The 288358-nt window shown below is 48.3% G+C and overlaps 2 protein-coding genes across 2 annotated transcripts in view; one reads left to right on the forward strand and one right to left on the reverse strand.

Annotated features, from left to right (window-relative positions):
* Positions 1–6721: 6721 nt before the first annotated feature.
* On the reverse strand, positions 6722–150054 carry map2k2a (mitogen-activated protein kinase kinase 2a). The gene is made up of 11 exons (XM_072482812.1): positions 149724–150054; positions 113873–114083; positions 94858–95004; positions 74610–74687; positions 69303–69354; positions 53629–53753; positions 52381–52594; positions 42753–42817; positions 34852–34913; positions 25420–25465; positions 6722–10388 (listed from the first exon to the last, which is right to left on the reverse strand). The coding sequence occupies exons 1-11, from the start codon at positions 149813–149815 to the stop codon at positions 10278–10280; spliced, it is 1203 nt and encodes a 400-aa protein (XP_072338913.1). The 5' UTR covers positions 149816–150054; the 3' UTR covers positions 6722–10277.
* Positions 150055–199342: 49288 nt separating this feature from the next.
* LOC140395253 (cyclic AMP-responsive element-binding protein 3-like protein 3) overlaps positions 199343–288358 on the forward strand; it is a 99865-nt gene continuing 10849 nt past the window's right edge. Inside the window, exons 1-6 of the mRNA XM_072482813.1 lie at positions 199343–199563; positions 255211–255357; positions 259013–259301; positions 275125–275243; positions 282354–282467; positions 286274–286380. Coding sequence (XP_072338914.1) covers positions 199507–199563; positions 255211–255357; positions 259013–259301; positions 275125–275243; positions 282354–282467; positions 286274–286380 — 833 coding nt within the window. The 5' untranslated portion in view covers positions 199343–199506. The remainder of the gene's footprint in view (positions 199564–255210; positions 255358–259012; positions 259302–275124; positions 275244–282353; positions 282468–286273; positions 286381–288358) is intronic.

The following is a 288358-nucleotide window of genomic DNA, read 5'->3' on the forward strand; positions in this document are numbered from 1 at the left end:
TGAATCCACTCAAGGTGATGGTATCTGTGGTGGACCATTTGTCACATTAAAACATGGTGGAGTTTAAAGTGGTGCGGGATCCTCCTGTGTCCCAAAGAAAATCGACTGTATGTCCCCGGCCTGTAACTAGTGGCCTGCCTGATTTGTCCCAGTGTGTTTCACAGACCCAAGTTGGGGACTCCGAACACCGTCAATCTGTGGAATTAAACATTAAATCGTCTGAATGGGCACTAACAATATGCATAGGCCCAATATTGTTCCTAGGTGGGGGGTTTGGTTGTTGGTATCGGTGCTGGTTCGGGGGGTTTTGTCGGCAATCGTGGGCGTAATGTCCCATGTGGCCACAATTGTAACAACCTTGTGGTGCCTGTGCTCTGGGGTGCTGTCCCTCGTGTCTACCTTTGTTTATCCATGCTGGGTCCTGGCTAGACCTAACTGGGTGAATGTTTGCTTCTATCTCGTCCTGATCTGTCTGTCTGTGTAGGGTTTGTTCCCATGCTCTAGAAAGTCGTTTCAATACCCAAACTTCATTGTGTGTGTGGTCTGCGGGGTCGGAGTTTACACAAACCTTTTGACTGCGTCTGTGGCATGCGCGACTAAGGTGCGGGACCATTTAGTGGTGTCTTCCTCATTTAGGTGTGCGCGGTTCAATTATCCGTAAACTGCCATGAAATGAATCCATAGACGACCAGCAAACGCGGTCGGGTGTTCTCCCTGCAGTGATTTAAACCCTCGACTAGATCTCCTTTGTTATACCCGATGGCATCTAATATAGTTGTTTTCATTTCCTGTAGGGTTCCTCCTGCTACATTTTGGGGTTTGGGCAAAGCTGACCTTACGGACTGGCTAAGGCTCATAATTATTAGCTTTACTTCCTCTCACTCGTCTCGGCTGTACAACTTTTTGTTGGCGCACCTCCTCAAAGAAGCTGTGCGGGTCTGCGGTGGGTTGGAATGGACTAATTTTCGTGCAAGCTTCTCTTAATTGGGTTATGGATAGTGGGGTGGTATAAACGATATCAGGCTCATCCTGATCCGATGACTTGCATTGTGTGGTAATCGGATTCATGGGGGTCGAATTGTGAGTGGGGGTTTGTGCTGCCCGTGCAGTCGGTGGTGCAGGTGCTTTCCTTTTAGGTGCGTGGGCGGGCTCGATTTTGATTTCCCGTGTCCTCTACGTATCTTTGGGCGCTTTTGGTTAATTCTTGCCAATCGGGAGCATCTTCCTCATCTAAATCCTGCCCGAAAATGTACCTGAAGCCATTCTGTACTGAGAGTAGCGACTGTAACTTTTCTATCTTCTGTCGGCATTTAGCATGGTCAACGGTACTCTGCCTCTGTTCCTTAGTGGAGCGCTCGCAAAGCTGCTTTTAAATATGCGCATTTGATAGTTAGCTGGGCAACCTGTTGTTCTGTTTCCTCTCTTACCAGGACTGCGCGCTGTGTATCTTGGTAGGCTTTATCGTATTGGGTCTGGAAGCTATTAAGGTGAACTAGACAAGATTGATGTGCACGTTTTACATCGGCCATTTCCTTATCCTTAGCTGCTAACAGTTCCCGGAGTTGCTTAATTATCTTCTCGCTTTCGTTACTGTTTCCCTCGTTCTTTTCTTCCTTCTCAATTAACTGCCTACGGAGTGTCTTCATGACCTCCTCTGTGCCTGGCAACCGTGCCAAACAGGACACTATTGCCATCGGCTTCCTGACTTTCCCTACATTTTTCTTGTGACCTCGCTTAGATTCTCCCACCAAGTTTGTCCTATCTTTCCTGGACCTGACTCACCATTAGCGCAAAAACTCAACCAAAGGGGCCATCCTTTCCCCTTTAAGTATTTCCTTAACTCTTCCTCCCATATGGGGCACTGCTCTGCTCTGTTGGTCACTGCGACCTCAGGTTCCTGTGGATTCATCAATCTTTCCATTGCTTTAGTGGCCATTACTTCTCTTATCTCTTGCTCTACTTTTAATTTGGGACAGGGGAATAAGGCGATGATTTGAACAGCGGGTATGGCTTAAGCTATTGTCCGGCTCACAATCCCTTGATAGTTGTACACAATTCTAACGGGTTTATCTTACTCTTCCTGTTAGGTATGCATGCGGGTTAGTACACACTTCCGAAATTCGGTTATTTGGTCGATATGGGACTTGCACTTGTGGTTCTTTCTCTTTCTCGCAATTGGATTCGAAGGTTGTGTGTTCTCTCGGAGTAAAGTCACTCCTAATCGAATCCCACGAGTCGCCAATAATGTTGCTAATATTAATTATAATGTTGGTGAACCACAAGCCTTCCCTTATATCGATCAAATGACCACACAACCAGTTAGTTAATTCAAAAGATGGTTTATTTACATACCAAGAGTTACCTCGACACGCAAACACTACACCTATCAGCTACAATAACCTATACTTAACTTCAGGGCGACCGGCACTGTGCAAATGGATAAGGCCTTTATCTGGATTTCACTTGGCTGGTTTGAAGTGGCTGTCTCTGCTGGGCTCATCTGTCAAGTAGCGATCATTGGTCTTGAACTTGGCTGGCTGTTCCTACCACAATTGGTTTGGCACAGGCCGGATCCAAGAGACAGAACATATGGCTGTGTCCTCTTTTATCCCTCTGGGATTTCGCGCTTTGGGGTGGTCCTTAACCTTGGACCCAATAGTCTGACAGGGCTCAGATCACGGTCTTCGATTTCGGCCAATAAAGGGGCAGGTGTCTTGGTAGCTGGGCGGGTCCTTAGCGGTCATTGACCTTGGCAGTTGGGCTTTCTGAGTAAAGGGAGTGGCGCCAATCAGTCGGTGGCTGTACCGTTGCTTGATTGGAGTTCTATTGTCCTGGGAAAATGGGCCATTGAAATGCAAACGAGCGGGGGTTTCGATCAGGCTTGGTTAACTGTGTTTCAGATACACATAGGCTCTGTCCCTGTCCGAGTCCTGGGTTGGCCATAATTCCCATGGTTCTTTGCAGGTGGCCATCAATAGATGGCTACAATACACAAGCACTGCAGAGTGCTGTTCAGAATCAATACATTATATTGTGTGTGCATGTAAAACCCTCGAGCTCCTGTCTGATACCAGCAAAGTGATGGTCAACATACTGCCTTTACAGGAAGTCTTGAAAGCTATACAGATGGGGTCGACACAGTAGTGCTTCACAACGCCGGAGATGGATATCATCTCAGGGGGGCTTACTTTGTGGTAGCAGTCATAGCTTCTGTTTGCAAGTCACAACTCATTGACAGTGGTAGAATTTCACCTGCCAGGGAGCACATCAGGGTATTTATTCGGAGCCTGATGGGACGATACCCTGTACACTGACAAGACACCGGGCAGTATAATTCGTGAGGCAAGAAACGTGCCACAGAATTAGCCCAGGATTATACCAGGCAGTCTGCAGAGCAAACTAGCAAGGGGAGAATTCAGGTGAACTTAGCGGTCCAGACCGCCATCAAGATAGGACTCTCAAGGGCACACCATTGGTGGGACATATTCGGAGGGAGTCGTTCAGCAGGCATATGGGAGACAGTGACGTTAGGGACAGCCCTGGGGACATGTGCTGTACTGATATGGGCAACAGTTACGTGCTGCAAGCAAAGAAATGCAGGGGAAAGGCCCTCAGTACATCCCAATGGCATTTGTCCGAGGTGCGGGAGGGGAGGAGAAACGAGTGGCTGGAATTTACAGCCAAGTTGTTTAGGAAATGTTCCGTGGAACCGGAGGGCTGGCCATCCGATGAGATCAGGTATGGTCAGTGTCTTCAACAAATAAGTAAAACGGTAGGGGCGAGCAGGCATGATAAATCCACAAGATAGCTATAAAATATGTTTTCAACCAAAGGAAGCACACAGAGAGAAGGGAGTGTTTATATGGCTTTCTTGGGTATGTATATTACCAAGAGTCATCAGGGGGAGTGTTAGCAGAAGGAATTGCTATATGTGTTAGGGTTGGTATAATAAAGATGTCTCAAAGTATTGTAATAGCACAAATCAAGGGCAAACCAGCAGAAAAGGGTTAAACATATACCAAGGGAAAACCAGCAAGGGGTTAAAGTCACCCACATTGGAAATGATTTAATCATCTCACAGAGCATTTGAATATGAAAATGGAAAACACAGGAGGCCCTAGTAAGTCCAAGGGATCCATTGTCCAACACATTTGCAACTCTTCTAGAAGTTAAATATGTTAAGCACAAACTGTAATTGATAATATGGAAAGATGTGTCATTTGAAACATGGAAGTCTGGCAATATCTGGTCTGAGAGAAACATGAGAAAATACAGGGCAAGATCTCACAAAGGGTTAACAGCAGCTGCAAAGAGCAGGATTGTAAAATGCAGATAGCCTTAGTCAAGCAGGCGTAGCAAACACACAGGATTTTTGTAAGAAGCTAAAAACAATGGCTCACACCTTCATTGAAATTAATCACCTCAGTAAGCATCTGGAAAAGCATGGATGAGGGTTTCAGTTGAGTTAGGTGATAAATGTAAACCTTTCAAGTTATAACCAAGTGGATTTTTAGCATTATGCTAAAAGCAATGATTCACACCTTCATTGAAGTAAAATCAGCAGATAGGAAAGAATGAATTTGGTGACAATTCTAGGTGTGAAGCTCTGCCGACATCAGGTAAATTAAAGAAAACTGGAGACTCTCAGTCTACGAGAAACATAATTTAGAGCCAAAATCAAAGTCAAAATTATGAGCGGAGGACACAATTGGAAAATAAAACTATAGAAATGACAGGAACCAAACCAAAATTCACACCCCTATTGAAACCAAAGCATTTTTGAATATCACAAAGGAACTTTGAATATCACAAAGAAACAATGAAATCAGAGACCCGAGAGGTGAGGTCATGTCAAAATGAATACTCAAGTCGTGTTAGAAATATTTAGATTACCTTTTACAATCCAAGTGAAATAAAAGTTACTTTACAATAAAGTCATAAAAACTTAATAACTGTTAGAAAAATATATAAACCCTGAGAAAGGGGCAGAGAAAGACAGACGCAGAGAAGCAAGCAGAGTCAGCTCGGTCATGGGACAAAGCAAAGTAGCCGAGCTAAAACAGCTAATACATCTAAGGAAGACCAGAATTTAGAGGAGGCAGAGTCAGCCAGCAAGGTACATGGGAAAGATAGGACATAGCAACCGAGCTAACCAGAGAACACATCTAAAGAAGACCAGACTTTAAAGAAGATTGATTGTCAAGGTGGGCCTGAAGGTCCCTTCAACCAACCTGAAGGATCCAGAAGAAATATCTTTTTACTTTTCTGTAAAGACAGTGATTGCATCTTTTAAAAAGAAAAAATACATAATAATAAAATAACTTAAAAGTTTTAACCTGAAATAGTGGTTATTCCAAAGTCTACTTTACTTACTTAGCAATGCGGGACCCAGGATTGATGTTACTAAGTGGTAAGTAGATGAAATCTTGGGTGAAGGTATGGGTTATACCGGGGATAACTTGAAAATATAGTTTGACCTAAATAGCACACACCGAAGCCTGCATCGGAGTCAGGGAGTGAGAATCCCTGTTCACCATTTAGAATGTCAGCCCTTTTTGGTATAGGGGGACTTCTAAGAATAGTGGTGAGTTTTCAACAACAAAACCCATGAGATTGTAAGGAAACATTGTATTCTTTAATCGTTTTCCCATTACGGGGACCAGAAAATATGCATACTGATCATTTTGTATTGTTCCGAATGATTCAGTGACGTCAATACCTGCTGGTGACTCCGAAGAACTTTAAATATAAATGTATGTAATTCTGAGGGCAGGCAGAGCTGACTTTTGCGAGCTACAGGATAGCCGCAGCAACGATCTCTCCTGTGTGCACACAGTTTTTCCGAATTAAACAAAGTTTTACCAACACCATATGGTCGAGAACAGACTTGAGGTTTTTCTTCCCTCCGAAATCAGGTTGAAGTACGAGTCCACTGATGAGAAAGAGCACCTGGGGAAACGAGTTTTAGTTGAAACTGGTCGAAGTGTCTAACGTTTCAAACAACATGAATTTTTTTACCAGTTGATGGCCCATACACTACACCAGGAGATGTAATCACACCATTTTTGTCCCTCAGCTCTAATAGGTTTATCTATCTATCTATGTACTCTATCCAAAACGACAGATTCTGTCCGTGACCTCGATGGGACATCCTCTCTCTCCAGCACTGCAATGATATCCTGAATCATACTGCTACCCCTCTGCCTTTCTTGGCTTCCTCATCTTTCCTGCACACTTTGTATCCAAAACTATTTAGTCCCCAAGCCTTGCTAAGTGTTAACTATAAATTTCCAGTTTACAATGAATTATTTGTAATTTTTTGTCTAAAAGATGTGGACCGGTATTTTCCAGTTGTTCATACTGGCAGGATGGCATTTCCTCCTTACTGAAGAGGTTAGAAGCACATGATTGGAATCCCAAAAACCACGAAAGCCGAATAAGCATTTATCCTGTTGTAGGTTAACCCATTTACTCAGTTATTAGGTGTTGTGGGATTGCTTACTAGAACTGTTGGGAGAATCAGTAGCTTTGCAACATATACTACATTCCAACAAATTATTGACTAGGAGGAGATCTCTTCTTTCCATTTTTTGCCTTGAAACGTCACATGGTAAAGTGCAGTATGGAAATAGTTATAGTTTAAAAAATTAGAGTCAAGTGCAAGTTCAACTAGAATGGCTGACCAGTTAACTTTTAAACAATATAACAAAAAGCTTCCCAATTTATGTAAAGTGCCATTTATTTACAAATGTTTTTGTTTGAGTTAAAAATACCAACCAAATGCTTTACGAGCAAGCAAGTCAGCTCCGTCAAACCCGGGCAGTTCCTACTGAAAGCGGTCCATTGTAAAATAACCTCTGCACTGGTCTTCCAAAAAAAGTCTCTTTTCTTAGTTCACATAGTTTAGACAAAATGGTACATTTGCTAATTCACACGAAACAATTGACACTTCCGTTTTAATAACTTTTTGCAACAGATGATTAAATTATACATTCAGTCCACATCATTTGCTTTGCAAAATCTTTTAGGAAAAAAAAGCTTAAAAACAATCAGTATAATACTCGTGCTACTGGTGATTTTATTTGTAATAGGCCAAATCTATTTTACACATTACAAAGTGATGCTTTAAAGAGCTAACCACAACCAGTAGCACAAGATGCCCACAGGCTTCACAAAAGGGAACAAGTGCATCAGACACAACATTATAAACCTGATATAGTGACATACACCAATATGCACCAGTGCTTTAACAGTAACAGCTTACATGTATTTTATTTATTTAAAGGCATAGGCATGTACAATCCATAGACAACTATACAGGAGCACAACACAAACAACTGAGATCCCAGCACAAAACTCAACTCCATTATTCTAATCACAGTGCGTTTCTTTTACCTTCGACGCCTCAGTAGATTAAACTTGTATTTCTTAAATTAAGTTTATTATTTTCCCCCAGGCACTTTAAAACAGATTCATATTCCCGAGAAGTACATTTAGGGTGCAGTTTGCCTCAAAAACACTTGGCTGCTGTACAATTCAGTTGAACCAGAAATAAAATAACCTCTGAAGCTACACAGGTAATCACATGAATAGTTCTTCTTTGAAATGTGTAAAACAAGATTGTAGGAACGTAGCATTTTTGTTTCACAACTGACTACATTCAAGCCCAGGCGGCAAGTGGAATCTTAACATTACTTTTCATGATTCTTAATCAGATGTGTTCTACTCTTCTGATGGGAACGCAAAGAATGAGTTTAAATATGTACCATTTTCGTGGATGATGTACTTCCTTAGGCATAATGACCCACAAAAAAATGGGTTTGGGAGTCATAACATAATTCCCTTTGTTCAGAATTCTCAATCTATATAATTCTTGATCAGTGTTTACTAGTTGACTTTTGTTCCTGCAAATGGTGATAATTGGTAGACCGGTCCCTCGGAGTGCATAGTGGTTGAAATGGGAGGCTTAGTTATTATGTGGCTGAATATACACTCTCCACAAAAATAGTTGTTAGTTCACAAACCATTGGGTCTATAGTAATCATCAAGAATGTCCTCGAACCAAACTGAACACCGCAAGTGCACAACTCTAAGCAGCACTAAATTCTGTGAAAACATGCTTCACAAACAAACTAGGTTTTGTGTCATTCAGGAAATTTCAGGTGAATACAGTACATAGAACCAGAAAAAGGATTTACCCTAATAAGCCTGATAACTAGCAGACAGGTCATCTGCCAAGGCCCGAAATAAATGCTGCAAAATAAAGGGAACGTCACAGTATCTTGTACATATTTTACCTGCAATGGTAACAGAATATTTGGAAGCCAGTGCTTGCAAAGATCAAACCCCTATTCTTCGAACAAGCTCTTCCCCAGTTACAAACCAAGTCCAGCAGTGAAGCAGCAAAATAAAAGCATTTAAAAAAAAGTGAACTAGAGAGTAAACCTAAGAACAGAAACATAGGTAAAAACCTTGGGGTTTTTTTTGTACAAAAGCTAAGAAGCCATTACAATTTACAACTCAAGAAAGAGAGGTTGGATTGAAAAAAGAAAACAGTGTCTTCCTTTAGCTGATTTTTTTTAAGCTCAATTCCTCCACAAATTGTCAAACGTCAATGTGGATACATGGTCAGGAGAACCAAGTGTCAGCTTAAAGATGGAGGACAGTATCAAACTGCACTGACTGTTTCCATAAATCAAAATATTTTGGACAATTTTTCAGCCAACCTCACCATTTTAGCACAATTAAATTTATCTCAGCTCTTTGATCCATGGGCTTTGAAAGGGCTGGCACTGTCTTACACTCGTGTGTATGCAAGGTGCTTTTTTTGTTGTTGAAAATGGCCAAAATTCCGATTCTAAACAGAGCATATCTCTTGGCCATCTCAGAACCGTCACTAAGAACCAAATTAGTCAACCACTTAAAGCTCATTAACGTTTGGAGTATTACTGGCATATTTGAAATGACTGATAAAAATGCTGAAGATACAATAATGAAATAGGCAGGTTCACCCTAACATTCCCAGATTATTAAGGAATAAAAGGAAGTTTTTTTTAATGCCAATTTCTAAAGCAGTGACAGAAAAGAGACTGATACTCCTACCCACTCTCTAGCCTATTACCAACTTGCACACCGGTAGACCCAAGAATCAGCACTCCGACTAGCCATCTCCTACTGGGGAACACCATTCAATCTCCAAGGGTCTGCAATACAGCAAATTTTAAGGAAGAATGAATGCACATAACGGATCATCGGTCTGTGCTGCATTTTGACAAGAAGTTGAAATGAGATCTCAAAACATTGCAAATATACGACTCTGGTCAACTGCCAATTACCTAAGCAATCAAATACCTATCTACCTATGGTCAATCATGCATTAGAGAAATTTGCTCCGTCAACACATTTGTAGGTAATTTTTAAAAAAGCATACATAAGGACCCATTACCACAGCTACTCCCAACTGTTTCCTTGTTAGGGATGCGAGAAAATATACACCAGAGAATTAAATTACTCACCTGCTTGACCCCTGGCTGAATGCTACACAACATATGGCACCACTAAGGGAACCAACAATTGCAAATGAAAACAGCAACTAATTTAAGACACGCTTCAGTTTTAAATTTTAATTAATTCTGTATCAGAGGGGGCTCGGTGCGCGAACACTTGGAATAAATCTGGCTTACACAGGATTTACCTGGTACGGCAAAACCTACGACAAACGTGCTACTTCAATTTGCATCCCTTTATGAAAATAACATCATATGGCACTACTCTGAGAAGCGTATTAAATTTAAAAAAATCACAACCAATTTTGATAGTTAAACAGGAAAGCAAATTTTCTGACTGTCATGTGAAATATGTGTCAGTAGTAGGAAATGTGACATAAGACTGTGATATTAAACACTGCACTTTGACAACCAGCAGAACTCACTTGCAGGGGAAATAATGTGTGTTGAATGAGAGGCTTCCAGCAAGCTACTGCCAAGTGTAAATCATCATCACCTTTAACATCATTTGTGTTGATACTAAAAGGGAGGAAACCGCTCAGCCAAAATCAAAAATTCACCAGCTAAAGAAAGACAATGTTTTTTTTTTTTTAAAACTGCCAATGCTGCCTAGATGTAAAACTCCTTGCTTTGTTTCTGAATGCAGGGAGAGTCCTGATTGATGCCACAGTCACGACAGCAGTAGTTGATAGACATCAGCAGAGGAGGGCAGGAGCTGTGCGGGGGACAGGGGAAAATGAGGGTGGGGGGAGGAGGGATATTGGTCATTCCTCACACAGCGGTACGTGTTGGTGTGCTGGGCTGGTTCAGCCCCATAATTTTACACAACCAGCCAGCGAAATCCACCTCCTCTTCTTCAGACCGCTTAATGAACTTGTGGCTCTGTGAAAAATCAAGAAACAAGTGTCAACGTTTACTGGTTAAAGTTGAATACCCGAGGTGTTGGGCAAGTCCTTCAAATTGAGCTGCATTCTTAGCTGACAAAGATATGAATGAGAAACAACGTATTCATCTCTAGCTCACCCAGGTTCGAGAAATAAAATTACAAGGCACTATATGTGACATATTGACCTTCACTAGAATACTTTCCACAATGACAACTTCAATGCCAAAATTCTGCAAACGTTATTCAATGTTAATTGGTCCACATAACGAGGTTCCATGGGCTACTCACCGCAAATGAAGGCTTGCCAGTCAATTCACCAGGTCCACGCTCGCCAGCCCCCACCCCCCGCCATCAAGATTGAGCAGAACTTAAACAGCTCTTGCTCAGCCAACCCGACTCAGCTTGCAACCATGATGCCAAGAAGATCCGAGCCCAAGATTCGGCGAAGCGGACCTGGCCAAGCATCTAGACGCGGTGGAGGACAGGAGGGATGTCCCGTTCCCCCGAGGGTCTCGGAGGGTGAGCCACAGGGCAGCCAGTGCTTCCTGGGATGAGGTGACGGCGGCTGTAAGCTCTGGGAGCGTGACCGAGAGGACTGGCCTCCAGTGCCATAAAAAGATCACGGTGGCAGTACAGGTGAGTAGGCACCAACGCCATCCCCCCCCACACGAGCATCTACACCCCCCCCCCAACTCTCCATGCAGACCCCAAACCTCCCTTCACACCCCCCAATTCTTTCTTCACACCACTCCTCTCCCTCAACTCCCCCTCCCCCCCCCCCCCCCCCACCCTTTCTTCACACCCTCCTCCCACCACTGTGAACCACGCATGTGGCTAATGATGCCCTCTCTGTGTCCCCGTAGGAGAATCTCTCCCACAATTGTCAGGAGGGGGCCCAGGGCCCAGACTAGTGGAGGCGTGCCGGACTCAAGAATCCTTACTACCTTCGGGTGACAGGCTCTGAAGGTGACAGGAGCGACCGGGGAGAGTTGTCACCAACGCTGAGGTTGCTGGAAGCCGCAGAGGTGAGGATACACCGGGCCCCACCCGGAGGACCTGTCAAACGTGAGATGTTATTGTCTTACTGACAGACCCATCCCTCCCACTGACCACATGTCCATTCTCCCATAGGTCCTCCAGCTGATTGTACCGGACGATCCCAGGTGGCCCCCCTCCAGGTTCCCAGGAGAACATCGGAGGAGAGCTCCGAGGACGGCACGATCGATGTACCAGAGCTGTCATCTCCCCCCTCCATCAATGCAGATACATGCAGCTCGGTGGGAATGTTAGTGGTCAGGCTTCTGGGGCACAATCTGGTGAGCACTGCACAGCTGCTGATACACATCAGGTAGAGGCGGGAACCCCAGGCGAGACAGTAGTCGGAGGTCTGCTGGATCCCTGGACCTAGCTGGGTCCCAGCCTGATGCAGAGCCTCTAGTACAGGGTTACCCAGAACTGATGGAGACGATACAGAGAAGTCAGCGACACTCCAGCAGGTCCATAGCCGCTTGGAGCAGTCCCAGAGGCTACGGTTGCAGGAAATGCTGTCGGCAATGAGTGGCACAGAGGTCAACACTGCTTGTGTGGCAAACATGGAGAGCCTGGTGCACAACATTGGTTCCATTGGTGAGGTCTCCAAGGCGTCGCGCAGTCAGTGGCGGCCAAGGCAGAAGGTCTTGGCAAAATGTTCAACTCGTTGGGGGATGTGACCCAGTACCAGGCTGACCCTGATGAGGTGCTGCGGGACATGTTCCAGTCTCAGATGGGAATGGCCGAGGCCCTGCTGAGCGTGGCTCAATCACTGAGAAGCATCGTCGAGGTCAGCGACACGATGGTGCAGACATTGGGAAGCCACCAGGGCTGGCAGAGCCAGATTATGCTGGGGCAGCTGGGTGCCACCCCAGGCCAGTCCCATGGAGTGGAGATGGTGGCTACCAACTCCCCAGAGTTCCATGAGGCCACTTCTCAAGGTCAGCATACGGGACAGGGTGGCATGACTGCACATGTGACGTTGACAAGTGCACCATGGCCCTCCGGCCCCAGAGGACTCCTGCCAGGGGCATCGAAGGCCATGGGAGGGAAAGAAGAGGAGAAAGAAAGAGACAGCGCGAGAGAGAGAGAGAGAGAGGAAAGAGGTATGCCCCGCAGGGCAGTCCGAACGATTGCGTGGAACTTGTGGGGGTTAGGTGGACCGGTGAAGAGGGCTAGAGTCTTTTTGCATTTAAAGAGCTTGAGAGCCGATGTGGTGCTGCTGCAGGAGACCCAGCTGAGTGTGAAGGACCAGGTTAGGCTGTAGAAGGGTCGTGTGACACAGGTGTTTCACTTGTGCTTTCATAGCTGGCCCCGGTGGGTAGCAGTACTGGTGGGCAAGAGAGTTAAGGTTTCAGATGGAGACCAGTAATAAAAGTTCTCAATTGGGGAAGTGCTAATTTTCTGAAGCTGAAGTTAGATGTAGCTAAAGTGGTCCAGAAACAGATACTGGAAAGTAAATCAAAGCTAGATCAGTGGGAAGCATTCAATGAAGAGACAGTGAGGGTTCATATGAAATGAAAATGAAATGAAAAATATTCTGCTATATTGCCGTTATGTCACCAACTGGCTTTGAAAGCAGACCAAGGCAGGCCAGCAGCACGGTTCAATTCCCGTACCAGCCTCCCCGAACAGGCGCCGGAATGTGGCGACTAGGGGTTTTTCACAGTAACTTCATTTGAAGTCTACTTGTGACAATAAGCAATTTTCATTTCATTTCAGCACCTTCTATAGTCCTTCATACTGCCATTAACACTTCCTTTGACTTGTGTCCTAAACATCTTTGTTGCAATCTCTCGCAGCTCACATCCATCATTGACTTTCTATTTTGCTCCTCCTGCTCCGCCTCCTCTTATACAGTATAAAATCCATCACATTTCTCCCTCTCATTAGCACTGAAGTCATATGGACTTGAAATGTTAACCGTTTCTCTCGCTCTCTCCACAGATGCTGCCAAACCTGAATTAATCCAACAATTTTTGTTTTTATTTTAGAACATGTTCCTTTAAAGAAAAAGACTGGACTAATGAAAAAAAAAGGGAAGCCATATAAATAAGTGTAGATTTTGCCACAGATTCAGAGGGCCATAGGTTGTTCTCCCCTTTGAGATCTGCCTGGTGGTGATTTCCACACCTCAGGCGAGGGGCAAGGTTAAGGCGGCAAATAACCTCAGCCGGTATGGGAATTGAACATGCACTGTTGGCGTCGCTCCACAGCACGAACCAGCCATCCAGCCAATTGAGCTAACTGATATAGAATTGCAATCAAGGAGGATGAATGTACGGGCGACATGGTGGCGCAGTTTAGCACTGCTGTCTCACGGTGCCAAGGACACGGGTTCGAGCACAGCCCGAGGTCACTGTCCGTGTGGAGTTTGCACATTCTTCATGGGTCTCACCCCCACATACCCAAAGATCTGCAGGGTGTGTACATTGGCCACACTAAATTACCCCTTAATTGGAAAAAAGGAATTGGATACTCTAAATTTATTTAAAAAAAAGGAAGAATGTAAACCATGATATGAAATTAATAGTGAGAGGAAGTGGATAAATCCCTAGGCCCAGAAGAAATGCTACCTAGGCTATTAAGGGAAGCAAGAGAAGCAATAGCAGACGCTCTGACCATCATTTTCCAAACCTCGCTAGCGACAGACTTGGTGCCAGAGGACTGGAGCACAGGTAATATTGTACTATTGTGCATTTCCTTCTCCCTTTTAAAAAGGGTAATTGTAGGCCAGTTAAGTCTAACCTTGGTGGTGGGAAAATTATTGGGAAAATTCTGAGAGACAGGATAAATATAATGTTCAATTCTGGTTGCCACACTACCAGAAGGACATGGAGACTTTGGAGAGGGTACAGAAGAGGTTTACCAGGATGCTGCCTTGTATGGACAGCATTAGTTAGGAGGAGAGGTTGGATAAACCCGGTTTACTCTCACTGGAATGACAGTGGTTGAGGGGTGACCTGATAGAAGTCTACAAAATTATGAAGGACATGGACAGTCAGAAGGTTTTTTCCAGGGTGGAAGAGTCAATTACTTGGGGACAGGGTGCGAGGGGTAAAGTTTAGAGGAGATGTGCAAGGAAAGGTTTTTAACAAAAAAAAGGTTAGTAGTGGGTGCCTGGAACACACTGCCAGAGGTGGTGGTGGAAGCAGGTACGATAATGAAGTTTAAGGGTTATCTTGACAAATACATGAATAGGATGGGAATAGAGGGATATGGACCCTGGAAGTGTAGAAGGTTTTAGGTTAGACGGGCACAGGCTTGGAGGAGCGAAGGACATGTTCCTGTGCTGTACTTTTCTTTGTTCCTTGTAATGCAAGGCTCTCACCCACTGGGCAGTCTACTCATCGAAAGGTACCAAATGAGGAAGAAATCATACAAAAATTGTGTTTCAAAGCTGCAGATACACTGCAAAAGGGCAAGACCACAAGTGAATCCTTGACTTTGTTCCATCGTCTCCAATTAAATATTGGGAAAACAGAGGCTATTGTTTTCGATCCTTGTTCCAACCCCCATTCCCTCTCCCTGGAAACACCAAAGACTAAACTAGTTTGTTCACAACCTTGGTGCCATACTTGATCCCGAGATAAGTTTCCAATTTCACATTAGCCATCACTAAGGCAACCTATTTCAATCTCCATAACATTGCCTAGACTTCATGACCTCAGCTCATCCACTGCTAAAACCTAGCATTTGTTACCTCTCAGCTCAACTATTCCAATGAGCTCCTTGCTGACCTCCCACATTTTACTCTCTGTACATTTGAGCTCATCGAAAACTCCTGCTACCCAGTTCATAACTTGCACAAAATCACATTCAACTATAACCCTTGAGCGCACTGATCTACACTGGCTCCCACTGAAGCAAATTCTCATCCTTGTTTTGAAATCCCTCCATGGCCTCACCTCCTCTGCCGTCTCCTCCAGCAGCACAACTCTCAGATATCTGTGCTGATCTAATTCTGGCCTCTTAAGCAGCCCTGATTTTAACTGAAAAAAAAAACCTGTTGGTAGGCACATCTTCAGTTGCCTGGGTCCTAAGCTCTAAAATTCCCATTTTCCTCCTTTAAGATGCTTATTAGTCTACCTTTCTGCTCAAGCATCTGGTCACCTGACCTCATATCTCCTTATGTGGTTTAGTGTAATGTTTTGTTTCATAGTGCTCCTGTGAACCGTCTTGAGATGCTTTAAGTTAACAGCACAATATAAATATAAGTATTTGCATTAGTCAACGCAATTATTCAATTTGAAAGGAGCTACTTGCATGCAGTGCCACTATTTCACATTTTAGTCAAAACTACCGATTTGAGCACAAGTATGACCTTGATCACTGAACACATGGACATGGATACAAAATGGAATACTTGAATATTTGGTGAAGTCTTTTGAACCAAACCTACCCAAGATAAATGAATAGAACTTTGACTCAAGAATTCTATGCAATGTATTGAGTGTGACTGCTCTTTTATAATTTGAGATTCATAACCAAAGCTTCAGGCATTTATTGCAGTCAACGTTGATGTTTCCCATAGTCTGTTATCAGCTGGTCAAATAATTGCATAAAGGTGGGTAGTTAAATTGTTAAATTCTGAAGGTTAAAAAACATTTCAAAGAACCATTGGTTCAGCTCTCAAAAAAAAAGGTTCTGCCTCGACAGGGGTTTCCATCTCTGGTATACTTATTTCTCTTTGTTTCGGGGTCTCAGGTGAAACTCTGGGCATGAGGATCAAGCAACAGTGTCCTGAATAAGGCGGCACGGTGGTGCAGTGGTTAGCACTGCTGACTCATGGTGCTGAGGATCCGGGTTCAATCTCGGCCACGGGTCACTGTCCGTGTGGAGTTTGGACATTCTCCGTGTCTGCATGGGTCTCACCCCCACAACCCAAAAAGATATGCAGGGTAGATCAATTCGCCACGCTAAATTGCCCCTTAATTGGAAAAATGAATTGGATACATGAAATTTTTAAAAAAGTGTCCTGAATATCAACATATGCTTTAGTTAATCAAACAAAATGTTTGTACTTAACTTCCGGTTGCGGCGATGACCAGCTAAGCCGCACGTTTCAGCGGCTCCAGCTTAAACGGACCTTCGGGCTCTTTTAAGAGCCCCAACGGGAAATTCTTTTCTGACGAAACCCGGTGTGGGGTGAGGCAACAGGGAGTCCCCCCCAGTGGAAAAGAAAAATATCGGCAGCGGCGGCCAAATCTCGGAGAATCCTCGAGGGCAGCGGCAGAAGAAAGAAAGGAGCAAGATGGCGTCGGAGAGAGCCCAGGCGACATGGGGACCGGACCAGGACGGATTTTTAAGACGGTGTGTGGAGCTGCTAAAAAAGGAGGTGCTGGCCCCGATGCTACAGGCAATCGAGGGGCTTAAAGAGACACAAAAGGCCCAGGAGATAGAGCTCCGTGTGGTGGAGCAGAAGGTAACGGACAACGAGGACGAGATCCTGGGCCTAGCGGTCAAAATGCAGACGCACGAGGCGCTCCATAAGAAGTGCATCGAAAGGATTGAAGTCCTGGAAAACAGATCAAGGAGAAAAAACCTCGGGATCCTGGGTCTCTCCGAGGGAGTGGAAGGAGCTGACGGCGGGGCTTACGCGAGCACGATGCTATGCTTGCTAATGGGAGCTGAGGCCCCCTTGGAAGTGGAAGGGGCCCACCGTGTCCCTGCGAGGAGACCAAAGGCTGGAGAACCACCTAGGGCGATGATCGTGCGATTTCACCGCTTCATTGATAGGGAGGTGGTTCTGAGATGGGCCAAGAAGGTACGAAGTAGCAGATGGGAGAATGCGGTGATACGTGTATCAGGATTGGAGTGCGGAGGTGGCGAGAAGGAGGGCGAGTTTCAATAGAGCCAAGGAGGTGCTGCATAAGAAGAAAGTGAAGTTCGGGATGCTGCAGCCGGCGCGATTGTGGGTCACGCACCAGGATAGACATTACTATTTTGAAACGTCAGAAGAAGCATGGACCTTCATTCAAAAAGAGAAACTGGACCAGAACTGAGGGACTGATGTTGGAGGGGAAATGAAAATGCTGATGTATAGAGGTGTAAATTGGGGAGGGGGGGGACACAGATGTGGGCGCCGGTGGGGGGGGGGGGGGAAAGAAGAGACACAGGCGGGGGACGGGGAATGGGAGCGGGGCGGTAGGGGGAGCTGCGCCATGGGGGGCGGGATGGCTCTAGAAAGCGCGGGGTTTCTTTTTCTTTTCCCGCGCCAGAGACATGATGACGGGAAGATAGGCGCAAGGAGGATGGGAGTTCCTCACACGGGGGGGGGGGGGGGGGGGGGTCAAGGAGAGAGCGGGAGAAGCCGGGGTCAGTTGAAGTCAGCTGACTTTCGGAAGCAATATGGGGGGAGTAACCATGCTAGATGGGGATCTAGCGGGGGCGGGCGGGACAACTGGGTTTCTGCTGCGGAGATCGAAAGGGAGCTGGTAAGAGAAAATGCGGTCGAGGCGGGAATGTGCCGCCTGGGGGACGGGTGGGTGCACGGAACCGGGACGTGTGACTGGCCCAGAGGGTGATGGCTAGTCGACAGGGGAGGGGGGCGGGCAGCCCCCTAGTCCGGCTGATCACGTGGAACGTGAGAGGCCTAAATGGGCCGATTAAGAGGGCCCGAGTGTTCGCGCACTTAAAGGGACTGAAGGCAGACGTGGCCATGCTTCAAGAGACGCATCTGAAGGTGGCGGACCAGGTTAGGTTAAGGAAAGGATGGGTGGGACAGGTGTTCCACTCAGGGCTGGACGCAAAGAATAGAGGGGTGGCCATATTGGTGGGGAAACGGGTGTCGTTCGAGGCTAGGAACATTGTAGCGGACAGCGGGGGCAGATATGTGATGGTGAGTGGCAGACTGCAGAGAATGGAGGTCGTGCTGGTCAACGTATATGCTCCGAACTGGGATGATGCGGGATTTATGAAGCGGATGCTGGGACGCATCCCGGACCTGGAGGTAGGAAACCTGGTAATGGGGGGGGGGGGGACGACGACACTTCAACACCGTGCTAGACCCAGGGTTAGATAGATCTAGATCCAGGACCGGAAGAAGGCCGGCAGTGGCCAAGGTGCTTAGGGGGTTTATGGACCAAATGGGGAGAGTAGATCCGTGGAGATTTGCTAGGCCGCTGGCCAAAGAGTTCTCCTTTTTCTCCCATGTCCATAAGGTATACTCCCGGATAGATTTCTTCGTTTTGGGAAGGTCACTGATTTTGAGGGTGTAAGGAACGGAGTACTCGGCTATAGCTGTTTCAGACCATGCCCCACATTGGGTGGATCTGGAACTAGGAGAGAGGGAGCAGCGTCCACTCTGGCGACTGGATGTGGGATTATTGGCGGATGAGGGAGTCTGCGGAAGAGTGCGGGGATGTATCGAAAGGTACCTGGAGGCCAACGATGATGGGGAGGTCCAAGTGGGGGTAGTATGGGAAGCGCTGAAAGCGGTGGTCAGGGGGGAGTTGATCTCCATCAGGGCTCACAAGGGGAAAACAGAGGCCAAAGAAAGGGAAAGATTACTGGGGGAGATTTGGATGAGAGTGTGGATAAAAAATATGCGCAGGCCCCGGACGAAGGACTATACAGGGAGAGGCGACGACTCCAGACGGAGTTCGACCTGCTGACCACGCGGAGGGCAGAGGCACAGTGGAGGAAGGCACAGGGGATGAGATATGAATATGGGGAAAAGGCGAGTCGCCTGCTGGCCCACCAGCTTCGAAAGAGGACAGCGGCGAGGGAAATACGGGGAGTTAGGGATGAAATGGGAACCACGGTTCCGGAGAGCAGGGATGGTAATGAGGTGTTCAAGACCTTTTATGAGAGGTTATATAGGTCCCAACCCCCGGAGGGAAAAGAGAGGATGCAGCAGTTTCTGGACCAACTAAGGTTCCTGAGGGTGGAGGAGCAGGAGATGGCAGGCCTGGGGGCGCCAATTGGGGTGGACTAAGTGACCAAAGGGCTGGGGAACATGCAGGCAGGGAAGGCCCCGGGACCTGACGGGTTCCCGGTGGAATTTTATAGGAAATATGTGGACTTGTTGGCCCCGCTGCTGGTAAGAACCTTTAACGAGGCCAGAGAAGGGGGGGGGACCCTATCCCCGACAATGTCGGAGGCGATGATATCACTAATCCTGAAGCGAGATAAAGACCCGCTGGCAATTGAACCACTGGCCATAGCGCTGAGAGACTCCAGGAAATGGAGAGGGGTGGTTAGAGGGGGAGAGGAACACCGAGTGTCACTCTACGCGGATGACCTACTGCTGTATGTGGCGGATCCAGTGGGGGGGGGATGACAGAGGTAATGCAGATATTGAGGGAGTTTGGAGATTTCTCGGGATATAGGTTTAACATGGGAAAGAGTGAGCTTTTCGTGATACACCCTGGGGACCAGAGGAGAGGGATAGATGGCCTGCCGCTAAGGAGAGTGGAAAGAAACTTCCGATACCTGGGGATTCAGATAGCCAGGAGCTGGGGAACCTTACACAGACTCAATCTGACTCGGCTGGTGGAGCAAATGGAAGAGGATTTCAAAAGGCGGGATATGCAGCCGCTGTCACTGGCGGGCAGAGTGCAAGCGATTAAGATGATGGTCCTCCCGAGGTTCCTATTTGTGTTTCAATGTCTCCCTATATTGATCACAAAGGCCTTTTTCAAAAAAATAGATAGGAGCATCATGAGCTTCGTGTGGGCAGGGAAGGCCCCGAGGGTAAGGAGGAGGTTCCTGCCACGTAGCAGGGACAGAGTGGGACTTGCCGAATTTGGGTGACTACTACTGGGCCGCCAACGTGGCGATGATCCGTAAGTGGATGATAGAGGGAGAGGGGTCAGTGTGGAAAAGGCTGGAGATGGCGTCCTGTAAAGGAACGAGCTTAAAAGCGCTGGTGACAGCGCCACTACCGCTCTCCCCGAAAAGGTTTACCACGAACCCAGTGGTGGCGGCAACATTAAGTATCTGGGGGCAATGGAGGCGACAGAGGGGTGTGTTGGGAGCCTCGGTGTGGTCCCTGATCAGGAATAACCATAGGTTTGCCCCAGGGAGGTTGGACGGAGGGTTCCTGAGCTGGCACTGGGCAGGAATTAGGAGAATGGGAGACTTATTTATAGATGGGACGTTTGCGAGCTTGGGTGCGCTAGAGGAAACGTATGAGCTGCCCCCAGGGAATATCTTTAGGTATATGCAGGTGAGAGCGTTCACGAGACAACAGGTGAGGGAATTTCCGCTGCTCCCGACACAAGAGATCCAGGACAGAGTGCTTTCGGGGGTGTGGGTCGGGGAGGGCAAAGTGTCCGAAATATACCGGGAGATGAGAGAAGAGGGGGAGGAGCTGGTAGAAGAACTGAAGGGAAAATGGGAAGAAGAGCTCGGGGGTGAGATTGAGGAGGGTTTGTGGGCTGATGCCCTAAGTAGGGTAAATTCCTCTTCCTCGTGTGCCAGGCTTAGCCTGGTTCAATTTAAGGTGCTACAGAGAGCACACATAACGGGAGCAAGGTTGAGCAGGTTCTTCGGAGTGGAGGACAAATGCGGGAGGTGCGGGGGAAGCCCGGCGATTCACACACACATGTTTTGGTCGTGTCTGGCACTGGAGGGATATTGGAGGGGAGTGGCGGGAGTGATCTCGAAGGTGGTGAAGGTCCGGGTCAAGCCAAGCTGCGGGTTAGCTATATTTGGGGTAGCGGATGAGCCGGGAGTGCAGGAGGCGAAAGAGGCCGATATTGTGGCCTTTGCGTCCCTAGTAGCCCGGCGTAGGATTTTACTCATGTGGAAGGAAGCGAAACCCCCCGGCGTGGAGGCCTGGATAAACGATATGGCAGGGTTCATAAGACTGGAGCGGATGAAGTTTGCTCTGAGAGGATCGGCTCAGGGGTTCACCAGGCGGTGGCAACCGTTCCTCGACTATCTAGCGGAACGTTAGGGGGAAAATAGATAGCCAGCAGCAGCAGCCCGGGGGGGGGGGGGGGGGGGGGGTAAATTGTTTGTGTTCTAGATGGGGTGAGGGGGCGGGAGGGGAGCACTATTTCGTGTTATTTTGTTAGTTCACTATTTTATTTTAACAATGTTATCTATCAGTTATCATGTTACCGTTTTTGTTGATTTGTAAGGGGGAAAAATTGTGTTTGAAAACTTCAATAAAATATATATTTTTTAAAATGTTTGTACTTCTCGCAATGGATTGACTATAGCATGTTCATGCAATTAGCCAGTGCTTCCGTTTCCCTGATGGTTGTACTCCAGCGGTATTCTCGAAGTCCCCATGGAAACTCCCACACAAGGACTGCACGGGAATAGTCCGGGTGGTCAATTATCATGTGCTTCAAACCAATTCAAAGCCAGAGACGTCGGATGGTTCCGACTCTGAGCAGAATAGTTACCCATAAAACGTTAGAAGAATTAAATCCAGCTTGCATAACCATACACCTGACCCCACCTGAGCTTCCACTGGATCCCAACACCCCACCTGATCTCACTACTAACACCTCCCCTGGTGCACCCTTTCCGATTACCTCCCCCATACCACCCCACTACCCCCACGTCCACCTGATTAACGCCCTAGCTCCCCCACCCCTGACAACCAGGCTAACATCACAACCCTACACCCCACCCGACAACACCCTGACAAACCCCTGGTTCCCTTCCAACTTCTCACCCCCCCGGCACCCAACTATCTCCCCTGCCTGACTCCCCAATTACCTCCCCCCCGCCGACTCCCCTACTATCTAACCCCCGCTTACTCCCCAACTAAATGCAATTCTTTTGATAATTTGACTTCAGTAAATCTGAAAGTTAATAATAATTAATAATCTTTATTGCCAAAAGTAGGCTTACATTAACACTGCAATGAAGTTACTGTGAGAAGCCCCTAATCAATTCCGGCACCTGTTCAGAGTACACAGAGGGATTGCCGAACAAATTACCTAACAGCACGTCTTTTGGGACTTGTGGGAGGAAACCAGAGCGCCCGGAGGAAACCCATGCAGACACAGGGACAATGTGCAGACTCCGCACAGTGACTCAAGCCGGGAATTGAACCTGGGACCCTGGAGCTGTGAAGCAACAGTGTTAACCACTGTGCTACTGTGACACCCAAGTTTGCTGGCAGATTATCTATTTACATCACAATCATATCAAAGGAGGCACTATTCTGGCAATTCTCACCCCATTTTCGATTCTTATTGCAGTTTCTTGGTACCACAGGTTTCATTACAGTGAGTAAAAACTCAAGACAACTTGTGTTTCATGGTCAGAAATCTGAACACGTAGAAGAGAACTCAAACTAAATCTGAAAACTAGCAAGGAACTTCCAGTTAAATTTTAAGAAACCATTTGATAACCAATTAAAAAGGATCAATTGTAGTGCATTGTAGCTCAGTATCTTTCACCAGTAGAGCTACATTTTCCGAATTCAGATCATTATCCAATTTAATAATTTAGCACTCTGCCTCTGTCTGCTCAGAATTAGAACAGCAGGATGAAATGTACCAATTAACTGGCCAAAATAAACACGAGGCCCGTCAAAACAAATGACCATCTGTCTGGTGGTTAGGACCTCTACTGTTTTGGAAATCAGAGAAAAATCCAATAAGGAATCCAGGAGAAATGCCTTTAGCCAGTGTCCAGATGTGGAATTTAATAAAACAGGGAGTAGTTTTCATGAGCAGCATTGATAGCACGAGGGGGAAAAGGAATAGAAGGATTTGCTGATAGGTTTAACTTAAGTAGGATTTGTAGCATAAACACTAGAAAAGATGAGTCAAGCCAAATGGCCTATTTCTACGTAATAAAGATACAAATCTCAGTAATTCTTAGAGGCGGACTCACAGTGCAGCGACTCCAGATTCTGATTAGTCAAGTCCACTTAGAGCGGGAAAAAAAGAAATCCGGCATGTCCACAATGACTCTTACCAATTTCTATAGATGCACCATAGAAAGCATTCCACCTGGTTGTATCACAGCTTGATATGGCAACTGTTCCGCCCAAGATTGTAAGAAATTATAAAGCTGTGAACATAATTGAAGACCCCTCCCATCCTGGTTATTCTTTTTTCCAACTTCTTCCATGGGGGAGAAGATACAAAAGCTTGAGAACTTGTTCTAGAAAATTCAAAAACTGTTTTTCTCCTGCTGGTACTAGACTAATGAATGGCCTGACTATATATTAAATTGATCTTTTTAGATATTTGTCGTTTTTTACAGTTGTAATTATGTTTCAGTGTGTGACAGATTTTATCAATAAACAACAAGAATCAAAGGTCCCTCTAACGAGAAATGTACAAGATGCAGGAAGTTATTTTTCAATGAAACTAGAGACAATGATATCACTTTGAAAGGGAAAGAGAAGATCATCGTTGAGACTGTCAATGTTATTTGTGACACAATAAAAGTTGCAATTGCAGAGTAGAAGTGCATCTCTGAAGAAAATGTTGATTTATTTTGTGTGCTTTTTGACAGAAGTTTGGATGAGAACGCTAAAAGCCACTGCAGTAAAGGATTAAGTGAATTCTACCGAGAGATCATAGACACAAATCTTTTTGAAGATGAAGTGGAACAATTCCTTAATTCATTTCATGGAAAATGGTGAGCTCTGCGCTTTGAGATCATCAGCTGATTTGCACAGACTTTTATGTGATGGTTCGCAGGCAACCTTTCTGGAAACCATTCTGAAAATATATGTTTTTAAATTTAGAGTACCCAATTATTTTTTTTCCAATTAAGGAGCAATTTAGCATGGCAAATCCATCTAGCCTGCACATCTTTGGGTTGTGGGGGTGGGGATGGGGGGGGGGGGTAAAGAGACCCATGCAAACATGGGGAGAATGTGCAAACTCCACATGAACGTGACCGGGATCGAACCCGGGTCCTCAGCACCGTGAGGCAGCAATGCTAACCACTGTGCCACCGTGTCGCCTTTTGAAAATATTTTTAACAATACCTGTCACAAATTCTTGTAGTGAACATTCTTTTGCACTATTGAAAAGAGGTTAAAAATTACTTGAGAAGTACGATGAGTCAGGAACATTTGACAAGTTCAGCAATATTGATGATTGAAAGTGTCTCTTTACAAGATTTCACCTATGATGATGCTATTGATGATTTTGTGAAGAAAAAGTATAGAAAAAAAAATCTATATATCCAAGCCAACAAGGGAAGAAGAAAATCTGTCCATCTTCCATATTTTCTGGTTTCAATTCTGTTTTGCAAAATGGACCACTGCTGGTCCGATATAACGGCTGCAGCTGGTCACCTGCTGATAGTTCTAACCACCATTGCTCTCAAGACTGGCCTTAGAAAGTCTCTCCCAGGACAAAGAACGGAATTCTACAGACAGAGCCACTAAGATTGAACTTGGACTCACTGGGCACTCTACTCATGTGAATTTATGGCAATAATCTCTTTGGTTTTGCGAGAGGAAGGAAGGAAGTTAACTTTTGAAACTGAATGAGACTCTGAAATATACCGAATGGCAGTGTATGCATCTTGTTGATTGGAGGATTTGCTCCTGCATTGGACTGGCTTATTCCATCCTACACTGGCCTGCACTGCATTGATTGATTTTTCCATCTCGTTGTTCATCAGCAAGTTCCAAGTTTGCTTGTCTCAAGACACACATTGCAATTTTGTCCATCTTTACTGTCATTCTGACAAGGGGTGAGCTTGGATTTCAATTCAGCAATTATTCACACAGGCGTGTTTTTACAAGTCAAAATGCACTAAAGCAGTTAAGCAGTGACCAATTTGTGCATTTTTGCGGCTTGCGCCGTTGCATTCTGTGGGCCAGTGCGGACAGGTTCAGGAGGGGCATGATGGCGGTGAGATGGGCCCCAGAAATGAAGGCGAGTGTGTAGCCCCACAAGACGCAAATTCACCTCTGCTAATTCTGCAGAAGGGAGCAGCTCGAGTGCCATTTTAAGCAGAATAATCAGGTTGGAGAGAATACTACCACTTTTAAAATGCCATAGAGTAAACGCAAATTGGTAACTGAAGGCCTAACGCTGAAGGATTTTCACTCACCATAAGTAGTTTCAAGTCTGCTCGGTCAGCTGGATTCTTGAATAAGCTGTAATAAACAATTTTAATTAGTAAACAGCACAGTATTTTAGATTGGTTTAAGATGTAAAACCAAGCTCAGAGTTTTTCATCTACACCACATTAAGAAATTAACACCATGGATATTAACACCACGGATATCTACACCATAATAAAAAACAAAATCACACCAAGTATATTCACAATCAATCATTTTCTTTTAACTATTTATTGTATATAATTAAAACACAAAATTTACATACATGTAAATAACCTGGAACACACTCACATACACAGAACATAACACTTATAATGTAAAATTATAGCAAATTTTATATTTAACGAGTACAAAATGACAAATCATATCAAAATATCACAATAAATGTAACATGATAAAACGATGGCCAAATGGGAGGCAGTAGCGAGTGGTATTGTCACTGGGCGAGTAATCCAGAGACCCAGGGTAATGCCCTGGGGCCCCAGGTTCGAGTCCCACTAAAACAGACGGTGATATTTGAATAGAAATTCGGAATTAAAGTCTAATGATGACCATGAAACCATTGGCAATTGTTGTAAAAATCCATCTGGTTCACTGATGTCCTTTAGGAAATTTACTGTCCTTACCTGGTCTGGTGCATGTAGCTCCAGACCCACAGCAATGTGATTGAATCAGAAATGTCCCCTCAAAGGCATTTAGGGATGGGCAATAAATGCTGGCCCAGCAAGCGACACCCACATCGCATGGAAGAATTTAAAAAATAACCATGAAGATGGCTTTAAATCATCAATGTACAAACCATAAAATCCTAACTGCCAACTGCAGGGCAAGTGCCAGTCACAACCTTAAATAAACTGATAATCCACAAAGAATTTCCAAATGTAATTCAAGTAGGTACCAAACTTCCACATCAAGTCCTAAAACCAGACATATGCACTTCTTCACTAATTTGACACTAAAGAGTATGATAACAATAACTTGCATTTATATAGTGCGTCTAACAGAGTAAAACATCCCAAGATGCTTCACCGGAACAATGATCAAACAGGTCAAAATTCACCTGGAACATGGTTTAAGAACAGCAGCCTTCCTTTATCACAGAATGGTTAGTCCTTATGACTAGAAAAATATTTGACACGTCCAAATCTGTCCTAATGCCATCTACATATACTGTAATGTATATACATATAGGGCAACTCAAATGGGGACAGAACAAGATCCCTTACTGATGGCTGCATCCCAACTCCCTTCTTCCAGATTGCAATATTTATTCAGCTTCACAGGAAACACAGAGCAACAATGATGATATCCGCCAGTACTCGCTGTCTAGGTGAAAACAAAGAAAGGTCACTTTGATCCAGTGTCCATGGGCACTGGCAGTATTGAACTCAAGCAAAGATTCTAAATCTTCAGGAGAAGGGGGAGGGAAGTGGCATAATTTCCAGTTATCGTCAGTATCTTATACAGATACTAAGTATAGGCATCAATGCAAGATACTAAAAAACTGAAAACCAAGATCAACTTATGAAAAATACCAGTGAACTCGGGATCTGGGGTTTATTGTTTAACCTTGTATTCAGCATTATTCACCTGACTGTTGCGCAAGGACAAATTGAAGACAATTACTACACCTAATCTGAAGGTAATACAGAAGCTAATAAGTGCATATTTTAAGCGTTAATGCAATCATGAGACATAGTTTAAAAACTTGTTATATAGCTTTAATTTTAAGAGAATGCAGATCACTTGAGATCAAATGGTATGTAAATAGTTACTTAAAATTATTTAAGATTTAAGCCCTTGAATTTTCTATCCTACATTTTGTTGTTATGGAGTGTGAGATGTAGAACAAGAATCCTCGGCAGAAAATCAGATGGGAGTAGTTTATTATATATAAACTGTAAGGGCTTCCTAATTCAGATGAGGACTACCACCTTCACTTAACCCACCGATAGACTGTCCACTCCTCAGAGTATGCAGGAGTGGTTCCTACAAAACACAGCAGAAAAACAATCATTCATTTATTGGCAAAGAAGGATTCTACAGCAGGGAGAGAAGAGAAATACATTTGGACTTTGTCCTGACTCTCAAAGGGCTTTTCAGTTCCATTTCTCCATAACATTTAACATTTCCTTTCCAAACATGCATCAACCTTTCTTTTAAAATGTTCAAGGTTGACCACGTTTCTTGGTAGGGAATTCTATATCTTAGCTCACTTGTAAAAACATTTCCTTAATGTATCCCTTCATTTGTAGATAAATGTATTCCCACTAACTACTAGCTACCAACCAAAGAAAAGCTATTTCCCATTCAACTCACCAAAACCCTGCATCATTTTGAACACCTCCGTTAAAGTTCCAACACTAAGCACGTCGAACAAACACTGAATTTGATAATGGCCAACGTTATTATAGAGCATTGCAGAGAAACTGAAATAAGTCCAGTTCAATAGCTGTGCCTGCCAGTAAACTCAAACCACAACAATTAGGCCATAGCCTTATTCAATCCCAGGTGGATTGGACCAGAATTGGTGCAGTACAAAGCCCAGATTTAACTCTACTGTGAGGAAGGCTTCAAAAACAATGACAATAAAACGAAAAATGCAATAGCACGAATGTATTTGGTGATTAAAACACTGGTGTGAATCAAATAGAATTGTATCCTTGTGAAACACAAGAGGATGATGTAAAGCATAGATCCACAGCACAGGGTTTATAGATACATAGCTGCAATCCTATGTTGTGCATCATTAAACGTTACAAAAAATTAATTGTTCCCACAACTATACTCCTGCGAAGCAGGATGAATGCAAACCACGCTACCAGAGGGAGATTGCCTTCTAGGATGCTCATTTTTATAATGGATAAAAAAACATACAAATTGAGGTGCTGGATCACCAAATGGCCATCATACCATTCACAACCTTTATTTGAATATTTAAACTTAAATAAGGGCAATTATAAGGGCATGAAAGTGGAGCTGGCTGAAGTGGACTGCTATATGTGGTAAAGGATAGGACAATAAAGGTTCAGTGGCAGATATTTAAAGGGATTTTTCAGAATACACAGAATAGACACATTCCAATGTGAAAGAAAAAAATCACAGGGAGGACCCACCATCTGTGTTTAACTAAAAAAGTTAAAGACAGTATCAAACTTTAAAAAAAAAAGCATATAATTATGCAAAGTTAGGTGACAGGTTCGAAGAATGGATGCAATATAAAGAACAGCAAAGGAGGGCAAAAAGATTAACAAGGAAGGAAAAATTAGAGTACGAGAGAAAGCTAGCCAGCAATGGCAGGATGGAGAGGAAGAACTTCTCTGGACATTTAAGTAAGAAAAGTTAACCAAGTGAGTGTTGGTCCTAGAGAAAGTACGTCTGGGGAACTGATCATGAAAAGTGGGGAGATGGTGGATAAATTACACAGGTATTTTTCATCGGTCTTCACTATAGAGGACACAAGTAGCATCAGAAAAAGCTGTAAATTAGGAAATAGAAGGCAATGAGGAACTCAGGAAAATTACAACCACGAGACATGGTATTGAGCAAATTGTTGGGGCTGTGGGCTGACAAATCTCCGGATCTGGACAGACTTCATCCGAAGGTCTTGAAAGAAGTAGCTAGTGAGAAAGTTGATGTTTTAATTTTTAAAAATTTCCTTGATTTTGAGGAAGGTTCCACGAGATTGGAAATCAGCAAATGTAACTCCTTTACCGAAAATGGGAACGAGACAGAAAGAAGGAAACTACAGGCCAGTTATCCTCACATCTGTCATAGGGAAAATATTAGCAACCTTTATTAAAGTTGTCATATCAAGGCAATCAGGCAGGGTCAACATGGCTTGTTTTGTGAAATATTTAACCAATTTTTTTGAGTTCTTGAAAGATTCACATGTACGGTGGAAAGAGAGGAAATCAATGGATGCACTGTACTTTAATTTCCAGAAGGTGCCATATCAAAGGTTATTGTGGAAAACAATAGATGATGGTGTAGAGGGTAACATATTGTCATGGATTGAAGATTGGCTAGCTAACAGGAAATAGTTGGCATAAATGGGTCTTTTTCTAGTTGGCAGGATGTGACGAGTGGTGTGCCACGGGGATCAGTGCTGGGGACTAGGCTTTTTACAATTTATATAAATGATTTGGATGAAGGGACTGAAGGGATGGTTGCTAAATGTGCTGATGACACAAGGATAGGTAGGAAAGTACAAAGGGATACAGATAAAGTGGACAAAGATCTGCCAACTGGAGTATAACGAGAGTGGTGGCATAGTGTCATTTTCACTATGGTATTGACCTAATAAACCAGAGGCACAGGGTAATGCTCTGGGGACCCAGGTTCAAATCTCACCACTGCAGATGGTGAAATATGAATTCAATAAAAATCTGGAATTAAAAGTCTAATGATGATGATTAAATCAATGCCAATTGCTGTAAAAACTTATCTGATTCATTAATGTCCTTTAGGGAAAAACATATCTGCCATCCGTACCTTGTCTGGCCTATATGTGACTCCAACATGGTTGCCTGTTAACTGCCCTCTCAAGGGCAATTAGGAATGGGCAATAAATGCTGGCCCAGCCTGCGATACACACGTCCCATGAATGAATGAATAAAAGAAGTGAAACGCTCCCTTTTGGTGAAAGCTTATTATCTAAATGGTGAGAGATTGCAGGAGTCGGAGATTCAGAGGAACCTGGGTGTTCTGGTGCAGGAATCACGAAAAGCTAGTATGCAGTAGCAGGTTATCGTTTCTTGAGATGGGCATTGATTACAAAAGTAGGAAGGTTATGCTTCTGTTGTATAGGGCATTGGTGAGACCACATCTGGAGTGTTGTGCACAGTATTGGTCTCCTTATTAAGGAAAGATGTGAATGCGTTAGCAGTTCAGAGAAGATTTACTTAGGGCCCAGAGGGGCAATTTCTTCACTCAGAGGGTAGTGAGTGTCTGGAATGGGCTGCCAGAGGTAGTAGTAGAGGCGAGTACAATTGTGTCTTTTAGAAAACATTTAGATAGTTACATGGGTAAGATGGGTATAGAGGGTTATGGGCCAAGTGCGGGCAACTGGGACTAGCTTAATGGTAAAAACTGGGCGGCATGGACTGGTTGGACCGAAGGGCCTGTTTCCATGCTGTAAACTTCTATGATTCTATGATTATCCTGTTCCCCTTTTTCTGCGATATCCTTTCATTGCTTGAAGGTCTTGGGGGCCGAGTTAGATCCCGAAAAGTTGTTTTTCTACCCCTTAAAGGTTCCCGATATACTGTGCAACTCTTGTCCTTATTGTCCTGGAGAGGAGGGTGTGCACCATGGTGTCAGGCTTTATCCTGTTATCCTGAGATCCCCCATTCTTCCTGGTAGCCTTTCATTTTCTGTACAAAAGGGAGACGTTGACTACAAAGATTACAATGATCGATAAACTGAACCATTTGCATGAATATTTGCTGGGCTTTTTGGTATGTATATGTGGAATAATGGTCACCCTGTGCTGTACTAAATTTTGGGGATTTGTTGTGTCTTGTGGTTAAATGTAAAATTGAAAACTCTCAATAAAATTCATTAAAAAATATTGAAAACGATTCGTCACATTGAAGGAAGCATTTGTCAGGTGTAATCTCTTGAAGATGCTGCTCGACTGAATTACTGTATTCTCATCTAAAATCACCTGGATGTAGGGTAGTACAGTTGATGTAGCTAAATGGACTTCACGGCTTTTGACAAGCTCTCGCAAGGGAGACTAATCAAGAAGATTAGAGCCCATGGGATCCAGGGCAACTTGGATCCAAAATTGGCTCAGTGGGTGATGATCGAAGATTGTTTTTGTGGCTGGAATCTTGTGTCCAGTGGTGTTCCACAGAAATCAGTGCTGGGTGCCTTGCTGTTCGTAGTCTACATTAATGATCTGGATGTGAATGTGAGGTATGATCAGTAAGGTCACAGGTGACACAAAAATCGATGGTGTGGTAAATAGGGAGGAGGAAAGCCTTATATTACAAGATGATTTAGATGGGCAGGTTAGATAGGCAGTACAGTGGCAAATGGAATTTAACCCTGAAAAGTATGAGGCAATGCATTTGGGAGGACTAACAAGGCAAGGGAATATGCAATGAATGGTGGGACCCTAGGAAATGCAGAGAATCAGATTGACTTTGGTGTGCATGTTCATAGATCGCTGAAGACAGCAGGGCAGGTAGATAAGGTGGTTAAGGCTTATAAGGCTACAGCTGGAGTACTGTGTGCAGTTCTGGTTGCCACACTATAGGAAGGTAGCTGGATCCTTGACTTCCTCACCAACAGACCGCAATCTGTCAGGATAGGCACCTCCTCCACATTAGTCCTAAACACCGGGGCCCGCAAGGATGTGTGCTCAGTCCTCGACTGTACTCCCTATACACACATGACTGTGTGGCAAGATTTAACTCCAACTCAATCTACAAGTTTGCGGATGATACGACTGTGGTGGGCCATATCTCAAACAACGACGAATCAGACTACAGGAGGGAGATAAATCACTTGGTTGCATGGTGTACCGAAAACAACCTCTCTGTAAATGTTGGAAAGGCCAAGGAACTGATCATCAACTTCAGGAAGCGTAGCACGACACTCCCATCTGCATCAATGGCTCCGAAGTGGAGATGGTAAATAGCTTTACGTTCCTGGGGGTCACCATCACCAACAGTCTGTCCTGGTCCACTCACGTTGATGAAACAGTCAAGAAAGCCCAACAACGTCTCTACTCCCTACAAGAGCTAAAGAAATTTGGCATGTCTGCATCGACTCTGACAAACTTCTACAGATGTGCAATAGTGAGCATCCTATCCGGCTGCATCAAAGCCTGGTATGGCAACTGCTCGGTCCAAGATCGCAAGAAACTGCAGAGTGGTGAACTCAGCCCAGCGCATCACGCAGGCTTGCCACCCCCACATTGATTCTGTATACGCCTCCCGCTGCCTGAGGAAGGCGGACAGCATTATCAGTGACCCTCCCAGCCAGGGATTGCCTTCTTCCATCAAGCAGAAGGTACAGAAGTCTGAAGATCCACACATCCAGACACAAGAACAGCTTCTTTCCCACAGCTACAAGACTCCTTAACGACTCCCCCTCAGACTGATCTGTTCCCTGTAAGAACACTATTCACAATGCCCTATGCTGCTCTTGCTCATGTATTTGCTTTGTTTGGCCCCTTGTTCCGCACTGTAACCAATCACTGTTTGTCGATGTACTATTGTCAATGTTCTCTGTTGATTATTCTCTTTGTCTACTAGGTACGCACTGTGTACGTTCCCTCGGCCGCAGAAAAATACTTTTCACTGTACTTCGGTATTTGTGACAATAAATCAAATCAATCAATCAATTGCACTTGAAAGGGTGAATGAAGAGGAGATTCACCAGGATGATACCTGGGTTGGAGAGGTTCAGCTATCAAGAGAGACGGAATAGGCTGGGATTGTTTTCCTTGGAACAGAGAAGGCTGAGGGGGGTCCCGATTGTGGTGTATAAAATTATGAGGGGCATAGGTAGGGTGGAGAGGAAGGAACTTTTCCTTTAGCGGCAGGATCAATAACCAGGGGCCATAGATTTAGGCTATGGGACAGGAGGTTTAGAGGGGATGCGTGCAAAAACATTTTCACCAAGAGGGTGGTTGGAATCTGGAAATCGCAGCCTGAAAGGGTGGTAGAGGCAAGACCCCTCACAACACTTTAGTAGTTTTAGATGAACACTTGAAATGCCATAGCACACAAGGCTACAGGCCAAATGCTGGGAAATAGGATTAGAATAGATAGGTGCTTGATGGCTGGCTTGACACGATGGGCTGAAGATCTCTTTCCAGGCTGTGAAAACTGACTCTATGACTTGAGCACTTGACATGAATACACATAACAAGTCATCATTTTAAAAAAATTATTCCACAGGATGTGGGCTCCACTGGCTTAGCCAGCATTTATTGCCTATTCCCAATTGCCCTGGCGAAGGTGGTGGTGAACTGCCTTCATGAACTGCTGCAGTCCATGTAGTGTAGGTACACCCACAGTGCTATTAGGGAGGGAGTTCCAGGTTTTTGACCCAGTGACATTGAAGACATGGGTGGTGTTTCCCATGCTTTTGCGGTCTTCTTTTTTTCTCTATTCATTCATGGGATGTGGGTATCACTGACTGGGCCAGCATTTACTGCCCATCCTTAATTGCCCTCAATTGCATTTAAGTGCAAACATGTGGGTCTGGATTCGCATGTAGGCCAGACCAGGTAAGGATGGCAGATTTCCTTTCCTAAAGGACATTAGTGAACCAGATGGGCTTCATGGTCAATGAATTCCAGATTTTTATTAAATTCAAATTTCACTACTTGCAGTGGTGGAATTCAAACCTGGGTACACAGAGCAGTACCCTAGGTCTCTGGATTACTAGTCCAGTAACAATGTCACTTCCCCTTAGGTCACAGATTTGGAAGGTGTTGTTGAAGGCGAGTTGCTGTAGTGCATCTGGTATACATTTCTGCCACTGTGTGCTGGTGGTGGAAAGAATTAATGTTTAAGGAGATGGATGGGGTGGTAGGCAAGCACGCTGTTTTGTCTGGATGGTGAGAGCCTTCTCAGTATCATTGGAGCTACACTCATCCAAGCAAGTAGAGAGTACTCCATCACACTCCTGACTTGTGTCTTTTAGATAGGTGGATAGACTTTGGGAGTCAGGAGTTGAGTTACTTGATGCACAATTCCCAGCCTCTGACCTGCTCTTGTCGCCACCATAATGGCCCAGTTCAATTTCCTGTCAACGGTCACCCCAAAATGTTGTTAGTGGGGGGAGGGATTCAGCAACGGTAATGTCATTGAATGACGTGGGGAGATTGTTAGATTCTCCCCAGCTGAGATGGTTATTACCTGGCACCTTTGTGGCCCAACTGTTATTTATCACATAGCAGCTCAAGCCTGAATGTTGTCCAGGTCTTGTTGCATTCTGAACATGAACCACGTCAGTATCGGAGGAGTTTTGAATGGTACTGGCAATTGTATACTCATCAGCGAACATCCCCACTATTGACCTTGGATAGAGGGAAGTTAATTGGTGAAACAGCTGAAGATGGTTGGGCCTCAGACACTACCCTGAGGAATTCCTGCAGCAATGTACTGGGGATTGAGATGATTGACCTCCAACCACCGCAGCCCATCTTCCTTCGTGCTCGATCTGACTACAACCATTGAAGAATTTCCCCTGATTTCCACAGTTAGATAAAAAGGGTAAAAAAGAGGAATAAGTGACCAGGTGAAAGATTATGACAATGAGATGAAGACGGCTGCATTAATGAAAACAGAGAGAATGGTAAAGGTCTGACAACAACATTAGGACATCAAATACCCTTGCCAGGCTAGGAGAGGTTCCTATGTACCAGCATTCCCACACAGCATGCAATTACTTACCATTTATTTACAAACTCTTGAAAGTCCTGTGTAAATACACCAATGGGGAGTTTAGGAGGAGGCTGGAAGGAAAAGTAAAATGGTCAGTAAGTACCAGAAACAGGTGTTTTCACAGCACACTGTGCTGCCAGATGGCCATATATGCTGCACTTTTGCACATCACTTTGCTGGCCTAGCAAGCCACTCAGTTTAAGGGTAGCTGAGGATGAGAAACAGATGCTGGCTTTTGTCTGTGACACCAACATTGCAGGAAAGAATAAATACATTTTCAAAACCTTCTAGACAGCTTCAGTGACTTGTACTATTTTCTAAGTGGTCATGTTTCATCCTAGCTCAGTTATTTTTCAACAGCCAGCATATGCATGGTGTAAACAGTAAGATGAGCATTCCGGCTCAAGTGATTTACTGCAATTTAACTTCCATTTGTGAACAAATTGTTGCACAAAAGCATCATTTTTAAAGTAAACAAATCCTAGCTGTAAGAATTTGTTCACTGGGTTATATTTTGGAATACAAATGTTAGAGGGCTGGATTCTCCGTCCCACTGCACCCATCTTCTAGTGCGGTGCGCCCCTGCCGTTAGCGGATTCTCCGTCCTGGCAGCCGACCAATGGGGTTTCCTCATTGTAGGCACCCTCACGCCTTCGGGATATCCGTGAGCGTCAGTGCTCTGCCAGCGAAACGGAGGATACCGCCAATGGAGAATCCAGGCCAGGATAAGTTACTTAAATGGCAAGACGTCATTGCTTTGTTTGCAAGTAGCTTGGGTACCATATTCCCAAAGAAAGGCAAGCTTTGCAACAGTCTGTGATTTCAGACTGTTAAATACATCATGGAGATGGCATAATGCAAGAATTTCTTAAAACACTGTCTCCTACTAACGGAAGAGGACTGCAAAGAGGGCAGCCACACAATTCTGTGTGCTGGTCCCTGCAGGCGCAGAAGGCCAATAATGCCGTGCCCCACTGTATGGCTTTGATTATTTAACCATGGTCTGCAGTCTTAATAGCAGAGCTGATTCTGACCTGTGGTCCAGAATAAAAACATTTCCTTTGAGGATTGCAATTAATCATTAAAATTTTGATATGGGGGAGAAATGGATCTGGATTTGTCTTACCCTCGGGATATTCCCTCGGGAGTGTTACGATTCAAACCAGAGGTAAAAAAGCTAACATAAGTGTACTTTACCTGAATGCCCGTAGTATTCGGAATAAGATAAAGAGTTGATGGCGCAAATCATCGCGAATGACTATGATTTAGTGGCTATTACTGAAACATGGCTAAAGGATGGTCACGACTGGGAGTTAAATATACGAGGGTATCAAACTATTCGGCAGGACAGAGTGGATGGTAAGGGAGGTGGTGTAGCTCTGTTATTTAAGGATGACATCCTGGCAATAGTAAGGGATGTCATCGGTGCTATGGAGGATAAGGTTGAATCCATTTGGGTGGAAATCAGGAATAGTAAGGCGAAAAAGTCACTGATAGGAGTAGTCTATAGGCCACCAAATAGTAACATTATGGTGGGGCAGGCAATAAACAAAGAAATAACGGATTCATAATCGCTGGCTTTGAAAAGAGACCAAGGCAGGCCAGCAGCACGGTTCAATTCCCGTAACAACCTCCCCGAACAGGCGCCGGAATGTGATGACTAGGGGCTTTTCACAGTAACTTCATTTGAAGACGACTTGTGACAATAAGCAATTTTCATTTCATTTCATATCAAATGGTACAGCAGTTATCATAGGGGATTTTAATCTACATGTCGATTGGTTTAATCAAGTCGGTCAAGGCAGCCTTGAAAAGGAGTTTATAGAATGTATCCGCGATAGTTTCCTAGAACAGTATGTAATGGAACCTACGAGGGAACAAGCGGTCCTAGATCTGGTCCTGTGTAATGAGACAGGATTGATTCATGATCTCATAGTTAGAGATCCTCTCGGAAGGAACAATCACAATATGGTGGAATTTAAAATACAGATGGAGGGTGAGAAGGTAAAATCAAACAACTAGTGTTTTGTGCTTAAACAAAGGAGATTACAATGTGATGAGAGAAGAACTAGCTAAGGTAGACTGGGAGCAAAAATGTTATGGAGAACCTTCCAAGCGATTTTTCAGAGCTCAGCAAAGGTTTCTACCAACAAAAAGGAAGGACGGTAGAAAGAGGGAAAATCGACCGTCGATATCTAAGGAAATAAGGGAGAGTATCAAATTGAAGGAAAAAGCATACAAAGTGGCAAAGATTAGTGGGAGACTAGAGGACTGGGAAATCTTTAGGGGGCAACAGAAAGCTACTAAAATAGCTATAAAGAAGGGTAAGATAGATTATGAGGGACTTCCGGTGGCGTGGGCCGCAGCAACAAGAGCTCCTGCCGGTGGATGCGATTCGCGGCGATTTCGGGGAAATCCCCGAGTCTTCACGTATCACCCCCCCCAACTATCGTCGGCCTTTGGGGCCGCCACGAACAGCCAGCGGGGCCGGTTTAAAAACCGGTGAAGAACCCTGCGCGGGTGCCGGGAGCTGAGGCGTGGGCTCAGTGCGGCGTCGAGGTCAGAGCAGCGGGGACGGAGCTATGAGGAGGTCGAGGCGGCAGGCCCGAGGCCAGGGCACTATATAGGGAAGGTGCTCCACGTCGGGTGGCTCCCACCTAGGAGGAAGAAAGAAGGCTGAAGCCTGGTCCCAGGGGAGCTCTGGGTGAATGCAGAGGAGAAAGAAAGAAGGTTTAAGGAAGTTTGGTAAAAGTTTTTTTTCTCTCCCCCTTTTTTTACTCAAAAAAAGAATAAGTCAGATTGATGAAGGACAGGAGGGTGAAGGGGGAGAGAGGAGAAAAGAAGATAAAAAACAATAAGCCGCTAAAGGATGCGAAGAGCAGTGTCGAAGAAAGGAGGAAACGCGGGTTCGCCGCTGAAGGAGAAGACGAGCAAAAGTGTTGACATGGTGGCAGAAGCCGAACTGCAAGGCGGGGCCGCACTACTTACGGTGGAGAAGGTGACTGAGGTGATGGCGGTGGAGCTGGAAAAACAGTTTGCGAGGCACATGGAGGCCTTGAGGAAGGAGACGGCAGTCGCGTTGAAGTCATTGGTGGAGGAGGCAATCGGCCCGGTGAGGGTGGCGGTGGCAAAGGCATCGGCCGAGGTGAGAGAGCAGGGCGAGAAGATGAAGGAGGTGGAGGAGGCCTTGTCACGACACAGCGATCAGGTCACCTCGATGGGGGACGAGCTGCGGAGGGTGGTGGTGGTTAACAGAGGACTCCGAGGAAAGCTGGAAGACTTGGAAAACCGCTGAAGGCGGCACAATTTGAGAATTGCGGGCTTGCCCGAAGGGACAAAGGGCCCACGGCCAATGCCATACTTCGCTAAGAAGTTAGCGGAGCTGATGGGGGAGGGCGAGAGCCCCACCCTGTACGAGCTAGACGGAGCTCATCGGTCATTAAGGCCGAAGCCCAAAGTGAACGAGCCTCCAAGGGCAGCAATTACCTTCTTCCACAAGTTTTGCATGAAGGAGAAGGTATTAAACTGGGCAAAGCAGAATCGCGAGGTGCTGTGAGAGGGTACTGCGGTTCGGATCTACCAGGACTTGACGGTGGAGTTGGCAAAAAGACGAGCGGCGTTTGGGCGAGTGAAGGCGGCTTTGTACAAGAAGGGGGTGCGATTTGGTATGATGCACCCGGCGAAGTTGAGAGTAACATATAACGCCAAAGACTTTTATTTTGAGACAGCGGAGGTGGCTGAGGCGTTCGTGCGGGCAGAAGGCTTGGGACAGACGTGAAGAGCGGAACTGGAAGAGAGACTGTCGACTGTGTTTGAGCAGCTGGAAAATGTATAAATGTTACAACTTTCTTTTTACTGATTTGTATTGCAATTTACTTCTCTTTGCATTGTTACAGAGTTCAAGTTAATGGCGTTCTGTGTTACGACGGTTAAATGTTATATTAGTGAATTGTAGGGGTTGGATTGTTGGGTTTGTTTTGGTTTTTCTTTCTCTGGGACTGGGTGGAAGTGAGCGAGATGTCTTGGCGGGGGGAGATACCCGCGCTAGCTAACTAAAGTCAGCTAGTGAACGGGGGTGAGGTAAGAGGAGGGCTGCAGACGTTGGAGCCTGGATGGCAGGCTTCAATGGGCCTACGAGGCGAGCGAGACGGGGGGGCGGGAAGGGATGGATGTTGGGGGATGTTTTTGTTAGGGGGGGGTTCTTGGGGGGGGGGGGGGGGGGAAGGAGGAGAAGGGGTTTTATGTTAACAATGGACAGGGGCGGGTCAGGCTTATGGGCAGGGCCCGGTGGTATGGTGATGGTGGATAAGAAAGGTGTGGGGGGGGGGGGGGGGGGGAGAAAGAGACCCCCCAGTAAGGATAGTCACGTGGAACGTGAGAGGGTTAGGAGGTCCGGTCGAGAGGTCAAGGGTGCTTGCGCATCTTAAAAGTTTGAAAGCCGATGTAGCAATGCTGCAGGAGACTCACTTGAGGGTGAAGGACCAGGTGAGACTTAAAAAGGGCTGGGTTAGCCAAGTGTTTTACTCCGGATTTGATGGAAGGGCTCGAATAGTAGCGGTGTTGGTCAGCAAAAGGGTACGCTTCCAGATGGAGAAGGTGGTGGCAGATCAGGGGGGTAGATATGTGATTGTGGCAGGGGCGCTGGAGGGGAGATTAGTGGCGCTGTTAAGTGTATACGGTCCCAATTGGGACGATGTGGGATTTGCGAGGAAGGTGTTTGGGGCCATTCCCGACTTGGACACGCATGAGCGGATTGTGGGGGGGACTGGAACTTGGTGCAGGAGCCAAGGTTGGACAGATCACGGCCGCGCTCGCTGGTCCCATCAGGGGGGGGGCGAAGGCGCTGGCTGGGCTAATGGTGGAAATGGGAGGGGTGGACCCTTGGAGGTTCCTGCACCCAAGGAAACGGGAGTACCCGTTTTTCTCAGCGGTCCACAAGGTATACTCGTGGATCGGTGTTTTTGTGGTGGGAAAGGCTTTGCTGGCTGGAGTCAAGGGGTCGGAATACTCTGCAATTGCAGTGTCAGATCACGCTCCACATTGGGTGGATATGGTGCTGGAGAAGGGGGTAGCGCAGAGACCGGGGTGGAAACTGGATGTGGGACTTTTGGGGCACCAAGTGTTCTGTGAGAAAATTGAAAAGGTAATTAAGGAATATGTAGGTTTCAATTGTATGGGTGAGGTGTCGAAGGCAGTCGTCTGGGAGGCTCTAAAGGCGGTGGTGAGGGGTGAGGTAATTTTGTTTAAGGCCAGGGTGGACAAAGAGGAGAGGTTGGAGCGGCAGAGGGTAATAGATGAGATGTTGGAGATAGATAGGAGGTATGCAGAAGATGGGGACCCAGCGAAGCTGGAAAAGAGGAAGGAACTACAGGCGAGCTTCGACCGACTGTCCACCAGGAAGGCGGTGCGCCAACTGAGACGAGCAAGTGGTGCAGTTTATGAACATGGAGATAAAGTATGTTAGCAGGTCAGCTCCGGAGGGAGGCAGCGGCAAGAGAAATTCTTCAGGCGAGGGATAGGGCAGGGAAGTTGGTGGTGGCTCCAGTGCTGATTAACAAGGTTTTTGAGGAGTTTTATGAGAGGTTGTACAAGTCAGAGCCACCCGGGGGAGACCATGAGATGCAGGAATTTCTCGATGGGTTGGAGGACCCGAGGCTAGGGGAGGGGGACAGGGCTACATTAGAAGGAGCAATAGTAGAGCAGGAGGTAAAGGATGCGATTGGGAGGATGCAGTCGGGGAAGGTGGCCAATCCACCTAGCCTGCACATTTTTGGGTTGTGGGGGTGAAACCCACGCAAACACAGGGAGAATGTGCAAACTCCACATGGACAGTGACCCAGAGCTGGGATCGAACCTGGGACCTCAGCAGTGTGAGGCTGCAAGGCTAACCCACTGCGCCACCATGCTGCCCGGGTACAGGGTAGTTAATGGAGCTTATTTGGGAGCATTTTCAGGCCTGTAGCTATACTTCAATCACTCTCTCATGGCCGCCAAGAGCAGTAGTGTGTAGGCGCCAATACCCAAACATCTGATGGGCAAGTACAAGCAAAGAACTGTGAAGCAACATTTTTTAGGAAGAACAAGGAGAATATAAGCCAAAGGGGATGCAGAGATCTGACATTTTATGGGCACAAATCTCAAAGGTGGCAGGACATGTTGAGAAAGTGGTTATATGGACATATGGAACTCTGGGCTTTATAAATGAAATTGGTTCACCTCAACTGGAGTATGTGCCAAATTCTGAGCATTACACGTTAGGAAATGAAGGCTTGAGAGAGGATGCAAAAAATATTTATGAGAATGGTTCCAGGGAGGAGGGACTTCAGTCTGAGGATAGACTGTTGGAACTGTGTTTTGTTCTCATTCGAAAAAAGGAGGCCGAGAGGAGATTTGACAAAGTTGTTCAATATCAGGAGGGTATTATGCAGAATAGATAAAGTATTCACTTTGGTAGTGGTGAGAAACCAGAGGACACAGATTGAAGACAAAAGAGCCAACGATGATACGAGAAAAGCTTTTTTTTTTTTAATACACCGAGTGGTTAGGCTCCTCAAAGAACAGTCTGCGAGTTTGGTGGAGACAGTTTCAATTCTGTTTTGACAGGCTGAATGGTCTCCATCTGACCATTCTATGATTCAAGGTTATAGATTCATTTCTGGGGTTCCCATGAGCACCAACTGGTGGCCACATTAGACCCTCCAGTCTGTGGGGAATTCCTGGTTGAAGCACGTTTCCTGTTTTGTGAGTTATTTCTACAAGTACAGCTAAGAGGCAAGAGATTGGAAATACTTTATTTCTGCTTCATGTAAATTGTAGCGATGGGCCTGCAACAGTACCATCACCCAAGATTGTCCATAAATAGCAGACAGGGATGCAGACTAATGGGTCTCCATTCCTTTTCTGCTGAGCTGTCTGCCTGGAAAATGCAGGGTCTCCAGCGACAAAGTTCAGGAAAATTGGCTTCAAAATCTTTGAGAAATGTAGCCCCATTAATGATTTGGGGAAAATATAGATACAGTAGTAGCTCTGCTGTTCCTTTGTCACTTCAACAGGGTTTATACATTGAGTAGAGCCAAAAATAGCAGGGGAAGCGGGGTGGCATAGTGGTAATGTCACTGGACTACTAATCCAGAGACCCAGGGCAATGTTCTGGAAACCTGGGTTTGAATCCAGATGGTGGAATTTGAGTTCAATAAAAGTCTGGAATTAAAAGTCTAATGATGACCATTGTCAATTGTGGTCAGAAAAAATAATCAAGTTTATTAATAGCCTTTAAGGAAGCAAATCTGGGTGTAGCCTACATGTGGCTCCAGATCTACAGCAATGAGGTTGATTCTGAAATGGCCTAGCAAGCAACTTAGTTGGAGGGCAATTAGGGGCAGTAAATGCTGGCCCAGCGTGACACCCAGATCCTTTGAATAGAAAAAAAGTACTCCTCATGGGACAGTTTTTGTTAACAGTCCAAGATGACGTTTCGCAACTTAGATCAATTGTGGGATGGAGAATGGAAGGCAAAAGAGAGGAAGCCAAATCCTAAAAAATGTTGCAAATGCTGGCTTTTACAAAACAACAGCTTTTATTCAAGATTACTTTGTACAAGGGGCTGAATGGCTTGTATTGCAATGAATTGTGTTGGCAGGGACAATTAAAGATAGCTACGGGGTGGAGAGAAGAACTTCTGGATTACATATAATGTTTTCCAGATGCAACTCTACCTACTATGGGCAAGCTGGGAATGAATGAAGAATTTCCAACTGTACCTTTCAAAACAGAACAGTGACAACTTAAAGGCACTAAAAGGCAACCACTCTTGATACACATTTTGAATTCAGCCACAAAACATTTATCCTGTGTTAATAATTTAATAAAGTGAGCCTTTTCTACCATAAGCGTACACACAAAGTACAAACCTCATTAACAATGTAATCCAGAAGTTCAAATATAGCCATGGCTGGCCGATTGTCCATCCCATGCCCTGTACAATAGAAAAGCAACAGGTCAGTTGAAGTACTGACATCCCAATTCTACACATGCACGTTTGTGAACCCATGTGAACCCAGCTGTGCTCAAAAGACAAAATTACTTCAGATGCAGGAAATCGGAAATAAAAACAGAAAATGCTGGAAATTTTCAGCAGGTCAGGAGTATTGTTGGAAATGATCTTCCGTCGGGACTAGAAAACGTTACAATGTAACAGGGTTTAAAGCAAGTACAGAGGCAGGGAAACGTGGGGAGGGAAGGAAGGAACAAAAAGGAAAGTATGTGTGACAAATGAAAGGCAGAAATGCAACAGGCGGCACGGTGACACAGTGGTTAGCACTGCTGCATCACACATGGAACCCGGGTTCAATTCCCGCCTTGGGTCACTGTCTGTGTGGAGTTTGTACGTTCTCCCCGTGTCTGCGCGAGTTTCCTTCAGGTGCTCTGGTTTCCTCCCACAGTCATAAGATCTGCAGGTTAAGTGGATTGGCCAAGGTAAATTGCCCCTTAGTGTTCGAAAGGTTAGGTGGGGTTATTGGATTACGTGGATAGGGTGGGTTGTGGACCTTGGTAGGGTGTTCTTCGAGAGGGTCGGTGCAGACTTGATGGGCTGAATGGCCTCCTGCACTGTAGTGATTCTATTCTATGATTCAAGAAGTGATGAATGACAAAAGGAATAATTGCTGCAAGGAGATGATGGTGGAACATGGAGCAAAACAAAACAAGAGTATGGGCAAACTATAAGTGGCAACTGCAGAAACATTACCAGCATTTTCTGACCAAATAAATCAGATCTGAAATCTATGTTCAATATGGGAAGTTGAAAAGGTCCCAATTGAAAGAGGAGGTGCTGTCCCTTGAGCTTTGGTTGAACATCTTTGGAACAATGCAGGAAGGGCAAAATTAGAATGGGGGTGGGACAGCTGAATGGTAAATGACCAGCATCCCATGGTCATACTCGTAGATTAGCCTGGTGGTCAGCAAATCCACCACCAGGATGTTGTGGAGGGAACAGTCCTTTCCTGGTTCACTCTTCCATAACCCACTTCTCTTCCCACAGTAGTTTTCCCTGCAAGTGCAGCCAATACAATACCCATCCTTTCAGCTCCTCCCTTCCCACCAACTCAGAGCCCCAAACAGTCCTTCAAGGTGAAAAAGCAAGTTTATGTGTAGTTCTTGTAATTCAGTATATTTTATCCATTGCTTGCGGTGCAGTCTCCCCTACATTGGGGAGGCCAAACACAGATTAGGTATCCGCTTTTTGGAACATCTCCATTCAGTCCGCAAGCGTGATGCTGAGCTTCTGGTTGCCTGTCATTTTAATTTTTCCACTTTGCTCCGCCTCTGCCTCCACATTCTTGACCTCTTGCACTGTTCCACTGAAGCTAAACAGAAGCTCAAGTACCCCATCTCCTCATCTTTCAATTAGCTGCTCTACAGTTATGATTTCAGTAACTTTAGGTCGTGACCACTGCTCCCATTTATACAAACATCAGGAAATGGCTGTACTTCCTTTAGATTCATCTTTCATTTCTTTACTTGTCCCATTCCCAACCCCCTTTTGCTTTGCACCTACACGTCGCCCTATCACAGACCTTTTCTTTTTGTTTTTTTAATTCCTTCCCTCACCTTTTCCCTGCCTCAACTTGTTTAAATCTTATAAAATCTCCGACTTTTTCCAATTTTGACAGAAGGTCATCAACCGAAAATGTAAACTTTGTTTCTATCTCCACAGATGTTGCCTGACCTGCTGAGTATTTCTGGCATTTATTTTGTTTTTATTTCAGCTACGTTGCTTTTGGAAGGAACCAGATATATAGCCATCCACCCCTAAAGTGGATGGCTAAGTACTGATGGTTGGCGGAGGATAGAGAGAGGAATAAATGGTCAGTTGCCCCTAGCCAGCCCCACTGCAGTTCTGTCACCCAATGTGCTAGCACTGGCTGTAACCTACAATGACAATGGCTACTCCACTGTTGGCTCTATTTTTTGCGAAACTCTGGAATAGCCACAAAAGGGGTGGCAGAAAAAAAGTGTTACCCTTTTAAAAACAAAATCAAAAATACCCATTACATTGTTTTCATATATGAAATGACTTGTCTGCTCAGTTAGTCAGGATTCAGGTAACATGATCAAAATTATTAGTAAAATTGTGATCTTTGTAAAAGGCCAGATTAGATCTACCTCAAATCCTATAGGAAATGACTGCACCGCCCACAACTTAATTCACCTAATGGAAACAAAGAACAAAGAAAAGTAAAGTACAGCACAGGAACAGGCCCTTCGGCCCTCCAAGCCCGTGCCGACCATGCTGCCCGACTAAACTACAATCTTCTACACTTCCTGGGTCCGTATCCCTCCATTCCCATCCTATTTATGTATTTGTCAAGATGCCCCTTAAATGTCACTATCGTCCCTGCTTCCACCACCTCCTCCGGCAGCAAACATTGCACTAGTCTTTAGCCGTTCTAGTTTATTGGGACTTTACTGATCTTTCAAAAATCAAGGAATGTTAAAATAAAGGTTTGAAATCCATCATGAACAGGCTCCTAAACAGAAAATGAATGTGTAAGTTTACTTTGCAGTGGCTTGGCTTTATTAATTAAAATGAAAGCTCACCATTTAGCTGTGAACTATCAATTTAACCATCGCTTAATGTGTTAAAATAGCTAGTGCCTACATGGTGCAAACCATTGGTACCACATGATTAGCGACACTCAATAGGAAGGGAGGCAGGCTCTCAACCAGTCACATTCCAGTTTTGCTGTATTGCTGCATCAGGAACAGAAGTACAGAAAACTGCATTGCAAGCTGACTAAACTATTAATGAAACTTTTACTCAAATTGGGCTTTTTGTAAATTCAACAATGCACTGAATTTCAAAAAGTGACTTTTTAAAATCTTAAAAACAATGGATTGTTATGACCTGAAATATAATGCCCAAAAAGGCAGTGGAAACAATAGTAACTTTCAAAAGAGAATGAGATAAATATTGGGAGGATTTATTTTATTACACAGCGATGGTGAAAATGGCAGGGGAGTTGGAATAATTTGGATAGCAGGCAGAGACACGATGGGTCAAACAGCCTCCTTTTTTAGGAACACAGGAATAGGCCATTCAGCCCATCAAGCGTGCTCCGACATTCAATGCGCGATGGTTGATCGGACACTTTAATGCCTTTTACGCTCATTATCTCCATAACCCTTATGTTAATGTTAAGCAGAAATTCATCAATCTCTACCTTAAATATACTCAATGACTGAGCTTCCACAGCCCTCTGCGGTAGAGAATGCCAAAGACTTACAACCTTCGGTGTAAAGAAATTAACCTCATCTTGGTCCTAAGTGGCTTCCCCCTTATTTTAAAATTGTGCCCTCGGGTTCTAGACTCCCAACAAATGGAGACATTTTATCTGCATCAACTCTGTTTATTCCTTTAAGTATTTTGTAGGTTTCAACGAGATCACCTCTCATTTTCTGAGTGAGAGAACACCGGTCCAGTTTTCCCAACCTCTCTTATAAGACAGACCCGTCAACCCTGGAACAAGTCTGGTGAACTTTTGTTGCACTTCCTCTGTGGAAATAATATCCTTTCTGAAGTAAGAGGACTAAAACTACTCCAGATGCAGCCTAATCAAGCTTCTGTACAATTGAAGCAATACCTCACTACTCCTGTACTCAAATTCTCTTGCGATAAAGGTTGACATTCCATTAACCTTGCTGCATTGGCATGTTAGCCTTCAGGGGCTTATGGACATGGACACCTGGTTCTTTTTGATGCAGCAATACAGCAAAACTGGAATGCGACTGATGGTGTTCCTGGAGAGCCTGTCTTCATTCCTATTGATTGTTGCTTATCACATGGTTTGAACCAAGAAGGCACTAGCTATTTTAACACATTAACTCTGATGATTAAATTGAGTTTACAGCTAAAGGTGAGCTTTCATTTTAATTAATAACAAGTCATTACAAAGTAAACGTCGGTCTTTCTGTACATCTAAACTTTCTAATTTCTTCCCATTTAGGAAATACTCTACACATCTGTTCCTTCTACCAAAATGGATTAAGTCACATTTTATCCCATCTGCCATGTTCTTGCCCTCTCAGTAAGTCTGTCCAAATCCTCCTGTAGCCGCTTTTCATCTTCCTCACAACACACATTTCTGCCTAGCTTTGTATCATCCGCAAACTTGGAAATATTATATTTGGTCCTCACATCCAAATTATTTTTACACATTGTGAACAGCAGGGGCCCCAAGTACTGATCCTTGTGGCATCCCAATAGCCACAGCTTCCCAACGCGAGAATGATCCGTTTATTCCTACTCTCAGTTTTCTGCCCGTTAGCCAATCCTCAATCCATGACAGTATGTTGCCTCCTATCCCATGTGCTTTTTAAAAAACTTTGCTAATTAACCTCCTGTGCCACAAATGTATGTGCTACTTTTTAGTGCCTGAGAACTGAGATCAAGCAGGCGATGATAAGGTCTGCGTTTCACAGATGCATGGGAGTTGAAGACGCCCAGACAGAGAAGACCTCATGTGGCAAAAATGGCAACTACCTTAACTGGCGGCTCACTTTTACATTGGAGATTGAAGTCAACCTCCATTTCTGAAGTGATTTTGAGGCTTCAAAGGCTGACTTATATGCTGATATCTACTGCAATCATATTTGTGTTGTGGGGCCTATGGCACTCCAGCTCCCTCTCAGAACAAAACTATAACATTTAAATGGATGTGCTCCATCAAGAACAATGCTCTTTACGTTCTTATAAGATCTTGGTGTTTTCTGCTGCTGAACATTGATAAAACTAGCTATTTTGTTCTTAGAAATTCTGGTGCTTCAAATCAGGAGTTCCATACAAAAAAGGAACACGAGTGATAAGAACAGTGAAATTTTATATCTGCTTTCCACCATTCCTAACAACACATCAAAAGTATCACATTGGTTGTAAAGACACAGGATGTTCTGAGATCATGAAACATGCTACATAAATGTAAGTTTTTCTCTCTTCCATATACCTCTAATCAGCAGTTTAAAAGTACAAAATTAACTTAGCCCACTTGACTGGTAATCCATCCACCACTTTCAATATTCACTCTCTCCATCACTAGCACACAGGGGCAGCAGTGTGTAAAATCTACAAAATGCACTGCAGCAACTTGCCAAGGCTCCTTCAACAGCACCGTCCAAAACCCCAACCTGTAACTCCAAGGATGACAAGGGCAGCAGATGCATGGGAACATCACCACCTCATCTGCAAGTTCCCCTCCCAGCCATACACCATCCTGACTTGGAAATATATCTCCATTCTTTCACTGGGTCAAAATCCTGGAACTCCCTTCCTAATAGCAATGCGAGTGTACCAACACCACATGGGACTGCAGTGGCTCAATGCAGTGGCTCACCACCACCGTATCAAGGGCAATTAGGAATGGGCAATAAATGCTGGCCTAGCCAGGGATGCACACATCCTATGCAAGAATAATATATTTTTTAAAAAGATGGTGCAATGAAGGCAGAATTCTCTAATTGGGTTCCATGCTCTGATTTCAACTTTAGTAAAGTTAAGATAAAGTCGCCATCATCCCAGGGTGCTTTCCCCTTTGAGGGGGCGAGCTGACTGGTGGTGGTTTAACCTGAGGATCAACACACCTCAAGCGAGGGGCAAGGTTGAGAAGGTGGGCTTTCGTGAAAAACCTTAGCTGGTACGGGAATTGAACCCACGCTGCTGGCTCGGTCTGCATCACGAACCGGCTGGCTAGCCAAGTGAACTAAACCAATCCCCAAGTACTTTAGTACAAATTAGATGGTTACAAGTACATCTAGATTTGTTAAAGAACTGAATACCTGGATGGGTAATCCCCATTATGTATCAGTAAAGAAAAATAAAGATCACATTTTAAAGTTTGATACATTGAAGTCGTGACACAAGTCCCTGACTGGTCTGTTCAATGTTGATAGAAACTTTACTTATCCAACACTGGTGTGAAACACTGTACTGGTACATACTGCTAATAGCTGAAGTAATCTGAAGTAATGAATTAGGGGTAGTGTGCAGGATTAAAGTCTAATGTTTCCTAATGCACACAGGCTCCAAAACAGTAAATAAGTCTAGTTACATTATATAATTTGGGAAGAAGTTACTACAAATATATATTTGCACGACCACTGGAGTATTCCACAAAAACTCTCCTGGGGTGTGAGAAGTTTTAAAAATAACATAATTTCCTGGAACAGTATGTAATGGAACCTACAAGGGAACAAGCGGTCCTAGATCTGGTCCTGTGTAATGAGGCAGGATTGATTAATGATCTCATAGTTCGGGATCCTCTTGGAAGGAGCGACCACAATATGGTGGAATTTAAAATACAGTTGGAGAATGACAAGGTAAAATCAAACACTAGTGTTTTGTGCTTAAACAAAGGCGATTACAACGGGATGAGAGAAGAACTAGCTAAGGTAGACTGGGAGCAAAGACTTCATGGTGAAGCAGTTAGGAACAGTGGAGAACCTTCCGAGCGATCTTTCACAGTGTTCAGAAAAGGTTCGTACCGACAAAAAAGACGGTAGAAAGGGGAAAAATCGACCGTGGATATCTAAGGAGGTGAGGGAGAGTATCAAATTGAAGGAAAAAACATACAAAGTGGCAAAAATTAGTGGGAGACAAGAGGACTGGGAAGTCTTTAGGGGACAACAGAAAGCTACTAAAAAAGCCATAAAGAGTAAGGTAGACTATGAAAGTAAACTTGCTCAGAACATAAAAGCAGATAGTAAAAGCTTCTACAAATATATAAGACAAAAAAGAATGGCTAAGGTAAATATTGGTCCTTTGGAAGATGAGAAGGGAGATTTAATAATAGGAGACGGGGAAATGGCGGAGGAGCTGAACAGGTTTTTTGGGTCAGTCTTCACAGTGGAGGACACAAATAACATGCCAGTGACTGATGGAAATAAGGATATGATAGGCGAGGACCTTGAGATGATTGTAATCACTAAGGAGGCAGTATTGGGCAAGCTAATGGGGCTAAAGGTAGACAAGTCTCCTGGCCCTGATGGGATGCATCCCAGAGTGTTAAAAGAGATGGCTAGGGAAATTGTAAACGCACTAGTGATAATTTATCAAAATTCACTAGACTCTGGGGTGGTCCCAGAGGATTGGAAAGTAGCAAACGTGACACCACTGTTTAAAAAAAGGAGGTCGGCAGAAAGCGGGTAATTATAGGCCGGTAAGCTTAACTTCGGTTGTAGGGAAAATGCTGGAATCTATCATTAAGGAGGAAATAGCGGGGCACCTGGAGGGAAATTGTCCCATTGGGCAGACGCAGCATGGGTTCACAAAGGGTAGGTCGTGTCTGACTAATTTGGTAGAATTTTTTGAGGCCGTTACCAGTGCAGTAGATAACGGGGAGCCAATGGATGTGGTATATCTGGATTTCCAGAAAGCTTTTGACAAGGTGCCACACAAAAGGTTGCTGCATAAACTAAAGATGCATGGCATTGAGGGTAAAGTGGTAGCATGGGTAGAGGATTGGTTAACTAACAGAAAGCAGAGAGTGGGGATAAATGGGTGTTTCTCTGGTTGGCAACCTGTAACTAGTGGGGTCCCTCAAGGATCAGTGTTGGGCCCGCAGTTGTTCACAATTTACATAGACGATTTGGAGTTGGGGACCAAGTGCAATGTGTCAAAGTTTGCAGACGACACTAAGATGAGCGGTAAAGCAAAAAGTGCAGAGGATACCGGAAGTCTGCAGAAGGATTTGGATAGGTTAGGTGAATGGGCTAGGGTCTGGCAGATGGAATTCAATGTTGCCAAGTATGAGGCTATCCATTTTGGGAGGAATAACAGCAGAATGGATTATTATTTAAACGGCAAGATGGTAAAACATGCTGCTGTGCAGAGGGACCTGGGTGTGCTGGTGCACGAGTCGCAAAAAGTTGGTGTGCAGGTGCAACAGGTGATTAAGAAGGCTAATCGAGTTTTGTCTTTCATTGCTAGAGGGATGGAGGTCAAGACTAGTGAGGTTATGCTGCAATTGTATAAGGTGTTGGTGAGGCCGCATCTGGAGTATTGTGTTCAGTTTTGGTCTCCTTACCTGAGAAAGGACATATTGGCACTGGAGGGAGTGCAGAGGAGATTCACTAGGTTGATCCCAGAGTTGCTGGGATTAGATTATGACGAGAGGTTGAGTAGACTGGGACTGTACTCATTGGAGTTTAGAAGGATGCGGGGGGATCTTATTGAGACATATAAAATTATGAAGGGAATAGATAGGATAGATGCGGGCAGGTCGTTTCCACTGGTCGGGGAGCGCAGAACTAGGGGGCACAGCCTCAAAATAAGGGGAGGTAGATTTAGGACGGAGTGTAGGAGGAACTTCTTCACCCAAAGGGTTGTGAATCTCTGGAATTCCTTGCCCAGTGAAGCAGTTGAGGCTCCTTCTTTAAACGTTTTTAAGAAAAAGATAGATGCCTTTCTAAAGAATAAAGGGATTCGGGGATATGGTGTACGGGCCGGAGAGTGGAGCTGAGTCCACAAAGATCAGCCATGATCTCATTAAATGGCGGAGCAGGCTCGAGGGGCCAGCTGGCCTACTCCTGTTCCTAATTCTTATGTTCTAACACTTTCCTCTTCCTTTCAACACAGAACTCTACTGCTTAGCATACAGGCCAGAATCTCCATCCAATAGGTTTTTGAATATGACTAGCTGATGGACTTTCAGATTTTTCTCCTTCTGAGGAAGCAGTATTGAGATCAAGGATGGGCAATTCTAGAAACAAACCAATGGTTTCCACTCATGTCCGTGGCAGCAGAACCAAACTGGTAATGATTTCATTTTGTGGTTGGTTCTTCCAATCCAAATCAAATATGAGCTACTACAGAATTTAATTGACTGCATTGAGGTGCTCTTCAATACAAGTCACTGCAGCAAACCAGAACAACCAAACCGGCAAAATACCAGAAAGCCATTCAGATAAAAATGTAGCTAAAGGGTTTTAGATTCTAAAAGAAAAAAACAATCAGGGAGCAGATTGTACACAAAATGCGACCAACCCCTCGCCCCTTTGCCTTAGTATTCAGAGGTAGATTAGAGCTGAAAGAAACTTGGTCCATCAGTTAGTCATTTACTTTTGGCGGTAGTTTACAAAGTGAGAATCTCAAACTCACTACACAATTTGAACTCCCATGCAAAATCATCCAGCTTTTTGAAATTCAGACAGTACACTGGAGATAGCAAATGATTTTGATTTTTAAATTTGATGAACAGTGGGGTCTGTCCTATGTAACTGTTACTTCTTTTCAGAAAGTCGAGTATGACAAATCATTTACCAAGTTTAGTAAGAGAAAGTAACTAATTTTCACCGGAGGCATTTACAAATAAGTACTGTTTCTAAATTGTCCTTTTAACTTAGCATCAGATGACATGAAGTACTTCAAAAAAATTGGCAGAGGTTATTGAAGCAACAAACTGATGACAGATGGGAGTAGACCAATCACACAGCTTGGATCAAAGCATGAAAAATATAACATAAGCAACAAACCCGCCGAGCTCTTACCACTGATAGGACGCCCTGGGGCTCTTGTTCTAGGTGATGCGCTGTGTGATTCGCCTCCTGCGCCATCCATCAATGGGCACTGAAAGATGGCCTCCAACTCCCTTCCATCAGGAGGAGGGATAGGATACCTGCCAATGGCCAGCTCAACCAAGGAAAGCCCCATACTCCAGATATCAGATTGGACAGAGTAATGGGTGCCTTGCAGTCTCTCTGGCTGCCAGGAGAAAAAAAAAGGAGAGTACTGCGAGTTACATCTTAAGCAGACAAACCAAATATTATGCCAAGTGTTCACACTAAACTTTGGAGCCAAGAAACTAATGTATGAGAAAATGCTTGTAACATTGTAACAGAAAAAAATATATAAGTAACAGAACAGAACTATTTACATATGGCAAGGTGTTACCACAGGACCACATATTCACAGAACCGTGGACTCCCCCCACACACTCCGCAGACTGGATGGGGACATGTGATTCAGGTGATAAAGGCTGACACAATTCAATAACTGTCAGTACTCCATTTCATCCTTAAATTAATTCCTTTTTTCATTTCTATGCTGCCCAGAGTCACAGCAACCAACCAAAGAACTTAGGACATGCTTTGAGGTATTATATTTCAGCAATAAGATCCTGGTTTTGAACCAAATTTCATTTACAAATAAGCTTCTATCGGGAAAAAAAGATTTCTACTTATACTACAAAATTCAACATTGGTAGATGGGGGAAGAATGATTGCAATTACTTAAAATAAAATTGTAAATAGTGCAACGGGTAATTCTGCAGTCTCAGCAGGAAACATGATGAGAATCAATGCTACTATATTTGACCCATATCCGTATTGAGTGTGCCATCCTGTTGGGAGTGCATGATCACAAAATCAAATCTACACACTTTTTAAAAGTCAGTAAGATAAGAGTGCATAATTGACATGTTAAAATAGTTCAAAACATCATGTTTTGGAAAACGTTTTCCTTTAGGGTGATTTGTAAAATCTAATTGATGAAACAGTTCTAAAGTATTTAAGCGACTGTGATCCTTCTACCTTACTGAACTGGCTGGATTAATATTTTTGAGTGACCACAACACTTAAACGATAGAAATTCTTAGACAATGCATCACACAAAGGGTCACACTAAACATTTTGTCCAATAGTACAGAGTTTGAACTATTTGTGAGGTCACCTTGCTCATAAATTGCTAGATTTTAAATAATAAATTTGCATGAAGTTTGTAGAAGAACAAAGACTTACAGACATGTAAGAGCGAGTTCCCACAAAGGAGTTTGCCATTGAGTCAATCAGCTGGCCACTTACTCCAAAATCACAAAGTTTTATTTCACCACGAGAATTCACCAAGATGTTAGATGGTTTCACATCTGAAAAAAATTAGGCAATAGAATTGAACAAACAGAAATGTCGCCATTTTGCTACTTATTCTTAAATGTACAATGTATTTATGGGTTCACTAAAAGAATACTCTTGGGACTTATGGATGAGAGAGCATAATACCAGAAAAAGATGAAATATTTCACTCGACAGGTGACATTTTCAACACTGACCTTCCCACATAATGGGATTCTGGTCAGCAAGACTTCCTTGCAATTGATTTTGGAGTTTTACACCATTTGTGAAGTTGATGTAATGGACAAAAGAGTAGGCAGTAGGCCATCAGGCCATCGTTCCAGTGAGTCTCCCCCACATTGTTATAAATGTGTGAAGCGCCATGATTTGGCACCCTCCTCTGGAATCTCCTGAGAGAGGCAAAAGAAAAGGTAACAATCTAAAACAGAGAAAGGGGGGGGGGGGGGGCGAAAAAAAATGAAAAATTACTCCCGCTCTTGGGAGATTGAAAATTTATCCTAGAAACCACGTTGGCCATCATATTTTTATTAGCTGTCTTAGTTTAACATCCAGCTGAGAGAAGCAATGTTAATCTTTTTTGGCACCTGCAGATTGCAGGAGTCCATGTACAGGTTAGGGGAGGTTGGGCGGATGGGGCGGGGGAGTGGGGTTAGCTGGGGTGCTCTTTCAGAGTCAGTGCAGACTCTTTTTTAGTCCATTTTAAACAAATATTTTTTACAATTAAGGGCCAATTTAGCATGGGCCTCACCCCCTGCACATCTTTGGGTTGTGGGGGTGAGACCCATGCAGACACGGGAAAATGTGCAAACTCTACACGGACAGTAACCCAGGGCTGGGATTGAACCCGGGTCCTCGGCGCAATAAGGCAGCAGTGCTAATCACTGCACCACCGTGCTGTCCTGGGGTCAGTGCAGATTTGATGGGCTGAATGGCCCCCTTCTGTACTGCACGAATTCTATGGTCCTACATCATTTAAGTTAAATTAAAAATTAACTTAAGATTGCTGAAGGCAAGATCACTTCCACCTTGGGAAACCTTGACATGGTTTGTTGGGGCTTTGCATGATGCTGGGGGCTGCAGTTTTGTCTGTGAGGCTCTGTACTACATTACAAACGTTTACTTCTCAAGGCAGTGACTTGTACTCAGGGCATGGTTCAATTGTTACCAGCCAACTTGTACCTTGCTGCCCTTCACAGATCTACAAAATAACTAGCAATTTTTAAAATTCTGGGTGGCATCATAGATGACTTCCCCAAATCTCTTCAGTTTATATCAACAACAAAGTTGCCAGATTTGAATATTATCTCCCTATTCCTATCCTTTCACCTCTGACAATTAACAGCTGCAAGGGTTTCACTTTTGTACCTCTCCTTAAAACTGGGAGGAATCTCGAAGAGGTTTATGCTGAATATAGGGGAGAGAAATTTAGCATAACTGATTGCAAAGTGTATGCAGAGATTTAGAATCCCTAAAAAAATACACATTCAATTAAAAAAGTACAGAATAATTCCTGGCAATAGTTTCTTGTGAGGGAGCAGATGCAATGCAGCTGATAAGTTGTAAAATGACCAGTAGGGCACCTATTGTAGAGTTTCAAGAGCATACTTGCAATGACCGCTGGTTCCTGAAACTTGATAGGCACCCCCACTTCTGTGGCAGGCAAAGCATGAAAGAAATAGTTTAATTTATGCGCATACATATATTCTTGGTAGAAGCCTTGAGTGCATTTACAACGAGGGGCAGCACAGCGACGCAGTGGTTAGCACTGCTGCCCCACGGCACTGAGGACCCAGGTTCGATCACGACCCCGGATCATTGTGTGTGTGAAGTTTGCATGTTCTCATGCCTGCATGGGACTCACCCCCACAATCCAAAGAGATGTGCTGGTTAGGTGAATTGGCCTTGCTAAATTGCCCATTAATTGGGAAAAAAGAATTGGGTAGTCAAAATTGTAACAGAAAATTTACAATGAGACCTTGGTTGCAGAAGCACATATAAAATAAGTACCATAAAAAAAATTATATTGTAATTACTGAAGAAAAACCTACTGCACAAATACCAGTACCAAGATCAATCTACTTTTTGCACATTCAGGTTCTGTACTTGTATGACTGACTAATTTAGTTTACATCTTGCAAGTGAGAGATCAGAGAATAATTACAAGTTTGAAAGATCTATCATACAGTTCTAAACAAATGTCTCAGTTCTGGCAATGTCTCGTTTTAAATGCCCTTTCAGTTTATTCTGCGTTCCAAGAAGTTTATCTCATCTTGCCCTCTCTAGCTTTTTGCTTTTTAAGGTTTTGGCATCCAATTCTCGAATTGTGAGGTGGTTCTGTCCCCTCAGTAGCACAAAGGATCAGTAATTTAATCTCATTTGATTAATCAATTTACTGAATAAGTGACAAAAACAATAAGAGAAGGTTAGAGTTTACATCATAGAAGGCTGCGAGACTTGGTTCATCACATTCATGCAGGCTCTCAAAGTTAGTCACCCAGGCCACATTCCCCAGCGCTTCGCCCATTCTCTCTTTCGATCCTTGGCCTAACCCCAGAAGGTTAGCGAAGAGCTGGTTAGGGACCAATAATGTTTTGTATAAAATAGATAAAACAGTTGAAATTCAAGACACCTGCTTTTGGAACGAAGCCTCAAGTTTCCACAGGTTTTGAACAAACAAAAACAAACTTTATTATACAAATTCAGAAAGAACACTTTACAATATGTATCTTATACTTTAATATTCAGGATAATTATTAGGTATATGTGAATTACCAAGCGAACTGTGACCAAACATACCATACTATAGAGTAAACCAAGAAGAGTCCATGGATTTCATAGTCCAACTGCGAGTCACTAAGGCAAAAAATCTCATTGAAACTCTGTCTCATGATGAATTCACAGATTCTACGTCAATAGATCTCTCCTTAGAATTATCTCCAAAAGTCGATCCTACTCGGACAGCTTTAACAATGGCCCACATCATAGGGTTTCAATCTTGCCTTCCAGGCAGGGTTCCTTCCCCAGGATTCCCTCCTGGGTATCCTCAACCACTAGCTCAAGCATAGTTTCAGGTCTATAGCTGTGCCAAGCAGAGCACCACTGATCCTTGCCTCAATGACCCTCTTTACTTAAAGTCTGCTCCCTGCAGCTCTTTCTTTAAATTAACTGAGGCCTGTTTCTGTCCCTTTTGTCTGTGACACTGCTGGCTGTCTCCTGCGAAACTGACGGCTTCAAGAGCTGTTCACTGACCCCTGAATTAATCTGGGGTCCTACCAAAATACTTCCAGATGACCTCACCTTTGTTACAGCTGAGTAACAAGCATTGGAACATCTTGTACCTTAAATGTTAGTCTCCACAGACTGTTGATTCATCACCCAGGGACATGCAGATCAATGGATTTCATGACAACTTTTAAATACTTTCCTTTTTTCCCCAATCTTTGCCAGGGCTTTCAAATTCTTTTACTTTGAAAAAAAGCTTTGCAATTTTTTTCAGCCTTTATTATCTTTTAAACTGAATAACGAGACAGAATTGGGTACTCTAAATTTAGCCCTTGAATAGTGCTGAAAATGGGGACATGCTGTCAAAGCTTTTCATCTTGCACTCAAGACAAATGCAAGAAACCCAAATTTCAAACGATCAGAGCAATTTAAACAAGAGGCGAAAAAGGGCGGGATTCTCCCTTTTGGGGACTAAGTCCCAACGCCTGCTGGAAAACGGGCGAGAATCACTCCGGACTTTTTCCTCGGAAGTACGGGGTGATTCTCCATTTTCCAAGGGGCTAGCAGGGCCACGGCGTTTGTCCTGCAGCTCTGGCTGCCAGCAGGGCCCTGCTGTACAGACCGTGTGGCCGCGCATGCGCACATGGCGGAGCCACACAGCGGGCCCCCGCAGAGGAAGATAGGTCCCTCCCAGATCGTAATGGCCCGCCGATCGGTGGTCCCCGAACGCGGGCCTGGCCACCGCTGAATCCCCCCCTGGAGTCAGATTCCCCCCACCCACCACCAGGACCGCCATCGCGGGTCCCAGATCCCGCCAGATGATACCACATGTAAACCACGTCGCCAGGAGTTCGACCGGTCAACCGCGGAGGCCTGTTCCAACGGCCCCTGACCGGCGCCTCGTTGACCGCGCGCGGGGGACTGGCGGGTCCGCGGAAGCGCCTTCGCACCGGATTTCTGGCGTGAACGGCTATTCTCTACCCCCGCGCCGGGCACGATTCTGGCGCGGAGGGTCGGAGAATCCCGGCCAAGGTTGCTGGCCAGTTAGCTCTGATTGCCAAAAGTGTTGCCATGGAGAAAGCAATGGGGAACTAAAGGCTGTCCAAAGCTCCTGGGTAATTCAAAATGGTGCAAGGCTTGAACATGTACATATCCCTATATATGAACGTATGTCTGTTCTAGCAGATATAAATGAGCCACATTAGATGATCAACCGATCATCAAAAATTAGTTAGTGCAGCTTTTAGTGCACTCAGGATTGTTCAGCAAGTGCTGCCAAATCGCTGAATCACATCCAACAGTGGATGGTTTGTTTTGAGTGTTGCAAACGCGGGCTGGTCGAGTATGGACTGTACGTTGCCTATTATAATAATAATAACCTTTATTGTCATAACACTGTTAGGCTTACATTAACACTGCAATGAAGTTACTGTGAAAAGCCCCTAGTCGCCACACTCCGGTGCCTGTTCGGGTACACCGAGGGAGAATTCAGAATTCACCTAACAGCATGTCAACAAAGATGTAAATGCGTTAGGAGCAGTTAAGAGAAGGATTAGTCGACTAATAGTAGGAATGGGTGGGTTGTCTTATGAGGAATGTTTGGAGAGGTTAGGTTTGTGCCCACTGGAATTTTCAAGATGAAGACGTGACTTGATTGAAACTTTTAAGGTCCAGAAGGGTACTGACAGGGTGATGTGGAGAGGATGTTTCCCCTTCTCAGATAGGCTAGAACTAGGCGTCATTGTTTAAAAATAAGGGATTACGGTTCTTCCCGGAGGTGGGGGGGGCAGATAAGAACGGTGCCAAGGAGGCCCGGCCAACCACGTCACCATATTCTGGTCTTGCCCCAAACTTGCAGGGTACTAAACAGCCTTCTTCAAGGCAATGTCCAAAGTGGTGGGGATGTGGGTGGAGCCATGCCCGAAGGTGGCGGTCTTCAGGGTATCAGACCAGCCAGATCTCTTCATGGGAGGAGGGCGGTGCCCTTGCCTTTGCCTCCCTGATCACCCGCCGTAGAATCCTGCTTGGCTGGCAGTCAGCAGCATCACCCAAAGCTGCAGACTGGCTATCGGAATTTCTCAAAATGAAGAAAATCTAATTCACCATCCGGGGGTCGGACGACGGCTTCCTCAGGACATGGGAGCCATTCAGCCAACTGTTCCAGGACCTGTTCGTGGCCAATGAACAACCATTAGATAAACAAGTCACCAAGAGTCAAGGGAAAGTAGCCAAGACATGAGAGAAGAGCAGGAAGGGAGGGAGGACCTGGGGGGGAGCAGTGCAAGAGGGGGTAGCCAAACATAGCTAAAAAGGGGAGCTGCTGAGAGGGAGGGGAGGGAAGTGGGGGGGGGGGGGGGGAGAAGGGGGCAGGGAAGAAGGAAGGACAAAGGGAAGAGAATAATAGAGGGAAGGAAAGACGAGGGAACACAATCTGGAAGGAGAGCACAGGAAACACAGCAGGGCAAAAGAGAGTAAGAAAGTAGGAGGAGGAAAGAACGGCAGACAGCCAATGCGGAGGTAAACGCATAAAATCAAAAAAGGAAACCAACCGGAGAAGCAAATAACATCAGCGGCACCACCCAAGCGCCCCTCCCACACAGTTTTGTTTGTATTTTATATGTAAAAAACAGAAAAGAAGGGGGGAGAAAGCCCAGCCCCCCCCCCCCCCCCCCCCCCGGGACATGTATAATTAAATTTTTCTCTTTGTGCTTCTTGTATATACACTTCCCCTATTTTTATTTTCCCACCCCTTGGTTTTTTAGTTATGTAATATTTTTGTTATTTCTTTTTGGTTTCTCTGTGGACATCTGTAAATATACCATGTATAAAACTCAATAAAAACATTCTTTAAAAAAAAAAAGGGATTGAGACTTCCGGTGACGGCGGGCGGGAGGCGGCTGCACAATGGAGGGCTCCCGTTCGGAACGGCATTTTCGGGCTTTAAGCCCGGTCCCAGGGTCCACGGAGGCGGCAAAAGCAGGGAGAAGGCACAGAGGCGGCAGAGTGAAGGCACAGTGAAGAAAGATGTCGAGGGTGAGCAAAAGAACGTCTGTAAGGAAAACAGCTGAAGGTCCGTCGGGGAGTGGAAAGGTCACCGCGGGGTCACCAAGGAAAATGGAGGCTGGAGCACCAGGGGAGGCCGCATTGCTTACGGCTGAAGAAATAACTAAGGTGATAGCTGCGGAATTCGAAAGGCAGTTTGCAAAATACATGGAGACAATGAGTAAGGAGATGAGAGAGGTTTTGAGTGCGCTGGTGGAGGAGGCGATTTCCCCGGTGATGACAGCGGTGGCGAGCGCACTGGCGGAGCTGCGAGAGCAAGGGGAGGCGCTGAAGGAAGCGGAGGAGACATTATTGCAGCATGGTGATCAACTTGCCTCGATGGGAAGGAGATGCGGAAGGTGATGGACATTAACAAGGATGCGAGGAAAAATGGAAGACCTGGAAAACAGATCAAGGCGACAGAATTTGAGGATTGTGGGGCTGCCCGAAGGAGTTGAAGGACCGAGGCCGACTGAGTATTTTGCCACGATGCTGGCGAAACTACTGGGGGAGGGGGAGGATCCCTCCCGATATGAACTGGATCGGGCTCATCGGTCGTGGAGGCCTGTACCAAAGGCGAGTGAGCCGCCAAGGGCAGTGACTCTGTGCTTCCGTAGGTAGTGTGAAGGAGAAGGTCCTGAGCTGGGCCAAGCAGAAGCGGGTGGTGCAGTGGGCTGGAACTGGTATACGTGTATAGCAGGAATTTACGGTGGAGCTGGCGAGGAGGTGGGCTGCCTTCAACCGGGTGAAGAGGGCACTGTACATTAGCAAGGTGCAGTGTGGCATTGTATATCCAGCGAAGCGGAGGGTGACTTACAAGCTCAGCGACTTTTATTTTGGAACGGCGGAAGTAGCGGAGGAGTTTGCGAAGGCAGAAGGCCTGTGGCAGAACTGAGAAATTGAGAAATGGCCATGTGCCGATGTAACCTCATGACTGTATTTTCTTCTTTTTTGTTTTGCTGCATGCGGGTGTATGGGCTAAAGGAGCCAATGTTGTATATATTTGGACAAGGGAAGTGATGGGGATTTCTGGGCTTTCCTAGGCTGGGCAAGGGGGAAAGGGACCCGGGCGGGGGCCTCCACGCTGGCCGGTTTAAGCCTGCCAGCGAACGGGAGTGAGGTGGGGGAGGGGCTGCGGCCATCGGAGCCTGGCAGAACAGGGTCCGAGTGGTCTAGCCGGGGTGGAAAGTTGGGGGGAAGGAACAGAGGTTGGGGGGAGGAGTTTTACAAGAAGCAGTGGACGGTAGGAGTTGGAGACTGGGGGGGGTACAACTCTTGGGTATCATGTACGGTACTCCTTCAGAGGTTGGAGGGCGTTGAGTGTGGGGGGGGGGGGGGGGGGGGGGGGGGGGGGAAGAGACTCTATAGGCCAATGGTGACCATGGGCGGTCCCGGACTCCTTTTTCTTTTTCTCCTTTGTTTTTCTGTTTCTACCGTGGGAGGGTTTATTTTACTGGATACATATAGTGACAGGTGGGCCGTTGTTTGGGGTGGTGGGAGGATGGGATCGTTGGTATTGTTAAGGAGATTGATTTTGTATTTGTTACTGTTTACTGTTTGTGGGTGGGGTGTAAATTTTGAAGGAACATGTGAAAATGGAGAAAAAAACATTTTTTTAAAAAGGGATTACTCATTCAAAATGGAGAGGAGGAGAAATCTTCTCTCAGTCTTTGGAATTCTCTTCCTCAAAAGGCAGTGGAAGCAGAGTCTTTTAATATATTTGATTAGATAAGATTCTTCATTAATGAAATGAAATGAAAATCGCTGGTCACAAGTAGGCTTCAAATGAAGTTACTGTGAAAAGCCCCAGTCGCCACATTCCGGCGCCTGTTCGGGAAGGCTGGTACAGGAATTGAACCATGCTGCTGGCCTGCCTTGGTCTGCTTTAAAAGCCAGCTCTTTAGCCCTGTGCTAACCATTAACAAGGGAACGGAAGGTTATCCGGGGTAGGCAGTAATATGGGGTTGAAGTTACAATCAGATCAGCCGTAATTTATTGAATGACACAGCAGGCTCGAGGGGCCGAGTGGTCTACTCCTACTCCTAATTCTATGCATTCGTATGTTTTTTTTACAAAAATATTTTATTGAAAATGTTTGGTCAACCAACACAGTACATTGTGCATCCTTTACACAATATTAGAACAACACAAATAACAATGACCTATTTTATAAACAGAAAATGAATAAATAATAAATAACAAAAATGAAAACTAACCCTAATTGGCAACTGCCTTATCACAAGTAACACTCTCCAAAAATATAATTTAACAGTCCAATATATAATTATCTGTAGCAACGACCTTTGCATATTATACAGTATATATTAACAACCCTGAGAGTCCTTCTGGTTCTCCCCCCCCCCCCCCCCCCCCCCCCCCCTATCCTGGGCTGCTGCTGCTGCCTTCTTTTTTTCCCCTCCATCTATCTTTCTGCGAGGTATTCGACGAACGGTTGCCACCGCCCTGGTGAACCCTTGAGCCGACCCCCTTAGAACGAACTTAATCCGCTCTAGCTTTATAAACCCTGCCATGTCATTTATCCAGGTCTCCACCCCCGGGGCTTGGCTTCTTTCCACATTAGCAATATCCTGCGCCGGCTACTAGGGACGCAAAGGCCAAAACATCGGCGTCTCTCGCCTCCTGCACTCCCGGCTCTTGTGCAACCCCAAATATAGCCAACCCCCAGCTTGGTTCGACCCGGACCCCCACTACTTTTGAAAGCACCTTTGTCACCCCCATCCAAAACCCCTGTAGTGCCGGGCATGACCAAAACATATGGGTATGATTCGCTGGGCTTCTCGAGCACCTCGCACACCTATCCTCCACCCCGAAAAATTTACTGAGCCGTGCTCCAGTCATATGCGCCCTGTGTAATACCTTAAACTGAATCAGGCTTAGCCTGGCCACACGAGGACGATGAGTTTACCCTGCTTAGGGCATCTGCCCACAGCCCCTCCTCGATCTCCTCCCCCAGCTCTTCTTCCCATTTCCCTTTTAGTTCATCTACCATAGTCTCCCCTTCGTCCCTCATTTCCCTATATATATCTGACACCTTACCATCCCCCACCCATGTCTTTGAGATCACTCTGTCCTGCACCTCTTGTGTCGGGAGCTGCGGGAATTCCCTCACCTGTTGCCTCGCAAAAGCCCTCAGTTGCATATACCTGAATGCATTCCCTTGGGGCAACCCATATTTCTCGGTCAGCGCTCCCAGACTCGCGAACTTCCCATCCACAAACAGATCTTTCAGTTGCGTTATTCCTGCTCTTTGCCACATTCCATATCCCCCATCCATTCCCCCGGGGCAAACCTATGGTTGTTTCTTATCGGGGACCCCCCCCAAGGCTCCAGTCTTTCCCCTATGCCGTCTCCACTGTCCCCAAATCTTCAGTGTAGCCACCACCACCGGGCTTGTGGTGTAGTTCCTCGGTGAGAACGGCAATGGGGCTGTCACCATAGCCTGTAGGCTAGTCCCCCTACAGGACGCCCTCTCTAATCTCTTCCACGCCGCTCCTTCCTCCTCTCCCATCCACTTACTCACCATTGAAATATTAGCGGCCCAATAATACTCACTTAGGCTCGGTAGTGCCAGCCCCCCCTATCCCTGCTACGCTGTAAGAATCCCTTCCTCACTCTCGGGGTCTTCCCGGCCCACTCAAAACCCATGATGCTCTTTTCAATCCTTTTAAAAAAGCCTTCGTGATCACCACCGGGAGGCACTGAAACACAAAGAGGAATCTCGGGAGGACCACCATCTTAACCGCCTGCACCCTACCTGCCAGTGACAGGGATACCATATCCCATCTCTTGAAATCCTCCTCCATTTGTTCCACCAACCGCGTTAAATTTAACCTATGCAATGTGCCCCAATTCTTGGCTATCTGGATCCCCAGGTAACGAAAGTCCCTTGTTACCTTCCTCAACGGTAGGTCCTCTATTTCTCTACTCTGCTCCCCTGGATGCACCACAAACAACTCACTTTTCCCCATGTTCAATTTATACCCTGAAAAATCCCCAAACTCCCCAAGTATCCGCATTATTTCTGGCATCCCCTCCGCCGGGTCTGCCACATATAGTAACAAATCGTCCGCATACAAAGATACCTGGTGTTCTTCTCCTCCTCTAAGTACTCCCCTCCACTTCTTGGAACCCCTCAACGCTATCGCCAGGGGCTCAATCGCCAGTGCAAACAATAATGGGGACAGAGGGCATCCCTGCCTTGTCCCTCTATGGAGCCGAAAATATGCAGATCCCCGTCCATTCGTGACCACGCTCGCCATCGGGGCCCTATACAACAGCTGCACCCATCTAACATACCCCTCTCCAAAACCAAATCTCCTCAACACCTCCCACAAATAATCCCACTCCACTCTATCAAATGCTTTCTCGGCATCCATCGCCACTACTATCTCCGTTTCCCCCTCTGGTGGGGGCATCATCATTACCCCTAACAGCCTCCGTATATTCGTGTTCAGCTGTCTCCCCTTCACAAACCCAGTTTGGTCCTCGTGGACCACCCCCGGGACACATTCCTCTATTCTCATTGCCATTACCTTGGCCAGGATCTTGGCATCTACATTTAGGAGGGAAATAGGTCTATAGGACCCGCATTGTAGCGGGTCCTTTTCCTTCTTTAAGAGAAGCGATATCGTTGCTTCAGACATAGTCGGGGGCAGTTGTCCCCTTTCCTTTGCCTCATTAAAGGTCCTCGTCAATACCGGGGCGAGCAAGTCCACATATTTTCTATAGAATTCGACTGGGAATCCATCCGGTCCCGGGGCCTTTCCTGCCTGCATGCTCCTAATTCCTTTCACCACTTCTTCTACCTCGATCTGTGCTCCCAGTCCCACCCTTTCCTGCTCTTCCACCTTGGGAAATTCCAGCCGATCCAAAAAGCCCATCATTCTCTCCCTCCCATCCGGGGGTTGAGCTTCATATAATTTTTTATAAAATGTCTTGAACACTCCGTTCACTCTCTCCGCTCCCCGCTCCATCTCTCCTTCCTCATCCCTCACTCCCCCTATTTCCCTCGCTGCTCCCCTTTTCCTCAGTTGGTGTGCCAGCAACCTGCTCGCCTTCTCCCCATATTCGTACTGTACACCCTGTGCCTTCCTCCATTGTGCCTCTGCAGTGCTCGTAGTCAGCAAGTCAAATTCTACATGTAGCCTTTGCCTTTCCCTGTACAGTCCTCCTCCGGTGCTTCCGCATATTGTCTGTCCACCCTCAAAAGTTCTTGCAGCAACCGCTCCCCGTTCCTTACTCTCCTGCTTCCCTTTATGTGCCCTTATTGATATCAGCTCTCCTCTAACCACCGCCTTCAGCGCCTCCCAGACCACTCCCACCTGGACCTCCCCATTATCATTGAGTTCCAAGCACTTTTCAATGCACCCCCTCACCCTTAGACACACCCCCTCATCTGCCATTAGTCCCATGTCCATTCTCCAGGGTGGGCGCCCTCCTGTTTCCTCCCCTATCTCCAAGTCTACCCAGTGTGGAGCGTGATCCGAAATGGCTATAGCCGTATACTCCGTTCCCCTCACCTTCGGGATCAACACCCTTCCCAGCACAAAAAAGTCTATTCGCGAGTAGACTTTATGGACATAGGAGAAAAACGAGAACTCCTTACTCCTAGGTCTGCTAAATCTCCACGGGTCTACACCTCCCATCTGCGCCATAAAATCTTTAAGTACCTTGGCTGCTGCCGGCCTCCTTCCAGTCCTGGACTTCGACCTATCCAGCCCTGGTTCCAACCCGCTTCCCCACTAATATAGCCACCCCCCTGTTTTTCGCATCTAGCCCCGAATGGAACACCTGCCCCACCCACCCTTTGCGTAGCCTAACCTGGTCTATCAGTTTCAGGTGCGTTTCCTGTAACATAACCACATCTGCCTTAAGTTTCTTAAGGTGTGTGAGTACCCGTGCCCTCTTTATCGGCCCATTCAGCCCTCTCACGTTCCACGTGATCAGCCGGGTTGGGGGGCTTCCCCCCTTGTCGATTAGCCATCCCCTTTTTCCAGCTCCTCACCCGGTTCCCACGCAGCTGTATCTCCCCCAGGCGGTGCCCCCCCGCCCATCCCCTCCCATACCAGCTCCCCCATCTCCCCAGCAGCAGCAACCCAGTAATTCCCCCCTCCCACCCCCCCCGCTAGATCCCCCGCTAGCGTAATTATTCCCATGTTGCTCCCAGAAGTCAGCAAACTCTGGCCGACCTCGGCTTCCCCCCGTGACCTCGGCTCGCACCGTGCGACGCCCCCTCCTTCCTGCTTCTCTATTCCCGCCATGCTTATCATAGCGCGGGAACCAAGCCCGCGCTTCTCCCTTGGCCCCGCCCCCAATGGCCAACGCCCCATCTCCTCCACCTCCCCCCATCACCACCTGTGGAAGAGAGAAAAGTTACCACATCGCAGGATTAGTACATAAAACTCCTCTTTCCCCCCTTTTTAACCCCCCTCTTCGCCCCCCACATTCGCCCCACCACTTTGTTCAAACGTTTTTTTTAATAACCCGCTCATTCCAGTTTTTCTTCCACAATAAAAGTCCACGCTTCATCCGCCGTCTCAAAGTAGTGGTGCCTCCCTCGATATGTGACCCACAGTCTTGCCGGTTGCAGCATTCCAGATTTTATCTTTTTTTTAAATGAAGCACCGCCTTGGCCCGATTAAAGCTCGCCCTCCTTCTCGCCACCTCCGCACTCCAGTCTTGATAAATGCGGATCACCGCGTTCTCCCATTTACTGCTCCGAGTTTTCTTTGCCCATCTAAGGACCATTTCTCTATCCTTAAAACGGAGGAATCTCACCACTATGGCTCTGGGAATTTCTCCTGCTCTCGGTCCTCGCGCCATCACTCGGTATGCTCCCTCCACCTCCAACGGACTCGCCGGGGCCTCCGCTCCCATTAACGAGTGCAGCATCGTGCTCACATATGCCCCGACGTCCGCTCCCTCCGCACCTTCAGGAAGACTAAGAATCCTCAGGTTGTTCCTCCTTGCGTTGTTCTCCAGTGCCTCCAACCTTTCCACACATCGTTTCTGATGTGCCTCATGCGTCTCCGTCTTCACCACCAGGCCCTGTATATCGTCCTCATTCTCGGCTGCCTTTGCCTTCACGACCCGAAGCTCCCGCTCCTGGGTCTTTTGTTCCTCCTTTAGCCCTTCGATCGCCTGTAGTATCGGGGCCAACAGCTCTTTCTTCATTTCCTTTTTAAGCTCTTCCACACAGCATTTCAAGAACTCTTGTTGTTCAGGGCCCCATGTTAAACTGCCGCCTTCCGACGCCATCTTGGTTTTTGCTTGCCTTCCTTGCCGCTGTTCTAAAGGATCCACTGCAATCCGGCCACTTTCTCCTCCTTTTTCCATCCGTATCCAGGGGGGGATTCCCTTCTGGTTTACCGCACAGTGTTTTTAGCCGTCAAAATTGCCGTTGGGGCTCCTATCAAGAGCCCAAAAGTCCGTTTCACCGGGAGCTGCCGAAACGTGCGACTCAGCTGGTCATCGCCGCACCCGGAAGTCGCATTCGTATGTTAACCGAAGGAACATATTGTTTGATTCGAACAGACAATTGCTGGGGCGTTTGGCCTATGTATCTGACATCGCAGTGGCACTAATTGTGTGGCAGGCAGAATGCCAATATGACTCGCATAACCATTGCATAATCACAGGGTGGTTCAAATTTTGAGACACTTTGCCTTTCCTGGATAAGTTGTGGTATGCCGGGCATTTTCCAGGTCCGAAGGTGGCGGCTTTTCACACATTTGTGAGTTTGTATGGTACACCCCGAAAAATGGTTTAATCAGTATAACCATTGTACTGTTGGATAGCTTGATACACTCTATCTATTACAACACCAAGCTTGCAAGGTGAGCAAATAGCTAGGGCCCTATTTACAAGATTGATGATGAGGGCAATCTGATAGCGTGTGGAGCTTTCTGACACCCAATGTTGATATTGATCAGTGAAAGCTGGTTTGCGGTAGACAGTAGTGGAGAGTCCATTAGCGGATTTCTCAACTAGCATATTGTCCTGTGAACAGCCAAAAGGACATGCTATTAGATAAGATCCGACAGTTGGGATGTGTCTGCTCGATCTCAAAAGTGAGTTTGGAGATGAAGCGCATGAACTTGAATATGGAAGTCATTTCGCCTGACTGCAGATTCAAAGATTGCAAAAGGAGCTGCCTACCACACAATTGAGGAAGGTGGTGCATGAAATTCAGTGCTGGTGCGATGCCAGATACATGGGTTGCGAGGCTACACGTCCCAGCGAGTCACTGATCAAATTGAACATGCACCTTCGGTTGTTCGTAATAGGCAAACCAACTCAACCTGCTCACGGCTGCAATATGGCACAGTGGTAAGCACTGGCTCAGCGCCAGGGGCCAAGGGTCGATTCCCTGCTTGATTCGCTGTCTGTGCGGAGGCTGCACATTCTCCCAGTGTCTGTGAGTTTCCTCCGGGTGCTCCGGTTTCCTCAAAAGTCCCAAAAGACGTGCTTGTTAGGTGAATTGGACATTCTGAATTCTCCCTCCGTGTACCCGCACAGACATCGTAATGTGGTGACTAGGGGATTTTCACAGTAACTGCATTGCAGTAATGTAAGCCTACTTGTGACACTAATAAAGATTATTATTTAGGTTTACTGTTAGATGCGATTCTGCAATTGTTCAGGACTTTCTGAACAACCCGAAGTGCGCTAATAGCTACGATAACAACCAATTTAAGATAATCAGTCACGCTGATAATGTGGCTCTTTATGGTTGCCAAAAGTGGCATATGTTAATACATAGGGACTCATTCTCTGCAAACAAAAGGAGTGTGTTCAAACCTTGCACTTTTTTGAATTATCAGGAAGTTTGAGGAACCTATCTTTCCTCATTGCTTTCTCCGTTACAATGCCTTGGACAGAGCTGAATTGCCAAACAACCAGCACCCTTTTCTCCTGTGGTGTAAAGTTCTGTGATTGTTTGAAATTTGGCATTCTTGCATATTTTCCAATGCAAGATGAAAAGCTTCGGCAACATGGCTCTCTTTTTCGCAGTATTCAATGTCTGTACTACCAAGTGACAGTTTAGCATTTCCAACAAAATACAAACATTTAAAATCACAGTTGGCATAGCTGATCGTTACCAAAAGCTCCTGTTGTAAAACAGTTAATGCGTTTTACTTAGTAAGAAACAAAGTTGTAACATGCAGGATTCTAGAGGTTTACTACACCTGCAAATGCTTAAGTGTTTTGTTCTCAAAATGTAACTTGAACAAACCTGAGAATGTAGCCAATCTGTTTTCAATGTAATAATTCCTCACCTCTGTGCATGATTTGATGCTTCTCTCGCAAATATGCCAAACCCCTTAGGACCTGCAGAATAAAATGCATTAAAAAGCATTTTAGACATTAATTTCATTAGTTTTCTATTCATCTCATCTACTGTGAGATCAACCCTCGTTGCATTCATCAATTTGTCCTTGGAATTAAGTGGTAAAAATATACAGAAGGGAACCATTCACAATAAAAACTTAGCAACTGCAATCATAGAAGAGAGAAAAAAAACTGCAGAAGGAACAGAACACAGAGAAACAACGGTCGATCAGCCAATCATAAAAATAACTAAAGAATGATGGGGTGAGAACTAGCCCAGAGATGATGGACCAAATAGCCACCTGTTGTGTTATTTCATCCCATAAAGTCCAATAATCAGCATAGTTATGTCAAAACCTGCATGTACTACAGGTGGGCAAGAAACATATTACTGAAAGATTGATCACTGGGATCAGCTACATTTTTGCACCTGAACAGATCAACTAGATTCAGCATCTAGATCAGTGTTTTTCAACTTTTACCAACCTGTGGACCTTCAGGACCAAGGCCGGCCGACTTTCGCAACCCATTGCTAGTTTGCTGCTAACAAAATGGGGGAATCGCAATCGTGCCCAGAGCACATGATGTCAGTGTTTAGGGCGCGTGACCTACTCTCTGCCATCGCTTCAAGCAGGAAGACTGCATCGAATTTAAAAAAAATCTTCGCCTGGGTCAGCGCGCCGACATTAGGAGGAGGCAATGTTTTTCGCTGGGCTCCGGAGGCCTGCGCATTGATGAGCAGGCACACATGCGCAGGCAGTCATTTGCAAAAGCCGGTCACAGCCGGCATTTTTAAATGCCAGTTTATGTGGTTGTTTGGCAGTATGCCCTGCGATCGGGAACGCCGCGTTGCATGGCCCCGCGGATCGCAACCCCGACTTTGAAAATGACCGATCTAGATTAAGAGCTGAATAACAGAATGTGGAAAAGCTCCTATTTTTCCACATATGAAGATGTATTTGCCAGAAGGCAAACTTAAAAGACTTAACTGTTCAGGGAAAGGATAAAGACTGGGCTATCATTAAAAGCAATGCAAAGAATAAAAGCGGAGGTAATGGGTGGGAAGATGGTGGCCTAGTGACAACATCATTGGATTAGTAATCCAGAGACTCAGGTAGATGCTCTCGAGATGTAATCCCATCATAGCAGCTGATGAATTTAAAATTTGATTAATAAATTTAAAAAGTGTGAACTTGAAAGCTACTCTCAATAATGGTGACGATGAAACTATCATCGGTTGTTGTAAAAACCAATCTGATTCACTAGGAAATCTGCTCTCCTTACCTGGGCTGGCCTACGTGTGACTCCACACCTATAACAATGTGGTTGGCTCTTAATTGCCCTCAAAGAGCCAAGCAAGCCACTCAGTTCAAGGGAAATTAGGGAAGGGCATCACATGCTGGCTTTGCCAGGAACACCCGCATCCCATGAATGAATAAATAAAAAAGACACTTTCGTCGTGGGCAGCACTCATAGTAGGAAAGCAAGCATGGCAACCGACTACCTAAACTACACATAAGGCTAAATTGTAGATGTGCAAATAAATTAAGCTGGGGAATATATTAATAAGTACATTTTAGATATCGGTTTCAAAAATAACATGCAATTTATTTTTCATGAAATGTAGTATTGTACAAATTGTTCATATTCCAACATCAAACAAGACTTAATAACTTGTTGAGCCAACCACCAACCAAGTCAATCATTTTTATCATTAACTGTCACTATTTGCCACAGATAATTCTTTGTTGTTAAAGATAAAGATGCCGCTATTATGAAACAAACATTCTGGAGCTTGTTCACTGCCACCTCCGAAACCTCCCATCTAGCCTCCCGGAGAGAGCAGGCATATTGAGAAACAGGACAATGCATGAAACTACCACTTTCCAACATGGTTATTTATAATGACCACTTATCCCCTTTTCAAAGATTCTCATGGTCTAATTTCAAGTGTCGCAGTCGAGTATGGAAATCTGCGTTAGGTGGCAGACTAAATTCAATAATGAACTCGAAAACATAATGAACTAACAATAAATCCGTTGCATCTGTGAAATATCAAAAATATAGGCTGTGTTATTGATTTCAAAACTATACCAGACACTTTAACACTGTTTTAAATGTAGTCAGCATGGTTGCACAGGGTGCTAATAGAAAGGGAACAGATACTGGCTCAATTCCCTTTCCTTTTGTTTAGTTTTTAAAGTGAATAGCTGAGGTTAGAGCAGCTCCTTGCAAGGGGAGTGTCAAAAAAAGTCATGTCTGGATAGTTCCTGGTGCTTCCAGACTGCCAGCAACAACTGATGGGAGTAATGAGCAGGCCATGTGATGCATTGATCCAGTCAATTGCAGAGATGCCTGACAAGGCATACAAAGAAAATGATAACTTGCAGAAGTTGGAACGTGTCAAAAAATAAAGTGAGATATTGTTCACATTCTTGTTCTGCCCTTAGCTTTGAATTTCAGCTACATTCTTGGTGTTATCTATTGTTCCAAATATAGCCAGGCTTTGCTAGTATAAAGTGATACTTGCATTCCTCTGGCATAAACTGTCTACCAATAAAATCTAAAGTTGAAGAAATGTGAACGTAGCTGCTACATATGGATTTAAATATCTAAACTGTAACTCTGAATTTCTACTTGCAATATTTCCAAAATGGTTTGAAGAATAGAGAAAATTGACCAAGTATTTTGAGATAGGACTACGATGAAATAGCACAAGGGAATTTTAACAACTAGTCTTCAGATGAACAAGAAAATTGAACACTACCACAGTATAGGCTAATTTTCTTGTCTTCACATTCCTTTAAAAAAATTTTTTTTTATAAAAAAATTCTCCTCCATTTTCACATTTTCTCCCACATTTACATCCATCAACAATAAACAATAATCAGCAAGATATGTCAGTCCCCATAATAACAACAACGGTCCCATCTACCCACCAACCCCCAAACCTCAACCCGCATGTTTACATAAGCAAATGACAAAAATAAATCAGGGATTACCCGTAGTCACCCTTAATCTTACACAGCTCCCCCCCCCCCCCCCCCCAATCCCAGGCCTCCAGCTCCTCCCGTCCACTGCCTCTTGTAAAACTCCTCCCCCTACCCTCGGTTCCTTCCCCCCCAACTTTCCACCCCGGCTAGACCACTCGGACCCTGTTCTGCCAGGCTCCGATGGCCGCAGCCCCATCCCCCACCTCACTCCCGTTCACTGGCCGGCTTAAACCGGCCAGCGTGGAGGCCCCCGCCCGGGTCTCTTTCCCACTTGCCTGGCCCCAGGAAAGCCCAAAGATCCCCTTTTAGCACACAAACCCCGCCTATCCACCTACACCCCAAAGAACCCTCATTTCGAGTGAAAGTCCCGTCCCTTCCCTCGTCCAAATATATACCACCTTGGCTCCTTTAATCTCTACACCTGCACGCAGTGATACAAAAAAGAAGAAAATACAGTCATAAGGTTACATCGGCACATGGCCATTCCTCAGTTTGTCAGTTCTGCCACAGTCCTTCTGCTTTTGCAAACTCCTCCGCTGCTTCCGCCGTTCCAAAATAAAAGTCCCTGAGCTTGTAAGTCACCCTCAGCTTCGCTGGATATACAATGCCACACCGCACCTTGCTAATGTACAGTGCCCTCTTCACCCGGTTGAAGGCAGCCCACCTCCTTGCCAGCTCCACCGTAAATTCCTGGTATACACTTATACCAGCTCCAGCCCACTGCACCACCCGCTTCTGCTTGGCCCAGCTCAGGACCTTCTCCTTCACCCTGTACCTACGGAAGCACAGAGTCACTGCCCTTGGCGGCTCACTCGCCTTTGGTACAGGCCTCCACGACCGATGAGCCCGATCCAGTTCATATCGGGAGGGGTCCTCCCCCTCCCCCAGTAGTTTTGCCAGCATCGTGGCAAAATACTCAGTCGGCTTCGGTCCTTCAACTCCTTCGGGCAGCCCCACAATCCTCAAGTTCTGTCGCCTGGATCTATTTTCCAGGTCTTCTATTTTTCCTCGCAGACCCTTGTTAGTATCCATCACCTTCCGCATCTCTTTCACCATCGAGGCAAGTTGATCACCGTGCTGCAATAACGTCTCCTTCACTTCTTTCAGCGCCTCCCCTTGCTCTCGCACCTCCGCCACTGCGCTCGCCACCTCCGTCCTCACCGGGGAAACCACCTCCTCCACCAGCACACTCAAAACCTCCCTCATCTCCTTCCTCACCGTCTCCATGCATTTCGCAATCTGCGCCAACTGCTTTTCAAATTCCGCAGCCATCACTTTGGTTATTTCTTCAGCCGTAAGCAGTGCGGCCTTCCCTGGTGCTCCAGCCTCCATTTTTCCTGGTGACCCCGCGGTGACCTTTCCACTCCCTGACGGACCTCCAGCTGGTTTTTTTTCGGCCGTTTTTTTGCTCACCCTCGACATTTTTCTTTGGGGTTTTTTTCCCTCCTGTGTCTTCTCAGTGCCTCCTCTGTGCCTTCTCCCTTCTTCTGCCGCCTCCGCGGACCCTGGGACCGGGCTTAAAGCCCCGAAATTGCCGTTACCGAGCGGGGGCTCTCCATTGTGCGGCCGCCTCCCGCCCGCCGTCACCAGAAGTCTTGTCTTCACATTCCGAAGTGATCTTTCCTTCTGTTTGAATATTGGCAGGCTATTTGCTTGTTGGGCTATAATAGTAGAGTAAATCCTGTGATCATACACCAATCATATATGTTGCTCCCAGGAATCATTGGGTAGCTATCCGAAAAAGGGCCATTATTGGGAGAAATCCACCTGTAACCGAGGGGATGTTCTAAAGGTGCAACGTATTTACAAGTCAATGTTCTGAAGGTGAATGGTTAAACTGTGGACTTTCTCCCAGAAGAAAATTCCAATCTCATCATGTTCAAATGTAGACAGATCTTCATCTTGGTAAGGGAGGCTGAATTACAAAGACAAACATTGAACTTTCTCACCCACCTTGACATGGTTGGTTTAAAAGGTGATTTGGGTTAGAACTGGGAATAAATTGCTCGCAGAAAATGTTCCATGGTATGGAAGGATGAGGGACAACACAAAATAACTATATTATCAGGGAAACAGAGTGACTCAGTGATACGGCCACAAACCCATTATCTTCTTTAATTATTGTAGCACCCGATGGGTTTTTAAAAAAGGCAAATTTTCACAGATTATAGATTTGAATGAGAGGTTATGGAACATTTCTTAATTTATTTGAAAACATGTCTGTTCCTATCCAACTTTTATCTTCACATTCAATACACTTACCGCTATGCTGACTTTTCCCAGGATTTCCTCTGGAATTCTCCTAGCTTCTTTAAGCACCTGGTCTAGAGAGCCACCATCCTAAAAGGAACAGGGAAATGGGGAAGAGAAAAGTTGATTTTGTTTATGAATTACACAAGATCAAGATGATTTGGATGGCCGTTCCTTGGTCCTAGAGCTGGCAAATACAATACACAAATAACTGTGTGAATGAGCACTTTATGTTAGGCTACAAAAAACACTTTAACCATAAAAATAATAAGTCCTTCTGCATTACAGCATGACCGGTTTGAATAAGGCAGTGAATGATAGGTTTTTCAGTTTTCCCCTTGCCGTACTAGCAATAATGATGTTCAATAATGACACTTTGAAATGCTCACCAATGAGGGCAGGTAACAGGTAGCTCAGACCTAAAAGATTGCAACATTCTAGACCCTTGGTACTTAACTAAAAAGGGCACAACCATGGCTTCAAAATCTAATAATTTAAATAAATTGCCACCAACAAACTCATTGCTAAATTGTCATGTCAAGAATAAACATAGCAGACTCCCGGTGGCGGCTATGAAGGAGTAAGTCGCACATTTGGTGGCTCCCGCTCGGGTCGGACTTTTGGACCTTTCCCCCCAATTTTCTACTGGACTTGAACTGTAAAACTGAAGACAGAGGCAATTATGTACTGAATTCCCACATCGGTGCATAGAGAGAAGGACTAGAAGTGCTCGCAAAGGCAGAAACAGAAAGACAGAGAAGGCTTGGGCTGAAGCTGCAGCGGGAGACAGCATGACGGAGGACCGGACCTCTGGTTTGTCGACCCAGCGGTCAACGGAGCAGCTGATGCAAGTTATTCAGGAAAGCTTTGCTAAGCAGAAACGGGACTGCTTGGACCCGATTAAAGAGTCGATTGAGCGGCTGGAGCTTAGATTGGACGCCCAAGATCAGGTGATCCAGAAGGTGGAGAAGGCGCTGGCCGAACAGGAGGAACTCAAACTGCGGTGGAGTTGGAGGTGGGGATGCTGAGAGACCAGCAGTAGAAGCTCTTGGAGAAGGTGGAGAACCTAGAGAATAAGTGCCGCCAGCAGAACTTGAGAATCGTTGGGTTGCCGGAGGGGTCCGAAGGAGCGGACACTGGGGCATACATTGCAGATATGTTTGAGAAGCTGCTGGGGGATGGGGCATTCTCCCGACCCTTGGAGGTGGACAGGACTCACACAGCACTCGCGAGGAAGCCATGAACAGAGCCCCCCGCACCCCGCCCCCCCCCCCCACCGCTGGCAATGGTGGTGAGATTCCACAGGTACTTGGATAAGTGAGCCAAGCAGACACGGATCTGTAAGTGGGACAATAGTATCCTGCGGGTCTACCAAGACCGGATAGTGTGGAGGTGGCCAGAAGAGCAGGCTTCAACCAGATTAGGTCGATCCTTTTTAAGAAAAAGGTAAAGTTCGGACTGTTGTATCCAGCCCATCTCTGGGTCACGTACAAGGAACAGCACTTTTATTTCGAGTCGCCTGAGGACGTGCTGGACTTCGTGAAAAGGAAAGGACTGGTGGTGGAATGAGAACTTTTAAACTTTGCTGCAGCGATAATGTTTTTTTTCTTTTAGTTTCTCTGTTCTTTTAAAAAAAAGTTTCTCATTTTTCGTTTTGCGGAAGCTGTTTGTAATGCCTTCTGTATTGATTTGGGACCAGTGGCAGAGCTGAGTGAGTTAAGGTTTTCATTTGCACTGTTGGGGGATGGAGGTGCGCTGGTTTAGGTTTTGGTGTCTTTCTGTCGGGCAATTGTGTGGGGATTGTTTGATGTTGGAGTATGTTTGTACGAGGGGTGGGGGTGGGTGGGAGGGAACAATAGGTGGGAGACTATCCGGCGTCAGGGATTGGGGCCACCAAGCTAGCTGGGCAGGCTAGCTCACGGAAGCGCAGTGGGGTGTGTGCATATGTTCGGTTTATCAAAGGGGTTGGGTTACAGAACATTGTTACTATGGGGGGGGGGGGGGGGAAATGTTCTGCTGATGAGGGAGGGACTTGGGCCAAGGGACAGAGAGTAGGTTGGGGGCGGAGGCTGCCTGGGGGCGGGTCGGTGGAGGCGCAGAGCATGGGCTGGAGGCAGGCCCAAAAAAGGGGATGGCTGATCGGCGAAGGGGCAATGAGCCCCCCCCCCCAACTAGGCTGATCACCTGGAATGTTCGAGGGTTAAATGAGCCGGTCAAGAGGGAACGTGTGTTCGCGCATCCTATGGGACTGAAGGCGGACGTGGTAATGTTGCAGGAGACGCATCTTAGAGTAACTGACCAGATTAGATGGAGGAAAGGCTGGGTCAGTCAGGTCTTTCACTCGGGACTGGATTCAGACTAGAGGGGTCGCGATCCTGATCAATAAGCGGGTGGTGTTTGAGGCGGGTAGAAGAGTTTCGGATGTGGGAGGTCGGTACATTATGGTCAGTGGGAAACTGGAGGGGGTGCAGGTGGTATTAGTAAATATGTATGCGCCAAATTGGGATGATGTGGAGTTTATAAAGAGGATGCTGGGGAAGATACCGGACCTAGACTCGCACAGTTTGGTCATGGGAGGGGACTTCAACACAGTTATTGACCTTGGCTTGGACCGGTCAAGCTTGAAAACGTGCAGGGTGCCAAAAATGGCAAAGGAACTAAAAGTGTTCATGGAGCAGATGGGGGGGGGGGGGGGAAGAGAGAGAGGAGGAGAGAATCGGTGGAGATTTGGGCAGACGAGGGTGAAGGAGTTCTCCTTCTACTCAACCGTGCATAAAGTGTACTCCTGGATCAATTTCTTCATTTTGAGCAGGGCCTTACTGGCTGGGGTAGTGGACACGGGGTACTCGGCGATCACAATCTCAGACCATGCTCCGCACTGGGTTGACCTGCAGGTTAGTAAGGACAGTAACCAGCACCCGCACTGGAGGTTAGATGTGGGACTTTTGGCTGACAAAGGGGTGTGCGAGCAGCTGAGGAAATGTATTCGGAACTACCTGCAGGTCAACCACACGGGGGAAATTTCAGCAGTGACGGTCTGGGAAGCACTGAAGGCGGTGGATGAGGCGAGCTGATCTTGATACGGGCCCATAGGGAGAAGGTGGACAGGGCAGAGATGGACCGACTGGTTAAGGAGATCGATAGGAGTATGTGGAGACCCCAGAAACAGGGCTTTTAAGGGAACGGCGGAGGCTACAGGCGGAGTTCGGCTTGTTAACCACAGGGAGAGTGGTGGAGCAGCTGAGAAATGAGAGGGGGGCGATCTCTAAGTATGGAGAGAAGGCCAGCAGAATGCTTGCACAGCAGCTTAGAAAGAGGGACAGTACGAAGTCTTACACCACCAAGTTAAAGTCCAACAGGTTTGTTTCGATGTCACTAGCTTTCGGAGCGCTGCTCCTTCCTCAGGTGAAGGAAGGAGCCTTCACCTCATTCACCTGAGGAAGGAGCAGCGCTCCGAAAGCTAGTGACATCGAAACAAACCTGTTGGACTTTAACCTGGTGTTGTAAGACTTTGTACTGTGCTCACCACAGTCCAACGCCAGCATCTCCACATCATAGAAAGAGGGAGGCAGCCAGGGAGATAGGTAAAGTAAATGACGGAGATGGGAAGTTGGTTGGAGATTCAGCAGGGGTGAATAAGGCGTTTAGGGATTTCTACAGTAGGCTGTATAGATCGGAACCCCCTACGGGCCGGAGGGGATGAGGCACTTCTTGGGGGGGCTGAATTTCCCGAAGGTAGACGGGGAGCTGGTAGAAGGGCTGGGGGCCCCGATCGGGTTGGAAGAGATAGTGGAGGGTCTGAAGGCCATGCAGTCAGGTAAAGCCCCGGGGCCGGACGGGTACCCAGTGGAGTTTTATAAAAAGTTCTCTGGGATATTGGGGCCGATGTTCAATGAGACAAGGGAAAGAGGGGTGCTGCCCCCGACGATGTCACAGGCCATGATTTTGCTGATTCTGAAGCGGGACAAGAACCCAAAGCTGTGTGGGTCCTACAGGCCGATATCCCTGTTGAATGTGGACGTCAAACTGCAGGCCACAATTTTGTCCTCCAGGATTGAGGATTGTGTTCCGGACGTTATTTGGAAGAACCAGATGGGGTTTGTTAAGGGTAGGCAGTTGGTGGCCAATGTAAGAAGGCTGTTAAATGTGATCATGATGCCCTCGGAAGGTAGGGAGATGGAGGTAGTGATCGCAATGGATGCAGTAAAGGCTTTTGACCAGGTAGAATGGGATTATCTGTGGGAGGTACTGGGACGGTTCGGATATGGGCGGGGCATTATTGACTGGGTCAGGTTGCTGTATCAGGCTCCTGTGGCAAGTGTACGGACGAATAGGACAACATCGGACCATTTTAGACTGCACCGGGGGACAAGACAGGGATGCCCCCTCTCCCCACTGCTGTTCGCGCTAGCTATAGAGCTGTTGGCAATTGCTCGGAGAGCCTCAAGGGGCTGGTCCGGGGCGGGGGGGCGGAGCACAGAGTCTCGCTCTATGCTGACGACCTGCTTCTGTATGTATCGGAGCCATGAGAGGGGATGGAAGAAATCATGGGGATTCTAGGGGAATTTGGCCAGTTTTCTGGGTATAAGCTAAATATGGGAAATAGTGAGATGTTTGCGATCCAGGCGAGGGGACAGGGGAGGCGATTGGGGGAGCTGCCGTTTAGATTAGTAGGGGAAGTTTTAGGTACCTAGGCATTCAAGTGGCGTGGGAATGGGACCAACTGCATAAGTAAAATTTGGCCAGGCTAGTAGACCAAATGAAGGACGATTTTCGGAGATGGGACGCGCTCCCGTTGTCATTAGCTGGGAGGGTGCAGATGGTGAAGATGACGGTCCTCCCAAGATTCCTGTTCGTGTTTCATAGTCTCCCCATCTTTATTCCGCGCTCCTTTTTTAAACGGTCAACAAAGTGATCTCTGGTTTTGTTTGGGCAGGCAAGATCCCGCGGGTAAGGAAGGTAATGCTTGAGCGGAGTCGGGGAGGGGGCGGGCTGGCGCCGACAAATTTTAGTAACTATTACTGGGCAGCGAATATAGCCATGATCAGGAAGTGGGTGATGGGGGAGGGGTCGGCATGGGAGCGTATGGAGGCGGCTTCATGCAAGGGCACCAGTTTGGGGGGAGTTGGTAACTGCGCCTCTGCTGTTCTCGCCGGCACGGTACTCCACCAGCCCCGTGGTGGTGGTGGCTCGGAGAGTCTGGGGGCAATGGAGGAGACATGTGGGAGCAGAGGGAGCATCGGTCTGGTCCCCAATCTGTGATAATCACCGGTTTGCCCTGGGAAGTATGGATGGGGGGGGTTCCGGATATGGCGGAGAGCAGGGATTGAGAGGATGGGGGATATGTTCATAGAGGGCAGCTTTCAGAGTATGAGGGCGCTGGAGGAGAAGTTTGGGTTGGCAAGGGGAAACAAATTCAGGTATCTGCAGGACTTCCTACGTAAACAGGTGACAACCTTCCCGCTCCTACCGCTAAGGGGGATTCAGGACAGGGTAGTTTCCAGAGGGTGGGTAGGAGAAGGGAGCGTCTCAGACATTTATAAGGAACTTATGGGGTCAGAGGAGACGCAGATCGAGGAGCTGAAGCGCAAGTGGGAGGAGGAGCTGGGAGGAGAGATAGAGGATGGTCTTTGGGCGGATGCGTTGAGTAGAGTCAACGCGTCCGCAACATGTGCCAGGCTCAGCCTGATACAATTTAAGGTCGTTCACCGGGCTCACATGCCAATGGCCCGGATGAGCAGATTCTTTGGGGTGGAAGACAGGTGTGCAAAATGTGCGGGAGTGCCAGCGAAACATGTACACATGTTCTGGGCATGTCCAAAGCTTAGGGGATTTTGGCAGGGGTTTGCAGATGTCATGTCCACGGTGTTAAAAACAAGGGTGGCGCTGAGTCCAGAGGTGGTGATTTTCGGGGTGTTGGAAGACCCGGGAATCCAGGAGGAGAAAGCGACAGACGTTCTGGCTGGCCTTTGCTTCCCTGGTAGCCCGGAGACGGATACTATTAGCTTGGAGGGACTCAAGGCCCCCGAAGACGGACGTGGCTAGCTTTCTCTGTTTGGAGAAAATCAAGTTTGCCTTGAGAGGGTCACTTTTAGGGTTCGCCCAGAGGTGGCAACTGTTCGTCAACTTCTTCGCGGAAAATTAATAGTCAGCAGAAGGGGGGGGGGGGGGGGTTAAGTTTAGCTTCGAGTAGGGGGTTAATAAAGGTGGGACCTGTCAGGAAGGGAGACGGCTTTTGCACTATGTTTATAGTTTCATGTACATTGTTTATTGTGTTGTTGTTATAATACCAAAAAAAACCTCAAAATGTTTAGTAAAAAAAAGATTAAACACAGCAACAAATAATGAAAAAAAGATTAAACACAGCAAAAAATAATTAAAATTTCAACTCTTTAGTCCTGTGCAATACAGGGTAATAGGAAAATTGATTTACAGATGTTGAAGCAAAACACGAGAAAATACTTTGCACAGTTAAAGACAGAAAAATCTAATTGTACTGTTCTCTCCTTTCCCCAGAGTTGTGTCAAACATTACAAAATATAATTACTCTCTAGTACCTCCTGTCAATTGTCTTGCTCACGAGTGATAACCAAGAACTATCATAGCTGTTTTATCAATTACTGCCCCACTTATGTGTATAGACATGCACAGACACACATGTAAAGGTGATCAAGAAAAATATCTCGAAATCTGGCTGTTATTCACTCTATTCCAGTCTGGAAGATTCAAGATCGATGGTATCTCGCAAACCCCCACATCAATATGCAGAGGTAATCTAGAATACAAGAATAAGTTCTAGCATCAGCCTCAAGCTCTTTCTCACTTTAGACTTTGAAATAATCTTGAAAGAGGTATATTTTGTAACTTGCCATGGAAGTTTTTAAACTTCCAACATCAATTAAAACAGCTACTTTCTGATATACAAAGTGCACCCTCTAGTGGTTTAAAATACACACACCAAGGGGAGGTTTCAGAAAAACCTGCAACATTATATATAGGTACTCCAAAAACTCAATTCCCAATTTAATTGCCTTTAGAACTGAGCTCTTGACACGCTCTCTGCATTTCCAAATCACAGCATAAAGACTTGCACTTCCTAAATTGCTTTACAGCCACTGAGACTTTTAAAGGATAGTCATTGTTGCAATGTAATATGGGCAGGAAAGTACCACACGGTAAGGAGGCTTTTCATGGTAACTTCATTGCAGTGTTAATGTAAGCCTACTTGTGACAATAATGATTATTATAGCCAGGCCCAAGCAACATTCTACTTTCCTACAATTCCCACTGTCAGCACTCAACTGGTTTTGAACAGGAGTGGTCGTACGTCTTGTAAACATGTCAATAATCTGGAACCCCACCCACTCACCCCCAATGAGTCAGAACAGGCCTTGTGAAACTTCTGGTTTTATGTGCTTTAACAGAGAATAACACAAAACTGAAAAGGCTGCAAGTGGAGTGCACTGAAATGCAGCAGCAAAGTAGCAACACATTTTCGCGTGATAAGAACAATATCAATCTAACTTATCAAAATGTAACAATTCCAGAGACAGAGAAGTGTTACTATGTTTTCAAAAAGAACATTATGTGGGATCATGAACCGTTTTCCTAAAGATCAAGTCCGAAAGAATTCAAGGGATGGAGAAAATAAACAATATTACAATAAACACTCAATTGTAAACTATTATCCTACAGTTTTAGCCCAAACTTTTCCATCGTGCAGAACTTCTCTTTCCTATTAAACCCTTGGTCAATGCTCACATACTTCCTCCATATATATTCAACATTATCAAATAGTAACAATTGAACAATGACTAAACTTGGCACCAGAGGTGCTGACAGAACTTCAAAAAGTTAGAAAATCTCTTTGGTGGCCGCCCATTGCTCCTCCTCTTCTCAGTAATCTCCAGAAGATTCTGGTTTATGTTTCCTGGAGTCTGGGCAAATTCCAGTGTCTCACCAGGCACTGAATTAGTACTAACAGACTATACTGCAGGGTAGCAAAGATTGGGAGTTGTGGGTGGTGGAGGGAGGGCAGGTTTACCACTAAACCAGATTTCATCCTCACCTGGCATCCACAGCAATGTACCTTCTAGCAAGCACTGAACAGCAGCAAACAGCAAGAATGTGTTTTTTTGTTTATTCTCTCCCAGCCTAGGCACACCGGCTATATGCAACAGCTTTACTGCTGCTAACTCAGCTCAGTTTACAGGTGGGACACAGGAGCTTCCTTGTCTGAATTACTCAGTTCTGTGCAGTGCATTACAACACAGAAACAGATCATTTAGCTCAACTCATCTGTGTCACTGTTTATGCTCCACATAAGCCATCTCCCACCCTTCTTCCCCATACCCCATCATCATACCCTTCTATTCCTTTCTCCTTCATATATTTACAATGAATCTATGCTATTTACTACTACTCCTCGTTAGTGAGTTTATTCCCCTTGTGTTGAGTTTGACTACCTCATGATCAATGCTGAAAAACTGAAATGCTGTCAACTCAATAAACTGACGGTTGGCATGTGTGCACGCGCCCGCGTGTGGTGGTGACATTATCTCTGATGGCAAATCAGTTTCCTTGTTCTGATATTATCCTCGTAGGGAATTGGTTACTTTGTCTTTTATGTGCTGAGACCTTGCTCACAAGAATGTTTACATACGATGCTACATTTGTTTCATGTGCTGCTCCAAAATTCATCTTGCAATAGATGGAGGGTTTTCGGGGTGGCACAGGCCAGGGATAAGAAGGTTGCGGGACCTGTGTGTGGATGGGACGTTCGCGAGCCTGGGTGAGCTGGAGGAGAAGTATGGGCTCCCCCCCCGGGGAACACCTTCAGGTATGTACAGGTAAGGGCGTTTGCCAGGCGGCAAGTGGTGGAATTCCCGTTGCTGCTGCCACGCACAGTACAGGACAGTGAGCTCTCGGGGGGGGGGGGGGGGGGGGGGGGGGGGGAGAGAGAGAGATCTCGGCAACTTACCAGGTGATGCAGGAGGAGGAGGCGGCCTCGGCCTCGGTGGTGGAGTTTAAAGGTAAGTGGGGGAGGAGGAGATCGAGGAGGGGACATGGGCAGATGCCCTTGGGAGGGTGAACTCTTCCTCTTCGTGCGTGAGGCTCAGCCTCATACAGTTTAAGATGCTGCACAGGGCACACATAAACGGAACAGGGATGAGCCGGTTTTTTGGAGGTGAGGACAAGTGTGTTAGGTGCTCAGGGAGCCCAGCAAACCACACCCATATGTTCTGGGTATGCCCAGCGCTGGAGGAGTTTTGGAAGGGCGTAGCAAGGACGGTGTCGAGGGTGGTAGGATCCAGGGTCAAACCGGGCTGGGGGGGGGGCTCGCAATATTTGGGGTGGCAGGGGAGCTGGGAGTGCAGGAGGCAAAAGAGGCCGGTATTCTGGCCTTTGCGTCCCTGGTAGCCCGGCGAAGGATTCTTCTTCAGTGCACGGATGCGAGGCCCCCAAGCGTGGAATCCTGGATCAACGATATGGCGGGGTTTATTAAATTTGAGGAGGTGAAATTTGTCTTAAGGGGATCGGTGCAAGGGGTTTTCAGGCGGTGGCAACCGTTCTTGGACTTCCTGGCAGAACGGTAGTCAGCAGCAGCAACCGGGGGGGGGGGTTCTATTCTATTTTTGTTTGTCTACACTGGGGGATCTGAGGGGGTGTGTATATTTGCTATGTTTGCCATGTGTTAATTCGGGGTGTTAATTTATTATTTATGTATAGGGGGAGGGGGGCACGGGGTTGTTTTATTTTGTGTTGTATTTAATTCTATTGGGTTCCTTTTTCATTTTGTTGTTGATATTTTGAGAAAACTTCAATAAAAATTATTTAAAAAAAAAAAAATCATCTTGCATTGCTAAGTTCTGGACTCTTCAACGGTGTCTATTTCTGGGCATCAGTGATACATTGCCAAATAAATTTAAAAGGAAAAAAATAAACAAACAAATCAGATTCCATATTCAAAATCTATGCAGTAAAATGTTACCCCAAAGTTCACTTGAAACAAACGTGATTTAAAAATGGACATTTGTGCTTTATAATGGAAAAGTGATGGTCAGTGAAAAATAAGTGAAAGCATGCCACAAAGGTCACCACAAGCGATCCTACAGCGCAACTGACCTTCAATAATTGAGGATTCATTCAAGAAAAGCTTCTCTAATGCAGACTGTGTTAATACAATGAATCTCATTTAAAGGTAAGCAATCCTGCACACATGACATGAAGTAGGAGAAAATGGATGTAAACCAGTGGCAATCAATTTGGTCTGCCACTCCTTCACTGCTAAACCACTTGCAAATTTGGTGCTTCACATCTTTATGGATCTCTTTCCTGCAGCCTGACCAATATTGGAATGTTGGTAGAGTAAGGATTGAGTGTTTTTCATTCCATATTTGTTCTTTCCCTTCAGCAGGAACAAGCAAAGGAATGAAATGAGAGTGCACAGAAAAACTACACTGAAAATAAACTTGGTTTTACGACTTTGTCACCCCTTTTCCTTTGAGCAAGTGCCTGTCCTCCATTTAACAGCTGTCTACAACCGAGATCAAAAATTCACTACTTGGACGATTGGTTTGTAGCCATGTTTCCCAACTACTTGGTGTGTTACAGCAATCATTGGTGCGGCCCTTGAACAAGCTAGTGCAATGCTGCTTTGAACGGTCACTGCCGAGAATGTATTTCCTCATTTTATGTACTTACATGGCAACTTCCAAATTGCAAAACAAAAGTTGATAATGTAAGGAGGAAGAGCACCAAGCATAAGCATGTCATCTACACAACGTATTGCACTAAATGACATTATTCCTGGACGATCTAGTTATCTAAAACATCATAGCAACACTCTAATCCTCCATGGCTCAGCAAATGCACCTTGCCTCAGAATCAGATGGTTGTGGGTTCAAGTCCTATCCCAGTGACAACAGCACATAATCTAGACTACCTTTGAATGCAGTACTGAGAAAGTGCTGCACTGTCAGAAGTAATGTCTTTCAGCTGAGAAGTAAAAGCCAGGTTTCATCTGCCCACTCTTGTGAACGTAATGGTATTTTTGAAAAAAGTAGGGAGTTTCCTTAATGTGCTGGCCAACACTTATCTCTCAACTAACATTTTTCAAAGCGTTAACTGATGACTTATCTCATTTCTGTTTGAGGCCTTGATCTATGCAGATTTCCTTTCGAGTTTTTCAACATTACAAATGTGATCCTACTTCAAAAAGCACATAATTGCAAAAACGTTTGCAAAACCATGGTCTATAATTTTTTCCTTACTGATGAGTTTATGCTGGTAGAGGGAATATGGTCAGCGAAAGCTAGTAAATACCTCAATAAAAAAACAATATAAAAGATCATCAGTGAACATCAATTCAAAGTAAAAGAAAATTGCCCCAAATATGATAAACAGCTAGGTTTGTAAACTGCTTTGCTTTAGAGTGGAAAGAGGTGAAGGAAACGGGTTGCTCCCAGATGACAGTGTAGATAAATGCATTATGCACAGCGATTCAATTCCGAGTTTGTGCCAAATTAGGTGGTGTCAATTGCAGCAGGATAGTTAATCTTGGTGCCCTTATGTGGAGATGAAAAGTTTGACCCGATGAGACTTAGCTATAGCATCCTTCATGTGCCCTCATGGACACTCCATAGTGAGATGCCCATACGGAAAACAGCAGCAGAGGAGAAATCAAAGAGGACAGCAGCAATTAATCAACTGTGCTTGGGGATATGGATGGGGAGGGGCAGAATTCAGAGGGCGTGGGAGGAGAGAGAAAGAATCACAGATGGACTCCAGATGGAGCAGGTCTAATGAACTAGAAAGAGTTTCTCTGGCTATGGAATCTATTTCGGAAGTAAGTGACATCAGGATCTGATGAGAAAATGGCAGAGAAAGACTGTAGAATACCAACAGAAATTGCCCTAAGGAGCAATAAAGCTATCAGTTGCTTTACAGTTGGGACATGCCATATATAAAATATCAGCATTAACTTCCAATGGAAGATCTGTTTCTTGGGCCTAATACACATCAGGACACTATTACATAAGAACATAAGAAATAGGAAGAGTAGCCTATTCCTGCCCGAGGCTTTACCCTCGGGCATGCTCCATCATTCAATAAGATTATAGCTGACCCGATTGTGGCCTTAAAGCCATTTTCATGCCTGCCCCCATAACTCTCAGCTCCTTTGTCAATCAAAAATATGTCAAACTCAGAAAAAAGAAAACTACAGCACAGAAACAGGCCCTTCAGCCCTCCAAACCTGTGCTCACCACGTTGCCCGTCTAACCAAAAATCTTCCACATATCTGGGGTCCATATCCCTCTATTCCCATCTTATTCACCTATTTGTTAAGACGCCCCTTAAACATTACTATCGTACCTGCTTCCATCACCTCCTCTGGCAGCGAGTTCCAGGCATCCACTACCTTCTGTGTGAAAACCTTCCCTCACTCATCTCCCCTAAACTTTGCCTCTCACACATTAAACCTATGTCCACTAATAATTGACTCTTCCACCCTGGGAAAAAGTTTCTGACTATCCACTCTGTCCATGCCCCTCATAAACTTTGCAGACTTCTGTCTGGTTGCCCCTAAATCTCTGTCGTTCCAGTGAGAACAAACCACGTTTATCTAACCTTTCTTCATAGCTAATGCCCTCCATACCAGGCAACATCTGAGTAAACCTCTTCTGTACACTTTCCAAAGTCTCCACATCCCTCTGGTAGTGTGGCGACCAGAATTGAACACTATGGGCGGGATTCTCCGACCCCCTGCCGGGTCGGAGAATCGCCGGGGGCTGGCGTGAATCCCGCCCCAGCGGTGTCCCGAAGTCTCCACCACCAGAGATTCGGCGGGGGTGGGAATCACGTCGCACAAGTCGGCGGGGGCGGGAATTGCACCGCGCCGGTTGGCGGGCCCACCCCCGCCGATTCTCTGGGCCGAAGTCCTGCTGCTGGAATGCCTGTCCCGCCAGCGTGGATTAAAGCACCTTTTGAACGGCGGGACAAGGCGGCGCGGGCAGGCTCCGGGGTCCTGGGAGCGCGGGGCGATCTGGCCCCGGGGGGTGCCCCCACAGTGGCCTGGCCCGCGATCGGAGCCCACTGAGTCGTGGGCGGGCATGTGCCGTGGGGGCACTCTTTTTCTTCCGCCTTCGCCATGGTCTTCACTATGGCAGAGGCGGAAGAGACCCCCTCCCCATAGCATGCGCGGGGATGACGTCAGCAGCCGCTGACGCTCCAGTGCATGCGCCGACCTGCGTCGCCGGGCGAAGACCTTTCGGCCCCGGCTGGCGTGGTGACAAAGGCCTTTCCCGCCAGCCGGTGGAGCGGAAACCGCTCGGGCGCGGGCCCAGCCCCTCAAGCTGAGGGCTTGGCCCCTAAAGGTGCGGAGACTGCCGCACCTTTGGGGCGGCCCGACGCCGGAGTGGTTCCCGCCACTCCATTACGCCGGAACCCCCCCGCCCCGCCGGGTAGGGGAGAGTCCCGCTCTTTATTCCAAGTGTGGCCTAACTAAGGTTCTATCAGCTGCAGCATGACTTGCCAATTTTTATACTCAATGCCCCGACCGATGAAGGCTTGAATCTTTTTAATGTTCCAGCCTCCACTGCTCGTTGGGGAAGAGACACTTCCAACACTAATGAGCCTCAGAGAAGAAATTCCTCATCTCTATTTTAAATGGAAGACCTCTTTTTTTTTAAAAAAAAAACATATTTTATTACAAACCTGTATCAAAGCAGGTTACAGCAAGTAAACACCCTGGAAAACAATCAACTATACAGTCTGTACAGATTTTTCCCCCTTTTCACCCCCCCTCCCAATCCACCTCCCCACCCCCCCCCAATCCCCTGCGACGAATAGTTCCTCAAACACGGTCACAAAGATACCCCACCTTTTCTCAAACACCCCTGCTGAGCCGGTTAATTCATACATTATTTTCTCGAACCGCAGGAAGTCATACAGGTCACCCAGCCATGCCGCTACCCTCGGTGGCGATGCCGACTACCACTCCAGCAAAATTCGCCGCCGTGCAATCAGAGGCGAAGGCCATGACATCGGCCTTCCTCCTCTCCATGAGCTCCGGCTTCTCTGAAACCCCAAATATCAAAGGGTCCGGATCCACCTCCTCCTCCACTATCCTGGCTAAGACCGTGAACACTCCCTCCCAGAATCTTCCCAATTTTTTGCAACCCCAAAACATGTGCACGTGATTCGCTGGCCCCCGCCCACACACATCTGCTACCCCCTGAAAAACCCACTCATTCTCACCCGAGTCATATGCACCCTGTGCACCACCTTAAACTGTATCAGGCTCATCCTTGCACAAGAGGAGGTCCCGTTTACCCTTTGCAGTGCCTCACTCCATACTCCCCAATTGATCTCCATTCCCAACTCCGCTTCCTATTTCTCCTTGATCTTCACCACCCGCTCACCTCCCTGCTCCCCCAGCAAATGGAAGACCTCTTAATTTTAAACTGTGCCCATAGTTCTGGATTCCCCCACTAAGGGAAACATCTTCTCAGCACCGTCGAAAGACCCCACAAAAATCATGATTCAATAAAATCACCTCTCATTCTTCTGAACCGCAATGAGCATCGGTCCAACCTTTCCTCATTAGACAAATTCCTCATCCCAGGAATCAGTCAGGAACCTTCTCTGAAATGCATCCAATGTCTCCCCTTAAGGTGACCAAAACTGTACACACAGCATTCTACACGGCTCTCACCAAAGCCCTGTACAGTTGTAGCAAGACGTCCCTACTTTTATACTCCACCCCCCTTGCAACAAAGGCCAACATTCCATTTGCCTTCTTAATTACTTGCTGTACCTGCATGCTAACATTTTTGTGATTCATGTACATGGACACCCAAATCCTTCTCGACTGCAACACACGGTACCTTCTCTCCATTTAAATATTATTTCGCTTTTGTATTCTTCTTGCCAAAGTGGACAATCTCCTATTTTCCCATATTATGCTCCATTTGCCAACCACCTCATCAGTCTACTCTCGACCAGTTGTAAAGTGATGGAAGTATCCATCAATAGTGTTATCAGACGGCACTTGCTTAGCAAACACCTGCTCACTGATGCTCGATTTGGGTTTCTACCAGGGCCACTCAGCTCCTTAACTCATTATAACCTTGGTTCAAACATGGACAAAAGAGCTGAACTCAGCGGTGAGGTGAGAATGACTGTCTCATCAAGGAAGACCGAGTGTGGCATCAAAGAGTCCTAGCAAAACTGGAGTCAATGGGAAGGAGGGCTGAAACTCTCTGCAGGTTGGAGTCATACCTAGCACAAAGTAAGATGGTTGTGGTTATTGAAGGTCAACCTCAGTTCCAGGTCACCATTGCAGGAGTTAATCAGAGTAGTGTCCTAGGCCCAACCATCCTCAGTTGCCTCATCAATTTTTAAAAAATATATATATTTTATTCAAGATTTTTTGGCCAAACATAACAGTACGTAGTGTTTCTTTTAAACAGCAATAAAGCAATATAAATAACAGTGGCCAGTTTTAAACAAATAAATAAATAATATATGAACAGAAACAAAAACCAAACTAAATGGCAACTGCCTTGTCCAAAATAAATACTCTCCAAAGATACTATCCAACAGTCCAATATACATTACCTAAAACAAGTGCCTATACCTATACAATAACATCCCTGAGAGTCCGTCCGATTCCTCCCCCCACCCCCTCCCCCCTGGGTTGCTGCTGTTGTCTTCTTCTTTTCCATTCCCTCTATCTTTCTGTGAGGTAGTCGACGAACGGTTGCCACCGCCTGGTGAACCCTTGAGCCGAACCCCTTAGTACAAACTTAATCCGTTCTAACTTTATAAACCCTGCCATGTCGTTTATCCAGGTCTCCACACCCGGGGGTTTGGCTTCCTTCCACATTAACAATATCCTGCGCCGGGCTACTAGGGACGCAAAGGCCAAAACATCAGCCTCTCTCCCCTCCTGCACTCCCGGCTCTTCTGCAACCCAGGTTCGACCTGGACCCCCACCACCTTCAAAAGCACCGTTGCCACCCCCACCCAAAACCCCTGTAGTGCCGGGCATGACCAGAACATGTGGGTGTGATTCGCTGGGCTTCTCGAGCATCTCGCACACCTATCCTCTACCCCCAAAAATTTACTGAGCCGTGCTCCAGTCATATGCGCCCTGTGTAACACCTTAAACTGAATCAGGCTTAGCCTGGCACACGAGGACGACGAGTTTACCCTGCTTAGGGCATCTGCCCACAGCCCCTCCTCGATCTCCTCCCCCAGCTCTTCTTCCCATTTCCCTTTTAGTTCATCTACCATAGTCTCCCCTTCGTCCCTCATTTCCCTATATATATCTGACACCTTACCATCCCCCACCCATGTCTTTTGAGATCACTCTGTCCTGCACCTCCTGCGTCGGGAGCTGCGGGAATTCCCTCACCTGTTGCCTCGCAAAAGCCCTCAGTTGCATATACCGAAATGCATTCCCTTGGGGCAACCCATATTTTTCCGTCAGCGCTCCCAGACTCGCAAACGTCCCATCTACGAACAGATCTCTCAATTGTGCTACCCCTGCTCTTTGCCATGCTCCAAATCCCCCATCCATTCTCCCCGGAACAAACCTATGGTTATTTCTTATCAGGGACCGCACCGAGGCTCCCGTCTTTCCCCTATGCCGTCTCCACTGCCCCCAAATTTTCAATGTAGCCACCACCACCGGACTTGTGGTGTATTTCTTCGGTGAGAACGGCAACGGTGCCGTCACCATAGCTTGTAGGCTAGTCCCCCTGCAGGACGCCCTCTCCAATCTCTTCCACGCCGCGCCCTCCTCTTCTCCCATCCACTTACATACCATTGAAATATTGGCGGCCCAGTAGTACTCACTTAGGCTCGGTAGTGCCAGCTCCCCCCTGTCCCTACTACGTTGCAAAAATCCCCTCCTCACTCTCGGGGTCTTCCCGGCCCACACAAAACTCATAATACTCTTCTCGATTCTTTTGAAAAAAGCCTTCGTGACCACCACCGGGAGGCACTGAAACACAAAAAGGAATCTCGGGAGGACCACCATTTTAACCGCCTGCACCCTCCCTGCCAGTGACAGGGACACCATGTCCCATCTCTTAAAGTCCTCCTCCATCTGTTCCACCAACCGTGTTAAATTAAGCCTATGTAATGTACTCCAATTCTTGGCTATCTGGATCCCCAAGTACCGAAAGTCCCTTGTTACCTTCCTCAACGGTAAATCCTCTATTTCTCTGCTCTGCTCCCCTGGATGCACCACAAACAACTCACTTTTCCCCATGTTCAATTTATACCCTGAAAAATCCCCAAACTCCCCAAGTATCCGCATTATCTCTGGCATCCCCTCCGCCGGGTCCGCCACATTATAGCAACAAATCATCCGCATACAGAGATACCCGGTGTTCTTCTCCTCCCCCGAGTACTCCCCTCCACTTCCTGGAACCCCTCAATGCTATGGCCAGGGGCTCAATCGCCAGTGCAAACAATAACGGGGACAGAGGACATCCCTGCCTCGTCCCTCTATGGAGCCGAAAATAATCAGACCCCCGTCCATTCGTGACCGAGTTGCCTCATCAATGACCTCCTTCCACTTAAGTTCAGAAGTGGGGTTGTTTGCTGGTTATTGCACAATGTTCAGCAGAATTTGTGACTCCTTAAGCACTGAAGTAGCCCACATCCAAATGCAGCAAAACCAGGACAATATCCAGTCTTGGGCTGACAAGTTGCAAGTGACACTTGTGCCACACAAGTGCCAGGCAATGACCATCTCCAACAAAAGAGAATTTAACCATCACTGAATCCCCCACTATCAACATCTTGAGGGTTACCATTGACCAGGAACAGAACTGGACTAGCCATATAAATACTCTGCCTACAAGAGCAGGTCAGAGGCAAGGAATCCTGCAACGAGTAAATTGCCTCCTAACTCTTCAAAGCCTGCCCACACTGCAATGGAATGTGATGGAACACTCTCTATTTCCCTGGATGAGTACACTTCCACCAACACCCAAGAAACATGATACCACCCAGGACAAAACAGCCCACTTAAATGGCACCCCATACACAAATATTCACTCCTTCCAGCACTGACATGCAATAACGTGTACCATCTGCAAGGTGCACTGCAGCAACAAACCATGGGTCCTGAGACAGCATTTTCCAAATCCATGACCATTGCTATCTAGAAGGGCAAGGGCAGCAGACACAAAGGAAGAACACCTGGAGGTTCCCCTCAAAGCTACTCACCATCCGGAATTGAAAACATTTTGCTCCTCCTTCCCAGGAGCTGGGTAAGCCCCGCGCCCACAGTTTTAGTGACAGTGCCAATGATTAAAATTAACCTCTCGGAGATAGATTGTCCAGAGCCCATGCCCAAAATTTCACCATTCAGATCCACAGCCTGCGGCTACTTGTAGCTCCTGAAGTACTGACTCTGATCTTCTCACTGCCATCTATTCTTGCCCGGTCTGTCTTTAAAGGCACATATCTGGAGCTTTGAGCCACCCAACACGGAAAAAACAGATAAGTGTTTACCATTCAACAAGATTGCTGGAACACAACAAAAAGAATAGTTACAGGATTCTAACTAGCAATTGCCACGTTATCATAAGAGTCTAATGAGATGTTGAAAAGGCACATACTAATTGTGTTTTATATAGAGAACAATAGTGGGCCAAGTTACAAAAAATCTTAAACTAGGTGGAAGGTGGGCAGGATTTATTTTTGGATAAATGCAATTCAGTTGTTTTCATGTTATTGGGAATGATGATTTTGTAATATGATTAGAATTAGTGAACAAGAAGGAATAATGGGATGAATGTTGAAATTGATATATATTATGTTTTTTATCTGTGGCGGTAATGTTATTAAAAACTCTGGTTTACAGTACATACAGACAGTTTGTCTACAAAAGCTGTAATTAAGGAGTCATAAAAGAATTTGTAATGATTGATTTTAACCATTTACCTGTTTACAGAGAGATGGTGAATGGGATATTGTTTTGATTGCTGGAGGTTCCCAGGAGAGTAGGTCATTTATGAGGGATTGTATTTAGTCCGAGCTAAGAGGTGATGGGACATAGGGGGTGTAATTAATGTGAGAAGCCAGGTCTGCCCAGTTTTGCCACATGTTGTTGGGTTGAGCAGAAGAGACTGACAAGGCAGAAGGATTTTCAGGTTGTTCCTGCAAGAGTCTCTCTCTCCAACGGTCTGCACAGATAAACAAGTAACCTGTTATTTCTAAGTGGCATTTGAACTATATTAGGTTTCTTGTTTGGAATATTTACAGTAACCTTGTAGGAAATTAGTTTTTTTTCCCTTTTATTTAGGAACTGTTAATCTATTAATAGTAAAGCTATTTATTTGATGTTCATGTGGTTAATTCTGTGTTTAAATCAATGTTAATTTTAATATAAAAGATAGCTATAGGTCAGTTATCACTCCTGGGGTCCTTTCCTCACAGTTTTACAAGTTGAAAAATTGTGGGGTTCTCGTCCGGTATCATAACAAACGTTGGGGTCTGGTCCGGGATCTTAACAATAACCAGTTAGAGAAGAAATATAGACAGTGAGGGAGAAGTTGTACTTAATACTAAATAAAATCGACGCAGACTGATCAGTCATAATGCAGACAATGGACACAAGGCATTATTTTTTGTGAAATTTCATGCGATTGCAATTATGTATATATTATCTAATCGCATTTGCAATAGAGGAGTTGGTGGCGTAGTGGTATTGTCACTGGACTAGTAATCCAGACACTCAGGGTAATGCTCTGGGGACACAGGTTCAAATCCCACCATGACAGAGGGTGAAATTTCGAATTAAAAGTCACAATTGTCAATTGTCGTAAAAGCACATCTGGTTCTCGAATGTCCTTCAGAGAAGGAAATCTGCTGTCCTTACCTGGTCTGGCCTACATGTGACTCCAGACCCACAGCAATGTGGTTGACTCTTAAAAAGAAAATGCCACACAGTTTGAAGGCAATTAGGGACAGGCAACAAATGCTGGCATTGCCTGCGACGCTCACATCCCATGAAAGAATAAAGGTATCTCGGGTTATAAATGGGGAATTAAACAGAACTTCAAAATTTTTAATTAATACAACCTAATTTAGAAAACATTTTTGCTTCCAACTAGAAAATCACAAAACAGTCTCAAGGCTGCAGTCTTTTTTGTACCAGTCCAAACCTGTAATGTATATGTAAAGATCCACTGCCAGGGCAGTACTGAGACTTATGACTAATAGTCTCAATACTTACCATGTGTTCCATGCATATACTGATTTCCCCATCACTGTAAAATGCTCCATAGAAGCCCACAATATATGGCGAGTTACATTCGTGTAACACCTGGAGCTCTCTGATGATTTGATTGCGGATTGCAGGTTTTATTTCCAAGTGAATCAGCTGGAAAAATGAGGAAAGAAATCTTGGAGTTAGATCCTTTGTTGATGCATATTTGAATCAATTAGAATATTTTAAAGCAAATGGAAAACCTAACCGTGATATGTTCCACTTGGAATTATACAAGCCTTTACAACTTTTACAAAACCAGGTTTCTAAGAATGTCCCAATGGAATATACCTAGTACCTCTCTTTGCTGATTTTCCAGATGTCACGTAGTCTGTTGGTGCACACTACAAAAGCTCATTCAGGTGGTGTATGGAGATCTATCTTTGATCTTAAGTCTGGTGCGGCACACAGATTAGTGAGCAACCGGGGTCAAACTGCCTAGTTTAAAAACACCTCACAGAGACCATTTTTGTTTTTCACATATGCCATGATTCTAACTGGGCAAACGACCTTCACTCAAACACTCTGTTTAGGTCAACCGATCCATTTTATCATACAATGGTAATCTTTAAACTTAAACCGGTGCTGAATATAAGAAATTCATGATTTAGTTGCTTTGGATGCTTTAATTTTGAAAATTCTTTTAGTATGTCTATTTAAATAGTTACATCTGATGACCTTCAACTGAGGAATTGGTTTGGAGGAAACTCTGAAACTCACTGTGTGACTGAGGGAATGAATTAAACTGTTGAAAACAAAAGGGGAAAAACTTTCCTGGATTGCCAGCAGTGAGGATCATTAAATTACCACATATTTTCAACTCAACATGTCTTCTAAGCCAGTCCCTCCAGTGATGCCAGGATGCCCAATTATCTTAAATGAGCAGCAATGAGCACCGAGGGCTGGGTTAGCACACTGGGCTAAATCGCTGTCTTTTAAAGCAGACCAAGGCAGGCCAGCAGCACGGTTCAATTCCCGTACCAGCCTCCCCGAACAGGCGCCGGAATGTGGCGACTAGGGGCTTTTCACAGTAACTTCATTTGAAGCCTACTTGTGACAAGAAGCGATTTTCATTTCATTCAATGGTGAAACATGAAAAGGACATTTTTCACAACTAACATTTACAGCCAATGAAGTACTTATGTAGTACAGTCATGTTACAGTGTAGGAATTGTGGTAGCCAGTTGTGCACAGGAAATTCCCAGAAATTCTGCGAGCATGCGGTCAGACAGGGCCTTTGTTTGATGCCTGTTCTGAAAGATGGCACCTCCGATAATACAGCAGGAATTGCAGTTGCAGCCTTGTATGTTGTGTGTGCAGGAGGTTTCAGTCGGTTGCATTTTCCCACAGCATGAAGGGAACAGTTGGTTGTTCTAGGGTTGGAGGAGTTTAAAAATAGGGAGGGTTAGGACTTAGGTTGGAAGAGTACTAAGGAGGGGAGATGTGAAAGGGGACATGACAATAGAAGAGTCCGAGACAGGTAAAAAGATATTTTTTTTTAAAGAGAGAAAAACAATGAAATGAGATGATTGGCTTAGGCCCAGAGTGGCAGCCGGAATGTGCACCCAAATGGACACAGGGAAGTTACATAAAGCTGGTTATGCAAAATTTATGAAGATTGTTAAAAACCTTGTGGGAGCCAATTTTTTTCTCCCAAAACAAAGCAAGATTTCCACTAAGGTGAAGCTCAACGGAATATCACAATAGGTGTAGGTTTGAAAAAAGAAATGTTTCATGAGACTTCAAGAAAAATTACATTACGCTAATGGAGAGATCAGAGGATTTCTTAAATGTAGTCACGTAGGATGGTATGGTGGCGCACTGGTTAGCACTGCTGTGTCACGGCATCGAGGACCCGGGTTCGATCGAGGCCCTGGGTCACTTACTGTGTGGAATTTGCACATTCTCCCCGTGTTTGCGTGGGTTTCACCCCCACAACCCAAAGATGTGTCGGATAGGTGGATTGGTCACACTAAATAGCCCCTTAATTGGGAAAAAAATAATTGGGTACTCTAAATTTATTTTTTCAAAAAGTGTAGTCACGTCTGGAGATTTCCGAAAGATGGACAGGTATAGAAGGGACCCCAAAAATACATGTAAGGCAGCCAAAAGCACTGTCACCAATGGCAGAAAGGCAAAGAATCCTGCAGTCAAATGATTTGATATAGGGCTGGTCGAGATTGAAAGTCAGGTTGAGACAATCCGTTGGCAGGATTTATCGAACAGGATTTTAAATTTAACAAAGTGTTGGAAACCTGCGAGTTGTTATTGAAAATATGGAAAGATGTGTCATTTGAAACATGGAAGTCTGACAATATCTGGTCTGAGAGAAACATGAGGGTATTCAGGGAAAGGTCCCACAAAGGGTTAACAGCAGCTGCCAGGGAAGGATTGTAAAATGCAGATATCCTTGGTTAAGCAGGCTTAGCAAACACACAGGATTTTGAATGAAGCTAAAAACAATGGCTCACACCTTCATTGAAAGCAACAATCTTAGTAAGCATCTCAAAAAGCAGGGATGATAGTTTCAGTTGAGCTAGGTGATAAATGTCAACCTTTGAAGTTATAACCAAGTGGATTTTTAGCATACAGCTAAAAGCAATGTTTCATAGAATTTACAGTGCAGAAGGAGGCCTGCACCGGCTCTTGGAAAGAGCACCCTACCCAAGGTCAACACCTCATAACAACATCCCCATAACCCAGTAACCTCACTCAACACTAAGGGCAATTTTGGACACTAAGGGCAATGTATCATGGCCAATCCACCTAACCCGCACATCTTTGGACTGTGGGAGGAAACCGGAGCACCCGGAGGAAACCCACGCACACACGGGGAGGATGTGCAGACTCCGCACAGTGACCCAAGCCGGAATCGAACTTGGGACCCTGGAGCTGTGAAGCAATTGTGCTATCCACAATGGTACCGTGCTACCGTGAAGGTTTCACACCTTCATTGAAAGTAACTATCTTAGTAAGCAGCTGGAAAAGAAAGGATGAGGTTCAGCTGAATTTGGTGACAATTCTAGGTGTGAAATGTTGCTAATACCAGGTAAATGAAAGAAAACTGGAGATGATCAGTCTACGAGAAACATAATTCAAAGTCAAAATTATGAGCTGAGAACAGAATTGGAAAATAAAACTATAGAAATGACAGGAATTTGACTTGAAGTCAAAGCACTTTGAATATCACAAAGGACACAATGTAATCAGATCTATGTTGTATTAGAATGTTTAGATCAAAGATACTTTTTACAATCAAAGAAAATCAAGAGTTACTTTACAATAAAGTCATAAAAACATAATAACTGTTAGAAAAATATATAAACCTGAAGAAAGGGGACAGCAATCAGAACCAGAACTCAGGAAGAAGCAGAGAAGGAACAAGCAGCTCAGAGTCAGATTGCAGTCAGCTCGGCCATGGCAAAGGAACAGGGCAAAGCAGTTGAGCTAAAATAGTCAATACATCTAAAGAAGACTAGAATTTAAAGAGTAGGCAGAGTCAACTCAGAGACAGCTATCAGAGCCAGCTGGGAAAGATAGGACACAGCAACCAAGCTCATCAGCGAATACATCTAAAGAAGACCAGATTTTAAAAAGATTGATTGTCAAGTTGGGCCTGAAGGTCCCTTCAACCAACAAGAAGGATCCAGAAACAAGATCCATTTCCTTTCTGTAAAGACAGTAATTGCAGCTTTTAAAAGAAAAAAATATAATAATAAAACTTAATTTAACCTGAAATAGTGGTTATTCCAAAGTCTACTTTACTTACTTAGCAATGTGGGACCCAGGATCGATGCTACTAAGTGGTAACCAGATGAAATCTTTGGTGAAGGTATGGGTTATACCAGGGGATAACTTGAAAATATAGTTTGACCTGAATAGCACACACTGAAGCCTGCATCGGAGTCGGGGAGTGAGAATCCCTGCTCACCATTTAGAATGTCGGCCCTTTTTGGTATAGGGGGACTTCTAAGAATAGTGGTGAGTTTTCAACAACAGAGTTCGCACAGGTGAGTAAGGATATGATTGATGCGCAAGCATGTGGGATAGGATATGTGTAGCAGCATTTTAGGGGAAGTTAAAAGTTTCTGGGGCATGGGAAATCAGCTTAAAAAATGAAAGTAGATCTAAATTCACAAAGGGTATCAATGTTAAAGGGGCTGAGCAGGAGCAGAGGTGAATGCCATGAAGAACAGACAAGTAATTGGTCTTGGAATGGTTGGAATGTGTGAATTAAGGTTTAGGGTTGCAGTTATAACTGATATGGTTCAGTAGGGAGAAGGGTGGGATTAGTGGCAAAGGAACAGACTCTTGACTTGAAATAGGAGGAAATTCGATTACTCAAACGTTATGGCAGTCTGATAACATTGTCAAATGATGAAGGGCAGTCATCGAACGTTAGAGTATCATCTATATATGTATTAGGTATCATCTATATATATGAAAGCTGATCCTTTGGGTAGTATGTTGAAGGGCAAATATTTAGATAAAGACAGTAAATAAAGATTTTTGGGATACTCCAGACCAATGGTGGGTAACCTGCGGCCAAAGTATAAATATTTTTTTATTTTTACCATTTGAAGTTGGTGATAGTTCTAATATATAAATGATTCAACATTTTCTATAACTTAAGATATATTTGACGTGTATTAAATATATTTAATCTTATTCATTGGATCATGGTTAGGGAACAAGCATGATTACAATCTTGTGGCCCACTGAGATGAAGGAGGGCCACTCATGCGGCTTTGGCTGCTGCTAATGCTTCAAGCTTGTATCAGAATCAATCAATTCTGGTTTTGCTACTCTAGAACTGAATAAGCATTGACTGGACGTTATGATGAAATTTTACGATGAAAACTACAGTGGATTTGCACATCAGTATTTACAGGCATCTTTCGTCAGAATATGATACTGTCATGCGAGAGTGCCTTTTAGAACTGGATGTTTAAGCAATGCACCTTTAAGAAAACAGTGATGTCATAGAGTGGGTGGAGCTCAGCTCAGGTCAGCCATTTTGCAGGTTTTTAGTTGCAGTTTAAAAAGCAGTGTGTGTGTCTGTGTGTGTGTCCAGAGAGCTGCAGGGAAAAAACAAGGTGCTGGAGCTGAAATCAACCAAGCTAATATATCTCTGCCATTCTACAGAAAATATATATTTACTTTAACCTGATGTGATACTGTTTAAAGGTGTTAAGTCTCTTGGAGGTTTGAAGGAACATTTTAAGGAATTATTTACTGTTGCAATATTTTCTGAGTTATCTTTGAAGTAAGGGGTGTTAAGAGTTTCAATGTTTATTTAAGATGCTAAGTTGATTTCATGGAATAAACAGTGTTTTGTGTTTAAAAACCCACGTGTCCATAATTGTAATCCCACACCGAGGGAAAAAGCAGTGTGCTAGGAAAAGCAACAAATCCATTAAAGGGAGAGGTTGGTTGAACTCCATGATACATTTTGGGGTTCTGAAAATGCCTCGTCCATAACAATTGGATAAAAGTCTATATATTGGATTGGTTTTTGTGAACTTAAAGACAGTGAAGGATTGTTGCTTTTCCAGTGTGGTATATTCGTTTAAGTGGGGAGAGTGTTGTGAACAATGGCTCTTTCAGAGGCTCAGAGGTTTTTGGGGGTGGTGAATGTCACATGTAGTACTTTACGAACAGAAACGAAAAGCAGATTGTTAGATTTGGCAAGAACATTGCAGTTAACATTACCTGACAAAATGCAAAAAGATGAGGTAATTATGGCGGTGGTTAAGCATTTAAAGTTGCCTGAGATAGAGTTTGACTCATTGGAAATGGCAAAAATTCAGTTGCAAATTAAACAAATGGAACATGAGAAAGAATTAAAGCAGCTGGCATATGAGAGTGAGAGAGAGAGAGAGAGAGAGAGAGAGAGGAAAAAGAAAGAGAGAGAGAGGAAAAAGAAAAGGAGAGAGAAGAAAGGAGAAAAGAACAAACAGCCCTAGCAGAACAAAAAGAAAAAGGGAGATACAGATCAGGGAAAAAGATAAAGAGAGGGAGTTTGAACTTCAGAAAATGGCCATGAAACATGACAATCAGTTAAAATTGGCAGACGTAAAGGGAAACGTACAGTTGGAGGAGATGGATGAGGATAATGAGAAAGAGCGTCATAGTCGAAGGCTTGGTGGGAATCTATTTAAATATGTCCAAGCATTGCCAAGGTTTGACGAGAAGGAAGTGGAAGCCTTTTTCATTTCATTTGAGAAGGTAGCTAAACAAATGAAATGGGGGACGTATGTGTCACGTATGAGGTGGTGAAGAAATCCATCTTAAGTGCATATGAGCTAGTGCCTGAAGCTTACAGACAAAGGTTTAGAAATTTAAGGAAAGAATTTGGTCAAACATACATGGAGTTTGAAAGGCTGAGTAATTTTGATAGGTGGATAAGGGCTTTGAAAATAGACCAAACGTATGAAGCTCTCAGAGAAATTATACTTTTGGAGGAGTTTAAAAATTCCATTCCTGATGTAGTGAGAACTCATGTGGAAGAACAGAGGGTTAAAACTGTGAGATTAGCAGCGAAAATGGCAGATGATTATGAATTAGTTCATAAATCAAAGATTGGTTTCCGACATCAGTTTCAGCCGGTGAGCGATAGAAACTGGGAACATGAGAAATACTCAAGTGGTAAAGGTAAAGGCGATCTGATGGGAGACAATAAAGAGAGTGTACCTCAGATTTAAAAAGAAGTCCAGGGGGGTGGAAAAGAAGTGAAAAGTTTCAGATGTTTTCACTGTAATAAACTAGGCCATGTAAAGTCAGTGTTGGTGGTTGAAGAAAAGCACTGGGAAGGCTGATGTGGTAAAACAGGATAAGACAGTGGGGTTTGTTAAGAGTGGTAAAGGAAAGACCAAGGGAAGCGAAGGAGGTGCAAACAATTGTACAGCCTGTTCAAGAAGTAATTGTTAAGAAGGTGCCAGATGTCTTTAAAGAATTTACTTGTGTGGGTAAAGTTTACTCATGTGTATCAGGAGGAGCAGGTAAAGAAGTCACAATTTTAAGAGATACAGGGACTAGTCAATCTTTAATGGCAAGAGATGAGGAATTTGTAGTTTGGGAAGAATGTTGCCAGAAAAGGTGGTGATATGTGGAATTCAGGGTGAGAGGAGTAGTGTTCCATTAATAAGGTAAGGTTGGAAAGTCCAGTGAAGAGTGGTGAAGTGGTAGTAGGAGTAATAGATAAACTATCTTGTCCAGGAATACAATTTATCTTGGGTCATGATATAGCTGGATCGCAGGTGGGAGTGATGTCTACTGTGGTTGATAAGCCAGTGGAAAATCAGACAACTGAAGCGTTGAAGGACGAATATCCTGGGATTTCTCCGGATTGTGTAGTAACAAGGTCGTAAAGTCACAGGTTAAGACAAGAGGAGAAATCAACGGGTGAAGATGAAGTTGAAGTTGAAGTGCAATTATCAGAAACTATTTTTGATCAGATGGTTGAAAAAGAACAAGAACAGGTGGAGGATGAGGCGGATATTTTTAGTTCAGGAAAATTGGCGGAGTTACAACAGAAAGATGTAGAAATAAAATGGATATATCAGAAAGCATATACAGATGAGGAATCGGAGAGTATACCAGTGTGTTATTACCGTAAAAATGATGTCTTGATGAGAAAATGGAGACCTGTACACATGCAGGCGGATGAAAAGTGGGCAGAGGTTCATCAAGTAGTATTGCCAGTAGGATATAGAAAGGAGGTGTTGCGAGTTGCACATGAGGCACCAATGGGAGGTCATTTGGGAATAAGGAAAACTCAAGCTAAAATCCAGAAACATTTTTATTGGCCTGGACTACATAAAGATGTAGTCAAATTTTGTCAATCATGTCACACATGTCAAGTGTTAGGAAAACCTCAAGCAGTGATAAAACCAGCGCCCTCAATACCCATTCCAGCATTTGAGGAACCTTTTACAAGGGTCCTAATCGATTGTGTGGGACCGCTTCCTAAAACAAAGAGTGGGAATCAATATCTTTTGACTGTAATGGATGTGTCTACCAGGTTTCCAGAGGCCACTCCAGTACGTAATATTACAGCTAAAAAGATTGTGGAGGAGTTACTTAAAATTCTTTACTAGATATGGACTACCCACAGAAATTCATTCGGACCAAGGAACAAATGTTACTTCAAAGTTATTCATAGAAGTAATGGCTAGCTTGGGAATAAAGCAATTTAAATCAACTGCGTACCATCCAGAATCGCAGGGAGCGTTAGAAAGGTGGCATCAGACATTAAAGACAATGTTGAGGGCGTATTGTCAAGATTATCCAGAGGATTGGGATAAAGGAATTCCATTCGTGTTGTTTGCAATTACGGATGCACCTAATGAGTCTACCAAATTTAGTCCTTTTGAACTAATTTTTGGTCATGAGGTAAGAGGACCACTTAAATTGATGAAGGAAAAATTGGTGGGTGAGAAATCGGAAATTACACTATTGGATTACATGACAAATTTTAGGGAACGATTAAATAGAGGTGAATTGGCTAGACAACATTTGAAAGTCACACAAAATGTGGTGAAACGGGTAGCGGACAAGAAATCCAAAGTTCGTAGTTTTGCCAGTGGGGATAAAGTTTTAGTGTTGTTACCAGTGGTAGGGGAGCCTTTAAAAGCTAGGTTTTATGGACCGTATCAGATTGAAAGGAAATTAAGTGAGGCGAATTATGTGGTAAAAACACCAAATAGAAGGAAGACTCACCGAGTGTGTCATGTGAATATGCTTAAAAGGTACTTTGAAAGGGAAGGAGAGAAAAAGGAGGTTTTAATGATTCTAACGCAAAGTAACGAACCAAATCCAGATGACTGGGAATTTGACATACCTCAAATTAAATTGGAAAATGAGGATGTTCTTCAAAATTGGGATGAATTACTAAATTACCTTCCAGAGGAAAAACGAACTGACCTGAAAGAGTTATTGATATCACATGGGCAAGTTTGTAGAGATAAATTGGGAAGTACTAAAATGGCTATACATGTAGATGTGGGAAATGCTTTTCCTATCAAACAACATCCATATAGACTTAATCCTTTAAAATTGGCACAGGTTAACAGAGAGATTGAGAGTATGCTGAAGAATGGCATAATTGAAGTGGGTTGCAGCCAATGGAGCTCACCCATAGTGATGGTACCTAAACCAGACAGTACCCAACGGTTGTGTGTGGACTATCGAAAGGTGAATGCAGTTACAAGAACGGACTCTTATCCTATCCCATCATTGAAGGATTGCATGGAGAAAGTGGAACAATCTGCTTTTATTTCCAACTTCCAGACATGGAAAGAGCCTTTAAAACATCGTATGGAGTTCTTCGATCGACTTCAGGAGGTGGGTTTGGTGATGAACCTAGCCGAAAGTGAATTTGGAGAAGCCCGAATCACTTTCCTTGCGGAGTTTCCGTTATCCGCAAGACAAAGGGAAATAATGTGATTTCTTAGCATGAATGGCTTTGATCGAACAGCTGTGCAAAAGTTTTGTGGCGTGATTGGATGGACTTGCTAAAGAAACCTAAAAAATGTCAATGGACAGCGGACTTTCAACAGGCATTTGACTGCCTGAAAGCTGTGATCACCAATGTTCCTGTATTGGAGAATTGCAAGGGGCTCTGTGGTCAGATTGAACTAAATTATCTGATTCTGAAGAGAAATGCCGAGGAGTAGAGGAATGGATGGATCGTGCAGAGACTTTGTTCAAAGAGACTGTCAATCGAGAAGGATTTCGGTTGGAGGAAGAAGAAAAAAGAAAAATGGACTATATTATTATACCTGTTTGCATGTGTTGTTCTTTTTTTAAAAAACAAAAAGGTATCTTTACTGTGTACGTTTCTTAGTGGATGGTGCAAAAGTGAAAAATGAAACCATCTTGAAATTGATGGGTTTTTTTTTCTTGGGCGGAGGTGTCATGCGAGAGTGACTTTAACAACTGGATGTTTAAGCAATGTACCTTTAAGAAAACAGTGATGTCATAGAGTGGGTGGAACTCAGCGGAGGTCAGCCATTTTGCAGGTTTTTAGTTGCAGTTTAAAAAGCAGTGTGTGTGTCTGTGTGTGTATCCAGAGAGCTGCAGGAAAAAAACAAGGAGCTGGAGCTGAAATCACACCAAGCTAATATATCTCTGCCATTCTACAGAAGATATATATATATATATATACATACTTTAATCTGATGTGATACTGTTTAAAGGTGTTAAGTCTCTTGGAGGTTTGAAGGAACATTTTAAGGAATTATTTACTGTTGCAATATTTTCTGAGTTATCTTTGAAGTAAGGGGTGTTAAGAGTTTCAATGTTTATTTAAGATGCTAAGTTGATTTCATGGAATAAACAGTGTTTTGTGTTTAAAAACCCACGTGTCCATAATTGTAATCACACACCGAGGGAAAAAGCCGTGTGCTAGGAAAAGCAACAAATCCATTAAAGGGTGAGGTTGGTTGAACTCCATGATACATTTTGGGGTTCTGAAAATGCCTCGTCCATAACAATACGAATTTTTAAAAATGTATTTTATGGGATGCAAAGCATGATTGGCATGGCCAGCATCTGTTGCGCATCCCAAATTTCCCATGGAAAGGCGATGGTAAGCTGCAGTCCGTACGGTGGAAGTACATTTAGTGCTAATAGGAAAGGAGTGTCAAGATTTTGACTCAATGAAGGTAAAAGGACAGTGATATAGTTCCAGGTCAGGATGGCGTGTGGCTTGGAGGATAAATTGCAGGTGGTCATGACCCCCTCTGTCTGCTGTGCTCGTCTTTCTAGATGGTGGAAGTCACAAGTTTGGGTGGTGCTGTCGAAGGATCCTTTGTTAGTTGCTGCAATGCACTTTGTATGTGCATTGCTGGTGGAGGAAGTGAATGTTCAAGGTGGTGAATAGGGTGCCAATCAAGAAGGCCGCTTTGTTCAGAACTGTATCGAGCTTCTTGTGTTGTTGGAACTACACTCATCCAGGCAAGTGATGGAATTCAATCTTACTCCAGACTGGAGTTGTAGATGGTGGACAGGTTTTAGAGGCCAGGAGGTGAGTTACTTGCTGCAGAATACCAAGCCCCTAACCTGCTCTTGGAGCCAAAGTACTTATGTAGGTAGTCCAGTTACATTTATGATCATTGGAGAGCAGCACCGTGGCTCAGTGGTTAGCACTGCAGTCTAACGGCGCCAAGGTCCCGGTTTCGATCCCGGCTCTGGGTCATTGTCCATGTGGAGTTTGCACATTCGCCCCGTGTTTGCGTGGGTTTCGCCTCACAACACAAAGATACATACATAGATACATAGGAGCAGGAGGAAGCCTTTTGGCCCTTCGAGCTTGCTCTGCCATTCATCACGATCATGGCTGATCATCCAACTCAATAGCCTAATCCTGCTTTTCCCCCATAGCCTTTGACCCCATTCTCCCCAACTGCTATATCCAGCCGCCTCTTGAATATATTCAAAGTTTTAGCATCAACTACTTCCTGTGGTAATGAATTCCACAGGCTCACCACTCTTTGTGTGAAGAAGTGTCTCCTTATCTCTGTCCAAAATGGTTTAACCTGAATCCTCAGGCTGGTTCTGGACACATCTAACATTGGTAACATCTTCCCTGCATCTACCCTGTCTAGTCCTGTTAGAATTTTATCAGTATCTATGAGATCCCCCCTCATTCTTCTGAACTCCAAAGAGAACAATCCCAACCTAGTCATTCTCTCCTCATATGACAGTACCGCCATCCCTGGAATCCGTCTTGTAAACCTTTGCTGCACTCCCTCGAGAGCAAGAACATCTTTCCTCAGAGACGGAGACCAAAACTGCACACAATACTCCAAGTGTGGCCTCACCAAGGCACTGTACAATTGCAGCAACACATCCCTGCTTCTATACTCGAAACCTCTTACAATGAAGGCCAACATACCATTAGCCTTCTTTACCACCTGCTGCACCTGCATGCTTACCTTCAGCGAATGGTGCACAAGGACACCCAGGTCCTGCTGCACACTCCCCTCTCCCAATTTACAATCATTCAGGTAGTAATCTGCCTTCCTGTTTTTGCTTCCAAATTGAATAATCTCACTTATCCAAATTGTACTGCATCTGCCATTGGTTTGCCCACTCGCCCAACCTGTCCAGATCTTGCTGTCGAATCCCTGCATCCTCGTCACAATTCACCCTCCCACCTAATTTGGTATCATCTGCAAACTTTGAGATGTTACATTTTGTTCCCTCATCCAAATCATTAATATATTGTGAATAGCTGGGGTCCCAGCACCGATCCCTGTGGTACCCCACTGGTTACATAGAATATTACAGCGCAGTACAGGCCCTTCGGCCCTCGATGTTGCGCCGACCTGTGAAACCACTCTAAAGCCCATCTACACTATTCCCTTATCGTCCGTATGTCTATCCAATGACCTTTTGAATGCCCTTAGTGTTGGCGAGTCCATTACTGTTGCAGGCAGGGCATTCCGCGCCCTTACTACTCTGAGTAAAGAACCTACCTCTGACATCAGCCTTATATCTATCTCCCTCAATTTAAAGCTATGTCCCCTCGTGCTAGACATCACCATCCGAGGAAAAAGCTCTCACTGTCCACCCTATCCAATCCTCTGATCATCTTGCATGCCTCAATTAAGTCACCTCTTAACCTTCTTCTCTCTAACAAAAACAGCCTCAAGTCCCTCAGCCTTTCCTCATAAGATCTTCCCTCCATACCAGGCAACATTCTGATAAATCTCCTCTGCACCCTTTCCAATGCTTCCACATCCTTTCTATAATGCGGCGACCAGAATTGCACGCAATACTCCAAATATGGCCGCATCAGAGTTTTGTATAGCTGCAACATGACCGCATGGCTCTGAAACGCAATCCCTCTACCAATAAAAGCTAACACACCGTACTCCTTCTTAACAACCCTCTCAACCTGGGTGGCAACTTTCAGGGATCTATGTACATGGACACCGAGATCTTTCTGCTCATCCACACTGCCAAGAATCTTACCATTAGCCCAGTACTCTGTCTTCCTGTTATTCCTTCCAAAATGAATCACCTCACACTTTTCTGTATTAAACTCCATTTGCCACCTCTCAGCCCAGCACTGCAGCTTATCTATGTCCCTCTGTAACTTGTAACATCCTTCCGCACTGTCCACATCTCCACCAACTTTACTCACCCATCCTTCTCGCCCTCCTCCGGGTCATTTATAAAAATGACAAACAGCAGTGTCCCCAAAACAGATCCTCGTGGTACACCACTAGTAACTGGACTCCAGTCTGAACATTTCCCATCAACCACCACCCTTTGTCTTCTTCCAGCTCGCCAAATTCTGATCCAAACTGCTAAATCACCCTGAATCCCATGCCTCAGTATTTTCTGTAGTAGCCGACAGTGGGGAACCTGATCAAACGCTTTACTGAAATCCATATACACCACACCAACTGCTTTACCCTCATCCACCTGTTTGGTAACCTTCTCAAAGAACTTAATAAGGTTTGTGAGGCACGGCCTACCCTTCACAAAACCGTGTTGACCATCTCTAATCAAATTATTCCTTTCCAGATGATTATACATCCTATCTCTTATAAACCTTTCCAAGATTTTGCCCACAACAGAAGTAAGGCTCACTGGTCTATAGTTACTGGGGTTGTCTCTACTCCCCTTCTTGAACAAGGGGACAACATTAGCTATCCTCCAGTCTTCTGGCACTATTCCTGTAGACAAAGATGACTTAAAGATCAAAGCCAAAGGCTCAGCAATCTCCTCCCTAGCTTCCCAGAGAATCCTAGGATAAATCCCATCCGGCCCAGGCGACTTATCTATTTTCACACTTTCCAGAATTGCTAACACCTCCTCCTCATGAACCTCAAGCCATTCTAGTCTAGTAGCCTGAATCTCAGTATTCTCCTCGACAACATAGTATTCACACAGGAAAAAGACAGACGAAAAATATTCATTTAGCACCTCTCCTATCTCCTCGGACTCCAAGCACAACTTCCCACGACTGTCCTTGACTGGCCCTACTTTTACCCCTAGTCATTCGCTTATTCCTGACATATCTATAGAAAGCTTTAGGATTACCCTTGATCCTATCTGCCAATGACTTCTCATGCCCCCTCCTGGCTCTTCTTAGCTCTCTCTTTAGGTCCTTCCTAGCTAACATGTAACTATTGAGCGCCCTAACTGAACCTTCACGTCTCATCTTTACACAAGGCTCCTTTTTCCTCTTGACAAGTGTTTCGACTGCTTTAGTAAACCACGGTTCGCTTGCTCGACCACTTCCTCCCTGCCTGACAGGTACATACTTATCAAGGACACGCAGTAGCTGTTCCTTGAACAAGCTCCACACTTCCATTGTGCCCATCCCCTGCAGTTTTACTCTCCGTCCGATGCATCCTAAGTCTTGCCTCATCGCATCATAATTGCCTTTCCCCCAGATATAACTCTTGCCCTGCAGTATATACCTATCCCTTTCCATCACTAAAGTAAACGTAATCGAATTGTGGTCACTATCACCAAAGTGCTCACCTACCTCCAAATCTAACACCTGTCCTGGTTCATTACCCAGTACCAAATCCAATATGGCCTCGCCTCTCGTTGGCCTGTGTCAGGTGTAGCCACCTGGGTTGGCCAACTCCCGACGTAAAATGGAGAACAGCAAGGGCTGCAGGGAAATTCAGCCAACACAGGCAGAAACTAGCAGGTGCAAGTTTACTGTGTATTAAACTCTGCAAAAGCCCAGACAGCATCGATACAAGCAGCCATCTGTATAATAATGTAGCAGCCATCTACATACTAATAAGCGATCCCCGGGAACAATCGCAACATTTGGGACAAACAAAGCTAAGCCAGACTCCCCGGCGCCAGCAGGAGCCAACACAAAAGAGGTTAACGGATACCTCAAGACCGCCCATCGATCAGGGAACCGCTCCAGTATTGGAGAAATCGAACTAAGCGATTGGAACGAAGTCCAATCACTTGGAACCAGGTACAGGGTCCGCCCCGAAAGGCGGGAAGCCCCTGGGGACTATAAAGTTAAGCCCCCAAGTTCAAATCGCTCTTCTTGACCGGGTCACTCAGCAACGCGAACCAACCCTTGACCGTGACCGGTGCAGCTGCCGCCGATATCCAGTAAGTCTTGAGTCAACGCTCGCTACGAGATAGGCGCTCCTAGCTACCAATCTGTACCAACTTCGAATCCCGCAGACTCAGAACCCGAACAAAAGGCCATTTGTTCCCCTGACCTGGTGGGCCAGTCCGAAGCTAAGTATAGGCCTGTTAGTTGTAGAAGTAGTTTAGAAGTAGAATTTGTGCATGAGTAGCGATTACTGTGTATAATAACTGTGCTTTGATTTGAATCTTACTAATCAGTGTATTGAGTTATTGATCATTACTTGAACCTCATGGCAGTATCATAAAGATACCTGGCGACTCGAGAGCAAAGGTTATAAAACAGGGCCAATTGAACCAACCAAAATTTAGCATCACAGGAAACCCTCCTGCACACATTGGACAAAAATGGACCCCTCTAATGTACTCGAACTATAGCATTTCCAGTCACTATTTGGAAAGTTAAAGTCGCCCATAAGAACTACCCTGTTGCTTTCGCTCCTATCCAGAATCATCTTTGCAATCCTTTCCTCTACATCTCTGGAACTTTTCAGAGGCCTATAGAAAATCCCTAACAGGGTGACCTCTCCTTTCCTGTTTCTAACCTCAGCCCATACTACCTCAGTAGACGAGTCCTCATCAAACGTCCTTTCTGCCACCGTAATATTGTCCTTGACTAACAATGCCACCCCTCCCCCTCTTTTACCACCTTCCCTGAGCATACTGAAATATCTAAACCCCGCAACTGCAACAACCATTCCTGTCCCTGCTCTATCCATGTCTCCAAAATGGCCACAACATCGAAGTCCCAGGTACCAACCCATGTCGCAAGTTCACCCACCTTATTCCAGATGGTCCTGGCATTGAAGAAGACACACTTTAAACCACCTTCCTGCCTGCCGGTACACTCCTGTAACTTTGAAACCTTACTCATGACCTCACTACTCTCAACCTCCTGTATACTGGAGCTACAATTCAGGTTACTGCCTGCCAATTTGAAAAGGACACATTAATCCCTGCTTTGTTTCCTCTCTGCCAACCAGTTTTCTATTCACCTCAATACATTTCCCCCAATCCCGCGCGCTTTTATTTTGCACAATAATCTCTTATGCGGGACATTGTCAAACGCCTTCCGAAAGTCCAAATATACCACATCGACTGGCTTCCACTTGTCGACTGTACTGGTTCCCTCTTCAAAGAATTCCAACAGATTTGTCAAGCATGATTTTCCCTTCATAAATCCATGCTGACTCTGACTGATCCTGCCACTGCTTTCAAAATGTTCCGCTATAAAGTCCTTGATAATGGATTCAAGCATTTTCCCCACTACCGATGTTAGGCTTACTGATCTATAATTCTCTGCTTTCTCGCTACCTCCCTTTTTGAATATCGGAGTGACGTGAGCTACCCTCCAATCTGCAGGGATAGTTCCAGAGTTTATAGAATCCCAGAAGATGTGCAAGGTAGGTGGATTGAACATGCTAAATTGCCCCTTAATGGAAAAAATGAATTGGGTTCTCTAAATTTAAAAAAAAACTTTATGATCATTGATAAACCCCAGGGTGTTGATCGTGGTGGATTCAGCAATGGCAATGCCACGGGTCGATGGTTAGATTCTCACTTGTTAGAGATGGTCATTGCCTGGCCTTTGTGTGACATGAATATTATTTGCATTTTATAAAAATCTTTATTAGTGCCACAAACAGGCTTACATTAACATTGTAATGAAGTTACTGTGAAAATCCCCTAGTCGTCACACTCCAGGTACACTGAGGGAGAATTCAGAATGTCCAATTCACCTAACAAACGCATCTTTCAGGACTTGTGGGAGGCAACTGCAGTGTCTGGAGGAAGCCCACGCAAACAAAGTGCAGACTCTGCACAGACAGTGACCCAAGCCAGGAATCAAACCTGGGTCCCTGGCACGGTGAAGCAACAGTGCTAACCACTACACCACCGTGCCACCCTTAATATTCCCACTTCTGACTGGAGGTCACTGCTGTGTGGAGTTTGCACATTCTCCCTGTGTCTGCGTGGGTTTCACCCCCACAACCCAAAGATGTGCAGGTGAGGTGGATTGGCCATCCTAAATTGCCCCTTAATTGGAAAAAAAAATAATTGGGTACTCTAAATTTATTTCAAAAAATATTCCCACTTCTGACCTTATGATGGAAGGAAGGTCATTGATGAAACAGCTGAAGATGGTTGGGCAATTACCGCAGTGATGTCGTGGGGCCGAGATGGTTAGTCGCCAACAACATCAATCGTCTTCATTTATGCTAGGTATGGCTCCAACTAGTGAAAGGTTCCCCCCCCCCAATTCCCATTGACTTAATTTTTACTAATGCTGCCTTGATGTCAAGGGCAGTCACACTCACACCATCTCTGGAATTCAGCTCCTTTGTCCATGTTTGGACCATGGCTATATTGAAGTCAGGAGTCGAGTGGCCCTGGCAGAACTCAAACTGAGCATCGGTGAACAGGTCATCACTGAGTAGCTGTTGACTGATATCGCGGTCGCCAACACCCTCCAACTCTTTAATGATCAAGAGTAGACTGATAGGGCAGTAATTGGTCAGGTTGGATTTGCCCTGCTTTTTGTGGACCCAGGGAATTTTCCACATTGTCAGATCATTGCCATTATTGGATTTAGAGAAAGGAGAAGAAAGATATCGTGGAGATTGGCAAAAGAATCAGAGGTGCCATGCGGAAAAACTACTTATGCAGCAAGTAGATTTGGAATGTACTACCTGATAGGATGGTGAACAGAGATCCAATAGTCGTATTTGAAAAGGAATTAGACCATAAGACATAGGAGCAGAATTAGGCCACTCAGTCCATCGAGTCTGCTCCACCATTCAATCATGGCTGATATTTTTCTCATCCCCATTTAATAAACACTTCAAGGAGATACATTGCAGGGAAATGGGGCATTGCAGGGAAATGGGGAAAGAGATTGGGAATGAGACTGACTGGATTGCTTTTCAAAAGAACTCGTGTACACTTAATGGACTGACTGGCCTCATTCTGTGCTGAGCTATTCTGTGATTCTACAACAAGATTAACACATCATCTGAAACCAACAAGTGCAGTTGGGTTCACCCTCTCAGAGCAGCGTTTTAATGCAAGAAAAACTATGGCACTTTTTACTGTCCTTTATCATTGAATGAAAATGACAAAAGAAATCCAGGAAGAAAGCAAGAGACTTGCATTTAGAAAGCGTCCTTCATGGCCACCTGACAATCCAAAACGTTTATAGTCAATTAAGTACTTTTAAAATGTGGGAAACGCAGCAGCTAATTTGCAAAAGCTAAACTCCCGTACAGCTATGTGATATACTAGACAGTCTATTTTTGGTGATGTTGATTGAGGGGTTAAAGCTTCCTTGCTCTTCTTCAAAGTAGTGTCACGGGATCACATGTCCAATGAGGGTTGTACCTGGGCCTCAGTTTACTGTCCCATCTGAAAGACATCACTGCTGACACCACCACCAGAGCAGCACTCCCTCAATACTGCACTCTGCGGAGCACAGCCTAGATCTTTGTGCTCAAGTTTGAGAGTGGGATTGAACACAATTCTAGACTCAAGAGTGTTAAAAGAGAAGTCACAGTTGACACATAATAGTGATGCTGTACACAATCCTTAAAACATTCAATAATTCTGAGTTCTGATATTCGTATTTAGCGTCCAATATAATTGGATTATATAACCTTACTTGGACTTTCCAAGAAAAGCTCACTGGGAATAGCTGCACAAATCTCTATCACAAGAATGTATTGCATTTTTACAATTTGAAACGCAAACTTTGTCAAAAAATTCAAGACGCGACAGTTGCTAAATACTGGGATATCGTCACAATTAATGCATCACCAAATGCTGCCGAACACAAACTTACCTTTCTTGCCATTATAAGCCCCGATGGCTTGTGACGTACTTTGGTGACAACACCACCATTGCCAGCACCCAGTTCACATATCTTATCAAAGTCGTCATCTTTCAGTTCACCAACTTTGGCCTTCTGTGTAAGGAAGGCTTCAAGTCTCTTTTTCTGCTGCTCATCCAGCTCAAGCTCCTCCAACTTCTTCTGCAGAGCTTCTAGATTTGCTCTTGAACAAAAAACAAGAAAATATATATTTATTTTTCAAAGACCTTGAGCTGAAACAAAGATCCTTTGAAATAATAGTTGGCTGGAGTTTCACATCTCAACCTTTTGGCTTTTAAATTTTTTTTACTCCTGATCCTACTCACACACTCCTGACTTGAGTCTTGAGTAATAGATACAGTATCCCTGAAGCATCATGCCCCAACTTCATGACTTGGCCCGACCAGTGATTGTTCGATGCCTCTTTTATCCATTATGAGGGAAAGGTTTTACACTGTCCTTTAATTCAGCAATACTTTCAAGACAGTAAGCAAGAGCTGGAACAGGTCCTTCCAGTTCCTTGCTCACCTCGCCATGAACGCTGAGACAAAGATATTTTGTAGCAGTAGGCCACTATCAATTTAATTCAACATCTAATGATTCTAAATGTTGAATTTCACAACATTTATTGAATATCTAGTTTATGAAACCAATCTTCAAACTTTAAATGTTAAAAATTTAGCATACCCAAAATATATACAAATAAAACAATTAAATAAGCAATTCAATAAGCAATGGGCAGCACGGTAACACAAGTGGATAGCACTGTTTTCACAGCCCCAGGGTCCCAGGTTCGATTCCCCGCTGGGTCGCTGTCTGTGTGGAGTCTGCACATTCTCCCAGTGTCTGCGTGGGTTTCCTCCGGGTGCTCTGGTTTCCTCCCACAGTCCAAAGACGTGCAGGTTTGGTGGATTGGCCATGCTAAATTGCCCTCAAGTGTCCAAAAAGGTTAGGAGCGGTTATTGGGTTACAGGGATAGGGTGGAAGTGAGGGCTTAAGTGGGTCGGTGCAGACTCAATGGGCCGAATGGCCTCCTTCTGCACTGTATGTTCTATGTTCTAATTGAATACACAAAAAGTGCCATGGAAAGTGAGATTAAGCTGGATTGTTCTTTTGTGGCTGGTAAGATATGATGGGCCAAATTATCTCCTTCTTTATGGTAAATTTCTAGGATTCAAATCCACTTTTCATTCTTGAGCATAACACGCCCTGCCCTAAAGATTCATCCTGTTTAGAGACTACCTTAAAACTGCACAACATGTTAGTGTTATCTCACCACTGCACGCAAGTGACAAGACACAGGAAATAACTCGCGCTCTAAACAGTCACGTTCAGCATAAAAGGTGTGTCTGGAAAATTGCAATCCAAAAGAAAATAGTTTTTGGTCACGATCTTTCATTTAAGATTCAAACTGTGCAATAAACATTTAGAAATTATACCCTTTCATTTCAAGAAATACAGTTCGATAATTTCTATTGCAAGGATTTGTTTGAACACTCAGCTCCCAAATACATCTGGCATATCGCAACCGCAGTTTTGCAAGGCAACTTCAAAAGTACACGGGGAACTTGGAAGAACATTAACTCTGTGCCTCATTGAATAAGCAGGGAAGTCGGTCACTTATTTGGGTTGCAGACCAGTTTTGTCTGGTCGCTAGTTTGCGCAGTCATTTAAAACTTGTATTCGGCACTGGCTTCTCAAATGATTTGCTGTAACATTTAAGTGATTTTTTAAGCTTGTGTTCATGTAATAATACAGATGTGTTTCACTTTTTAACAACACTAAGGGTAATAAGTAGTTGTTATACAGCAAGTAATTACTAATAAGCCGAAGGAGTGTACATTGGTCAAACATCTTTTTAAGCAAAAGCCACAACATTTCTCGCCTACATGCAACGGGTACGTGTTGTATTAGGCAATGGTAATCAACCTTATAGTCAGACAAAAGGCAGCTTATTACTAGTCAAATCAACACATGACATCAATTGATTTTGAAATGTAATATTTGAAGTCCAATTACAAAAGGAAGTGTGGAAATGTATGCATTGCTGTAACCCCATTATGTTTGTTTATTGTACACAAAGACATTTGGGTCAAAGTAGATTAGAATGAAGTCCTTTCACCTTTTTTGTATCCTCTTTAAATGCAGGCCACACTGGTGGGGTGATATTTTCCTCACTCTGCCTTGTTGTAGTGTGTACATTTGTGCAGACTTAACCCAGATCAAATCAAATAGGAACACAATATGAGTAATCAACTGTTTCATAGGCCAAAAAGAGGCTGTTGTGGGCATGGGAGAAATTTACTGGCCGACTTCACTTTTTCCACCAAAAACGTCAATTGTTGCCCTCGGCAACCACCCCACCTACTCCCGACATTCCAAGTGGCTACCTCTCCTGGCGGTGTTGAGCATTTTCTGGGGCGCAGTTTCACATATGTTCACCTTCTTGCACTTCACCCGTGTCCTTGGTCTTGTATAAACGATTAGTTAACTTAGCATAGACCAGTGAATGAACCTAGAACTGTATAGTCTCCATGGCTTAGGGATACTCTCGATGGATTTTTTAATGAAATTTTATCATTTTATACACTGTGCAACAAATGAAAGTATGTCGATTGGATACAATTTACAAGAGCTCTCCATTAGAAACGGCCCTCCCTAACTCCCCCCCCCCCCCCCCACCCCACACTTAATTTAAGATACTTTATCGGAACACATGTTTTACAAAAGTTGAGATCGGCATCTACTTACATATGTGCAGCTCCCACTCTTCGCCGTTTTAGGTGCTTAGGTATTTCTTTGGGATCTTGCTTTTGGCCCTCTATTGCCTGTTCCAACAGTTCCTAACCCCCTCCCCTCCCCTCTGCACCTGTTCCCTATTATCTTGTTGGCTATGTGCTCCCCACCCCCCTCCCCTCGCTCTATTGGCTGTGGGCTTCAAACAGGTCCTGGAACAAGTTAGTGAATGGCCTCCACATTTTGTGGAAGCCATCCTCCTCCGACCAACGGATGTCGAATTTGATTTTATCCAGGTGGAGAAATTCCGACAGGTCTGCCAGTCAGTTTGCAGCTTTGGATGGTGCTGCTGACCACCAGCAGAGCAGGATTCTGCAACAGGCGATTAGGGAAGCAAAGGCAAGGGCGTCGGTCTCCTTCCGCATAAATAGTGCTGGCTTGTCCAATACCCCTATGACTGCCACTTTTGGGCTTGGCACCACCCTCCCAACCTTGAACATTGCTTCAAAGAAGGCTGTCCCGTATCCGCCAAGTTTGGCTTATGCCCAGAACATGTGGGTGTGGTTGGCCGGTCCTCCCTGGCACCGTTCACACTTGTCCTCCACCTCCAGAAAGAACTGGGTTCTTATTTTTAAAATATTTTTTATTCTCCTCATTTTTCACATTTTCTCACAAATTTACACCCAACAATAATCAGTAACGAATGTAATGTCAATCCCCATATCAATAACAACGATCCCATCCTCCTGCCAAACCCCAGACATTGGCCCGCATGTTAACATAAACAAATGAAAAAAAGGTATCAGGAATCACCCATAGTCACCATTAACACATACAGTCCCCCTACCCCCCAACCCTCCTAATGTTCGATGTGATCCAATTCTCAAAAGTGCATAATGAATAACGTCCATGAATTGTAGAACCCCTCCATCCTTCGTAAAAAGTTCAAATTTGACCTTTTCAAGCTTTAAGAATTCCAGCAGGACCCCCCGTGACGCCAGGGCACAGGGTGGAGAGGATCCGCCTTTGGGCGATCCCCAACAGGATCCGCCTTGTGCAGGTGGAGGTGGAGTTGTCCCTGTTCAATGCTTCGCTCACGAGTCCTCACCCCATTTAGATCCCAAGTTCTTGCTTCCACTTTTCCTGTGTTTTTTCCAGTGGGGAGTGTGCCTTTTCTAATAGTTATCCGTACAGGTCCCTGCAGTTCCCTCCCCCTCCCAGGGTCCTCTGTCCCCAACAGTCAGCGCCCCACTGTCCTGTCTCTGCCTCCTAAAGGTGGCGTCTAGCATGGCTTGCGCGGACTTGTGGTTGCCGAAGATGGGGCCATAGTGGACATTTTGGTTCAGCCAAAGTGATGGTTCCATTTGGTTCCAGGCTTGGAGTGTGGTTACCATCACTGAGCTTGTTGAGTGTTTGGCTGGTGGGGATGGGAGTGCTGCCGTGGCGAGGGCCCGGAGGGTTGACCCTGTACAGGAGTTCTCCTTCATCCTTACCCATTACATTTCTGGTTCTTTCACCCATCCCCTCACTCTTTTTGCAGTGACTGCCCAGTGATAGTAATTTAGGTTTGGGAGGGCCAGGCCCCCCATGTTCCTTCTTTGTAGGATCTTTTTGGGGATCCTTGGGTTCTCTCTTTTCCCCTTCCCCCGCACACAAACACCATAATCATTTTGTCAACCACGTTAAGGCGGCCTTGGGGATGTAGATAGGAATGGATCTGAACAGGAAGATGAACCTGGGGAACACGTTCATCTTGATCGTCTGCACCCTCCCCGTTAGGGAGAGCCCACCTCTGCACTTATTTTTTACTTCCTCCGCCAGACTGGTTAAGTTCCACTTGTGGATTCATGTCCAGTGGTGGGGAATCTGGATCTCCAGATAGTGGAATTTGCTTTGGGCTAGCTTGAATGCCAGTTCCTCAAGCTATGGCCTTCCCCCTTTTGGGTTCACAGGGAAGACTTCACTCTTGCTCAGGTTGAGCTTTTAGCCCAAGAAGGCTCCAAACTCTTTCAGGAGCTCCATTATCCCCTCCATGCCACCTTGTGGGTCCGAGATGCAGAGGAGCAGGTCGTCTGCTTAGAGTGAGACTCCTCTTCGGATTCCCTTCCAGCTTCTCGCCTCTCTGAGTGCGATCGCCAACATCTCGATTGGCAGGGCGAGTAGGAGCAGAGACAGCGGGCATCCCTGCCATGTGCCTCTGTGTAGCTGGAAGTATTCAGAATTGATGGTGTTGGTCCATATGCTCACCTTGGGGGCATTGTACAGGAGTTTCACCAGTGAGGTGAAACCCTGTTCCCAGCCCAAACCGATCCAGCACCTAAATGAGGTACTTCCACTCGACTCTGTCTGCGTCCAGGGAGATGATTACCTCTGGTGTTCTGTACCAAGATGGGATCATTATCATGTTCGCTGTTAGCTGTCTATCCTAAGCAAAGCCCGCCTGGTCTTCTGCGACCACCTCTGGAATGCAGCTCTCCAAGCTTGGCCAGGACTTTTGTGCTTCATATTTGCATCCACATTAACCAGCGAAATGGGTCTGTATGATCCCCATTCGGTTGGGCCTTTGTCTTTCTTAGGTATCAACGATATGGTGGCTTGTGTTAACATTGGAGACAGGGTGCCCCTTGCTCGCGAGTCTGCGAGTGGCGTTGCAAATTGTTTTGTCGAAGTCCTCCAGGAACCCGTTGGGTCCCGGTGCCTTCCCTGCCTGCATGGAGCGGATGCTATCCATACCTCTCTCAGTTCTAGTGATGCTTCCAGCCCCCTCCCCCAATTGTCCCTGGCATGTCCAGTCCATCGAGAAACCATTCCATCCCCGAGTCCCCGTCGGGGGGCTCGGAGGTGTACAACCCCCGGTAGAAGGCCTCGAACACTTTGTTGACCTTTTTTGGTTCGGCTACTATCCTTTACGAGCGCAGCGCTATCTCCCTCATGGCTGCCTGCTTTCTCAGCTGGTGAGCAAGTAGGCGGTTAGCCTTGTCTCGGTGTTCGTAGAAGGCCCTCTCGTGTTTGGCGGAGTTGGTGCACTGCTTTCCTGGTGGATAGCAGGTTAAAGTCCATTTGTAGCTTTTCCCTCTCTGCCAGAAGCTCTATGGTCAGGGCCTCGGAGTATTTTCTGTCTACCTCCAGAACGTAGTCGATCAGCCACCTTCCCTTCGTGCCCTGTAGGCAATATTCTCCCCTCTGATCACAGTGTTCAGTGCCTCCAAAAGCATAGAGGGTGAGACCTCCCCATTCTGGCTGTTCGTGATGTACTCATCTATGGCCTGTGATGTTTTCTGGCAGAAGACCTTGTCAGCCAGTGCAGCTATGTGCAACCTCCATGTGGGATGTTGGGCATGGCCCATCTCCAATCTCACATCCAGCTAGTGTGCTAAATGAAGATCCAGATGTATTCTGTTCTTACTATTCCTGGAAGCACCCGATTTCCCCACTACGAAGAGGTTGATGCGGGTATAGACCTTTTGCACGTGCAAATAAAGTGAGAACTCCTTCTCAACCGGTACACCCCCCCCCCCCATCTGCTCCATAAATTTCCCTAGTTCTCTAGCTATGCCTGCTGGTTGTCCCGTTTTGGGGTTCGATCTGTCGTCAGTGGGTTCTGTACAGTTAGTCTCCCACCGCAATCCCCCCCCCCCCAAACCAAATGATCAGTCGGTGCGTATCTATGGTGGGGATTTCCGCCATGGTCTTTTTCATAATCTCAGTGTCGCCCCAGTTGGGCGTTAACAAGGACCACCAGAGGCCTGTCTAGGACACCGCTGACCATGACGTACTTGGTCCGTAACCATCTCCATCGCAGTAAACGCCGTCCACTTACTTATCAGTATGGATTCCCCTAGCTCTCGTCCCGTAATGTGAATGGTACATCTATCCCACCCAGCCCTTCCTTTCCTTACCCGCAGTCGGTCATTCTCCCTCAGGTACATCTCTTGGAGGAAGACTATTGTTGGCTTTCTGGCTTGTCAGGTGGGCAGAAACTCTGGATCTTTTCACTAGGCTGTTAAGTCCTGTGATGTTCCACGTTACTAGTCTGATGGGTTTTTCTTAAGTGTCCCCTCACGCCACCCCCTGCGGGACCAACCATATTTACTTTGTGGATGCGCCCTTGCACTCTGGGGTTTCCTTTGTCGGGGGCCATCCAAAATGGCCACAGTCACAGTACTCACCATGAGGCCAGGCCCCTGCGCTCTTGAGTTTCCCATTGTCAACATAGCCGCCAACTGCGTGTATGTCACATGGGTGAGCCCCGACACTCCGGGGTTTCCCTTTGTTCAGGGACCCTCAAAAGTTGCTGCTTGCGGTGCCATCTTGTTCCACATTTCCAAGAGTGGCCTGTTGAAGCCAGTCTAGAGCCCTTCCCTCTCTCCCTTGCTGTTTTGTTCCCCCTATGGATTTGTTTCCCTCTTCGCTTGCTGACCATGTTGTCCCCCTCCTGTTTGCCCCTCTGCTGCCCCCCCCACCCCCCCCCCCATGGTGATGTGCCTCGCCACTTGGCAGGCACTTTCTCCCTGGTGGGATTTGCGCCGCAGCACCCCCCCACCCCCGCCCCATACCTCCTACCGCTCACTTTCCTGCTCCCGTGATGGCCCCCCCTCCTAGAGTCCATCTGACCACCTCCTACACCCGCTATGCCGATTTCTCCTCAGTCTCCTCCTCACCGTCTCCTACGCTCTGCTGCATTCACCCCCTCCTTTCGGCAAACTGGTTTCCCTGTTCATAACAGTTTAGGAGAGTGGTCCAAGAAACGGCTGATGAAATTCAACGTGGGCAAATGCGAGGTCTTGCACTTTGGAAAAAAGAATAGAGGCAAGGACTATTTTCTAAACGGTGACAAAATTCATAATGCTGACGTGCAAAGGGACTTGGGAGTCCTAGTCCAGGATTCTCTAAAGGTAAACTTGCAGGTTGAGTCCGTAATTAAGAAAGCAAATGCAATGTTGTCATTTATCTCAAGAGGCTTGGAATATAAAAGCAGGGATGTACTTCTGAAGCTTTATAAAGCATTAGTTAGGCCCCATTTGGAATACTGTGAGCAATTTTGGGCCCCACACCTCAGGAAGGACATACTGGCACTGGAGCGGGTCCAGCGGAGATTCACACGGATGATCCCAGGAATGGTAGGCCTAACATACGATGAACGTCTGAGGATCCTGGGATTATATTCATTGGAGTTTAGGAGGTTGAGGGGAGATCGAATAGAAACTTACAAGATAATGAATGGCTTAGATAGGGTGGACGTAGGGAAGTTGTTTCCATTAGCAGGGGAGACTAGGACTAGGGGGCACAGCCTTAGAATAAAAGGGAGTCATTTTGAACAGAGATGAGGAGAAATTTCTTCAGCCAGAGAGTGGTGGGTCTGTGGAATTCATTGCCACAGAAGGTGGTGGAGGCCGGGACGTTGAGTGTCTTTAAGACAGAAGTTGATAAATTCTTGATTTCTCGAGGAATTAAGGGCTATGGAGAGAGAGCGGGTAAATGGAGTTGAAATCAGCCATGATTGAATGGTGGAGTGGACTCGATGGGCCGAATGGCCTTACTTCCGCTCCTATGTCTTATGGTCTTATAACGAGATGATACAATTCCGCGCAAATTGTTCAGCCGTTTTCTTTGCCTCCCCTGTGTCCACCTCATTGCTGTCTCCCTTATGTTTGGCTTTTTTGGATGAGCTTGTCCGCCTCTGCAGGGGCAGTGAAATAGTGCTCTCTTTTCTGGTATGTTACCCAGAGCCTGACTTGATACAACATCCCCAATTTCATACATTTCATAAAATTTACAGTGCAGAAGGAGGCTATTCGTCCCATCGAGTCTGCACCGACTCTTGGAAAGAGCACCGTACACAAGCCCACACCTCCACGCTATCCCCATAACCCAGTAACCCCATCCAACACGAAGGGCAATTTAGCATGGCTAATCCACATCTTTGGACTGTGGGAGGAAACCGGAACACCTGGAGGAAACGCACGCACACACGGGGAGAACGTGCAGACTCCGCACAGACAGTGACCAAGCCGGGAATTGAACCTGGGACCCTGGAGCTGTGCAGCAATTGTGCTAACCACTATGCTACAATGCTGTCCCTTTGACATTGTTCCTGTACAGGGCCGACTTCGCCCTGTTGAGCAGACGATGTGCCCCATGATACCTTTGTGGTCAAGCCATGGGCAACTAAAACTAGATCCTGTTCAATCATTAAGAAGGACCTGCCTCTAAAGTAGTACTCAAAGTCTTTTCAGAGTAACGCAGAGCTGCTGCAAATGTAGACTACAATGCAGCATGTAAGGAGGCCAAGGGGGTCATTTCAAATGACAGGGCTACATCCTTCAGGGTGCACAATCACATGTAAATTAACCAAACTTTATTTGCTGGCTAAAATTCATGATTAAGCATGTCCAAATTGAGCCCTTTGGGCTGTCACTGAGAAACACGTCTGGTGACTTTAACAAATTCAAAGGCACCCTCAAGTCTGAAGAAAGCGTGCTACTGAATTACTGTCTGGATAATAAACATTTCCAATTACCTTCTACATGGCAATTGGAAAAGATGGTAGTATGTGCTGCGCTGATAAATAAGGCTTAATGAAAAGTCTATTAGGAGCAAGTGGACTTCAGGCTGCATTGTCAACCCAAAGCTAGGACAATTAGCTTAGACAGCAGTTATACAAAGGTTCAAAAATTCCTCCAGTCTGCCAGAAGGGGGGGGGTTGATGGGGGGAAAAGTAGATGAGGAAAGTAATCATTTGGGGGGGGATCAATGCCAAGAACTGCCAGTTTGAAAGGTGATTTCAAGAAATGCTGAGTGGATATCCAAAGATGTGCAGGTTAGGTGTGTTAGACGTTTTAGTTGTTGTGAAATGAAGAGTCTAAAGTTCTTGTTCCTTTTCACCAAACACCATTTATTTCACTTCCACAGCCTCTGCACAAAACTCTTAACAACACACCACCTCCCAGAGGCCACCTGAAGCCCCTTTACATATCAGTGTCAATTAATGGATACTTAACATAAATGAGACAACTAATTGCAATGTCTCTTGACCCATTACTTAACAAGGTGGATTGGCCATGCTACATTTCCCTTTGGTGTCCAAAAGTTAGGTGAGGTTACAGGGATAGGGCAGGGAGTAGCATAGGTAGTGGGTCGGTGTAGACCCGATGGACCGAATGGCCTCCTTCAACACTGTAGAGATTCTATGATATCAAGGGATATCAGCTATTGATCCACATTGGTAACTGAGTTTGGAGGTTCATGTACAGAATTCAGTGAAACCTAGTGGAGAGGTACAAAAAAATGTTGGCTTTTACCTTCTTCAAACCAACTTCTTCACACAACGGACAGCTGTAATGGACATTTTCTCTCTCCAAAATGCAGTTGAAGTGTGAATTAAAGATAGATACATTTTTGTCAGACAAGGGCTTTGAGGGTTACAGAACCAAGGTGAACAGAACAAGATCAGAAAAGGCTCGTGGTACCCATGTTTCCTGGTGGTTATAGGGCTGGAGGAAGAGGGAAGACCATGGAGGGATTTAAACACAAAGGGCAAAAACTTTAAATTCGAGGCACGAGTGGACACACACATAGGGGTAGGGGGATTGGGGAAGGTCAACTGAGTTGACTAACAGATATAATGCCTGATAACAGAGAAGAATGTAAGCAAACTTTTGTGACAGCATTAATAGTCTGATACTTGAACGAGGCAAGTCTTCTGGATACCTGAGTGTTGTTGATTTAAAAAGCATGCAACTGCTTAATCCAAGCAAGAGGGGGGTTAAACACAATAACTGACCCCAGTCAGTACAGAAGTCAGAGTAGCAAGAGCCAAGGAATCAGAGCTAAGTGTGTAATTTATCATGTATCTATGCATTAAAAGCAGTAGTGGAATACTCTCTACTTGCCAGGATGAGTGCCATTCCAGCTGCAGAGGCTCAACGCCACCCAGGACAAAACACCATCCACCACTTTGAATATTCACTCCCTCCATCACCGACGCACAATGGCAGCAATGTGCATCCATCTACAAGCAGCAACTTGCCAAGTCTCCTTTGAAAGCACTATTCAAACCAATGACTTCTATCGCCTAGGACAGCATCAGCAGTTGCAGGAGAACACCCCCGGAACATCTCCTCCATGCCACACACCATCCTCATTGGAACCGTATTGTCGTTTCTTCATTATCACTAGTTTAAAAGTTTGGAACAGCACTGTTAGTGTACCCAATATCAAGATGCAGCATTTCAAGTTGGCTCACCGCTACTGTCTCAAGGGCAATTAAGGATGGATAACAAATGCTGGCTTTGCCACAAACTAATTTTTAAAAGTATCCTTTAGGTAAACAAATAGATCTAATAAGAAAAGGATGAAACTGAATGAAGCAGTTACAAAGGTCATTTTGTGAATGGCAGGGCGATGGGGTAAATTGCAAATAAACATTAAAAGTTAATCTACCTATCATCATTTAAAATAAATCAAGCAATTAGTTAAAAAGCCAAGTTGTTTAAATTAATTAACTGCAATTAATTAAATAAAATTAAATAGGGAGCATGTTCTCCAGTAAGTCAGGGAACCTCAGCTCAATTGTTGGCTTGAAGACCAAGATTTATGGGGCATCGGATGGGGAGAGTATTGCCTGGATATGTAATTCAGGAGGCAGTTACACCCCCTCAGGTTAAGTAGTGCAAAGGTCTGATTAATGGTCAGGGGCAGGAAGGCGCGACTGCAAGCAGTGCTGCAGGAAAGGGCAGAGAAAATTGTCAAATCAAGGATTAAAAAGTAAAAATGATGAATGTTATACCTGAACGCAAGGAACATTTCAAACAAGATAGACAAATTAATGGCAGGGCACAAACAGAGAAAAATGGTTTGATCTAGTCGCCATTGTAAAGACGTGGTTGAATGACCAAGGATGGGAACTAAATATTCCACAACATTTTGAAAAGACATATAAAATAGAGGGGGGGGGGGGGGGGGGGCGGGGGGAGATAGAGAGATCAACAGGAACATCGGAATCAGGAGGTCATTTGTGGTCTCAACTCCCCCTTCCTATCTGCTCCTCATAACTGCAGACTCCCATGTCTATCAAAAATCATACATTTTTTAAATATAAATTTAGAGTACCCAATTCTTTTTTCCAATTAAGGGTAAATTTAGCATGGTCAATCCACCTTCTATGTACATCTTTGGGGTGTGGGGGCGAGACCCATGCAGACACGGGGAGAATGCACAAACACCTCTTGGACAGTGAACCAGGGCCGAGATCGAACCCGGGTCCTCAGCGCCGTGAAGCAGCAGTGCTGCTGTATCTAAAATCAATCTAACTCAGCCTTGAAGAAATTAAATCCATCCCACAAATGACTGATAAGTACACTTTCAAATGCCAAAATGTTTAATCTTTGGCTGTTCATTTGCCAAGATAGTTCTTCATCTGTCAACCGTCGTCTTTCTTCCACCTTGATGTACGTGTCCTCAGTAAAATGTTGCTCTCCCAACCTGTTCACCATCTTTACTCCATCTGGCCCAAGGGAAGAAATTGGACTGTTTCTGACACACAAATGGCTCAGCCATCCATCAACACATCTGGCTAGACCATAATCGAGCACTATTTTGTCTCACTCTCCTTTGCCAAAGTCACATCTTATTATTATTTTTCTTTCACAGGATGTGGCTGTCGCTGACCACATCAACATTTACTGCCGATCCCCAATTGCTTTTGAAAGCTGGTGCCATGCGGCCTTCTTTAACCGCCACAATCCACGTAGTGCAAATACACCCAGTGCTGTTCGGGAGGGAGTTCTAGGATTTTGACTCACTAAGAGTGAAGGAATGGTGATATATTTTCATAATGTGGAGATGCTGGCATTGGACTGAGGTGGGCACAGTAAGAAGTCCAACAGGTTTGTTTTGAATCACTTTCAGAGTGCAGCTCCTTCCTCAGGTGAATGAAGAGGTGGGTTCCAGAAACATATATATTATATATATATATATATATTATATATATATAGACAAAGTCAATGATGCAAGATGATACTTTGACTCGCATCTCCGGTTCTAGTGTTTCTAGGTGGTAGAGCTTGCGGGTTTAGAAGATGCTGTTGAAGAAACCTTGATGGGTTGCAGCAGTGAATCGTACATATGGTACTCACTGCTCGTCAGTGGTAAAGGAAGTGAATGTTTGAGGTGGTGGATGGGGAGTCGATCAAGTGGACTGCTTTAATCTGATTGATGTTGAACTTCTTGAATGTTGTTAGAGCAGCACTCATCCAGGCCGAGCGGACAGTATTCCATCGTACCTCTGCCTGCAACACCGGGGAGTCCTACACAAAAATAGCCACCAACGGGCAAGGCTCCAGCTGAATACCCAGAATCCCTGATATGGTGATGAAAAAGGAGACCTAGAATGTCACAGGTTTAGTAAGAAGTCTCACAACACCAGGTTACATCCCCCATGACGACGGCATTGCTGCAACAGCCTCAGTACTCAACACCGACAACTGCCAATCTCCAGACGCAATTCTGCAACTCATCTGCTTCATTCTGGATCACAACATCTTCACATTCGACAACAAGTTCTTCATCCACCTCCGGGCAAACCCGAACAGTGACCCTCTCAAGGCGAACTTGATTTTCTTCAAACAGAGAAAGCTAGCCACGTCCGATAGCCAGGTCTCCGTCTTCGGGGGCCTCGAGTCCCTCCAAGCTATTAGTATCCGTCTCCGGGCTACCAGAGAAGCAAAGGCCAGAATGTCTGCCTCTTTCTCCTCCTGGATTCCTGGGTCTTCCGACACCCCGAAAATCGCCACCTCTGGACTCAGCGCCACGCTTGTTTTAACACCGTGGACATGACATGACATCTGCAAACCCCTGCCAAAATCCCCGAAGCTTTGGACAGCCCAGAACATGTGAACATGGTTCGCTGGTCCTCCCGCTCATTTTGCACACCTGTCTTCCACCCCAAAGAATCTGCTCATCCGGGTCACTGTCATGAGAGCCCGGTGAATGACCTTAAATTGTATCAGGCTGAGCCTGGCACATGTTACGGACGCATTGACTCTACTCAACGTGTCCGCCCAAAGGCCATCCTCTATCTCTCCTCCCAGCTCCTCCTCGCACTTGCGCTTCAGCTCCTCGGTCTGCGTCTCCTCTGACCCCATAAGTTCCTTGTAAATGTCCAAGACGCTCCCTTCTCCTACCCACCCTCTGGAAACTACCCTGTCCTGAATCCCCCTTAGCGGTAGGAGCGGGATGGTTGACACCGGTTTACGTAGGAAATCCCGCACCTGCAGATACCCGAATTTGTTTCCCCTCGCCAACCCAAACTTCGCCTCCAGCGCCCTCGTACTCTGAAAGCTCCCTTCTATAAACATATCCCCCATCCTCTCAATCCCTGCTCTCCGCCATATCCGGAACCCCCCATCCATACTTCCCAGGGCAAATTGGTGATTATTACAGATTGGGGACCAGACCGATGCTCCCTCTGCTCCACATGTCTCCTCCATTGCCCTCAGACTCTCAGGGCCGCCACCACCACGGGGCTGGTGGAGTACCGTGCTGTCGGGAACGGCATAAGCGCAGTTACCAACGCTACCAAACTGGAGCCTTTGCATGAATCCGCCTTCATATGCTCCCATGCCAACCCCTCCCCCATCACCCACTTCCCGTTCATGGCTATATTCGCCACCCAGTGATACTTACTAAAATTCGGCAGCGCCAGCCCACCCTCTCCCCAACTCCGCTCTTGCCCGGCCAAACAAAGCCAGAGATCACTTTGTTGACCCGTTTAAAAAAGGACCGCGGAATATAAAGATAGGGAGACATTGAAACACGAACAGGAATCTCGGGAGGACCGTTATCTTCACCGTCTGCACCCTCCCAGCTAATGACAACGGGAGCGCGTCCCATCTCCGAAAATAGTCCTTCATTTGGTCTACCAGCCGGGTCAGATTTAATTTATGCAGCCGGTCCCATTCCCGCGCCACTTGAATGCCTGGGTACCTTAAGCTTCCCCATACTAATCTAAACGGCAGCTCCCCCAATCGTCTCTCCTGTCCCCTCGCCTGGACTGCAAACATCTCACTTTTCCCCATATTTAGCTTATACCCAGAAAAACGGCCAAATTCCCCTAGAATCCTCATGATTTCTTCCATCCCCTCTAATGGGTCCGATACAGAAGCAGGTCGTCTGCATAGAGCGAGAGTCTGTGCTCCACCACCCCCAGACCAGCCCCTTCCAGCTCTGAGCAATTGCCAACGGCTCTATAGCTAGCGCGAACAAAAGTGGGGAGAGAGGACATCTCTGTCTCGTCCCCGGTGCAGTCTAAAATAGTCCGATGTTGCCCTATTCGTCCGTACGCTTGCCACAGGAGCCTGATACAGCAACCTGACCCAGTCAATAAAGCCCCGCCCAAATCTGAACCGTCCCAGTACCTCCCACAGATAATCCATTCTACCCGATCAAAAGCCTTTTCTGCATCCATTGCGATCACTACCTCCACCTCCCTACCTTCCGGGGGCATCATGATCACATTTAACAACCTTCTTACCTTGGCCACCAATTGCCAACACTTGAACCCTGTCTGGTCCTCCCCAATAACGTCCGGAACACAATCCTCAATCCTGGAGAGCAAACTTTTGGCCAGCAGTTTGGCATCCACATTCAACAGGGATATTGGCCTGTAGGACCCACACAGCTGTGGGTTCTTGTCCCGCTTCACAATCAGCGAAATCATGGCCTGTGACATCATCGGGGGCAGCACCCCTCTTTCCCTTGCTTCATTGAACACCCTCATGAACACCGGCCCCAATATCCCAGAACAGCCTACTCTAGAAATCCCTAAACGCCTTATTCACCCCTGCTGAATCTCCAACCAGGTTCCCATCTCCGTCATTTACTTTCCCTATCTCCCTGACTGCCTCCCTCTTTTGAAGCTAATGTGCAAGCATTCTGCTGGCCTTCTCTCAATGTTCATAGATTGCCCCCCTCGCCTTTCTCAGCTGCTCCACTGCCCTCTCTCTGGTTAACAAGCTGAACTCCACCTGTAGCCTCCGCCGTTCCCTTAAAAGCCCTGCCTCTGGGGTCTCCGCATACCTCCTATCAATCTGTAGTATCTCCTTTACCAGTCGGTCCGTCTCTGCCCTGTCCACCTACTCCCTATGGGTCCGTATCGAGATCAGCTCCCCTCTGACCACTGCTGCTGAAATTTCCCCCGTGTCAATGATCTGCAAGCAGTTCTGAATACATTTCCTCAGCCGCTCGCATGCGCCATCGTCAGCCAAAAGTCCCACATCTAACCTCCAGTGCGGGCGCTGGTTACTGTCTTTACTAATCTGCAGGTCAACCCAGTGCGGAGCGTGATCTGAGATTGTGATCGCCGAGTACCCAGTGTCCACCACCCCCTGCCAGTAAGGCAATGATCAAAATGAAGAAATCGATCCAGGAGTACACTTTATGCACCTGTGAGTAGAATGAGAACTCCTTCACCATCGGCTGCCCAAATCTCCATGGATTCTGCCCAAATCTCCGTGGATTCCACCTCCCATCTCCCCCCCCCCCCCCCAATCTGCTCCATGAACCCTTTTAGTTCCTTTGCCATTGCTGGCACACTGCCCGTTTTCGAGCTTGACCAGTCCAAGCCACAGTCAATAACTGTGTTGAAGTCCCCTCCCATGACCAACCTGTGCGAGTCCAGGTCCGGTATCCTCCCCAGCATCCCCTTAAACTCCACATCATCCCAATTTGGCTCATACACATTTACTAATACCAGCTGCACCCCCTCCAGTTTCCCACTGACCATAATGTACCGACCTCCCGCATCCAAAACTATTCTACCCGCCTCCAACACCACCCGCTTATTGATCAGGATCGCGACCCCTCTAGTCTTTGAATCCAGTCCCGAGTGAAAGACCTGACTGACCTAGCCTTTCCTCAATCTAATGTGGTCAGTTACTCGAAGATGCATATCCTGCAACATTACCACGTCTGCCTTCAGTCCCATAGGATGCACGAACACACGTGCCCTCTTGACTGGCCCATTTAACGCTTGAATATTGCAGGTGATCAGCCTAGTTGGGGGGCTCCTTTGCCCCCCCCCCCCCCCACTTCACCAACCAGCCATCCCCTTTTTGAGCCACCTCCAGCCCATGCTCCGCGCCTCCACTGGGCCCAACCCCAGGCAGCCCTCCGCCCCCCCCAACCTACTCTCTGTCCCTTGGCCCAAGTCCCTCCCTCGTCAGCAAGACATTTCACCACCCCACCCGCCCCCCAGTAACAACACTCTGTAACCCAACCCCTTTGATAAACCGAACATATGCACTCCCCCCCCTTCACTGCGCTTCCGTGAGCTAGCCCGCCCAGCTAGGTTGGTGGCCCCCATCCCTGGCGCCGATAGTCTCCCACCTATTGTTCCCTACCCACCTGCTCATGCAAACATACTCCAACATCCAACAATCCCCACACAATTGCCCAACAGAAAAACACCAAAATCTAAACAAGCACACCTCCATCCCCAACAGTGCAAATGAAACCTGATCTCACTCAGCTCTGCCACTGGTCCCAAATCAATACAGAAGGCATTACAAACAGCTTCCACAAAACGAAAAATTAGCTTTTTTTTTAAAAAAGGAACAGAGAAACAAAAAGAAGAAAAAAAACACATGAACGTTGCAGCAAAGTTCAAAAGTTCTCAGTCCACCACCAGTCCTTTCCACGAAGTCCTGCGCGTCCTCAGGCGACTCGAAATACAAGTGCTGTTCCTCGTACGTGACCCAGAGACGGGCCAGGATACAACAATCCAAACTTCACCCTTTTTCCTAAAAAGGATCGACCTACTCTGGTTGAAGCCTGCTCTTCTCCTGGCCACCTCCACACTCTGGTCTTGGTAGACCCACAGGATACTATTGTCCCACTTACAGCTCCGTGTCTGCTTGGCCCCACTGTAGAATGCGCTCCTTATCCAAGTACCTGTGGAGTCTCACCACCATTTCCCTCGTGGGGGGGGGGTCTCCCGTTCGCAGATTCCTCGCGAGTGCTGTGAGCCCTGTCCCCTCCAATGGTCGGGAGAATGCCCCATCTCCCAGCAGCTTCTCAAACATATATGCGATGTATGCCCCAGCGTCCGCTCCTTCGGACCCCTCCGGGAGCCCAATGATTCTCAAGTTCTGCCGGCGGGACCTATCCTCTAGGTCCTCCACCTTCTCCAGGAGCTTCTTCTGCTGGTCTCTCAGCATCCCACCTCCAACTCCACCGCAGTTTGAGTTCCTCCTGCTCGGCCAGCGCCTTCTCCACCTTCTGGATCGCCTGATCTTGGGCGTCCAATCTAAGCTCCAGCCGCTCAATCGACTCTTTAATCGGGTCCAAGCAGTCCCGTTTCTGCTTAGCAAAGCTTTCCTGAATAACTTGCATCAGCTGCTCCGTTGACCGCTGGGTCGACAAACCAGAGGTCCGGTCCTCCGTCATGCTGTCTCCTGCTGCAGCTTCAGCCCAAGCCTTCTCTGTCTTTCTGTTTCTGCCTTTACGAGCACTTCTAGTCCTTCTCTCCATGCACTGATGTGGGAATTCAGTGCACAATTGCCTCTGGGGAAAAGGTCCAAAAGTCCAACCCGAGCAGGAGCCACCAAATGTGCGACTTACTCCTCCATAGCCGCCACCGGAAGTCCAATATGCCACCATCTTCATACACAAGTTTGAACAAGACCTCCTCACCGCACAGGACCTTCAACTGAAATTATACACCAGATACATCGATGTCATTTTTTTCCTTTGGACCCACGGCGAAGAATCACTGAAATGACTACACGATGACATCAATAAGCTCTATCCCACATTAGATTTCACCATGGACGACTCTCCAAAATCGGTTGCATTCTTGGACACACTCATCTCCATCAAGGACGGTCACCTCAGCACTTTGTTTTCCTGCAAGCCCACGGATAACCTCCACGATGCTCCACTTGTCCAGCTTCCACCCTAAACACATCAAAGAAGCCATCCCCTGTGGACAAGCCCTCCGTATACACAGGATCTGCTCAGACGAGGAGGAGCGTAACAGACATCTATAGATGCTGAAAGATGCCCTCGTACAAACGGGATATGGCGCTCGACTCATCGATTGACAGTTCCAACATGCCACGGCAAAGAACCGCACTGACCTCCTCAGTAAACAAACACGGGACACAACCGACAGAGTACCTTTCGTCGTCCATTATGTCCCTGGAGCAAAGAAACTACGACATCTTCTTTGCAGCCTTCAACAAGTCATCGATGAAGATGAACATCTTGCCAAGGTCATCCCCACACCCCCACTACTTGCCTTCAAACAACCGCGCAATCTCAAACAAACCATTGTTTGCAGCAAACTACCCAGCCTTCAGAACAGCGACCACGACACCACACAGCCCAGCCATGGCAATCTCTGCAAGACGTGCCAGATCATCGACATGGGTACTACCATTACACACGAGAACACCACCCACCAGGTATGTGGTACATACTCGTTCGACTCGGCCAACGTTGTCTACCTCATACGTTGCAGGAAAGGATGTCCCGAAGTGTGGTACATTAGCGAGACCATGCAGACGCTGCGCCAACGGATGAACGGACATCGCGCGACAATCGCCAGGCAGGAATGTTCCTTTCCAGTCAGGGACCACTTCAGCAGTCAAGGGCATTCAGCCTCTGATCTCCGGGTAAGCATTCTCCAAGGCGGCCTTCAGGACGCACGACAACGCAGAATCGCCGAGCAGAAACTTATAGCCAAGTTCCGCACACGAGGACGGCCTCAGCCGGGACCTTGGATTCACGTAGCATTACATGCACTGCCCATCTGGCCTGCGCTTGCGAAATCCTACCAAGTGTCCTGGTTTGAGACAATACACACCTCTTTAACCTGGGGTTACCCCTCTCTCTGGATATGTAAATACTTAGAATCATAGAGGTTTACAGCATGGAAACAGGCCCTTCGGCCCAACCAGTCCATGCCGCCCAGTTTTTACCATTAAGCTAGTCCCAGTTGCCCGCACTTGGCCCATAACCCTCTATACCCATCTTACCCATGTAACTATCTAAATGCTTTTTGAAAGACACAATTGTACCCGCCTCTACTACTACCTCTGGCAGCCCATTCCAGACACTCACTACCCTCTGAGTGAAGAAATTGCCCCTCTGGGTCCTTCTCCCCTCTCACCTTAATTACCTGCAAGTGCTCGCATTCAAAGCATCGTGTTGCATCTTTGACTTTGTCTATTTATATATGTTTCTGGAACCTACCTCTTCATTCACCTGAGGAAGGAGCAGTGCTCTGAAAGCTAGTGATTTAAAACAAGCCTGTTGGACTTAAACCTGGTGTTGTAAGACTTCTTACTGTGCTCACCCCAGTCCAATGCCAGCATCTCCACATCATGGCTCACAGGTTTAGGACAAGACCAGAACATGTGCGTATGGTTCGCCAGTCCTCTGGCACAAAGTTTGCACTTATCCTCCACCCAGGAGAAGAAACCACTCATCCGTGCCCTGGTCAAGTCAGCCCTGTCCACCACCTTGAACTGGATCAAGCTGAGCCTAGCACAACAGGAGATGGAGTTGACCATGTGAAGAGCCTCACTCCACCGCCCCCCCCCCCCCCCCCCATCAAACACTGGATCCAGTTCACCCTCCCACTTTTTCTTTACTTCCTCCAATGAAGACTGTGCCATGACAGGATCTGGCCATAAATATCTGAAATCCTCACCTCACCCAACTTGGTCAGAGACAGGACCCTATCCAAGAGCGAGGGTGACGCTGCCAGGGGAAATCAAGGTATCTCCTTGTGCAAAAACTCACGACCTGCAAATACCTAAATATATTAGATCTCAGTAGCTGGAACTTCTCCAATATTATTATTAATATCTGGGCACATGGGTTCAAATCCCACCATGGCAGCTGTTGCTGGAATTTAAATTCTACCAATAAATCTGGAATTACTAGTCTCAGTGATGGTTCACTAATATCATTTAGGGAAGGAAATCTGCCATTCTTACCTGGTTATGACTTACAAGTGTCCCTGGACCTACAACAATGTAGTTCACTCTTAACTGCCCTCTATAATGGCTTAGCAAGACACTCAGTTCATGGACAGTTAGGAATGGGCAATAAATGATGGCTTTGCCATTGAGGCCCACATCCCATGAAAGAATAGATAATATCTGCTATGTTAAAATTAACTGGATGAGAAGTGCTCTGTGACGAGCCCGAGCAGACTTGATGTCAGATGCATTCATACACCTTAATGCATTGTTTTTCATTTTTTGTCCAGTGGAATAATTTAACAAATAAACTCATTAGGTGTTCTCATATCTGAACTATGTAAACTGAAAATAGGCATTGAAAAAAAAATCAGTTAGCATTTTAGCAATTACAAAGTGAAAGAGGCTACAGATGGCAAAGTGGTATCAGGACTTTTTCCAACAAAAAGCTGCCACATGAAAGAAATCAACATCTTTTTTCTTTCTGTTAACATTTCTTGATGACCTCATACTTATCAAGGGAGTTGGTATGAAGAATGTAATGAGTATATATGCTCAAGCTCAGTTAGGATTTACAGTTAAAATGACAATTTTGGTTAATTGGCACTTGTTGATTCTGCTCCTTCGCACAGTTCCTCGAAGCTAGCTCCCTGATGGTCTCATCAGCACTTGCTGTTTAAACAATAATCCCCTGGATTACAAAGGAGAACAATGGCCAGGTGTCTTGCTGTTGATTGTGCAGTGAACTCCCTTGCTGGAGGATAGAGGTAATGGGAAAGGTGAAACACACAAATAAGCACAAAGGTGTAAAAATGGTTTGATTATTTTTTTTTAAGAATCGAGGTACACATATTCACGCTTTAAATTGGTACAACACCTTTATGATAGAAACAGCATGTTCTTCATCCCTTCTCACTCACAATCTCAGCCAAACCAGCAACTACTGTAGTGCTCTTAGCACAATTAAATGTCAAAGCATTTCACAACTAATATAGGAGGGAGGTTAGGGTAAATGGCAGGAGGATCTACTGACGAAATGCACTTTATGGCTTTGGAGGTGCAGGACAGTATAGTTGGTTAGGGAGAGAGAAACTCCCATCTTTGGGGCAAGACAGGCTACTAACAGTAGTGGGAGAGAGGGAACATCCATTCGACCAATTTTGGAAGCATAATATACATACGAACATACAAATTAGGAGTACATCATCGGCCCTTGAGCTTGCTCCATCATTCAATAAGATCAAGGCTGGTCTGATTGTGGTCTCAATGCCACTTCCCTGCATACACAGAGTGCAGACAAGAATGTAGGGCCAAGTTTTTAAATATCTTTATTTGTTTATGGGATGTGGGCTTCGCTGGGCGGGCCAGCATTTATTGTCCATTCCTGAGGGCTTTTAAGAGTCAACCACATTGCTGTTGGTCTGGAGTCATATGTAAGCTAGACTGGTAAAGATGGCAGACTTCCTTCCCTAAAGGACGCAAGTGAGCCAGATGGGTTTTCTTTTATGACTATCGACAATGGTTTCATGGCGATCATTAAACTTTTAATTTCATAATAATCATCTCTATTGTCACAAGTAGGCTTACATTAACACTGCAATGAAGTTACTGTGAAAAGCCCCTAGTCGCCATATTCCGGCACCTGTTCGGGTACACAGAGGGAGAATTCAGAATGTCCAATTCATCTAACAAGCACGGGTTTCGGGACTTGTGGAAGGAAACTGGAGCACCCGTAGGTAACCCGTGCAGACACAGGGAGAACATGCAGACAGTGACCCAAGCTGGGAATTGAACCCGGGTCCCTAGCGCTGTGAAGCAACAGTGCTAACCACTGTGCTACCGTGCCGCCCATAGAGCCTTGGGTCTCTGGATTAATAGCCCTGCAGCATTACCACTACACTTATCATCTCCCCGCTAATATAGTCAATATGAAATTGTAGCTTTTCCACAACTTTTCATGGGCTACAGGACCATTTTGAGTGGAATTTATGATCCCATAATTTTTTTAAAATACAGCGAAACATGGATGAAGGGCTCGTACCCATAGTTAAGAGCCGATCAATGTTGAACAGAGTAGAGAGATGAGGTGATCATAAGATATAGGAGCAAAATTAGGCCAATTGGCCCGTCGAGTCGTGACTGATATGTTCCTCATCCCCATTCTCCTGCCTTCTCCCCATAACCCCTGATGCCCTTATTAATCAAGAAATCCCCTTATTAATCAAGAACACTAGATTTGTGGTTGACATGTTGTTACCTAGAGGTTACAGACCAAGAGCTGGAAGTGGAATTAGACAGAATAGTACTTTCTTAGAACATAACTAGGAGCAAGAGTAGACAATTTAGCCTCATGAGCCTGCTTCACCATTCAATACGATCATGGCTGATCTCATCATGGCCTCAACTCAACCATCCTGCCCGTTCTCTGTAACTCTTCAACCCATTACTGATTTAAAAATCTGTCCAACTCCTCCTTACATTTACTCACTGTCCCAGCATGCACCACACTCCAAGGTAGAGAATTCCACAGATTCACGACCCTTTGGGAGAACGACCCTTTGGGAGAAGTAGTTTCTCCTCATCTAGGTTTTAAATTTGCTACCTCTTAATCTGAGACTATGACCTCTCGTTCTAGAAAATCAAATAGGATTGACTAGGAATCAACTTTTAGCCTGTGGAATGTAGAAATAGGAGGGAGACTGGGTAAGGATAGGTTTACAGTTTAAACAGACATATCTTAATTTCAACACAACATGAATGCTTAGAGGACATGAATGCTTATGAGGACTACAATGTGAAGCAGAAAATGTGCAACTCAAAAGGAAGATGGTAGTCAAGAGCATGGCCGCAATGTTAGATAATTTGGACATTTTGAATTCTCCCTCTGTGTACCCGAACAGGAGCCGGAATGTGGCGACTGGGGCTTTTCACAGTAACTTCATTGCAGTGTTAGTGTAAGCCTACTTGTGACAATACAGGTGATTATTGATGATAAAGTGCAAAGAGTTCACAAGAGTTCCTGGAGGACTGGTGGCCAAAAGAAAGAGACTTAGTTTCACTTTCAGCAAGTCTTTTTTTCTTGTATTGGCGTTCAGGACTGTATAGGGAGCAATATTTAAATCTTGGACAGTGTCTGATCTTAATGATCAAGAGCTGCTGAAGGGAAAGATGGAAGATTCTAGTTGGAGGAACAGTATTCCACACTAAGTCAAACATATAGTATGTTAAAAATCCTTCCAACAAAAAAAGGCAGAAACGAACATGTACTAAGTACAGGAGTCTCCATCAAGCACGATTAATTGCTCCAATAAGAAATGCATGCTTAGCCAGGAGGCTAGTGCTCTGACATGCATTGTTTCCCCTCAGTAAACAGATGTAATTTTGATATCTCCTGTATAATAGCTTTGTTTAGTGAGCTGGTGACAACTCTGGTTCCACTTTGATTCTGTTAATGGAGACTGCTGAAAATTAGGCCAGTTTTTGAGCTGTATACAGTGGGGGTGACCTGGACTTGCAATATGGGAAAAAGGTGCTTCATGTGGGAAAACCTCAAATGCACTGTTATATGCTACTTTCCGATAAGAAGATTAGATCTCAGATAATTAAACAAGTCAAGGTGGCATCAGAACTTAACACACATTGAACACAAACACCATTCACACAGGCACAGTCACAGCCATTCAACAATTCAAACCACGTTGAAGAAAAGTATTACAATCTGCCAAAAACCTTTTCCTTACTGCATGATACCAAACACGTTGGTGAAGGCCACACTGAATCAGCTCAGGTTATGTTTCCCAGTCAATCAATATGCCAATGATCACACCAGCACGTTAAAGACTATTTCATGGATAGAGGATTGGCTGACTGGCAGAAAGTGGGGATAAAGGGGTATTTTTCAGGATGGCAGTCGGTGACTAGTGGTGTACCTCAGGGGTCGGTGCTGGGACCACAACTTTTCACAATACACAGTAAAGATCTGGAGGAAGGAACTGAAGGCACTGTTGCTAGGTTTGCAGGTGATACAAAGATTTATAACGAGGCAGGTAGTATTGAGGAAGCAAGCGGGTTGCAGAAGGACTTGGACAGGCTAGGAAAGTGGGCAAAGAAGTGGCAGATGGAATACAATGTGGAAAAGTGAGAGGTTATGCACTTTCGAAGGAGAAATGGAGGCATAGACTACTTTCTAAATGGGAAGCCACTTAGGAAACAGAAGCACAAAGGGTCTTGGGAGTCCTTGTTCATGATTCTCTTCAGGTTAACGTGTAGGTTCCGTCGGCAGTTAGGAAGGCAAATGCAATGTTACCATTCAAGTCGAGAGGGCTAGAATACAAGGCCAGGGATGTACTTCTGAGGCTATATAAGGCTCTGGTCAGACCCCATTTGGAGTATTGTGAGCAGTTTTGGGCCCCATATCTAAGGAAGGACATGCTGGCCTTGGAAAGGGTCCAGAGGAGGTTCACAAGAATGATCCCTGGAATGAAGAGCTTGTCGTATGAGGAACGGTTGAGGATTCTGGGTCTGTACTCATTGGGAGTTTAGAAGGATGAGGGGGGATCTTATTGAAACTTACAGGATACCGTGTGGCCTGGATAGAGTGGACGTGGAGAGGATGTTTCCACTTGTGGGAAAAACTAGAAGCAGAGGATACAATCTCAGACTAAACGGACAATCCTTTAAAACAGAGATGAGGAATTTCTTCAGCCAGAGGGTGGTGAATCTGAGGAACTCTTTGCCGCAGAAGGCTGTGGAGGCCAAATCATTGAGTGTCTTTAAGACAGAGATAGATAGGTTTTTGATCAATAAGGGGATCAGGGGTTACGAGGAGAAGGCAGGAGAATGGGGATGAGAAAAATATCAGCCATGATTGAATGGCGGAGCAGACTCGACGGACCGAGTGGCCTAATTCTGCTCCGCTGTCTTATGGTCTTATGTATTTCCTCCTTGGATTGGTCAGTGGACACTATCTGCATTCTTCTATCTGCCCTTTCCCATCTCAATAATCTCCTCTTGTGTATCCCAGATTGTCTTTGACATGTGCCACATTCACCATTGACATTTGCGGCTAGTCATTTTGGTCCCAAACTCTAGAATTCCCTCCCTAAATTATGGGGGGAGTAACCATGCTAGATGGGAATCTGGGGGAGGGGGGGGAAACTAACTGGGTTGCTGCTGCTGAGTGCAAGGGGGAGCTGGCAAGAGAAGAGGTGGTCGGGACGGGAAGGCGCCGCCTGGGGGACAGGTGGGTGCGCAAGACCTGGACGGGGAGAGAGAGAGAGAGAGAGAGAGAGAGAGAGAGAGAGAGAGAGAGAGAGAGAGAGAGAGAGAGAGAGAGAGAGAGAGAGAGAGAGAGAGAGAGAGAGAGAGGCCCCCCAGTCCGGCTGATCATGTGGAATGTGAGAGGCCTAAATGGGCCGATTAGGAGGGCCCGGGTGTTCGCGCACTTAAAAAGACTGAAGGCGGACGTAGTCATGCTCCAGGAGACGCATCTGAAGGTGGCGGATCAGGTTAGGTTAAGAAAAGGATGGGTGGGACAGGTATTCCACTCAGGGTTGGACGCGAAAAACAGGGGGGGTGGCGATACTGGTGGGGAAACGGGTGTCGTTCGAGGCTAAGAATATAGTGGTGGATAATGGGGGCAGATATGTGATGGTGAGTGGTAGATTGCAGGGAGAGGCGGTCGTGCTGGTAAATGTATATGCCCCGAACTGGGATGACGCGGGATTTATGAAGCGGATACTGGGATGTATCCCAGACCTGGAGGTGGGAAGCTTGGTAATTGGGGGGGGGGCTTCAATATTGTGCTGGATCCAGGGCTAGACCGGTCTAGATCCAGGACTGGAAGAAGGCCGGCAGTGGCCAAGGTGCTTAGGGGATTTATGGAACAAATGGGGGGAGTGGATCCGTGGAGGTTTGCTAGGCCGTTGGCCAAAGCGTTCTCCTTTTTCTCCCATGTCCACAAGGTATATTCCCGAATAGACTTCTTTGTTATGAGTAGGGCACTGATCTCGAAGGTGGCAGGAACAGTGTACTCGGCCATAGCCGTTTCAGACCATGCCCCGCACTGGGTGGTTCTGGAACTAGGAGAGGAGAGGGAGCAGCGCCCACTCTGGCGACTGGATGTGGGACTATTGGCGGATGAGGGGGTCTGTGGAAGGGTGCGGGGGTGTATTGAGAGATACCTGGAGGTCAATGACGATGGTGAGGTCCATGTGGGGGTAGTATGGGAAGCGCTGAAGGCGGTGGTTAGGGGAGAGCTGATCTCCATTAAAGCCCACAAGGAGAAACAAGAGGGCAAAGAAAGGGATAGATTAGTGGGGGAGATTGAGAGGGTGGATAAAAGATATGCGGAGGCCCCAGACGAAGGACTGCATAAAGGCGAAGACTTCAGACGGAATTTGACCTGCTGACCACAGGAACGGCAGAGGCACAGTGGAGGAAGGCACAGGGGATGCGATATGAGTATGGGGAAAAGGCGAGCTGGCTGCTGGCCCACCAACTTCGTAAGAGGATAGCGGCGAGAGAGATTGGGGAAGTTAGGGATGAAACAGGAACTATGGAGCAGAGAGCAGGGAAGGTAAATGAGGTGTTTAAGACCTTTTATGAGAGGCTATACAAGTCCCAACCCCCGAGGGGAAAAGAGGGAATGCTACACTTTTTGGATCAACTAAGGTTCCCGAGGGTGGAGGAGCAGGAGGTGTCAGGTCTGGGGGCGCCAATCGAGGTGGACGAGGTGACTAAGGGACTGTGGAACATGCAGGCAGGGAAGGCCCCGGGAGCAGACGGGTTTCCGGTGGAATTCCACAGGAAATATGTGGACCTGTTGGCCCCGCTGTTGGCGAGAACCTTTAACGAGACCAGGGAAGGGGGGATACTACCCCCGACAATGTCGGAGGCGACGATATTAATTCTGAAGCGGGATATAGATCCGCTGCAATGCGGGTCATGCAAGCCTATCTCACTCCTAAATGTAGACGCCAAACTGCTGGCAAATGTGCTGGCGACAAGGATAGAGGATTGCGTCCTGGGAGTGATGCATGAAGACCAGACAGGGTTTGTAAAGGGGAGACAACTGAATGTCAACGTTCGACGGCTGCTGGGGGTGATGATGACGCCCCCAGTGGAGGGGGAGGCAGAGATAGTGGCGGCGGTGGATGCGGAGAAGGCATTCGATAGGGTGGAGTGGGACTATTTGTGGGAGGTGCTGAGGAGGTTTGGGTTCGGGGAGGGGTTTGTTAGATGGGTCAGACTCCTATATGGGGCCCCAGTGGCAAGTGTAGTCACAAACCGGCAAAGATCGGGGTATTTTCGGCTACACAGGGGAACAAGACAGGGGTGTCCCCTGTCCCCATTACTGTTCGCGTTGGCAATTGAACCACTGGCCATAGCGTTGAGGGACTCTAAGAAATGGAGGGGGGTGGTTAGAGGGGGAGAGGAGCATCGAGTGTCACTCTACGCTGATGACTTACTGCCATATGTTGCGGACCCTGTAGAGGGGATGCCAGAGGTTATGCAGATATTGAGGGAGTTTGGAGATTTCTCGGGATACAGGCTAAATATGGGGAAGAGAGAGCTTTTTGTAATACACCCCGGGGACCAGGGAAGAGGAATAGACGCTCTGCCGTTAAGGAGAGTGGAAAGGAGCTTCCGATATTTGGGGATCCAGGTAGCCAGAAACTGGGGAACTCTACACAGACTTAATCTGACGCGACTGGTGGAGCAGATGGAGGAGGACTTGAAGAGGTGGGATATGTTGCCGCTCTCATTGACGGGCAGAGTGCAGGCGGTAAAAATGATGGTCCTCCCGAGGTTTCTTTTCGTGTTTCAGTGTCTCCCCATTCTAATCACAAAGGCCTTTTTCAAAAGAATAGACAGGAGCATTATGAGCTTTGTGTGGGCAGGGAAGACCCAGAGGGTAAAGAGGGGGTTCCTGCAGCGCAGTGGGGATAGAGTGGGACTGGCGCTGCAGAGCCTGAACGACTACTACTGGGCCGCCAATGTGGCGATGGTTTGTAAGTGGATGAGGGAGGGAGAGGGGGCGGCGTGGAAGAGGCTGGAGATGGCGTCCTGTAAAGGAACGAGCCCAAAGGCGCTGGTGACGGTGCCGCTGCCGTTCTCCCCGAAAAGGTATACCACAAACCCAGTGGTGGTGGCAACCTTGAGGATCTGGGGGCAGTGGAGGCGACAGGGGGGTGACAGGTGCCTCGGTGTGGTCCCTGATTAGGAATAACCACAGGTTTGTCCCAGGAAGGATGGAGGGGGATTCCAGAGTTGGCAACGAGCAGGAATTAGGAAACTGAGGGATCTGTTTATAGACGGGATGTTTGCGAGCCTGGGAGCGCTGGAGAAAAATATGAGTTGCCCCCAGGGAATATCTTCAGATATATGCAAGTGAGGGCATTTACAAGGCAACAGGCGAGGGAATTTCCGCAGCTCCCGACACAGGGGATCCAGGATAGAGTGATTTCGGGGGTATGGGTCGGGGAGGGCAAAGTATCCGAAATATATCAGGAGATGAGAGATGAGGGGGAGGCGCTGGTAGAGGAGCTGAAGGGAAAATGGGAAGAAGAGCTGGGGGAGGAGATTGAGGAGGGGCTGTGGGCTGGTGCCCTAAGTAGGGCAAATTCCTCGTCTTCGTGTGCCAGGCTTAGCCTGATTCAATTTAAGGTTCTACATAGAGCACATATGACGGGAGCAAGAGTGAGCAGGTTCTTCAGAGTGGAGGACAGGTGCGGGAGGTGCTCGGGAAGTCCGGCGAACCACACACACATGTTCTGGTCGTGTCCGGCATTGGATGAGTACTGGAGGGGAGTGGCAAGGGTGATCTCAAAGGTGGTGAAGGTCCGGGTCAAGTCAGGCTGGGGGCTAGCGATATTTGGGGTAGCGGAAGAGCCGGGAGTGCAGGAGGCGAAAGAGGCCGATATTCTGGCCTTTGCGTCCCTGATAGCCCGGCGAAAGATCCTACTTATGTGGAGGCCTGGATAAACGACATGGCAAGGTTCATAAAGCTGGAACTAATAAAATTTGCGCTGAGAGGATCGGCTCAGGGGTTCTCCAGGCGGTGGCAACCGTTCCTTGACTATCTCGCGGAACATTAAGGGAAAATAGATTGACAGCAGCAGCAGCCCAGGGTGGTGGTGGTGGGGGGGGGGGGCACTACTTTTTGTCACTTTGTTAGTTCACTATATTATTTAAATAATGTTATTTATCAGTTATTGTATTATTTTTATGTTGATTTGTAAAAACTGAAAAATTGTTTGAAAACTTTAATAAAATATATATATTTTTTTTAAAGTGGAAAATGTTAGTGAACTTCACATTTATATTGTGTTAAACATATTATGCAAGCTATGGTGATTTGACCAAATGTCTTAACAACAGTCAGACATGGTTCTGGACTTTCTCAGTTAACATCTGTCACTGGCAGTGGACTTGTACACAGATCTGAACTGATGCAGTTGATCACAGTAGTTTTGATGCTTGGTTGAACAAATCTAACCCTACAAAGAAAAATTTACAAGATGTACTGATTCAAAACTCAGGACAGCTGCCAACTCCTGGCTAAATTTAGTTTTAGATTAATGGCAATTTTTGAATGGTATGTTTCACACAAATGTAGCTTCGGTTACAATTTTGAAATAATGCCCTAGTATCCATGACATACTGTAGCTCCCTCGAGGCTCAGCAGGTTCATGCAACACTCAATGTGTCGCTGAGCAATCTAGCACAAAATTATGGTCTGTGCTGACTGAGCTAATCAACCAGGGCAACAGTAAGAACAATTGAACTCACCATCCTGTAGGCAAAAGAGGCAAAGGAACAAGATAAATCAGCCAGAGTCCTCACTTGTAAACTTCATTTAGCAACCCTGTTGCAAAGTGTACATGATGTCAGGTGACTATAAAAACTGGACTCCGTTGTGATGTCTCTCTACAGTTCAAAATCAACCAATGCACATGAACAACAGCCATTTTGGGTGGGATACTGTTGGGCAGCATAAAGTCATGGAACTGTAGATCAGTCAAACTCTTGGGAGGACGACAGATAAAGTGAAAGAAAAAGAGCACGATGCTTCAAAACCAAGACTATCCTTAAGTTTTCTGTTGCTGTACTGAAGTGCTGTTGGCATGCATGGAAATTCAGAAGGAGCTGTTTAAGGTTCACTGAGAATCTGTAGTGGATTACCACCTTTAAAAAAATTCAAATACACTAATCATAATAAAATCTGTTCACCTATCTTAACATTACATTTAACATCAACATCAGAATCTAAAATTTCAATGGCCGGCTTTCCGAACCATGCCCAACTCTTCAACATTTTGTCTCTTACTCTTACAGCAACAGTCAAGAAAGCCCAAAGTCTCTACTTCCTAAGGAAGCTAAAGAAATTCAGCCTTTCTGTATCGACTCTCACAAACGTCTACAGATGTGCCATAGAGAGCATCCTATCCGGCTGCATTACAGCTTGGTATGGTAACTGTTCGGCCCAAGATCGCAAGAAACTGCAGAGTGTGGTGAACTCAGCCTAACGCATCACACATGCTTGCCATCCTCCCACTGATTCTGTCTACGCCTGCCTCAGGAAGGCAGACAGCATTGTCAGAGACCACTCACACCCAGGCTTTGCCCTCTTCCAGACCCTTCCATCAGGCAGAAGATACAGAACTCTGAAGATCCGTAAATCCAGACATAGGAACAGCTTCTTCAGCACAGTGACGAGACTCCTCAATGACTCTCCCTTGGGCTGATCTGTTCGCTATAAGAACACTATTCACGACGTCCTATGCTGCTCGTTTGGCCCTTGTTTCGCACTGTAACCAATCACTATTTGTTGATGCACCATTGTCAATGTACTCTGTCGATTATTCTTTGTCTACTATGTATGTACTGTGACAATAAATATCAATCAATAAAAATTAATCTGTCGTGTTACAATTCAGTTATGGACCAGTAACATCTTGTTTAAAATGGGTAGTTACGCACTTGGAGGACAAGGTTCCACATTTTAAACAACCAAAATAAACTTTACCATACAAAGTCAGAAAAGTTAAACAATCTATAATATTTATCTTATATACTAATATTTAGAATTAACATGAGATCAGTATGTTCCAACAGGCAAACTGTTGTCAAACACACCATTCTGCACATTAAAATGGCAGATGCGACCAAGGCAGATCCCACGGATTTCTCAGCAACCCACCTAGATGACAGTGACCACGGAGTCACAATCTCTTGTCAAAATTCAGTCTCCCGGGCAGCACGGCAGCCTCACGGCGCTGAGGTCCCAGGTTCGATCCCGGCTCTGGGTCACTGTCCGTGTGGAGTTTGCACATTCTCCCAGTGTTTGCGTAGGTTTCGCCCCCACAACCCAAAGATGTGCAGGGTAGGTGGATTGATCACGCTAAATTGCCCCTTCAATGGAAAATTGAATTGGGTACTCTAAATTAAAAAAAAAAAATTCTGTCTCCCTCTCACTTTTGAAGACCTGGCCTCCTGAATTCCCTCAAGTCGTTCCAATTTGGATTGCCTCAATGGAAACTCATCTTCAGATGGTTTAATCTCTGCACCCGAGACTGCATTTTATGGGATTCAGAAAGCTGCACTCCCATCTTTAATTTAGCAGCACATTTTCAACTCTTATGCAGATAAGCTTGCACTGCCCCTGGATTTCTCCGAACTCCAGTCTCCCAACTGTCCTGAGCTACAATAGCTCCCAGAGCTTCTTCTGAGCCCGTTTCCTTGCACGGAACCAATGACCTTCCACTACCATGGCAGCTTCTTAAGACTTCTCTGAACCCAAACTACCCAGAACCTAATGACAGCTCCCAGCTCTCTCGGGGTTGCCAACCACAAGAGGTCCAAAATGTAACACCTTTCCCAGCAAACACACAGATAAATTTAAAGCAGAGAATGTTAAGCTCCACCCATGGTGACACAGCCTTTCAGAGTTCAATAAATGCTTTTAACCTCATTAACTTTCAACTCCCAAAACATCTCCATGGATGGCATTTCTTTGCATGCAGTGTAGATGTCATGTCACCAGTTGTCCAGCTAAGTAAGCCCACCTACTGTTTAATGCATCTTATCTTTCTTGCTGCTAACCCTCAAGTCAATCCAACCTTTTAAGTGTAATAGACTCCAAGCTTCTGTGGTTCAATTTTCTACAGTTAAACTTTAATCTTTCGAGAACTAAAAATCTACCTCTAAAATATTAACATGAACCACAAATTAGATATTCATCACAGTTGGATGTGCCTCGACTTGCAACTGTCACTTCCTTGTTCTGACATAGTTATTTCAACAGCATGGCATGACAAAACTAGTTTTGAAATACACCACCAGTTTTTTCCATTCAAGGCTAAACATTCCACTGGCCTGGAGAAGTGGAAAGGCAGGAAGGCACAGGCCTCCTGAAAGTGCATGTCAGAAATCCTATAGTTAAACTGAAGGACTAAATTGTGGAATTAAACGTCTATGCACTGGCCAAAATGACTTCTGTATGCGAAATCTGGCTGGCACACCAAACCTTCAAAATTTGCCTTTATTCACTATTCAAACGTTATACTTGGTGGTCCATTTAACACCATTCTGTCACATTCTGGAAATATCAGCACTTTCCTCACAGGGTTTCAAACATATCAAAATGAACTTTGTGCTGCTAAACATTAAGGCTGGAAAATTTGACTGTCTCCTTGAAACTTCAACACAGTGAAACTTTAGTGTACTGAATAAGTAGCAAACAGGTGGCTCAGTTTTAGCAATCGCACCGCACAGTCAGCAGATTGCAGATTCAAATCTCATTTCAGATACTCCAGAACAAATCCAGACTGACAGGGCCGAGGGATTGTTGCACTGTTGAGGTGCTGTTCTTCAGGTGATATGTTAAAACAAGGTTCGCCCTCTTGAGGTTGATGTAAAAGATCCCATAGCACTAATTCACAAAAAAGCAGAGGCGTTCTCTCTGGTGTTTCAGCCAATATCACTCAAACGGGTTACCTGGTCATTATTACACGGCTGTTTGTGCAAGGCAATGCATCTTACAGTGACTACATTTCAAAAGTGCAGACTTGGCTAGGTTGCCATGAAAGATGCTATCTAAATGGAAGTATTTATTTTGTAATGTCTCTTGAATTATACCATTATTGCACTGAAGTGCAACTAAAACCACTCGATGTTGATGCAAAAGTTAAAGTATAATTACAAATCAGAGACTGCAATTTGAAAATCACTACCAAGAGTGACGCAAAATCAGATCACCAGTAGCAAACTAATGGGCAGGATATAATACAAGCACATGACAGTATCAATTTTGTTTAAAAAAAGACAAAAATGTAAGATACAAATTGGAGATGAAGAGATTACTATCAGTCAGCATATTTAATCTACTCCGGAAGATAGTGGATAAAAACAGCTAAAATGTTAATTAGAATGCACTCAAAGCACATTTAACAAGCTTTTGGATGAAACTATTCAAGTCCGATGCCATAGCTCATAAGTTAAAACTTGTGCAGAGTTCATACAATTTTTATTTCAGAAATTGTGTGCGTGCGCGATTAACTGCCACCGATAAAACAATAAGAAGCAAACGACATACCAAAATTTGATGGACATTAATGGACAATTTCTGGAAAATTCTGGTTAGAAAAAAGTGCTGTTTGCCATCCCCATGCATGAAGTTTAATCAATTGCTCATGCAAAGTGACAGCAGCAAGCGAAGAGATACAAAGCAGAGTAAACCTGCTGGAGAAGTGTGACAATGTTGCAAAAACCAGCAAACATTTCTTCAAAGTTCTGAACAAAAACATGTTTAGAAAGGTCTGGAATAGGATCATGAGAATTGGCAGAAAAAAATACAAGAGCATAATTGCATCATCTACATATGCAGCAAAAACAATGATAAACAAAAACTATTTGGAAGTAAAAAAAATCCAAAAAAGCAAACAGACTTATCCAACGGTTTTCTGCACACACACATCTCTCAGGTGGCCAATTTAAAAGCAAAATCGAGCCATGGCCGAAAGTGACTGCTAACCAGCTCAGAAGCAAAAAGAGAACTAGTTAGTGCATTAAAATATCAACCTTGGTGACCTGCTAGAGTCAAATTCAAACCCCAACCTTTTGACAAGTGCAATTACTGAACCAAATCAAAATCAAGTTATAATTTTTATTAATATATATGGAAATAAATATGTAATGGTGGTAGAAAACGTTCCATTCCTCCTGAAGGCACAACTTGTAATGGTTCAACTACCACCAGGTCCCTTTGGCTACAATTCTTCATGCCAGACCAAGATAGGCTGTTCATTCACAGGGCATCACAACTGAGCCGGTTCTCGTCCATCATCGACACATGTAAGCAGGAGTTAATGTAACGCGTTGACAAGCAGCAACCCAGACTTTGGTTTTGCCTTCCTCGCTTAGAGGCATGAAAACCCAACCCAACTGCTAGATATCTCTCCAGATCAGCTTATTAAACACAGATCAAGGGTCACATGTAGGATTTTGCTGGGTGTTACAGCTCAAGGTGTAGAAGCAAATAGCAAATGACTGTGGCTCATCGAGCCTGCTGTCACTTTCGTTAGTTAAGATAAACCTATCTTTATAATCCCAAATCTGTTTTATCCATATTTCCAACGTGCAGAATTCCAGCCAGTATAATTTTCCATTAAATGACTTTGCACTGAACTGTTGTTCCAGTATTTGAGTGAAAACACATAGCAGGCATTTTCATTTGAAAATTAAAATAAAATCGAATTATTATTACATCCGTCATTATCCCCAAGCACCCGCTAATCAACCCATCAAAACCCCTCATCTGCAGGAGGTGGACATAGCCCAAGATTATCCTTTTTCTCACCATAACTGGAGGTTTCTACCTTTTCATGCAAGTTGAACTCAGGTAATGTTCACTGAGACAGATTAATCGTGCGAGATCTCTTGGGGAGGGATTATTTTCGGGAATTTAATGCATCTGGGAGGGATAAAGGGCCAAATAAAATTCAGTGGAAAAGCAAAACGCATTAGTCTGGAGAGGATGTAAGGCCCGAGGGAATCCCTCAGCAAGTAGCTGGATGTCGCCATGCCCGGCCTTTACTTACTCGGCGTTGTCCTCTCGGGTAGGAGACGCTCCTTCGCCCACGGTGGTTGTGATGGTGAGAGCAGGCAGCACCGCTTTCCGTTTAGAGAACATGGTTACCCCCGACACGGCGGCCGAGCGGCTCCTCTCTGTCAATCGCTGCCCCTTCAAAATTCAATCGTCTTCTTCTTCCCTCCCCGCCTGGCCAAGTTTTTTTTCCCTTTATTCACATTTGAATTTGACTGGCGGCGGGCGGCCCCTCCGAGACACCGAGGGAAGGTCACGGCGACGGCAACTGCTTCCGGGCTGCTGAGGAACAAGGCGAGAACGAGCGGCCAGGCCGCGAGTTGCTCAGGGAGACGGGCGGGGCCGGCGCCCGGACGAGGGCGGGGCCTGGTTGTCATGGGCGACGAGGGGCGGGGTCGGCTTGCTGTGGCGGGCGAGGGGGCGGGGCCTGATGTGGGCGAGAGAGCAGGGCGGAACCTGGTTACTAAGGGATACGAGGGCGGGGCCTGGGTTGCACGGGAGAGGGCGGGATCTGGTTACTGAGGGTGACAAGGGGCGTGGTCAGATTGCGATGGAAGATGATGGATGGGGCCTGGCTGCTAAGGAAGCGGAAGGGCGGGGCCTGGCTGCTAAGGGAGCGGAAGGGCGGGGCCTGGTTGCTCAGGGAGACGAGGAGCACCGCAGCGCCGCACCTGCGCAGCACCGACTGACACTATCTCGCGAGAGTTCAGATGATGGCGGCTGATGCAGGAAGTTTCTCTGTCATCTGGAGCTCTTCAGTTCCCAGGCGAGCAAAGGGAGCACCCCTCCCTCATTCTGAGGACTCTTACATCTTTAATGGGCGGTATACATTCTTTAGGCGGTTAGGTACCTTTGGGACTCAATGTCTCTCATAAATTGATCCTCCTCCCTACCCCCAGTCCCCTGCTGGGGAATCACCAATAACCCCTGGGGTGCAGTCAGTACTGGATCAGCCAACTCAATGCATTTCCACTGCCAAAAACCATCAAGTGCTCTGCCATTTGATCATGACTGAAATGTTCCTCATCCCCATTCTCCATTGCAGGGGCTAGTTTAGCACAGGGCTAAAGAGTTGGCTTTTAAAGCAGATCAAGGCAGGCCAGCAGCGTGGTTCAATTCCCGTAACAGCCTCCCTGACCAGGCGCGGGAATGTGGCGACTAGGGGCTTTTCATAGTAACTTAATTTGAAGCCTATTTGTGACAAGTGATTTTCATTTCACCCACAGGGCTACAAATCAAGAGCTGGAATGTGGAATTAGAATAGTTCTTTCTTAGAGCATAAGAACTAGGGGCAGGAGTAAACAATTTAGCCTCTCAAGCTCGCCCCACTGTTCAATACAATCATAGCTGATCCCATCATGGCCTCTACTCCACCGTCCAGCCCATTATCCGTACCCTTCAACCCATTATTAATAAAAGATCTGTCTAACTCAAATTTACTCACTGTCCCAGCATCCACTGCACTCTGGGGTAGCAAATTCCACAGATTAACCACCCTTTGGGAGAAGTAGTTTCTCTTCATCTCGGTTTTAAATTTGCTACCCCTTATCCTGAGACTGACCTCATTCGAGAATGTCCCACAAGAAGATGTGTCCTCTCCACGTCTATATCTATCTTTTATTGTCTTATAAAGCTCAATTTGATATCCCCTCATTCGTCTAAACTCCAGAGAGTATAGACCTGAACTGCTCAATCTCTCTTCATAAGACAAACCTCTCATCTCTGGAATCCACCGATGGAACCTCCTTTGAACTACCTCCAATGCCACTCCATCTTTCTTCAAATCAGTGTACCAAAACTGTACACAATACTCCAGGTGCAGTTTCACCAATGCCTTGTACAGTTGCATAATCATTCCTGTGATAGCAGGGAGGCAGCAACCAGTGTCGCTGTTTGGTGTCACACTGATGACTGGGAGCCTGGGTTCCCTCGTGGGTATGGGCCATTCTCTGTCATTGTATTTTACTGCTCATTTTCAAAGCTGCAGTAAAACGTGATGTTTCAACACTTGGTATTGTGATCCTGTATATGTGCCAACCTGAAGGTAAATCATAGAATCCGAATCATGGAAACCCTACAGTGCAGAAGGAGCCCATTCGGCCCATCAAGTTGCACCAACCCTCCGAAGGGGTATCCCACCCAGGCCCAGGCCCAGGCCCCCATCTTACCCTGTAACCCCACCTGCCCATTTTTCTGGACATGAAGGGGAAATTTAGTTTGGCCAATCCACCTAACCACATCTTTTGACTGTGGAAGGAAACCGGAGCACCTGGAGGAAACCCACGAAGACACGAGCAGAACATGCAAACTCCACACAGTCACCCAAAGTCGAAATTGAACCCGGGTCCCTGGCTCTGTGAGGCAGCAGTACTAACCCTTGAGTCACTGTGCTGTCCCTTTAAGGGGCAATGTCTTTAAGTTGCCATAGACCCAGATGACCATAGGCTGCATTCCCCTTTGAGGGGGTGAGCTGACTGGTGGAGATTTAACCATAGGTTTACCACACCTCAGGCGAGGGCAAGGTTGAGAAGGTGGGCCTTCATGAATAATATCAGCCGGTATGGGAATTGAACCTGCACTGTTGGCCTCTCTCTGCATTACGAGCAAGCTGTCCAGTCAACTGAGCTAAATCAGCCCCCAAACGATGTCTACTGGCGTGGTGGCAGTGGTGGGCAATTGTCACATCCCTCTTCAAAGTAAATTGATTACTTTGTGGTTATACACAGATATTGACCCTTATTTAGTCTGCAATATTAAATTGTTGGAACAGTGAAAACGCTAGTGGCCACGCAATGTTGTTTCGGAAAGATTGAGATGGTTAATTCATTTGAGCCCTGGCATCTCTTACACCTGGTTGATTTCAGATCGTATTAGGATCTGTATCACCGCCAGATGCCCTTTTTTGTGGATAATCTCTTGTGGAATGGTGGACTCAGTCATCATGGTCTCCTTCCTGATGAGGAGGTGTCATTCTTACTGGAGAACACAGTGGTCCAATGCTGGCTTAAACACCTTCAACACCTTCCTGAGAAAGCCTTTCCGCTGCTGCCGCCACGGGGGATACAGGATAGAGTAGTTTCCGGTACCTGGGTGGGGGAGGGGAAGGTGTTGGATATCTAACAGGAGCTGTTGGAGGCGGAGGAAACCCCAGTGGAGCTTAAGGGCAAGTGGGAGGACGAGCTAGATGGAGAGTTAGAGGCGGGTCTATGGGCGGACGCCCTATGCAGGGTCAATTCCTCCTCTTCATGTGCCAGGCTTAGCCTAATACAATTTAAGATGGTCCACCGGGCACATATGACGGCGGCGAGGATGAGCAAGTTTTTCAGGGTAGAAGATAGATGTGTGAGGTGCGCGGGAACCCCAGCAAACCATGTCCACCATGCCCGTAGCTCAGAGGGTTTTGGCAGGGGTTTGCGAAGGCAATGTCCATGGTGCTAGGAACTCGTGTGGTGCCGAGTCCAGAGGTAGCGATCTTTGGAGTGTCGGAAGAGCCGGGAGTTCAGGGAGTGAAAGAGGCCAACGTCCTAGCCTTTGCCTCCCTAGTAGCCCGGAGACGGATCCTTTTAATGTGGATGGACTCAAAGCCCCCGAATGTAGAGACCTGGGTCAGTGACATGGCTGGGTTTCTCAGTCTCGAGAAAATAAAGTTTGCCTTAAGAGGGTCAATGTTAGGGTTCTCCCGGAGGTGGCAGCCGTTCGTCGACTTTCTCGGGGAAAATTAAAATGTCGGCAGAAGCAGCATTCTGAAGGGGGGGGGGGGGGGGCGGATAGGTGTTAGATGGTTGAGGTGTGTGAAGATTGGGTCGGGTGGGGAAATGTTTTTACCATGTCAATGTTATTGTTTTTGTTATTGTAATAAAAATTTTGCAAATATCTTGATAAAAATTTTTTTTTAAAAAAAACACCTTCAACACTCACATCAAGTGAAGCAGAGAAATGGCACAGAGCTCAGATAACACACTGGCATCCATCAAACTGCAGAAATCCCAAGCCTTGGATTTGCTGTTGGATGAAATTCATGCATCTGCTGATGCCAAGACTCTCTGCACTGCCACTTCTTGCCAGTAGTGCCAGAATGTTTCGCCTTATTCTAACAAAACCAGTCTCTGTAACTCCTCTAGGCACACAACAGGTGTCGTACATTATGTAAGCAAGCAGGCCAACTGGATAAGGATTTTCCATGTAAATATAGTTTTTTGCCAAATCAAGACTCCTAACAAATGGCTAAAGCTCGTAAGATACCTGTTATCTTAGATATTATGACAATGATATCATCACGTGTCTCATTTAGATGAAGGAATGAAGAGCCTGATGATGACTCATTGGAATAGTGTACAGATCTGTCATCGCCCTACTTAGACATGGTCTTCGAGCACAATGCTATTCGGATGACCATCAACAGGTCCAATGTTCGATTCCCGGCTTGGGTCACTGTCTGTGCGGAGTCTGCACGTTCTCCCCGTGACTGCATGGGTTTCCTCCAGATGCTCCTGTTTCCTCCCACAAGTCCCGAAAGATGTGGGGCGAGATTCTCCGACCCCCCGCCGGGCCGGGGGGATCTGCCCCGGAGGGGTGCCCCCACGGTGGCCTGGCATGTGATCGGGGCCCACCGATCCGCGGGCGGGCCTGTGCCGTGGGGGCTCGCTTACCCTCCGCGCCGGCCGCTGTAAACGTCCGCCATGGTCCGCGCCGAGAAGAACTCCCCTGTGCATGCGCTGGGATCACACCAGCACACGCTGGCGCTCCTGCCATGTGCCAACTCGCACCGGCCGGCAGAAGCCCTTTGGCGCTGGTTGGCACGGCGCCAATCCTGCCGGCACAGCCCCTGAAGGCGGCCCGACGCTGGAGAGCTTCACGCCACTCCTCGGCGCAGGTACGGCCCGCCCCGCCGGTTAGGGGAGAATCCCGCCCATGCTGTTAGGTGAATTGGACATTCTGAATTCTTCCTCAGTGTACCTGAACAGGCGTCGGAGTGTGGCAACTAGGGGATTTTCACAGTAACTTCATTGCAGTGTTAATGTAAACCGACTTGTGACAATAATAAAGATTATTATTAACAGTGGAGCCACTAACAACGTAATCTGTGCTTCTACAGCAACGTAACTCGGTGTCCCAATCATACTTCATCCAAACATGTTCACCAGGCTGATGGTTTGTTGCCTTTACATATGGTTGGCTAAACAGTTTTCTCTGTCCTGAGACTATCACAATTTTGCCTTTGAAGGTTTAGTTGTGGGGAACCTCGATATTGAGATCCTGCAGCCATGCTGTTCAAGAAAGCCAATGATGTGCCAATTCGATCAGCCAAGCTTCTAGTGCTAGTAGCTGACTCAACCATCTATGTTTATGGATTTCATCCTCCAGCTCACAGAGTGAGACAAGCCCATGTACTTCATATTCCCTCAAGGTTAACAACAATTTGGCAAGGGGACCAAAAGAGGAAATGCTGAAAAATCTCAGCAGGTCTGGCAGCATCTGTAAGGAGAGAAAATAGCTAACGTTTCGAGTCCAGGGGACAAAGGGTCACCTGCTGAGATTTTCCAGCATTTTCTCTTTTGGTGGCGAGGTATCCAAAGGGGAGACAGAGAGCACGGAGACTCACTTTATGAGGATGACCTACTCCTCTACATCTCAAACCCCTGGACCAGCATCAAAGGGATAACAAAACTCCTAAAGGAGTTTGGAGCCTTCTCAGACTACAAGCTTAACCTGAGTAAGAGCAAGATCTTCCCTGTGAACCCACAGCTTGGAGGAGCAGAGCTGGACGGACTGCTGTTCAAACTGGCCTAGACCAAATTCCAGTACCTCGGGATCCAAATAGCCCACGACTGGCCACGGATCCAAAAATGGAACCTGACAAGTCTGGTGAAGGAGGTGAGGCTCACTCCCACTCTCCCTCTCAGGGAAGATACAGACGATCAAAACAAATGTGCTGCCCGGGTTCCTCTTCCTGTTCAGGTCCCTTATGATTTATATCTCCAAGGCCTTTTTCAACACAGTCTCATATCCGAGTGCCCCTCCAGGGGTTCGGAGGTGTATACCTCTCGGCACAAAGTTGCAAAGGCTTCGTTGATCTTCTCTGGTGCAGTGACTAGCCTGCCGCTTCAGTCTTTAACGTGAGCTATTTCACTCGTGGCTCCATGCTCATGAAAGGTTGCCTGTGTCTGGCAGAGCTGGTTGACTGCTTTCCCGGTGGTTAGCAGTGGTCAAAGTCCATTGCAACTTTTTCCTCTACGTCAGCAGTTCCACGGTTGGGGCTATGGCATATGTTGGTCCACCGACCAGTTATTGCCTGGTTGCCCTCTCCTCCCTGCCTTTGCCTTGAATGCAATAATTTTCCCCATTGTCACAGGCTTCAGCACCTCCCAGAATGTGGAGGGTGAGACCTCCCCATTCTGATTGTTGGTTACATACCCGTCTGTGGCCTGTGATGTCCAACCACCATGGGGGGGGTGTTGAGCCCAGCCACCTCCAACCTCATATCCACGTAATGTGGAGCGTGGTCAGAGATGATGATTGTGGAGTATTCCGCTCCCATTAACCCTAGAAGCACTGATTCCCCCACTACAAAGATGTTGATCCTCAAGTAGACCCTGCGGACCTGGGAGGAGAAGGAAAATTCCTTCTCGCCTGGGTGCATAACCACCATGAGTTCACTGCCCTCATCTGCTCCTTGAAGGTGTTTTGCTCCCTTGCCATATTCATTAGTTTCCCTGATTTGGAGCTGAATCTGTCCGTCTCTGGGTCCTGTTCCCTGTTAAAGTCCCCCCACCCCATGATGAGTCGTTGTGTATCTATGTTGGTTTTCTTAATGAATTCCGCGTCTTCCGACTTGGGAGCGCACATGTTCACAAGGACCACTGGAGCTCCTTCAAGAGCACCACTAACCATGACATACCATCCCCCCGGGTCCATAGCCATCTTTGTCGCCATGAATGCTTTCCTCTTGTTCACAAGTATAGCCAACCCCCTTGCCCTCATCCCGTAACATGGTACGTCTGACCCACACAGCACTCCTGCACTCCGGAGTTTCCCTTTGGGGGCCATTCAAGATGGCCACGATCTCTTTACTTTCCATGTGGCAGTGCCCCTGTGCTCCAGGGTTTATGTTTGTCCAGGGGCCATGAGATGGCCACCCTTGCCAGTCACTCCATATGGGCAGCACAAGTGGATAGCACTGTGGCTTCACAACGCTAGGGCCCCAGGTTCGATTCCCCGCTGGGTTACTGTCTGTGCGGAGTCTGCACGTTCTCCCTGTGTCTGCGTAGGTTTCCTCCAGGTGCTCCGATTTCCTCCCACAGTCCAAAGACATGCAGGTTAGGTGGATTGGCCATGATAAATTGCCCTTAGTGACCAAAATGGTTAGGAGGGGTTATTGGTTTACGGGGATAGGGTGGAAATGAGAGCTTAAGTGGGACTGTGCAGACACGATGGGCCAAATGGCCTCCTTCTGCACTGTATGTTCTATGGCTGGGCCCCTGCACTCTGGGATTTCCCTTTGTTTCGGGCTTCACCAAGATGGCCGTTTGTGTTTTCACTGTTTTCGCTGCCACCATGTACGACCTGTTGTAGCCAGCATTTTACTCCCCCCCCCCCCCCGGTTGCCCTGCTTGGATCTGTCCACCCCCCGTGATCCCCCTTCCCCCTCCTGTCTTTTCCCCTTTCACCATTTTCTGGCACTTTCCCCTCCCTTCTGCTGGGTACTCCCTCCCTGTCAGTAACTGTGCTGCGGTCTCCCATTCGCCCATAGTTCCCTGCACTGGCTTGCTCGCTAGTGTGGTGCCCCCCCCCCCCTCCCCCCCCCCCCCCCCCCCCCCTCAGGAGAGATCCCTGTCTTCCCCCACCTGTTTTCTCCTCCATCCCCTTTCCTTGCACCTGTTTCTGCACCTCTCCACTCTCACCCCCTCCTCCTTGAAGGGGGCCAGGACATCCTCGACCGCTGCCTTCACTGTCGCCTTCATTACCAGCTTGATGACATCTCTGTGTATCTGGAGCTCCTGAGTCATGGGGTCCACCCACTCGCTTATTGGTGGATAGTCTGGCATGGGTCCTGGCAGCCCAGCTGTTTGGGTGTGTGTGATGAACGGTTACTGCCTTGTCGTCATGTAAGGTGATGTCCCCTTTAAGACCAGGCTTGGAACCCTGGGGTCTCCGCCTCTGGCACCGCCCATCTGTGAGCCATACATAAGGGGCTGCCTTGTGGGCTGTGCAGCAGTTAGCACATGTCTCAGCTCTAGCATAGTTCTTAGTCTATTAAAGCCTTCTTTACCGTTTACACTCTAAGCGTCATTATTGAGGGTACCTCAATTTAATAGACTAAACTAGATCAGGATGGACGCAGGCCTAAAACCAGAGAAGCTCAATCTGGAAGCATGGACACCGGAGGCAAAGGAAATTTTAAAATACTGGCTGAGGTGCTTCGAGGCCTACCTGGACTCCGCAGAGATTCCCATCCTGGGGCCACGCAAGCTGAGCCTACTCCACGCCCGGGTGAGTCACAGAATCTCCGCCACGCTCGAAAAGGCGACGACTTATGAAGAGGCGGTCGATTTACTCTGCACGCGGTTTGTCAAACCCATCAACGAGGTACACGCTAGGCATCTGCTCTCTACCTGCCGGCAGCGATCGGAGCAATCACTAGACGAATTCGTCGAGAAACTCACCGCGCCTGCCAGGGACTGTGTTCATCAGGATGTGACAGGGGAAGTCCATATGAACCTGCACATCAGAGACGCTTTCGTGTCCGGCATCCGCTCGACCTACATCTGGCAGCAGCTGCTCGAAAACGGGGAAAACAGGACACGCTAACGCTCGCCTCCTCACTGGAGGTGGCCCGACATAACTTGGGTACGTACCCCGCGGACTCTGCGAGCCTCCCTCGGACTTCCTCAGACTCAGCCGTATTACAGGCCTGCGCCACGCGGCGGCCCACTCACCATGGGGACACACCGTGCTACTTCTGCGGACAGGGCCAGCACCCACGCCCACGCTGCCCAGCCCACTCCGCGATCTGCAGCGACTGCGGGAAGAAGGGGCATTTTGTGAGGGCCTACCTGGCCAGACCCAGGGGCCAGAAAAACAAAGAACAGCTGGGCCGAAAATCAGGCTCTCAGGCCCGCAGGCCTCGCAATGCGGCTGCGCACCGACCCGACACCACCCCTCTGACGCGTCATCAGCCTCGTGCGAATCATGGGAGCGGCCATCTTGTCGGCGGCCATCTTCTCGACCCGACACGTGCGACCGACGGCGGCGGCCATTTTACGAGTCCGACTCGGCTGAGGACTCGGACTACCCGCGAGTGGGTGCGATCACCCTCGGCCAAACTCGGCCAAAACACCTGCAGAACACTATGATGCAGGACCAGGTCAACGAGCGCGACACTGCATGCCTCTTCGACTCCGGGAGCACGGAGAGCTTTATCCATCCTGAAACGGTGAGGCGCTGCTCCCTACGCACCCATCCCGCATCCCAAACCATAGCCCTCGCATCTGGGTCCCACTCGGTACAAATCAAGGGGTACTGCATTGCAGATCTCTCGATCCAGGGCGCCAAATACACCCATTTCAAATTTTATATCCTCCCTCACCTCTGTGCCCCCCTGCTGCTCGGACTGGATTTCCAGTGCAGCCACCGAAGCCTGACACTGAAGTTCGGCGGACCCTTGCCCCCCCTGACCCTTGCCCCCCCTCACGGTATGCTGTCTTGTGACACTGAAAGTCGCACCCCCCTCGCTATTCGCGAACCTCACTCCCGACTGTAAGCCAGTCGCCACCAGGAGCTGGCGCTACAGTGCCCAAGATATGGCTTTTATCAAGTCAGAGGTCCAGCGTTTACTGGGAGAGGGGGTCATCGAGGCTAGCAACAGCCCTTGAAGAGCGCAAGTGGTGGTAGTCCGGTCCGGGGAGAAGAAACGGATGGTCGTGGATTATAGCCAGACCATAAACCGATTCACGCAGCTTGATGCGTACCCCCTTCCTCGCATCGCGGAAATGGTAAATTGGATCGCCCAATACCGACTCTTTTCCACGGTCGACTTCAAATCCGCCTACCACCAGCTCCCCATCTGACCAAAAGACCGCCCCTATACTGCCTTCGAAGCAGCCGGCCGGCTCTTCCACTTCCTCAGGGTCCCCTTTGGTGTCACAAATGGGGTCTGCGTCTTTCAAAGGGCGATGGACCAAATGGACCAGTACGGTTTGCGGGCTACATACCCGTACTTGGACAATGTTACCATCTGCGGCCATGACCAGCAGGACCATGACGCTAACCTCGGAAAGTTCCTCCAGACCGCCCAAGCCCTTATCTGACCTATAACGAGGGAAAATGCGTTTTCCACACCACCCGGCTAGCCATCCTCGGCTATGTCGTGGAAGATGGGGTCCTAGGTCCCGACCCCGACCGCATGCGCCCCCTTACGGAACTCCCTCTCGCCCGCAGCCTCAAGGCCCTCAAAGCCCGCCCACTCATAAAGACCACCATTTTTCCCCTCTCAGCTGAGGCTCAATTGGCCTTCAACCGCATCAAGGCCGACATCATCAAGGCCGCTATGCACACGGTGGATGAAACATTCCTTTCCAGGTAGAGAGCGATGCATCAGACATCGCGCTGGCTGCTACCCTCAATCAGGCAGGCAGACCAGTAGCGTTCTTCTCCCGAACCCTCACCGTCTCCGAGGTTCGACACTCTGCAGTCGAAAAGGAGGCACAAGCCATTGTGGAGGCTGTGCGGCGCTGGAGACACTACCTAGCCGGTAGGAGGTTCACCCTCGTCACCGACCAACGGTCGGTCGCCTATATGTCCGATAACATGCAACGGGACAAAATAAAAAATGATAAAATTTTGAGGTGGAGGATCGAACTCTCCACCTACAGGTACGATATCAAGTATCGTCCAGGGGAGCTCAACGAGCCCCCAGATGCTCTGTCCCGCGGCACATGTGCCAACGCGCAGGACGACCGCCTGCATGCCATCCACAATGACCTCTGCCACCCGGGGGTTACCCGGCTTGTCCATTTTATCAAGTCCCGCAACCTACCTTACTCAACCAAGGAGGTCAAGGCCATGGTCAGGGCCTCCCAGATCTGTGCGGAGTGCAAACCGCACTTCTACCGGCCAGACAAGGTTCGGCTTGTGAAGGCCTCGGGTCCCTTTGAGTGACTGAGCGTGGACTTCAAGGGGCCCCTCCCGTCCACCAATCATTATGCCTATTTCCTCACCGTTATCGATGAGTTTCCCATTCGCCATTCCCTGCCCCGACATGACCTCAGCCACTGTGATTAAGGCACTGCACAGCATCTTCACTCTGTTCGGTTTCCCCGCTTATATCCACAGCAACCGGGGTCCATCGTTCATGAGCGATGAACTGCGTCAGTATCTGCTCAGCAAAGGCATCGCCTCGAGAAGAATGACCAGTTATAACCCACGGGGAAACGGGCAAGTGGAGAGGGAGAACCCAACAGTGTGGAAGGCTGTCCTTCTGGCCCTGCGGTCGAGACGTCTCCCAACTACCCCTGGCAGGAGGTTCTACCCGATGACCTACACTCCATTAGGTCGCTCCTCTGCCCGGCCACGAATGAGACCCCTCACAACCGATTGTTTGTCTTCCCCAGGAAGTCTACCTCCGGGGTCTCGCTTCCACCTTGGCTGATGGCTCCGGGGCCTGTTCTTCTCCGGAGGCACACGAGGAGCCATAAAACGGACCCCCTGGTTGAAAAGGTCCGACTGCTCCACGCCAACCCCAGTTACGTCTACGTTGGGTCCCCCGACGGCAGGCAAGATACGGTTTCCCTCCGGGATCTGGCACCCGCTGGATCCCCCACTACAGACGCCCCTTCCCGCGCCCCTCCCCTGCAGGACCCGGTTCCCCCTTTACACACCCCGCTGGCGCCGGTACCACTACCCCCGGCCCTGCCTAGTCCCCCTGCCCCGACTCGGACCGAAGCTCCGATTGCTCCCGGATGTACCCTCAAACGGGACGTCCATGCCCGCTGCACCACCGCCCGAACTTAGGAGGTCAATGAGGACGATCCGGCCACCGAGACGGATGGACCTATGATGGCACTTCACCCCCGCTGGACTCTTTTTTAAACAGGGGGTGAATGTGATGAACGGTTACTGCCTTGTCATCATGTAAGGTGATGTCCCTTTAAGACCGGGCTTGGAACCCTGGGGACTCCGCCTCTGGTTCCGCCCATCTGTGAGCCATATATAAGGGGCTGCCTTGTGGGCTGTGCAGCAGTTAGCACATGTCTCAGCTCTAGCATAGTTCTTAGTCTATTAAGGCCTTCTTTACCGTTTACACTCTAAGCGTCATTATTGAGGGTACCTCAGTGTGGCTGGCTCCGATTCGACACCCGTGTTCGCCATCGTCCCTTTCCTCTTTTTCAGGCTTTGGCTGACTCTGCCAATCCTTTGGGTCCTTACCCTTCTTTTACACTGGTTTCTCCACGACCCCCTTCTCAGTTATGGTGAGTGAGCTGACTTCTCCCAGAATCCTCCTCAGTTACTTTTCACTGCTGCCCTCTGTTAGAAATCTCTCATCCTTATCTGGTCTGGCCTACATTTGACCCCGTGCAGGTGACTCTTAACTTCTGCAGAAGCACCCAGCAAGTTACTCAGTTCAAGGGCAATTAAGGATTGCAATAAATGCCAGCCTTACCAGCAATGTCCATTTCCATGAAAGAATAAAGAAAAAACAGCTTGTTGAGTTGCAGCAAAGATTTGATGACCTTGGCATCTTTGCTCAGCCTGAGGATGTGGGCATCATTGTGGAGTATCTTAATCCATCATTTCTTATGAAGAAGCCAAATGGGGGTTTTCAATTTGTGTGCATTCGCCAATGTTGGACACTATGGTAAGCTGCAACCTTCACTCATGCTCAATATTGACACATTCACTCGCTTATGGACCTTCTGCATGATTTCCCAATGGGAACATATCATTGCAATAGATTCCTATAGCACTAGATTCCTTGAGCAGTATCTTTCATATACTGTGGAGTGATCACACCCTACATTACAAAGGTGTTTGTGTATACAATAGATCTGCCATGGGCCTGCCTGGGTCTAAAACTGCCCTTAAGGAATTAACATTCAGTGTCCAGGGTGACCTTCTAGATGGGGTGTTGGGACTCTTGCTTTTACCTTTTTCTAATAAGAATCGATTGTTCGGTTGATTGGAGGGTTGAAAATACAACTTTATTGCAATTATTCACTTTACGACACTTGCATAAGAACTGAATCAAAGCTTAGAAACAAAATATAAAACAGTACATAAATGGGTCAAATACATGGCAAAGAAAAGCATTAAACATAAAAGCATAAAGAAATCACTTCAAATCAAATGAATAGATGATTCAGAAAGCAGAAATTCAGGAACGAGAACTCGACCATGAGGACTTACCTTTAAGGGAATCCTTATCTATGGTCTAATCCCTCATTTACTCTCATTTGTTTCTAATTCTCAGCTGAAACCTCCTGATTTGCTCAAATGGATGTCTGTTACTTAGAGGATGATTTATTAATCAAACATTGGCCATTACATAAGATTGACTGGTGTCCATCAATGTTAGCTCAGTGTCTAGGTGCACAGTCACTTGAAAATAGGTTTCTTCCGCCACCTGCTGGCCGTAGACCTTGCTGTAACTAATTAGTTGATACATTCATATTACTAAATACACTGAAATATAATAGTCAATTCATTATATGAAACATGCATTGAAACAATCTCTAAATTTCCACTGTCAAGACACGAGAGGTCAATAGTTGATTCATTATCTAAAACAATGACTGAAATCTCGCATTTTCAATAATTTCATTCTTTAGCTATGCATTCAATTACCACCTAAAACCATGAATAAATCAATAAATTACTAAATCAATAATCTATCATGGAGGCACCGCTGTCAAACTGGTAGATTTCCTCTACTGCGGTGGTACCAGCGCTGAAGAACATCTTCACAACTGGCAACGTTTACTAGATGCTTTGTGACAATGTGACCTGCGCCTAGCTGCCCCTAAGATTGTCATCTGCCCGAAGACTACGGTTATTCAGTGATGTATTTGGTCCCAGGGCACCTGACAAGCTAGCCCACATCACCGTCTCTATCTGCTGTCCATCGGAGAAGGTTTTCATCCACAAGATGCTTTCAACAGTCCTCCCTCAGTGTGCCTCATACACAACCACCTTGGTCACTGTTATTGCTGGTCATCAATCCAATGGAAAGATTGAACAGGCAGATGATTGCTTCACAAACTTTCAGTTGGACAATCTGCTCTTTCATCCACTAAAACCAGTACCTTTCTCCTTCTGTCATTGATGGTGCTGTTAAGCATAACATTGCATCCACCCTGTATATGACCCGTGGCAACAGATTTAATTTTTTTTTTTCATTGCCATACTGCATTGCTGTCAAATCACCTGGTTGCCTTGTGAAATTGAATCTCTGCCCATTGCAGCTTCTATCAAGCTCTTCTGCCCACATATTGTGGAGCCCAAGAGTCTTTCTTGTGCGAAACTGTGCAGGGAAATTTTTTTGACTGTCCCTGTATCAATACCTTCCTTTCCACAGTTGGTTACGAGCAGGCCTCTGAAAAATACCTCGCTAGATCCATGAACATCTCATCAGAGTTTGCAAGTTGCATTGCACCTGACTATGAGGACCCCACTTGCCAAGTCTGTTCCCTCATTTGGCAGACCATAGATTCCACCATTCACTAGATACCCATTGATGACATTGTGTCATGCGTATTACGATCCTAGACCAGGCCCCAACAGTTACTGGGATTCCAGACAGAAACCTCAATATTTTATTTAATTTGTAAGACTTTGGGGAAAGCATACTTCGCTCCAGGAGTGATTCCATGTACAAATAGGGATCATGTATATTAAAACAAACTTTATTACAAACACATGACTAAAATAGCATTAACATCATACAAGAAAATAGCTTACAATTACCCGTTAAACAGTGCTTAACAATAAAATGAAACACTAAATCCTGACTCCACTCAAGCAAAACCCATCTCAGGTCAAAATCCTCTTTTAAATACAATTCGCAGACATGAATACTCGATTTATTGAGATGTCTTGGATAAACTGCTTTGAGAAAGAGTGATCCTTCAGCTTGCAGAGTCTTGCCTGTGTCAAACTACTGTTTAATTTCTCAGCGTTTGGTAAAACGCTGCTTGTCTGTTTACATCACCAATCTAAACGGGTTTATTTTCCCAGACACTGGGAACACCTGACTGCTTCATCCCCTGGTTCCCCTCATTAACTACATCACCTTACGAAGCTAAACACAATGACTCCAATTAACCAGTCCCCAGGGAATCTTCTTTATATAAACAAAATTCCATGAGCCCAACTTTTACAACCTGGCTGTCTTTCAATCCAGGACTTTTAAAAACATTACTGCAGCAGTCATACACACAATAACCCAGGCTTTTAACCCTTACTGCACCAAATACATAGAATACAATATATCTGAAATTCCTATATTTTTCACATGCTCAGCAAAAATCCCTTTCACCAGCAGACCAGCATGGCTATCTATCTAATCAGAATGCCCATTCCTTTGTTGCACATATGCCTACCTGCTGCAAGATACCCACCCTGCAAAGAAACTTACCAATATTTGTGATGTCAAACACTACTTCTGCATTGCTTTTGTTGCAGGAGATAGTTTATTCCTCGCTTGGTGCAAAGGGCCCCATTCCTCTTCCAAGAGAGGAGTATAATTCCACATGATGTTCTGGAAGGCCTTTTCACTGCTCTCCATCCATGTCTTGGCCATCTGTCATGTCATCATCCCAAATTGGTCACCTGCTGATATCTCTATGTGCTTGACGTGGATGCCTTAATTTATTATTTTTTAAAAATAATTTTTATTAAAGGTTTTCATAAAATATCAATAACAAAATGAGAAAGAAAAAAGAACCCAACAGGGTTAAGTACAAAACACAATCTAAAAAAGCAACCCCCAAAACCCCTCCCCCCCCGTACCTGAATAATAAATTAACATTAAAACCCCGACTTGAGACAACAGGTGTATACACCCCCTCAGACCCTTCCAGTGTAAATAACATAAACAAAAATAAAGTAACCCCCCCCCCCCACCCCCCGAGCTGCTGCTGCCATTGACCAATATCTAGCGTTCTGCCAGAAAGTCTAAGAACGGTTGCCACCGCCTAAAGAACCCTTGTACCGACCCTCTCAAGGCGAATTTCACCCTCTCCAATTTAATGAACCCTGCCATATCGCTGATCCAGGATTCCACGCTTGGGGGCCTCGTATCTTTCCACTGAAGGAGAATCCTTCGCCGGGCTACCAGAGACGCAAAGGCCAGAATTCCGGCCTCTTTCGCCTCCTGCACTCCCGGCTCCTCTGCCACCCCAAATATTGCGAGCACCCAGCCCGGTTTGACCCTGGATCCTACCACCCTCGACACCGTCCTCGCTACGCCCTTCCAGAATTCCTCCAGCGCTGGGCATGCCCAGAACATATGGGTGTGATTTGCTGGGCTCCCTGAGCACCTAACACACCTGTCCTCACCCCCAAAGAACCTGCTCATCCTTGTCCCGGTCATGTGTGCCCTGTGCAGCACCTTAAACTGTATGAGGCTGAGCCTCGCGCACGAAGAGGAAGAGTTCACCCTCCCTAGGGCATCTGCCCACGTCCCCTCTTCGATCTCCTCTCCCAACTCCTCCTCCCACTTACCTTTCAACTCCACCACCGAGGCCTCCTCCTCCTCCTGCATCACCTGGTAAGTTTCCGAGATCTTCCCCACTCCCACCCACCACCCCGAGAGCACCCTGTCCTGTACTGTGTGTGGCAGTAGCCGTGGGAATTCCACCACCTGCCGTCTGGCAAACGCCCTTACCTGTAAGTACCTGAAGGTGTTCCCCGGGGGGAGCCCGTACTTCTCCTCCAGCTCACCCAAGCTCGCGATCTTCCCGTCCACAAACAGGTCTCCTAACTTTCGTATGCCTGCCCTGTGTCACCCCGAAAACCCTCCACCTGTTCTTCCTGGGGCGAACCGGTGGTTCCCCCGTAATGGGGTCCACGCTGAGGCCCTAACTTCCCCCCTATGCTGCCTCCACTGCCCCCAAATTTTGTGGGCCGCCACCACCACCGGGCTCGTGGTATACCTCCTTGGAGGGAGCGGCAGCGCCGCCGTTGCCAGCGCCCCCAGACTCGTACCCACACAGGACGCCGTCTCCAGCCTCTTCCATGCAGCCCCTCCCCCTCCATCACCCACTTGTGCCCCATTGTTGCATTGGAGGCCCAGTAGTACCCACAGAGGTTGGGCAGTGCCAGTCTCTACTCCGCTCCAGGAACACCCTTCTCACCCTCGGAGTCCCTCGCGCCCACACAAACCCCATTATACTCCTGTTAACCTGCCTGAAAAAAGCCTTCGGGATAAACACGGGGAGGCACTGGAACAGGAACAAAAACCTTGGGAGCACCGTCATTTTGATTGACTGCACCCTACCCACCAGGGACAGCGGCAACGCGTCCCACCTCTTGAACTCCTCCTCCATTTGCTCCACCAGCCTTGTAAAGTTAAGCCTATGCAGGGCCCCCCAGCTCCTGGCCACCTGGACCCCCAAATATCTGAAACTCCTCTTCGCCCTTTTTAGTGGGAGCTCGCCAATCCCCCTCTCCTGGTCCCCTAGCTGAACTACGAACAGCTCGCTCTTCCCCATATTGAGCTTGTACCCGGAAAAGTCCCCGAATTCCCTAAGCATCCTCATTACCTCTGGCATTCCTCCCACCGGGTCCGCCACATACAGCATCAGGTCGTCCGCATAAAGCGACACCCTATGCTCCTCCCCACCCCGCACCAACCCTCTCCAGTTCCTCGACTCTCTCAGTGCCATAGCCAGGGGTTCAATCGCCAGTGTGAAGAGCAGGGGGGACAGGGGACACCCCTGTCTCGTCCCTCGGTACCGAAAGTACTCGGACCTCCTCCTATTTGTGGCCACACTCGCCATCGGGACCTCGTACAACAGCCTAACCCACCTGACAAACCCCTCCCCAAACCCAAATCTCTTCAGCACCTCCCACAGGTACCCCCACTCTACCCTATCGAAGGCTTTCTCAGCGTCCATCGCCACCACTATCTCCGCCTCCCCCTCCCTCGCCGGCATCATGATAACGTTCAAAAGCCTTCGCACATTCGCGTTCAACTGTCTCCCCTTCACAAACCCCGTCTGGTCTTCATGGATGATCTGCGGCACACAATCCTCAATCCTCGTGGCTAAGACCTTCGCCAGCACCTTGGCATCTACATTTAGCAAGGAAATCGGTCTGTAAGACCCACATTGCAGGGGATCCTTGTCCCGCTTCAGGATCAAGGAGATCAGTGCCCGGGACATCGTCGGGGGTAAAGCCCCCCCCCTCCCTTGCCTCATTAAAGGTCCTAACTAACAGCGGGCCCAACAGGTCCATATATTTTTTATAGAACTCGACCGGGAAACCATCCGGCCCCGGTGCCTTCCCTGTCTGCATGCTTCCTATCCCTTTGATCAGCTCCTCCAGCCCAATCGGGGCCCCCAGTCCCGCCACCAGTCCCTCTTCCACCTTTGGAAACCTCAATTGGTCCAGGAAACGGCCCATCCCTCCCTCCTCCCGTGGGGGCTCGGATCGGTATTATTCCTCGTAGAAGTCCCTGAAGACCCCATTGATGCCAACCCCACTCCGCACCATGCTCCCTCCCCTGTCCTTAACTCCCCCGATCTCCCTAGCTGCCTCCCGCTTCCGAAGCTGATGCGCCAGCATCCGGCTTGCCTTTTCCCCATACTCGTAGACCGCCCCCTGGGCCTTCCTCCACTGCACCTCCGCCTTCCTGGTGGTCACCAGGTCGAATTCGGCCTGGAGGCTGCGCCTCTTCCTCAACAATCCTTCCTCAGGTTCTTCCGCATACCTCCTGTCTACCCTCACCATCTCCCCCACCAGCCTCTCCCTCTCCCCCCGCTCCCTCCCCTCCTTGTGGGCCCTGATGGAGATCTGCTCTCCCCTCACCACCGCCTTCAGTGCCTCCCATACCATCCCCACTCGGACCTCCCCGTTGACGTTGGTCTCCAAGTACCTCTCTATACTTCCTCGGACCCGCTCGCTCACCTCCTCGTCCGCCAACAGCCCCACCTCCGAGCGCCACAGCGGGCGCTGGTCCCTCTCCTCCCCCATCTCCAAGTCCACCCAATGCGGGGCGTGGTCCGAAATGGCTATTGCCGAATACGCGGTATCCTCTACTCTCGCTATCAGCGCCCTACTCAAAATGAAAAAGTCGATTCGAGAATAAGCCTTATGGACATGTGAGAAGAATGAAAATTCCCTAGCCTTGCAAATCTCCAAGGGTCCACCCCTCCCATTTGGTCCATAAATCCCCTCAACACTCTAGCCGCCGCCGGCTTCCTACCCGTCCTAGACCTGGAGCGATCCAGTGCAGGATCCAACACCGTGTTAAAGTCTCCCCCCATTATCAGGCCCCCCACTTCCAAGTCTGGGATCCGACCAAACATACGCCGCATAAAACCCGCATCGTCCCAGTTCGGAGCATACACATTGACCAGTACCACCCTCTCTCCCTGCAACTTACCACTTACCATTATGTACCTACCGCCATTATCTGCCACAATGCTCGACGCCTCGAATAACACCTTCTTTCCCACCAAGATCGCCACCCCTCGAATTTTGGCATCTAGCCCCGAGTGAAACACCTGACCTACCCACCCTTTCCTCAGTCTTACCTGGTCTGCCACCTTCAGGTGTGTCTCCTGGAGCATAACCACATCCGCCTTGAGCCCCTTCAGGTGCGCGAACACGCGGGCCCGCTTAACCGGCCCATTCAGTCCCCTTACATTCCAGGTTATCAGCCGGATTAGGGGGCTACCCGCCCCCCTCCCCCGCCGACTAGCCATGACCCCTCCTCGGCCAGCCACGTGCCCGCACCCCACACCCAGCCCCACAGCGGCATACCCCCGTCTTGACCCACCCCACTCGCTCCAGCTCCTCCTTGATCTGAGCAGCAGCAACTCGATCCCCCCCCCCCCCCCGGCTAGGACCCATCCTAGCTGGTTTACTCCCCGCATTGCACTTCCGCAAGTCAGCTGACTCCTGCTGACCCCGGCCACTCCCGCCTCCCCTTCGACTCCTCCCATTGTGTGGCACACCCTCCTCTCCCGCTCCCCATTCACAGGCTCTCCCCCTCCGTTCTAAGCGCAGGAAACAATCCTCGCTTCCCCGCCCCGGTCCAGCCCCCCCCCAGTCTTCGGCGCGGGAAGAAAATCCCGCGCTCTCCACCTACCAGGCCCCGCCACCAACCAAAACAGTGCCCCGCCACCAACCAAAACCCGCCCCATCCACCCTCCCCAACCCGAAAGAGAAAAACACAGAGAAAAAGAAACCCAAAACAATGCAAAGGACCCCCCCCCCGAACCAAAAATAGGCATAACATATCCACCGCAGTCCCCAATCGCCCATCCCGACCCTCAGTCTGTGTCCAGCTTCTCGGCCTGAACAAAGGCGCACGCCTCCTCCGGAGACTCAAAATAATGATGCTGGTCCTTGTAGGTAACCCACAATCGCGCCGGCTGCAACATGCCAAACTTCACCCCCCTCCTGCGCAGCACCGCCTTCGCTCGATTGTACCCGGCCCTCCTCTTCGCCACCTCCGCACTCCAGTCCTGATATATCCGAACCTCCGAGTTCTCCCACCTGCTGCTCCTCTCCTTCTTGGCCCACCTGAGCACACACTCCCGATCGATGAACCGATGGAACCGCACCAGCACCGCCCGCGGAGGCTCGTTAGCCTTGGGCCTCCTCGCCAACACTCTATGGGCCCCTTCCAGCTCCAGGGGCCCCTGGAAGGACCCCGCTCCCATCAGCAAGTTTAACATGGTGACCACATAGGCCCCACGTCCGGCCCCTCCAGCCCCTCCGGGAGGCCCAGAATCCGCAGATTCTTCCGCCTCGACCGATTCTCCATCTCCTCGAACCGCTCTTGCCATTTCTTGTGGAGCGCCTCGTGCGCCTCCACTTTTACCGCCAGGGCTGAGATCTCGTCCTCATTGTCAGAGATCTTTTATTGAGCCTCTCGGATCGCCACCCCCTGGGCCGTCTGTGTCTCCAGCAGCTTATCAATAGAAGCCTTCATCGGCTCTAGCAGGTCCTTTTTAATCTCTCTGAGGCAGCGCTGGATACCCTCCTGTTGCTCCTCCGCCCACTGCCTCCACGCTGCCTGGTCTCCACCCGCCGCCATTTTGTCCTTCTTCCCTCCCTTCTTCTGGTCCACCACCACCTTTTTTGTCACCCCGCTCCTAGTTAAAGCCATATACTGACGGGAAACTATTATTAACTCCTTCCCACACCGGGAAAAGTCGAAAAAGTACCCTTGGGGGCCCTGAAAAGAGCCCAAAAGTCTCGAGAGGAAATACTTTTGGCAGTGTTCGCTTCACCATATGCCCCAAAATGTCCGTGGAAACTCCTGAAAAAGGTCTAAGTGTCCATTCCAGACGGGAGCTGCCGAATGCATGACCTACTCCTCCATGGCCGCCACCGGAAGCCTCGTCCCTGCTTCTTCAGTGGCCCTGGTGAGATCTTTTCACAGTTGTTCCCTCTGCTGTTAGAATTCACTTTTGATAAAGGTCCTCAGGTCAGTTTGCAGCTTTAAGCTTGCCCTTCCCCCGCTTGCATCTGGAAGGGGCCCTGTTTATCCTGTTGGCAGCCAAATCTTCCACTGCTTCTGCCGGGTCTGGCAGCCAAAAGACACAACACTCCTGGGGGACACCGTCAGGGGAGTGTTGCAGTCCTCTTGCCACACCGGGAAATGTCAAACAAATGCCGTGGGGGCCCTGCAAAAGAGCCCAAAAGTCCGTTCCAAGCGGGAGCTACCGAATATGCGACCTAGCTCTGCATAGCCGCACCCGGAAGTCGTGGACGCCTTAATTGGTGGGCGGCAAGGTGGTGCGGTGGTTAGCACTGCTGCCTCACGGTGCTGAGGATGTGGGTTCGATCCCAGCCCTTGGTCACGGTCCATGTGGAGTTTGCATATTTTCCCCATGTCTGCGTGGGTCTCACCCTCACAACCCAAAAAGATGTGCAGGGTAGGTGAATTGGCCATGCTAAATTGCTCCTTAATTGGAAAAAAAATTGATGCCTTAATTGAATGGGTTCGAGTTACCCTATCATACTTGTGCTCTGCTCTGGACAATCCTCCACTCTGTCCCACAGTCTTTATTGCTGACGTTATGAAGAGTAAAAAACAACTTATTTTGGTTGTACGAGAGTGTGCCACCTCTTCCACAGTTACTTGCATCATTACCACTGAACACCAAGACACATTTAGGGATTTCTTCTGGTTATGCATTGGTCCTTGTCCACTGGTTGGGACCCTAGCTGTCATACGGACTGATCCTGACCCTGGATTTTCCACCCTGTTCAGAGACAAGCTGCATCAGGAACGCTGCATTCCCATTGAGTTTGGGAGATCGAAGAACCCCAACAAGCACAGATAAGCTGCAATGCCACAAACCACAAGAAGCCACTGTTACACATTTGGTCCTATCCATCACCACTGTATGACTCAACTAATGTCTTTGTTGTCAAGGCCTATCTGTTGCAGCATTATGGACACCAAAACCAGTTCACAAATGTGCAGATTCCCCTGTCTGACAACAACGTTATCGAGACTTAACATTGGCTGCATCAGGTCAACCACCCGTAAAATCTCGCATCCAAAGCCTCTTGAGAAAAATGAGAAGTGTTGTCCATTTTCTTGTGAGGGCAAGAAAAGAAGAAGAGTTGTAAAAAGCACATTAGCTGTGGAAACATTGGCCTTGGTAGAAGCGGTGCATATGGGGTTTACTTGTCCAATATATTGTCAGAAATGTTGTATAAGGGGCAATGTGAAAAGAGTTTACCCATAGTGTTTCCTGTTGACAACTGGTGTCTTTGGGACGATGTTCATTCAACAAAGAATGTAATTGAGAAAAGGTTAAGAATAGACCTAGCCTGCAAAAAAGAAATGTTTTAAAGGAGATCTCTAAAATACAATGGGTTGACACAAGCTACCAGCTATCGGACTGTTTTCCAAAATGAAGTGCCTGCTCTAAGAAATTACTAAATGTATTAGAAGAGGGGTGTCGCATGTTATAATGAGGGCAAATTATAGATAGAGTCATTGGGGCGTGATGGACTGGGCTACATTCACGACCTTTTGTAGTTTCCTACGGTCTTGGGCAGAGCAGGTTCCATACCAAGCTGTGATACAACCAAAAATAATTTGTCTATGGTGCATCTGTGTAAAGTTGGTGAGGGTCGTAGCTGACATGCCAAATTTCCTTAGTCTTCTGGGAAAGTAGAGTCGTTGGTGGGCTTTCTTAACTAAAGTGTCGGCATGGGGGGACCAGGACAGGCTGTTGGTGATCTGTACACCTAAAAACTTGAAGCTCTCGACCCTTTCTACTTCGTTCCCATTGATGTAGACAGGGGCATATTCTCCTCAATGCTTCCTGAAGTCGATGACAATCTCTTTCGTTTTGTTGACATTGAGGGAGAGATTATTGTCGTCGCACCAGTTCACTAGTTCACCAGATTTAACGTAATTTCTGGGACTTCTTTCTGACCCTTGGGTTATTGTTGCCTGGGATTTTCTTCAGGGACCTCCTCCCTGTCCCTCTCCCCTTACTCCTTGGCACAGCTTCCTCGATAATGGCACTTAGGTTCAGGTCACCTGACCTGCAGTCTTGCGATGTTTCACTATTTTGCTCCTGTGCAGGTGTAACCACCCCCCCCCCCCCCCCCCCCCCCCAGCACCCACCTCACCCTCTTGTGCAACTTAAAATCCAGCCAAATTTGTTTCAATTATTTTTGGGTTGTTATCATTTCAGAATTTCCCTTTGTTAGACTCCATGCCAAAATGATGTCATTGCTCAAGTAGGTTAATCATAAACAACTTATTCTTATGTTTACAGCCTGTGTGCTGACTTCATTGAACTGATTTTTGACCATTGGACTTTGTGCTTCCAAAACTTCCAACTCTCACTCGTACCCCTCCCGGCCTATCAAAGATAAACATAGGCTTATCTGTTGGGATCCTCTTGTTCCTTGCTGCCACAATATTGCATCCTTCAGAGGTACTACTTACACTTCAGACACACCTCACTACTCTTCATCTATGTGAGGCATCACACACACAAACACAGGTGTCAATAGACACATTCATAATCACCACTCTTCCAGAACACAAAAGCACACAACAGGCAGTAGCGGGACTTGGCTGGAGGAGAGTAACTCCAGAAGACCATTCACCTTGTGGAGGCAGAGTTAAATGGGAGGGGGAATCACTGAATCCCTACAGTGCAGAAGGAGGCCATTCAGTCCATAGAATCTGCACCGACCCTCCAAAAGAGCACCCTACCCTGGTCCACTCCCCCACCCCATTCCTGTAACCTATCCTACACATCTTTAAACACTAAGGGGCAACGTAGCATCGCCAATCCACCTAACCTACACATCTTTGGACAGGCAGACGTTGTGGCCCCAGGCAGAGCAGACAACATGTTGCCTTGAGGTAGGTGGCATGCCCAGCTTACTTACAGGTACTCAACTATTTTTCATTTTCAATCTTCCAAACCTGTTCTCACTTTCAATTTCTATATGGTCACATCACACACATGCTGCTGTCACATTGCACACAAAGGGTGGAATTCTCCTAACTTGCCCACAGCGGGTTTGGTGGCAGGTGGGAGTGCAGAATCCAGCAGGTGCGGAACAATCGGAAATCTGCCGGCAGGAAAACTGTTTGCAATTCTCCCAGCGGTGGGTTTTTGGGTCGGTTCTTCTGGTGGCATGGATGCCACCTGAATTCATTTGCATCTCATGAATGTTCACTAAAATAGCTGCTCACTGAAATCTCATCATGCCTTCCAATTTATTTTTATAAGGGGCAATTTAGCATGGTCAATCCACCTAACCTGCATATCTTGGGACTGTAGGAGGAAATTGGAGAACCCAGAGGAAATCCACGCAGACATGGGGAGAATGCACAAACTCCACACAGTCTTCTAAAGTCAGAATCAAACCTGTGTCCCTGACGCTGTTGGAATCAAACCCGGGTCCCTTCCAATCTTGCATCACGCCAGCGGGAATTCACGTCAACATCAAACCCGTTTGATAAAGAATGAAGTGCACAATGCAGACCTCAGTTTTCTGGAGATTTCGAGTTGTGTGCAACATATATAGCCTACCAGCCATAAACCGCTTTGTGCCCTCCAGCCCCTTGCCATACCACTGGACCCATGGACCCTCTATTCTAATGGACCAAAGTTTGACCGGGGGTAGGGTGCGAGGTGAGGAGGGGTGCTGATGAAGACCAGGGAGGCAATCGCAAGGAGGACTGTGCAAGGGGGAGGAGGGGGGGGCAAGGGTGCATGGTCGCAGGCAGAGATGCAAAGAGGGGGTGGCATGTGGCGCTGCGGTTAGTACTGGGACTGCGGCGCTGAGGACTCGGTTCAAATCCCGGCCCTGGGTCACTGTCCGTGTGGAGATTGCACATTCTCCTCAGGTCTGCGTGGGTTTCACTCCCACAACCCAAAGATGTGCAGGTTAGGTGGATTGGCCACACTAAATTGCCCCTCAATTGGAAAAAAATAATAATTGGGTACTCTAAATTTATAAAACAAAAGGGATGCAAAGAGGTTGATGAGGATGATGAACAATGGAAGGCAGAGAAAGGACCGAGGGGAGGGAAGCTGGACCCCGACAAGGCGCAACAAAGTGCTCACAAACAAGGGTCGAAAGCTATACCACATTGTTTACTGGAAAGGGATGCATTCAGATCGCAGATGAGGTGACTGGAAGTCCTTGCAGGGCTTGGGTGCCTTGTAGGTGATGGGAGAGGGTGAGAATATCCACCGCAAAAACAGCTGGATCCAGAACGTCTGCAGGGATGGTCACTGGGGGATAAGGGCTACCCAATTAAATAATGGCTGATGACTCCAGTGCGTTACCATCCGATACGTGCTGAAATGAGATTCAATTCTGCGCACAGTTCCACATGCTCTGTCATAGAGCAGATCATGGGACATCTTGATATGATTCAGATGCCTGGACCACTCAGGTGGCTCTCTGCCATGTGCACTGGTGAGGATTTCCAGCATTATGACAGTTTGCTGTGCACTTCACAATCTGATTATACAAAGAGGGAGGCTCTTTCCAGAAGGACCAGACGATGGAGTGTGAATCACATGACTGATAGATTTGTAGTGATGGGAAAGTGTCTGTGAGAGAATCTGTGTCCTTCATTAATGGATGTGTGAGATCTGTGAAGAGAGTAGCTATTTAAAAAAGAAATCATTTTTATGGGATGAGGCCAGCATTTATTGCCCATCCCTATTGCCCTTGAGAAGGTGGTGATGAGCTGCCTTCTTGATCTGATGCAGTCCATGTGGTGTCGGCACACCCACTGTGCTATTAGGGAGGGAATTCCAGGATTTTGACCCAACGGCAGTGAAGGAACGGCAATATATTTCCAAGTCAGGATGGTGGGTGACTTGGAGGGGAACTTCCAAGTGGTGGAGTTCCCATATATCTTCTGCCCTTGTCTTTTTAGATGGTAGTGGTCGTGGGTTTGGAAGGTGCTTTCTAATGAGCCTTGGTGAGTTCCTGCAGTGCATCTTGTAGATGGTACACACTGCTACTACAGTGCATCAGTGGTGGAGGGAATGTATGTTTGTGGAAGGGGTGCCAATCGAGCGGGTTGCTTTGTCTTGGATGGTATCGAGCTTCTTGAGTGTTGTTGGAACTGCACTCATCTAGGCAAGTGGGGAATATTCTATTGCACTCCTGATTTGTGCCTTGTAGATGGTGGACAGGCTTTGGGGAGTCAGGAGGTGAGTTACTTGCCGCAGGATACCTAGCCTCTGACCTGCTCTTGTAGCCACAGTATTAATATGGCTAGTCCGGTTCAGTTTCTGGTCAATGGTAACCCTCAGGATGTTGATAGTGAGGGATTCAGTGATGGTAATGCCAGTGAATGTCAAGGGGCGATGGTTTGATTCTCTCTTATTGGAGATTGTCATTGCCTGGCACTTGTGTGGCGCGAATGTTACTTGCCACTTGTCAGCCCATGCCTGATATTGTCTAGGTCCTGATGCATTTGCATGTGAACCGCTTCAGTGTCTGAGGAGTCGAGAATGGTGCTGAATATGGTGCAACCATCAGCGAACATCCCCACATCTGACATTATGGTGGAAGGAAGATCATTGGTGAAGCAGTTGAAGATGGATGGGCCTAGGACAGTTCTCTGAGGAATTCCTGCAGTGATATCCCAGGACTGAGATGACTAACCTTCAATGACCACAACCATCTTCCTTTGTGCTAGGTATGACTCCAACCAGAGTTTTCCCATTAACTTCAGTTTTGCTAGGGATCCTTGATGCTATATTCGATCAAACATTGCCTTGATGTCCAGGGCAGTAACTCTCACCTCACCTCAGGAGTTAAACTCTTATGTCCATGTTTGAACCAAGCTTGTAATGAGGTCAGGATCTGAGTGACCCTGGCAGGACTCAAATTGAACTTCAGTGAGCAGGTTATTGCTAATTAAATGCCGATTGATAGTACAATTGATGACCCTTTCCATAATTTTACTGATGATGGAGAGTAGACTGATAGGGCAGTAATTGGCCGGGCTGGACTTGTGTACAGGACACAGCTGGACAATTTTCCACATTGTCGGGTAGATGCCAGTGTCGTAGCAGTACAGGGACAGCTTGGCTAGGGGTGTGGCAAGTTCTGGAGCACAGATCTTCAGTACTATTGCTGGAATATTGTCAGGGCCCATAACCTTTGCAGTATCCAGTGCCTTCAGCAGCTTTTTTGATGTCACGTGGGGTGAATCAATTTGGCTGAAGACTGTCATCTGTGATACATACATACATAGATACAGAGAAGATAGGAGCAGGAGGAAGCCTTTTGGTCCTTCGAGCCTGCTCTGCCATTCATCACGAACATGGCTGATCATCCAACTCAATAGCCTAATCCTGCTTTCTCCCCATAGCCTTTGACCCCATTCTCCCCAAGTGCGATATCCAGCCGCCTCTTGAATATATTCAAAGTTTTAGCATCAACTACTTCCTGTGGTAATGAATTCCACAGGCTCACCACTCTTTGTGTGAAGAAATGTCTCCTTATCTCTGTCCGAAATGGTTTACCTTGAATCCTCAGGCTGTGACCCCTGGTTCTGGACACATCTATCATTGGTAACATCTTCCCTGCATCTACCCGGTCTAGTCCTGTTAGAATTTTATAAGTATCTATGAGATCCCCCCTCATTCTTCTGAACTCCAAAGGGAACAATCCCAACCTAGTCATTCTCTCAACATATGACAGTACCGGCATCCCTGGAATCCATCTTGTAAACCTTTGCTGCACTCCCTCGAGAGCAAGAACATCCTTCCTCAGAGAAGGAGACCAAAACTGCACACAATACTCCAAGTGTGGCCTCACCAAGGCACTGTACAATTGCAGCAACACATCCCTGCTTCTATACTCAAAACCTCTTGCAATAAAGGCCAACATATCAGAAGCCTTCTTTACCGCCTGCTGCACCTGCATGCTTACCTTCAGCGAATGGTGCACAAGGACATCCAGGTCCCGCTGCACAGTCCCCTCTTCCAATTTATAACCATTCAGGTAGTAATCTGCCTTCCTGTTTTTGCTTCCAAAATGAATAACCTGACACTTATCCAAATTATACTGCATCTGCCATTGGTTTGCCCACTCGCACAACAGTCCAGATCTTGCTGTAGGATCCCTGCATCCTCGTCACAATTCACCCTTCCATCTAATTTGGTATCATCTGCAAACTTTGAGATGTTAAATTTTGTTCCCTCATCCAAATCATTAATATATATTATGAAAAGCTGGGGTCCCAGCACCGATCCCTGTGGTACCCCACTGGTTACTGCCTGCCAATTTGAAAAGGACCCATTAATCCCTACTCTTTGTTTCCTCTCTGCCAACCAGTTTTCTATCCACCTCAATACATTTCCTCCAATCCCATGCGCTTTAATTTTGCACAATAATCTCTTATGCAGGACTTTGCCAAACGCCTTCTGAAAGTCCAAATATACCACATCGACTGGCTTCCCCTTGTCGACTGTACTGGTTACTGCTTCAAAGAATTCTAACAGATTTGTCAAGCATGATTTTCCCTTCATGCTGACTCTGATTGATCTTTCCACTGCTTTCTAAATGTTCCGCTATAAAGTCCTTGATAATGGATTCAAGCATTTTCCCCACTACTTCGGCTTACTGGTCCATAATTCCCTACTTTCTCTCTACCTCCCTTTTTGAATATCGGAGTGACGTGAGCTACCCTCCAATCTGCAGGGACAGTTCCAGAGTCTATAGAATCCTGGAAGATGACCAGCAATGCATCCACTATTTCCAGAGCCACCTCCTTACGCACTCTGGGATGCAGATTCTCAGGCCCTGGGGATTTATCCGCCTTCAATCACATCAGTTTTCCCAGCAGCTTTTCTCTACTAATGTGATGCTGGGGACCTCTAGAGGAGACCAAGATGGATCATCCATGTCATAATATACACCAGTATATCATGGTGCAGACACACACACACACACACTGATGGACATGCAGTGGGATCAATCAGCATACACAACACCGCAGCCAATCACCAGTGAGAGCACACACAGTATAAAGACAGGGGATAGGAGAGTTCCCGCTCATTCTAGTAGCAGCCAGCTCGGAGCACAGAGCTCACAGCCTGCAACACAGACATTCACCATGTGCTGAGTGCATCACCTGGTTAGGACTAGGCAAGGGTCAACAGTTAAAGCTAGTATTGCATTTACCCACAGTTCATGTATGTTAATATAGTTAACCTTATAATAAAACAGAGTTGCACCACTTCTAGTGTTGGTGACCTGTTTGTGATCCAGAACACCCAACACATCATGGTACAAGGAGTGGTTGCATACTAGCACTTCTGAGACCCACCTGCAACTAATCAGCATTCCGGCATCCTGAAGTATGGAGAACATCAACCCACCGCTCCGCATCGCCGGCACCTCAGTGACAACCAGCAACGATACCCAGGCAAGATGTTCAAGATCCGGGTTCCGCAGCTCCAGTGCCACGGCGATCTCCGCGAAAACTGGCGGGCATTCCGGCAAAAGTTTGAAATCTTCCTGCTGGCAGCCGAACTAGAAGACTTGGCCGATCCTGAAAAAACAGAGCTTCTCCCCACCATCGCCAGTGCCAGAGCAGAAGAAATCTTTTTAAAATTCAAGTTCTCCAAGGGGCGAAACAGGAGCGACTTCCAGCCAGTCCTGGACAAATTCGGCAAATACTGTGAGGAAAACACACTCCAACCAGCAAGGAAAGGTAAGAGAAGCGGCAGCACTCACCTCGAAGCCGAAATCCCGGAGCAGAGAACGATTTTGGTCAGCGGCCATCTTTCTAAAGGGACTGCACTTGCGCAGTTGCGCGACGCCGCACATGCACAATCACGAAAACGGCCATCAGTAAAGGAACCACGATCTGCGCATGTGCAAACGCCTCCTACGTGCTACGTCACGCGCGTCATGATGTCACAGGCCCCGGACCACGCCCATTTAAGGGCAGCACGGTAGCATTGTGGATAGTACAATTGCTTCACAGCTCCAGGGTCCCAGGTTCGATTCCGGCTTTGGTCACTGTCTGTGCGGAGTCTGCACATCCTCCCCGTGTGTGCGTGGGTTTCCTCCGGGTGCTCCGGTTTCCTCCCACAGTCCAAAGATGTGCAGGTTAGGTGGATTGGCCATGATAAATTGCCCTTAGTGTCCAAAATTGCCCTTAGTGTTGGGTGGGGTTACTGGGTTATGGGGATAGGGTGGAGGTGTTGACCTTGGGTAGGGTGCTCTTTCCAGGAGCCGGTGCAGACTCGATGGGCCGAATGACCTCCTTCTGCACTGTAAATTCTATGAAATATTCTATGAAATTTAAAGGGGAAACGTCCCAAATCAAAGAAACAATCTTTTAAAGCTGTAAAACAACCTTCCTTCACCTGGAATGACAGCACAATGCCTCAAATTGAACCAGGAAATGAAATAAACCTCCGAAGAACCCTGCAACAAACAGTTACCTACCCCCAAACCGAGTCCGATTCCGACTTCCCGCAGACCAGTGACACCGAGGACCCGAGGGAGCCTATTCGAGTCGCTGTTATAACAGAGAACAGGCTGTCCCCGAATCAAAACCACCAGCCGCTGTCGGTGCACAGCATTGATCCAGACGACGAGTGGTGTGCCACCCTGACGGTCAACCAGAATTCGTCGCCCACCTCAAAGACTTGACTTATAAGTTTTATGATGTTGGACTCTTTGATCCATTCTATTATCCTGTTTCATCGTTCCAGTAGTTTGTATATAATGTTCATTTTGTTGTTGGTGTGACACCCTATTTCTCAGCACCAGGCACCTTCCCGTGTAAATAGATTAGCCTCATGTACATAGTCATGTAAATAACACGCACACACATAGTCAGGTACATTCACTACACAATATGTATTGTCACGCAGGCACATATTCTTTATATAAAAGGGGGATGTCATAATATACACCAGTATATCATGGTGCAGCCACACACACACACACACAATGATGGACATGCAGTGGGACCAATCAGCATACACAACACCGCAGCCAATCACCAGTGAGAGCACACGCACTATAAAGACAGGGGACAGGAGAGTTCCCGCTCATTCTAGTAGGAGCCAGCTCGGAGCACAGAGCTCACAGCCTGCAACACAGACATTCACCATGTGCTGAGTGCATCACCTGGTTAGGACTAGGCAAGGGTCAACAGTTAAAGCTGGTATTGCATTTACCCACAGTTCAAGTATGTTAATATAGTTAACCTTATAATAAAATAGAGTTGCACCACTTCCAGTGTTGGTGACCTGCTTGTGATCCAGAACACCCAACACATCAATCCACTCGGCACTTCTGGCTGAAGATTGTTGCGAATGCTTCAGCCTTATGTTTGGCACAGATATGCTGGGCTCCTCCATCATTGAGGATGGGGATATTTGCGGAACGTCCTCCTCCAATGAGTTGTTTAGGGGCTGTTTAGCACAGGGCTAAATCGCTGGCTTTGAAAGCAGACCAAGGCAGGCCAGCAGCACAGTTCGATTCCCGTAACAGCCTCCCCGAACAGGCGCCGGAATGTGGCGACTAGGGGCTTTTCACAGTAACTTCATTTGAAGCCTACTTGTGACAATAAGCGATTTTCATTTTCATTTTCATTTAATTTAATTGTTCATCACCATTCACGACTGGACCTGGCAGGACTTTGATATGACCCGTCGGTTGTGGGATCGCTTAGCTTTGTCTATCACTTACTGCTTATGTTGTTTGGCACAGTAACCCTGCGTTGTAGCTTCACCAGGTTGATACCTGTTTGGGTACATGATGCCATGATCAGAGTATGATAGTGGAGGGAGCTGAGAAGGAACTTACCCTGGTGGAGCAGATGAGATAATGTACCTGCTTCCTGCACTGCGTGATTCTGCTGGCACAGTGCCCAGTTCCCTTCACCTCCTGGGCAACAGCATCCCAAACTGGAGAGGTGAAGTTGGTGTGATTTCAGGAGCCTTCCCTTGGAAAGAGGACATGGCTTTGCATCCAGACTCCTATAATTAAAGACTCGAGGGCATGGTGGTTGAGTTGGGTTACAGACTTTTTGAGGCTGCCAGCCTCTGGATTCTGGACATCCTGCACAGCCTTGTGAAGACTTGTGGGCTGGAGGGAGTGATGTGAGTGTGCTGAACAGACATTTACATATAGTCCCCAAACCTTTGAACCTGCTAGCTGATGGCTGCTGGATGAATCGGCTCCCAATCCTCCTTATGATTCAGAGAGAGATGCTTGCTTGTGCATAATTAATCAGAATGCAAGTATGGAATCGGGCATGTATTCACACCATTCTGGCGAGTGAGAGCAGCATGCCAGAACTGCCTGCCACTGCATTTAGGGTGGAACTCCATTTCGTTTTCAAGGTCTTCTAACGTTATCATATGTGAGCTCCCTAAAACAAGATCCATCAGCTGCTGAAGGTGCTGACTTTACTGTGATGCAGTTCCTGGGGGTGTTGACTCTCCTACGATACAGTTCCTAATGTTGCTGGTGCTCACTTGCGGGATGGTTCCTGATGGTGCTGACTCTCACTGGGGGGATGGTTCCTGATGGTGCTGACTCTCACTGGGGGGATGGTTCCTGATGGTGCTGACTCTCACTGGGGGGATGGTTCCTGATGGTGCTGACTCTCACTGGGGGGATGGTTCCTGATGGTGCTGACTCTCACTGGGGGGATGGTTCCTGATGGTGCTGACTCTCACTGGGGGGATGGTTCCCGATGGTGCTGACCCTCACTGGGGGGATGGTTCCTGATGGTGCTGACCCTCACTGGGGGGATGGTTCCTGATGGTGCTGACTCTCACTGGGGGGATGATTCCTGATGGTGCTGACTCTCACTGGAGGTGGAGGATTCCTGATGGTGCGGACACTCATTTGGGGGATGGTTCCTGATGGTGCTGACCCTCACTGGGGTTACGGTTCCTGATGGTGATGACCCTCACTGGGGGGTGGGGGGGGGTCGGTGGGTCCTGATGGTTCTGACTCTCACTGGAGGGAGGGGTGGTCCTGATGGTGCTGACTCTCACTGGGGGGATGGTTCCTGATGGTGCTGACCCTCACTGGGGGGATGGTTCCTGATGGTGATGACTCTCACTGGGGGGGACTGTTCCTGATGGTGCTGACTCTCACTGGGGGGGGGGGGGGGGTCGGGGGGTCCTGATGGTGCTGACTCTCACTGGAGGTGGAGGATTCCTGAGGGTGCTGACTCTCATTTGGGGGATGGTTCCTGATGGTGCTGACTCTCACTGGGGGGATGGTTCCTGATGGTGCTGACCCTCACTGGGGGGACGGTTCCTGATGGTGATGACCCTCACTGGGGGGGAGGGTTCCTGATGGTGCTGACTCTAAGTGGGGGAGGGTTCCTGATGGTGCTGACTCTCACTGGGAGGGGGCTCCTGATGGTGCTGAGTCTCACTGGGGGGCTGGTTCCTGATGGTGCTGACTCCCACTGGGGGGCTGGTTCCGGATGGTGCTGACTCCCACTGGAGGGGGGGAGGGTTCCTGATGGTGCTGACTCTCGCTGGGGGAGGGGGGGGTTCCTGACGGTGCCGACACCCACTGGGGGGGGGCTGGTTCCTGATGGTGCTGACTCTCACTGGCCGGGGGGTCCTGATGGTGCTGACTCTCACTGGGGGGGTGTTCCTGATGGTGCTGACTCTCACTGGGGGGGGGGGTCCTGATGGTGCTGACTCTCACTGGGGGGGAGGGTTCCTGATGGTGCTGAATCTCACTGGGGGGATGGTTCCTGATGGTGCTGACTCTCATTGGGGGGGGGTTCCTGATGGTGCTGACTCTCACTGGGAGGGGGTTCCTGATGGTGCTGACTCTCACTGGGGGGCTGGTTCCGTATGGTGCTGACTCCCACTGGAGGGGGGGAGGGTTCCTGATGGTGCTGACCCTCACTGGGGGGACGGTTCCTGATGGTGATGACCCTCACTGGGGGGTGGGGGGGGGGGGGTCGGTGGGTCCTGATGGTGCTGATTCTCACTGGAGGGAGGGGTGGTCCTGATGGTGCTGACTCTCACTGGGGGGATGGTTCCTGATGGTGCTGACCCTCACTGGGGGGATGGATCCTGATGGTGATGACTCTCACTGGGGGGGACTGTTCCTGATGGTGCTGACTCTCACTGGGGGGGGGGGGGGGTCGGGGGGTCCTGATGGTGCTGACTCTCACTGGAGGTGGAGGATTCCTGATGGTGCTGACTCTCATTTGGGGGATGGTTCCTGATGGTGCTGACCCTCACTGGGGGGACGGTTCCTGATGGTGATGACCCTCACTGGGGAGGACTGTTCCTGATGGTGCTGACTCTCACTGGGGGGGGGGGGGGGTCGGGGGGTCCTGATGGTGCTGACTCTCACTGGAGGGGGGGGGGGGTCCTGATGATGCTGACCCTCACTGGGGGGAGGGTTCCTGATGGTGCTGACTCTAAGTGGGGGAGGGTTCCTGATGGTGCTGACTCTCACTGGGGGGGGGGGGGGGGTTCCTGATGGTGCTGACTCTGACTGGGGGTGGAGGGTTCCAGATGGTGCTGAATCTCACTGGGGGTGGGGGGGTTCCAGATGGTGTTGACTCTCACTGTGGGGGGGGGTTCCTGATGGTGTTGACTCTCACTGGGAGGGGGTTCCTGATGGTGCTGTGTCTCACTGGGCGGCTGGTTCCTGATGGTGCTGACTCTCACTGGGGAAGGGGGGGGGGGCTCCTGATGGTGTTGACTCTCACTGGGGGGGGGGGGGGGGGGTTCCTGATGGTGTTGACTCTCACTGGCGGGGGGGGGGGTTCCTGATGGTGCTGAATCTCACTGGGGGGATGTTTCCTTATGGTGCTGACTCTCACTAGCAGGGGGGGGGGGGTTCCTGATGGTGCTGACTCTCACTGGGAGGGGGTTCCTGATGGTGCTGAGTCTCACTGGGGGGCTGGTTCCTGATGGTGCTGACTCCCACTGGGGGGCTGGTTCCGGATGGTGCTGACTCCCACTGGAGGGGGGGAGGGTTCCTGATGGTGCTGACTCTCGCTGGGGGAGGGGGGGGTTCCTGACGGTGCCGACACCCACTGGGGGGGGCTGGTTCCTGATGGTGCTGACTCTCACTGGCCGGGGGGTCCTGATGGTGCTGACTCTCACTGGGGGGGTGTTCCTGATGGTGCTGACTCTCACTGGGGGGGGGGGGGGGGGTCCTGATGGTGCTGATTCTCACTGGGGGGGAGGGTTCCTGATGGTGCTGAATCTCACTGGGGTGATGGTTCCTGATGGTGCTGACTCTCACTAGGGGGGGGGTTCCTGATGGTGCTGACTCTCACTGGGAGGGGGTTCCTGATGGTGCTGACTCTCACTGGGGGGCTGGTTCCGTATGGTGCTGACTCCCACTGGAGGGGGGGGAGGGTTCCTGATGGTGCTGACTCTCACTGGGGGAGCGGGGGGGGGGGGGGGTTCCTGACGGTGCCGACACCCACTGGGGGGGGGGGGCTGGTTCCTGATGGTGCTGACTCTCACTGGCCGGGGGGGTCCTGGTGGTGCTGACTCTCACTGGGGTGGGGTTCCTAATGGTGCTGACTCTCACTGAGGGGGGGGGGGGGGGAGAGTCCTGATGGTGCTGACTCTCACTGGGGGGGGGGGAGGGTCCTGATGGTGCTGACTCTCACTGTGGGGGGGGGGGGGGTGGGAGGGAGGGGGGGGGATGGTTCCTGAAGGTGCTGACTCTCACTGGGGGGGGGAATGGTTCCTGATGGTGATGACACTCACTGGGGTTGGGGGGGGGGGTGGATTCCTGATGGTGCTGACTCTCACTGCGGGTGGGGGGGGGGGGGGGGTTCCTGATGGTGCTGACTCTCACTGGGGGGTGGATTCCTGATGGTGCTGACTCTCACTGGGGGGGGGGGGGGGGGGCTCCTGATGGTGCTGACTCCCACTGGGGAGGGGGGTTCCTGATGGTGCTGACTCTCACTGGGGAGGGGGGGGGGTTTCCTGATGGTGCTGACTCTCACTGGGAGGGGGTTCCTGATGGTGCTGAGTCTCACTGGGGGGCTGGTTCCTGATGGTGCTGACTCTCACTGGGGGGGTGTTCCTGATGGTGTTGACTCTCACTGGCGGGGGGGGGGGGGTTCCTGATGGTGTTGTCTCTCACTGGCGGGGGGGGGGGGGGTTCCTGATGGTGCTGAATCTCACTGGGGGGATGGTTCCTGATGGTGCTGAATCTCACTGGGGGGATGGTTCCTGATGTTGCTGACTCTCACTGGGAGGGGGTTCTTGATGGTGCTGAGTCTCACTGGGGGGCTGGTTCCTGATGGTGCTGACTCTCACTGGGGGGCTGGTTCCTGATGGTGCTGACTCTCACTGGGGGGGGGGGGGGATTCCTGATGGTGCTGACTCTCACTGGGGGGGGGGTCTCCTGATGGTGTTGACTCTCACTGGGGGGGTGTTCCTGATGGTGTTGACTCTCACTGGCGGGGGGGGGCGGGGGGGGGGGTTCCTAATGGTGTTGACTCTCACTGGCGGGGGGGGGGGGGTGGGAGAGGTTCCTGATGGTGCTGAATCTCACTGGGGGGATGGTTCCTGATGGTGCTGAATCTCACTGGGGGGATGGTTCCTGATGTTGCTGACTCTCACTGGGAGGGGGTTCCTGATGGTGCTGAGTCTCACTGGGGGGCTGGTTCCTGATGGTGCTGACTCTCACTGGGGGGCTGGTTCCTGATGGTGCTGACTCTCACTGGGGGGGGGGGGATTCCTGATGGTGCTGACTCTCACTGGGGGGGTTCCTGATGGTGCTGACTCTCACTCGGGGGGGGGGGGGGTTCCTGATGGTGCTGACTCTCACTGGGGGAGGGGGGGTTCCTGACGGTGCTGACACCGACTGGGGGGTGGGGGCTGTTTCCTGATGGTGCTGACTCTCACTGGGGGGGGGGGGTCCTGATGGTGCTGACTCTCACTGGGGGGGGGGGTCCTGATGGTGCTGACTCTCACTGGGGGGGGGGGGAGGGGGGGGGGAGGAGGGTCCTGATGGTGCTGACTCTCACTGTGGGGGGGGGGGAGGGGGGGATGGTTTCTGAAGGTGCTGACTCTCACTGGGGGGGGGGGGTCCTGATGGTGCTGAATCTCACTGAGGGTCGGGGGTGGGGGGGGGGTAATGGTTCCTGATGGTGATGACACTCACTGGGGGGGGGGGATTCCTGATGGAGCTGACTTTCACTGCGGAGGGGGGGGGGGGGGGTGGGTCCTGATGGCGCTGACTCTCACTGGGGGGGTGGATTCCTGATGGTGCTGACTCTCACTGGGGGGGGGGGGATGTTCTGATGGTGCTGACTCCCACTGGGGGGGGGGGTCCTGATGGTGCTGACGCTCACTGGGGGGGGGTTCCTGATGGTGCTGACTCTCACTGGAGGGGGGGGGGGGGTGCGTGTCCTGTTGATGCTGACTCTCACTGGAGGGGGGGGGGGGGGAATGGTTCCTGATGTTGCTGACTCTCACTGGGGGGGGGTGGATTCCTGATGGTGCTGACTTTCACTGGGGGGTGGGTTCCTGATGGTGCTGACTCTCACTGTGGGGGGGTGGGTTCCTGATGGTGCTGACTCTCACTGTTGGGGGAGGGTTCCTGATGGTGCTGCCTCTCACTGGGGGGTGGGTTCCTGATGGTGCTGACTCTCACTGTGGGGGGGTGGGTTCCTGATGGTGCTGACTCTGATTGTTGGGGGAGGGTTCCTGACGGTGCTGACTCTCACTGTGGGGGGGGGGGGGTACTTACTGGTGGTGCTGACTCTCACTGCGGGGGGGGTTCCTGCCGGTGCTGACTCTCACTGTGGGGGGGGGGGGGGTACTTACTGGTGGTGCTGACTCTCACTGCGGGGGGGGGGGGGGGTTCCTGATGGTGCTGACTCTCACTGGAGGGGGGGGGGTTCCTGTTGATGCTGACTCTCACTGGGGGGGGGTTCCTGATGGTGCTGACTCTCACTGCAGTACCATCACTGGGGGGATGGTTCCTGATGTTGCTGACTCTCACTGGGAGGGGGTTCCTGATGGTGCTGAGTCTCACTGGGGGGGGGGGGATTCCTCATGGTGCTGACTCTCACTGGGGGGGTTCCTGATGGTGCTGACTCTCACTGGGGGGGGGGGGGGGTCCTGATGGTGCTGACTCTCACTGGGGGGGGGGTGGTCCTGATGGTGCTGACTCTCACTGGGGGGGGGGGGGGGGGAGGGTCCTGATGGTGCTGACTCTCACAGGGGGGGCGGAGGGTCCTGATGGTGCTGACTCTCACTGTGGGGGTGGGGGAGGGGGGGATGGTTTCTGAAGGTGCTGACTCTCACTGGGGGGGGGGGGGGGTCCTGATGGTGCTGAATCTCACTGAGGGTCGGGGGTGGGGGGGGGGGGGGGAATGGTTCCTGATGGTGATGACACTCACTGGGGGGGGGGATTCCTGATGGAGCTGACTTTCACTGCGAAGGGGGGGGGGTCCTGATGGCGCTGACTCTCACTGGGGGGGTGGATTCCTGATGGTGCTGACTCTCACTGGGGGGGGGAGATTTCCTGATGGTGCTGACTCCCACTGTGGGGGGGGGGGGGTCCTGATGGTGCTGACTCTCACTGGGGGGGGGGGGTTCCTGATGGTGCTGACTCTCACTGGAGGGGTGGGGGGTGTGCGTGTCCTGTTGATGCTGACTCTCACTGGGGGGGGTGGATTCCTGATGGTGCTGACTCTCACTGGGGGGTGGGTTCCTGATGGTGCTGACTCTCACTGTGGGGGGGGTGGGTTCCTGATGGTGCTGACTCTCACTGTTGGGGGAGGGTTCCTGATGGTGCTGCCTCTCACTGGGGGGTGGGTTCCTGATGGTGCTGACTCTCACTGTGGGGGGGTGGGTTCCTGATGGTGCTGACTCTCACTGTTGGGGGAGGGTTCCTGATGGTGCTGACTCTCACTGTGGGGGGCGGGGGGGGGGGGGGGGTAGTTACTGGTGGTGCTGACTCTCACTGCGCGGGGGGGGGGGGGGGTTCCTGATGGTGCTGACTCTCACTGGAGGGGGGGGGGTTCCTGTTGATGCTGACTCTCACCGGGGGGGGGGGTCCTGATGGTGCTGACTCTCACTGCAGTACAATTCCTTGCAAGTGCTCATTCTCAGTGGGATACAGTGAGGTCTAACACAGGCTTCCGCTACAGCACTCACACATCTTTAATCCTGTACTCAAATTCCTATTGCTGTCTAAGCTAACTTGCCTGTTGCATTCTTGTGGGCAGCTTCACTTGCATTTTAGCTCAATTACAAATCATCAAAGGCCATTAACGATTGGACGTGTCTACCACAGCTTTCTCCAGATGTGCATGGGAGCCTGTGGTTTTCTACTGTTAAGAAGACACTCTCTCAACTCTGAAACTGTATCTGCAGTTTTTTTGCCACTCACATTACAGATTTAACTTCCCTTGAGTACTCATGGGATAAATACACATCTCACATCAGGGGAACAGCATCAGGAGCTGCAATGACCTTGCTAAACACATTTTCAGAGATCATATCACGGTGAGCTGCAGGTAATGACTTGCATGATGTGTGCCCAAGCAGCACACTCTGCTAATCTTGTGTATGTAGGATTATTGAGCAATCACTATGGTGATAACGTGAGAAAACTGAATCTATAGGAGTTCATTATCCGACTGTTGGAGCCCAAATCCACACCCTTAAATGCCCATGACCATTCAAACAGCTAGCAGCAAGATGGAATTCGGGGAAACTTCCAAATAGTGTGAGTGAACATAATTGCACAAGTGCCCAAACTATACACAATGATTGTACACCCATGTCACGTGTGCCTTCAAAACTTCATTATCTTCATACATCTTTGAAAGTTGCCACTCAAGTGGATAGAGCTGTGAAGAAGGCCTATGGTGTGCTCGCGTTCATTAACAGAGGGATTGAATTTAAGAGCCGTGAGGTGATGATGCAGGTGTACAAAACTTTGGTAAGGCCACATTTGGAGTACTGTGTACAGTTTTGGTCGCCTCATTTGAGGAAGGATGTGGAAGCTTTGGAAAAGGTGCAAAGAAGATTTACCAGGATGTTGCCTGGAATGGAGAGTAGGTCTTACGAGGAAAGGTTGAGGGTGCTAGGCCTTTTCTCATTAGAACGGAGAAGGATGAGGGGCGACTTGATAGAGGTTTATAAGATGATCAGGGGAATAGATAGAGTAGACAGTCAGAGACTTTTTCCCCGGGTGGAACAAACCATTACAAGGGGACATAAATTTAAGGTGAAAGGTGGAAGATATAGGAGGGATATCAGAGGTAGGTTCTTTACCCAAAGAGTAGTGGGGGCATGGAATGCACTGCCTGTGGAAGTAGTTGAGTCGGAAACATTAGGGACCTTCAAGCAGCTATTGGATAGGTACATGTATTACGGTAAAATGATATAGTGTAGATTTATTTGTTCTCAATGCCAGCACGGTAGCATTGTGGATAGCACAATTGCTTCACAGCTCCAGGGTCCCAGGTTCGATTCCAGCTTGGGTCACTGTCTGTGCGGAGTCTGCACGTCCTCCCCGTGTCTGCGTGGGTTTCCTCCGGGTGCTCCGGTTTCCTCCCACAGTCCAAAGATGTGCGGGTTAGGTGAATTGGCCAATGATAAATTGCCCTTAATGTCTAAATTGCCCTTGGTGTTGAGTGGAGGTGTTGAGTTTGTGTAGGGTGCTCTTTCCAAGAGCCGGTGCAGACTCAAAGGGCCGAATGGCCTCCTTCTGCACTGTAAATTCAATGATAATCTATGATAAATCTAGGACAAAGGTTCGGCACAACATCGTGGGCCGAAGGGCCTGTTCTGTGCTGTATTTTCTATGTTCTATGTTCTATGTTCCCACTGTCTAGGTGCAGACCCATCATTCACAGCTGAGGTGGAGGCTGTCTGCTGACTGTTATTCCTTGTTTTTTTTAAAATTTAGAGTACCCAATTATATTTTTTCCGATTAAGGGACAATTTAGTGTGGCAAATCCACCTACACTGTACATCTTTGGGTTGTGGGGGTGAAACCCACGCAGACACGGGGAGAATGTGCAAACTCCACACGGACAGTGACCTAGGGCCGGGATTCGAACCCGGGTCCTCAGTGCCGTAGTCCCAGTGCTAATGATCTCCTGCTCAGGTGCAGGAGCATGCTGGAGATGATTGCCTGACTGTCAGAGAGAGAAAGGTTGGAGTACGTTCTGCTGGTCTTTGATCTCCAAGATGGCGGCCACCCAAGCACTGGTAGCTTGGAGCCACAACAGCAGACTAACCATGGATTGACTCCTCAGAATTCAGTCCAGTTTGTGCGTGGCCTCTGGCATCTCTGTCTGATGTTCCCCTGCCTGTCTCTGCATCTCAAACAGGCGTCCTAGGGCTGAGTCCAGAGGCTTGTCAGGAGCAGAAGTAGGCCATTTGGTCCATCGAATCTGCTGCACCATTCAATGAGATCATGACTGAGTGCCCTTTAAATGTAGTGCCCGGATCTATGGCTCCACGAGGTAATGGTAGGGACGGTGACTTCCTGTCTGTCCTCAGTGTGAGACTCAGCAAATTCCTCACAGATATATAAGCAATGAGTTGAACAGCATATAATCATGCACAGTCAACCCTCCCTCCCCACAGTGGGCATCACTTCTATGCCCGCGTCTGGACTTAGTCTCCAGAATGGACGATTCCACCCATTGTCTCCTGCAAGCTGTTCATCCGCTCTCTCTTGTGGAGCAGCAGGTCTGTAGGAATAAGGCTGCAGTTGGTGGTGCTGGAACTACTACTAGTCACGTTGGCCCTCATCTCAAATCCAGACTGAAACACCAAAGCAGCATCCATGCTGTCACAGGTGGCAAATCAAGGTCAGACGCACAAACCTTCAAAGTAATGGAAGTCCCCTCCAAAGTAGCAGAAATCACCTGTAAAATAACCACATTAAACTCTCATAACAAATTCTGTGAGGACAATAATATACAAGCTAAATACTGCGGATGTTGGAAATCTGAAATAAAAACAAATGCTGGATAAACTCAGCAGGTTTGGCAGTATCTGTGGAGCGAGTAACAGTTAATGTTTTGAGTCCAATATAACGCCCCTTCAGAACTGAGAACCAGCCTATTGCACAATTAGGCAAGGAAGCAGGTGTGAAGTCTCAGTCCTTACGGACATTTTGCCTGTTGTTTCTTTCACTCCTTCAGTTATTGGAGTTCTCCATTCTTGCTTTTGTTGATTGAATTCTGGGAAACCTGTGCACCACAGTTCACCTTTTTAAAAAAGTTATGAATCACCGATTAACACATTTAAATTGGCAACTTACCTCTCCTGAAGTGGTCTCTCGGATCAGCCGACAGTTAAATGTAGAGATGGCTTCCGAACAAACTACCAATTTCAGCGTTTTAAATTTCAAGCCATTCCCAAGCCCTAGTGCTCTTAAAGTTCAAATTTAAAGTTATAAATGTTTAAAGGCAGGGAAAAAGGAGCTGGAAGAAAAGGATGAAAGGGAAGGTCTGTGATATTGTCCTCTTCAATGGATGAGTGCAGCTCCTACACGCAAGAAGCCCAGCACCATCCAGGACAATGTAGGCTGCGTGATGAGCACACCGAATACCACCTTTAACCATCCACTTGTTCAACTGACACAATGGCATCTATGTGCCGACCACTGTACAAGATGCACCACAGCAACTAGCCAAGGCTCTTTTGTCTGACCCGTACCACTTTGAAGGACAAGGGCAGCAGATGTAGGGAGACACCACCACGTACAAGGTCCCCTCCAAGTCAGACACCATCTTGACTTTGAACGATATTGCTGCTTCTTCATCACTGCTGGTTCTAAATCCAGGAACTGCCTGCCTATTGTGAGAGTAGCTTCATGGATCGCAGCGGTTCAAGAACATAGTTTACCTTCTCAAAGGCAATTAAGGATGGGCCCTAAATGCTGGCCTTGCCAGAGATGCCCAGAAACCATGAATGAATCAATTAAGAATTGTCATATGCTAGCTGGGCAGTTTAGCAGTTTTACGAGACAACTGAAACCTCTCTCTGTGCTAACCCTGCATAAACAAAGTTCAGGATTTCAAAATCTGTGATCTGGGCTTCCCTCTGGTTTTTAACCTCTTGTTTACATTGCAGGGGGAGCAGGAAGAATTTAACCATGATGCTTCACATCAATAATGTGAGGGAAGCTTGATGGATCAACTTCAGGGATTAAGTTATGAGGAGATATTATGGGCTGGATTCTCCGCCGGCGGAATGCTCCGTTTTGCCGGCAGCCCGGGGGTTTCCCGACGGCATGGGGCTGCCCCACAGTGGGAAACCCCATTGACCAGCCGGCGTGAAGGAGCATTCCGCCTGCAGGGTGAAACAGAAATGTGGCGCAGCGGGGCGAAGTATCCAGCCTAATTAGGCCTGGGGCGAAATTCTCCAGTATCGGCGCGATGTCCGCCGACCGGCGCCAAAAACGGTGCTAATCAGTCCGGCATCGCGTCGCCCCAAGGGTGCGGAATCCTCCGCATCTTGGGGGGACGAGCCCTAACCTTGAGGGGCTAGGCCCGCGCCGGACTGATTCCCGCCCCGCCAGCTGGCGGAAAAGGCCTTTGGTGCCCCGCCAGCTGGCGCGGAAATGACATCTCCAGGCGGCGCATGCGCGGGAGCGTTAGCGGCCGCTCACGGCATCCCCGCCCATGCGCTGTGGAGGCAGTCTCTTCCGCCTCCGCCATGGTGGATACCGTGGCGAAGGTGGAAGGAAAAGTGGCCCCACGGCACAGGCCCGCCCGCGGATTGGTGGGCCCCGATTGCGGGCCAGGCCACCGTGGGGGCACCCCCCGGGGCCAGATCGCCCCGCGCCCCCCCCCCAGGACCCCGGAGCCCACCCGCGCCGCCTTGTCCCGCCGGTAAGAGAGGTGGTTTAATCCATGCCGGTGGGACAGGCATTCTAGCAGCGGGACTTTGGCCCATCCGGGCCAGAGAATCGCAGTGGGTGCCCGCCAACCGGCCCGGCGCGATTCCCGCCACTGCCGAATCTCCGGTGCCGGAGAATTCGGCAACCGGCGGGGGCAGGATTCACACCAGCCCCCAGCGATTCTCCGACCCGGCGGAGGGTCGGAGAATCTCGCCCATATTTTCTCCAATATTTAGAAGGTTAAGGGATGATCTGATCGAAGTCTTCAAGATTTTAACAGGAAAGGACAGGGTAGATAAAGATAAACTGTTGCCGCTGGTTGGAGATGTTGTGTATGGTCTTTTATACCTTACGAAGGAATCCACCAAACAACTCGACTTGTCCAAACCAGAATCTTTTATTGAGTCTCGTGTGGTAAGATAGCAGTCTGTTACAGAACACATTATCATGGAGTCTGCTTATTACTCCTCTGGAATCTGCGCCTAGCATCGACCATTCGCTTGTATGTCTTATTACCCTCGCAATCTTTTTCTGAAGATGGCCGGATGTGTCTCCCCTTATATGAGAGTCACTGGTCACATGACCTTGGTCTTGAGACCGCACGGTGTGTCTGCACCGCCACCTGTTGGTTGGAGGTCACACACCATCCATCTATGATATAGGCATATCACCAGAGAAGATTCAAGAACCAAGGGGCATAGTCTAAAGATTAGGGCCAGACCATTCAGGAGAGATGTTAGGAAGCATTTCTACACACAAGGGGTGGTAGAGGTTTGAAACTCTCTTCCAAAAATGGCAATTCATGCGAGATCAGTTGTTAATTTTAATTCTGAGATAGCAAAATCTTTGTTAAGCAAAGGTATTAAGGGATATGGGCCAAAGGTATCTAAATGGAGTTCGGCCACAGATCAACCATAATCTCATAAAATGGCAGAGCAGGCTGGGGGGATGAATGGCCTACGCCTGTTCCTATGTAACTGTTCTTTTCCTGCCTATGGAATCATAGTGTCATGGAGGTTTACAGCATGGAAAATGGCCCTTTGGCCCAACTTGTCCATGCGGCCCAGTTGTCACCACTAAGCTAGTCCCAATTACTCGCATTTGTCCCATATCCCTCCATACCCATCTTATCCATACAACTGTCTAAGTGATTTTTAAAAGACAAAATTGCACCCGCCTCTACTACTGCCTCTAGCAGCTCATTCCAGCCACTCACCACCCTTTGTGTGAAAAAATTGGCGCTCTGGACCCTTTTGTATCTCTCCCCTCTCACCTATGCCCTCTAGTTTTGGACTCCTCTATCTTTGGGAAAAGATGTTGACTATCTATCTTATCTATGCCTCTCATTATTTTATAGACCTCTATAAATTTGCCCTAAGTCTCCTACACGCCAGGGAAAAAAGTTCCAGTGTATTCAACCTCCTTAGAACTCAAACCGGGGCAGCACGGTAGCACAGTGGTTATCACTGTTGCTTCACAGCACCAGGGTCCCAGGTTTGATTCCCACTTGGGTCACTGTCTGTGTGAAGTCTGCATGTTCTCCCCTTTTCTGCGTGGGTTTCCTCCGGGTGCTCCAGTTTCCTCCCACAAAACCCGAAAGACGTGTTTGTTAGGTGAATTGGACATTCTGAATTCTCCCTCCATGTATCCGAACAGGCGCCGGAGTGTGGCGACTAGGGGATTTTCACAGCAACTTCATTGCAGTGCTTTTTTTTAAAATTAAAGGGCAATTTTAGCGTGGCCAATCCACTTACCCTGCACATCTTTGGGTTGTGGGGCAATACCCACAAAATCATGGGGAGAATGTGCAAACTCCACACGAACAGTGACCCAGAGCCGGGATCAAATCTGGGGCCACGGCGCCGTGAGGCAGTCGTGTCTTCATTGCAGTGTTGATGTAAGCCTACTTGTGAAAATAATAAAGATTATTATTATTACAGTCCCGGTAGCATCCTAGTATATCTTTTCTGCACTCTTTCCAGTTTAATAATATCCTTTCTATAACAGGGTGACCAGAACTGTACACAATATTCCAAGTGTGGCCTTACTAATGACTTGTACAACTTCAACAAGTTGTCCTAACTCCTGTATTCAATGTTCTTACCAATGAAAACAAGTATAAATGAATTCTTCACCACCCTGTCCACCTGTGACTCCACTTTCATGGAGCTATGAACCCGTACTCCTCGATCTCTTTGTTCTGTAACTCTCCCTATCACCCTACCATTAACTGCGTAGGTCCTGCTCCGATTCGATCTACCAAAATGCATCATCTCACATTTATCTAAATTAAACTCCACCTGCCATTCATCGGCCCACTGTCCCAGTTGATCAAGATCCTGTTGCAATCCTAGATAACCTTCTTCACTGTCCATTATGCCACCAATCTTGGTATCATACATTGACAGGATGCAGAGCTGGGCTGAGAAGTGGCAGATGGAGTTCAACTTTGATAAATGTGAAGTGATTCATTTTGGAAGGTCGAATTTGAATGCTGAATACAGGGTCAAAGGCAGGATTCTTGGAAGTGTGGAGGAACAGAAGGATCTTGGGGTCCACGTACATAGATCTCTCAAAGTTGCCACCCAGGTTGATAGGGTTGTTGAGAAGGCATATGGTGTGTTGGCTTTCATTAACAGGGGGATTGAGTTTAAGAGCCGCGAGGTTTTGCTGCAGCTTTATAAAACTCCAGTTAGACCACACTTGGAATATTGTGTCCAGTTCTGGTCGCCTCATTATAGCAAGGATGTGGATGCTTTGGAGAGGATACAGAGGAGATTTACCAGGATGCTACCTGGACTGGTGGGCATGTCTTATTAAGAAAGATTGAGGGAGCTAGGGCTTTTCTCACTGGAGCGAAGAAAGCAGAGAGGTGACTTGATAGAGGTGTACAAGGTGATGAGAGGCATGGATAGAGTGGATAGCCAGAGACTTTTCCCCAGGGTGGAAATGGCTGTCACGAGGGGACATAATTTTAAGGTGATTGGAGGAAGGTATAGGGGAGATGTCAGAGGTAGGTTCTTTACACAGAGAGTGGTGGATGTGTGGAATGCACTGCCAGCAGAGGTGGTGGAGTCAGAGTCATTAGGGACATTTAAGCGATTCTTAGACAGGCACATGGACAGCAGTAAATTGAAGGGGTGTAGGTTAGGTTGATCTTAGATTAGGATAAATGGTTGGCACAACATCGTGGGCTGATGGGCCTGTACTGTGCTGTACTGTTCTATGTTCTATATTTACAAACTTACTAACCATGCCTCCTAAATTTTCATCCAAATCATTAATATCAATAATAAATAACAGTGAACCCAGCACTGATCCCTGAGGCACACCACTTGTCACAGGCCTCCAGTTTGAAAAACAACCCTCTACAACCTCTGTCATCTGTTGTTAAGCCAATTTTGTATCCAATTGGCTACCCCACCCTGGATCCCGTGAGATTTAACTTTATGCAACAACCTACCATGTGGTCCCTTGTCAAAGGCCTTGCTAAAGTCCATTTAGGCAACATCAACTGCACTGCCCTCATCTACCTTCTTGGTTACCCCTTCAAAAAACTCAATCAAATTTGTGAGACATGATTTTCCACTCACTGTTCCTAACCAGTCCTTGTTTCTCCAAATGCCTGTAGGTCCTGTCTCTCAGAATACCTCATAACAACTTATCCACCACAGACATTAGGCTTACCGGTCTGTAGTTCCCAGGCTTTTCCCTGTGGCCCTTCTTAAACAATGGCTCAACATCTGCTACCCTCCAATCTTCAGGCACCTCATCTGTGGCTGTCAACGATTCAAATATCACCGCTAGGGGACTCGCAATTTCCTCCCTAGCCTCCCACAACTTCCTAGGATACATTTCATCAGGTCCCGGGGATTTATCTACCTTGATGCACTTTGAGACTTCCAGCACCTCCTTCTCTGTAATATGTACACTCTTCAAGATCATTTTTGTATGTTGATATAATCTTTGTGGTAGATTTGGTACATTTTTGGGACCTATAAAGCTCAGGAGACCCGAGAAGGTGATTCAAAATGGAAGTTTATTTCCAACCAAAAGAAAAGGCCGCAACACAGCACACAGCACATACGTCCCAACCAGGACTACCGATCATACCGATCCCGGCCGGATTTTAAGGATTGAGTCCATGAGCCCCAGCTGATAGGCCTCCGCCCATCAGTGGGGAAGCTTGTATTCCACTAGTCCCACGGGGAGATCAATCGTGTCATCCCCGTGGGTCTCGTGAGTGTTATAACAGGACCATTTTATTCTCGGACTGTGGATCTGTTTTAAAGCTGGAGAGATGATGCTTACTAGCTCAAATGGTAGACGCATGGCCACCCATCATAAAGTTGTTACTGGTTACAAAGGTAAGCTGGCAAAATCTAAATATACATATGGCATCGTGTGGAGACCAATGGGCAAAAACTGTGGCTTATTATTTTCCCACCTCTTGGTCAGCCTGTGGATTGATGTGTGACATTGTCTGATATCGGGCCACGCAGACCATAGAGCCTCCGATTTGATCCTTAACCTCCACTGAATTAGCCAATGACACTATTGGCATACAGTGCCTATCGAAAGGAATTGATTGTGTGTGGATGCTGGTGGAGGAAAGAATCAGGTTTGGTATTGACATGGCAATGGCCACTTGGGTGAGATACTGGTGAACAGTTGCCTCCTGTGAAATTATAGATCGATGTGAGCTACTTGAGAGGAAAATGATTAATGAGTGACAGGCTAACGAAAATCTAATGCCCTATTATCATACTTCATCAGTAAATGAGAGTTATCAGCAACCAAGCTAATAAAACATGCCTGCTACAATAGTGATACAATATTCAAGTGATTAATGAAACATGTATTTTCTTTTGTAAGTTGAAATGGTTTAAAGTTCACCCCGACTAACAGTGTGTACTTTGGTTTAAGGTACAGTAAAAGTACAGCTGAGGAACCCTCCCCTATTTATTACATGGCTGCCAATTCTGACAGGCCGTCCTGGTGATCTCCACAATCTGTGCGGGCTTCTGATAGCAATCACTGCCTTTCCTTGCACATCGGCCTTGTTAACAGCCAGTTCGCAGCCAATCAGAGGGGCAGCTGATGTCGCAAGGACTGAACCTATTTTTGCTTCGTTCGGCTTCAACTTAGTCACTGGTCACATCAGAGAGGGTGCACCAGTGAATGGGAACGAAAATCTTTCGAGATCCAGGAAAATGGAAGGGAAAATAATTTCACCAGAATTTCAGGAAATGACGCTGGTCACGGGAAAGGTATGTATAGTTTGACGAAATAGGTTTTTTTTCAATAAATTAAGACATTTTGGAATTTACTTATCAGCTTTGTTCAAACACGATCTCTAAAACAGAACAAAGTTCAGACAGGGCTTCAAGCTTAGAACTCGATGGCTGATTCCAACCTTTGTAATTGTTACAGTAACTTGGGGTTCATTTCATTTGCAAATTTCACTGTTAAAAAATGGCGTGCGTTAAAATAGAGCATTTCAAAACCTTGATGTTCCTCAACATTTTACAGTCAATGAAGTACTTTCTGAAGTTTAATCACTATTGTGATGATTATTAGGAAATGCAACAGCCAATGCTTTTACAGCAAGGTCTCACAAAGAGCAATGTAATAATGGCCAGATAATCTATTTTAATGATGTTGGTTGGGGGATGTGAACGAGAGGTCAAAAAACAAATAGAAACCCAGATCACAGATTTGGAGAGCTTGAATTTTCTTTCCTTTGAACAAAATCATAGAATTGTTTGCATCCATTTTAGATCCAGTTTAATTTTCATCTGAAAGACAGTACTCCCTCAGTTTCAGCCGAGATTTATGTGTTTAAGGGTAGGATTTTCCAGCCCTTCCCGCTGGTGAAATCTTCCGGTGCTGCCAAAGGCGACCACCACATGGGGTATTCCCTGGCGATAGGATGGGTGAGCCATGCAAAACGCCACAGATACCGGTGGGACTGAACGGTCCAGCTAGTGGCCATGGTGAACCACCTCTGCCACCAGAAAGCACGCTGTGTGGAGGGCGAAAATCCTGCCATCAGTCTGGGAAGGGGTAGGGCGAAAATCCCGCCATCAGTCTGGGAAGGGGAAGGGGGCAGAAAATCCCACCATCAGGCTGGGGGGCAGAAAATCCCGCCATCAGTCTGGGAAGGGGAAGGGGGCCGAAAATCCCACCATCAGTCTGGGGGAGGGGGGGCAGAAAATCACGCCATCATTAAGGGGGACGGACAGAAAATCCCGCCAACAGTCTGGGGGGGGGGCAGAAAATCCCCCCATCAGTCTGGGGGGGGGGGGGGCAGAAAATCCCACCACCAGTCTGGGGGGGGGGGGAAGCATCTGGGGGGTGGGTACAGAAAATCCCGGCAACAGTCTGGGGGGGGGGGCAGAAAATCCCACCATCAGTCTGGGGGGGGGGAGCGTCTGGGGGGGGGGGTACAGAAAATTCCGCCATCAGTCTGGGGGGGGAAGCATCTGGGGGGTGGGTACAGAAAATCCCGCCAACAGTCTGGGGGGGGGCAGAAAATCCCACCATCAGTCTGGGGGGGGGGGGGCGGCGTCTGGGGGGGGTGGGTACAGAAAATTCCGCCGTCAGTCTGGGGGGGGGGGAAGCATCTGGGGGGGGGTACAGAAAATCCTGACATCAGTCTGGGGGGGGGCAGACAATTCCGCCATCAGTCTGGGGGGGCGGGGGGCAGAAAATCCCGCCATCTGTCTGGGGGGGAGCGTCTGGGGGGGGTACAGAAAATTCCACCATCAGTCTGGGGGGGGGGGGGAAGCATCGGGGGGGGGGGGTACAGAAAATCCTGACATCAGTCTGGGGGGCAGGGGGGCAGAAAATTCCGCCATTTGTCTTGGGGGGGGGAGCGTCTGGGGGGGGTACAGAAAATCCTGACATCAGTCTGTGGGGGGTACAGAAAATCCCGCCAACAGTCTGGGGGGGGCGGGGTGCAGAAAATCCCCCCATCAGTCTGTGGGGGGGGGCAGAAAATCACGCCATCAGTCTGGGGGGGCAGAAAATCCCCCCATCAGTCTGTGGGGGGGGGGGCAGAAAATCACGCCATCAGTTTGGGGGGGGTACAGAAAATCCTGACATCAGTCTGGGGGGGGGCGTCTGGGGGGGGGTGTACAGAAAATCTCTCCATCATTCTGGGGGGGTACAGAAAATCTCGCAATCAGTCTGGGGCTTCAATCCACAACTTCTGATTTAGATGTTAGAATGCTCTATTTGAACCAAGGCAAATGCCTTTAACTTGTTATGATATTCTTGTATGAGTACAGCAAAATAATCCTGGCTTATTTTCTGAAATATGTAAATACTGAAATGCGAGGCCTGTTGTTAATATGGGCAGTGTTTAAGATGGCACTTGGCCGCTATTCAGTGCTTACTGACAGGTTCATGCCCCCTGCCATTTTGGCCACATGTTTCTGGTTGTGGGCACAGTGACTGACACGGTTCAGTGGGGTCTCATTAATATAAGAGTCGGTGTCTGATGTTGTAATTCTGTCCCTCACACCATTTTAACACCAACCCCACAATTTGTAGCCGGTGAAGCCCCAAATCATAAATCTTTTCAGATATTGTTCTGAAGGCTTAATTGTCGACGAAGTGGAGCAGGAATGTGCCTCCAGGCTCCACAAGCCTCTCTTATCCCTCTCCCCTCCCACTAACTCCGAGCCAATTCACACAATCCTCCCACCTGAATGCTGGGGACCATTCCTGTGAGCCTCAGGTAACAGTCTCCAGCTGGGTGAAACTCTGCTTTACAACACCCGTTGTGAATCCCACCCAGGTTGGGGGAGGCTGCAGCTCAAGTGGATGACCTTTCACCTAGTACTGAGGCACAGGGGTTAGAATGACTGATCTCACTGTTATCAGCTGGTCTCAAACCTGACTTATCACTCACCCATCCACCCATCCCCATCCAACTCCGATAAGGGCACGGGAAGAGCAAGAACTGGGAACAATAATATAACCAGTGATGAAGTAGTTTGTAAGTTTGAAATTCCGAGAATTGTTATAGATATTGTACAATTCTTGAACAAACTTCAGCTCAAAATTTAACAGGAGTGCATAGTAGACTTTTGAACTTGGCACTGTTTCAAATTAATGCTTTGATTACTTTGGCTTTTAATGTCCTGAATCGAGAAGGGTTCTGGTTCTGCCTTGATATGCCAGAAGCAGAATTCAGGTTTCTACTTATTTGTAAAATGATTAGAAGTTGGGGCGGATTAATTCTGAATAAATTACAAATTTAACATTTCAGGCAAATCAGAACAAGACTACTGCTTGTTTTCCTCAGGCTGGTTTAATTCTTGCATTGTAAAGCTGTGAAAGTAAAGCTTGTGTCCTCTGTCAAGACTCTTCTTATTTGCTCTTCTGAATCTTCTAATCATCTATAACACCCCACTCCACCCAACACTTACATAGAGGAAATACATACATTTATACAGCAACTCATCACACCTCTCTCAAACATCTCAAAGTGCTTCACATTTATTCAAATTCAAATGCAGTGACTTGTTATTTAAGTATAGGTGCTACCCATTTTGGGCAGAGGAAAGTCCCATAAACAGCCATTAAATGTGCTTTTGGTAGTGTTGATTGAGAGAGGAATGTTACAGGACACCTGGACAACTTCTACTCCTCTTCAAAATGTGTCAAAGTCGCTCCCATATCTGGAGAAGCTCTCCTAGAAACATGGATTATACTCCCGATGAAACTGGGAAAAAACTTGACTGACAGGTGATACTCTCTCCTCTACTCCCCCTCTCGGTGTCACATTCATCGCTTTCCTCTAATTCATTGTTCCTCTTCATTGACTTCACCAACCTTCCGTAACCTTTGGCAGTTTGGGTTCAAGTGTATGTGTAATCTGAGACATGGGGCGGAATTTTCCCAAATTTGCACAGAGTGCCCGATCAAACAGGAAAAGCTGTGTGAAAGTCGTCAGCTTCATAGAGCCTTTTCTCGCCAGATTAAAGTGTTCTGTGCAATTTCATAGTGCTGGTGAGGATCCCACAAACTGGCCGGGCGGGGGCCTATACACACCGGCAATGCCAGGAGTCTGCGACCATGGTGCCATTTTTAAAAAGTGCCCAGATCTCAAAATTACATGAATTTTGCCCACTGGGGATCAGGGCCCCATCACAGAGATGTGGCCCGTCTGGCGGACAAGTGGAGTACCCCCAACCCCCATATGCAGAGGGACAATCCCCGCCACACACAAGCGTCAAAGTGACCTGACCCCTGCCTGTCCCCCCCCCCCACTCCGGGCGGCAATGCGGCACTCTCTTGCCTTACTGCCCCCACACCCCTCCACAGTCTCCACTCCCCCCCCACATATAAGGGAGACACCCCAATGGGGCTCCCCAGAGGGCCCGCACCCAGCAGTGCCGTCCTGGCACACCTGAAAGGTGAACTAGATGGCCTTTGGTCTTTTTGCATATCAATTCCTTTGTTTCTATCTAGTCTCGAGGTGGTAAGCCTTACCTTCCTCTGCACATTAATTTGCATTGCCAAAACTGCCTTTAACAATCACAAGGCCTCAGGCCTACTTGCCCTCATTCACCTTGAGGCTTCCCTTCTGAAATACTCACTTTTCATTGGCCTCGCCCCTCCATGAACTACTTCATAATGAGAATACGGTCACCACTTCCACACAGTCTTGCATCCTTTAAACACCTGGGGCGAGATTCTCCGACTCCCCGGCAGGTCGGAGAATCGCCGGGGGCGGCATAAATTCCGCCCGGCCCCCTAAAAATCCCGTTGACGTGAATCGCGCCGCGTGCCTCGGAGAATGTCGAGGACCGGCGCGACGCAATGGGCCCTGGGGCCGCCCCAATTCCCTGGGCCGGATGGGCCGAAGTCCCACCGACGTAAATCAAACCACCTATTTAACGGCGCCAACCAGTCGCGCTGGTTCACGCCGGCCAACGCAGAGGTAGGGGTCGGCGTGGGTCGGCCGCCGGAGAAGTGACGGCGCGGCCGCAGATGGTGGGGTGGGGTCGCAGGAGCCGTTGGTGTGTGAGTGAGGGGGAGGGGCTCGGGGAGGGGCTGGGGGAAGGGGCTGGTGAAAGGGGCTGGGGGTGGGGGGGAGGGCAGGGGCAGGGACAGGGGGCAGGGGGAGGGGTGAGGAGAGGGGGAGGGGTGGGGGAGAGGAGAGGGGGAGGTGTGGGGGAGGGGTGGGGGGGAGGGGTGAGGAGAGGGGGAGGGATGGGGGAGAGGAGAGGGGGGAGGTGTGGGGGAGGGGGCGGGGTGGGGGGAGGGGGAGGAGAGGGGGAGGGGTGGGGGAGAGGAGAGGGGGGAGGTGTGGGGAGGGGGAGGGGCGGGGGAGGGGGAGGAGGTGAGTGGGGGAGGGGTGGGGGAGGGGCGGGGGGAGGAGCTGGGGTGGAGAGGGGGGCTGGAGAGGGCGAGTGATGGAGAGGGTGCGTGCCGGGGAGGAGAGGGAGGGGCCGAGGAGGGCGGGTGATGGAGAGGGTACGTGCCGGGGAGGAGAGGGAGGGGTTTGGGGAGGGTGCGTGCCGGGGAGGAGAGGGAGGGGTTTGGGGAGGGTGCGTGCCGGGGAGGAGAGGGGGGGGTTTGGGGAGGGTGCGTGCCGGGGAGGAGAGAGGGGGGGGGGTTTAGGGAGTGTGCGTGCCGGGGAAGAGAGAGGGGTGTTTGGGGTGTGTGCGTGCTGGAGAGGGCGAGTGAGGGAGAGGGAGGGGTTTGGGGAGGGTGCGTGCCGGAGAGGAGAGGGGGGGGGGGGTTTCGGGAGGGCGCGTGCCGGGGAAGAGAGAGGGGGGTTTGGGGAGTGTGCTTCCTGGAGAGGAGAGGCGCTGCCGGGGAGGGCCCATGGCACCTGGCTGCGGGGGGTGTGGGTATGGGCAATGATGACATGTCGTCTATCCACCCCCCCCCCACGCCCTGCAGACCGTTATGTTTGGGCATCACCCAGCGATGTTGGCCGCTGTGGCGGGAGCCGCTGTTCTACATGTTGCCCTGGGGGAGCTGGAGCAGCAGCGTGCCAGGGAGGTAGCGGAGGCTGCCACAGAGGAGCGTGCCACAGGGAGGCAGGTGGCAGCCGCCCAGGCTGGAGGGCCGCTCGCACGTCAGGACGGGGAGGAGGAGGAGGAGGTGGTGGTGGCACCATGGCAACGGAGACGCCCGATGAGGCCCCGTGTGTACCGGCCCCGCTCGTCGTACCAGGACCTCACGGACCGGGCATGCAGGAGGAGACTCCGGATGAGCCGTGAAACCGTCGCCCATATCTGCCACCTGATGGCACACCTGACACCGCGTGGCACTGGGGGAGGACGCCCTCTCCCCGTGGCCATCAACGTTATGGTGACCCTGAACTTTTATGCCACGGGGTCATTCCAGACGCCGAGTGTGGACCTGTCCGGCATCTCGCAGACATCGGTGCACCGGTGCATCCGGGCAGTGACAGACGCCCTATATGCCATTGCGGACCGCTACATCCAGTTCCTGTGGACCGGGCCAGCCAGGATGCCTGGGCAGCGGACTTCGCTGCTGTGGCCAGGATGCCCGTGGTCCAGGGGGCAAAGCTGAGGGGCTGTTTTCTGGGTGACAGGGGTTACCCGTTGTGGTCGTGGCTGATGACGCCTATACGGAGGCCACAGATGGATGCGGAGAACCGCTACAACGATGCCCATGCAGCGATCAGGGGTGTGATAGAGAGGTGCTTTAGGCTGCTGAAGATGTGCTTCAGATGCCAGGACCGCTCTGGAGGGGCCCTCCAGTACCCGTCAGATGGTAGGGTTGCGCGCATCATTGTGGTCTGATGCGTTCTGCACAACATAGCCCAGCAGAGGGGCGATGTGCTGCAGGCAGAGGAGGGGGAGGGGGAGTTGCAGCAAGATGAGGCGCAGTCCTCCCCAGATGAGGAGGATGGGGGCAATGGTCAGGACAGACGGGCTGGACATGGACGGGAGGCTGCCCATCGTTACCGGCTGAGCCAGCGGGCACGGGACAAGCTGATAGCCGCCCGGTTCATGGGCTAGGGGGTGTGGGAATCTCCGAGTATGGGCACAGACTACACACTACGGCACCAGCCTACCACCCTCATGCCACCCACCCAACACCAACCACCCTTACCCCACCCGCATGCACACCAACCACCCTCACCCCATCCACCCAACACCAAACAGCCTCACCCCACCAACCCAACACCAACCACCCTCACCCCACTCGCATGCACACCACCCCTCCATTGCACATTCACCTGCGGCACAACGGGCCGGGCTCACAATGTCGCTGGTGGAAGCGTGTCTATTGCAGGCCATGGAGGATGATGACAACCCGCTTTGCGATGAGCTCTGGGCTCTACATCATTGGACAATGTCTGAGCCATGGCCACAGTACCACCCTCCACCCGGACCGTCCCTGCATGCGGCCGTGACACTGCAGCGCACGGTCCCGTCGTCTGCCCGGGGGGATGGTGAGGGCGACTCGGTGGGAGGTGGGCACACTCACGCGAGGCCACCGTTCTATCACCCCTCACACATACACTGGCGCTCTACTCACACTGCACCCCCGCACGCATCAGACAGGGCACAAAAGCAGCTTCTGTAGGTGTGAAAGTGATTTTAATAACAAACAGTCATACACGTGCCCTAGCCCCAGAACTAATCTGTGCCCTGCACCCATGCCAACTTACTTAGTGTCTAATTTTTTGGCCTTACAGGCCCTATGATTACATCTAGGCGGTTTCCCAGATGGTACAGCAGAACTGGAGGTGGACTCCTGTGATTCCTGCCCTGTGACTAGGGACCCCTTTGCCGGCCGTTTCCTGGGGTGGCCTGGCCTAGATGGGCCAGGCTGGGGCTCGGGCGACTGGGATGGCGAGCTGCCAGCCTGTCCTGCCCGTTGCCCACCAGATGCACCTGGGACGTAAGGGGGGGCAGTCCGAGGTGTCGCGGTGTTCCGGGACCTCCTCTACAGGGGGACCCGGAACGGGCCCCAGCACCTCCTCCTCCCTCGGGGTGCCCGATGGCCCCCGGGTCTCAACATGTGTCGGGGATGTGAACGGACTGAGCACCAGACGCCCCCCCAAACCCTGGCTCTGCCAGTCCTGGAGGCCCGCCCTGGTATCAACAAGAGTCTGCAGGTTTGCAGCCATGGAGCTCAGGGAATTGGCAATCCCTGCCTGTGTCTGGGTGACGCTGGCCAGCACCTGGGCAATGGCGCCGATGCCCTCAGCGATGGCCTGCAGAGACTGGGCCATTGCCTGCTGAGACTGGGCTACGGCGTTGAGCGCCTATGTGATCTGCTGCTGGCTCTGGCACATGGCTGCCTGTGAGAGGGCAGCCATGTCCTGGGCCACGGACGCCGCCTGCATGGAAAACCCCACACCTTGCATACAGCGACCCATGTCTGACGCCGTCGCACCCATTGCCTCGTCGCACCCATTGGGTGGACTCCTCCACCTTCGTCTGCAGCTGCCACAAGCCGGCTGTCGCCAACTTTGGTCGTCCCTTGATCCGTGCCTGCATCGGGTCTATGGGTGGATGTGGTAACTCCAGGAACCCGGGACCCGTCTGGGCGGCAGATGGTTGCCTGCGCTGGGCTGCCCTCCGACCGCCCGGCCCCCCGGCTGCTCCTGTCTCCACCTTCTGTACCGGGACGGCTGTGTTGTGCGCATCAGTTAGTGTCCCAGATGCCTCATCGCTAAAGTGGCCAACCGAGGTCAGTGTCTCTGCGATGGTGGAGGGTGTCGGAGGTAGCAGGTGCGTAATGGCGTGCTCCTCATCCAACCCGAAGTCCGGGGCCCCTGGAGTGGTGATTCCTGTCCATCCGTCCCCTGTGTTGGTGTCCTGTGCGTCAGTGTCCTGTGTGTTAGGGTCCTGTGTGTTAGGGTCCTGTGTGTCGGTGTCCTGTGCATCAGTGTCCTGTGCGTTAGGGTCCTGTGTGTTAGGGTCCTGTGTGTTACGGCTCTATGCGTCAGTGTCCTGTGCGTCAGTGTCCTGTGTGTTAGGGTCCTGTGTGTTAGGGTCCTGTGTATTAGGGTCCTGAGTGTCGGTGTCCTGTGCGTCAGTGTCCTGTGCGTTAGGGTCCTGTGTGTTAGGGTCCTGTGTGTTACGGCTCTATGCGTCAGTGTCCTGTGCATCAGTGTCCTGTGTGTTAGGGTTCTGTGTGTTAGCGTCCTGTGTGTCGGTGTCCTGTGTGTCAGTGTCCTGTGTGTTAGGGTCCTGTGTGTCGGTGTCCTGTGGGTCAGTGTCCTGTGCGTCAGTGTCCTGTGTGTTAGGGCCCTGTGTGTTAGGGCCCTGTGTGTTAGGGTCCTGTGTGTCGGTGTCCTGTGTGTTAGGGTCCTGTGTGTTAGGGTCCTGTGTGTCGGTGTCCTGTGCGTCAGTGTCCTGTGTGTTAGGGTACTGTGTGTTAGGGTCCTGTGTGTCGGTGTCCTGTGCATCAGTGTCCTGTGTGTTAGGGTCCTGTGTGTTAGGATCCTGTGTGTCGGTGTCCTGTGCATCAGTGTCCTGTGTGTTAGGGTCCTGTGTGTCGGTGTCCTGTGCATCAGTGTCCTGTGTGTTAGGGTCCTGTGTGTCGGTGTCCTGTGCGTCAGTGTCCTGTGCGTTAGGGTCCTGTGTGTCGGTGTCCTGTGCGTCAGTGTCCTGTGTGTTAGGGTCCTGTGTGTCGGTGTCCTGTGCGTCAGTGTCCTGTGTGTTAGGGTCCTGTGTGTTAGGATCCTGTGTGTCGGTGTCCTGTGCATCAGTGTCCTGTGTGTTAGGGTCCTGTGTGTCGGTGTCCTGTGCGTCAGTGTCCTGTGTGTTAGGGTCCTGTGTGTCGGTGTCCTGTGCGTCAGTGTCCTGTGTGTTAGGGTCCTGTGTGTCGGTGTCCTGTGCGTCAGTGTCCTGTGTGTTAGGGTCCTGTGTGTCGGTGTCCTGTGCGTCAGTGTCCTGTGTGTTAGGGTCCTGTGTGTTAGGATCCTGTGTGTCGGTGTCCTGTGCATCAGTGTCCTGTGTGTTAGGGTCCTGTGTGTTAGGGTCCTGTGTGTCGGTGTCCTGTGCATCAGTGTCATGTGCGTCAGTGTCCTGTGTGTTAGGGTCCTGTGTGTTAGGGTCCTGTGCGTCAGTGTCTTGTGTGTTAGGGTTCTGTGTGTTAGGGTCCTGTGTGTCGGTGTCCTGTGCGTCAGTGTCCTGTGTGTTAGGGTACTGTGTGTTAGGGTCCTGTGTGTCGGTGTCCTGTGCATCAGTGTCCTGTGTGTTAGGGTCCTGTGTGTTAGGGCCCTATGTGTCGGTGTCCTGTGCATCAGTGTCCTGTGCGTCAGTGCCCTGGGTCAGCTGCGATGGGGCCCTGTTGCTGTGGCTGCCCTCCTCGTCGCTGGGTGTGGCCCGCCAGCGTCGCTGCACTCGCGCTAGATGTGGGTGGTGTCCGCCTGGTGCTTCGGGTCTGTCCCTGGCTCATGGCCGCCCTGGAGTGTCCTGGGAGCATCGTATGCCTGATGGGCCGGATCTGTCCCCCCTTCCCCCATATCCCCCTTCCCCCATATCCCCTTCCCCCATATCCCCCCTTCCCACATATCCCCTTCCCCCATATCCCCCTTCCCCCATATCCCCTTCCCCCATATCCCCCCTTCCCACATATCCCCCTTCCCCTCTATCCCCCTTCCCCCATATCCACCGGCGCATGAGTCCGTGATGGGTGACGCCGTCGTGAATGGCGTCACGCCGCTACCAGCCCATTCCAGGCCGAAGAATTCGCGACGTTTCGGGCGGCCCGAGGCTGGACTGATTCGAGCCGTTTTTGGCGCCGGGTTCGGGCCATCGTGCCAATTCACGGAGAATCCCTCCCCTGATATGTCAAACTCTAGCTGTTCCCTGTACCCTCAAAGATCAATTTTGACAATCCCATCCCTGTGTTCGACTCCTTCCATGGCCTCCCTATCCTGAATTTGTGGTCCTCTGTTGCTGTGTGTCTCTGCATTGACCCTTCCCTCCTCTGAACCCAGTTTACTCGATGTTTGCCCTGTTCCAGCATCAGTCTTCTTTCTATAACTGGAAACCCATCTAAAAATCCCTCCATTCTGCCACCTTCTTTGCTTTAACCTTATTATTTTCTTTGATTATGCTTTAGTCCTCCCCGACCCCATTTACTTCTTCCCTTTTATGAATGGGTCTCTGTCAACCTTTATTATTATGAGGACCACTGTAGAAACATGGGGCACAATTCTCCTAAAAGGGAACAAAGTCCCCTAGCGAGCACGTTTGGCCATGTGTTTCCCGGCACTCGCAATGCTGAGAAACACATGGCTATCAATGCGTTGAAAAGGGGCCCGAATGGGGAACATGCAGCCGAGGCCGCACACAGCCCTCTTTTGTACAGTGGGGAGCTATAAATGGCATTCCGATCTCCAAGGCCCCCAAAGTGACCCCCTACTTCCCGCCCCAGCCCGAATGCAGTATAGGAGCGTCCCCTCCACCCGCACCTCCCCACGCACGCCCCCCCCAACACCCAAGGCGGGCAACCGCGGCCCAATTGCACGCCTGCAAAATATGCCAGCTTGGCAGTGTCAACCTGGCACCCTGGCAGTACCCCTGCCAGGCTAGCATCCACTTGGCACTGCCAGGGTGCCAAGCTGGCATGAAGGGTACCCAGGTGGCACAGGCAGTGCCAGGGCATCACCCTGCCCAAAGAACATGCAGCTGGGGGCCTCTGATCCCCTTGGAGACCCACATGCGTGCTGTCCCATCTGGCCCCTGTTTGTGGGGGCCGGTGCTGAATGGGGCTCACCCAAGGTCTCTGAGGCGAAGGGGTTGAATCCCAAAGCCCCAGGTGCCTCGGGAATCTGCACATTAGTATGAGACTTACTGCCTTGCTTTAATATGCAGATTTGCTTAAAAAGTAATCCCTCCCAATGTGGGCAGGATTCACATCGGAATGTTTTGCGAGATTGCGTTGAATCTCACGAGACGTTGGGTAGATCCGGGAAACTACCTTTTGGGCATAGCGAGGCCGTTGGATCGTGCCTATAATTTCTTTTGGTGATTTTCTCTTTTGTTTTTCTTTTTGCTAAGCTGTAGCTCAGTGGGCAGCAGTATAGCCATTGAGTTAGAAGACCATGGGGTCAAGTACCTCCCAGAGACTTGAGTGCAAAATCTCAGCATGTAGCCCAGTGAGGGGGGTGCTGTGCTGTCAGAGATCTTTCAGGTTGTGATACGGGTTCAATTCCCGTACCGGCTGAGGTTATTCATGAAGGCGCCGCCTTCTCAACCTTGCCCCTCGCCTGAGGAGTGGTGAACCTCGGGTTAAATCACAATCAGTCAACTCTCTCTCTCGAAAAGGGGGGGTGCAGCCTATGGTCGTCTGGTATTTTGGTGACTTTAATTTCAGAGACGTTGCAGAAAAGACTTACAAGAATGGTTTCAAGGATGTGCGATTTCAGTTATGTAGATAGATAGGAGAAGCTGGGGTTGTTCTCCTTCGAGGAGATTTGATAGAGATGTTCAAAATCATTAAGGGTCTGGACAGCTTTGATGGAGAGACCCTATTCCCATTGGTGGAAGAGACGAGATCCAGAGGACATTCATTTAAGGGGAATGGCAAAAGGACCAATGGTGACCTGTATAAATCCTTAATCCTTAATCTCTAAGATGATAAACCAAGGCTTCCTTCTTGTGAGGATGTAAAAGGTTTCATGGAGCTATTTCAAAGAAGAGCAGGGAAATTCAGTTTTATACAGGATAAACCCTGGACTGGACACCTTTATGTCTTATATTTTAATTTTTAAACACCTCTAAGAACCACAATTGTTTATTTCATTGGAGTGTGTACTCTCCCTGATAACCAATGAGCTGGGTGTGTATGACACCCATGATGTCTTATGAACACCTGGTCCACATTCTCCTGGACCCGGTTTCACCGTCAGCCGCTGTGCTGTCCGCTCTGCTATTCCACTCCAATCCCAAGAGAAGCTCCTCCCCAAACTCTGACCCTGGTACAGACCCGCCCTGTAACAGGGATGGAATAGACTCGAGTCAGTCTCTTGATCTTAAGGTGGCCATGTCCTGGGAGAAAGATGGTGCGGGGGTTAGCTGGGAGTGTCCAGTATTCTGGAGGGTTCTGTATTCTGGAGGTCTTCTAAAGGCCTAGTCTAGTCTTGGCAAACGATTATTCCTCAGCTAACACCTAAAAACAGCTAATATGACCATTATCACTTGTTGTTTGTGGGACCTACACAAATTAGCTTCAAAAATATTTCATTGGCTGTGAAGTGCCTTGTGGTGATCCGAGGAGATGAAAGGCACTATATAAATGCAAGTTTCTTTAGCTTCAACTACCTTGTTCTCACACTGTTCCTTTTCCATTATTCCTCAGTGCAGCAGACAAGGCTTACCACTTTGATTCCTACTCCCATTCTTCTCCAAGAACTGTTTACCTTTCTTAGCCTTCATTTTCAAATCCAAAACCTGTTATTTTGGTTGTGACTCTTAATCAGAACGAGTAGCTGGGAGCAATGCATGATATCAGTGTATTATCCTGACACACTAAATAAACATTTTCTGTATTTCTATAATGAAGTTACAGCGCAGCAATTAAAATTTTAAAGATAAGCTGGCGTTCATTTGAATATAAATATTGTATTTAAGACTTTTTCATTCGGATTTTTAAAATTGCCTTATAATCCTGCATTCATATTTGTTTATTAGTTTCTAAATTTACAATGAACCAAAATGATTCTGTTATGGCGCGTGGTAACGGTGAAATGTATAATTTACGAGTATCATAAAAACTATAAGGAAGGTTTTAAAAAATAAATTTGGAGTACCCAATTCTTTTTTTTCCAATTAAGGGGCAATTTTAGCGTGGCCAATCCACCTGATCAGCACATCTTTTGGGTTGTGGGGGTGAGACCCACGCAGACTCGGGGAGAATGTGGAAACTCTACACGGACAGTGACCCAGGGCTGGGATTCAAACTCACTAACCACTGAGCTACCGTGCTGCCCTGGGAAAGTTTTGTTTTAATGCAATGTGCCATCAACACTTACTAAACAGAAGTTCTGTCATGCTTCTCTGTCAGGTTTAGCTCTCATGCTTAATCATATGCAAATTAATTCTAACGATCCATAGATATATTCAAATCAATGCGAGTTGTTTCAATATACCTCTGCCTTTAACATATACAAGTAGCTCTGACCCTCCTATCCATGACTCCAACGTTATCTTAATTTTCTATCATTTATTCATATAATGGAACATATCATTCAATGCAATAACATTTCTATCATTTACAAATGGCCCCAATAAGACAATCGGTCCAAATTATATTGGCCTGGATTAGGGTGTTCGCAGCAAAGCACCAGAACTCATCGCTGACTTCGAAGAAAGCTGCCCACAAAAATGTTGGGCTCGTGTGTAAAGATAGAAGCTAAAATGTATGTAAACAGCTTTAAAAAAAAAGGGTAAAGTATGTTTTTAAAAGTATGTGGTGTCTCTGGGTGTTCAGCAGTAATTATGAAGCTACCACATGGGTAAAACCCAGTTACATCTCACACAAAAGGTAGAACACCAAGATGAACAGTGCAAAAGTAGGATTCTCATTAGTTCATCATACAATACAATGGATTTCAGTCTGTGGAAACCTCCCCAATGCAACATATGGAGGAATGTAGACTCACTGACAGCTTTGTGTTATTCCATGCATGCCTGCACTCCTGCACTTGCTGTCAGTTTCAGGGGAGTAACGGCAGTAAATGCTAGCTGTTTCACCCTCGTTACGAAAGGAAAATACAGCTATTCACATTAAATAAAATGTATGTGCAACGTTTGGCATATAGTTCTCTATTTATATATTCTTTCAACCCAGGGTGCAAGGACTCTCCCCTTTGCCACTCCTCGATTGATCGTAACAGGGTTTATTGAATTTGAAAAAGGGATGAACGTACCAATTCAGTGTGTGTACTTCATTATTTACATGCTGATCAGAAATAAGTCAGTTGGCCAGGCTGCCTTGAGTTTAAACCAATACGGGGTTAGTGTTATTGTGCTAAAAACCTACTCCGATAAAGATGTTAAAAATATTATAAAAAGTAAACGCACATCCCAGTTGGCACAGCACACAAATACAAGCATGCAAAATTACACATTACAGGACTTCCGGTGACGGTGATGTGGTGAACGGACGCACCTCAGTTGACTCTGCGCCAAACCAGACCAAAAAATAGGAACTTTTAGTCGAATTTTGCCCAAAATTCGAAGACCAAACTACCCCAACAATGAGAAGAAAACAACCATGAGAGTATGCCGGTAAACAGGAGCTCAAGGGGCCGAAAAGACGGCAGAAGTGGCGGAAAAATCCACGAGCAGCAGGCGGAAGAGACGGCGGACCCATGAAGCGAAGGAGCCTCGTCCGCCCAGGAGAGAGGGAGACCAACAACCCGAGCATCAGCCCCCCCGCCGAAATCAGGACCGTGAGAGGACCCTGCGGCGGGCGCGTTAGACAAAACTGAGGAAGGACATAAAATCCATATCTATCAGGACATTGGGGCAACCTAGCAAAACGAAAGGCCAAGTTCAACCAGGCGTAGTCGGCCCTGTATCAGAACGGGGTACGTTTCGGTGTGCCATTCCTGCCAGGCTCTGGGTCACATACCAGAAGAAAGAACATTACTTTAACGCCCTGGAGGAAGCAAATGAATTTGTAAAAAAACAACAGCCTGGACAAGGGTCAGGCAAGGCAACGGTGAGGATTGTGCATAGAAAGACTGTGAGAGAGAAAAATCAAAGACTCATTAGACTGTGAGCATGTTTGCATGGGACTGTGCTGCCTCACTCTGATAGTAAGGGCAAGACTGTGTCGCGGAAGGAAGTGAGGACAAAGGAAGGCATGTGAGTGATTAGAGAGGGAAAACGGGCAGTCAGCAGGCATAAGGTAGGGGCCAGACCAGCCTCAGGAGGGGAGCCACCAGCCCCGGAGGTGGGGGGGAGGGGGTGCGCATAGGGACGTGGAAGGGGAAAGTACAGGGGGGTCTAGGGAAATGGCGATGCAGGAAGGAGGGAATGGGGAGGGAGGGCAGTGGGGGGAAAGTGTACATAAGAAACAGAACAGGGAGAATGAGTTGGCTTAAGCAGCTGAGGAGCAGGCCGAGGAAATAAGGTGGCACCGCAAGCAGCCACTTTGGAGGGTCCCTGGACAAAGGGAAATCCCGGAGCGCAGGGCCTGACCTCATGGTGAGACAGGCGACCGGGGCCATTTTGGACAGTCCCCCAACAAAGGGAGACCCAGGGGTGCAGGGGGCACGTCCACCAGGTAAGTATGGTTGATCCCGCCGGAACTCGGGGGGACAGAAATCCCCCACCAGGATTATCACCTGAAATGTCAGGGGACCTAACAGCCCAGTAAAAAGATCGATAGTCTTACGGCGGGTAAGAAAGGGCTGGGTGGACAGACGTACCATTCATGCTACGGGGCGAGGTCAAAGGGAGAAGCCATACTGATCAGCACAAGGACGAGACTCATGGTGTCAAGGAAGGTTACGGACCTAGGTGGATGGTACGTCATGGTCAGCAGTGCCCTGGGAAGGCACCTGTATTCCTGGTAAATGTGTACGTGGCGTCCAACTGGGACGACACAGATTTCATAAAAAAGACCATGGCGGAAATCCCCGATACGAATACGCACCAAATGATCATGGGGGCAACTTTAACTGTGTACAGGACCTGCTGACAGATCGATCAAACCCAGGAAGGGGAAAAGGATGGGCATGGCTAGGGAGCTGGGAACATTAATGGAGCAGATGGGGGCGGTGGACCCATGGAGGTTCCTGCACCCTGGTGAGAGGGAGTTCTCATTCTTTTCACCAATCCACAAGGTGTACTCAAGAATAGACTTCTTTGCAGTGCGGAAAGTGGTGCTTCCAGGAAGAGTAAGAGTGGAATGTTCCATGATAGTTATCACCGACCATGCTCCACACCTAATGGACGTGAGTTTGGAGACAGGCCGGGCCCAATGCCCTACATGGAGTTTGGACATGGATCTACTGGCCGATAAGGGCTTCTGCTAGAAAATATCTCAAGCCATAGGCGAGTACATCACAAATAACCAGAGCTAGGAGGTCTCACTTTCCACGCTCTGGGAGGCAATGAAGGCGGTGATTAGGGGAGAGATTATAGCCTACAAGGCACGAAGAGATAGGGAAGAGAGGGTGGCCAACCAACATCCAGGATGGACTCAATTCTGGAGGTCGACAGAAAGTACACCGAGACCCCAACTGTAGAGCTTCTGGCGGAGAGGAAAAAGCTACAGATGAACTTTAACCTGCTATCCACCAGGAAAGCAGTGCACCAACTCCACCAGACACAGGGGACCTACTACGAACACGAAGAAAAGTCTGGCCGCCTACTGGCTCACCAGCTGAGAAAGCAGGCAGTCCCCAGAGAGATAGCTCAGGTGAGGAGCAGCAGAAGCAGACTGGTAACTGAGCATTCAAGACTTTTTATTGAGGACTGTACATGTCCAAACCCCCCGACGGGGACGAGGAGATGAAATGATTCCTTGATTGACTGGACATTCCAGTCATGGGTGACGATAGATGGGGGGAGCTGGAAACACTGAAACGTCTGGGAGAGATCATGGAGAGTATCAGCTCCATGCAGGCGGGGAAGGAACTGGGACCCAACGTGTCCCCGGCGGATTTCTCTCAGAAATTCGCACCAGCCCTGGCCCCGCACCTATGAGGCATGTTCGCAGACTCGCTACCGAGGGGCAACCTGCCTCCGACTCTAACACAGGCTACGATATCGCTGACACCCAAAAAAGACAAAGACCCGATGGAATGTGGATCATATAGACCCATTTCGCTGCTCAAGGTAGACGCGAAGATAATTGCGAAAGTTCTGGCCAAGAGACAGTTGAACTGCGTACTGGAGGTGGTCGCAGAGGACTCTTTGTTAAGAGTAGGCAGCTAACTGCGAACATCAGGCGGCTGCTGAATGTAATAATAACCCCATCAGCGGAGAGAAGACCAGAGATAATCGTCACCTTGGACGCAGAAAAGGCCTTCGACAAAGTCGAATAGAAGTACCTCATAGAGGTACTGGAGCGTTTTGGGTTGGGGACGGGGTTCACCTTGTGAGTGAAACTCCAGTATAACGCCCCCAAGGCGAGCAATTGGACCAAAACCACGAGCTCTGAATAATCCCAACTACCCTGGAGCACCTGGCAGGGATGCCCACTATCCTTGTTTCTGTTCAGATAGCCCACCACTGGACACGGATCCACAAGTGGAATCTGGCCAGCCTGGCGGAGGAAGTTAAAAAGGACCTACAGAGATGGGATGTTCTCCCGCTTTCCCTGGCGGGGAGAGTGCAGATGATCAAAATGAACGTACTGCCCAGGTTCCTCTTTCTGTTTAGATCTATACCGATCTTCATCCCAAACCTTTTTCCACAAAGTGAACAGAATGATCATGGCGTTTGTTTGGGGGGGGCAGGAACCCAAGAATCCCCAAGACAACACTGCAAAAGAGGAAAAACATGGTGTGGTAAACACCACTGGTCACACACTACGTGTATTACGGTACTGCCACTGTACTACAGTTAATACAGTAAATCCCAGCCTGCTGGCTCCTCCCAGCAGGTGATGTATAAAAGTGTAGGCTCTCTTGCGCTGCTTCCATTCTGGTTCCAGCTGCAGGAGGCTTAACATCTTGTGCAATAAAGCCTCAATAGTTTCACCATTCTCGTCTCGTGGTCATTGATGGTACATCAATTTATTGCACTAGAGTTTTAGAGATGAACGTCTTAATCAAGCCTGATCGCTTGGAGCTGAACCCTCACGCAGCCGACACCACAGCCACCTTCGAGCACTGGCTAGCCTGCTTTGAAGGATATCTCGGAGCATCCACAGAAGCCCTCTCAGACCCGCAGAAGCTCCAGATCCTCTACTCACGGGTGAGCCCACAAGTTTTTCCCCTCATTCGGGACGCGCCCACCTACACGGAAGCAATGGCGCTACTAAAAGGACAGTACATCAGGACTGTGAATCAGGTGTTTGCCAGGCATCTCCTGGCCACGAGACGGCAACTCCCAGGGGAGTCTCAGGACGATTTCTTGCATGCTCTGCGGATACTTGGTAGGAACTGTAATTGCCAGGCAGTGTCAGCAGTCCAACACACAGAACTGCTGATCAGAGACGCCTATGTCACGGGCATTAAGTCCAATTACGTTTGGCAGCGTTTATTGGAACGGGGTACGCTCAACCTCACAGAGCCCGTGCAGCTCGCTAACTCCCTAGAAGTGGCCTCCCGCAATCTAGAGTCCTACACCTCCGACCGCGCAGCACCCTCGTGGGCGTCATGGGCCCCACCATCTTTCGACCCGGGTACGCCGCAAGCCTGCGACGCACAGCAGCCAGCTCACTCCGAAGGCCCCAAATACTATTTTTGTGGCCAGAACAAGCACCCCAGACAATGTTGTCCTGCGCGGTGCGCGACCTGCAATGGGGGTGGCAAGAAGGACCACTTTGTTTCCGTTTGCCAGGCTCGATCAGTCACTGCCGTTTCCAGAACTAGCATCGCTACACCCCCCACGTGCGATCCAGGGGCGCCGCCATCTTTGCCGCCGCCCGCCACATGTGGCCCGTGGGCACCGCCATCTTGGATGTCGTCCGCCATGTGCGCCCTGTGGGCGCCGCCACCTTCGGCGCCATCTTGGACCGCGCATCAGTACCCCTGCTGGCCTGGCCGTTCGCGACCCACCGATACCTCCGCCACCGCCGATCAGCCCAACAACCCCAACATCTTCCGCAGCTCGCCTCCATCACCCTCAATCAGTCTCGGCCCCGCAACCTCCCGACCGCTACGACGACTGTAAGGATCACCGGGCACGAGGCGACCTGCCTCTTTGAATCCAGGAGCACAGAGAGTTTCATCCACTCTGCTACGGTAAGGCGCTGTTCCCTCCCGGTCCTCCCCGTCACCCAGAAAATCTCCCTGGCCTCCGGATCTCATTCTGTACAAATCCGGGGGTACTGCGTCGTGACCCACTCTGTACAGGGCGTAGAGTTCAGCAACTTCAGACTCTACGTCCTCCCCCACCTCTGCGCCACCCTGTTACTAGGTCTCGATTTTCAGTGCTACCTCCAGAGCCTTACTCTGAAGTTCGGCGGATCCTGGCCCCCCCTCATCGTCTGTGGCCTCACGACCCTTAAGGTCGATCCGCCATCACTTTGCGCAAACCTCACCCCGGACTGTAAGCCCGTCGCCACGTGGAGCAAACGGTACAGTGCACAGGACAGGGCCTTTATCAGCGGCTTCTGCGGGAGGGGGTCATTGAGGCCAGTAACGGCCCCTGGAGAGCTCAAGTGGTGGTAGTTAAGACTAGGGAGAAACACCGGATGGTCATTGACTACAGTCAGACCATCAACCGGTACACGCGGCTCGATGCGTACCCCCTCCCACGCATATCTGACATATCAGTATCGAGTCTTCTCCACAGTTGACTTTAAGTCCGCCTATCACCAGCTCCCCATCCGCCCGGAGGACCGCCAATACACTGCATTCGAAGCAGGTGGCCGCCTCTATCACTTCCTTAGAGTTCCCTTCGGCGTCACCAATGGGGTCTCGGTCTTCCAGCGAGAGATGGACCGAATGGTTGACCAGTACGGGCTGCGGGCCACGTTCCCGTACCTAGGTAATGTCACCATCTGCGGCCATGACCAGCAGGACCACGACGCGAATCTCCAGAAATTCCTCCATATCGCCAAATTCCTTAACCTCACCGACAATAAGGATAAATGCATTTTCCGCACCACCCGCTTAGCCATTCTTGGCTACGTTGTGGAAAATGGAGTCCTAGGGCCCGACCCCGACCGCATGCGCCCCCTCCTGGAACTCCCTCTCCCCCACTGCCCCAAGGCCTGGAAATTATGCCTGGGGTTCTTCTCATATTACGCCCAGTGGGTCCCTAATTATGCGGACAAGGCCCGCCCACTGATCAAGTCCACAGTTTTTCCCCTGATGGTTGAGGCCCGCCGGGCCTTCAACCACATCAAGGCGGACATCACCAAAGCCACGATGTACGTGGTCGACGAGACCCTCCCCTTTCAGGTGGAGAGCGATGCACAGACGTAGCTCTGGCCGCCACCCTCAACCAGGCGGCAGACCCGTGGCTTTCTTCTCCCGCAATCTTCATGCCTCCGAAATTCGGCACTCCTCTGTCGAAAAGGAGGCCCAAGCCATTGTGGAAGCTGTGCGACATTGGCGGCATTACTTGTATCGCCCGGGAAGCTCAATGAGCCCCCAGATGCCCTATCCCGCGGTACATGTGCCAGCGCACAAGTGGACCGACTCTGGGCTCTCCACAATGACAGGGCAGCACGGTAGCATAGTGATTAGCACAGCTGCTTCACAGCGCCAGGGTCCCAGGATCGATTCCCGGATGGGTCACTGTCTATGTGGAGTCTGCACGTTCTCCCCGTGTCTGCGTGGGTTTCCTCCGGGTGCTCCGGTTTCCTCCCACAGTCCAAAGATGTGCGGGTTAGGTGGATTGGCCATGCTAAATTGCCCTTAGTATCCAAAAAGTCTAAGTGGGGGTTACAGGGATAGGGTAGATACGTAGGCTTGAGTAGGGTGCTCTTTGTAAGGGCCGGTGCAGACTCGATGGGCCGATTGGTCTCCTTCCGCACTGTAAATTCTATGAAATGACCTCTGCCACCCGGGGGTCACCCGGTTCTTCCATTTTATCAAGGCCCGCAACCTGCCCTACTCCATCGAGGAGGTCAGGCCCGTGACCAGGGATTGCCAAGTCTGCGTGGAGTGCAAGCCGCACTTCTACCGGCCAGACAGAGCGCATCTGGTGAAGGCCTCCCTTTGAGCGCCTAAGCATGGACTTCAAAGGGCCCCTCCCCTCCACCAACCGCAACATGTACTTCCTCAATATCATTGATGAGTACTCCCATTTCCCATTTGCCTCCCCTGCCCCGACATGAGGTCTGCACGGTCATCAAGGCCCTACACAGCATCTTCACCTTGTTCGGTTTCCCCCACCTACATCCATAGCGATCGGGGATCCTCCTTCATGAGTGATGAGCTGCGTCAGTTCCTGCTCAGCAAGGGCATCGCCTCGAGCAGGACGACCAGCTACAATCCCCGGGGGAACGGGCAGGTGGAGAGGGAGAACGCAATGGTCTGGAAGGCCGTCCTGCTGGCCCTTCGGTCTAGGAATCTCCCGGTCTCCCGCTGGCAGGAGGTCCTCCCCGATGCGCTTCACTCCATCTGGTCGCTCCTGTGCACTGCTACTAATGAGACCCCTCACGAACATGTGTTTGCCTTCCCTAGGAAGTCCACCTCCGGGGTCTCGCTCCCAACCTGGCTGACAGTTCCTGGTCCCGTCCTCCTCCGGAAGCATGCGAGGAGTCATAAATCGGATCCCCTTGTCAAAAAAGTCCTCCTCCATGCAAATCCACAATACGCCTACATGGCACATGGCACATCGGGCGACAGGACACAGTCTCCCTCCGGGACCTGGCACCCGCTGGTTCCCCATCCACAATCACCACCACCTCCGATCTGGTACCGTACCCTCCCCCTCCGGTTGCCTCCCCCGCCCCTGCGCCGTTCACCCTCCCACCAGCGACCCTCACCGTAGCCCCCACCCCAGCAGCATCTGTCCCCTCACCGGATCCACTACTGGATGAAGAAGGAAAGGACAACACGCTCCCGGAGTTGCAGGTACCCACATCGGCACCCACACGCCAACCAGGACTGTAACGTTGTTTTCACCCGGGCTGGACTTTTTTTAAACAGGGGGTGAATGTGGTAAACACCACTGGTCACACACTACGTGTATTACGGTACTGCCACTGTACTACAGTTAACACAATAAATCCCAGCCTGCTGGCTCCTCCCAGCAGGTGCTGTATAAAACTGTATGCTCTCCTGTGCTGCTTCCATTCTGGTTCCAGCTGCAGGAGGCTTAACATCTTGTGCAATAAAGCCTCAATAGTTTCACCATTTCGTCTCGTGGTCATTGATGGTACATCACATGGGCTGTCCAGAAAGAAGTAGTCTTGATGATGGAGAGAATATGAAGTTGGGAACTCTGCTCAGGGTCAAGGAGGACATCAAGGTTGTAAATGACCAGGGGTGTCCTGGATCCATAATCCTGCAGTTCTATTTAACTGTTGCCAGGAGACTTTGTGATTCAAATTTGCACTCCATAATAGTGAGGAGACCTATTAAGAATACATGTGTATTGCTCCTGAGATTAGTTGCAAAACTGCATTGGAGACAATTTTGGGTGGGATTTTCCGGCTGTTCCCGCTGGCGGGATCTTCTGTCCTGCTGACTGCAACCCCGCCCACAGAGACCAAAGTATTTAGTTTGCATTTGCACTGGAAAGGCAGCTTGACTTAGAATTTAAAGAGCAGAAAGAGGCCATTCGGCCCATCGAGTCTGCTCCGACCCTTAGAAAGAGCACCCTACTTAAGCCGACGCTTCCACACTATTCCCGTAACCCAGGACTTGATTGATTCCTGAGTCATTAGGAGGTAGGTAGTCACAAATTAAGGACTGGGACAAGACAGGTGTAAGTAATCCATTGAAGTCCTGAACAGGGATAATACAACCTGATGTGAAACTAAACCTTGAACTCATTTGTAAAGAGCAAGCTATAAATTATATTACAAGTAGAGCACAGAGGAATCCTTCACAAGTGAGATAAATGGGAGCAATAAATATCTTTCACAATACCTGGGAATGACAAAGCTGGTATCAGTAAATGTGACTATTACACTGCTAGACTCTCAGCTCTTTAGAGTTGGAAATCTGCTGTGCGTATTCAATCTGGCCGATATGTGGCTGTTTCGATGGAATCTTGTTGAGGCATTGTATCGAGGAGATCCAGCCTGCTGGCTGGAATTTCGGTGAGAGACCAATGCTGCCTATTTTTGGGAAGACACGCCAAACATGCCAATCGGGCGGTGGTAAGGCTATCGGTGGGCCTTCCACTAGAATCAAGGGCCTGGGGACAAATGTCTTGCCTACAGAGAACTGCTGGCATCCAGAGCCCGGCAGCTTCTGTGTTCAACAGTGCCACTGGGTAGGTGGTGGCTGCTGCCAGAAGGACAGGACCGGAGCTCCCAAGGTCTTAAAGAAACCCAGGCCACAGGTAAACAACGGGATGGTTTTCCAGGGTGAAAGTCACGGGGACAGGGGTGTAGGGGGTCAGCAGCAAGGGCTGGTGTTGGCTCTCAGAGGGACACCCCCATCTCAGTGCCTTTGTGTGGTAATACCAGGTATTGCAGTACCTGAGAGGTGAATGACCATTGGCTAGACCTAGGAGTCTACCATTGGCTAACGTACATAGCCCCGCCCTGAGAGGTGGGGTATAAGAACCCATGCCGTCCCAGCAGCCTTCACTTTCTGTATCTAAGCCGCTGGGTACAGTTCTAGCTGATTAAAGCCGATTAGATATGACTCCCCTTGTCGCGAGAGTTATTGATTGTGCATCAATTTAATCAGCTAGTACTTCTGAAGGATGGATCTCCGCATCAAGCCGGTGTGCCTTCAGCTCAGCCCCCACGCAGACAACTCAGCTGCTACTTTTAAGCATTGGCTGGCGTGTTTTGAGAGCTACCTCGACATTGCTGCCGACATCCCCACGGAAAGGCAGAAAATACACCTCCTACGCTCGAGGGTCAGCCCTGCGATCTACCCCCTGATCGAAGGGGCGGTGAACTATGCTGCAGCTATAGAGCTGCTAGAAGGACATTACATCCGTCCATTGAACCAGGTCTACACCCGTCACCTGCTGGCAACTAGACGGAGGAGCCCAGATGAAACACTGCAAGACTTCTACCGGGCACTAATAGTGCTGGGCCAAAACTGCGGCTGCCCAGCAGTGACGGGGAACGTGCACACGGAACATTTAATTTGGGACGCTTTCGTGGCAGGTATGACTTCCCACGACATCCGCCGAAGGCTCCTTGAAATGGACACACTGGGCCTCACTGAGGCATGGGCCCTGGCAGGGTCCATGGATGTTGCGTACAAGAACGCACTTGCTTTTGCCCCGCTCGCACGGCGCCCCCCTGGGCTGCGTGGCACCCCGCCGCGGCAGCCCCCCAGACTTACCCGCTAACCCCGCAGGCCTGCGCGGCAAGGCGGCCCGCTACCGCCGCCGGCCAACGCTGCTTCTTCTGCAGCCAGGCGAATCATCCGCGCGCGCTGCACGGCCCACACCGCCACCTGCAAAGGGTGCGGCAAGAAAGGCCACTATGCTGCGGTCTGCCTGGCCCGCGCCGTGGCCGCGGTCTCCAGCAACTATCAGCAGCCTTTCTTCCAGGTCCCGGCCGCCCAAGGCCCACGGCTGCCTTTCTTTCAGGTCCCGGCAGTCCAAGGCCCACCGCAGTCTTTCTTTCAGGTCCGGCAGTCCAAGGCCCACCGCAGTCTTTCTTGCAGGTCCCGGCCGTCCAGGGCCCACCGCCGCCCTTCTCTCCCCAGGCAGCGTGTGGCTGTGGCCACTTTGCCCCCCGGCAACCACGCGGGATGGGTGGGCGCCGCCATTTTGTCCCTCGCCGTCGCCATCTTCGGAATCCCCGTCCCCGGGCTCCATGTGTGACCCATGGCTGACGCCATCTTGGATGGGGCCTCAAACCCCCAGCACAGCTGACTACGCGCTGCCCGACCAGAACTCCCCCTTGCTGCAGCTGGCCTCCGTTACCCTGGAGCAGAGTCGGCCCCGGACGCTAGCGAAAGCCACCACAACAATCGCCACCAACGGCCACGTGACGTCATGCCTGATCGACTCCGGGAGCACGGAAAGCTTTGTCCACCCCGACACGGTAAGGCGCTGTTCTCTTGTCACCCATCTCGTAAAACAAAGGATCTCCCTGGCCTCTGGGTCACATGCAGTGCAGATAAAGGGGTTCTGCCTAGCGAACCTCACTGTCCAAGGCAGGGATATCCGCAATTTCCGCCTGTACGTTCTGCCACACCTCTGCGCAGCCACCCTTCTTGGGCTGGATTTCCAGTGCCACCTACAAAGCCTGACCTTTAAATTTGGCGGCCCTATACCCCCCCTTACTGTCTGCGGCCTCGCGACCCTTAAGAGTGACCCGCCTTCCCTGTTTGCGAACCTCACCCCAGATTGCAAACCCGTCGCCACAAGGAGCAGACGGTACAGTGCCCAGGACCGGACCTTCATCAGGTCCGAGGTCCAAAGGCTGCTGAAGGAAGGGGTCATCGAAGCAAGCAACAGCCCCTGGAGGGCTCAAGTAGTGGTGGTAAAGACCGGGGAGAAACATAGGATGGTCATCGACTATAGCCAGACCATCAACCGGTTTACGCAGCTGGACGCGTACCCTCTCCCCCGTATAGCCGACTTGGTAAACAGGATCGCACAATACAAGGTCTTCTCCACGGTGGATCTCAAGTCCGCCTACCACCAGCTGCCCCTCCATCATGGGGACCGCCAGTACACTGCCTTCGAAGCAGATGGGCGGCTCTACCACTTTTTAAGGGGTCCCTTCGGTGTCACGAACAGGGTCTCGGTCTTCCAGCGGGAGATGGACCGAATGGTTGACCGGTATGGCTTACACGCAACGTTCCCGTATCTTGATAACGTCACCATCTGCAGCCATGACCAGCAGGACCATGACACCAACCTCCGTAAATTTCTCCAGACCGCGAATCTCCTTAATCTGACCTACAATAAGGAGAAATGCGTGTTTAGCACCGACCGTCTAGCCATCCTAGGCTACGTAGTGCGAAATGGAGTCATAGGCCCCGACCCTGAACGCATGCGCCCCCTCATGGAGTTCCCCCTCCCTCACTGCCCCAAGGCCCTAAGGCGCTGCCTCGGCTTCTTTAGCTATTATGCACAATGGGTCCCCAATTACGCAGACAAGGCTCGACCCCTGATCCAGTCCACAACCTTCCCCCTGTCGACGGAGGCCCGCCATGCCTTCTGCCGCATCAAAGCGGACATTGCAAAAGCCACGATGCGCGCCATCGACGAGTCCCTCCCCTTCCAGGTCGAGAGCGATGTGTACGACGTAGCTCTGGCGGCCGCCCTCAACCAAACGGGCAGGCCCGTGGCTTTCTTCTCCCGCACTCTCCATGCTTCCGAAATTCGCCACTCCTCGGTCAAAAAGGAGGCCCAGGCCATAGTAGAAGTTGTGCGACACTGGAGGCATTACCTGGCCAGCAGGAGATTCACTCTCCTCACGGACCAACGGTCGGTGGCCTTCATGTTAGATAATGCGCAGCGGGGCAAGATTAAGAATGACAAGATCTTGCGGTGGAGGATAGAACTCTCCACCTACAATTACGAGATCTTGTACCGTCCCGGGAAGCTGAACGAGCCCCCTGATGCCCTGTCCCGCGGCACTTGTGCAACCGCATAAGTAGACCGCCTCCGAGCCCTCCACGAGGACCTCTGCCACCCGGGGGTCACTCGTTTCTTTCATTTCGTTAAGACCCGAAACCTGCCCTACTCCATTGAGGAGGTCTGGACAGTCACCAGGGACTGCCGAATCTGCGCGGAGTGCAAACCGCACTTCTACCGGCCAGAGAGAGTGCATATGATAAAGGCTTCCCGTCCCTTTGAACGCCTCAGCATGGACTTCAAAGGCCCCCTCCCCTCCACCGACCGCAACACGTACTTCCTGAACGTGATTGACGAATACTCCCGCTTCCCATTCGCCATCCCCTGCCCGGACATGACCACGACCACCGTCATCAAGGCCCTCCAAAGTATTTTTACACTGTTCGGTTTCCCCGCATACATTCACAGTGATAGGGGGTCCTCCTTTATGAGCGACGAACTGCGTCAATTCCTGCTCAGCAAAGGCATCGCCTCCAGCAGGACAACCAGCTACAACCCCCGGGGAAACGGGAAGGTAGAAAGGGAAGACCGTCCTGCTGGCCCTTCGGTCCAGGAATCTCCCCGTCTCCCGCTGGCAAGAAGTCCTTCCAGTGGCCCTTCACTCCATTCGGTCGCTGCTCTGCACTACCACAAACCAGACACCTCACGAACGTCTCCTTGTTTTCCCCAGGAGGTCCTCCTCCGGGACATCACTCCCCACCTGGCTAGCGACACCCGGACCCGTCCTGCTGCGGAAACATGTGAGGGCGCACAAGTCGGACCCGTTGGTCGAGAGGGTCCACCTGCTGCATGCCAACCCCCAGTACGCCTACGTAGCGTTCCCTGACGGCCGCCAAGACACGGTCTCCCTTCGGGACCTGGTGCCCACCGGAGCCCCACGCGCACCCACACCATTGCCCCCATCCCCACCCCCGCTGCAGCACCTGACCGGAGGGTCAGTACTGCCGCTGGAGCCCCTGCCCAGCGCCGAACAGGCACCGACGCCTCCTACAGGCGCCCCTCCACCTGCCCACCTTTCACCCCAACAGCACCGCCTAGGGATGATGAAGCTACCTGGGAGGAAGACACCACGTTCCCAGAGCCACAACCACCGGGGCCCCCACCAGGATCATCGCCAAAACTCAGACGCTCCAGAAGGACGACCAGGCCACCCGATCGACTGATTGCTGCACCATGAACACTTCTTCTGTTACCCTCGACATCACGGTACCTCCATACCTGGTCCTACCATGCAAAAGGCGACAGTGAAGCTGGCCATCACCCCGCTGGGTTCTTTTTTAACAGGGGGTGAATGTGGTAATACCAGGTATTGCAGTACCTGAGAGGTGAATGACCATTGGCTAGACCTAGAAGTCTACCATTGGCTAACGTACATAGCCCTGCCCTGAGAGGCGGGGTATAAGAACCCATGCCATCCCAGCAGCCTTCACTTTCTGTATCGAAGCCGCTGGGTACAGTTCTAGCTGATTAAAGCCGATTAGATATGACTCCCCTTGTCTCGAGAGTTATTGATTGTGCATCACTTTGATCGATGGGTTTCCTCCAGGAGGTGACAAGCTAGCAGCGTGGTTTTAGCTGCCATGCACTCTGCAAGTTGACAAGCCCACCTGCTGCTGGGATTAGTACCAGCGGCAGCGGGATGATACCCTCAAGTGGACATTAATTAGCCACTTCAGGGCCTCAATAGGTGGTAGGGTGGAAATGTTGACCATAGCCCTTTCCACCCAGATTTTAATTCAGGCAGAGGTGGGAAGGCGGCAGGCGGTTCTGGTATGCCAACATTCCACCTAATTACTTACCCTTCCTGCCTCCAAGCCTGCCACCACCAAGAGCAGAGGATTTCTCCCTATTTATGAATGTGATTGACTCTTGGTCTATCTTTTGAATTGGGTACACATACTGAAGAGCAACTAGCAATAGGTACTAAATGCTTATTTTGCCAACGATACGCACATCTCGAGAAGGAATAAAATGCAATATTTTTGTGTTCTTTTCACCCCAGTGATTAAGAACACCAATTAAGTGTTATGGTATGAAGTTGGTCACCAGTGCTGCCTATCGGAGAAAACTGGAATCTGATAGAAATGAGAAGAAACAATTGATGTAGCTGATTTTGACGTATTTAGTACTGTTGTGGTGCAATTATTTGTAGGTTAGATCAGGGTTACCGAAACTTTTCTGTCCACAGAATCCTTTCGACTTCCCAAGACTAATGACGCAACCCATGAGAAACATTCTTATTATGTTGAAGAATTGATTGTTTTTGCATAAAGGACACAAACATACAAGAACAAATTTCTAAACATCTGTTCTATTTGTATATGTATACATCTGTTATAAATAAAAAGTTCTCTTATTCAACAAAGTACTTAAGTCTTACCTTTTTGACATTTTTAATGGCAGGAATGATGCTATTTATTTTAAACACATTCTTTCAATATTAGGAGTGCTACAGGAGAGCTGGTTTCCCATATCAGACACACTCACAAACTCACTCTCCCTCACATACACAATCACACTCTCTCACACACTCACCTCTCTTTCCCACACAAACACAGACACACCCATACTCTCGCATCTCTCTCTCTATATATATATACATACATCTCATATACATTGTAACGGTCTTTCCTGTTAACTCCCCTTATTTCCCCTTTCATTTATTTTGCCATTCTTATTTTGATGAATAATGGACACGTCTCTTTAAACAAGCAGCCTGTATCTTTAATTCAAGCAGAATAATCCAGAAGGCATGGAGAGATCACATTGCTAGCCTGTGCTGGTTTGAACAGGAGATCACTGACATGCTGGCACCAGTGAGAGAGATGGGGTGAGACTCAGTTTGATTGATTTGTTGGTGGCCAATGAATTGGCCCAAAAGGCCATACTTTGTCTGGTAACAGGTGGTGATTGGATTATGTCCCCGTGGGATGCTTTTCAGAGTCCTAACGAGTTTCAGTTTTGATTCTGGCAGCACCGAGGGAGAACCGACTATCTCTCTCCAGAAAACTTGCTGTGAGTGCTGTATTTCTCCAGAAAGCCTGTGAGTGCTCTATTTCTAAACTACAGAGAATCTGGATAAATGAATCTACAGAGAAGACCATTCCAGGCTGCAAACAAACACTTTAACCTGAGAGCTTGCTGCGAGGAAAGGTGTGCTAATAACCATCATCTGAAACAAAGACTCTTTTTCCTTTTGCTTATTATTTTTTTAAACCTCTTTCCACCCCTCTGTGTTTGTCTGTCTTGTGTGTGTAGAGGGTGGGGTTGGGGGGGTGGGGGGGGGGGGAAGTTAAAGTGGGGAATTAGGAATTAGTTAATAGTTAACCAGGTGTATTTGCTTCATTGTTCATTGTAGTTCTCATTATAAATAAACAGTAATTTTGTGTTAAAACTTACAAACCTGGCGACTGTAATTATTGGGCAGCCACAGACCAAAGACGTAAGGTATTTTTGCAAGAATTATTGATTAATTCCTTTATGTTGTGACTCCAGGACCAGTGGGGCTGGAATTGACTGCACACTTGCCCAGGGTGTCGTAACATACACAGTCATATTCTCTTTCACACACATACTCCTCTCTCTCACACACACACACTACCACTCTTTATGTGTCTCTCTCACACATACACATACACACTCTCACCTCTCTCACAATCACACACTTTCACATTCACAGTCAAACACTCACCTCCCTCTCTCTCACACACAAACTCACACTTTCACCACTATCTCCTGCCCCATGGCAACTTGCCCTTATTCCCCATGGCCGCTGCCTACCTTGTTCTGCCATCTGCTCTCTTTTTTAATCTCGCCGTGTCCTGGACCTTTAAAAAAAAACTTTGAATACCCAATTAATTTTTTCCAATTAAGGGGCAATTTTAGCATGACCAATCCACCTAGCCTGCACGTCTTTGAGTTGTGGGGGCGAAAGCAATGCAAACACGGGGAAAATGTGCAAACTCCAAACGGACGGTGGCCTAGAGCCGGGATGAAATCTAGGACCTCAGCGCCATGAGGCTGCAGGGCTAACCCACTGCGCCACCGTGCTGCCCTGTCCTGGGCTTTTTGAGGACTTACTTCCATGCCGTTTCCAGCTTGTCCAATTAGAGGCTGGCATTGGCTGTTTGTAGCCTCATTGGTGAGCTCATCAGCAGCCAAATGCAGATCGAAAAGACCTGCATTTGCCTTGTTACAGACTCAGGTGATTGTCACCTTCATAGACTTTGCTTCTTATTACCCTTGATGATTTCAATAGCTATTTGGTGTGATATTGAGTTATATGGACTCAGGCCTACTCCTTGGCTTGGCAGGGCTACAAAGACTGAAGAAGTTAGCCAGTGTTTGGGCTTCAGTAATCCTTGCCGGAGGTGCTCATTTATGGACATGGGCCAAGAATGTTTTAAGATAATTGTCAAAAGAATGAGGGGAGAGATGAGAATTTTGTTAACAGAGTGAGCAGAGTGGGCAGCATGGTAGCATAGTGGCTAGTACAGTTGCTTCACAGCTCCAGAGTCTCAGATTCGACTCCCCGCTTGGGTCACTGTCTGTCCGGAGTCTGCACGTTCTCCCCGTGTGTGCGTAGGTTTCCTCCGAGTGCTCTTGTTTCTTCCCACAGTCCAAAGATGTGCAGGTTCGATGGATTGGCCATGCTAAATTACCCTTAGTGTCCAAAAAGGTTAAGTGTGGGCTACTGGGTTACGGGGATAGGGTAGAGACGTGGGCTTGAGTAGGGTGCTCTTTGTAAGAGCCGGTGCAGACTCGATGGGCCGAATGGCCTCCTTCTACACTGTAAATTCTATGATTCTAGGATATGATCTGGAGTGCACTGTGGAAAATGGTGGAGGTAGATTCACTGGGAACTTTCAAAATGGGAACTTGGAATGGAAAACTTTTCAGAGCTATGGGAAAAGAGCAGGGAGTGAGAATAATTGGATAGGCCTTTCAGGGAACTGGCACAGGCACTGTGGGCAGAATGGCCTTCTATGCTGTGGGATTAAGCAATAAGATTTAACTTGCCAAGCTCGTCTGTCAATCTGGCATGGAGAATGGTATTTCAGCTTAGGTGCCAAAGGGCCTTTAACATCCGCAAGCTTTCGATTCCAGCTGTGTTTTTACAGGAAATAACGCACAGCAATGGGTATTATATCCCTGTGAATACAAAGAAAATAAACTCAGGAGGTGTCCATTCGACCCTTCGACACTGCTAAGCCATTCATTATGATCATGACTGGTGATCAAGTTCAGTACCCTGACTCTGTCTTCCCCTCCAATATCGCAAGTGCTATTTCTAATTTCTTCTTGCAATTTCTCTGTGAACGTGAGCACTTTATTGAGTCTTTGAACTTGCACATCTTTTGAACAGGTCCTGTAAAGACTTAATTACCTGCAAAGACTTGCATTCAAAGTATCGTGTTGCATCATTGACTTTGTCTATATATGTATTTCTGGAACCCGCCTCTTCATTCACCCAAGGGAGGAGCAGTGCTCCGAAAGCTAGTGATTTGAAACAAACCTGTTGGACTTTAACCTGGTGTTGTCAGACTTCTTACTGTGCCCACCCCAGTCCAACGCATCTCCACATCAAAGCAAAGTGTGTAATGGCTTCAGCCTCATTGCTAAGTTAGGATCAAATTTGGCACAATATTTGACAATTCTAAAAATGACCTCAACTGCATCACTTTCTGTGGATGTGGAGCAGGTGCAGACTTACACTTTTGGAGGCCCCACACTCTCTGCCTTTGTGAGGGCACCACATCACACTCCGCCCCTACTGACATACAACCCTGCTGCCAATGGCGTTGAGCCCCACCTCCAATTACGCCAATGCACTCCTGACCCCAGCCACCCTCAGTTCACCCAATCCAATGCACAGAAGCCCCAAATCACTGCTTGATAGACTGGCTGCTGCAGTGATCTTTAACCTATGACAATAACATGTCTGCACTGTAATCGATAAATTGAAATCCAAGACTACCTTCTGTCGGCGTGATGGTAGAGATGGTCAATATTGCGACCTGTGAGTCTTGAGGAGAGAAACCATGAACTGGCTGAGGAGCAACGGGATGGAGAAATCAGCCGATGACGTGACTGCAACACAGCACAGGACAGTGCAGGACAGAATAAGCCAAAAAAAGCCAGCGCAGGAGCAAATACTCCAATGAAGTGGGGTATCCAGTCCAAGTGAAAAATGAAATGAAAATCGCTTATTGTCACAAGTAGGCTTCAATGAAGTTACTGTGAAAAGCCCCTAGTCGCCACATTCCGGCACCTGTTCGGAGAGGCTGGTACGGGAATTGAACCATGCTGCTGGCCTGCCTTGGTCTGCTTTAAAAGCCAGCAATTTAGCCCAGTGAGCTAAACCAGCCAAGCATCAGTGGCTTTGCTGGCAGCTGTCTGGTAGTATTCTGTTCTTTAATTGTCCAGAGGAGTAAGAAGAGACTTTCTGAAGGCCAAACAAGAACAATGCGGGATGGTTTTTTACTCACTGGTTATAACTGTCTTCATGTGACCACCAGCCATTATATCAGACCAGCACATGCTCTCTCCTGAAGAACAGAAATTTAGACTGGAGAACATGAGAGGGACAGATTTTTTTTTAGATTTCTTTGCTAAAACAGATGTTTGCAATCCATGGCAATTGAGAAGGCTTTTCTTCTGCACTTTCTCTTCACAATAAAATCATCAATCATATCGTGGTAGGTAAAACCTTGTAAGGATCCATTATCAATTGTCAGTATTGTTGAACATGAAAAATGGTCCTGACTCATTTCACTTCACAGGTAATTTTTCACTCTTTTCAATACAGAGAAAGAACGTTCACCAGAGCATTTGTGACAGGTATTGTTTAAAATATTTCCAGAAGGGTTTTCACATTTGAAAAGGTTACCTGCCATCACGAACTTCGTGTGGGCAGGGAAAGTTCCGAGAGTAAGGAGGGGGTTCCTTCAGCGTAGTAGGGACAGAGGAGGATTGGCACTACCGAACTTGGGCGATTACTATTGGGCCGCCAATGTGGCAATGATACGTAAATGGATGATGGAGGGTGAGGGAGCGGCGTGGAAAAGACTGGAGAGAAAGTCCTGTAAAGGGACGAGTTTAGAGGCGCTGGTGACGGCGCAGCTACCGATCTCACCTAAAAAGTTTACCACGAACCCAGTGGTGGCGGCAACATTGAATATCTGGGGACAGTGGAGGCGACAGAGAGGGGTGCGGGGAGCCCTGGTGGGGTCCCCAATCAGGAACAACCATAGGTTCACCCCAGGAAGAATGGATGGAGGATTTCAGAGCTGGAACCAGTTGGGAATTAGGAGGGTGGGAGATTTATTTATAGATGGGACTTTTGCGAGCTTGGGAGCATTGGAGGAAAAGTATAAGTTGCCCCGGGGAAATTTCTTGAGATATATGCAGGTGAGGGCGTTTACTAGACAACAGGTGAGGGAATTTCCGTTGCTCCCGACACAGGGGATACAGGACAGGGTGCTTTCAGGGGTGTGGGTCGGAGAGGGCAAGGTGGCAGAGATTTACCGAGAGATGAGGGAAGAGGGGTAGGAGTCGGTGGGCGAACTAAAAGGAAAGTGGGAAGAAGAACTAGGGGAGGAGATAGAGGAGGGTATGTGGGCTGATGCCCTAAGCAGGGTAAATTCCTCTTCCTCATACGTCAGGCTTAGCCTGATTCAATTTAAGGTGCTACATAGAGCACATATAACGGGAGCAAGATTGAGCAGGTTCTTTGGAGTGGAGGACAAATGTGGGAGGTGTGGCGGGAGCCCGGCAAACCACGCACATATGTTTTGGGCGTGCCCGGCACTGGAAGGGTATTGGAAGGGTTTAGTTTAGTTTAGGTCAAAGATAAAGGGGTTTTGTTACTTGTGTATTGTTAAAAATTTCTGTATTGTTATTGTTGCGTTTGCTTTGTAAGAGGGGACAAATTGTTGTTTGGGAAAAAAATTTCAATAAAACATATTTTAAAAAAAAGAAAAGGTTACCTGCAAGCCATCATGTATAAGTCTGTACAAATCAGCTGGTGACCTTGAAGCACAGAGCTCATCATTATCGATGAATGAATGAACTGTTTCACTTCATCTTCAAAAATATTTGTGTCTATATCCTCCCGGTGTAATTCAATTAATCCCTTACTGCAGCGACTCACAGCATTCATATCCAAACTTTTGTCAAAAAACACCCAAAATAATTCATCACTCTTCTTCAGAAATTCACTTCTACTTTGCAGTTGCACCATTATTGTGTCACAAAAACATTGACAGTCTCAACAATGATCTTTTCCCCTTTTAAAGTGATTTAATTATTTCAAGTTTCATCAAAAAATAACTTCCTGTCTTGAGGATTGAGAATTAGCTTTGTTAATACTACTGCCTCTGCTTCCACGGGGATATAGTCATTTTGAACTTCCATGACTAAACTTTGTTGCTCGTTGCTGTTGTTTCTTAATCTGGCTCTGTTTAATTACGTTTGCTCAAGAGTCGCCAGGTATCTTTCGATACCGCCACAAGGTTCAAACCCGAATACTGATCAAAGACTTAATACACCAGTTAGTAAGTTCAAAATCAATGCTCATTTATTTACACACAGTCAAATATACTCACGCATAAACTCTACAAACTAAACTATCACTACTATTAAAAGCCTATACTTAGCTTCGGGTGCCCACTCAGTCAGAGGAACAATGGCCGTTGCTCGGTTCTGAGGCTGCTGGGTTGAGCTGTTTACAGGATAGCAACTAGGAGCGTCTATCTCGTAGTGTGCTTTGACTTAGAATTTACTTGGTCTGGAGCAGCTTTGGCAGGTCTCTCCTTGCTGAGAGCCGAGGCCAAGAGAGAGATTCTCTCTTGGGGAATCATTTTTATACCCAAAAGGGCTTTGTGGCTTTTGGGCGGGCCTTGAACTTGGCCCCAATTAATTGGGCCATTTCGCAATCGTTCCTATCGATCTTCCTCCAATAGAGGGGTGGGTTCCCTGATTGCTGGGCGTGCCCTAGGTGGCCGTTGGTTTGCTTTGTTTTAGTCTCCTCTGGCGCCGGGGTGTCTGTCTTAGCATTGTTTACCTAAATGTTGCCTTGTGTTCCCGTGGATGGCTCATTAGTATGTAGATGGTTCTGTAGTATCGGTCTTGTCTGAGAGCTACAGCTCTAATCAACAGACAGACCTTGCACCTGCTTGCTTTTTCGGTATTGTCCAATTTTCCCTGCATTCTTTGCAAAGTGTCCATTTTGTAATCGGGACATGACCATCCCAGATGGCTACACACCCTCCTTGTGATCCTCGACGTGAAGGATCACATTACTGCGTCATCTTCGTCCTCTGACCAAACGGGACACCCGTAATCAGGCTCTACTCTGCCCTATCCTATGAAACACAATTTTACCTAAATCATTTTAAATACATACATTATTATAAAACTCTACGGGGCGCTATGACATTAATGCATGCATTACAGAAAAATAAAAAACTGGAACCTCTAACTATCCTCAATAAACTATCCTTACTCAAACAATCCCAAAAATCTACAACATTTTAAATGTACAAAATAGTAGCACACAAATTTCTCTGGCCTGGCAGTCAGACACAGAGGTTTACATTTCATTATTTAAAAGCATACATGAAGAGAAACGGATGCACTTTAATTCATGTCAAGGGGTTTGGGGTTTGGTGGAATCCGAAAATGGGGGACCTAAACCTGTATATCGGGACGCTGGAGCGGTAGGCTCTCCTTCGCTATTTTCTGATTCTAAGTGTCTGCACGACACTGCAAAGTATCGCCAGTACTAAGAGGGCTTCTACTACATACGATAGTGAGTACCAGGTGATAAACTTATCACACCAGGTCGGGGTATTGTTAGCTGTTGTGGGGCTAGCTATCTCGGGATTCTGTGTATTGCGGGGCTGGGAATCATTCACGGCTTGTGTGGTAGGGGTCAGGGGGGTAGCGTCCGCGCGCAACTGAAGGGATCCCGCTAAGATCCAGGTGAAAAAGATGGAGCTCATCTTCATCTTTCCGTCTTTCTGTCTTCTTCATTTTCTTCCTCTGGGGTTCCTGAGGTTCCGGAGCTCTGTGAACACAAGCATAATATCTGTTATTATCTTGCTTAAGATCTTGTGTGTCTGTCTGTCTGTCCTTTGTTGCCAATTTCCCTTTATAATTGGTCACCATCTGTGACTCCCTCATTTTTTTTTTAAACCAAATATTTGGGACAAGACATCCGCGAAAAATACTGACATAGTGCGAGCCGTCTCGCAGCCTGTGCGATCTACCATCCTAGTGTTTGAGGATGTAAATAGCATACGGAAGCAACCTAAGGGTTGCCAAAAACAAACAAAAGAATTTTGAATGTAACAAGAAGAATGTGGTCTTCATGCTGCCTCTCGTGATCAAATCAGGAGAGTAGCTATGAGTGGTGTCCACCGACAAACTAGTTCCTCTGAACGGTTGTCTGTTGACAAACCTGTTCCATTAACTGCCAGTGGGCGTCAAAAGAGTGGTGGCGTGGGCCATGAAAACCTTTAAATTCACAAACAACATTTAACATGTACATTAAACGAACAGACATACAACAAGCATGGTGCAGGTTCCATCAGAAAGGACATTGTAAATCATATTTGGACTGGGGTGTAACTAGCATATGGAGGCAGTGTAGTGTGACCGAAGAAGAGAGGAAGGATTGGATTGGATTGGATTGGATTTGTTTATTGTCACGTGTACCGAGGTACAGTGAAAAGTATTTTTCTGCGAGCAGCTCAACAGATCATTAAGTACATGAGAAGAAAAGGGAATAAAAGAAAATACATAATAGGGCAACACAACATATACAATGTAAATGTGGTGGTATGTATTAGGGGTAATGTGGTACCTGTGAAGCCGAGAGGCTATTGGCTGACAGGTCCCGGGTCCTGGTTGGATCTGCCGACTTCTGGCTCCGCCCTGAAGGCGGAGTATAAGAGCTCGAGCTTCTCCCCGCAGCCTCATTCTGTTGCTGAGCTGCTGGGGACAAGTCTCGCTTAATAAAGCCTAGATAGACTTCATCGCTTCTCGTCTCGCATAGGTCATTGTGCGCTACAATTTATTAAGCAAGCTTAAAAGACGATGGAGCTCCGGTTCGCCCCGGAGTGCCTGCGGATCAGCCCCCATGCAGCGAACTCGGCGGCCGAATTCAAACACTGGCAAGCATGCTTCGAAGGCTACCTCCGAACGGCCCCCGGCCGGATCACGGAAGAGCAGAAAATGCAGGTCCTGCATTCAAGGGTAAGCACGGAAATTGACTCACTAATAGAAGACGCAGAGGATTTCCCGATGGCGCTTGTATTGCTGAAGGGCCTCTACGTTCGGCCCGTAAACCAGGTCTACGTGCACCACCAACTCGCAACGAGACGGCAAATTCCCGGAGAATCACTCAAGGAATTCTACGGCGCGCTGCTGATTTTGGGACGAGGCTGCAACTGCCCGCCGGTGAACGTGATCGAACACACGGACCTGCTAATTTGTGACGCATTCGTGGCAGGTATGAACTCTCCCCAAATTCGTCAAAGACTTTTAGAAAGAGAGTCGCTAGGACTCTCAGAGGCACGGGCCCTTGCGGTCTCCCTTGATGTGGCCTCCCAAAACGCCCACGCCTACGGCCCCGACCGCGCGGCAGCCCCTTGGGCTCCGTGGACCCCCGTCGCGACCAACTCCCCGGCACCCCCCCCCCACAAGCTTGCGCAGTTAAAGCACCAGACCATCCCGGGGGGGCCCGCTGCTATTTTTGCGGACAGGCGAAACACCCCCGGCAGCGCTGCCCGGCCCACGCAGCTACTTGTAAAAGCTGCGGCAAAAAGGGCCATTACGCGGCAGTGTGCCGGTCCCGGGGGGTCGCCGCAATCCCCGGAGAAGAACGAGGACAGCACATCCCAAACACCCCCCAACCCCCCCCCCCCAGCGCCCCATGTGCGAATTGCGGGCGCCGCCATTTTGGGTCCCGGGCACCACGAGGGGAGGATGGGCACCGCCATCTTGTGACCCCCCAGCCACGTGCGATTCATGGGGGTGGCCATTTTGTCCACCCCCGACCACGTGCGAACCATGGGGGTGGCCATTTTGTCCACCCCCGGCCGCGTGCGATTCATGGACGCCACCATCTTGGTTGACACAAAGGACCCCAGCATCGACGGCTCCACGGGGTCCGAAGAAGACGCCGCGACACTACTACCACGACTGGCTTCGGTGGCACTGGACCAATCGCGGCCCCGGACGCTCCAGACGACGACAACAACGGTGCTGATCAACGGATACGAGACGCCATGCCTGATCGACTCCGGGAGCACTGAAAGTTTTATTCACCCAGACACGGTAAGACGCTGTTTTCTGACCATCCATCCAAGCACGCAAAAGATTTCCCTAGCTGCAGGATCCCACTCAGTGGAGATCAAAGGGTTCTGCATCGCAAACCTAACGGTGCAAGGGAGGGAGTTCAAGAACTACAGGCTCTACGTCCTGCCCCAACTCTGCGCGCCCACATTACTGGGATTAGACTTCCAGTGTAACCTTCAGAGCCTAACATTCCAATTCGGCGGCCCAATACCCCCACTCACTATCTGCGGCCTCGCAACCCTCAAGGTTGAACCGCCGTCCTTGTTTGCAAACCTCACCCCGGATTGCAAACCCGTCGCCTCTAGGAGCAGACGGTACAGCGCCCAGGACCGGACATTTATTCGGTCTGAAGTCCAGCGGTTGCTGAAGGAAGGCATAATCCAGGCCAGCAATAGTCCCTGGAGAGCCCAGGTGGTAGTCGTAAAGACTGGGGAGAAGCAAAGGATGGTCGTAGACTATAGTCAGACCATCAACAGGTACACGCAGCTAGATGCGTACCCTCACCCCCGCATATCCGACATGGTCAATCGGATTGCTCAATATAAGGTCTTTTCCACCGCGGACCTCCGGTCCGCCTACCACCAGCTCCCCATCCGCCCAGGTGACCGCAAGTACACCGCCTTCGAGGCAGACGGGTGGCTATACCACTTCCTAAGGGTCCCATTTGGCGTCATGAACGGGGTCTCGGTCTTCCAGCGGGAGATGGACTGAATGGTTGACCAGCACGGGTTGCAGGCCACGTTCCCGTACCTCGACAACGTAACCATCTGCGGCCACGATCAGCAGGACCACGACGCCAACCTCCAAAAGTTCCTTCAGACCGCAAATGACCTGAACCTCACATATAACGAGGAAAAATGCGTTTTTAGCACAAACCGTTTGGCCATCCTGGGATACGTAGTGCGCAATGGAGTAATAGGCCCCGACCCCGAACGCATGCGCCCCCTTATGGAATTTCCCCTCCCCCACTGCTCCAAAGCCCTGAAACGTTGCCTGGGCTTCTTTTCATATTACGCCCAGTGGGTCCCCCAGTACGCAGACAAGGCCTGCCCGCTAATACAGTCCACTACCTTCCCCCTGACGACAGAGGCTCGCCAGGCCTTCAGCCGCATCAAAGCGGATATCGCAAAGGCCACGATGCGCGCCATCGACGAGTCCCTCCCCTTCCAGGTCGAGAGCGACGCATCCGATGTAGCTCTGGCGGCCACCCTTAACCAAGCGGGCAGACCCGTGGCCTTTTTCTCCCGGACCCTCCACGCCTCAGAAATCCGCCACTCCTCAGTGGAAAAGGAAGCCCAAGCCATAGTGGAAGCTGTGTGACATTGGAGGCATTACCTGGCCGGCAGGAGATTCACTCTCCTCACCCACCAACCGTCGGTAGCCTTTATGTTCGATAATGCACAGCGGGGCAAAATTAAGAATGACAAGATCTTAAGGTGGAGGATCGAACTCTCCACCTACAATTATGAGATCTTGTATCGTCCCGGAAAGCTGAACGAGCCGTCCGATGCCCTGTCCCGCGGCACATGTGCCAACACACAAATAGACCGCCTCCAAGCCCTCCACGAAAACCTCTGCCACCCGGGGGTCACCCGATTCTACCATTTTATAAAGTCCCGCAACCTCCCCTACTCTGTGGAGGAGGTCTGTAAAGTCACCAGGAACTGCCACATCTGCGCAGAGTGCAAACCGCACTTTTTCAGGCCGGATAGAGCGCACCTGATCAAGGCTTCCCGCCCCTTTGAACGCCTCAGTTTGGATTTCAAAGGGCCCCTCCCCTCCACCGACCGCAACGCATACTTCCTGAACGTGGTGGACGAGTACTCCCGTTTCCCCTTCGCCATCCCCTGCCCCAACATGACAGCGGCCAAAGTCATTAAAGCCCTTGACACCATATTCACACTGTTCGGTTTCCCCGCGTATATCCATAGCGACAGGGGGTCCTCCTTCATGAGTGACGAGCTGCGCCAGTTCCTGCTCAGCAACGGTATAGCCTCGAGCAGGACGACCAGCTACAACCCCCGGGGGAACGGGCAAGTAGAGAGGGAGAATGGCACGGTCTGGAAGACCGTCCTACTGGCCCTACGGTCCAGAGATCTCCCAGTTTCCCGGTGGCAGGAGGTCCTCCCGGATGCTCTCCACTCCATCCGGTCGCTGCTGTGTACCACCACTAACCAAACGCCTCATGAGCGCCTCCTTGTCTTCCCCAGGAAGTCCTCCTCCGGAACGTCGCTGCTGACCTGGCTGGTGGCCCCAGGATCCATCTTGCTCCGGAAACATGTGCGGGCGCACAAATCGGACCCGTTGGTCGAGAGGGTCCACCTTCTCCACGCGAACCCGCAGTACGCGTACGTGGCATACCCCGACGGCCGACAGGACACGGTCTCCCTGCGGGACCTGGCGCCCGCCGGCAACACACACACCCCCCCGACAGCGATCACCCCCTCCCTGCCACCGGCGCACCCCGCGACCGCCCCCTTCCCGTGCCCGCCCAGGAGTGAAACAGGAACAAACAGCGAAACGCTCCTGGAGACGACAACGCCCGAGCAAGCACCTGCACCACTACCGGGGCTGAGGCGATCGACAAGGAAGACCAGACCGCCCGCTCGACTCGTGGAATCCGCGTGACACCAAGAAAAAGCAAGAATGTTGTTGTAACAAAAAAAACATTTTTTTGCCCGTATTGTAAATAGTTCTCACAAACTTGTACATAGCCCAGCGTAGGGCTAAAGCTGTATTAACACAGTCCGAAATTTGTTCCAGGGCCAGCCTTGTAAACCCCTACCACCATGCGAACCACCACCCCACCGGGTTCCTTTTTAACAAGGGGTGAATGTGGTGGTATGTATTAGGGGTAATGTGGTACCTGTGAAGCCGAGAGGCTATTGGCTGACAGGTCCCGGGTCCTGGTTGGATCTGCCGACTTCTGGCTCCGCCCTGAAGGCGGAGTATAAGAGCTCGAGCTTCTCCCCGCAGCCTCATTCTGTTGCTGAGCTGCTGGGGACAAGTCTCGCTTAATAAAGCCTAGATAGACTTCATCGCTTCTCGTCTCGCGGAAGTCATTGTGCGCTACAGTAACTACATAAGCACTGGCATCAGATGAAGCATACAGGGTGTAGTGTTAATGAAGTCAGTCCATAAGAGGGTCATTTAGGAGTCTGGTGACAGTGGGGAAGAAGCTGTTTTTGAGTCTGCTCGTGCGTGTTCTCAGACTTCTGTATCTCCTGCCCGATGGAAGAAGGAGGAGCAAAACAAAAATGAAGTGGCCTTGCTGAGGTATCGCTGCCATGAGACGTGGTGGGTAAGCGCTCACAGTTTGCATGGGGCAGCTGAGACCATGCAGCTGCTGTGGGTGGTGTTCTCTTTCATATCTGGGGGCTAGTCTAGCTGGTGGGGGTCTCCTGCAATCTCGGGCGAAGTGTCCTGACTGCCCACAGTTGTAACATTCTTGAGCTTTTGGCTGGGGTGGGTTGTTCCTGCCCTCATTTACCCATGCGGGGTTCTGGTGTGCTTCAACTGGATTCATGTCTGCTTGCCCTTCATCGGGGTTTATAAATGCGGTTTTGCTTTGGACTGATTGCTCCCAAGCGCGGGACAATCTCTTCAAAACACATTTTTCATTGTGGGCCTCGCCTGAGGGGTCGTACTTTGCGCAGGTTTCTGACTTGCGTCTGTCGTGTGAGAGACTAGGATGCAAGTCCATTTGGCCATATTATCTGGGGACAAATGGGCACGGGCTAACTCTCCGAAAACTGCTGTGAAGTGTATCCACAAGCGTCCAGCAAACGCTGTGGGGTGGTCTGTTTTCTTTTACCTACACTTGTTTAGGCCTTCTACGGGGTCTCCTCTGTTATAGCCGATCGCATCTAGGATCGCTGTGTGCATCTCTTGGAGTGTGCCTCCTCCTACATTCTGTGGGTCGGGAAGGGCTGCCACGACTGAAGGGTCGAGGCTTAAAACTGTGAGCTTCACTTGCTCCTTCTCGTCCAGGCCGTACATGGTAGCCTGCTGTTTGACTTTCGTGAAAAATTGGTGGGGGTCTGATGTGGGAAGGAACGGTGTAATTTTTCCACATGAGTCCCGGAATTGGGTCACGGTTAATGGGGTTGTATAAAGGAAATCTGCGTCTCCTTCTGCTGAGGCCCTGCGGTGTGTGGTTACAGGGTTCATGGGGGGGTGTTCTGCCTGTTCGGTTGGGGCGCTTTCCTTTTCTGGGGTTTTTCCTGCGTACATGTCCCATGTACGTATCTATGGGCAGTCTCGTTCAATTCTTGCCAATCGGGGCCGTTTTCCTGATCTAACTGGGGTCCAAATGTGCTTTGAAACCCATTTTGAATGGAAAGCAGAGATTGCAATTCAGCAATTTGCTTCCGGCACTTTGCGTGGTCTATGTAGCTCTGCCTCTGTTCCGTCCTGGAAGTATGGAGTGCTCGTAGGGCTGCCTTCAAATCATTGCACTGTTTCTGCAGTTTCTCAACTTGTTGCTCGGTCTCTTGTCTTACCAAGACCGCATGTTGCGTGTCCTGGTAGGCCTTATCGTATTGCGTTTGGAAACTACTCAAATGCGTGAGACAAGACTGGTGTGTCATCTTGGCATCATCCACCTCTCTGTCCCTTGCTGCTAACTGCTCTCTCAAATCTTTATTCTCCTTCTCTACTTCACTCACGCCTACGTCACTACTTCTGTCTCTCTCCTCTATCTCTCTACGGAGCATCCTAACAACCACCTCTGTGCCTCGCAATTGTGCCAAAAAGGACACGATTGCCATCGGCTTGCGAGCTTTCCCCAAGCTCTTCTTGTGTATCTCTGACAGGTTCTCCCACCAAGTATGTCCTCTACTCCTGGGACCTGTTTCGTCATTGGCACAGAATTCACTCCAAAGGGGCCATCCTTTCCCTTTGAGATATTTCCTGATCTCATCTTCCCAAACGGGACACTGTCCTACTCTACTGGTCACTGCGACCTCGAATTCTTGGGGGTTCATAAGGCGTTCCATTGCCTTAATTGCCATTTTCTCTATCTAGGTTCTCTACTGAATTTGGAACAGGGGGTGATAAAGTGGTGATGTAAACACGGGTGCAGCTTACGCTAATTTCCAGCCTACAAAACTCCCGACAGTTTTGCGCAACAAAATCTCTCAGGTTTACCTTATATCCCTGTTCGTACGCATGCATTAACACACTTCCGAATCTCGGAGGTTTGATCAGTATTGTTCTTACACTTGTGGTTTTTCTGTTTCCAATTGGATTCCAATTCAAATTTGGGTTCTCTCGGAGTGGTTAGGCCACTTCTAAGTCGAGTCTCATCAGAAGTAGCCAGTAAAGCTGCTTGTTGCTGTTGTTTCTTAATTTGGCTCTGTTTAGTTACGTTTGCTCAAGGGTCGCCAGGTATCTTTCGATACCGCCACAAGGTTCAAGACCGAATACTGATCAATGACTCGATACACCAGTTAGTAAGTTCAAACTCAATGCTCATTTATTTACACACACAGTCAAATATACTCATGCATAAAACTCTACAAACTAAACTATCACTACTACTAAAACCTATACTTAGCTTCAGAGGAACAATGGCCGTTGCTCGGTTCTGAGGCTGCTGGGTTGAGCTGTTTACAGGATAGCAACTAAGAGCGTCTATCTCATAGCGTGCGTTGACTTGGAAGTTACTTGGTCTGGAGCAGCTTTGGCGGGTCTCTCCTCGCTGAGAGCCAAGGCCAAGCGAGAGATTCTCTCTTGGGGAATCCTTTTTATACCCAAAAGGGCTTTGCGCGCTTTTGGGCGGGCCTTGAACTTGGCCCCAATTAATTGGGCCATTTCCCAATCGTTCCTATCGATTTTCCTCCAATAGAGGGGTGGGTTCCCTGGTTGCTGGGCGTGTCCGAGGTGGCCGTTGGTTTGCTTTGTTTTAGTCTCCTCTGGTGCCGGGGTATCTGTCTTAGCATTGTTTACCTAAATGTTGCCTTTTGTTCCCGGGGATAGCTCATTAGTATGTAGATGGTTCTACAGTATCGGTCTTGTCTGAGAGCTACAGCTCTAATTAACAGAGAGACCTTGCACCTGCTTGCTTTTTCGGTATTGTCCAATTTTTCCTGCATTCTTTGCAAGTGTCCATTTTGTAATCGGGACGTGGCCATCCCAGATGGCTACAACTTTTAACTGAGGCTAACAATTTTGAAACATTTAATAAAGTTCTATTAACATTTTTCAGTGATTTGTGACAGCGTTAACTGTTGAAGTAAATGGTTCCACAAAACAATAAACACTGCAATATTGTACATTTCCAACTTCTCTGTTAAGGTTTTCCTTTCAGCTTTCATACATGGTTTCTCTGATTTTGATGTGGCCATGTCTGATAAGCATTCCTTTACATTGACAAAGTTCAGTCTCAAAGCCAGAACGGCATCTGTACGAGTGGACTACCTGGTGTCACAAATTCTTTTCACCATCAAATGTTTTCCATGTGCCTGCTCCAAACATGATTGCAGCATATTTCTCAGATACGTGGAACCGAAAAGAAAGCATTCAAGTTTTGAACAAAGTCAAAAAACATACGTCTGCCTCAAATGAATCAGCTGCTGTGTTGTAAATTAAATTCAAGGAGTGACTGGAACGTGGGATGAATAATGTTCAATCTTGATTATAGATCTGAATATTTTCCTGTCATATTTGTGGCATTATCGAAGTTCTGCCCATGACAATTTTTGATGTCCAAACCTGAATTTGCAATGATTTCCAAAACTGTTGCCTCCAGCATTCAGATGTGTGGGATAGTAGCTTGACAAAACAGAGAAGTCTCTTCACCATCGCTGGTCACATATCTAAACTTAATGTTAATTGGTCCACACGACTCACATCTGATATTGAATCAACTATTATGGGATAGTATTTGGCATGTTTGACTTCATTAGTGAATTGGTTTCTGAGCCGCTCTGTTATTATAGTAATGACGTCATCATAGGTTCTGTGCGCCTAAAGGTTGGTCTTCCAGGAGTCACAATATTGGTAACTTTTCAAGTGATCTTTGAGAAGCTCATCAAATTCGCTGAGATATTCAATGCAGGCTAAAAAAATTACCCCTTCGACTCGAAATTGATGACTCATCATGTCCTCTTAGAGGTAGTCCTAAAGAAGACAGCAGTGTGACCATGGCAACAACATGTCTCAGTACTTTCCGCCTGTCCGAACACTCCTTTTCAAACTGAGCCAACAACGCAGAATCAATTTTTCCAGATAATTTACATCTTTGAACAAACGCACACGTAGCCTTGATATGACTTTTAGAAGTTTAATGATTATCATAGAATTTACAGTGCAGAAGGAGGCCATTCGGCCCATCGAGTCTGCACCGGCTCTTGGAAAGAGCACCCTACCCAAGGTCAACACCTCCACCCTATCCCCATAACCCAGTAACCCCACCCAACACTAAGGGCAATTTTGGACACTAAGGGCAATTTATCATGGCCAATCCACCTAACCTGCACATCTTTGGACTGTGGGAGGAAACCGGAGCACCCGGAGGAAACCCACGCACACACGAGGAGGATGTGCAGACTCCGCACAGACAGTGACCCAAGCCGGAATCGAACCTGGGACAATGGATCTGTGAAGCAATTGTGCTATCCACAATGCTACCGTGCCACCCAAAGCAAGAGATGAGCAACATCTCTTCCAACATTTCCCCAGTTAGAGTGCCCGTTGATAAATGCTTTGTTTCCCTTTACAAGAGTCAGGGAACAATTTACAAATATAACAGTAGACTGCCTTCGAGGTTTCCAAACAAAATCGATTAATTCTTCTTTTCCTTCATGCTATTTCTCTTCACCCTCAGAAAATGGGACTTATGAAGACTTCTAAACTACTTTCGGCCTTGAACCTCAAACTCAAATTTTCCATATTACCCATGTTTTCTTGTTTATTTGGAACTAAATATTCAATCATTCCCAGTGGAGCAGATTTTGGCCTTAAGGCAATGTCTTCAGGGTGGGTTTCTTCCCTCACATCAGCAACAGAACACTGCGCTTGAGCAGTATATTGTAGTTCCATTCCCATTTCAGAGTCCACTTGCCCCTTTTGTTCAAGTTTTTTAGGCAGTGTGTTGTCTCCCCGGAAGTTGGCAGGTCGAAATCTTCAGAGAAGTCACCAAAACCTCGGGTGGATGTTGCTGCTGAGGATGAATTTGCAGTTTGGGCACCGCTCAATACTTCAAACCGTTTAAAGTAAAGTGCCAAACTGTCCTTTTGCTTAGCTTTGTCCTCTCGCCTTGCCTTCATGTGTTTTTGACGGCCAGATTCATAGTGTCTCTTCACATTGACCGATCTGCCTTGATTTCAATGACTTTGAATCTTCAGAATCTTCTGCCGAGTGAAGCCTCCTTCAGCAGAAGCAGCCGATTGTCTAAGCTTCTCAAAAACAGTGGTGAATTAAACAGAGTGAATGATCGAGTTGGTAGTCTTCAGAAATTGTGAAAAGAATTGGTGTGAGGATGAGGTGGCGTTCACTGCCAAAATCCTACCAGGGTAACTGCAATGATTTTTGGGAAGGCTGTAATGTCAATTGTCAAGAATATCTTAAAAGGCACCTGCATCGATCAGAGGGAGTAATTATCGCAAAAAGACAGTAAATGTTGGTTGCTGCCCACTCTCTCACTCAGCTCTGGCTGGCCTCTGGCTCTGGTGAGTCACCCTGCTCCCACTGGTCACTGCTCTCCGAAAACCACAATGCCAGTGCTTGCCTGGCCTTCGCACCTCTCATGATTGCAGGTCTGCTCACCTCTCTGCCTCGCTCATGTGGCTGGGCCTTGAGCCTTGACAACCATGTGTGTTCCTGGCTGACTACCTGGCTGCTGCTGCTGGCTATCTGGCATGGCCTCTGTTCTGTGGTTGATTGATTGGTTGGTCGCCCACACATCCTCCTCCTCGGCCCTGGCCTGGAGGTTGAGAGTTGCCCCTTTGCTCCAGTCGATGGCCATTGACCAGCATCTCCTCCTCGCCTTGCTGAAGGCTTCGCAGGCTCACATCCTGATGTTAGGCCAGCGTCCTTACTTTTGCCTCAGGCTGTCCATCAGACCGAATACCAGAAACCTGGGCCGGGATTCTCCTACCCGCCGCGCCACATTTCTGCCCCGACTGGCCGGCGGGATTCTCCGTTACGCCGGCAGGTCAATGGGGTTTCCCATTGTGGGGCAGCCCCACGCCGTCGGGAAACCCCCGGGTGCCGGCATAACGGAGAATCACGCCGGCGGAGAATTCCCGGCCCTGGTTGCTGCTTTGCACCTTTACTGAATGAAAGCTCAGAAACTTCACACCGTTTCCGGAGGTCCGTGTCTGAACTGCTGTACGTCACCTCCACCTCTCAATGTCTGGCAAACCATATTCCCACCCTAAAGGGGAGTCCACCAATCAGAGCTTGATGTTGTTCTGTATTGCATGCTGCTATGAGCCTGTCGGGAAATTCAGAGCTACCAGGCTTGATTGGTGTCGATACACAACAGTCACCTCTCAGTTTGGCCCAGAATTCCATGGCTCATCAAATGCATCCATGGCGCCACTTTTTCCTGCCAATTTTCGGATCCTGTTTCCCTGATTTGTGCTTCTTTAGCTTTCAGCCTTTCTCCCTTCAGTTTATTTCCTGAAAGCAAGCAATCCCCAAGCCCACAAGCAAACTAGTTTTTCCATTGCCTGGACTCAGTTCCCGAGTGGTAGGTTGCAGTCAGCAACCTTCCAGGTTCCCAATCCTGCATCCCGTTTACAGTGCCATGTGTGCAGTCTCTGCAACTTCTACCCACTACAAGCAGTAAGTACACCTGAAACTTTGATTATTAAAATGAAAAAGCATGTTCCAGTCACTCTCAGTTGTGTCCCGATTAATTTTCAAAGCCCTTATTTTGCACTATTGCCTGACTCACCAACGACTTTCTACGATCTGAAGTTTTTTTTAAACTTGTCATAAGCACCTTGATGATTTTCAACCTGAGTGACGATGGTTTTTTCAGACCTCCAAATCTTTGGCGACGGTTGTTCATTGCCCGAATCTTAATAGATGGCTTTTGTTTACGCCCAAATCCTCGCCACTAGTTTCCTCTGGCCCAAATCCTCGTCGTCAATTTTCTCTTCTGCTATATATTTGTTGTTACCGCAAAGAGAAAAAGAAGTAGGGGTGCCACACTTTACGTTTGTAAAAACATAGTGCACGGTTTAAGAGATGTTGCTTCTGTAAGATGTAAGATGTAAGATGGTAAACTCCCCAAAAACCTGCAAAATGCTCCGCTGATGTCACTACGTATCTCATTATATTTCACCAGCCAATAGTGTTACTTGAATACATAACAATTTATGGGATTTAAAGATTTTCAAGGTGATATGTGTAAAGATGTGAATCCTTCTCTGTAAAGCTTGGTATTTTCAGCCTCACTGTCTGACAAAGTGATCGTTGATGATGGCTCACTGAGAAATGAAGTCAACGGAAATAAAAATTGTGGGAGATGTGCCGCACATTGCCAATTTGCTATCCCCTCCCCACCTTTATACAGACATCCTAAATCAAAACTGCCCCCACTTGCTTAAAGCCTTTCCAAAAAAGGTTCTGTTCCTGGATCAAGTACTTCTTGAACTGAACTCTCAACATTATGATCTAATTACACCATCTGATTAATTTAATTATGTTATTTATCTAAGTTATTTATTAATGTTAATCAATGGAGCCATGGACGTATTTTCTGTTGCTTGTACATAGCACAAAGTAAAAGATGCTGATATGTGATGGTTGGTACTTGCACGTGTTGTCACCAGTACTTGCGACACCTTCTGAAGAGATGGACTTTGGCCAAATCTTCATGTACTAATCCAAACAACGTCTAGAGAATGAGAACACTCTGTACCTTTGTCACAATTGTTTGTTAAAAACCCAACACATTTTTGTCATGATATCCAGGTAAACATCATATCACATACATACATACTGATGGACAGATCAACAGACCAATCAACACACACACAACATGACAGCCAATCACAGGCAAGAGCATACACAGTACAAAACAGGGAACACGACACTTCCTGGGCACTCGAGGACGAGACAGCTCAGGGCACAGAGCTCATAGCAAGCCACTCAGACATCCACCATGTGCTGAGTGCCACTACAAGATAGAATTAGGAATAGGTCCACAGATTCAAGGGTTATGATCGAACCTCAAGTAACCAGTTTACCACTGTAAATAGATGTTTGACATAAAACTGAGTTGTACCATTCGCAACCGTGTTGGTTCGTCTGTGTAGCAGAGTACCCAACACTTCATAGTACCAGGAGTAACTGTGGTACCTACCTACAAATCCTCCGGAATCTGCCGTCCTGCGCCATGGACACCGTCAGCACACCGCAGCCGCTGCAAGTCGCTGGAAACCTCGGCGTTAATTGGAAGCTGTTCAAACAGCGCTTCCAGCTCTTTCTGGAAGCCAACAAAAAGGAAAGCGCCCCGGACACCAGAAAGATCACCATCAACCTCACCACGGCAGGTCAACACGCCATCCATGTCTACAACTCCCTGGTGTTCGCGGAAGGTGAAGACAAGACCAAATATAAGACGGTCCTTCCCAAGCTCGACCAACACTTCAACGTCGAGATCAACGAGAGCTTTGAGAGGTATCTCTTCCAGCAGCGCCTGCAAGGTAGGAATGAGCCCTTTCAGTCATTCCTTATGCATCTCCGTATCCTCGCGCAGTCCTGCAGTTACGACACCACCTCCGATTCCATGATTCAGGACCAGATCGTTTTTGGGGTCACCTCGGGCACCCTACGCCAACAGCTCTTAAATATAAAAGGCCTCACCTTAGCCTCCGCAATCGAAGCCTGTGTCCTGCACGAAAACGCGACTAGCCGCTATACCCAATTTCAGGCGGCCGAATCGGCGCGGTAGGGGTCCTACGTGGCCGGATCGGTGAGGCAGGCGTCCTACGAGGCCGAATGGGTCCAGGCGATCGAGTTCCTCCCGGCCCGCGGCCCGGACGAGGGCGGCTATTTCGCGCGCTTTTCGAGGCCTCCCGCGCTTGTGCGCGCCAAAAACGACGGCAACACTGAGGAGCGTGATGCGCAGGCACGCTCGACGCAAGACTGAACTGCGCATGCGCGGTGGTGCAAGAACGCCATGACGTCACGACGTGCGGCAACTGTGGAGCCGCACGTTTAAAGCGGCAATGTCCCGCAAGAACCCGACAATGCCTCCGCTGTGGCAAGGTGGGCTACTACGCTGCCTGCTGTCGAGCAGCTCAACCTGCCAATATTCCCCAATTCCGACAACCTCGCAGGGACGTACGAACTATTCAGCCTCCTTACTACGAATCGTGCCCAGACGATATCCAGACCAGTGACAGAGACGACAGTGACGCCTTCCGTGTTGCGGTCATTGATGGGAACCGAATGTCTCCAGCCAGGACCCACCGGCCGATGCAAGTTAACACTGTCAATCCGGGTGATGAATGGTGTGCCACCCTAACGGTCAACCGATCACCGATAACATTTCGTCTGGACACTGGCGCCTCCGCCAACCTCATGGCATGGTCAGCCTTCTACGCCATGAAGGTCAGACCACCAATTCGGCCATCCCGTTGCAAGATGGTCGACTACAACGGGAACATTATCCCAACTATGGGATCCTGCCAGCTCCAGGTGACACAGAGCACACATACGACCACACTCTCATTCGAGATAGTCGGATCATCGAAGGACTCCTGTTAGGCGCACAGGCATGCAAGGCTCTCCACCTCGTGCAACGAGTCCATGCTCTGTCTCAAGAAGGCACATCTGACTTCCCGGATGCAGAGTTCAGGGCACAGCTCCAATCTCTCCTCACCCACAACCAGGAGGCATTCGAGGGCATGGGAACACTGCCCTACATCTACAGAATCTGGCTCAAACCGGACGCCACCCCGGTCATTCATGCACCTCGCAGGGTCCCAGCACCACTCAGGGACCGCCTCAAGCAGCAGCTGCAGGATCTCCAGGACCAAGGGGTCCTATCCCGGGTCACGGAGCCCACGCCATGGGTCAGCTCCATGGTGTGTGTTAAGAAGCCCCCCGGCGAGCTCCGGATCTGCATTGATCCAAAAGCCCTCAACAACAACATGTAATGAGGGAACACTACCCCATACCCAAACGGGAAAAGATCACGAGCGAAATGGCCCAGGCTAAAATCTTCACAAAACTGGATGCCTCAAAGGGTTTTTGGCAGATCCAACTGGATCCGTCCAGCCGAAAGCAGTGCACCTTCAACACCCCTTTCTGCATGTTCTGCTACAACAGAATGCCATTCGGCATCATCTCGGCATCCGAGGTCTTTCACAGGATCATGGAGCAGATGATGGAAGGCATCAAAGGGGTGCGCGTCTACGTGGGCGACGTCATCATCTTGTCCACCACACCACAGGAGCACATCTATCGCCTCCAGCGCGTCTTTGCGCGCATACGCGAAAACGGCCTGCGCCTCAACCGAGCCGAGTGTTCTTTCGGCCAAACCGAGCTGAAGTTCCTGGGGGACCACATTTCCCGGTCAGGGGTCCGTCCGGACGCAGACAAGGTGAGCGCCATTACAGCCATGCCGCAGCCGGCAGACAAGAAAGCAGTGCTACGCTTCCTAGGCATGGTCAACTTCCTGGGGAAGTTCATTCCCAACCTTGCCTCCCACACGACAGCTCTGCGCCACCTCGTCAAGAAGTCCACGGAGTTCCAGTGGCTACACACATACCAGCAGGAGTGGGAGAAGCTCAAACTTAAGCTCACCACAGCACCGGTATTGGCGTTTTTCGACACATCTCGTGACACCAAAATTTCGACTGATGTCAGCTAGTCCGGCATTGGGGCGGTGCTCCTACAGCGGGATGACACTGCGTCATGGGCCCCGGTCGCCTATGCCTCGCGGGCCATGACCCCCACAGAACAGCGCTACGCGCAGATCGAAAAGGAGTGCCTGGGCTTGCTAACCGGGATAGACAAGTTCCATGACTACGTGTATGATCTCCCCCGGTTTACCGTTGAGACTGACCACCGCCCCCTGGTCAGCATCATAAATAAGGACCTGAACTCCAGCGCACCCTACTTAAACTTAGGAGGTATGACTTCCAACTGGTCTACACCCCGGGTAAGGACCTTATCATTGCGGATGCCCTATCCAGAGCAGTGAGCACACCGCCAGATTCGGAGGGGTTCGTCTGTCAGGTCGAGGCGCAGGTGGCTTTCACATCGGCAAATCATCTGTGTAGCAGAGTACCCAACACTTCAATTTTATCAATAGTTCTTTAGGCCCACTGTCAGCACACATTTGAGTCGGCAGGAATTGCATCACAATATGATTTGAGGTAATAACAGTCTCCGCGGCCATCCCAGAAATTAGGACAAAGAGCAATTGGGGATCCCCAGATTGTGTCAATATTTTCAGAATCTCCAGAAAAGGATTAGTATTTGAAGGGGGTCCCTGGAGTGTTTGCTTATTTGCAAGTTCTCAGGAATGTGTCAATAGTTACAGCAGGAATCTATACTTGGTCTCCGGGAGTCTCAGAATTTCTAGGGGTATTTAAAAGCTTGGCAGTATTTCCAGAATGAATGCTGAATAAAATATTTCTGCCTGGAATAAATTGGACAGACTTGTATCCAATGATATTCAGTCAAAAGCAATTCTGTTATTCCCAGTGTAGGCTAGTTTTAACCTTTGCGGGTCTCCACTATTCTCCCTATTCCTTCTTTATAGATGGCCATGGCTTAAGCTCAGTTACATGATCTATATAACTCCTCTTTACGTACCAGGCCCAAGAGTGATGAGAAGTTGAGTTCGCAGCCCTGTGGAGTTGTTGAAGCAGACAACATTGATGCATTGAGAGTGGGGGGGTGGGGGTTGGTTGGACTGAGGGAGAAGGGAATGAGGGGCTGTGAGGCACAGGGAAGGAGGAAGGAATTAAAGTAAGAGGAGGTGTCTGTGGAGCGTGAACACGGACATGGGTCAGGTGGACTGAGTGGCATCCAGAATCCTCTAAAATAGTCAATTCCGGAGATTCACAGCTCTCTGAGTGAAGAAGTTTCACCTCACTTGATTCTACATTGTCAACCCCTTATCCTGAGAATGCAACCCGTAGATCAATATTCTCCAGCTGCTGAGCTCTCAAAGACTTTTCTATGTTTCAATTAAATCGCCTGTCATTTTATTAAGCCAGAAAATATAGGCCTGGTGTATTCAATCACTACTCACTGGACAAACTCTCATGTCAGGCATCTGCACCTTCTAAGGCAAGTATATTTTTCCTTGGGTACAGAGACAGAAATTCATAGTGCTCAATGTGGTCTCACCAAAGGCCCTATATAATTGCAACAAGACGTCCTTCCTCTTATACTCCAATCTTCTTGCAAAGAAGACCATTTTCCTTCCTAGTTGCTTGCTGTACCTACATGTGATTTATGTACAAAGATCCCCAATTCCTCTGAAAGCCTACATTTACTCGTCTTCCACCTTTTAAAAAAATATTCTGCTTTTCCATTCTTGCTAGCAAAGTGTGTAATTTCACACTTCTTTGCACTGTTCTCCATCTGCCAATTTCCCGCCCAATCATTTATCACTTTACATCCTCCATTATTCCTCCTCACAGCTTACATTCCCAGCATGTATGTACATCAGTAAATTTTAATACATTGCACCTGGGTCCTCTCATCTTACTCACTGATATGGATCGTAATAAACTGCAGCCCAAGCTTTAACCTTTGCAGCAATTCACTAGTAACACCCTGTCAACCTGGAAATAACCTATTCATTCCTACTCCTGTTTTCTGTCAATCAATTCATTATAATGAGTTACCCCAGTCCCAGGAGCCTTAATCTTGGATACCAATTTCTTCTAGGGCTGGTTTAGCTCAGTGGGCTAGACAGCTAGTTTGTGATGCAGAACAAGGCCAGCAGCGCAGGTTCAATTCCTGTGACAGCTGCGAATTCTCAATTCTCCCTCGGTGTACCTGAACAGGTGCTGGAATGTGGTGACTAGGGGCTTTTCACAGTAACTTCATTGCGGTGTTAATATAAGCCTACTTGTGACAATAAAGATTCTTTACCTTTAAATTCTGTGACACTTTATCAAATGCTTTACAGGAATTTTTGATTGACTACCTGTGTAAACCACTCTACTGGGCTAATTTTAGTCCTGTTCCCTTGGATTTGAGGTGAAATATTGTGTGTTTTTGTTTTTCTAGCTGCCAGCAGACAGCTTGCTTCATGATCTGGACAGCGTGGAACTCCTGGATCTACTGTTTGACCAACAGGATGGGATTCTTCGCCATGAGGGCTTCCATGCAGATGGCAGGGGGACTGCTGGGAGCTGGGACATGACACAACCAAGTGTAAGAAACATCAAAATGTCAAGACGTCCCCACATACACGGAATATATGTGACATAGAGTCATCCACGCACATATAGGGCACTGCAACCCAGTCACCCCGACACGTACAGGCATTGTAATCCAGAATAATCCTCAAACAGGGCATCGTAACCCTGATTTATGCTTACGTAGAGCATCATAACCACAACTCAATGCCACACAGGGCAATGTAACCCCAATTCAACACCACCACATGGGGTATCATAGCTCTGACTCACCCCACAAGTACAGGATAGCGTAATCCCAAATTACCCCCACGCGGGGCATCATAACCCTGACTCACCCCACAAGTATAAAATAGCGTAATCCCAAATCACCCCCACGCAGGGCATCGGAACCTTGACTCACTCCTCCACAGGGCATCATCACCCCAATTCAACGCCACACAAGGCATGGTCACCCTAATTCAACGCCACACAAGGCATGGTAACCCTAATTCAACGCCACACAAGGCATGGTCACCCCAATTCAACCCTCTCCCACAAACAAGGCAAAACCTTGACTCACCCCTCCGCAAATGCATTTAAATGTATTTTATTCCAAATATGTGTAAAAAAGGGTAACATATACAATACCACATTTCACAACCCCATTGTCCACAGTTTGTGAAATTTTAACCCTTTTTACCCCCTCCCCTCCCCAGCCCCCATGACAAACAGTTCCTCAAACATTGTCATGAGCAAACCCCAGCAAGTCTCAAAACCCTACGTCAACCTCCTCAACTCAAATTTAATCTTTTCGAACCGGAGAAACTTGTACAGGTCCACCAGCCAGGCTGCCACCCCTGGCGGCGCATCCGACCTCCAATTCAGCAAGATCCTCCACTGGGCAATTAGAGAGGTGAAGGCTACAACATCGCCCCCTTCCCCTCAAGTAGCTCCGCCATTTCTGATACCCCAAAAATCACCACCATTGGGTCTGGCCTGGCCTCCACCCCTACAATTGTATATAAACGCTTCCCAGTAACTCTGCAGTAACTAAAAAAAGTCACTTTTTAAAATAAATTTTGAGTACCCAATTCATTTTTTCCAATTAAGGGGCAATTTACCATGACCAATCCACCCAGCTTGCACATCTTTGGGTTGTGGGGGCAAAACCCACGCAAACAGGGGGATTGAACCTGGGACCTCGGCACCATGAGGCAAACTCTCCAACTTCTTGCAACCCCAGAACATGCGCGCATGATTCGCCGGCCCTCGGCCGCACTTCTCGCACTCATCGGCCAACCTTGAAAGAACCCACTCACCCTCGCCTGGGTCATATGTACCCCATGCACCACCTTCAACTGAATCAAACTCATCCTTGTGCAAGAGGAAGTTGAATTCACCCTACACATCGCCTCGCTGCACAGTCCCCAGCCTATTTCCCTCCCCCCAACTCCTCCTCTCATTTGCTTTTGATCCTCACCATTTGCACCCCCCCTCCCGCTCCCTCAACCACCCATATATGTCCCCAATCCTACTGACTCCCAACTCATCTGGGAGCAGCCGTTCCTCATACCGGGTGTACCCGACAACCTGGGAAACGTCCTCCACTTCATTCTTGGAAAGAACCTCTCCTGCATGTACCCAAAATCACTCCCCCACGGCAACCCAAACCTCTCCCGCAACTCAACCAGACCTGAAAACTGCCTTCCAGGTACAACCCTCACCCTCACCTGTCCCCATTCACTCCCCCCCCCCCCCCACCCCCCCACCCCACCCCGGAAAAAGGACTTCAGGAGAAAAATCGGGAGAGTCTGGAAAACGAACAAGAACCTTGGCAGCACATTCATTTTCACAACTTGCACCCTCCCTGCCAGTGTCAGGTGCAGTGTGTCCCATCTCTTAAAATTCCCCCTAATCTCCTCCACCAACGTTGTCAAATTCCACTTGTGCATCATAGCCCATCACCCGTCACCTGAATCCCCAAATACTTGAACCTTTCCCCAGCCATCTTAAATGGTAGCACCCCCAGGTTGGCCTCCCCCACCGCATACACTGAAAATACCTCACCCTTCCCGATATTTAACTTATACCCTGAGAAGGTCCCAAACCTCTCCAATATTCCCATGATCCTACCCATACTCTCCAACAGGTCCAACATGAACAATAGGTCGTCTGCGTAAAATGACATCTGGTGCTCCCTCCCCCCTCACAATCCCCTGCCACTCCACAGACCCCCTAAGCCAATGCCAAGGGCCCAATCGCGAGCGTGAACAACAACGGCGATGGCGGACACCCTGTCTCGTACCTCTATGCAGCCCACACCTCCATGAACACATCCCATTTATACATCGACTTGCCAACGAAGCTACATATAACAAACGCATCCACGTCACAAACTTCGGGCCAAACCCAAACGTTTCCAAGATCTCAAATAAATACCTCCACTCCACCCAACCAAAAGCCTTCTCTGCATCCATAGAGACAATGACCTCCGGCACCCGCCCCACTGATGTCATAACCTCATTTAACAGCCTCCTGATGTCACTGGAGAGCTGCCTGCCCTTCACAAATCCATTTGATCCTCAGCGACCACACCGCACACATCCCTCTATCCTCCCCACCACCAACTAAGCCAGCACTTTCATGTCTGTGCTCAACAGCGAAATGGGCCTATACAACTCCAAGGATCCTTCCCCTTCTTCGGGAATAGCGATTGACGCCTGCGTCAGTGTCTCTGGCAGATACCCCTTCTCTTTTGCCTCACGAAACATCCCCAACAAGTGCCGTGCCAACTCTGTTGCAAACGCCTTAGGAAATGAATGAAATCAAATGAAAATCGCTTATTGTCACAAGTAGGCTTCAAATGAAGTTACTGTGAAAAGCCCCTAGTCGCCACATTCCGGCGCCTAAAATACCTCCGGATAGTCATCTGGCTCTGGAGCCTTCCCCGACTTCATCCTCCTCATACTGTCAATCACCTCCCTCAGCCCCAGTGGCTCCTCCAATGCTTGCCTCCTCTTTTCCTCCAACCTTGGGAACTCCAATCCGTCCAGGAACCGTCCCATATACCCAGCCCCACCCTGTACTGCTTCTCGTAGTAATCCCTGAACACCTAATTTAGCCTCCTTGGCTCTGACACTACCTCCCCCTTCTCAGTTTGCACGTTTAATATTTCCCTGGACGCAGCCTGCCTCCTCATCTGGTGGGCCAGCATGCAGCTCGCCTTCTCCCCATATTCGTATTGCACCGCTCTCGTCCTCCGTGACTGCCCCACCGCCCTTCCTGTCGTCAACCTATCGAACTGCCCCTGCAACCTCTTTCTCTCCGCCAACAACTCTTTAGTGGGCGCCCCGCATATCTTCTGTTCACCTCGACTATCTCCTCCAACAACCGTCCATGCTCATCCTCCTCCTGTCCCTGTGTGCCTTGAACGAGATAATCTCACCTCGGACCACCACCTTCAATGCCTCCCAAAACGTGGCCGTCGACACCTCCCCATTCTGATTAATCTCCACATACTCCCCGATCACCAACCTCACTTTCACTCCGCAGAGAATCATAACTCTTGGTTGTCCTCACAGACACACAACACTGTAAGCCCCCGAGATCCTCCCCAATTTCGGTTAGTAATGTATTGGTGGGATTCTTCCGGGCTGTCACTAACTCAACCCCCTGTTGTTGGCCCTCAGATCCACAATGGTAGCAGCAATGAGGAGTTTCTGTCTTCGATCCTCGGTGAAGCTGTCCCTGCCTCCCCACTCTGGTCCTCGGCTGGCAGTGATAGCGGGATATCTGAAGACCACCTCTCTGACCAGCTGGACAGTCCCCAGCACTGTGTGCCATCCAACAGCCCCCGGAACATTGAAGGGGGTCATGTCGAGCCAACCTTTCACACTGGGCCTGAGTCCAACTGCTGGGCTACTGGTCGAAGAGCGCTAGAGACGGATATCCCAGATGCAGAAATCTCCATCGGTTTTGGTAAGAATCTGTGTTTCTCTCTAACCACTGTCTCCTGGGGGTTGGAGTAAATAATTAATTTATTTCTCCTTAATTTCCCAGCAGTTGGTCCTTATGTCTGTGAGAATGTAACATGTTCAGCATTTTATGTTTAATGCACAGAAGTAATCACACGGCGTCAAACATGGAACTCTTTCAATGCAACTCAGTAACTAGTAAATTCTCATGCCACATAACTTCGTTCCTCCCAAAGATCCCAAGAATTCTTCAGCACTCACTCAAAGAATTGTTCTTCATGCTTGAGTTCAGGCGGATGTCTACAGGCTATTTGACCCTGTTGGGCGTCACAGGGGAAAGTGATCCTCATCATCGCCACATTCATACTTCTCAGCAGCTGTCACTGGATGGCAATTGGGAGTGGCCATCCTGCCTGATGTCCCCTCCCAACATAAGGGGGAACAAACCCAATTGTTGTCTGCAGGGGTAGGGGATTTCTGACCAAGGACCTAAACGCTCATGTTATGACTTTATGACATTGCAATCAAGCAAAGTGCTTTACGCAATGGATTACCGGTACAACCGCCACCTTCTGCCAGCAGAAGGTGTAATCTATGACTCAATGGTAGCAATCTCGCCTCTGAGTCAGAATGTCGTTCAAGACTTGAGCACATATGCTCGACTCACACTCCAACATAGTGTCGAGGGAAAGCTGCACTGCCAAACTTTTGACTGGCTTTTGAGCGAAATGGATGTACATTTACCCCCTACTGATATTGGTCATTTTCTCATTGCTGCTTGTGGGAGCTTGCTGTGCACAACATGACTGTTATGTTTCCTCCTATGTTACGACAAGGGTGGCACGGTAGCACAGTGGTTAGCATTGTAGCTTCACAGCGCCAGGGTCCCAGGTTTGATTCCTGGCTTGGGTCACTGTCTGTGCGGAGTCTGCACATCCTCCCCGTGTGTGCGTGGGTTTCCTCCGGGTACTCTGGTTTCCTCCCACAAGTCCCGAAAGATGTGCTGTTAGGTAATTTGGACATTCTGAATTCTCCCTCTGTGTACCCAAACAGGTGCCAGAATATGGCGACTAGTGGATTTTCACAGTAACTTCCATTGCAGTGGTAATGTAAGCCTACTTGTGACAATAAAGATTATTATTATACAAGAAATACTGTTCGAAAGTACTTCATTGGCTGTAGCAATTGTGAAAGTCACTGAGAGGAGCTGCTCCTGATTTTTCTCTTATACACAGTATGGGGAGATGATCCAAAGTATTCAAAATAATTCAACAAAAGGCGACAGGTCCAATATCCTGTAAGCCTACCTTACCTGAAAGTGACCATTAGAGGGCAGCAGATATACATTTCACTAAATATTTCCTCTCAGACTGAACAACGAAAGCAGTCGAGTAAAATATCAAAAATAAATGAGAAATATCGATTCTGGTTTTTGCTGGATGTCATAACCCATGTGTGGGACTTACGGGGTGGGAATAATGTCTCTTTCAGAGTACGAGCTCCTTTGCTAAGGGGGTGGGCGAAACTCAATCTATGTTGTATATAAGGTTGGCCAGTTCGGCACCGACCGTTATGACCCGTTTGGGAATTCCTTTCAAGAAGTATTTTTATTCAACAAATTTACAACAATTTTACAATACAAAACAAACCCACAAACCTTCCCCCCCCCCCCCCCCAGCCCACCCAACGGCCTCCTCCCTCAACAGTCAACGGTAACCAACTCCTGAAAATTCACTCGCCCCCCTCAGTTCGAACTTCACTTTTTCTAGGATCAGACGCTCCAGCAGGTCTCCCGCCACACAGGGAGGAGGAGCTGACCTCTACCCCAACAAGGCCCGTCTACAAGCAATCAGCGAGGCCAAGGCTAAAACATCTGCACCCGCTCCTACCTGCAGCTCTGGCCGGTCCAACACCCCGAATGTGGCTTCTAGGGGACCGGGCTCCACGTCCAGAAGTAAAACCTTACAAATGGTGCTGAACACCATCCTCCAAAACCTTTCCAGCTTTGGGCAGGAGTAAAACATATGTAGGTGATTCACAGGGCCGCTCCCACATCGCTCACCAGACATTCTCCACCCCCTCAAATATCCGGCTTGTGAGGTGGGCCCTGTACACTGTCTTCAGCCGTATCAGCCCAGTCTCGTGATGAGGTTGATACCCTCTGCAGCATATCACACCACAGAACATCCTCCAGCATCACCCCCAGCTCCTCCTCCCACTTCACCTTAATCCCCTCCATGGACACCCCGTCCTCCTTCAAGATTCACCTGTAAATCGTTGAGACAACCCCCCTCTCCAACCCCCACTGCTGACAGCACCGCCTCCAACAGTGAGGAGGCAGGCGCTATTGGGACGGTTGGAAAGACCTTCCTCACAAAGTCCCGAACCTGCATACACCTAAAGCTTTCACCCTGTGCCAGCCCAAACCCGCAGTCCAGAAGCTGGAGAAGGCGCTGGATGAGCACGAGGATCACCAAACGGTGGTGGAGGTGGAGATGGAGAAAGACCAACAAAAAAGGCTTCTGGAGAAGGTGGAGGACCTGGAAAATAGATCCCATTCGCAGAATTTGAGAATCGTTGGTCTCCCGGAGGGGGCTGAGGGAGTGGCTGCTGCCGCGTATGTGGCAGACATGTTCCAGAAGCTGTTGGGGAATGATGTCATCCCTCGCCCATTGGAGGTGGACAGGGTGCACAGAGCGCTGGGGAGGCAGCCGCGTGCGCCCCCCCCCCCCAAGCGATGGTGGTCAGGTTCCACAGGTTCCTGGACAAGAAGCGGGTGCTACAGTGGGCCAAGCACACGCGGAGCTGCAATTGGAACAAGTGTCCTGCGCATCTACAGGACCTGAGCGTAGAGGTGGCCAGAAGGAGGGCAGGCTGCAGGCAAGTCAAAGAGATTCTGTTTAAGAAGCAGGTGAAGTTTGGGCTGCTGTACCCGGCGTGCCTTTGGGTCATGCACGACGGACGGCACCATTACTTTGAGGAGCCCGAAGACGCGATGGACTTTGCCAAGAGAGAAGGGCCAGTGCCGAACTGAGGACTTTTGGACTTAAGTTAAAAAGTTACGAAGCGATGTTTCCACTTTTTTCTTGTGTCGTGGTTTTTTTTTCTCGTCTGTATTCAAGTTTTCGCTGGAAAAGAGGGAAGTTAAGGTATTTGGTGGTGGGGGCTTTTTGTGTTCTGATCGGGTGGTTGGAAGTGCCTATTACTTATTTTGTATTATTTGATTTGCACTAGCGTCGGGGTTTTCTTTGTTCCTTGTGTTTTTTGTTCAGAGCAATTGCTCGAGGAGGGCTGGTTTGGGGAAGTGGTATTGATGGGTGGGGGGGGGGGGGGGTGGGTCAGAGGGAACAATAGGTGGGAGACTTGTTGGCGCCGGAGTCGAGAGTCACCAGGCTAGCTGGGTGAGCTGGTCTACGGAAGCCAGGTGGGGGGGGTGTATATCGCTAGTTTATGGCAGGGGCTAGGTTACAGGGTGTTGTTGCTAGGGGGGGAAGGAGGGTAGTTGATCTGCTGACGAGGGAGGGACATGGGTTTGGTAACATGGAGGAGGTCGGGGGTGGGGGCTGCCAGGTGGCGGGCCAGGGAAAGCGCGACACAGGGGTTAGGGGCGGCCCCAAAGGAGATGGCTGATCAGGGATGGGGGGGGGGGGCATGGTGCCCCGCAACCAGGCTGATCACCTGGAACGTTAGAGGGTTAAAGGGGCCGGTAAAGAGGGCACGTGTGTCCGCGCATCTGAGGACGCTGAAGGCGGACGTAATAATGCTTCAGGAGACTCATCTGAAAGTAGCTGACCAAGTCAGATTAAGGAAGGGCTGGATTAGCCAGGTCCTCCACTTGGGGCTGGACACTAAAACCAGGGGGGTCGCGATTTTGGTTAACAAACGGGTGCAATTCGAGGTGCACAATCCCGGATGGGGGAGGCAGATATGTCATGGTGAGTTGCAAGCTTGAGGGGATGAGGGTAATTTTGGTCACTGTATATGCCCCAAATTGGGACGATGTGGATTTTATTAATAGGCTGCTGGGGAAGATACCTGACCTGGATTCGCCCAGGCTGATTATGGGAGGTGATTTTAACACAGTCCTTGACCATGACCTGGACCAGTCGTGTTCAAAAACGGGTAAGGTGCAGGCAATGACAAAAGAACTGAGGGGGTTCATGGAACAAATGGGTGGGGCTGATCCATGGAGGGCTAGTTGGCTGTCAGGGAAGGAGTTTTCGTTCTATTCACATGCTCATAAGGCGTATTCCCGAATTGATTTTTTCACCATGAGCAGGGATTTGCTGGCGGGGGTGACGGACGTAGAATATTCGGCGATTGCTATTTTGGACCATGCTCCACATTGGGTTGATCTGCAGGTCTGTAAGGAAAGCTTTCAGCGCCCTCAATGGAGGCTGGAGGTCGGTCTGTTGGCGGATGAGGCGGTGTGTGAGAGGTGAGGAAATGTATGCAAAACTACCTGCAGGTCAATGACACAGGGGAAGTCTCAGCTGCGGTGCTCTGGGAGGCGCTGAAGGCAGTGGTGAGAGGGGAGCTGATCTCGATTCGAGCACATAGGGACAGGATGGGCAGGGCAGAAACGGACTGACTAGTGAAGGAGATCTGACAGATAGACAGGAGATATGCGGAGACCCCGAGGGCAGAGCTTTTAAGGGAATGACAAAGGCGACAGACAGAGATTGGGGTGTTGTCCACAGGGAAGGCAGTAGAGCAGCTTAGGAAGGCGAGGGGCGCGATCTACGAGCATGGGGAGAAAGCCAATAGAATGCTGGCACAGCAATTGAGGAAGAGGGGGGAGGCTAGGGAAGTAGGGAAGGTAGTTGACGGGGGGGGGGAGGGGGGGGGGGGGAGAAACTTGGTAGGAGATCCGGCAGGGCTGAACAAGGTGTTCAGGGACTTCTATAGTAAGCTTTACACCTTGGAACCCCCCCACTCCCCCCGCCTGGGCGGGAGGGGATGAGGGGCTTTCTGGATGGACTGACCATCCCAAAAGTGGGTAGGGGGTTGGTAGACGGGCTGGGGGCCCCGATTAGGGCCAAATAAATATTGGGGGGCTTGAGGGCCATGCAATCAGGTAAAGCCCTGGGGCCTGATGGGTATCCGGTGGAGTTTTATAAAAAGTTCTCTGAGATGGTTAGGTGCTGATTAGGGTTTTTAATGAGGCAAGAGGCAGAGGGGTTTACCCCGACGATGTCACAGGCCACCATCTCCCTGATATTGAAACGGGACAATGACCCGGAGGCATATGGGTCATGATGCCACCGGAGAGTAGGGAGGTAGAGGGAGCTGTGGCAATGGGTGCCGAGGAGTCTTTCGACCGGGTTGAGTGGGACTATTTATGGGAGGTGCTGGGACGATTTGGGTTCGGGGAGGGCTTTATCGACTGGGTCAGGCTGTTGTACCAGGCTCTGGAGGCTAGTGTAAGGATGAATAGGACGACGTCTGACTATTTTAGACTATACCGAGGGACAAGACAGGGGTGCCCCCTCTTCCCACTGCTGTTTGCGCTGGCAATAGAGCCACTGGCAATTGCCCTGAGAGCTTCTAAGGGTTGGAAGGGGCTGGTACGGGTGGGGGGGGGGGGGGGGGGGGGGTGTTGCTAACTTTCTCCTTGGTTCAATTGCTCTGTTTTATTACCTTTGCTCTCGAGTCGCCAGGTATCTTTCTGATACCGCCACAAGGTTCAAGTCCCGAGTAATGCTCAATAACCCAATACACCGATTAGTAAGATTCAAATCAAAGCACATTTATTATACACAGTAATCGCTACTCATGCGCAAATTCTACGTCTAAGCTACTTCTACAACTAACAGGCCTATACTTAGCTTCGGACTGGCCCACCGGGTCAGGGAAACAAATGGCCTTTCGTTCGGGTTCTGAGTCTGCGGGATTCGAAGTTGGTACGGATTGGTAGCTAGGAGCGCCTATCTCGTAGCGATTGTTGAATTAAGACTTACATTGTTCGGTGGTCACTGCACCGGTCACGGTCAATGTTGGTTTGTGTTGCTGGATGACCCGGGCAGGACGCAGAGGTGAAGAGAGCGATTTGAACTTGGGGCTTAACTCTTATAGTCCCCAGGGGCTTCCCGCCTTTCGGGACGGACCCTGTACCTGGTCCCAAGTGATTGGACTTTGTCCCAATCGCTTGGTTCGATTTCTCCAATACTGGAGCGGTTCCCTGATCGATGGGCGGTCTTGAGGTGCTCGTTCACCTCCTTTGTGTTGCTCCTGCTGGCACCGAGGAGTCTGGCTTTACTTTGTGTGTCCAAAATGTTACTTATTGTTCCTGGGGATTGCTCATCAGTATGCAGATGGCTGCTACTTTGTTATGGTGATGGTCGCTGGTATCGATGTTGTCTGGCCTTTTGCAGAGTTTTAATACACAGCAAACCTGCACCTGCCGGTTTCTGTCTTGTTGGCTGACTTTCCCATCAGCCTTTGCCGTTCGCCATTTTAAATCGGGAGTTGGCCAATTTAGGTGGCTACAGGTGGAACACGGAGTTTTGTTGTACGCCGACGACCTGCTCTTATACATCACGGATCCAGTGGCTGGGCTGGATGAAATCATGGGAATCCTGAGGGAATTCTCGGGGTATAAACTGAACATGGCAAAAAGTGAGTTGTTTGTAGTCCAGGCGAGGGGCCAGGAGGGTCGGCTGAGGGGTCTGCCGTTTAGGTTAGTTGGAGACAGTTTTAGATACTTGGGGATACAGGTGGCGCGGGACTGGGGCCGGTTGCACAACTTGAACTTATCTTGGTTGGTGGAGCAAATGAGGGTCGAGTTCGGGAGGTGGGATGTGCTCCCACTGACACTAGCAGGGAGAGTGCAGACGGATAAAATGATGATCCTCCCGAGATTCCTGTTCGTATTCCAGTGTCTCCCCATTTTTATTCTGCGGTCCTTTTTTAAGAAGGTCAATAAAATGATTATGGGATTTGTGTGGGCGGGAAAGTCCCCGCGGGTGAAGAGGGTGATGCTCGAGAGGAACCGAGGGGAAGGGGAGTTGGCGCTGCCAAACTTTAGTAATTACTACTGGGCGCCCAACATCATATAGCAATGATAAGGAAGTGGATGGTGGGTGCGGGGTTGGTTTGGGAGCAGATGGAGGCCGCTTCTTGCAGGGGCACCAGTTTGGCAGCCCTGGTTACGGCGCCCCTGCCGCTCCCGCCGGCACGGTACTCAGCCAGCCCTATAGTGGTGGCGACTTTGCGGACCTGGGACCAATGGAGAAGGCACGTGGGCGAAGTGAGAGCATCAGTTTGGTTCCCAATTTGTGACAATCGCTGGTTTGCCCCGGGGAATATGGATGGTGGGTTCCGAACATGGCGGAAGGCTGGGATTGAGAGGGAAGGGAGCTTCCCGAGCATGAGGAAGCTGGAGGAGAAATTTGGGCTGGCAAGAGGGAATGATTTCAGGTACTTGCCGGTGCGGGACTTTCTACGCAGACAGATTCCATCCTTCCCACGCCTGCCACTTAGGGGGATCCAGGACAGGGTAGTGTCCAGTGGATGGGAGGGGGAGGGGAGGGTCTCGGATATATATAAAGAACTTATGGGGGCAGAGGAGTCGCAGACCGAGGAGCTGAAGCTTAAGTGGGAAGAGGAGACCGGAGGTGAGATAGAAGAGGGCTTATGGGTGGAGGTGTTGAGCAGGGTTAACGCGACCGCAACATGCGCTAGGCTCAGCCTGATCCAATTCAAGGTCGTCCACCGGGCCCACATGACAGTGGCCCGGATGAGTAAATTCTTTGGACTGGAGGACAGGTGCGCCAGATGTTCTGGAGGACCAGCGAACCATGTCCACATGTTCTGGGCATGTTCAAAACTCAGGGGGTACCGGCAGGGATTCACGGACGTTATCTCCCGGGTATTGAAAACAAGGGTGGTGATGAGTCCTGAGGTGGCAATTTTGGGGTGTCGGAGGAGAGAGGCTACCGTTTTGGCCTTTGCTTCCCTGGTAGTCCGGCAACGAATTTGCTGGCATGGAGGGACTCAAAGCCCCCAAAGTCGGAGGCCTGGCTATCAGATATGGCGAGCTTTCTCAGTCTAGAGAAAATTAAGTTCGCTCTGAGAGGGTCGCTGTCGGGGTTCACCCGGAGGTGGCAACCATTTATCGATTTCTTCGTGGAAAATTAACCGTCAGCAGGGGGGGGCAATGTAGATCAGGGGGGTAGTTAGGCCGGTCCTTGTAGGAGGGGATCTGGTTTTTGAACTATGTTGATTGTTCTTTGCACACTGTTTTGTATTGTTGTTGTTTACTATGCCAAAATGCCTCAATAAAATTGTTTGTCAAAAAAAAAAAGATGCTAGGGAGCTCCACATGTCCCAGAAGTAGCTGTCATGCATGCTCTCTGGGAAGCGGCACACATGTGCATGATCTGATGGCAGGGGTGGTCGCATGGAACCCCTACTTGTTAATGAAGGGCATTCCCTGATGCCCCGCTGTACGCAAGGCAACATACGTGTTATCAATTACCCCTGGACCTGGGGCATCCTGGCGATGGCAGAGAATCCTGCTGTCCGGGCATCTTAATAGCTTGGTCCAGCTCAAAGTTTATATAGTCCACTGTCCGGACAAACAAGGCATCTGTGGGCTGTAGCTAGTGACATGCCACTCAGCTTCCCGTTCGAGCCCTGGAATGATCCAGTGGCATAGAGGTTCAGTGTTATGGTGACTTCCATGGCCACCGTGAGCAGGCTTCCTCCTCCTCCATGGGGTGCCAAGTCAACGACACCATGACACAGGTGCCACACTTTGTTAAGATGGAGCCTCCTGCAGCAGATTCTGTCCGCCACCTCCGTGAACAACCAATCACACCTGAACACGTTGGGCTGTCGCCGCCATCTGCCCTGGGTCCCTCCTAGGCCTGATGGGCTGGGGAGACTGTAGAGTGTGTGGTGGCCCCCTGCACGTGGGGTGCCGCCTCTAGCCTGCATCAACACTGCTGCCGTCTTCTCCAGCGTCTGGCCGCCTGGGCTTTCACCAGCACCAGCACCGTGAGAGCTGCTGCTGCGGGGTTAACAACACCATCCATCGTGCTAGAAGGAATTAGAGAAGGAGAGAGACCGACAATCAGTTAGGGCTCCACCCTGGGACCCTCAAATCCCCCATGCCTCCTCCAGCCTTAAGTGTCCCGCCTTCTCTCAGAGCGCCATCTACCGAGCTGGTTGTGCTGTGGAATCGTGCTCTGCGCAATCACCTCCAGCCACAGCACGGGTCCTTAGACCCCAGACCCCAGTCGGGAACATTAAGAGGATTGAGCTCAGGCACCCTCCCCTATTCCACACACTCACCCTTTGGTCATAGAATTTACAGTGCAGAAGGAGGCCATTCAGCCCATCGAGTCTGCACTGGATCTTGGAAAGAGCACCCTACTTAAGTCCACACCTCCACCTTATCTCGTAACCCAGAAACTCCACCTAACCTAAGGGCAATTTAGCATGGCCAATCCACCTAACCTGCACAGCTTTGGACTGTGGGAGGAAACCGGAGCACCCAGAGAAAACCCACGCAGACATGGGGAGAATGTGCAGACTCCGCACAGACAGTGACCCAAGCCAGGAATCAAACCTGGGACCCTGGCGCTGTGAAGCAACTATGCTAACCACTGAGCTACAGTGCCGCCTCATGCTCCCCCTAAGCTCGATGTTCCAGCACCAGGTATCTTAGAAAATATTATACTTCTTTCCGGTTACAGAAAATGAAGGACACAGCAACAGCAGCCTCCAGACATTTGCAGACACCAGCAGGAGCAAGCAGTTAACACAACATGCAGCTGTGAAGTGCTCTCGTAACTAACAAAGCCAATTCCTTATTAGAAATAGCCCTCAGCTGTGCAGCCAGAGGCTGCTCACAGCCAAAGGGTGTTAAAATGATCGTCAGCATAAGACCAGGAACAGGGCTCTGTCCTGGAAAATATTTGGTAGGATCGACAGGCAGCAGCTGAAGTTTCCCCTGTATGCATTATTTTGGAGGATGGCTTGTAGTCCCTGCAGATGCCAAGTCCCTCAGCCCCCAGCCCAGGGGCAACCCCTGTCCTATGATGACCAGCCCTCCCCGCTCAGGCTCAACCCCTCTGGATGAGATGGCGATTGGTCTTAATTGGTGTCAACTGGTGCCTCGCCGCATTTGGCGGGATCTGCAACCCGCCACCGGGAGCAGCCTGGTTAGATCGCGAACGGAATCATGCCTGATGGGAATCCCGATTTTGTCTTCTTGTGCTTTTTAACCGGTGTTCCCGGATCCCTGCTGGGCACAATGCGGCGGTTAAATCCCGCCCTATATGTCGGAGCGCAAAGCTGCGGAAAGCTGAGAGATGTACAGACAGTGTCAGGGTGAAGTTTGAAAGGAAAGTGGGAAAGCAAAGAGAAGATATGAGAAAATATTGACAAGTAAAACCAAAGATGTTTTTATCAATACTTACAAAGAATTGGGCCCATTAGAGACCAAATAGACAGCTTGTGTGTGGAGGTGGGTGACGTGGGTATGATTCTTAATGAATATGCTGCATCTGTCTTACAAAAGAGGTTGATGGAGGGGGAGGGTGCAGTCATTGTAGCAAAGGAGGAGAAGGAAGAAATAATGGGTAGAATGAGCAAAGCGAGGGAGGAAATATTGAAGTGTATTGCATCCTTGAAAGCGGATAAATCGTGAGGCTGGGACTAAATGGGCGCGATTCTCCACTCCCACGCCGGTTGGGAGAATCGCCTGGGCCACCAGAATTTCCCGGGACGCCGGTCCGACGCCCTCCCGCAATTCTCCCAAGCGGTGGGAACGGCCCGGTCGGGTTTCGCGGGCCGCAGGCCAGAGAATCGCCGGAGACACCAAAAATGGTGATTCTCCGGCACCCCTGCTATTCTGAGGCCCGGATGGGCCGAGCGGCCAAGCCAAAACGGCGGGTTCCCCCCGGCGCCGTCCACACCTGGTCGCTGCAATCGTGAGCGGTGCGTGAACGCTGGAGGGGCGGCCTGCGGGGGGGGCGAGGTGGGATCCTGCACCGGGAAGTACCTCAAATGTGGGGTGGCCCGCGATCGGTGCCCACCGATCGTCGGGCCGTCCTCTCTGAAGGAGGACCTCCTTCCTTCCGCGGCCCCGCAAGATCCGTCAGACATCTTCTTGCGGGGCGGACTTAGAGAGGACGGCAGCCATGCATGCACGGGTTGGCACCGGCCAACCCCCGCATGCGCGGATGACGCCCGGTATGCGGCGCCGGCCGCGTCATCTATGCGGTGCCGCTTTTACGCGGGCGGCAAGGCCTGGCGCGTGTAGATGACTCGGCCCCGATCCTGGCCCATTTTCAGGGCCTGTATCGGTTGGGACCGGGGCCGTTTCGCGCCGCCGTGAACCTCAACGGCGTTCACGACGGCGCGGCCACTTCGGCGTGGGAGTGGAGAATCGCGCCCAATATATCCCACTCTGCTAAGGGAAGAATTAGTGAAGGATCCAAAGATCATTTTCAAGTCCTCACTGGCTACAGGCATCATGCGGAGTGACTGGAGGACTATTAATATTGTACTGCCGTTTCAAATGTGAGCAAGGGGACAGCTCGAGTTAACCCAAACTCAGAGGTGGGCAAAACACAGGTTTAAAAGGTTTGATAAATTATTATTTATGGAGGTGTCTTAATCAACCAGAGTCAGCATGGAGTTGTTGAGGAAGGGAAGGTTGTGTCTTACTAATCTGATTGGATTTTGAGAGTTTGGGTGGGGGTTGCGTGTGGGGGTGGGGTCGATGCATTTCATTAGCCTGCTTAAATTTTAGCAGGGATTTTAGCAAGGCTAAACATGACAGATGAATCAGAAAATTAAAAGGTCACGGGATCCAAGGGTAAGTGGCAAGTTTGATCCAAAATTGGCTGATTGGCCGGAAGCAAAGACTGCCGGGTGCTTTTGTGACGGGGAGGTTGTTTCCAGTAGAATTCTGCTGGACTCCGTACTTGCCCACTGTGTTTGTGGACTATATCAATGATGTAGACTTACATGTATGGGCTGTGATTAAGAAGTTTGCAGATGATACAAAAATAGGCTGATCATGACAAAAATAGTTATCGGACTGCAGATAGATACTAGTGTTCTCATCAGCTGGGCAGAAAAGTAAATAGAATCAATCTGGAAAAATATGAGGCAATGCATTTGAGGATGAAAGCAAAGCAAGGCAATACAGCTTAAATTGTGTGAGAAGTGCAAAGGGACAGAAGAACCTTGGAGTGTATGCCTGCCCCTGAAGATTGTAAGACAGGTGGGTGAGGTGGCCGAGAAGGATACTTCCCTTTCGTAGCCGAGGTTTAAGGTATAAGAGCAGGGAACTGCTAGAACTGTATTAAAAAAAAACATTAGACTGCAGCTATACTGCTGAACACCCCACAATCAACATCCTGGGGGATACCATTGACCAGAAACTGAACTGGACTAGCCATGTAAATACCGTGGCTACTAGAGCAAGTCAAAGGCGAGGAATCCTGCAACGAGTAACTCACCTCTTGACTTCCCAATACTCTCCATGTGTCTGAATGAGCCCAGCTCCATCAACACTCGAGATGCTCAACACCATCCAGGACAAGGCAGCCCACTTGATCTTGTAATGAATGTAAAAAATTGATATATGTTATATTTCATATTTGTGGCAGTAAAGGTATTAAAAACCCTGGTTTGAAATGCATACAGGCAGTATGGCTGCTAAAGCTGTAATTACAGATTCATAAAAGGTGAGTTAATGATTGATTCCAATCACTTACTTGATTGCATATAAAGAGCTAATGGAATTGTGTTTTGATTGCTGGAGATTCCCTGGGACGTAGACAGTTTATGAGGGAGTGGTGATTAATTCTAGCTCAGCAATTCATGGAACTTAGTGGGATACAGATGATGTAATTATTGGGTGGCGCCAGGTCTGTCTGTAGTTTTGCAGCCTGTTATAAAATTTTAAGTTGAACAGCAGTTGCTCACCAAAGTTCTTAAGGCAGCACTTCCCAAAGCCACAACTACTACCATCTAGAAGGACAAGAGCATCACCTGAAAGTTCCCATCCAAGTTCACTAACCAGCCTGACTTGGAAATATATTGCCGCTGATTGTGCAACACTCTTTGAGTGTTGTGCTTGCCATTGTTAAATAGCAGAGTGGGGGTGAGGCTGGCAGCATTGGTGGGTGTTGAGGGTGAAGCTGAATGGATGGTTGGCCTGTGTCCTGACTGTCAGGGAATGGTGATGGGTGAATGATGGTGCATTGAGGACTGTGAAAGGTTGGTGATATGGTGGGCTTGAGATATAATTTGAAGATGCAGTCACTGACGTTGATTACCCAGGTGAGGTCATTAGACTTCTTGTGGCACTGCTGCCAGGTTTTGTGTCCAGGCCCTGTAAATTAACCTCCATGGTCAACTGTTCCCACTCCATTCTGGGTGTGGTTCATGAGGAACCCCTGGCCTCTTGCAGAACCATGGTCTCTCTTCCTGTATGCCTCACCGCTCACTAACCAGAGGTATCCTGACTGTGGAGACCACGTTCTGTGCTTAGGATTGCAACAATAGTATCTTGTGGCAGGCTTTTGGCATTCAGTGTAGCTTCTCTTTAAGAGGGACAGGCTACCTTTAAGAAGAGAAGACTGGTTGCACCATGTGCTAGCAGTGAATGCTGCTCAGCACCCTGCTGAGCGTGAAGAAGGCCAGCAGTGTGTGAGACATTTAGCCCTACTCTATAATCAGATAAATGAGATGGCAGCACTAAGACTGCTTGCTGTTCACACCCATCGGAACTGACATAGGCAGGTTGTGAAACATGGCCCCGTGTTAGCATAACAGTGCAAACCAATATTTGGCCGTTAACTTTTTATCTGAAAAGTGGTTATGTCATTGGCTATATTCTAACTCTTGCCTCAACCATGTTTAATTCTACATTGTAAATAATTTCTCTAATTTTATTATCCTAACCCCTGCTTCCGATTGCCAACCCTCCAAGACTGATCTGGAGATTTCAGGAATTGGAGATCAATCTCCAGGACACTGCTATGAGCAACCCTGGAGATAAAACATCTGGACATTGTTTTTGTTGAACATTTCCTTTTACAAGATATAAAAATATTGAAAATGAGGAAAAAAAGGCTGATTGGGTGACAGTCAAGCATCATCCAATTGCATAATGAGTCTTTTTGTCTTCTAATTGGTGTAGGAAGGCAGTATGTCACAAGGATTGGATGTATCAGCTGACTAATGGTTGGAGTGTGGGGCAAGTCACGTAACGAAACCTCCGGGAATACATTTTAATCATGTGTACCCTCATTACTAGATCACCAACCTGCTTAACATGAAAAACCCTTTCAGAATTTGGGAAATTGCACAACGTTCGTTTAATATGAAACCATACATTTTCAACCTTGTCACCCTTCATTCTGTACCTCAGATTGCGTCTGTCAGAAATTAGGCTTGAGAAGTTAAAGCTCGTGGAAACATTGAATATTGTTTTTCTGGATGAGTTATCCAGGTAATGTAAAAACAAATTGTCTGTGCGGAGTCTGCACATCCTCCCCGTGTGTGCATGGGTTTCCTCCGGGTGCTCCGGTTTCCTCCCACAGTCCAAAGATGTGCAGGTTAGGTGGATTGGCCATGATAAATTGCCCTTAGTGTCCAAAATTGCCCTTAGTGTTGGGTGGGGTTACTGGGTTATGGGGATAGGGTGGAGGTGTTGACCTTGGATAGGGTGCTCTTTCCAAGAGCCGGTGCAGACTCGATGGGCCGAATGGCCTCCTTCTGCACTGTAAATTCTATGATAATCTATGAAATTAAAGGGGAAGAATTGTGTCAGTGAAGTAATCTGTGAAAGGAAAGTTGGAGAATATCAGAGAACCTCCAGATACTGGAACAATGCAGAAGGTTCATCAGCATGTGTGTTTGGAATCGATTACCATTTCACAGTGTATTTATTTGCAGTTCCATTTCTGTTCACGTCTGTCTACTTGCATCATTTTCTGTTTTTTGCTTCCTACATTGTGACTAATTTAACGGTCTCTTGGTAAACCTGCTGTCTCCCACCCGGAGTAAGCTTTAGCTCATCCATAATTCTGCTGCATTTATGTTTGTTAACACTTCGTATTTAAAATGATCATCCTTTTATTCATAATAATAATAATCTTTATTGTCACAAGTAGGCTTACATTAATACTGCAAGGAAGTTATTGTGAAAAGCCCTGAGTCGCCTCATTCCAGCGCCTGTTCAGGTACACGGAGGGAGAATTCAGAATGTCCAAATTACCTAACAGCACATCTTTCGGGACTTGTGGGAGGAAACCGGAGCTGTCGGAGGAAACCCACGCGGACACGGGGAGAACGTGCAGACTCCGCACAGACAGTGACCCAAGCCGGGAATCGAACCTGGGACCCTGGAGCTGTGAAACAACAATGCTAACCACTGTGCTACTGTGCCGCCCATACAAATCCCTTACCTGCCTTTCTCCTCCCCACCTCTGTAACATCCTTCTGCGATCTCTGCATTCCTTCGATTTTAGTCTCTTGCGCATCCCCGACTACTTTGTTCCACCAACATGGCCTAATCTTTGGATTTCCTCCCTAAACCACTTTGCCTCTCCCCCTCTTTCCCGTGTTACGACCCCCTTAACACCTACCTCTGTGAGCAACCATAATATTCAAATGTATCTGTATGAGACTTGGCATCAAACCTAGTTTTGTAACTCTCCTACGAACTGTCTGTAGACACTTTACTCCGTTAAAGGGGCTATATAAATGCAAGTTGTTGTGATGTCTTTATTTACAGCCTAGTTAATAGAAATTCTGAGGTAAATGTTAAGATTATCATGCTGTTTTTAATCGCTTAGATGACTGGAACTCTGAACTTTTTGAGGAAGGGAGACAGAACATTTCGGCAGAATCAGCTCCCAATAATTTCCTCGCACTCACTGTCAAGGATTTACTGCTTTTGAACACAAGTGAAATGGTGAGTGAAGTGTTCGGTACTCTGACACACAGACGAACCAACACGGTTGCGTATGGTACATTTTATTTCATTGAACTATGAACATAGTAAACTCTGGTATTCAGCACATGGCTGGCAATGAGGTCTGTGCCCTGAGCTCTCTCCTGCTCGAGTGCCCAGGAAGTGTCGTGTTCCCTGCTTTTGTACTGTGTATGCTCTTGTCCGTGATTGGCTGTCGTGTTGTGTGTGTTGATTGGTCCGTTGATCTGTCCATCATTATGTGTGTGTGTATGTGCTGTGATGTTCACATGAATATCATGACAGTGAGGCTCCGTCCAACATGGTTAAGTTGCTCTGAATGAATTTCTCTAACCTGGGAGTCGTGCCTTTTCTTATGTTTAGCTTTACATCAGGGCTGAGTGAGAAATTAATCACAGCCTGTCGGTTAAAACAACTCCTCAGACAGAGGTACACAGTGAGACAGGCTATGAGGAGCGATACTCTAGCAATGGACTAGACCAGAGCCTGCACAGATATAATGGGCTGAATGGCCTTCATCCAGGCTATAACGTGTGGCTATCCATCAATTGAACACTTGTTCATTTTGGATCTAGCTAATTATCTAATTAATACATTGTGAAGTACTTGTTACTTAGGACAGTGAATAAATGTTTATAATTAAACAGGTGAAATATTGATACCCAATGAAAGGAAAGAAAAGTTATAATTCCTTCTTGCTAGTCAATGACAGTCCCTGGTTTTGAATTTATTAACAATGCTCTTGTGAAAGCCAGCCTGGATCAGTAGCAAACTTGTCTCTTGAGTTACAAGATTGTGCACCCAAACCTCACTCCAACGATTGGGCACAAATTCCATGCTGACCCATCAGCACAGTACTGAGGAAGTGCTGCATTGTCAGAGGTGCCATCTTTCAGATGAGATAATGAATATGTGATTCAATTGCCGTCTCAGGTGGATGTAAAAGATCCCACCGTGACATTATTTGAAGAGCAAAGAAGTTCTCCTTGGTGTCCTGGCCAATATTTATCGCTTATACCCTAAGACCATTAGAAATAGGAACAGGAGTAGGCCGCCTGGCCCCTTGAGCCTGTTCCACCATCTAATAGGAGCAGGGCTGATCCGACATTCCTCACGTTCAGTTTCCTGCCCCTTCCCCGTAACCCTGGATTCCCTTATTGATTAAGAATCTATCTAAGTTTGGGAGGCATGATGGCACAGTGGTTAGCACTACTGCCTTACAGCTCCAGGGACCTGGGTTCAATTCCAGCCTCGGGTGACTGTCTGTGTGGAGTTTGCACTTTCTCCCCATGGCTGCGTGGGTTTCCTCCGGGTGCTCTGATTTCCTCTCACAGTCCAAAGATGTGCAGGTTAGGTGGATTGGCCTTGATAAATTGCCCTTGGTGTCCACAAGGTTAAGGGGTTACTGGGTTACGGAGATAGGGATAGGCGGGATCGACGTAGGCTTAAGTAGGGTGCTCTTTCCAAGAGCCGGTGCAGATTGATGGGCCGAATGGCTCCCTCCTGCTCTGTAAATGTTATGATTCTATGAATCTGTGGTCTATCTCAATCTTAAATATACACAAGGAGCGGGATTCTCTGACTCCCGCTGGGTCGGAGAATCCCCGGGGGGCGGCGCAGATCCCACCCCACCACCCCGACACCGGCTGCCGTATTCTCCGGCGCCATTTTTCGGGTGGGGGTGAGAGTCACACCACGCCGGTCGAGGGCCTTTGGCAGCGGCCCCCCTGGCAATTCTCCGGACCCCGACGGATCGAGCGGCTGTCCGTTTTTGGCCAGTCCCGCCGGCGTCGGTTACGTATGGTCCCACACGGCGGGACCCGGCAGGTAAGTCGGCGGGGGCGGTCCTCAGGGGGCGCGGGTGGATCCGACCCCAGGGGGGGCCCCCACAGTGACCTGGCCCACGATCGGGGCCCACCGATCTGCGGGCAGGCCTGTTCCGTGGGGGCGCTTGTTCCTTCCGCGCCGGCCCCTGTAGGTCTCCGCCATTGCTGGCGCGGAGAAGAGAACCGCCCGCGCATGTGCCAAAATATGACGGCCGGTCCCGCGCTTGCGCGAGATCACGTCGGCCGTTCTGCGCATGCGCCAACTCACAGTCCCTTCGGCACCAACCCCTCCGGCGTCCACCTAGCCCCCGAGACAGGTGGGAATTCCTCACCTTGGGGGCCTGTTGACGCCAGAGTCATTGGCGCCGGTTTTCCCGCCAGCATGGGGACTTAGTCCCCGGAAGGGAGAATCCCGGCCAAGGACTCTGCCCCCACAGCTCTCTGTGGCAAGGAGTTCCAAAGACTCACAACCCACTGTGAGAAGAAATTCCTCCTCATCTCAGTCTTAAATTGGTACCCCTTTATTCTGAGACTTTGCCCTCTGGCCCTCGACTCGCCCTTGAGGGGAAACATCTTCTCAGAATTTACCCTGTCAAACCCCTTAAGAATCCGATATGTTTCAATGAGGTCACTTGTCATTCTTCTAAATTCCAATGAGTAGAGTCCCAACCTGTTTAACCTTTGCTCATTAAAGAATCCTTCCATACTGGGGATCATCGTAGTGAACCTGCTCTGAACCAACATCCCTCAAATAAAAACAGATTATCACATTACTGTTTGTGGCAGTTTGCTGTGATTGGCTGTTGCATTTCCTACATAATAATAGTAATCTTCGTTGTCACAAGTAGGCTTACACTAACACTGCAATGAAGTTACTGTTTAAAGTCCCTAGTCACCACATTCCGGCGCCTGTTCAGGTACACGGAGAATTCAGAATGTCCAAATTACCTAACAGCCCCACGTCTTTTTGGGACTTGTGGGAGGAAACCGGAGTACCCGGAGGAAACCCACGCAGATACGGGGAGAATGTGTAGACTCCGCACAGACAGTGACCCAAGCCAGAAATCGAACCTGGGACCCTGGCGCTGTGAACAATGATCAAACTTCAGAAATACCAACATTGGGCGTGAAGTGCTCTGAGTGTGGTATTATAGGTATTACGGTACCTGAGAGGCTGAAGTACCATTGGTAGAACCTATATTGGTAGAACCTAGCCATTGGCTAGAGTGCATAATAGCTCCGCCCTAATAGGCGGGGTATAAGAGCCCATGCCGTCCCAGCAGCCCTCATTTTGTACCTGAGGTGCTGGGGGAAACATCTAGCTTATTAAAGCCTTCAGTTGTACTACTACCTTGTTTTGGTGGTCATTGATCGTGCATCAATTTAATAAGCTAGATTTTAAGAAGAAAGGATGGAGCTCTGAATCAAGCCGGAGTGTCTGCAACTTAGCCCCCACGCGGCGAACTCAGCGGCAATCTTTAAGCACTGGCTGGCGTGCTTTAAAGGGTACCTTGAGACGGCAGAAAACGCATCCACGGGAGAGCAGAAACTGCACGTCCTGCACTCAAGGGTGAGCCCGGAGATCTACACACTCATCGAGGAAGCGGAAGACTTTGATGCAGCAATCGAGCTGCTAAAAGGACACTATATTCGGCCGGTAAACCAGGTCCACGCCCGGCACCTGCTTGCAAAAAGACGGCAAACCCCTGGGGAATCGTTGGAGGAATTCTACTGCACACTACTGGTGCAGGGCAGAAGCTGCGGCTGCCCGCAAGCTTCGGCGAGCGAGCACACGGAACTCTTAGTCCGGGACGCTTTCGTGGCAGGTATGCTTTCATCTCAAATCCGCCAGCGCCTGTTAGAGAAACACACCCTGGGTCTTAGGGAGGCACGGGCCCTTGCAGGCTCCCTGGACGTGGCCTCCAGGAACGCCCGCGCCTACGTTCCCGACCGCGTGGCAGCCCCCTGGGCAGCATGGAACCCCGCAGCGGCCGACCCAGAGACATCCCCCGTTCCCCCGCAGGCCTGCGCTGCAACGTGGCCTGGCAACTCCGAGGGGCCCCGCTGCTACTTTTGTGGGCAGGCCAAGCACCCCCGCCAGCTCTGCCTGGTCCGCGCATCCACCTGCAGGGGATGCGGCAAAAAGGGCCATTTCGTGGGGGTATGTCAGGCGCGAGCGGTGGCCGCGGCCTCCAGCGGCGACTCCGAACCGGCATCACAAACTTCTCCACGGGCCCTGTGTGGCCAGCGGTCGCCACCACCCCCATATCCCAGGGCCACATGCGGACCCTGCGCGCCGCCATCTTGTTCCACGGATGCCACCCTTGAGGATTGGCCCCCAGGACCCCAGCTTGGCCGACCACACACTGCCTGAACAGAATTATCAACTACTGCGATTGGCCTCGGTGACTCTGGATCAATCTTGACCTTGAACACTCTCAACCGCTACGATGACCGTTTTCATCAACGGCCACGAGATGTCCTGCCTAATTGACTCTGGGAGCACGGAGAGCTTCATACACCCCGACACGGTAAGGCGCTGTTCCCTCCTCATCCACCCTGTTAATCAAAAAATCTCACTGGCCTCCGGTTCCCACTCAGTGGGGATAAAGGGGTTTTGTTTAGCAAACCTCACAGTCCAGGTAAGGGAGTTCAGAAATTTCTGTCTCTACGTTCTTCCCCACCTCTGCGCGGCTGCACTCCTGGGTTTAGACTTCCAGTGTAACCTTCAAAGTCTGACCTTCCAATTCGACGTTCCCTTACTGTCTGCGGCCTCGTGACCCTTAAGGTCGACCCGCCTTCCCTGTTTGTGAACCTCACCCCGGATTGCAAACCCTTTGCCACCAGTAGCAGACGCGACAGTGCCCAGGACCAGATCTTTATTAGGTCAGAGGTCCAAAGGCTACTGAGGGAAGGGGTCATCGAAGCCAGTAACAGCCCCTGGAGAGCTCAAGTAGTGGTGGTAAAGACCGACCATCAGTCTACAGTCAGACCATCAACAGGTTTACGCAGCTGGTCGCGTACCCTCTCCCCCGCATATCCAACCTGGTAAACAGGATCGCGCATTATAAGGTCTTCTCCACGGTGGATCTCAAGTCCACCTACCACCAGCTCCCCATCCGCACTAGTGACCGCAAATACACTGCCTTCGAGGCAGAGGGGCGGCTCTATCACTTCTTAAGGGTTCCCTTTGGTGTCACTAATGGGGTCTGGGTCTTCCGACGCGAGATGGACCGAATGGTTGACCGGTACGGTTTACGGGCAACATTCCCATATCTCGTTAATGTCACAATCTGCGGCCTCGACCAGCAGGACCACGACACCAACCTCAGAAAATTCCTCCAGACCGCAAAGATCCTTAACCTAACGTACAATCAGGATAAATGCGTTTGTAGCACCGACCGTCTAGCCATTCTCGGCTACGTAGTGCGAAATGGAGTTATAGGCCCCCTCCCCTCCACCAACCGCAACACGTACTTTCTGAACGTGATTGACAAGTACTCCCGGTTCCTATTCGCCATCCCTTGCCGCGAAATGACCGCCTCCACTGTCATCAAGGCCCTCCATAGCATCTTTGCACTGTTCGGGTTCCCCGCTTACATACACAGCGATCCTTTATGAGCGATGAACTGCGTCAATTCCTGCTCAGCAAGGGCATCGCCTCGAGCAGGATGACCAGTTACAACCCCCGGGGTAACGGACAGGTAGAGAGGGAGAACGGAACGGTCTGGAAGACCGTCCTACTGGCCCTATGGTCCAGGAACCTCCCAGTCTCTCGCTGGCAAGAAGTCCTCCCGGATGCCCATCCGGTCACTACTTTGTACAACCACCAATCAGACACCTCACGAACGTCTCCTTGTCTTCCCCAGGAAGTCCTCCTCCGGGACCTAGCTCCCAACCTGGCTGGCAGCCCCCGGACCCATCCTGCTCCGAAAACATGTGCGGGCGCACAAGTCGGACCCGTTGGTCGAGAGGGTCCATCTGCTCCATGCTAACCCCAGTACACCTGGCGTACCCCGACGGCCGACAAGATACGGTCTCCCTATGGGACCTGGCGCCCGCCGGAACTCCACGTACATTCCAGCCACCAGTACCACCCTCCCGTCCACCACAGCACCTTACAGGAGGATTGGTCCTTCCGCCGCCCCTGCTTAGGCCCCCCCCACCCACCGACGCCCCCCGCAGGCGCTCCCTTCCTAGGTCAGCCGTTTTTCCCACCAGCGCCGTCTAGGGGTGATGAGCTGCCATGGAGATCGAAGCCACGCTCCCGGAGTCACAGATGCCTGAGCCTCCACCGGAGTCATCACAAAGGCTCCGACGATTGCAGAGGATGACCAGGGCCCCCAATCGACTGATTGCTTCATTTTAACTGCAATCTGTAAATATAAAACACCGAATGTACACAGCTACCAGACTTATAAATAGTTATTAAACACTGTACGGGGGTAGTAAGGTACCTCCATAACTAATTATGCCATGTTGTTATGTTTTGTCTTTGCTGGCCACCACCCCCGCCGGACTTTTTTTAACAGGGGGTGAATGTGGTATTATAGGTATTACGGTACCTGAGAGGCTGAAGTACCATTGGTAGAACCTATATGCATGCCATTGGCTAGAGTACATAATAGCTCCGCCCTGATAGGCGGGGTATAAGAACCTGTGCCATTCCAGCAGCCCTCATTCTGTACCTGAGCTGCTGGGTGAAACAGGTCGCATTGTGGATAGCACAATTGCTTCACAGCTCCAGGGTGCCAGGTTCGATTCCGGTTTGGGTCACTGTCTGTGCGGAGTCTGCACATCCTCCCCGTGTGTGCGTGGGTTTCCTCCGGGTGCTCCGGTTTCCTCCCACAGTCCAAAGATGTGCAGGGTATGTGGATTGGCCATGATAAATTGCCCTTAGTGTCCTAAATTGCCCTTAATGTTGGGTGGGGTTACTGGGTTATGGGGATAGAGTGGAGGTGTTGACCTTGGGTAGGGTGCTCTTTCCAAGAGCCGGTACAGACTCGATGGGCCGAATGGCCTCCTTCTGCACTGTAAATTCTATGATGAAAAAAAAAGACATCTAGCTTATTAAAGCCTTCAGTTGTACGACTAGCTCATTTTAGTGGTCATTAATCGTGCATCACTGAGATGGCCTGAGATTGTGAAAGGTGCTATATAAATGTAAATCTTTCCATTTGCTCTTTGCTACAGTAACTCTGCAGTTCCCTCTTTGTGTTATATACTTATCAAAGGCTCTTGTTTCCTTTTCTTTTTGCAACATCAGAACAAGCCGCAACTGCAGCCGCACCAGGTCCGGGAGCTCATGCTCAACGAAGATGAGAAGAAGTTGTTGGTGAAAGAAGGGGTCACGCTTCCATCACAGCTGCCTCTGACTAAAGTACGTTAACACCTAATCGCCGCTTGCGTGGTTAAAAGCAGAGCAGGGACACTGCTAACCGGAGCAGGCCAGTGCTAACTGGAGCAGGGCCACCGCTAAGCAGGGCAGGCCAGTGCTGGTAGCACCTAGAGCAAGCCAGTGCTCTCCGCAATAGGCTGGCAATAACTGAAGCAGGCTGGTAGTAACTGGAGCAGGATGAGGCTAACTGGACCCGTGTGAGCCAGGGGGACATGCGTCGTTTGTTATTTTGGAAATGTTATCCTTTGTCTTAAGGGTTGTGGAATACAAGGAGAGGAAGCTATGTTACAGTTAATGCTCTGGTTAGGAGCCATCTTGAGCATTCAGTTTTGAACATCGCACCTCAGGAAGGGTATAGTGGTTGTACTGAGTCACCAGAATGATACTGCCACTAAAATGGTTACGTTATGAGGAAAGGTTGCGTAAACTAAGCTTGTATTCCCTTCAGTACAGAAGGTTAAGGGCAATTGAGCTGCTTAAGGATTGATGGGGTAGATACAGAGAGGTTATTTCCTCTGGTTGGGGCAGGGGTGGCGGAGGGGATAGTAGTGGGGACATCCCAGGACTATGGGGCACAACTTAAAGTTAGAGTTGGCTATTCAGGGGTGGTGCCAGGGAGCAATGGGTAGAGGCAATTCTCTCCCCCCACAAAAGCTGCTGAGGAGGGGGGTCAATTGAAATGTCAAATCTGAGGTTGCTACGTTTTAGTTAGTCAAGGGTATTAAAGGTTACAGACTCAAGGCAGGTAAATAGAATTAAAGCACAGCTTAGTCATGATCTAATTTAATGGCAGACAGGCTCAGGGCCAATTCCAGTTTTGGTAAATTCTCTATCTCAGTCATGCTGTCAGGTGGGTGCTTTGCTGCAGATGATTGGGAAGAAAACTGAATGAGAAAAAAGAAAATCAACTAGAAATTAAATGGCACATCCAGCCGCCTCTGGAAAGGACAATGGTTTCAGGTTTTAGATTTTGATCTTGCCAGGCATAACGCACCAGGAACATTGACCTGTCTTCTGTTTTTCTTTCTTCTTTAAAAAAATTTAGAATACCCAATTATTTTTTTTCCAATTAAGGGGCAATTAAGCGTGGCCAATCCACCTACCCTGAACATCTTTGGGTTGTGGGGGTGAGATCCTCGCAGACATGGGCAGAATGTACAAACTCCACACGGACAGTGACCCAGGATCAGACCCTGGTCCTTGGTGCCGTGAGGCAGCAGTGCTAATCACTGTGCCGCCCTCTGTTTTTCTTTCAGTTGGTGATAGACCTGCTGTGAATTCCCTACCACTTGTGTCCTATCTTTTAGAGAAATTAAAGGTCCCCCTTCCACCAGGCTTTTCTGGCAAGCTTTCCAACATCGAAGCAGACTTTGGGGAGGGTGGAGTGTCCTGGGGGGTATGTGGTCGATATCAGTGTGTAGGGTATGAAGACATGGATAGAAGGGCGAACGATAAAATATATCGAAAACTGGGATCATAAACAGGCAGCAGACAACAGAACGATTGCCTTTACAGGCCCGCAATGTCAGAACGTGCCCGGCAGAGATTAAATGAAAAAATGAAAATCGTTTATTGTCACAAGTAGGCTTCAAATGAAGTTATTGTGAAAAGCCCCTAGTCGCCACATTCCGGCGCCTGTTCGGGGAGGCTGGTACGTGAATTGAACCGTGCTGCTGGCCTGCCATGGTCTGCTTTCAAAGCCAGCGATTTAGCCCTGTGCTAAACCAGCCCCTAGATAGATATTATAGAAGCCGCATCTACTAAGTGTTTGTTAGTGAGATGGGAAAGGACAGTCAGCCCTTTCAGTATTCACTGGTATAAATCCAGGGCCAAAATCACTCCGGTAGATTCTAAAATCAGAACCTTCAGTTCCTTGTTGCCTTGACAGGGGAACATTTTCTGCCACTCCCAACATTTTACAAAAAATAAAGTGGATTTTTATTTAAGGTATTTTTTAAAACTGTCTGTAGTGTTATGGGTCAGGGTTTAGAGCTGTGTTTTTCGCACTTGTTTTCCGGGGACCCATTTTTACCAACCGGCCAACCTTCGGGACCCAACCCGGCCGACCTTCGCGCCCCATGCCAGCCGACCTTCGCGACCCTCACCGGCCGACCTTTGCGGCCCACACCGGCCGACCTGCGCGACCCACCATTTTCTCTTACCTTGTTATTGCTGACAAAAATGGAGAAAATGGTTTTGGGTTCCTTTGGCCCCAATGGTTATTTTGTCCTTTTGGTCCCTTTGGCCCCCCGAACTTGAAAACAAAAGGCTGTGACCATATAAAAAAAAATGCGCCGGACTGCGCATGTGTGCCCGATCATCTGTGCAGTTGTGCGCATGTGTGCCCGATCATCAGTGCAAACAATTTTAAAAATCTATTCCTGGCCATTTTGAAGGCTGCTCGCAGCCGGCATTATTAAAAGCTGGCTGCTGCGGCCGTTGCGTGTGGATGCGCGATCGGGTGTGCCACAACGGACGGCTCCGCGATCCTCCCGACACCCGCCTGCGACCCACCCGCGGGTCGAGCCCCTGAGTTTGACAATGCCTGGTTTAGAGAACCCAAATGTGTATCATGGAGTTCACCTGACCCACAACTTTTAATAGATTGTGGTTATGGGGAGCACACGGGCCTACCTTACAGGTGTGGTGCAATAGAGAACTAAAGTACTTTTAAATTAAAACAATGTTTATTTATGAAACCAGTTAACACTTTATAAACCCACAGTAAACATCTTAACAACTATCAACACTAATCATCCCCACAGATACAATATTCTATAAGTAACCCTTAATCTTTCCTTGCAACATCCATAAGACCAAAGACCCTTTTTAACACAGAGATCAGGTTTAAATTCTGTACTGAGAACAGTTATCACTTTGAAATCACCCAAATGATCTGGAGACTGTCTTTAGATTGCAGAGAGGTCCTTATACAGCTGCTTGCTTTTCCTGCAACTATCCAGCTCTCAAAACAAAACTAAAAAATACCCTGTAGCTGCCTGCTCAAAAACAAAAGTGAAAGACAGACAGCCCAGCTCCACCCAGAGTCTGACATCACTGCAGCTATTCGATAAATACCCATTTCTTAAAGGTACATCCACTCCAGCTATTTAATAAAAACCCAGTTCTTAAAAGTTCTCTCACATGACAGTAGATACAATGTACACAAAATCACAGCCATCATCTCACCAAATACTCCGACACCTAAAAGATCTACTGAATTTCAGGCACATGTCCTGTCTTAGTTGGTGGGTTAATCTCCTTACCTGGATACTGAGAGTATGACAGCCAGGAATGGGGCGAGAGAGGATTGTTACACAAAAGTGTCTGTGGTTTCATTACCATCTTTGCTGCTCCCTCTGAAGATATACGTTGCCTGATTTTTTTTCTGTCCCTTCCCATTAAAAGCTGGCAGCCAATTCCAGGTTGATTGTTTGCAGTTTTGTGTGTCACCCTTTTCCCCTCCCCCATGCTCTTCCTACTTCCCTCGCTCTCTCTCACACACATAGACTCCTTCTCTATCTTCTCTTTCTATCTATCCCCCGCACACTCTATGGTTTCCCTTTTTGTATTTCTCCTTTTATCTGTATCTATCTCATACATGCTCTCTCCCTTTGTCTCTCAAACCTTCTTTTTCTTTCCCGTTCCATCTCCCGCGCGCATATTCCCTCTGTTTTTCTCTTTTCTCCTCCCTCTCTCTCGCTCTCTATCAGCAGGAGCCCGTTGTCAAGAATAATTGAATCAGAATGTAAGCAGACTGGATGAGTTGAGTTCTTTCCCCTTTTCAGCAAGAAGAACGAGTTTTGAAGAAGATCAGGAGAAAGATCCGCAATAAACAGTCTGCGCAAGAGAGCCGCAAGAAGAAAAAGGAGTACATTGACGGCCTGGAAAACAGGTGAGGGTTGATGGTTATAACAACACCTGGTAGAGTGGTACTGGGGCCTACCACTGGCTCTGTGCTAACGGACTAATCTCAAGTAACAAGGGCTGCAATTGGGGCAAAGGAAAAGGAAACAAGATGTGATAATGAGGGTGAGGGGTGGAGGAGAGGGCATGGCAAGACTATGTGATCATCTGGGCACATCATTCAATGCATATTATTGGAATGCCAGGACAAAAATGGAGCAGCAATTCAACAGTAAGCAGACTGGCTCTCTCCCTCCCGACACACCCTCTGAGCCCCCCAATCCACATCTACCATTTTTAAAGACAGGGGATGAGGATTTCAGAGGGTTTGGGGCAAGGGCAACAATGTAACCTGCCCCCATTTTACCCAATCTCTGTCCATGCCAACTCACCATTTAATCATTGGCAAAGGACAGTTAAGGCTGGTGGAGGAAAATCATTGCGAGGCCAATAACTGTTTGTTTCTCAATGGAGAAACTTGTTCCCCCATCCTACCCAGCACCTTGCATGATGATAGCAGTTCATCTGAATATTTAAATGTCATCAATGTGCTGAGAGGCGGTGAGTGTTGATGGGGGATGGAGACCGTGCTCCCCGGGCCAGCAGCAAATGATCATTATGGGAAATATTTTGTGAGGGAAGGTGAATATTGGCCAAGTAAAAGAGGCTCTTTGAGGCTCAGAAATGTGGCTGCAAGCCAGAATATTCAGCTTTGGTGGCCCTCACTGGATGGTCAGGTGCACCAGCAATAACAGCAAAAACTGGCATTTATACATCAGCTTTAACCTATTAAAACCTCCCAAGGCTCATTGCAAGAATATTATCAGAAAAGATTAACACCGAGCCACTTAAAGAGATTAGGACAACAAAGGCTTGATCTGACCTCTTGGTGAAAGAGGTACATTTAAGGAGTTCCCACCTGAAAGGAGGAAAGAGAGATAGTGGCTGGGAGAGAGAGGTAGAGGTGGAGAGAGAGGTGGGGATAGAGACGTAGTAAATGGATGACTTAGGGCCTAGGCAGCTGTGGTGGGGTGCAGGAAAATTGGAGTTGCATCAGAGGACAGAATTGAAAGATTAGTTAGATCTCAGAGGATTATAGGGGACCCAGGAAGTCATTGAGGGAGGGAAGGGCAAGGCAATGAAAGGATCTTTCAACACAAGGAAGTGAATTTTTAATTTGAGACATTTCCACATTGAATCAATGCAGATCAGTAAGCACAGTGATGGGTGGACCATAAGATGTGGGAGCAGAGGTAGGTCATTCACTCCATCTATTCTGCTCTGCCATTCAATGAGATTATGGGGTGAATTCTCTGCCTCCCCAGCCATGTGTTCCTCGGTGGCTTGCTGTCGCCGGCAGCGGGATTCTCTGTTCCCGCCACCGGCCAATGGGATTCCCCATTGTAACCACCCCACGCCGATGGGAAACCCGTGGGCAGACGTGGGCTGCTGGTGGAACAGAGAATCCTGCCGGCGGAGAATTCATCCCCATGACTGATCTGATGTAATTATCCTCAATTCCATTTTTCCACCTTATCCCCACACCCTTAATTCCCTTGCTGATTAAAATCTGTGAATCTCAGCCTTGAACATGCTTAATGACCCAACCGCTGCTGCTCTCTGCAGTAAAGAATTCCATAGGTTCACTATCCTCTGACAGAAGAAAATCCTCCTCATCACTGCGTTAAATGGGTGACCCCTTACTCTGAGATTCTGCCCTCTGGTCCTAGACCCTGCCACAAGGGGAAACAACCTCTCAGCATCTACTCTGTAAAGCCCCCTGAGAATCCAAATGTCTCAATAAGGTGGCCTCTTATTCTTCTGGGGCTGGTTTAGCACACTGGGCTAAATCGCTGGCTTTTAAAGCAGACCAAGGAAGGCCAGCAGCACGGTTCAATTCCCATACCAGCCTCCCCGAACAGGCGGCGGAATGTGGCGACTATGGACTTTTCACAGTAACTTCATTG

The sequence above is a fragment of the Scyliorhinus torazame genome, chromosome 18 (assembly GCF_047496885.1).
Source record: "Scyliorhinus torazame isolate Kashiwa2021f chromosome 18, sScyTor2.1, whole genome shotgun sequence".
Lineage (NCBI taxonomy): Eukaryota > Metazoa > Chordata > Chondrichthyes > Carcharhiniformes > Scyliorhinidae > Scyliorhinus > Scyliorhinus torazame.

What these genes read in the sequence shown, in the direction of transcription:
- map2k2a (XM_072482812.1), bottom strand. Translation starts at nt 149,815, where the DNA reads ATGTTCTCTAAACGGAAAGCGGTGCTGCCTGCTCTCACCATCACAACC. An exon ending in GGCTTATAATGGCAAGAAAG is followed by an intron (nt 95,005 to 113,872) that starts GTAAGTTTGTGT and finishes TCATTTTTCCAG; the next exon opens with CTGATTCACTTGGAAATAAA. An exon ending in CAGACTTGAAACTACTTATG is followed by an intron (nt 10,389 to 25,419) that starts GTGAGTGAAAAT and finishes GATTTTTCACAG; the next exon opens with AGCCACAAGTTCATTAAGCG.